General features: G+C 39.0%; 2 protein-coding genes, 1 long non-coding RNA gene and 1 pseudogene across 10 annotated transcripts; 2 read left to right on the forward strand and 2 right to left on the reverse strand.

The window, feature by feature from the left end:
• Positions 1–670: 670 nt before the first annotated feature.
• LOC309869113 lies at positions 671–34,062 on the reverse strand. Of its 2 annotated transcripts, XR_014313996.1 has the most exons (5): positions 33,982–34,061; positions 7,551–7,674; positions 5,214–5,311; positions 4,136–4,238; positions 671–944 (listed from the first exon to the last, which is right to left on the reverse strand). It is a non-coding gene; the product is annotated as an uncharacterized lncRNA (long non-coding RNA). The 2 variants fall into 2 exon arrangements; XR_014313995.1 differs by lacking the exon at positions 7,551–7,674 and having other exon boundaries at positions 33,982–34,062.
• Positions 34,063–50,929: 16,867 nt separating this feature from the next.
• On the reverse strand, positions 50,930–189,703 carry LOC309869393 (uncharacterized protein). Of its 6 annotated transcripts, XM_082740409.1 has the most exons (10): positions 189,594–189,703; positions 188,595–188,697; positions 184,739–184,859; positions 176,469–176,564; positions 174,895–175,025; positions 150,243–150,311; positions 149,557–149,704; positions 148,823–148,990; positions 79,368–79,464; positions 50,930–51,135 (listed from the first exon to the last, which is right to left on the reverse strand). In XM_082740409.1, exons 7-10 carry the CDS (start codon positions 149,605–149,607, stop codon positions 51,083–51,085), a joined length of 369 nt encoding a protein of 122 aa, XP_082596535.1. In that variant the 5' UTR covers positions 149,608–149,704; positions 150,243–150,311; positions 174,895–175,025; positions 176,469–176,564; positions 184,739–184,859; positions 188,595–188,697; positions 189,594–189,703; the 3' UTR covers positions 50,930–51,082. The 6 variants fall into 6 exon arrangements, 5 of the variants coding, with proteins under 5 accessions (XP_082596535.1, XP_082596534.1, XP_082596531.1 ...); XR_014314150.1 differs by lacking the exons at positions 50,930–51,135; positions 79,368–79,464; positions 184,739–184,859 and adding exons at positions 126,378–126,780; positions 128,831–130,112; XM_082740405.1 differs by lacking the exons at positions 50,930–51,135; positions 79,368–79,464 and adding an exon at positions 129,816–130,112 and having other exon boundaries at positions 148,823–148,971.
• LOC309870217 (Y-box-binding protein 1 pseudogene) lies at positions 151,940–154,456 on the forward strand (annotated as a pseudogene). The gene is made up of 2 exons: positions 151,940–151,945; positions 153,061–154,456. The product of its transcript is annotated as a Y-box-binding protein 1 pseudogene (transcript).
• Positions 189,704–189,830: 127 nt separating the features above from the next.
• Positions 189,831–229,941, forward strand: E2F7 (E2F transcription factor 7). Its single transcript, XM_082740400.1, has 13 exons — positions 189,831–190,069; positions 190,782–190,874; positions 198,133–198,408; positions 201,491–201,659; positions 206,081–206,371; positions 207,953–208,111; positions 209,603–209,737; positions 218,585–218,770; positions 219,250–219,322; positions 221,874–222,342; positions 223,410–223,665; positions 225,148–225,569; positions 226,903–229,941. The coding sequence occupies exons 2-13, from the start codon at positions 190,782–190,784 to the stop codon at positions 227,071–227,073; spliced, it is 2,700 nt and encodes an 899-aa protein (XP_082596526.1). The 5' UTR covers positions 189,831–190,069; the 3' UTR covers positions 227,074–229,941.
• The last annotated feature ends 58,417 nt before the right edge of the window (positions 229,942–288,358 follow it).

Raw genomic sequence — 288,358 nt, forward strand, 5'->3', positions numbered from 1 at the left:
CCAGCAATTGCACTATTGGGTATTTACCCTAAAGATACAAAGGTAGTGATCCAAAGGGGCACGTGCACCCGAATGTTTATAGCAGCAATGTCCACAATAGCCAAACTATGGAAAGAACCTAGATGTCCATCAACAGATGAATGGATCAAGATGTGGTATATATACACAATGGAATACTATGCAGCCATCAAAAGAAATGAAATCTTGCCATTTGCGACAACATGGATGGAACTAGAGCGTATCATGCTTAGTGAAATAAGTCAAGCAGAGAAAGACAACTATCATATGATCTCCCTGATATGAGGAAGTGGTGATGTAATATGGGGGCTTAAGTGGGTAGGAGAAGAATAAATGAAACAAGATGGGATTGGGAGGGAGACAAACCATAAGTGACTCTTAATCTCACAAAACAAACTGAGGGTTGCTGGGGGGAGGGGGTTTGGGAGAAGGGGGTGGGATTATGGACATTGGGGAGGGTATGTGCTTTGGTGAGTGCTGTGAAGTGTGTAAACCTGGTGATTCACAGACCTGTACCCCTGGGGATAAAAATATATGTTTATAAAAAATAAAAAATTAAAAAAAAAAAGAAATATCAACTTAAATAAATAAATATCAACTTAGCATCCATACCCAGAGAAACTACCTTTGCAGTATGTAAATGAAATAGACATTTTTAGACAAAAGTTTTTATTTATTTATTGCTCCATACAAGCAGAAAATCTCTGTTTTTGCCACTGCATTCCTGGTAGTCTCCCCTTACCAAGCAAAACAATTGAAATTGGAGGGAGCGACAAACCATGAGAGACTGTGGACTCTGAGAAACAAACTGAGGGTTTTGGAGGGGAGGAGAGTGGGGGCTTGGGTGAGCCTGGTGGTGGGTATTAAGGAGGGCACGGATCGCATGGAGCACTGGGTGTGGTGCATAAATAATGAATGCTGGAACACTGAAAAGAAATAAAATAAAATAAAGCTTAAAAAGTATCATATTAACATGTAATCAATATAAAAATTACTGATGAGATAGTTTACATTAATTATTTCATAATAAGTCTTCGAAATTTCATGTGTATTTTATACTTGTAACACATTGAAATTGCATTGCTAACTCTTGAAGTAAAATGTAGTCCTATGACAAGAATACATTTGTTTAACGGAAAATTATTTTCCACTCCTTTTTAAAAATTAAAATTAAATTTGTATTAACTAAATGTAAAACAACATTGAATTCCTCATCTTAACTGGCCACATTTCAAGTGTTCAATAGCCATATGTGGCTAATGGCTACCCACAGATTTGGAGACTTTGTGATTTACAATGGAATAATGGGGAGTTATACTGGTAAGTAAGAGAGAAAATTCAATGAAGCATTGCCTTATGAAACAGCAAGTCTTCATTATCCTTATCACCATTATCATAATCATCATTATTATAGAAGATATATAAGCAGCCAAGAACTAAAATAATGGGGGAAATAGCCTGTAAGTTAGGCAGAAGGCAATCAGAATGAAGGTAATTTTAAAATCTTATATTTTTGCAAGAAAAGTGAAATCTTTTAGACTTTGTTAAATTAAACATGCATGTTAAAATATATAGGATCGGGTGATAGAGGCAAATACAGAAGAGTAGGGATCTCCAGGAGCCATCTCTTCTCCCAGACACTACTGTTTGGCAAAACAAAACCCAACCACAGTCTGTTAGAATCACAATTCTGGAAGACAGCTGAAGATCTACAGCAACCAAGCATGACCTTAGGCAGCCAAAAAGCTTCTAAAATAAGGTAAGAGATTTTCGTGATATTTAAAATTCTCCTAGCTCCATCCTCTTTCCTAGCATAGTGGCACTGTGGAAGATAGCAGCTTGCATTCCCAGGGTTGATACCTGATACCAGAGAAGCTGCAAAGGTCTGGTCCCCAAGAAACTGTGTTTCTCTGTCTTGACCTAACTGCAGTTCCTCCCAAAGACTGATGCAAGAATTCTCCTGTTGTTTCTCCTAACTTAGAACTATCAAAGTTGGAGTGACTATGTAGTCCTCAAAAACAATGAAAATGAACAAAATGAGCAAATTGCTGCTTCCTGGGAGCGTGGGGGGAAGGAAGGGCAAACAAAAGACATGCAAAAACCTAGAAGGAAAAGCTGGGGAGTGTAATTTTGGAGGTGAGTGGGATAGACGAGGTGCTTTATAACTGACTTACAACAAGGTCAATAGGACTATTCAATGGGAAAGGAATAGTCTCTTCAACAAATAATGCTGGGACAACTGAACACTCACATGTAAAATAATGATGTTGGATCTTTGCCTTTTACTATGTACAAAAACTAACTCAAAATGGTTTAGAGATCAAAATTTAAAGTCTACAGCAATAAAATTCTTAGAAGAAAATGGGAAAATCTTCTTGACTTGGGCAATTGTTTGGCAATGGTTTCTTAAATATGACACCGGAAGCACAAGCAATGAAAGAAAAACAGATAAACTGGATTTCATAAAAATTAAAAACTTGGGGCACATGGGCGGCTCAGTGGGTTAAAGCCTCTGCCTTTGTCTCAGGTCATGATCCTGGAGTCCTGGGATCGAACCCGCATCAGGTGCTCTGCTCAGTGGGGAGCCTGCTTCCTCCTCTCTCTCTCTCTGCCTGCCTCTCTGCCTTCTTGTAATCTCTGTCTGTCAAATAAATAAATAAAATCTTTAAAAATGAATAAATAAATAAATAACAATTAAAAACTTTTATGCATCAAAGAAAACTATAAATAAAGTGAAAAGACAATCCAGACGGTGGGTGAAAATATTTGCAAATCATATATCTGATAAGGGTCTAGTATCCAGAGTATATAAAGAACTCTCACAACTCAACAGCAAAAAGACAAACCCAATTTAAAAAATGGACATTTCTCCAAAACAGATATCCAAATAGCCAACAAGCATATGAAAAGATTCTAAATGGCTTTAGTCATTAAGGACATGCAAACGGAATGCACATTGAGACACTACTTGTAGTATGTGATAGGGCTATGTGATAGGCCATCCACTGGGATGGCCATTTAAAAAAAAAAAAAGGGGCGCCTGTGTGGCTCAGTTGGTTAAGTGTCCTACTCTTGGCTATGGCTCAAGTCATGATCTCATCACTTATGGGATCCAGCCCTGAGATAGGCTCCGCACTCAGCAGGGAGTCTGCTTAAAGATTCTCTTCCTCTGCCCCTCCCATAACCCCATGCTCACTCACTTTCTCCCAAATAAATAAATAAATCTTAAAAAAAAAAAAAAGAAAGAAAAAAGAAAAAGAAAGAGAACCAGTTTTTGCAAGGATGTGGAAAAACTGGAATCCTTTTCATTGCTGGTAAATATGTAAAATGGCACACTGCTATGGAAAACAATTTGGTGCTTCCTCGAAAAGTTAAACCTGGAATTACCATAGAACCCAGTAAATTCCCTCATAGTTATATACCCCCAAAGAATTAAATATAGCTGTTCAAACAAAAACCTGTACAAGAATGTTCATAGTAGCTCTAGTTACAATATAGCCAAAAGGTTAAAGCAGCTCAAATGTCTACTGCCAGATGAATGAATAAACAAAATGTGAGATACCCATTCCATAGAATATGATCCAGCCATAAGGAATATTACCGTGTATGCTACTGACACATGCTACAACATGGATACACATTGAAAACACGACACTCAGTGAAAAAGCCAGACATAAAGGACCACATACTGTATGATTTCATTTACATGAAAAATCCATAATAGGCCAATCCACAGAGACAGAAAGTTGGTTTGTGTTTGTCAGGGGCTGGGGGGAGAAGGGAATTGGGAATGATTGCTTAATGGATGCAAAGTTTCCATTTGGAGTGATAAAACTTTCTGGAACCATACAGTTCCAATTGCATGTTGTATACAATGCGGGCCAAGGATACATTGTGAATGTAATTATTCCCACTGAATTTTACTTTTAAATGATTACAGTGATGAATGTAATATGATTTTACCACAATTAAATGTGTGTGTTAACCACTAAATGATTAGCCAGAGGACATATAATTTCTAAATGCAAGGAAGTAGACAAAAAAGAATAAAAAATTGAAAAAGAAGCACTCAAAAGAAACTCACTGAAAAATATATTGAGTATGATTAATAACCTACACACTCCTATGTATGTATCTTTCATGTTTCCATTGTGAGACCCAGGGTCTTCACAAATGTTTATTTTTTAAACTGTATCGGTTACACAGTAGATTAAGCAGAGCTAAAATAAAAGAAAAAGAAAATTAGTAGACTGGAAGATACAACTGATGAATTCATCCAGAATGCAGCACCAATGCACATTAAAAAGAGGACAAAAGTCACAGAGAGGGAAAGGTTCAAGTCTGTACCACTGGAATTCTAGGGAGAGAAAATGAAGAGATTTGTAAAGAGGCAATATTTAGTTTTGAGGGATAATTTTCCAAAATTTCTGTGGATTCTTGTTTTTCAGCCCTCTCATTCAGAAAGTGCCCCAAATTATAAGACAAAGAATCTCTATTTCTATTGAGATTTAATATATGTGAGTCAATACAATATCCAGCATTCCTAATTTGTCATAAATATTTTCCTCAAGGAGTCTGGCAGATACTCGTAATATATGCTAACACACACATGTCTCCTGCAACACTTGTGATGTACCTTTCCCAACTCAGAAATCATGTCAATATACTCTCGTGGTTAAGGAAGAAAAATCTAAATCTATACTAGAGCCTGGTAAGCAAGTATGGTGATAATTTATAGAAAAAAAATGATGTTGAACATCAGTATTTTTTTTTTCTTGGTTCCAAATGCCACCTTATGTGGGAAAATTTCATGAATGCTGGATCTAGCGTGGAAACTTCTCCCAAAGTTTGAACTGTATTGTTTGTTTATTTTTGAGAAAGATGTAGCTATATCTTGGACTTGGAATATCTTTATTAAGCGAAAAATGAGGTACAAATGGAACAGGAATGACTGAACAGGAATCATCCTGGTAGATGTGGGACACGTAGTCCTTACAAATACAGTCAAGTTGAAGAGTTACTTGGCATCTATCGATCACGTGCGCTAGTTTAAAGTAAAAGCCTGTCCCATTTAGTCTTTCCATTTAACCTATTTAAAGTTCAACCTAATAAATATACTTAAGTAATTGATCCACCTAGCTAGCTTTAGATTTATTTTTTAAAAAACATAAAACCACCTTGTATCTCTATTTTACCTTCCCTATACTTCTCAATTTGCTGTGATGCAGGACCAACCTTATTTCTTGCCACAACTTTTGGGTAATAACTCATACTAAAATTCTTTTTTTGTGACCTGAATAAAACAAGAGTTAAAAGAGGCCATTTAAAGTAAGCCAACGTGTAGAAGCCTTTCTCCAATGTAATGTGCCATTAGACCAGGAAAACAACACCCAACTAATCACTTTGAAGCGTATTGCTGTGCTTCCAAGACCTTGAACTTTCCCTTTCTACTATTGGGTGTGCTGTGAACAATGGTTTAGATCATTATGCTTTGAAATTAAGGGTAAGGATGTTGAGCTAAACAATGTTAGGTACCTGAAATTTACAAATACAAGTTATGTGCAAATTCAGTGTAAGTAACATACATGATAATTTATAGTAATGCCAAAATTCCCTGGAGCCTGCTTACAGAAGCTCAACAGATAATCTCCAACTCATAGAGATAGTATTAATTCTAGATAGTCAGGTTGAGGATTGAAATTGCCAAGAATGCACCAGGAATTTAGGTCTTAATAGTATCATCATAGTTATCATTTTCTTGGCTTACTGAGTTAACTCTGGCCTAGCCCAGTAGATCTGTGAAGCACATGTAGTTATTGAGCACTTGAAATTCAATTAGTCCAAATTAAGATGTGTTATAAGTATAAAATCCACACTAGAATCTTGAAAATTAATATGAAAAAAAGAATGTGAGCTATGCCAGTAAAATGTTTTATATTAATTACATGGTAAAATTGTAAATCAACTTTGGATACACTGGGTTAAATAAAATATACTACCACAATTAATTTCATGTGTTTCTTTTTAATGTGGTTAGTAGAAAATTTTAAATTGTATATTTAGTGCATATTTGTGGATTTTATTATGTTTCTGTTGGACAGTGCTGTGCTGAATTGTCAAAGATAAAGTTCTTGGTCAGTCATGGCTGTTCTTTTTGACTCAAGACTCCATCAAAAGGATCACTCTTTGAGTTAAAGCCCAAAAATACTAATTTTTTTTTTTTAAGTAGTCTCCATGCCCAGCATGGAGTCCAATGCAGGCCTCAAACTCATGACCTGAGAGCTGAGATCAAGAGTCAGATGCTCAAGCAACTGATCCACCCAGGTGCCTCCAAAAACACTAATTTTAAAATTTTAAGTTTTAGGCTAATAGAATGAGCATATGGATCAATATTGAGGTTTTTTTCCAAGTGTTTTTTCAAAGACATATATGATTGTGTCAATACAATTTCCAAAAACTTTAATGACATCTTGAAATTCTAGGAACTAATTTTCTTTTGTATACAACTTATCTTTTGTTTCATATTTATAACATATAGATGATATAAAATATGTAATATGTGTATTTATATATATTAGTATATTCTGGATAATTCAGTATACAAACTATGCACTTAATCCTACCTTATATTTTAAGAATAACGCTAAGTTCTAGTAAAATTATGAAAGCCAATTTTTGGTCCTATTATGATTGGTTTTACTTTATGATGCCATAATAAAACCTGTGGCTGCAATCTGGTTTATACAGGAAAACATTAAAGATACTAGAGTATAATAAAATCAATTTGGCTGATTTAAAGTCATAATAAACTAACACTTCTACACTTCATTATTTGCAATGAATTATGCTACTATGGCCATTACAGCTTTTTTCTTCATTTCTAAATTATTAGCATGTCATTTTTATATTTTTTGTTTGATTTTATTCTTACATTTTACTTTTCAGTTTTCTAAATAAGTATGCATTTCTTTTATAATTTAGAAAAATATTTAAAATAATAAACTGGTATGCTCGCTCAAAGGAAAGAGAGTGGAATGGACATTTACAGTTTGTCACTGACAATTTTGCCCTGCTCTTAGGGACAGCCCTGGTTTTGCTTCAGGAAATCTGCTCCCCCAATCTTAGTCCAATGGTTTGGGTGGAGGTGGCTGCCCTCCCCAGTGCTTACCATATCATGTCCCCTTGGCCACAGGATGGACACTTGTCAGAACCCATTCAAAATTAGTGCCCAAACTTTTACCAAGCAACCAAAGAGAGACACTCCTTTTTGCTGAGGAAATAGGATGTAAATCTGGAGCTATTTTAAGTCATCTTGCAGCACAAGGTAACAGCCCTTCTAAAACATGTAGTCCATACAGAAGAAAGGAGAATAAAGAGATAGAGACATCATCTGAGCCCCTGGATCTTCTTTTGTCTAAAAACAGTCCACCTTTGGACAATCCAGATATGTGTGTCAAAAAATTACCCAGAATTCCTTGTAATAGTTTAAGCTGGGTTTTCTGTCACAAGATAGATATTTAGCTAACACATACCCACGTGGCCGTGGCATCTGTTTGTGGAATATCCTGATCAGTTGGTGCTGTCCTGGCAACCATTTTGATGAGTTGTTGTCCACATCATTCTTACTGCTAAATGCTTTAAACATCACCCTTGCTTCTAATCAAAATCAGAATAGTTTGAATAGTAAAGTAAGATTTGGAAACATGAATTTATGAAGAATAAGGGTAACATTTTGGGTAACAAAAAGAGAATGAGGAACGGCAAAATACAAATTATTCATAAAGATCTAAAACAGGTACTTTTGCCATCAAATTATAAGAAGATAATAACACCTTTTTAGCTTAACAAGGTCATCTGCCCTCTTAGAGTATGTTTCCTCTTTTATTAAATGAACATCCAAAATAACTAAGCTGCTCAACTTTTAACAACATAAGGGATGGGATTCATAGGGGATTCTACCCATAGAAACACTTTCTGTGTAAACCATTCTATGTGAAGAAACAGTAATAATAAGAACAAGTGAATGCTTCATAAATGAAAAGTGGTATTACTCCATTTGATTCGTACATTTGATTTTTAAGATATTTATATTCCCTGTGTGTTGAAAGTACATTATCAACTCAGTTTCCATGTAAGAAAAGAGGTGCTTTGTTATTATAGATAATATTATTTCGGGGCGCCTGGGTGGCTCAGTGGGTTAAAGCCTCTGCCTTTGGCTCAAGTCATGATCTCAGGGTCCTGGGATCGAGCTCCGCATCGGGTTCTCTGCTCAGCAGGGAGTCTGCTTCCTCCTCTCCCTCTGCCTGCTTCTCTGCCTACTTGTGATCTCTGTCTGTCAAATAAATACATAAAATCTTAAAAAATAATAATAATATTATTTCTATCTTATTACCCTTAAAAATTATATCAATTTACTTCCTATTTGTGTAGTTTATTATTCTCCTCTCACTATTTTCTGTAACACCAATCAGAAAAATATAAAGTTATTTCTATCACCACCCCTTTTGTTTTTTGTTTTTTGTTTTTTTAAGATTTTATTTATTTATTTATTTGTTTGACAGAGACACAGCGAGAAAGGGAACAGAAGCGATGGGTGGGGGAGAGGGAGAAGCAGGCTTCCCGCTGTGCAGGGAGCCCAATGTGGGACTCGATCCCAGGATCCTGGGATCATGACCTGAGCCAAAGGCAGGCACCTAATGACTGAGCCACCCAGGCACCCCACTACCCCTCTTTTAATGACTTTCAAATTCCCTGAGCCACAATGTTGTTTTTTTTTTTTAATTTTTTTTTTTTTTGATAAACATATATTTTTATCCCCAGGGGTACAGGTCTGTGAATCGCCAGGTTTACACACTTCACAGCACTCACCAAAGCACATACCCTCCCCAATGTCCATAACCCCACCCCCTTCACCCAACTCCCCTCCCCCCAGCAACCCTCAGTTTGTTTTGTGAGATTAGGAGTCACTTATGGCACTACTGGGTATTTACCCTAAAGACACAATGTGTTTTAATATTATTTGTTACCTTGAGCAAGGAGATTGCCTTTTATACACCTTAATTTTTCTACTTATTTTGTTATTCTTTTAATGAAAAGAGTATTTATGCTTTTCTTATTTCAGATATGACTAGTTTTTATAGAAATTTTGAAATATACACACAAAATATATCTAAATGATTATGAAGGGGATATTTCAGAGAGTTATCTAATTTTAAGGAATATTTTTCACACTTAAAAAAAATCCTTCCATGTTATTAAGTGTCATTATGAGAGTCTCTAAGTTATATCTTTTTTTTCTTTTTTTTTTTTTTAAGATTTTATTTATTTATTTGACAGAGAGAGAGATCACAAATAGGCAGAGAGGCAGGCAGAGACATAGGGAGAAGCAGGCTCCCTGCCGAGCAGAGAGCCCAATGCGGGGCTCGATCCCAGGACCCTGGGATCACGACCTGAGCCAAAGGCAGAGGCTTTAACCTACTGAGCCACCCAGGCACCCCTCTAAGTTATATCTTAATGCAGCATTGATTACGTATAATCATTTGTACTTTGACCTAGAGCATATCCCATTTTAGAAAATGGACTAAATTTCATATCAAAGGGTCACTACACTAGACAGTTTCTAATGTCCACCAGGCTAGACACATGATATTAAAGTATGAAGAAGGGGGCACACATTCAATAGTATTTCAGCTATGTAAGTGGCATTGATGGTAATGAGAAGTCTACCAGGAGTTCTGGTACTACTTTTTCTTCATTTCATTTCTTAAAGTATTCTCTAGGAAATTGGCAAGTTGTTTTTTTTTTTTTTTTTAATTTTATTTATTTGTCAGAGAGAGAGTGAGTGAGAGCGAGCACAGGCAGACAGAGTGGAAGGAAGAGTCAGAGGGAGAAGCAGGCTCCCTGCGGAGCAAGGAGCCCGATGTGGGACTCGATCCCAGGACGCTGGGATCATGACCTGAGCCAAAGGCAGCTGCTTAACCAACTGAGCCACCCAGGCGTCCCAGAAATTGGCAAGTTTTTAAAAATGAATTCAGAACATGATAAAATTAATCAGTTGATAGATAAGTATAGACATAGATACAATTTTTAGTATCTATGGGCATATTTAGTATTTAGTATTTAGGGCACCTGGGTGGCTTTGTTGATTAAGCATCTGCCTTCGGCTCAGGTCATGATCCCGGGGTCCTGGGATCAAGCGCTGCATTGGGCTCCCTGCTCAGCGGGGAGCATGCTTCATCCCTCTCCTTCTGGCATTTCCCCTGCTTGTGTTCTCATTTTCTCTCTCAAATAAATAAATAAAATCTTAAAAAAAAAAAAAAAGACCATCTACTAATTGCAAATCTTTGGTCAGGTGCACTGATGGTATATACATTCTTCATGATTGCCATTGTCTCTTGCTTCTGGTAAGACTTGACACAGCAGTTCAAGAAATGGCACCACAAAGTTAAGAAATTATTTTGATCAAATTCTAGCATGATCTGCTCTTTGACTGGAGAGAGAGAGAGAGAGAATCCATGGAAAATCCTAAAAGGCAATTATTTTAAAGTTAGTCATACTTTGAAATCCCTGTAAATATTATCTTTGGATCTGGTCCAGGAGATAGAATTGCTCTATTTGCTTTGGAGACTCAGGCAACTCATTCAGTTTCTTTATGCCTCAGTTTCCTCATCTGTCAGTTGAACAGTTCAATAAGGTGGTCCTTTTCAACTCTAAAACAAACACTAGTCTATGATACTGATTATTAACCTATCATTACATAGGGATGGTTGACACTACTCAATATCCACACTATTCAGTTTCAACTAAGCCCTTATTGCTACTCAATAATCCTTTTATATACCCCTTAGTACATTCTTCACAGTAATTGTCCCAAAGTCTCATTAATCTCAAGTGCCCTTCCCATCCCACCAACCACATTGGGCAAATATGGACCCAACAAATGAATTCTTCGAGTAGACACATATCAGCTACTAGCAATGGATTTGTAAGAAGCAAACAACACAATGAGGATACCTCTCAGGATGGTTTTGGTGATATTAACTTGAAACTGCATAGCCACTGATGATGAAAATCACCATTTGGAATGCAATGTTTTTTCTGCATTTTGATTCATCGGTCTTTTTTTTTTTTTTTTTTTTTACTTGCATCTATTTGATGACCAAGTGTTGGAAATATACATAAATGCCACCAAAAAAAGTTGATGATGTACCCATTATGTTAATTAAATTCTACCCCCTTATTTTTGTTCTTCTAAGGAATTGCTAAATGATCTAAGTGCTAAAATTAAATGGCTGGTCCTGAGAGTAGGGCCATTTCACAGTAACAGTTGAATAGAGAGAATATGTTAAAATTAAAATAAGCTTAAGAAAGAATTATACACTCTGACCAAGGTGGGAAAATTAGCTGAAATATCTGCCAAGAGAAAGTAGAAAGTTCTAAGATACCAGATGTCTCTGCAGGTTCCAAATTTGGAATTCTTTGTCGCCTTTTAAATCTTCCCTCAGAAGTACCAAGCCTTACAATGCATGTGGTTTGGCATATGGGCTGTTATTTTGCATTTCTAGACTCTGAGTCTGCCTTTTCAATCAGTATCCAAGCTATTTCGCTAAGTTCTATGATATCTTGGGATACATGGCTATCAAGAACATGAAGCAAAGAAACAATGACTTATTTCTCCCCCATTTCATTATAAAAGTCTTCAGGCAAGGTTTAGGATCCAAGAAAGCATAACTGCTATCTTTCTTTTCTTTCTGTAAGTCCTTCTGAATTTTGTGTGTGGAGGGTGGGTGGATATATAGAGAAATTGGGGATAAAGATACATCCCCATATTAAAAAGGCCTTAATTTTTTAAATTATTAAATTATCAGAGAGGGCTATTGGGATCTTCCTCTATAGTCATATATCTTTCTTCAAGATCTCCTTATTAAGAAGCCACTGTGACACCTGCACCTGATTTCAGGTGATCAAAACAAAGGGAATAACACAATGTGAAAGCCAATGACTCATTTAGCAATGGTCATGTTGATGATGAATAAATGATAGGAGAAGAGAGAGCACTTAAAATCCAAATAAGAAAGACTTCTAATATAAAAATAGTAAAAGAAGCACCTATTTCAAAACTAAGACTTTTTTTTCAAAGATTTAATTAATTTATTTGAGTGAGGAGAGAGGAGGGAGCAGAGAGGCAGAGGGAGAAGCAGACTCCTGCTGAGCAGAGAGCTGGATGCAGGGCTTGATCCCATGATTCTGGGATCATGACCTGAGCTGAAAGCAGACAACTGACCAACTGAGCCACCCAGGTGCTCCTAAGACATTCTTTTTTTTTTTTTAATTTCTTTTCAGCATAACAGAATTCATTGTTTTTGCACCACACCCAGTGCTCCATGCAATGCGTGTCTTCTGTAATACCCACCACCTGGCTCCCCCAACCTCCCACCCCCCGCCCCTTCAAAACCCTCAGGTTGTTTTTCAGAGTCCATAGTCTCTCATGGTTCTTCTCCCCCTCCAATTTCCCTCAACTCCCTTCTCCTCTCCATCTCCCCATGTCCTCCGTGCTATTTGTTATGCTCTGCAAATAAGTGAAACCATATGATAATTCACTCTATCTGTTTGACTTATTTTACTCAGCATAATCTCTTTCAGTCCCATCTATGTTGCTACAAAAGTTGGGGATTCATCCTTTCTGATGGAGGCATAATACTCCATAGTGTATATGGACCACATCTTCCTTATCCATTCGTCCATTGACGGACATCTTGGTTCTTTCCACAGTTTGGTGACTGTGGCCATTGCTGCTATAAACATTGGGGTACAGTGGCACCTGGGTGGCTCAGTGGGTTAAAGCCTCTGCCTTCGGCTGGGGTCATGATCCCAGGATCCTGGAATCGAGCCCCACATCGGGCTCTCTGCTCAGTGGGAAGCCTGCTTCCTCCTCTCTCTCCGCCTGCCTCTCTGCCTACTTGTGATCTCTCTCTGTCAAATAAATAAATAAAATCTTTAAAAAAAAAAAAACATTGGGGGTACAGATGGCCTTTCTTTTCACTACATCTGTATTTTTGGGGTAAATACCCAGTAGTGCAATTGCAGGGTCATAGGGAAGCTCTATTTTTAATTTCTTAAGGAATCTCCACACTGTTCTCCAAAGGTATTGGCATAAAAACAGACATATAGACCAGTGGAGCAGAGTAGAGAGCCCAGATATGAACCCTCAACTCTATGGTCAAATAATCTTCGACAAAGCAGGAAAAAATACATAGTGGAAAAAAGACAGTCTCTTCAATAAATGGTGCTGGGAAAATTAGACAGCTATATGTAGAAGAATGAAACTCGGCCATTCTCTTATACCGTACACAAAGATAAACTCGAAATGGATAAAAGACCTCAACGTGAGACAGGAATCCATCAGAATCCTAGAGGAGAACATAGGCAGTAACCTCTTTGATATCAGCCACAGCAACTTCTTTCAAGATATGTCTCCAAAGGCAAAGGAAGCAAAAGTGAAAATGAACTTTTGGGTCTTCATCAAGATCAAAAGTTTCTGCACAGCAAAGGAAACAGTCAACAAAACAAAGAGGCAACCCACGGAATGGGAGAAGACAATTGCAAATGACAGTACAGACAAAAGGTTGATATCCAGGATCTATAATGAACTTTTCAAACTCAAAACACAGAACAGATAATCATATCAAAAAATGGGCAGAAGATATGAACAGACACTTCTCCAATGAAGACATACAAATGGCTATCAGACACATGAAAAAATGTTCATCATCACTAGCCATCAGGGAGATTCAAAATAAAACCATATTGAGATACCACCTTACACCAGTTAGAATGGCCAAAATTAGCAAGACAGGAAACAATGTGTGTTGGAGAGGATGTGGAGAAAGGGGAACCCTCTTACACTGTTGGTGGGAATGCAAGATACTCATTTTTATTTACATCACATTTTTTCTTCATTTTGGATCACAAATTCAGGATTGGTCACAAGATGGCATGTATTATGGTGGTGGTTAATTACTGATTTGGAAAGATTACATAACACACTTGAACATGAATAGCTTACTAGTTATTTCTAATTGTTTATAAATCAATTGTTAAAAATGTAACTAAAATCTAAATGGCTAGTTCCATATTGCTCCAACTTATCAGTAACATATGAATGATGTAAAATATCTTTAAAAAGTATCTTCTATCAGTGAAGAAACTGTTACACAAAATTGAGTTTAGAACTGTTTTTTATAAACATGTTAAAATACTATTTTAAAAATAGTGACAAACCTATTTGGAAAATGGCCTCTATAATGAAAAATCAATTCTGGCAAAATCATTATACATATTAAACATTCATGGGGAAGGTGGAACAGCCAGCAGAGTGTTTAAAAGTGGAAACAAGAGAATATAGATGGCCTACATCACAAACTGTCTCCTGGCAGAGGCTTATGGGTCCCGAAATTAGAGTAGATAATGAAAAGTTCCCAGATAAACAGACTTTTAAATTCTGTCTGTACCCAGACAGAAGCAGCCATAGTCGGAGGTGGGGAGGGGGGTGGGGAGACAAGGGCACATTTTGAAACTAGAACCTCTTGGGTTTAAAAAAAAATGAGCCGAGAGATCACATAAATACGAAGTTGTGAATTATGTGAGAAGCTATGGAATGATGAGTTAGACCTGCTTTTCTCTCTGAATCAATAATGAGGAGGTTTTTTGAGTGGAAGACTAGAAGCCAAGGGGAGTATCCAAGACTCTTGTTGCTGAGTCATACCAGACAGAGAGAGATGTTATGGAAATCACAGCTGGGAAACTGGTAAAACTTAATTACTCAACAGCCTTCCCCACATCTTCCTTGCCAAAGGAATCATAATGGGCATGGGGGGAGTCAATGTGCCCAAACCTGGGAGATGACTTTGGTTTGTCTAATCCAATCACAGCAATCCCATTCTCCTTTGCTAGTTAATCAGTTGGCCAATATTCTGTGCAGCCATGGGGGTAGGAATGGGAGGACATGTGATCCTGTTCTTGCCAATGAGTCATGAAGCAATACCTAATAATGAGCCTTGGGGGAGAAATTTGTCTTCCTGAAACAAGAAATCCCTTTCCCCCAGCCCATTCTCCTAATCAAACATGGTATCATTAAGCCATAGTGGTTCCTCAGCAGCCATCTTATTGTTCAAGAACCAACATCAAGTTGAGGATGGCAGAGCAGAAAGATAGGAAACTCCTAGTTCCTTGATATGAACTTTGGGCTGCTTCTTCTTCTTCTTCTTCTTCTTCTTCTTCTTTTTCCAAGATTTTTAAATTTATTTTTTTGACAGAGAGAAAGCAGGATAGCACAGGCAAGGGGAGCAGCAGGCAAAGGGAGAAGCAGGCCCCCAGCTGAACAGGGAACCCGAAGCGGGGCTTGATCCCAGGACCCTGGGATCATGATGGGGCCAAAGACAGTTGCTTAACCAAATAAGCCACCCAGGCACCCTGAACTTCAGGCTTCTTTACCAAATTTAGAATCACCTTTCCCCAGGCTTCTCGCTCTGTAGAAAAATTAAACTCCTTTATATTTGAGTCTTTTTGGTTAAAAACTGCGTTACTTGCAGCCGAATGATCCTGACAGAGAGACTTAGATTGTAGAAGAAAGAAAATTTCATGATTCTGTGGTGGGGCACTTACTCTACTTTGCAATGGCCACTATGAAGAAAAGACACGAAATCCAGATGAGGTTATGCTGGTAAACAAAGGAGAGGGAATCCCTGCCCTGGGGTTCATCTTTGTGCTACTTCTACCTCTGACTTCCACAAGTAAAGTTTTCCACAATTAAGTGCAAGAGGACACATGTTCTTCATTAATAGAAGCAACACCAGAGATGGAAAAACAACTAGTGAAACAGTCAACAAACTTTTCAATCAGTTCTCGGTCTTGCCTGTGACATTTTATTTCATTTGGCATTTACACCAATAAGTTTATTAGAAACAGATATTTTGTTTCCAAGAGACATCAGGAAATTCAATAATGCCTAGAAATTTCCTAAATGACAGTTCGATATTGAACCCTCAGGTATGTTTTATGCTTTCATTTAAATATATGTGTGTGTATACACACATGCACACTAAGATTCACAGGGAAAGACTGTACTTAACCATCTACAGAGGTTGTAGTTAAATTTTAAATTCCCTTTATTCCAAATTTCTCAAAGTAGTGAGTATCCATAACCCAGTGTACTTACTGAAGAACTAATATTAATTAACCAAAAGGAAACTTTTAAAACTTGACAAATACTCATTTCGTTAATTGTATACATTGTATTTTTTTTTTTGGTGTTTATATAACTTGTTGCCCATACTCAATATAACTTTTTGGTTTTTTTTTTTAATGATCTGAGAAGCAAAAATGAGATGATGCTATTAAAAATGTAAATATAACTGAAATGAGATGTGGTTCTCTGTATAACTCAGAGCCTTATTTTATCATCAGTCCTCCATTCTAGCTTTGTGATATTGATTTGGGATACCAATTTTCTCAGCTCTTCTTTTCCTTGCAAAGTTTCCAGCAATGCCCAAATTCTGTCTTTATCCTTTTGCCTTTATTATGAGTACAAAATATAGGCTAAAGCATCTTTTTTTAGAGTGAAAAAGTTTTCTCACTTGCATAACTCATGCAGTTGAAATGGCCTGAAATCAACAGTCCCCAGAAAAGCATCTTTGAAAAGACACCAAGGCTGAAAATCAGTAACTGCAAAGAGGTACTTTGAAAAGAATAGTAAGGAAAAGCTACTGCAAAACTGTGCTGGAGAGATAAAAATATCTAGAATGAGAAGGCATTCACTTTGGAAATTTTCTTTATGGTTCTGAAAATTTTATATGTCTGAGAGGGTTTTTTTTGAATCCCCAACATTGTCCTGGGATTACAGATGTTTGAAGTTCCCAAATTGGCTATGCAATTCTTGGGAAGAAAATTAGATTTCCAGAACAGCTTTCTTACTGAATATAATATTAAGATAATTACTTAGATGGCAGAAGAACTGAGTATGTCTAAGTGCCCCAAGAAAGGTAAATGAAAGGTGTGGAGACAGGAGCAAAATGAAGAGCTACAGGAAGTAGCAAATACTGTGGGTTTGGAGGACTAGAGAGAATAAGCAGGTATGTGGCAAGAGGGGCTGAAGGGAAAGGGGGATGATTTGGGGAGACTGAATAAGAAACTCCAGGGGAGGTTTTCTCTCTAAAGAAAAGAATGAAATCTGAGAAGCTAGAATTCTGACCTCTATCTATCCCGCTCCGTCTTTTCCTCACACACATTCTCAGGGTGCCTGGGTGGCTCAGTTGGTTGGGCATCTGCCTTCAGCTCGGGTCGGGATCCCGGGGTCTTGGGATTGACTCCCACATCGGGCTCCATGTTCAGTGGGAAGTCTGATTCTCTCTCTCCCTCTCCTTACGTGTATATACCACCCCCTGCTGCTCTCACTCTCTCTCAAATACTTAAGTAAAATAAGTAAAACACACAGACACACACACACACACACACACACACACACACACACACACACATTCTCGTTCTCTCAATATGTCTCTGTATCGCTCTGTGTCTTGTCTGTCCCTCTCTACCTTTCTCTCTCATATATACAAGTAAGGTAATGGAAGGCCTAGAACTTCTTATTCTACAATTCTTGTAGGATCTGGCCTAGAAAAGGAAGGCCTGCAGTGTGTGTGTGTGTGTGTGTGTGTGTGTGAGCCTCTGTGTAAGTGAACATTCCCAAGAAAGCATGATGGCTAATAGGCTCATGGACACCCCAGGGACAAGGCGTTGGCATGTCACTATCCACATTTGGCAGTTCTCTCCTTTACATTTCCACACAAGACTTGTGGGAATTTCATTTTCCCTTTTTCTCTCTGTCCCATCTGGAAAATATTGTAATGCCTGTGTTCACTTCCTACAGTCCTTTTCATTCTGGGCCTGAGCTAGGTTTTGCTGTTCTTTGCTTTCACACGGACCTGTAAGGTATATCCTTCCATCTGCCTCCTTCCCTCTGCTGGGAGCCATTTATGGTTACAGAACCTCCTATTCCCTTGTTATCTTCTTTATTGAAAACAACTTTGTTGCTTGAACTTGCCTAAGTTCTTACAATGTCAATGAAACTTCCTACGAAATGCTGAGCCCTCACTATGTAAGATCTGGAATAATTTGGATGTGCTCAGGTATGAGTACAAGCCAGGGTAATCATCAGTCATTTGAGCCAATCTAAAGTAATGCTTTGTCCCTTGGAGGTTTTAGGATGCCGGAGTGGTCATTAGCTCCGGGCTAGGGTACGTCAGTAAAGGCTCTTAGCTGAAAAGAATCTTGCCTAACTTATATATAAGAAATGTATTGGACAAATATGAAGGTAGGATTAATATATTCAGAAGATCAGAAAAATAAGGCTCTGTTCTGGACAAGAGACTTTGGAGGCCTGGGAAAGAGATCTCAGCGGTGGCCTCATACTAGAAACATTCATGTCATCATGAGTGAGTGCCAAAGATCACTTCTGTATTTAATTCAATTAATTAAAATTCAAGGCCAGTAAAGACATTCCATTAGCTGGACAGAGGTTACATGCATTCTCTTGGGCAAACAAGGGTGAGGACAGAGAGCCTCTAACCCCACTGAATTCCACAGGAAGAAGTACAAATCTTGATATTCCGGCCCTTCAAAATGACACACGTGGGAGACAGAGAACTCTCTAAAACAAAATTATGATTCCGTTGAGAACTATAAAGAAATGCTGAGTAGTCCAAAATTACACAGGTTATACAGAGGTTCCTATTTCCTAAAGATCCACTGTGTCTGGTGCATGGTAGACGCTTAATAAATAGTTGCTGAATGAGGGCAACACCCCAGGCTTTCAGAGTCCACAGGAAGGCTGATCTTAGGCCGCATGATACCAACAGTTACTAGTTTTCAGATAAATCCTTTCTGGAGCCTCCGTCTGGGACTATATCAAACTAGTCACTGAGGTGAGAAGGTCTGAAGTAGGAAATGAGCTAAAGGGGTAACTGGAAGAGATGGAGATCAAAACCAAATATGTCTGTCCATTTTCTCTCTTTCTTTTTCTCTCTTTAACTGACCATCAGATCCTACTTTCACTACCTGCCTTTAAGGCAGGAAGGAGTCTGTGGACTATTGCAGTATCACAGGTATTAAGAGAAATCACATCACAATCAGCACTAAAGAATTGAAAGGAATGATTCACATGCTCAAAACATCCATTGTTTTGATTCAATTTGTTTGACCAATACAATGAGTCTTCTCTAGGGGCCTTCAAAAAATAATTTTCTTTTCTTTCTGCTTATTGGAACAAAGAGTTTTCACTGAGAAAATGAAGATACAGCAAGCTCTTGTGGATCTAGTATTTAAGGAAGATTATGTATCCTTCATTTCCATAGTATCCTTCTATTATTACTGGATAATCTCTCAAATATATTTTGGAATATGACTATTTATGTAAGAATATTTTTAGATAAAGAAAACCTTTCTAGTTTTGAGCCTATCTTTGGTTAAAATAAAAGATAATCCTTTCTTCTCTCATGGAAACTGATTATAATTAGTATTATTTTCATGTTGCCTTTTCCTACTGCTATTTCTTCAAATATTGAAACAAATGACTGAAAGAAATTTTGTCAGTAAGAAATAAAACCAGTATCTTGGCTTCCTCAGCAATGCTATAATAACCATTAATGATGAGTGAAGAAAAAAATGGAAATTTGTAATTATTATATATTAGTTATCTTAGCAATAATAAATATTTAATTTTAACATAGTGTGGAGAATCATTTTGGCTTTAAATATCAAAACTGGGGGCACTTGGGTGGCTTAGTCATTAAGTGTCTGGCTTCGGCTCAGGTCATGATCCCAAGGTCCTGGGATCCAGTCCCTCATCTGGCTCCCTGCTCAGTAGGAAGCCTGCTTCTCCCTCTCCATCGCCTCCTGCTCATGTTCCATCTCTTGCTGTCTCTTGCTCTGTCAAATAAATATATAAAATCTTTAAAAAAAATTTAAAAACTGATCCATGTATGCTATAATCAACTGATAAAAATGAAGAGTATGAATTAACCTGATTTAAACTTTTTGACAACTCCAGGTAAATATCTTTATGGATATTTATATCCTCTGTCTCCTTCAGAACTAAATTCACTTACTCACTTAGCTCTTACAATCCTTGTTGCAATTCAATTCAACAAGATTGATTGATTGATTGATGATTGATTGATTAAAGGGCAAAGAGAGAGGGAGGGAAAGAATCCCAAGGAGGCTTCATACCCAGTGCCCAGCATGAATCCTGGGGTAGGGCTAATATCACAACCCTGAGATCACCTGAGCTGCAATCAAGAGTCAGACACTTAACTGAACCAAACAGGTGCTCCTCCATGAGATTCACTGAGTGAAGTCTGGAGTTGGGTGCTATGTTAGGCAGAATAAGACATGCAAAGGAGAGTAAAATAAATTCCTTGCCTCTAAGAGTTTCTGGTCTGATAGGGTAGGTGAGACAAGTACAAAGTGGTAAGTATTGAAGTGAAGTACATAGTTGTGTCTTCACAAATATATAAAGGGCAATTCTGTGGAAAAGGACAGAATATGTGTTTTCAAAATTGGCCAGTCTGCCATGACATAAAAAACCATTCCTTGGCTGGTTGGCTGGGAAATAACTGTACTGTAGAAGTAATTTGGCCATTGCCCCAGGGAAACGTCTGGTTTCAGATCTATGTAAAGCTGGAGGAAATAATGCTTACCACCTCTCTGTTTTACAAGCTTATTCTGTGGATAAATTGTATGATATTTTTAAAGGTCCAAATTTCATGAGGACATAAAAATGAAATTTGGTTAGTCAATCTAACCCATTAGGATACATAAAAATGTTAATAGTGCTTCCACACATTTCTTTGTATAAAAATCACCATAGGATTGAAAATGCCACCCCATTTTCTTCAACAACTCTATAAAGAACACTGTAACTTCAGATGTGGAATCAAAGTAAGCAGACCCGGCAGTATCATGAGGATGGACCCATGCCCTGAGCGACCACTGGTCCTTTCCAGACACAGAAAAGGAAGATTTGCCCGAAGAAACACTAAATGTCTTAGAAATAAAAACCAGTATGTGAATGTTGATTGAAAGGGTTGATATCATGTTAATGGCAAGCATTCAAGAGTAATTTGAAAGTTGGTATATGAAAGTTGACTGAAAGAAAGGGTCAAAGGGAAAAACCAAAGAAGTTAGAGGAAAACAGGGTAATGTGGGAGCACGAGAGCCATATTTAAATATACAACAGGTGGTCATGAGCTGAGAGGTCAGAACTTGGACCAAAAAATGTCTAGAAATAAAGTGATGTAATTTGGGGTTGACTAGAAAGAAAAGCTTCTAACGATTATGATTTTACAAAATTATTCGTAGAGGTAATTTGAGAAGGTAATCAGTTTCCATCACTGGTAATGCTCAATTTGAGTATGAACAACCACACAGTACTAAGAGTAATTAAAGGGAGGAGGAGGAGAGGAAGGACAACCACCATGGAAATTTGTTGGGCTCTTCATCATGTGCCAGGTTCCAGGCTAAGCACTTTATGTGCAGGATTTCGTGCCATCCTCACCACAACCCTATGTTGTATATTATTATTTCCATTGAAAAGAGAAGAATCTGGGGCATGGAGGATATAAATAACTTTCCCAAGGTCACACATATAGTATGTAGCTAAGCAGAGACTTAAATTGAATTCTGCCTCCTAAATCTATCATCTCACATGCCTGTCATATCCCTATCATTGGAAATGATGAATAATTTTTTTAAAAGATTTATTTGTTTGTTTGTTTGTTTTATTTGAGAGAGAGGGAGAAGCAGAGTCCCTGCTGAGCAGAGAGCCAGATGCAGGACTCCATCCCAGGGCCCTGGGATCATGACTTGAGCCGAAGGCAGACGCTTAACCGACTGAGCCACCCAGAAGCCCCTGAGTAAAAGATTTAAACAGCTTTTTATTTTTGCAAGGGACAGGTAAATCAATGATCTTATGCTATTGTTGTTGTTTATCTTTCGAACTCAGAGATTCTACAACTGTATAAATATAAGGAATGGACAATTAGATGATGTGTGAGTGTTATCAAACAAGTTACTGCCAGAACTGTGATTGGAACCTACTTCCTACATCTCAATCAGTCCAGTGCTCTTTTCCACAAGATCATTCTGCCTTCCAAGTCTGGATTTAGGTGTGGGGAGAAAGAAAGCATGGATGTATAATATGGCAAAATTCTGCCCAACTAATGCTGACAACAGGCAAGAATGGAAAGGGCATCCACCCCTCACATGTTAGGACGACCTCGAACAGAAAAAAAAGATGCAGGAGAGCTTTGTGTTTCCCAAGTAGGTAAAAAAGCTCCTTAAAGCTTGAGAAGGGCTGAGATGCTGTCAGTGGGAGCCATGTACTCTAGCTCCAACACTTACACTTACATTAAGGGTAATGGGGACTCTGTCCTGGACTTGTTAAACTCTTCAGTATATGAGCTGGCACACAGCCAAGATTTCTTATTTTTTTCCATATTCTGTTTGAGGTTAAGTGCTTTCCTATAGTTTTTCTCCTCAAATCTTTATAATAACCTTGTCAGAAGATAGGAAATATATTATTTTTACCTATTTTTTAAATATTTTGTTTATTTATTTGATATAGAGAGAGATCACAAGTAGGCAGAGAGGCAGGTAGAGAGAAGGGGGGCAAACAGGCTCCCCACTGAGCAGAGAGCCTAATGCGGGGCTTGATCCCAGGACTCTGAGATCATGACCTGAGCTGAAGGCAGAGGCTTAACCCACTGAGCCACCCGGGTGCCCCAGGAAATATATCATTAGCCTAGGCCCATTTTATAAGTGAGGAAACTGAAACTCATGAATGGGATGTAAATGAGTCAGTCACATTGCTGGTACATGACCCAGCTGAGAACATGCAGATAGGCCAACGCACAGAGCAATGTTCTTTCTCTGACACGACATTGACTCTCTTCTCTAGGCTATAAGATGAGATAACACAGAGGACTTCAAAAGCAAGCGCAATAGTCATATGCATATCTTACGTTACATTTCCTTCATATACTACTTTATTTTTCCAAAAGAGAATCTGGCTTAAGGTATAAATATCACATTTACTAATCCACCCATAGCATTCTTGTGCTTCAACTGTATATCTATTTAAGTTAACTTAATGATTACAAAAGACACATTTGGAAACTATTATATATGTAGATTAACTTATGGGTTCATTTGGAAAAAGGGAAAAATTACTAGAAAAAAGCAAAACAGACTACATTCACAAGGAAACAGAAATAGACATACTTGTAATTTTAACATGATTCAGTGGCATATCCCAGTGGAACATTATTTTTATTTCAGTTTTTTGTTTTATCAACATCCATTTTTTTTTTTTCACATACCAATAATTGAGAGTTCAGAAAGTGATTTTCTCAGGGACAATGAGGTCTACATCATGTGTATCACACATTTGTAGAGATTAGGGCCAAAGGAAACAAACAGATTTAACAGTGAATAAACATTAAAAAGACTAATCTTGAGAGTTTGAAAGGCTATCGCCATCTTTTTACTGAAGTCAAGGAATCCAGACTCCCTAAGAAGCAGGGTGGTAAGGAAAGGAAAAACAGGCTTATGTAAATCGAAGATAGCAGGTTAACATTTTCTTTTCAGCCCTGTTTCATTGTTGGAGCACAGAAAGTCTCCCCACCCACTTCGAACTGCTGAAGCAAGCGTGCTTAAAAGTAGGGAACATCTTTGGATTATTTCTTTTAATAACAGAAAGTACACTTCTTGGTCATAAACACTGGAGACCACAAAGACCAGCATTCAGAACAAATCTGTGGGGGAAAAGACCTGTCTCTGGGCCAATAAAAAAAGGAAAGACTAAAAAACAAATTAGGAATGAAAAACCACATCGAATTTTTAAGTGTAGGTGATAGATCGCTAGAGGTTACAGGCTAATCCTAATATGTGGGATACTGGCTTTTTTGAGGGTAAATAGGTGATGGAATATAATGGACAACCTTGGGACATTCTAACCAATAGTGTAATGGCTGGGTTTCCATGGTAACAGCACAATACATGCTCTAGACAACTAGATTGAACCAATAGGGAAGAAAGTAATTTAAAACAAACAGTACCAATGAAAGATGTTACTCAACATGGCCATAATTGTGTATAAAACCCTTGCCCCTTAAAATAAAATACTCTAAGAAGAGAACTTACAAAATCTAACAACAACAACAACAACAAAATGTAGATCCTGGAAGCATCTATTGGATTCAGAGGCAAGAAGTTAAAAGTGTATATACATTCTCCCTATCTTAAAGATGACAAAATCAGGGCTTTCTGGGGTTAAGTAACTTTCATGAGTTTATGCAACTGACAAGTGGTAGAAATCATTTGACATAGCTGGCAGGACCAGTATCTGTACATTTCCACCAAGATGCTTCTACCTAGACCTGGAGAGAAACATGTCAGGGGCCAAATGAGCACCTGTGTGAATGGAAATCCCCATTTCAGTAGCTGAAGTTCTGTCCCACCAATTCTGTTTAAAGCCTCTTTGCTGAACCTGACATGATTGGGTGTACCGACCCAACAACTCAGAAGGGTCAGGCTCTGGAATAGACTTGCAAGTCACATGCCTATAAATGGCACTTTAAGCCATGGGTTTTGAATGTACTACAGATCATTAAAAGGTGAGAAGACCGATGAGCTAACATGGTCCTGGGAAATATGGATAGTTAAGAGCTTCAAAGAGGGAGAAACCTTAGGGGAAAAAAAAAGTAGTTTCCAGAAAAAAGGATCTGAATGGTAGGAAAAAAAAACAGAAGAAATTGGTTTTGTAGAAGTCTCCAACGAGGGAATGGTCAACTTTGTAAAATATTACAGAAAGGTCAAGTATTGTTGCATAATATTCATAGGTTATATAGTAGCAATAGGATAAAGGCCAACTTCAGAAACAGTTCCAAACCTTAAAATAAATAAATAAAACAAAACAAATAAACCATCCAGATTATACAACTCTGACATAGAAGATAGCCCAGGAAGTATCTTTTCTATCTTAATATTTATAAAGAAATTATCATACCCCTAAATCTGGTAACAATTCAATTTCTATAGATAGGAAATGAGATCACGTAAATCTTTTCAACTCTCATACACCACACATTCCAAGAATCCTAATCTTCCTCAATTTCCTTTCCTAATGAGTTTACAAAACCTCTATGTGTGTCTCACCAGAGCCCCCAAAGCCAACTTTTCATCTCCCATGTAGCTCATGATTTTCTTCTTCCCTTGCTTCTCATTCCTACAGTGATGCCTGATAATAATGATGATGATGGTATTATTTTTTAATTTTATATTATTTGCCCCAGGGGTACAAGTCTGTGAATCTGCTGATATTATTAATAGCAACTCCCATTTATTGAGCACTTATTATATGCCGAATATGTTTGAGTGCACCATAGGACTTGTTTTTTTTAAGATTATATTTATTTATATATATATTACATATTATATATCTATATTTATATTTATATTTTTTACATATTTATTTATTTTTGAGAGAGAGAGAGAGTACGAGCAGGGTGGGGCAGAGGGAGAAGCAGGTTCTTGCTGGGCAGGGAGACCAACATGGGATTCTATCCCAGGACCCTGGGATGGTGACCTGAGCAGAAGGTAGCTGCTTGAAAGACTGAGCCACAGAGGCACCCTCACAGGACTTATTTTTAGTCCTCAGAACAACAGGGTCAGAGACATAAAGGAAGTTGCCCAGGGCTACACAGAAGAAAGGAGCAGAGAACCAGGACTCCCCTCCCCGTCTGTCTGGCACGCCAGCCTGGGCTCTCCACTACCACACATTTGGAAGCTCCGAAGGCATGGCACAGCTAGCTCTGCTCCCAGTGGAGAGGGCGACACAGCAGCTACGGACACTGTGTGCCTGGTCTGCCTGCAGTAATGTCAGGAGACACTGCTATTTTCCTCCAGGTCTAGAGGTAGGCTAACGGGTGTCTGCTGTAAAGGCTACTATATTTGCTTCATTCACAAATAATAACTGTAAGTGGCATTTTCACATGCTATTGCTGGCATTAAGGTGAGCACAATCCTTCATCAGAGACTTCTCAGTCATTTTGGGAAATAAGGCACCAGGGAGTCAGCCCCAATGGACCCACAAACTTGTATAGGCATGTCTGAATCCAAACGGGAATATGACTTAGACCCCAATTAAAACCTCTGACATGTATAAATCTGCTTGAAGTCTCGTTAGACAATGCTGAGCTGCAGAGAGAGCTGCACTTTAAAGAAAGAGAGACACCACTTCCTCATATCAGGGAGATCATAGGAGAAGAATAAATGAAACAAGATGGAGACAAACCATAAGTGACTCTTAATCTCACAAAACAAACTGAGGGTTGCTGGGGGGAGGGGGTTTGGGAGAAGGGGGTGGGATTATGGACATTGGGGAGGGTATGTGCTTTGGTGAGTGCTGTGAAGTGTGTAAACCTGGTGATTCACAGACCTGTACCCCTGGGGATAAAAATATATGTTTATAAAAAATAAAAAATTAAAAAAAAAAAAGAAAGAGAGACAATAGGGCTCCTGGGTAGCTCAGTCTTAGGCTCAGGTCATGATCCTAGGGTCCTGGGGTAGAGCCACATCAAGCCACACATCGAGCCCCACATTGGGCTCCCTGCTCGGCAAGAAGCCTGCTTCTCCCTCTCCCACTCCCCCTGCTTGTGTTCCTTCTCTCCCTATGTCCCACCCTGTCAAATAAATAAATAAAATCTTAAAACAAACAACAAAAAAAGACAAGTTTACAGAACACAGCTGCCGGAACAAAGGAAAGGATTGGGGGCTGCCATCAACAAAGTATGTATGCCCTAAGCTTGGGACACACTGGGAAAAAATGAGAAGGCTCAAGGAGCATTAAGTGCCCAAAGGAGACTGGCCCAGAGAGAGTTGTTTAAAAGAGCAATTTACTGCGACCTATAAGTTAAAAAGGAAAGATAAGCAAACCTTTATCAACCCAAAGCTTCAGCTAATCAGAGTTTACAGCTTAAATTGTGAAATTTCATTTGTTTTTCCTGATAAGAAGAATTAGGTAAGAGACCTGGTCTCACTTTCATTTTTGGCTACCCAGAAGTTTGGTTCTGAGTTTGAGGCTTAATTACAGCCAAGTAACTACAATGTGTGTCTTTACTGACTACGTACTTACTTTTTTTTCCCCCTTCTAGAAATTGTCTATTTACCCTGTTTCTAAATTTTTATTTGTATTTACACTTAATCATTTAACAATAGGTAAACTTTGAGAGAAATATTTTCATTATGGACACATAATAGAAGATGACTGATATATGATGATACATTGATAGATAAATACAAAGACACGCAGATATGTAAGTGATGACTAGAGATCACCGACAAATTAGCATAAAACAGGAAGAAACTTGGCAGGTTTTGGTGATTCATTGTGAGAATACAGGAGATTCAAGAATCATAAAAAGCCAAAAATGAGTCCCAAATAATCCAGCTCCAGGGGCTAGGGAGAAAATGTTATCGGTTGAGACCGTGAAATATATCCTGAGAAGCTGGGAAGGATAATGAGTTTAGTTTGTCCGTGTTCACTTCGAAAGACCTGGAAATATCCAGGAGGTAGTTCAATAGAGGAGTCTATGGGCTTGGAGAAATGTTCTGAACTGGAGACATACTTTTTTTGTTTTTATTTTTTATTTTTCCAGCAGCAGTAAAGAAAGTAGTTTTAACACAGGAATAAAAGCAGAATGTCCTCACCTCCTGGACTTAGCCCGAATAAGAGAAGAAACAATTCAAGGACAGAATTCTCACTAACACCGGCACCGAAGGCGAAAACAAAATCGGAAATAGGCAAAAAGTTTTGAGTGGAACTGGGAAAGCACAGCGTTTGGAAAATAAAGGGATGAAGGTGTCAAATGAAGCAGAAAAGTCCAGTAAGAAAATGCTGAAAATACTTAAAAAATTGGGGCAATTAGATTACTCATGACCTTATGAAAAGTAGTCTTAGTAACATGGTGGGAGCAGAAGCCACTCATTTGAGAAGTGTAGATGAGAGGAAAGGAAAGCGCAGAAGGCAGAAACCCCCACAGAAGTCAGAAGATTTGAAGGGAAATTGAAAAGCAGGTGGAGGCTTGTGTTATACCTTCTGGCTGGAAGTCTGGCCAAAGGAAGGTAAAGGAGTTCAGTTGCACACCCTCCAGCAGGGCACAGAGGAAGCACCGGAAGGCTCCCTGTTTTTGTCCCAAAGGGTACACAGAGGTGCTGAGGGAACCAGTGTGCTACAAGTGGGCCTGGGGTAAGGACGACAAGGCCACAGAATAGAAGATCCAACCAAACAGAAACTGTAGTGGGTGCTAATGATTTACATGAATACTGGGATACCTTCGCCAAGGACCAGAGGCAATCAGCTGCACCCCAGCAAACAGCAATGTCCACCAGGGGTAAGACCAGCTTAGGCGCATGCTGCATTTAAAACTAGAAATGGCTCTGGGAAAACTCAGACCAAGAACCCCCACCTTCATGCCAGAGTCTGTTAGCATCCCCCTACACAACAATTTTCTTGAAAAAAAAAAAATTCTCTTGAAAAAGAGGAAAGGAGAGAACTGTTTTTAAGAAAGGGGAGAAATAGGCAAGCCTGGGTGGCTCAGTCATTAAGCATCTGCCTTTGGCTCAGGTCATGATCCCAGTGGGCTCCATAATGAGCCCTGCATCGAGCCCCACATCTGGCTCCATCCCAGGGTCCGATGGAGGTCCTGGAATCGAGCCCCACATAGGGCTCCCTGCTTGGCAAGCCTGCCTCCCCCTCTCCTTCTGCCTGCTGTTCCCCTTGCTATTCTCTCTCTGTGTGTCAAATTAAAAAAAATCTTAAAAAATAAGAGAAAAAAAAAAAAAAGAAGGGAGAAATTGTCCTGATAAGGAGTCTAACTTTGTCTTGAATGACCATCTACCCAAATGATGGCTCTTTTAAAAGCTTTAAAAGACTCCAAACTTCAAAAGGATACACTTAGGGTTTTGAGGGCTTTGTGTTCTGGTTTTATGTTTCCCACTATGAAGGTAATGGAGATTAGAGTACAAAAAGAGATCAATCATGAAAAATAAAAACACATTCTCATTTTTGCACACGTTCACTATTGTACATAAGTTTTTATTCTTCTATGCTTACAAAAAAAAATGTCCTTGGAAATATAGCTAGGATTATGGTACGATTATGCAACGAAGAAGGTAAAGGTAAAACATTTGCATACATTTTTAATTAACATAAGTGACCATCCAATAGGAAAGTAGAAGGTGGGGATAAGGAAGGCCAGATCATGTCATTCCAGATGGCAGAATCCTTGGAGTGGCAGGATCTTTTCTCATGAAGCTTAAAAAAAGGGGGAGGGGGTATTTATAGATGTCTTTTTTGTAGAGAAGCAGAAAACACAAAATTTTACAATTCTGGGGTTGTCTGTATTTGAAGGGATACAGCAGAAATGATACATCCCTGGAAAAGCCTTGGGGTGGTTCTGGTAGAGAAGCAGCAACAGCATTCCATAAGGAAAGGGAGGATGCAAGAAAGCTGATTTATGATGGAATGAAGTTTGAATAGGGTAAGCAGTGAAGCTGAGGTCCCCTTTCATAACAGAAGCACAGATTGTGACACCAGGCAAGAGTTAACCACAGAAATGAGTAAGTCTGGGGCATCAGGGATGAGCTCATTTTGATGTTTCAAAGGGAAATGTGGCATCAATGGCTTCAGTCTGAATACAAGTTAAGGTCCAAGATATAGCTGGAGGCCTGGTGAAACCAGCAATATTTGATGTAATTTGAACTCACCAAGGTCAAAGCAGGCCAATCCTCAATGATGGAGGACTGGACTGTGGGTTCTGAGGCTCATTCTGGTAGAAGTCCTGGTTAGGCACTGATACAAATTTCTGAGTAGAAATTTCAGGCCAGGGAGCAGTGTCTGCTCTTCCGTGCAGTCAGCCCATGCTACCCTCAACCCTCACTATCTGGTGGTAACAGCCTTCCTCACTGACCAAAGCACACATGTTTTTCAAATCACCAACACTTTCACCACCTAAAGTCTCCTTAATTCTCTTCCCCAGCAGACGCTGTTTTGTAAAATGTTATCTACTATCGAGAGGCAAATATTGATGAGAGGAGGAAGTTAAGTGGTTAAGTGGTGGGAAAGGCATCAAAGCACTAAGCAGTACGTCATAGATCATCAGCCAGAATTTCTAGAGAGCCAGACCTGGGGGAGAAAGAACAAAACAAGAAGAGCCAACTGGAAGACATGTGGAGTGGTTTGCATTCTTTCAACCTCAAGAGTGACAGCAGCCAAGAATAGAGAAAGACATTTTCCTGAGAGGCAAAAGTCTGAAACTCAGTTATATGTGTTCTGTTCCTGGCTGCCCTCGCCTAATCATAATGACATTACATGAGGAAAATACAAATTAATCATTAGATGAGAATTAGGGGCATGTTTACTCTTGGCCTTGTTAGCCTGAACTTGGAAGAAGGACTGGGGCAATGGTGCTCAACTTGGCTGCATGTTGAAATCACCTGGGAGACTTAAAATGCTGATCTTTGTGAGTTCCCCAGGTGATCCTAAGGGGTACCCCAAATTGAAAACTACTAGTCTTGGGAGTATTCTGAGAGAAGTTTTTTTGGCCAAAGATGAAGAAGGGGAAGAATAGGACTTTTATACCAAGGAGCTAACAAAAGCTTGTGCACATCAGAGTTTCTGAGTCCCATGTATGCTTTATTCTCCTACTGGTCCAGGTCAAGTAAAGAAATCACGCAGTTGCCTATTACATGGGTTCACCCGATGCACACAACAATATCACCTCTAGGAAGGGAAATGGAGAACCCAGAACGAGAAATGATGGCTGTTCACACTCCTGGTACCGAGGCATGGGGAATGCCACTGGGGGGAAATGTGGTTTCTCTTCCTGCCCATCTCCTCTTTCCAGAGGACCAGACTCACTCCACGTGGGGAATATGCTAGGGCTTCCACATCGTGTGCTGGGTAAGCACTGATTTAGTCATCTGTTCTGGTTTGAAGACATAGGATGAGTTCATGATAAAATAACCCGAACCCACCAGAAAGGTGATGCAGAACTGAGACTCGGTCAACACACTGAAGTTTCAGGGTCAGAAAAGGCGGTCAAAACTGACATGGTATAGTGGGAAAATGACACTAAGGGCAAATACGCAAAGCTCTGTCCAAGCTGAGATGTTCTTTCTGTTCCTAAAACTTAGAAAACAATCCTCTGACCCTGCTACATCATACAAGGTCCTTAGGGACACAAACAACCCAGGAAGGAACAACTGATCTCAGAGGAGATAATCACATGCATGACACAGTCAAAGACCCATTTGCCTAATTTAATACCAGACTCGGGCCCCTCCACAATAACAATGTTTGGTCTCATTTCCAGTGCCCTTTCATTTTATGACTTAGTTTCTAATTTGTTTGTTTACAGTTGCTATTTATTCTTACCCTGGCAATGTGACTTATTATATTATGTCAGATGTGTCCTTCTCTGCATGGGGGAAGAAAATTAGCTGTGAAGACTTCCTCTGACACCACATCTAAATCATATAGAACCAAATTTTCAAATATTCCAGATGAGATAAACTATTAAGCAAATATTGCACACAAGAGGATTTAGGAAATTTACAAATGGCTTTTAAACCATGGCAGTATAAGTTATTTCTATGAACTTCCTCCTTGGCCAAGATGACACTTTAATCCCTAAAAGAGCTGATATATGTGCAAGTGACCAGCCCGGAGCCTGGTGGTAGCTGATCGTCATTAATGAAATATGAATCTGAGTCTTACCCTTCAAAAGAAGCCACGATTCTAATAAGTGGGAACATTTGGGAGAAGATGACTGATCACTTTAAAGTCAGCAATGCTAAAAAAGTCTGATGGTATGTTTTCTCTGATGTGGTCTGGCTGTTACAAGCACAGCTTCAGAGGTAGATTCCAGAATGTACTCGGGAGATTGAGTACAACCTACCGGTCTCCAATCCACCAGCCTCACGTCAGACAGCCTTATTCTGACCCTACCAGTATCACCTTTGTTGATCTCACTTCCTGTCTATTTTACCTTCCCACTTTAGTGGGACTCTTAGTTCCAGACACTCCTGTCTCACTTCTCAATTGCGTTTTAGATTTCTACCCAACATGTACTGACACCTGTGTAGTTCTGTTATTTGATAATGTACTTTACTTGGCTAAGTCTCAGCAAGCCTCATTATCTAAGAACTGGCCTCCCAACCAGCACTGATATGGATTCCCTTCACAGTACTGGACCAAGCGACTTAAATTTGACATGTTCTGTAGACTTTAGACAGCAAATTTTTGAAGTTCTAAAAAAGAGAAAACCATGTCCAATGCCAAATCCAAATAACAATAGTGATACATAACGATGGGAAACTCTTTATAATAAAATTGTATTAATACATTTAAATATTATTTTTTCTTTTTTTCTCTTCTTGATCTTTAAATGTGAGAGTACCCTGAGTTTCGTCCTTAGGCATTTCTCTTTCTCACTGCACTCACTCTTTAAGTGACTGTATTGAATCTTGTGGCTTTACACATATGAATTCTCTGCTCACTTTCAAATTTATATCTTCAGGCCAACCCACTCTGCTGGGCTCCTAGCTTATATATCCTGCACCTTGATGTCTACCCTTGGAGGTTTGCAAACATTTTAATCACGATGTATCTGCGCTTGAACTCTTGATTTCCCCTCCAAAGACTACTCTTTCTTTAAGTCTTGCCCATCTCAGTGGATGATACCGCTATCCACCATGTTGGAAGGAAGAGAAAAAGGCAGGCAGGTGGAAAAAAAGGAAGAAAGGAAGACAAGAAGGCATATGTAGGTAAGGAAAGAAAGAGGTTGGGGAGACAACCAGTTAATAGGAGTATAACGTGATACTGAGAAGTATGTAAGCAGAAACAAAATTTTAAATAGAATTTTGGTGCACAAATCACTTTCCAAAAACTGCCTTAGGACACTGTTCATGTTTTATTTATTGATCAGATTTTAAACTAAATTTTAAGAATGAGAGACAAGCATCACAGAGGTCAACATTTTAAAATATGGATGTTAGGGTCAGCAATGTCATTTTAAAAAGTCTCTATGACGTAACATGCCATCCAGCCCATCGATACTCTGCTAAAGTAAAACAAACAAACAAAAAAAAACAAAAAACCCTACCGAAAACAATTACTACCTGTTTTTGAAACATGACTGTCAAGATAAAAAGACTAAGAGAAGTCTAGAATAATAGTTTACATTAAGTACAGTAGTCGGTTTAGGGAGCAGCCATTTGGGAAATATTGTCTAAATGGATGTTGGGTGATGTTTCCTTATTTGAAGGCAGGTTTTAAAACCAAATTTAATGAACCAAGAGCTCCAAATGTGGATTAAAAAATGTGTTAAGAAAAAAGAAAGACAAGGAAGAATCCCCAACACCTTTTCCTTACCTCTCTTTTCACAGGTGCATAATCATCACTGAATGCATATCCTTGTTCATGAGTTTAATCCCACATGGTCAACATTTGGCTATGGTTAGCATTTCCACCATGGGTATATCAAGACAACAATGGAGCAACTTAATTCTCTTACCTGCTCGCATGCACAATCAATCAAGTCTGCATATATTTGTTGGGTGTCTTCTGGTATAAGACCTTCTGCTCTGTCCTGCAAAACACTTCTCTAACTTCACTTTTGCCTAGAAGTTGACCCTCTTCTGTACTGTTATTACTATTACTATCACCATCATTAACATCATTGTCAGTTATTAACTTTAAACTAAAAATCTGCTATAGAGCACAAGTTTCACCAGAACATACATTTTAAAGGAGAAAATAAACGATTTGCTTGAAAAAGGTGCTTTGCTCACCTCCTTTCATTTCAGAGATTTTCTTTCTTCCTTCTTTTTTGCTCTGTCATGCTGACTCAAGCAGTTCCACCAGATCCCACAGACTAATGGCTGTGGGATGGATGCCAATTACCCTGTAGACATGTGCTTCTCATTGGCTTATCTTTACTCATTATTCTGTTCTTAATATCATTGTGCAAAGAATCTGAAGATTACGAAATAACAAGGTTTTCCAATATGTTGCTGTGTTTAAACATGTGATAAATTAACAAGGGGATAGTGCAATGAAAGTATTTGCATTTAATTTCCATTCAAGGCACAGAGCTAATACAGCACTAGAGAGAGAAAGCCATTTGGTTTATTCTCAAGAGTTTGGGTGAGCACAAAACTAAATAAAGCTGAACCACAACACTGTAGGACTTATTAGATCCGCATGACCAAATGGTGGCACCCTAAACAGTGGACCAAACAGCTTTCTTTCCCTCTTTACAAACTGTTGCAGCAGAGATGCAAGATTTCCATAAATCTAGCAAAATACCACAAGGGGAAAGCATTTTGTATGTCAGTGTCCCCTAGGTACATATTTCTTAAGGAAAGTTTTCATTAAGACAAAAAGGTTAGTGAGAATTACACTAGGAGAAAAGAGGAGAAATCGTGATCTTATACCAGCTTTCTCCCTTAGTCATCTTGGCCAATTCACATATTTTGTAGTGTCCCTTTGCCATTTGTAAAAATATTACAATAAAATAAAACTATCTTCCACAGTGAAAATGAGAGATTTTCTGAGGTGACGCTTATATAGCATATTTAACTTTTTAAAGAGCTGTTTAAAAAGAAGTATAAGAAGAATATAGTGGTTTTTCTTCAATTATGTATTAATAAATCAATTGGAAAATCAACATTTCTGTAGATAGTTTGTATGGGATTTGTTGGATAGATATTGTTGTTTTGCTAGAACTAGGCATGGGTCCAAGAACAGAGATTTAAATCTTAAATATGAAACACTCCTTTGTTTTGCTTTTCTCATTCTTTGCAAAGCTCATTTTGGGCTTTAAAACTATTTACTCAAGGGATACTATCCCCAGAAACTATAACCAAGAAGTTGCCAACTTGATATTTTTTGAGGGGATGCCAAAAATATCCTTGCGAGAAGTTTCCCTATTTCCTCCTTGATACCCGAAATCTAACAATTGTGATTTACTCGGTTGTACCGATGGTTGACATCTTCCTATAGATGAGGAAGGAAGGAGGAAGGTTTGACGACTCAAATAACCACAAGATCACTGCCCTGTACTATCATTCAGCCTATATTTCTCCATGCTATTCACAAAAATAGACGATGTTTTCAAATGGCTTACTGAAACCTAGCTATATCATCACTATACCATGTGTTCCCAAACTTAATGAAAGGAGATTTCTTGCAAAGTCCTTGAATGAAGCTGAAAGGACGTTGGCACCTAGAGTTTGGAGCAGAGCAGCAGAAAGAAAGCAGTGACACCCACTGTACTGCCCCATACACTGGAAATCCTGGGAACCTACAAAGAGAAAAATCAGATTGCCTTTTAGTAACCACTCATTTGCTTCTCAATGCTCATGAATTATATTTTGGATAATCCTATTTAGAATTTAACTAGACATTTCCCTCTTAAAAAAAAAAAAGTTAGGACATTGACCCATCATAGATACACCATCTTTCTCCATATCTCTCCTTCTTTCACTCTCTCATTTTTAGGGATGACTTAAAACTTCAGAGTTCTAAAATGAACCTAAAAAGCTTCTTCAGCATCCTTAGACATAAATTGTTAAGGCTTTAACATCTGAATTTATCTAAAGTAGGCTGTTGTTTTCTCTTTACATCTTAATGTACAGTAAACTATATTCATCATGTTGTTTAATAAGTACTTTCCCATTTTAAGATCACTGTTTATGTTAGAGAAAATAGAAGCAAAACAGGAGTTAATTAGCTCTGCCTCCTTTTGTCAACTATTAACATCTATTAATTTAACCAGTTTCCCCCGAAATCGAGGGGGAGAAAGGAGGTCTTAAAAAATCTTATAGGGGGGCGCCTGGGTGGCTCAGTGGGTTAAGCCTCTGCTTTCAGCTCGGGTCATGATCCCAGGGTCCTGGGATCGAGCCCCACATGGGGCTCTCTGCTCAGCGGGGAGCCTGCTTCCTCCTCTCTCTCTGCCTCTCTGCCTACTTGTGATCTCTGTCTGTTAAGTAAATAAATAAAATTTAAAAAAAATCTTATAGGATGAGGGGTGCCTGGGTGGATCAGTAGGTTAAAGCCTCTGCATTCGGCTCAGGTCATGATCTCAGGGTCCTGGGATTAAACCCCACATTGGGCTCTCTGCTCAGCAGGGACCCTGTTTCCCCCCTCTCTCTCTGCCTGCCTCTCTGCCTACTTGTGACCTCTCTCCTGTCAAATAAATAAATAAAATCTTTAAAAAAAAATCTTATAGGATGGACTGACTCATTCAACTATGTGCACATATAAATTTGATTTTTAAATGCTCATCAATATGGAAATGAAAAAGAAGAAGAATTTTACATTATTCTGAAAGCACAGATCTTATTATTTGGAGAAAAAGATTTTATTTGAAATCCATGTTCTAGGCACAAACAAATAACGGGAAAATTTCTAAAATTATCTTGATGACTATAACTTCTCAGGCCTCATTCAAAAAGCCTCATAAAATCATTTTATGTAGGGGTACCTAGATTGCTCAGTGGTTAAAGCCTCTGCCTTTGGCTCAGGTCGTGATCCCAGGGTTCTGGGATCGAACCCTGCACTGAGCCCCACATTGAGCCCCACATCAGGCTCTCTGCTCAGCAGGGAGCCTGCTTCCCTCTCTCTCTCTCTGCCTGCCTCTTTGCCTACTTGTGATCTCTGTCTGTCAAATAAATAAAAAGAAAATCTTTTTAAAAAATCATTTTGTGTAAAAAAGTACTGCTCTAACAGATACCTATACACATAGAAGGAGCTTTGGAACTGGGTAATAGGTGGTGGCTGCAAGAGTTTTGAGGTGCTAGAAATATGGATGTGAAGGGTGATTCTGGTGAAGTTTCAGATGACAATGGAAAGCGTGTTACTGGAAAAGAGAAAACACAAGGGGCAGGGTTACCCTACAGAGCCATGGGGGTGACGTTGCTAACCCAGTGAGCCTGGAAGGTGGGACACTGAGCCAAAGAGGATTATTCTCAAGCCTTCAGACCCAGTGAAATTTGTCTTGCTAGGTGTTGGACTTGCTTGGAACCTATTACCCCTTCCTTTCCCGTTTCTTCTTTTTAAATGGGAATGTCTCTCCTCTGCCTGTCTCACTATTGTATTTTGGAAGCACATAATTTGTTGAGTTTCACAGTTTTACAACTGGAGAGGAATTTTACTTCAGGATGAATCATACCTCAAGTCTCATCCATATCTTATGTAGATGATATTTAGATGAGACTTTGGACTTTAAAACTGATGCTAAAATAAATTAGGACTTTAAGGGCTGGGGGTATGGAATGAATATACTTTGCATGTGAGAAGGACATGAGTTTTGGGGGTCTAGGAGGAGAATGCTCTGGACTGAATTATGTCCCTCTCCAAATTCATATATCGAGACCCCAAACCCCACTGGGGTAGTATTTGGGAGAGACTTTTTGAAGATAACTAGATTCATTTTATTTTTTTTTTCAGATGTATTTATTTATTTAAGAAAGAGCATACAGGTGTGAGAGGGGCAGAGGGAGAGGGAGAGAAAATGCCAAGCAGACTCTGTGCTGAGCTGGAGCCTGACATGAGACTGGATCCCATGACCCAGGTATCATGACCTGAGCCAAAACCAAGAGTTGGATGCTTAACCAACTGCACCAGCTATGTCCCCCTTGTGTTTAGACAGCTAAACACAAGGAATACCTGAGTGCTTGTTTTTTTCTCTCTTTCTGTCCATGCGCTAAGAAAAGGCTGTGTGAGGACACATCCAGAAGATAGCTGTCTGCAACCCAAGGAAATAGCTCTCACTAACCAGATAGGGACCCTAGCTGGCACCTTGATGTTTGACTTCCAGCCTCCAGAACTGTGAGCAATGAGTTCCTGTCGTTTAAGCTGCCTAGTCTATAGCATTTTGTTATGACAGCCCAAGCAGGCTAATACAAGCACCAAAGAGTTATTTCTTGGGGTTCTTACACTTTTCCTCAAGAAAAAGAGATAAAAACTTAAAATAAAAGGGTTAAACAATAGTCAATAGTTCATAAAAAGAGATTAATTTATCCTCAAAATAAGTAAGTTATATAGCATGTTTCCCTCATGACACAGTAGTTACCTAAAAATTATGACACCATTTCTTTTTGTTACCAGCAGAAAAGTAAAAACTACAATACTAGTAGTGATTGTTTTTCACTTCACCAAAGGGACTTTGCATTTATCTCTGTTTTTCCAGCTTCTTCACAGTTCTCTGTGGCGTGAAAATCTGATAAGACTCAGAAGGGACAGCTAAACTTAACTTCAGTATTTTCTTGCTGAGTTTGAGAGTGCTTTGCCAACCCTAGCAAGATGACAATCTGAGCTGTAGCATCAGAAAGGACCTCTCGCTTTATCCCCTCCGAAATTCCTATCTTTGTCAGGGCAGTAGCTCTAGAGAAGGTACTGATTAAGAAATCTGAGGTAATTGACTCTCTCTGCTTGACTTATTTCACTCAGCATAATCTCTTCCAGTCCCGTCCATGTTGCTACAAAAGTTGGGTATTCGTCCTTTCTGATGGAGGCATAATATTCCATAGTGTATATGGACCACATCTTCCCTATCCATTCATCTGTTGAAGAGCATCTTGGTTCTTTCCACAGTTTGATGACCATGGCCATTGCTGCTATAAACATTGGGGTACAGATGGCCCTTCTTTTCACTACATCTGTATCTTTGGGGTAAATACCCAGTAGTGCAATTGCAGGGTCATAGGAAAGCTCTATTTTTAATTTCTTGAGGAATCTCCACACTGTTCTCCAAAGTGGCTGCACCAACTTTCATTCCCACCAACAGTGTAAGAGGGTTCCCCTTTCTCCACATCCCCTCCAACACATGTTGTTTCCTGTCTTGCTAATTTAAGTCAAGCAGAGAGAGTCAATTATCATATGGTTTCACCTATTTGTGGAGCATAACAAATAGCATGGAGTTCATGGGGAGTTAGAGAGGAGAAGGGAGTTGAGGGAAATTGGAAGGGGGAGGTGAACCATGAGAGACTATGGACTCTGAAAAACAATCTGAGGGTTTTGAAGGGGCTGGGGATGGGAAGTTGGGGGAACCAGGTGGTGGGTATTAGAGAGGGCACGGATTGCATGGAGCACTGGGTGTGGTGCAAAAACAATGAATACTGTTATGCTGAAAATAAATTTAAAATATTAAAAAAAAAAAGAAATCTGAGGTAGGTTTTCCTTTATACTTAGAAGGATTAGCTATGAAAATAAGTTCATTTGTTTCCTACATCATACTTTGTGTAGATCATAAACCTTTTTAAATAGAATCAGTTTCTATTTAATCCCCTTAACTTGGAGAACTAGACAACTTACCCAAAAATGGACTGAACTTAAATATTGTTAATCATTACGTATGGAATAAATATATTGCCATGTAGTTTTCCCCACTCAGATTTTCCTTTTTTAAAGAAGATAGAATATTTTGGATATGGAAATACTGAACACCATGGGATTTTGTTGTCATTGTTTTTTAATTGCTTAAGAGAGATTTCACATGATTTATGCATAAATAGCTTTGGGTGTTTTCTAAAGACTTATTTCCAACATTATCGTTGTCCATTCATCCTCTTATGGATGGCTTTGGTACGCTGGGGTCTCAATGATCAATTTTAGAAGAGATCTACGGTGATGTCTAATATGGTACAATGTCAACTCAATGGACATTAGTATAGGTGGGTCCTGGACTAGGAAGAAGGGGATTACTGAGTAGTTGTCAAGGGAGAAGGAAGTAAGCAGAAATCCAGTTATGAAAACAAGGTGGGTTTTGAAACAAGGCAGAAATTCACAAGGTCAGAGTGGGGCTTATATTAAGGCACCATCAAGTTGAGTCACCTGTCACTAAAACATAGGCCCTTGAATCACTTCTGTCTTAACTCAGGATTGACCTCAAAGGCCAGGTGCAGCTAAGCCACAGGAAACATTAGGAAAGGAGCATAGTACAGGTTGCAAAGCAGGCCCCAATTGCCCTAAGCTTTCATTCAGTCATTATCAGTCCCAAAATCTCAAATGAACACCCACGTAAGGATTTAGCGTGAACTCTGGTTAGCACCAAAACCAAAGTAGAACTTCATTTATATTCAAGAAAATGTATAAAATAACTGTTCGTGTATTTGACAAATGTATTGAGTGCCTACTCTTGGGCTCAGCACTCTGCTGTGGATAAAGTGATGGACAAGTCAGACAGTTCTTGTACTACTGAGAGGATGGAGAGATGGGGCTAGAAGGGAAAAGCAGAATACAGATCTCACAGGGTGTATAGGCCAAGTTAAGAAGGTTTCTTCTAAAGGCAGGGACTTTTAGATAGATCAGTGATTGGTTCTTAGTTTTTTGATGTTGTTGTTGTTTGTTTATTTCAGGAAATATCACTTGGCCACTGAGTGGAAAAAGATTGTAGAGGGCAAAAATAACAGTGAGATAGCTTAAATTGCTTAACTTAGCCACATTTGACATTTGCAGATTATTTCAATGATCCCAGTGAGAGGTGTTGGTGTCCCAGACTAGGCTGGATGTAATGGGATATCACAAACATTCTGTTTACATATTTAGAGGTAGAACTAAGAGGATTTCCTAAAGGATGGATAAGAGAAGTAAGGAAAACAAAAGATGAATCCAAGTTTTGGGCCTAAACAATTGGATGGATAGAGATATCACAGTCCAAGATGGAGAAAAATAGTGGAGGAGTAGGTTTGGAAGAAAATAATGATGTGTTCCACCTGTAGCATATAAAATAGAGATGCTAGACATCCAGGAGATGGTTGGAACTAAAGAGAACTTTCTTCCTTGTTCTAGTCTAACCTTGAAATGTCATTTAAATTTCTCCTATTTATCCATCAGTCAAATATATATTTTAAAAATATGTTTAAAACAGAATTTACCAGGGCTCCTGGATGGCTCAGTGGGTGAAAGCCTCTGCCTTCGGCTCAGGTCGTGATCCCAGGGTCCTGGGATTGAGCCCCGCATCAGGCTCTCTGATCAGCAGGGAGCCTGCTTCCCCCTCCCTCTCTCTGCCTGTCTCTCTGCCTACTTGTGATCTCTGTCAAATAAATAAAATAAAATCTTAAAAAAATATAGAATTTACCATATATTTGTCAAGGTTTTAAAATCCTTTTTAAAGTCTCCTCCCCTAGGATATCTGAAAACGTGACATGGGAAATCTTTATTTTTATAAAAATATCTAGTGCAATGAAGACAAAAGCATAGTCTCTTTATAGACTTCCAGTTAAAAAGAAAGAAAATCATAAAAAATAATTACATTACTTAATGCTAGTACATATTTCTTATTATAAAATTAACTTGAAGTTACCATACACAGTTTTTTTACTTGAGTTGAAAGCATATTTTCACTTTAAGACAAAAATAGTTACTGCCCAAATTAGACAGTTATGGGTATATAGCAGAAAATAAACATTTGAAAACAGTTTGGCATATGCCTATGTCCCAAATTTATACAAGCTCTGAATATTTCATACCTCCTCCTTAAGACAAATACAAAGTTTATGTCAAATTATTCTTTCTTTACAAAGGTGCCTCTACATTTGGGCCCAGATCTGATAATATATATACCTCCCATGTGTAATAATGAATATTCATATGAATCATGCCAAGGAGGCTATAAAAGAAATTACATCATTCTTTTTTCTCCCTTTCTTGCCTCATGAGATTTTCCTCTAATTGACCACATAGAGATAAGAGTAGCCTGGTTGAGGCATGTTACTCGATTTGCCAAGATTGATTTAACTGCTCTAGCTCTGAGGCAGCTGCCTCCTCCCTCTCTTCCGCCTGTTCATTGACCCACTGTAGAAAAGGAGGCCCCTACCCCGGCCTGAGACAACGGAGATCAGCTTTCACATCTCCCATGCGGAAAATGGTACCATTTCTATTGATCAGTACTGAGTGAAATGTAGTACTCTGGAAAGCTAAAAAGCCGTCTGATGCTGGTAAGGAAGTTCTGCAGTGTTTGAATAAGTGTGAGGGAGCATGAAAAATGTTAACACGAAGAAATGCCTGCCCCAAATCATGTGGCAGTCATCACAGATAGCTCGTGTGATCTAACTTACACACACGTGACTCAAGGGAAGTCTCCATTCACCTTCATTTATCACACGATGAAGCCATTTTGTGGACACATTATGACCATACATTCCTTATTCTCTCTTTCCCTGTGACTAAAAAGGTATTTCTTTTTTCTTGGTAAAGAAAACAAAGATTCTTTTGAATCATATGTCCACACTTACTTTTCTCTTGCTGTCAAATAGACTGTGTTTGTTTACATATTAACCTGAAAAAAGAAATTTCTGGGAGGAAAGTATTGCTATGTCTAAGAATAGCATTCAGAGATATTCCTGCTTCGACAGTTTCTTAATTATTTAGGGAATCAAGTTTTAATAGACAAAAACACTCTCAAACTCCAGGTCCTATTTTAATAGAACTATTTTTTTTTCTAAATATTGAATTAAAACTGTACTGGTATTATACACAATCACAATGATGAGATTAGAGAGATTTCCCTATTGTCATCGTCAGGATAGATCACAGGGAAGTTTGTAAGATTCAACATCCCACTGTACCTTAGAGTGGCCCTGGGCCCTGGATAAACAAACAAAACTTTTCTGTTTACAGAGTTTTTATCAAGTTGCACAGTTATCCTTATGGTCCCCAGGGACCAAAATGATAGAGGAAATGGAACAGGGATGATCTAGGGCGATTTTCCACCCGCCTTCTTTCTCAATCACCTACATCCATCTCTCTCTTTCCCTTTCACTCTAGTTTCACCTTAAATAATCTCACTCATTCCTGAAAATTCACCTGCTGCCTAGGGCGTCTGGGTAGGTCAGTCGGTTAAACATCTTCCTTTGGCACAGGTCATGGGATCGGCGGGGAGTCTGCTTCCCCCTCTGCCTGTCACTTCATGTGCTTGTATGCTCGCTCACACACACACACTCTCTCTCTCTCTCTCAAATAAATAAATAAATAAAATCTTAAAAGAAGAAGGCTTATCTGCTGCCTATGTATTGATTCCTAAATGTGTACCTCCAGATCTTTTTCCTGTGCTCCAGGCTCCTATATCTGACAATCTATACTTCATCTCAACCTGGACCTCCACAGGCAGCACCAACTTAACTTCACCAAAATGCATCTCATTGTCTTTCTCTCTCCAAACCCTTCTGCTCTTGTAGTCTCTATGACATACAACATGCATGTGTCATGGAAACCCAGGAGTCATCCCAGACTTCAAATCCTGACTCTGTTGTCTGACTGAATCCTGTTGGTTTGAAATTCTTTACGTCTCTCATATGCAGCCCCTTTACTAAGCTACAGTAATGGGATTAGCACCTATGGATACAGGTAGGGATAAAATAAAGTTTGCCCAGATCCACTTGGGGGCAAAGGAGGTGGGGAACGGCATCATGGAAGGGGTGATCTTTCAGCTAGGCCTTAAAAGGAGGAAGGTATAGAGGCCATAGAGGCCATTCCAGGCAGTGGTGGCAACATACCTAAGGGCTGGACAGGACAAAACTGCAAGACTTTCACTGTGACTAGGACATAAAGCTGAGTGTTATGGGGAGAACGTGGCAAGAGTGGAAGGTGAAGCAGGAAGCGGTGCCTTGGGAGTGTAGGTTATTCCAAGGATTTAAGCAGAGGAACAATAAGTTCAGACCTGACTTTTAGAAAGCTTTCTGGCACAGGATGGAGGTATTAGATGAGAGAGGGAACCAGGCTAGAAGAGGAGGTTGTTATTATAATCTGAGCGACAGGAAGACCAGTCTAAATTACAAGGGATAACAGAAAGAGGCAGTGCTGAAAACCTCTGATATGCAAAGAGAAAACATGGCCCATACAGCCCTTAGTGATATGACCTCTGGGCCGCTAGTTTGCCTCTTCTCTTCCCACCCTGTGCCTGGCCCTCCGCCTCCAGCCACACTGACTGCTTATGGTTTCCCACTCACACTGAGTGTGCCCTTTTTTACCCGTGCCCTCTGCTTTATATATTCGCCCTTCCCCCTACTCTTTTCCCTAAATGAGCAGCCATCACCTCTTCTGAGAAAACTTCTCTGATCCCCCTCAAATCCTCTACTTCCTCCCCCACTCAGCTCATCCTATGTCTGATTTCCTCTGTGATCAGAATCTTCCCTTGTTTTCGCACACCACGATGATCTCTGAACATTGACTGCACTCCTTTTCCGATCCAATTACTCGGTGCTTAACACATGCAAGCTTTTCTTTTTAATGTACTGTTCATGTGGATGGTTTTTAGTTCTCAGCTCCACAATTAAATTCCAAACCCCTGAGGGCAAAGTCAATGCCTGTCTGGTATTTGTTTCTTATTATAGGAGAAGGAAGATATATCTATCATCATACCGGGCTATATATGGTACTTAGCAAATAGTTTAAAAATGCTTATTGGCTTAATTATCTTTTCTCTTTCACACATACACACACACACACACACACACATCTTCAGCTGTCTTAATTACATAGGATATTTGATGTCTTCGTAGTCCATGTCACAAGTGTAGATTACAGGTAAGATCATGTTATAATTAATTACTTCCCATTCTTTCATTGACATGTGTCCAAAAGTCTGTGCAGGGTCCAGAGTAGATATATGCTATACTGCTATGGACTGAACTGTGTCTTCCCTAAATTTCTATGTTGAAGTCCCAACCCGCAACATGACTGTACTTCGAGATGGGGCTTTTAGGAGGTGATTAAGATTAAAAGAAGTTATAAAGGTGAAGTCCTTATCTGATGGGATTGACGATATAAGAAGAGGAAAGTTCTCTTTCTCCCTGCACACACACACTCCAAAAAAAGGCCTGGGGAGAGCACAATGAAAGGTGGACATCTGCAAGCCAGGAAGAGGGCTCTCACCAGAACCAGACCATGCTGACACCCTGATCTCAGACTTCCAGCCTCAAAAACTGTAAGATAAATGTCTGTTGTTTAAACCACCTGGTCTACTGGATTTTGTTACGGCAGCCCGAGCTGACTAATACACATACCAAAGTTAGGGCAGTCACAAAGTTTCAGCATTAGACATTCCAGATCATGCAGAGTCTCTGAGGCTCCTCACGAGGAGTCCATTTGAAAAATAATCCTGGATGTTAAATGCCCGCACATTTGTTCAATCTGACAATTCACAGCTTATACATTCAACACAGATAACAACAGATGATATGGTCTTAGATAAGAAAAGCAAAATTTTAAGTGTAAACTCTCAGGTAGTAGTTGATGAAAATGCTTGAGAAGAAAAAATGAAAGAAAATTCTTGATAAACAGTTAATTCAAATATACTCCTTCCTTGAAGGTCAGATTGTGGTTTCATTCTCCTTAAATGATGGCAATCAATTCCCAGTGGGCAATAGGACATTTTGTTACATTCAAGTTACTGGAGAAGAGGCCATAGTTCTCATGGAATAGCATCAAAGATATCTAAGATCACAAAGAAAATGAATGATTTTTGGAAAGCCTGGACTTCATCTCAGTGCAAATTAAAACCATTCTCTTGAGTCTACCCACAGGGGAAAAGAACGTGAAAGGAAAGACATCTTAAAAGTTTTCTTCTTATGGACCAACTACATTCTTGGCATACTTGTAGAATTTCTGGTGCAAAGGTGTGGTAGAGGTTATCTAGCTACAGAGAACAGAAATGCTTTCTATAATACCCCTTCCCTTCAGACAGTACAGCAGCCTTCCCTCAAATATGCCTACCACACTCAAACTCCTTAACTTCCATTGTTGCACACTAAATCTTAGGACCCTAAGTTTAACCAAAACATGTTTAAAAAAGAAAACAACCCTCTTTTGCAAATTCCTCTGAAGCAAGATAAAATGATAATTATGTGGCTGTTACATCTCTACAAAGGCCCTTCAAATATACAGAGAGGTCAATAACACGCATGCCCAGGTTCAACCTAGCCTACTCCTTCTCTGCCCCCTTGGTCCCAACTCTTTATATACATACTTAGGTTAATTTTTTAATTTTATTACACTGAGGAAAAATTAAGCCTCTAAATTATCACTTTAATAAATAATACTATGAAAGTGATTAATAGCTTTTGAAATTATTGTCAGTAGAGCTCAGCCCTTTTTTTTAAGAGTAAATTTGTGAAGAAAAATTAGAAATATGCCACCACGGCAGCCATGGGAGAAGGGAAAGTCTCACTTTCTCTTCTTTAGAGTTTCCCTTGATCATTAATCACTCAGATTGGCTACAGAACAACTCAATGTGAGGGGTGGGAACGGGGGAAGGAATGAAGATCCCCTGCAAAATGAACACATGAGTTCATCATCCCACAGGATTCTCAAATGGGTCCAGAAACCAAAAAGAGTTAAGAATCACTGAGAGAAAAAGTCTTCAACATACTTGAGACTCTAGAATAAAAAGGGTTAAGTGTATTAAATATCACTGAGTTGGTTTAGAAATAGAAATAAGGAGATTTCATTGGACTTTCAACCTCTGTAGACAATGGAAGGTGTTTGTTCGGTTCACTGTTCTAAAAACGACTTCCTGACAAGCAGTGGGCTGCAACACTTGCTCACAATAGTCTACATTTCCCACACAAGCCTCTGAGAAAATCCTGATTTCCGTGGACTGTTTCTGAGGAGTGCCATTATATTACAGTCGAGAAAAAGAGTGGGAGGGTGAAGGAAAACATTGCTTTCAATTCTCTTACAATCTATTTTTACACGCCTGAGAAGGTTTTGAGTTATTAATGTAATGAGGCTAGATTAAAAAACCAAAAAGAGCAGGAGGGCAGTAAAGGCCCAGCATAGAGGGAGTGAGGCTGATTCCTTTAGGACGCCAACAGCTGTTTCAATATCACATGGATGTTTACAAAAATCATCACCATACGTTTAATCAGAGGAAATCTTGATAAAAAGCAAATGTGTCACGTGAATGAGTTAGCTTTTCCCTGTTATTATTTTTTCATGGTCTTTGGTGGTGTTTCATAACTCTGCTGCTCATCCACTGAATTTCATGTTTTCCATGCTTATCAGGGGAAATTTCTCAATTCTCTACCCTGGTGGTGCTCTAGAAGTTTGTTTTGTTTTTCTTTTCATGAAAAAATAAAATATATAGATTTGATCACCATGGTTGGGATTCAAGAATGGTACTTCAGTCAAAGAATAGCTTGAGCTGGTGTAGCATCATTTAAAGTCAAGATGCACAAATTTTATGACACTGTAGTAGCTATAGAGTAATGCTCTAATGTTAACTTTCAAAATGACAGGGCAATCAACAGCCATGAGTTATTGGAAAGCTGAAAACCTTAAGCATATTAATTCTTAACTATTTTTTGCAAGTTCTCTCTCTCTTCATTTTCTAGAAGGCCAGCATGCCAACCTTCCTACTCATTATCTAAACAGGTATTAATTATGAATATTATAATAGCAGTAATAGTAGTAATAGAAAAATATAATAGTATAATTGTAATATAACAGTGGTAGTAGAAACAGAATAATATCAGCTGAATCTGTTAAACATTCAATGATGAGCCAATACTGAGCACTTCAAAAAGGATGTCTCATTTAATCCTTGTTTTGTTTCATTTTTTCCATTTACAGATGACAAAAGTGAGGTTCAGGAAAGTTAATTACTTGACAAGGCAATACTGCTAATAAGTGGTAGAGACAAAATTCAAATCAAATTCATCTTACTCCAAGTTCCCATGTTCTTAACTCCTATGCTACTACTTCCAACCATAGTCCTGGTATACCCTGTGAATCACAAGAAACTTCCATCAAGCAAGATAAACCACTTTCTTCTTTGAAAAACTTACCTGGCACTGGGACTCAGAATTTACTGTTCAGCCTCTCTAGTCTTCCAACTGAGGTAAAGATGTAAGGAAAAAAGAGGGTAAGTGAACAGAGAAAACACATCATCCAATAGCCCTAATCCTGCATAGCCATCATCTTCTTTATTTCATGGTCATCTTAGTCTTAAAGGTACCATCCAGTCTAGGAGAAGAAATTTTATACAATTACTCCAGCTCCTCTGAAAGGAGTTTAATAGCCTGCCAATTACCAAACAATCCTACTAGTATGGTTACTGCTATGATGGTATCAGCATACCGACTGGTACCCTATAAAATACAACAATGACCTTTCTTAACCAGGATTTATTTATTAGACTCTTTAATGTACCCTTATCATAACTGTATAAGTACAATAAAATAATTCATTAAAATGTCTTAAAAGAGGAATAATTTGAACTTGTCTTAAAGTTCAAAAATAATTAGAAATGCAAATAACTGGTAACACTTTAACACGAAGGAAAGGATGACTTAAAAAAAAAGAAAGTTAGGGGCATCTGGGTGGCTCAATCAGTTAAGCATCTGCCTTTGGCTCAGGTCATGATCCCAGGATTCGGGGACTGAGCCCCACATCGGGCTTCCTGCTCAGCGGGGTGTCCGTTTCTCTCTCTCTCCCTCTGCCTCTCCATCCCACTTGTGTTTGCTCTCTCTCTCTCAAATAAGTCAATAAAATCTAAAAAAAAAAAAAAAAAAAAGTTGCTCAGATTCATACAGAGACTTACGGAACAGATGTCTGGGTTGTGAGTTACACTTTGTTATACCCAGACTCAATTCTCAACTCTCAGTTATTCCATATTCTCTACTTGACCCCTTGCCTTCTGTTTTGAATCGTCTCCTGCCTATAGATCCTATGCTAAGACAAAATTATGATTACTGATAATTGGGCAATCTCAACAATACTAAAATAAGCAGGAAAAAAAAAAACACCCCTGCAATGTCTATGTCTAGTCAAAACAATTTTTAGAAGTGTTTTTAAATTTTTATTAAATAAATCCAATATGCTTATTTTGAATGATTTGAAAAATACAGAAAATATAAAGAAAAGTCGACTATATTAACAGCAACTGGAGATAACCACTATTAATTTTTTCGATATATTTATTTTTTTCATTCAATCATTCATTTAACAAAAATTATTGAATACCTACTGTGTGCCAGGCAACATTCTGGTTGCTGAGGATATAGCAGTAAAGAAAACAGGCAAAAAATTTCTACCTCATGGAGCTTATATTCTAGTTGGGGAAGACAGATGACAAACCCCCCAAATGAGTAAGTTATATGGAATATTAAAGATGGCAAGTACTATGGAGAAAAATATATCAGAGAAGAGGGATAGGGTATATTGATTGTCATTTTAATTAGGGTAAGTCTGTCACTAAGAAGGTGACATTTTAGCAAAAGGGTTAGGGTTAGGGTTAAAACTCATACAGATATTTCACAAAACAACCTCAAACTAACATGAAATAAAAAATAAGTCTTTATTTCTTGCTGTTTTGTTGGTCACCTGTGGTAGCTTTGTTTCAGGTAGCCATCATTAAAGTGTTTCTCTTCTATATATCTCTTACTCTTCTACATATATCTTACTCTTCTCCTGGGATTACTGAGAGTCTGTCCTTTTCATGATAATGGCCAAAGCCCAAAAGGCGAGAGCCACAACTCAAGCAACTCAGGTGGCTTGCACTGTGCCTCCTAACAGATCACTTGCCAAGCCCAAAGTTAAAATGCAGAGAAATATGTCATATGATCTCCCTGATATGAGGAAGTGGTGATGCAACATGGAGGCTTAAGTGGGTAGGAGAAGAATAAATGAAACAAGATGGGATTGGGAGGGAGACAAACCATAAGTGACTCTTAATCTCACAAAACAAACTGAGGGTTGCTGGGGGGAGGGGGTTTGGGAGAAGGGGGTGGGATTATGGACATTGGGGAGGGTATGTGCTTTGGTGAGTGCTGTGAAGTGTGTAAACCTGGTGATTCACAGACCTGTACCCCTGGGGATAAAAATATATGTTTATAAAAAATAAAAAGTTAAAAAAAAATGCAGAGAAATACTCATATGGAAAGGTAAAGATAATGGAAGAAAGTGAATCATTTTAAACAATAATCTAATCTATGACAGTCCTCCCTATTTTGTTTACAAATATATATATTCCTCTTATATGTAAGTAATACTCCCATCCCATGACAAATCTCCCCACCTAAATCTCACCCACTGATAACATTAGACTCCAAGTCCAAGTCCAGGTTCTCATAACCTACAACAGGTCTACATGTGCCTCCTCTTGATTCAGACCCATGATCTAAATAGACAGATTATCTCCCTTATTTCATCCAAAATATACTAATGGAACAAGGACTGGATAACCAAAATAAACAGTCCTATTGAGAAAAAAAAAAAAAAAGGAGAATAATGAGGCACATGGCAATCAACAGTCCTCTAGCAATTCTTGAAAGCCCATATAGGTGTATTGCATGTCCTTCTGAGGGAAGATATTGCTTGATTTAGCCTAAATCCCAATTCCTGAAGTTTCTGCCTAGTCCATTATTCTTGAGAACTGTTGACAAAGCCTTCTGTGGATGAGGTCGAGATCTTTTCTTTTACATTCTCTTCCTTGGCTACTTTTCAGACAGACATTGGAGAACACACTATTATTGAATCCTGAGTTGCTTTCTCAGTCTGCTTCCTGCCTACAGAAAAGTAAGAGGTGACTTTTGTATCTTACATAATCTTAGTCCCTTTTAGTTCAGGCTGAGATTATTCCGTCAATACAATCTTCTCCAAGATCTATGTTTTTAATTCTAACCAAGGCCATTTGTCAAAAATCACATCCACAGTTCTTTTTGAGACACATCTCCCTTTCTAGACTCAATTATATGTACTTCGGACACATCAGCTTCAGTGAAGCATACTTAATACGATATAATAATAACAATTTATTTCTTAATCATAAGTTTGCAGGTCATTGAAGCAGTTCTCCCCATTGTGCAGATTCACATTATGGGGAAGCTGGGGTGGCTGTACTCCATGTATCCTTTATTCTGTTCTTGGCACCAGCAGACTATTCAGAGGTCATATTTTCTCATGACAATGGAAGAAGTGCAAGCATGGCTTCCAAGTGCAACCTGGAAGGGAATGAAAGGGAGGCTAAGGCATGCAGATACTTCCACTCCTTAGCCCAGATTTGGCAAATCATTTCAGCTCTGTTCTACTTCACCAAAACTAGTGATGTGGGCCCACATAGCTCCAAAGGAGCCAAAAAAATCCCTGGCTGGGAAATTGCTTCCCATCAACTCTACACTGGGAAAAGGAGTTCAATCTTTGGAACTTCATGAGCCTTCTCTGTCACAATGGAGAAATGTTTCACTATCTAGCCTTATATAAGAAAACACGTAATAAAATAGTTAAGGTACGATGTCACTTCCATGATCTATATAGAAAGCTCATTTGTGTATATAGTTCTAGATCTAAATGAGATCTAAATGAATTGAGAAAAAAATCTGGAATTATATATTAACACTGGATATCAATGCTTAGTGAGTCTGTAGGAAGTTTTATTTTTTCACATTATACAGATATGAAAGATTTATGCTTTTCAAAATTAAATATAATTTTTATGATGAGAAAATAGTAAGGTACTATAAAAAGCTCAAACAATTTTCTTTTTTAGAGCACGGTGACATTTGCTGCTTTCTCTGAAGATCTCTAGTAAAGCACTGTCATTCTTTTTTTACTTTTTCCTTAAAAAATTTCATTCTGAAAAAAAGTATCCATTTTTAATTTCTGTCATCTCTTTGGGAAAAATGATCATGCTTTGATTTTTTGCTCTGCCACTGATCTTGGTTATTCTTTTGAAAATTCTCACAAAACCCTACATTACTCTGGATATATTGATAGCTGAGGGCATTACCTTTTGGCCACAGAAAGAGCAGGGATCATAGGTTTTCTTCCCTGTCATTTTATAAGGAACTATTTCAGGTGGCCTTGGTGTCAAGTCTTATGTCAGCAAATATGTTCCCAAGAGACAGAAGAGCTCAAGGCACATGAAAATTAATGTTCTAATCTTTCACTGGTAGGTCTCTATTCTGAATAGATTCACATGACAAATAGCCACTGTCATCTTACATTTGGTCATCTCAACTCACAGAAAAGACTGAATGTGTACTGCCTGTTCACTCAAGTTTTTTCTCATGAGGGTAATTTGTAAACTATACTTCAAGTAATTCCTTTATGAATGATTTCTTAGCAGTAGTGAAACTGAAGGCTTCGATCACCAGAATCCTAAATAAATAATGAGGTTTTTTGTTTATTCCATATTTTATTTGTCCAAATATAATTTGTTAGACCCAGTCTTATTTTTTTTGTCCCAGAACCCCTGCCAATGATCTCCTATAAGAATACTTCTTTACAGAGTGTTATAAAGTGTGGGGGTAGGGCAGGTAGGGGTATAAAATAAATTAGCAGCAATCTGTTTCCTCAAGGAGGTTAACATCTAATTGGGAAAACAAAGCATATGTAGAAAGTTACTTAGAAACTTTAATAGTATTATCAATATGGTCATATTCCACACATACAAAAACAAGAAATCTCCTTCATGGAGCTCCCAGTATCCCTCTGAATTATTCAAAATCTTGAGAGGTTCACATAGTACAAAAGGAGATCTGACTGCCTTCTCTTCCCTACTGGAGAGATCATTTGTATCTGCAACATGCATAGTGGCTAATAATGTGGTCTCCAGAGCAAGACTGCCTGGATTTGAATTCTGGTTCTGTCACTTTCTATATTGAGTCATTTTCTACCTCTCTTGATGTCAGTACCATACCTATCAAATATGTAGTGTGAATTATATAAGTTAATTCACATAAGAGTTAAGAACAGTGCATCATAGTATATGCACAATGAATGTCAACTATTGATAGGTTGTTTCTAGTTGCCACATGGTGTTATTGTTGAAAACTTGTCCTCCCAAGTCTGACAGATGCAGCTGCCTACTCTGCAATGATCCACCACTAGCTATGACCACGCAGGGCACCTCAGTTCTCCAGTGTAGGACTATCCTACTGTCTCCAAGGAGCTAAGATTAGCAAAGGATGTCTCACATTTGGGCACCCAGAGTTGTAGCTTTGACTTATCAGCTCTTTAAAGATCACTCCCAGTCACCTCACAGAACAACAGCCAGCATCCACAGTGCTTGATTAGAAATTGATCAGATAGTCACCCTTCAAACTACTACCCTTCTCCCTCCTTACAAGTGACATACAGAGTCTTTTTCCCTGGAAAATAGGGTTACTCACAAATCCTGACAGAAGATCATTATCTCATTCAGGCTAGGGAGACTTTAGAATGGGGCTGCCTTCTTTGATGCAAAGGTAACAACTCCCTAAAGAAGTCTCCCTAATGATACCCCTTTAAGCAATCCACACCTTCATTTATGGAGTAAGAACCAAGTAGGTGGACTATCTCTGATGATTCTACCCTCGTGATCTCTCTCATGAAAACAAACACACCCCAAAACTCAAGTTTAATCTCTGGTGAGGCATATCACTACCATAAGAAAAAAAAATAGTTATTTATTAAGTACTTATAATTTATTCACAATATGTTAAGTACTTCACAAGTGTCATCCTCAGTTAATCCCACAACAGCCTTCTAAGGTAAGCATCATGATTATCCTGTTTAGAGAAAAAGAAACTGAGAACACAAATAACTTAAAATTGTATAGCTAGTCAGCAGCAGAGATGATATTCAAATGCGATAATCTGTCTACTCATCCATTCTGAGACATCCACAGAGCAAAGGAGTGGGCCTAGTCTATTAAAATTAATGAAAAATGGCTTCCTTTGCAATTAAAATTTATTTTGAGAGTGGAAGAATGATGGCTTAGAAGGTGGCCATCAGGGCTGACTGTAATAGGCCTTATGTATATAAAAAAAGGATCTATGTTCATTTGAGAAACTCAGGTTGAATTATAAAATTAATTCAATAATTTCCATAGATGCTAAATAATATGCTCTTTTCTCCTTGGGAAAAATTATTTGAAAAGAAAGAGGAAAATAATTAGCCTTGAACTAGAGGCTAAATAAGCTGTTCTAAGCAAAGACTCCGGGACTCTGTTTGAACCATATGCCCTGCCTCCCTTCCGTGGTCACAACTGTTGATCCAGAGATGAAAACTGATCCAAAAGGAGCCAGTCTATAGGTTAAAGTGGATCAATCAGATATCCACTCTTAAAATTTGAAGAACTATGGCAACTGAACCAATTGGTAGTTGAGTCACATTAATGGTAGAACAAGAATAAAGACCCATGTATTCCAGCTGGAGTGACTCTGCTTCCCACCCTTCCAAAGGAGGCCTGATTATTTAGTTCTTACAATAAACTCTTTATGCAATTCTCACAAGAGGTTTATATTCTTTTGTAAACAAATAATCTCCAAAAGATCATTTACTATGAATCTGTTACATATCAAGGTCTGTAGTATCCTAAAAAGCACCCCATTGTAGAGGTACTTCTCTTTCCACTTAAAGATGAGAAAACTTGAGTGTCGAAAAGAAAAAATATTTCCAAAATCACATAGCAAGAATATGACAAGCCTAAGATTCAAAGCCAGGTCTATCTGATTCCAAAGCAATAACAATGCTAATACATGTTCAAGTATCCATAATTATACTTATTGTATATTTACTATATGTAGTATTGCCACTTATTATATATGTTTATGTATCATATGGTATATTAAATAAAAGTAAACAATGCTTAAATTGATGCTAACATGACTTAACAAAATTAAACCTTTCCCAAGCCATATTAATCCAACAAGAAATTTTTCTTGCATAATAATTTACAGTAAGTAGAATTTAAGCTTCTATTTGGAATTTAAAAATGTGTGAAGAGTCCTGCTCCCATCCCTTCAACAACAACAAAATGTCAAGTAATCTGCAAATTCATAATACCCATGAGAGATCTGGGGTCTCAGGGAAACAAATGACCTCAAAATATAAAGAAACACAGGAGATAAGGAGTGAAGCCTTTGCTTTCCTAGAGAAGACACTGAGCAACATATGATAAGAAGAAAGCTTCTAAAATATTCAGCAAATTGCTGAAAGCCACCTGTAATCTATTTAGTATGAGAGTCTAGAAACCCTAGGAGCCATAAACACAAAGTGAATTTTCACCTACTCAAGGGCTCTTCTCCAGAGACATCATCAGGCACTCACAGGAAAGATTTGGGCCAAGTTAAGAACTAGGGAAAAAGCCTTTCTTATACAGAAGGCCTGAAGGACAGAAATATCCACTGGAACAATGGATTTTTTTCCTTATCTTTCCTTCCTTAAATCACTGAGAGAAGATACAATAAACCCTGTCACTCTTGGATAAAATGTCAAGACCATTGCAGCTGGAGAAAGGAAATAGAAAACAATTAATGCCATCCCTCCAGGAAGGGCAGGAAGTCACATTAGGCTTGATGTTTAGTGATCTCCTGCAGGTAAAGAAGGGGAAGAAAAAATCTTACTCTCAAGCTCAGGGACAGAGTACTTGCCTACGATTGTGACTGAACTAGTACAACAGCGAATGGCCTGTGCATTCACCCAGAACCCAGAACCCAGAACTAAGCTAGCCAGCACTGAGTAACACATTAACAGAAGTCTGTTGCCGAGAGAGGGACAAGAGACTGGAAAGAGACCATGTCTGAGGTTGAGCAGGTTGAGCAGGTATTGAGAAAAACCAGCCACCACCCCAAGGACAAGAAATTTAAAACCTATAGTGTACTGAGGATCACAGCAGTAATAAAGCCACATCCAACTCCACTCCTGATTAGACTGACTCAATATTCCCTCCCTTTCTAAAACCAAGCTAGGAAAAAAGGTGGACATTTCCAAGCACAAATAATAATAATTTCAGTTTCTTCTGTACTACTTCAGATGTCCAACCTTCATATTAAAAAAAAAACACAAAAAAAGAAAGAATATATCATTAAAAGACAAAGCAATAAAAAAATATGACCTAGACGTTGCAATTATAAGAGAATTTAAAATATGATTACTATTTTAAAAGCTCTAGTGGAAAGAATATACAACATGCACAATTAGGGAATTTCGGCAAAGAGATGAAAACTATGAAACAAATCAAATGTAAATGCTAGAAATAAAAAAAAGATGAAATATGCCCAATGGGTTAGTCAGCATACTTGATGTAGCTGAGGGAAAAAAAAATCAGTGAAACTGAAGACAGATCAATAAAAATTACTCAAAGAAACACAAGAAAATGGAGTGTCTAGGTGGCTCAGTTGGTTAAGTGTCTGCCTTTGGCTCAGGTCATGATCCCAGGCATCACAGGATAAATATTTTTAAATGCCTGGTTACATTATACTCAAACTGATGAAAACCAAATATAAAGACAAGTTGTTGAAGGCAATCAAAAAAGAGAAACATATTACATAGAGATTCAAAGTTAAGAATTACGGCATATTTATCAGAAATTGTGTGAGTCAAAACCCCAAGCACAATCTAGAACAACTACTTTAAGGTGCTAAATATAAAGTAACTGTCAATCCATAATTCTATACACAGTGAAAATAACCTTCAAAAGTAAAGGAGAACTATTTTCAGAGACCAAAAAAAAAAAAAAAAAAAAAAGATAATTTATTTCCAACAGAAACAATGTTTAAGGGAATCCTTTCAGCGGAAAAAAATAATGATATTAAAGAGAATTTAGATCTTACCAAGAAAGACAAAGATAAGGAAACTGAATAAATGGATGTACATACATAATTCATTTTCATTCACTTTTACTCTAAAAACTGTCTAAGGCAACAACAGAATCAGTGTTTGATGTATTTATTGCACATATAAAAGTAAAATAGAGGGATGCCTGGGCAGCTCAGTTGGTTATGCATCTGCTTTCAGCTCAGGTCATGATCCCAGGGTCCTGGGATCAAGTCCAGCATCAGGCTCCAGGCTCAACAGGGAGCCTGCTTCTCCCACTGCCTGTGCTTCCCCTGCTTGTGTTCTCTTTCTCTTTATCTCTAAAAAATAAATAAATAAAATCTTAAAAAAAAAAAAAAAGTAAAATACCTGACAACAGCTCAAAGTACTGAGAAGGGCAAAGAATTGGGAACACACTGCTATAAGATCCTTACACTTTATGTAAGGTAATATAATTTGATGATAAGCTGGAATTGGTTAAAATGTATATGTTAAAACCTAAGGCAATCAATAAAAATTTTAAAAGAGGTATAAGAAATAAGTCAGTACTGGAGGTAAGATATAGAATCATAAAATTTATTCTTTAGAAGGAGCAGAAAGGGAAGCCTATGTGGCTCAGTGGGTTAAGCAACTGCCTTCAGCTCAGGTCATGATCCTGGGGTCTGGGGTCCTGGAATTGAGCCCCCATGTTGGGCTCCCTGCTCAGCAGGGAGTCTGCTTATCTCTCTCCTTCTGCCCCTCACATCTCTGTTCATGTTCTCTTGCTCCCTCTCACTTTTGCTCACTCTCTCAAAAATAAATAAAATCTTTTAAAAAATTAATAAATAAAAGGAATAGAAAAATAAAAACAAAATGATAAACAAATGGAACAAATAGGTAGATTTCTATCTAATCTATTAATAATTATATTAAATGTACATGATCTAAATACATCAATTAAAAGTAGCTGTCAGATTGGATAAGAAAACAAGACACTACTCTAAGACCCACTTTATTTTTTTATTTTTATTTTTATTTTTTTTAAAGATTTTATTTATTTGACAGAGAGAGATCACAAGTAGGCAGAGAGGCAGGAGAGAGGAAGGGAAGCAGGCTCCCTGCTGAGCAGAGAGCCCGATGTGGGACTCGATCCCAGGACTCTGAGATCATGACCCGAGCCGAAGGCAGCGGCTCAACCCAATGAGCCACCCAGGCGCCCCATAAGACCCACTTTAAATAGAAATCCATACACAGGTTAAAAGAGAAAGATGTTAAAAGATATACCATGAAAACACAAATAAAAATAAATTTGGAGAGGACTATATTAACATTAGACAAAGTAAATTTTCTAACGAGAATATTACCAAATATGTATTATCAAAAGAGGGGCATATCATAGGAAGACATATCTTAAATGTGAATGTACATAAAAATGCTTCAAAACACATCAAGCAAAACTTATAAAAGGGCAAGGAGACAGAATTTTTAAGGCAGTGAAAATATTCTGCCATACCATACCATAATGTTGGATACATGTAACTATGTATCGGTCCAAACTTGTAAATGTACTATACCAAAGTAATGTAATGTAATTAAATTATGTAATGTAAACTATGAACTTTAAGTACTAATGATGTATCAATGTTGGTTCACCAGGTATAACAAATGTACCCTCTGGTGGGTTTTGTTGATAATAGGGTAGGTTGTGGATGTGTGGGGAACAGGGGTATATGGGAACTCTCTGTATCTTCCCCTCAATTTTGTTACGAACCTTGAACTGTTCTAAAAAATTGATCCAATAAAAAAATTTCAAGTGCAAGGAAGAATAAACAAATCCACAATTATAAAGACTTTAACGATCCTCAATCAATAATCAACAGAATTAGTGAACACAAAGTGAGTAGAGATATAGCTGACATCATGCTAAATAGTGAAAGGCTGAATACTTTCCCCCTAAGATTAAGAAAAAGATGAACATGTCCACTTCCACCACTCCTACTCAGCATCATGCTGGAGATCCCAGGCAGAGTAGTAAGGCAAGGAAAAGAGATAAAAAGTATACAGATTGAAAAAGAGGAAATAAAATTGTCTCTATTTGCAGAAAACATTATATTCTATGTAGAAAATCCCAGAGGATCCACAAAAAAGGAGCTACTAGAACAAATAAATAAGCACAGGAAGGACACAGGATACAAATTCAATATGCGAGAATTGATCAAATTTCCATAAACTACAAATGAACAATTGGCAACTAAAATAAATACATAACTTGGGAAATTAAACAATATCTTTTCCCAACTGATCACTCTACCAAAGTAAAAAGCTAAAAGAGTACTTAAAATTTTAAATACATAGACAAAAAAAACTTAAGTGTTAATAAATTTTGGAAAAGATTACTTTCTTCCCCTATGATGAATTTAAGTAGATAATTTGTGTTATTTTAGAGATATCCAACCAACTATTTCCTAGAAAAACAATTTTGCTTCAAATTAAATTTCATATATCAGCTAAAGCAATATAAAGTATTGTGAGCTGTATTGTGCTATTTTCAACAGCATTGGTATTGATAAATGTTCCTATCTTCATTTTCTAACTTGAAATACTATAGGAACAAAATGTTTGTTGAATGTACATTTTAAAATCATATTTAACAATGATGTGGCTCTAAAAATAGACCTAATGCTGTTTTGCCTACTGTATCATAGACTATGTAGCAGTATGCCAAATCTGCTTCTCCCATGACCATAGGGAGCATGTTGGTCCTTCCTTTGACTAGACTTGGAATCTTTGTCAGCAGAGCCACTGCCTCCCAGCCACCACCAGGCAAAGAGAGTTGACATGCAAACTGAAACTTACTTAACATTCCAGAGTTACAACACCAAGTCCAAATTCCTTTGCAAATTTCACTTCCAAAATCTAACATACCCTGACATGCCCACTAGTCCAGTAAAATTTTCTTTGGTCCTCTCTGCCTTTCCGTATCTGCCCTTTCTTCCATGCCCAGCTGTCTCTACTTTAACCATAGAACCTTCCTTCACATATTCAGGTCCACAGTGAATACTCACTTTAGGTTAATCAATACTAAATTTTAATACTTAGTCTATCTTTCTGTGGGGTCATGAGTTATGCCTTTGACTCCACAGATTAACAAGTGTCCCATCCTATGACTGTTTCATGGTCCATCACAGAGCTGAAAGAAAAAGAAGACTCAACAGCTACCATAGGGGGTTTGTTTTGTTAAAATGGGAATGCCTAGTAAAAAGGACCCTGCTGATTGTGTGTTAATAAAGAATTGCTGTTGTTTAATGTTCACTAAACATTAAAAAAAACATTCTACAACAACTCGTTCATATAGTTTTAAATCGTGTATTTTTTTTTCTTTCCTGAACAATTTCTCACATCTTCAACATTCCTTCACAAACATCAATTTAATGGATGTGGTGTATCAGCATATGTATGCAAGGACAAAAAAGGGGAGACTGGAACGAAGTGAACCAAAAATGTTCACTTCATGATCAACCTTTAGAGACAAATTTACTATGATATTTATTTGCATCTTTATTTTTTGTATTTTACAAATTTTCAACAACTAGAGTGAACTATTTGTATTCTTGAAAAAAAGAAAGCTAATTTGAAAAGTATTGTCTCTCTTCACTGTCTGAGGTCTCAGTTCCTTATAGGTAACAGCATCCTAAAATGGATTTTTTTTTTAAGATTTTATTTATTTATTTGACAGAGAGAGACACAGCGAGAGAAGGAACAGAAGCAGGAGGAGTGGGAGAGTGAGAAGCAGGCTTCCTGCCTATCAGAGAGCCCAATGCTGGGCTTGATCCCAGGACCTTGGGATCATGACCTGAGCCAAAGGCAGACGCTTAACAACTGAGCCACCCTGGCACCCCCTAAAAGGGATCTTTATAAGATTAATGAGGATTCTGCAGATGTTCTTTACTTCTTGTGGTGAGAATAAAGAGCAAGATGAGATGCTGGTCACTTCACTAAAATAAGCAGAGTACCTAGCACTTTAACCACACACACACACACACACATGAACATCTTTAATTCTAAAATCAGTGTTTCTTTGTGGGACAATTACAAATCAGGTATTTTTTGTCAAACCCTTCTTTGACAAATTATATATGTGTCTCTTTTCATTTTATAATTTCTGTCTTTTTTCTTTCATTTCATGAATGTCTCATCACTTTTCCTCTGCTTACTCTTCAATGGCAGGGAAGCCTATCCTAGGTTTATTTAAATCAGTTGGCAAGTTTCATCTAATGAATCTAAAGAAAAAGAATAAAATTAATTTTATCTTAGAAATACATAAAAGAAATATTCATAGAGCTTACTCTTTTTTTCCATTACGCTCAGAAATAATTATTTGAAGAGCAGTGCACAGTTCTAATTTATAAAACACTATCTGTGGCACCTTAAAATATTCTTTTATTTATTTTTTAACGATTTTATTTTTATGTAATCTCTACACCCAGTGTGGGGGTCAAATTTACAACCCTGAGTCGGATGCTCTATAAACTGAGCCAGCCAGTCACCTCTAAAATATTTTCATAATTCAGGGCTTTCTTATTTTGTGCTCATTTTACTAATATAGAAGTTTTGACAAATAGTAATCTGTCCTTTAAATGAAAACAGAAATCGAACAAACAGGAAAGCTTTAGTTTTATTTTACTACCTTGACTTCACCCTACCATATGCACGGACATAATAGATATGTAACCCTAAGACCCCTACAAACTAAGGTCAAGTAAAGGGACGCTGATCTTATTCATCCAAAGAATTCTTTCCAGTTCTCTTTGTCTGGTTCCCTGTTCCACAACTGAGTTTATAATTTAGTTTATAATTTCTCTTTTAACAGCAGAACCTGCAACTTTCTGAATGATCACAGTAATCCCCTAGAGCCATTATTTACAATGATTTTCTTATTCAAATGCTTGCACTGCAGGGAGTTTTCTTCTCTAGCACATTGAACTTTTGACAGTCCATATGGTCTTAACGAATTTTCCAGGTGCTGAACACCATCCAACCTGTATTTTTGGCAGCCTACAGAGGTACTTAAGCCTGCCTTTGTCATTCTTCCTAATACTGCTTAAGATGTTTTTTAGAGGAGGAAGTTTGAAGTGGTTGGTAGAAAGGATCAAGTTTTAAATGCCTTTATTATCAGCACAAAAGTATCGTCAAGGAGAATTCACTTGTGAGAGAGGAAAACAAAAGCTGTTCATTTAATATCTAAAGAGAACTATAATTGCAATATATGTTTGAGATGTTATGATTTGTATTTCTAGATTGTAGGGACAAATTTGCTGTCTTTAATCCACTACAAACGTAGTGCACAGTATTTTCTTTACCTAGCTTATAAATCTGGATCAGTTTAGGGTGAGCACCAAATTAGCCTGATTGTCAACCTTGCTTATTAAGGGATTCCAAATTGATTTCAGAATGTCAGCCGAGTTGAATAATGGCTAATTAGCTGATGATATGGATGGGTGGATAATCTTAAGACCGGCTAAAGAGGAAAAAAGTATTTTTAATATCTTCAAATTATATTTAAAAGTTAGTTGCGTGCCTTCACCTTTTTTCTCAATTTATTAAATGTCTACTTTACATATATTGTCCACAAAACCCTTAGGAGGTAGGCATCATGAATAACTTGATTTTACAGAACAACGACTCGTACCCATTTTCTCTAATTCTAAAGCCACACGCTTAAGCACTTAAGTTATGCTTGCTCAATTTGAAAAATGTATCAAGATTATAGTGCAGGTTTTTGGCATTAAAAAAAAAAAATGGCTGCCTAGGGAAAATAAACAACAACAGCAGCAACAAAAAGCCCTCTTCATGCTTTGTGTCCACAATTGTGTAAGTCAATCTTGTGGGAGACAGAATTTCACTTCCCACTGCTGGGGTCTCCAAGCCCAAATAGTTGCATACCTAGGATGCAGCCCTTTGTGCTAAGCTCAACAAATGGGTGCCCCTACCTGGGATTTTGAGTCTAGCACAACAATTCAAAGAAGGAAAGTCAATTTAAAATTCATATCCATGTGTTTTCATTCATTCCATTCAACGCTAGTCCAAATAGGATAGAAGAAGACCCCGAGCTTAGTTCTCCCTGCTGCCTCACCATAGACATACCAAATCTACAGCTACATATGGAATAGTTCCCACTAAAAAAAACAAAACTGAAACTAGCTTAACGGCTATTTCACAACAAGGAATAAAAGGGCTATATACTGCGACTGATAGGAGACACAGAGATGCAGTTGGTCAAAAACCCCATCCCCGGTGAGATGACTCACAATGGTAGGGGAGATATCACTGGTCCACAGCCTCCCCCTGAGAAGGGAGAGGTTTGTGTCCCACATTGGGCATCTCAACCCTTTGGACCTGTACCAGAGAGATGAGGGCCCCAAAACGTCTGGCCTTGGAGACCAATGGTGATTTCATCCGGGACCCAGGAGTTGTGAGGATCTAAGATACTCTTTTTGAGGGTCTTGTACACAAACTCATGTGTCCTGAGACCCATCAGGCAGCAATTTGAGAACTGGGTGGATTATTTTTGAAGAAAATTCATTTTTTAAAAGATTTTATTTATTTATTTGACAGAGAGACAGAGATCACAAGTAGGTAGAGAGGCAGGCAGAGAGAGAGGGGGAAGCAGGCTCCCTGCTGAACAGAGGGCCCGATGCGAGGCTCGATCCCAGGATTCTGAGATCATGACCCAAGCCGAAGGCAGAGGCCTAACCCACTGAGCCACCCAGGTGCCCGAGAAAATTCATTTATTAATCTTAAAGCAGCTTTCAGAGGGGCAGAGATTCTCTTTGGGGGCACAGACACTGTTGAGGGTGATTTCTGCACTCTTCCTCTATCTTACTAAGGCAAGTGGGAGCATACAGACATAGTCTTGCTAAAGCTATGGGCATGCCTTGTCCCCAGCACAGTTTCCCTACCTTAGTAAAGTCATGGGTGTGCCAGGCTCTCAACACTCTCCTGCAGCCTTGCTGAAGCTGGTAGGTGAGCATAATCACTCAGGGGCCACCCCTTGATTGCCTAACCCTGGTGGCCAGAGGGGCTTTCATTTCTTGGCCACTCCTTCGTGACTGAGAGAGATAACTACTTTATTTAATACCTAGAAACAAACACAAAGAGTCATGCAAATTGAGAAAACAGAAGATATTCCAAAACAAACAAACAAAAAGAAACAAGACAAAACCTCAGAAAAATACCTTAGTGAAGCAGAGATAAATAATCTATCTGATAAAGAGTTAAAAGTAATGGTCATAAATATCTTCTCCAAACCTAAGAGAACAGATGGACAGTGAAAACTCAACAAAGACATAGAAAATATATAAAAGTATCAGACAGACATCACAGAACTGAAGAATACAACATAATAACTAAATATCTAAATATCTAAATAACTAAATAACTAAATATCTAGATATCTAAATAAAGTAGATATCTAGAAAAAGACCTCAAGGGAGAAATTGACAGCAATAATAGTAGGGGACTTTACCACCTCACTTACATCACGGATAGATATCCAGACAAAAAAAATCAATAAGGAAACACTGGCCTGAAATGACACATTAGACCAGATGGACTTAATAGTTACATATCAAATATTCCATCCAAAGGCACCAAAATAAACATTCTTCTCAAATACCCCATGTAATGTTCTCCAAGATATACCTCTTGTTAGGCCACAAAACAAATCTCAATAATTTTTTTTTTGAAGATTTTATTAACTTATTTGACAGCAAGAGAGGGGACACAAGCAGGAGGAGTAGAAGAGGGAGAAGCAAGGAGCCCAATGCAGGGCTCGATCCCAGGATCCTGAAATCATGACCAGAGCTGAAGGCATATGCTTAACCACTGAGCCACCCAGGTGCCCCCAAATCTCAATAATATAAGAAGATTAAAATCATATCAAGAATACTCTCCAACCACAATCATATTGAACTAGAAATCAATTACAAAAAAAATGGAAAAATCACAAATACAGAGATTAAACAATACACTACTGAAAAATCAATGGGCCAATGAAAAAATAAAAGGGGAAATAAAAAATACCTTGAGACAAAATGAAAGCATAAATACAACAATCCAAAATGTATGGGAACAAAAAGCAGTTATAAGAGGAAACTTCAAAGCAGTCCTATCTCAAGAAACAACAAAAAAATCCCAAATAGGCAATCTAAGTTTACACCTAAAGGAACTAAAAAAAGGACAGAGCCCAAATTTAGTAGAAGGAAGGAAATAATAAAGAGCAGATTAGAAAGAAGTGAAATAGGGACCAAAAAGAAAAAAAGAAAAAATTCTTTGAAACTAAAAGTTGGGTTCTTGATAATTGAGAAATCTTTAGTTATAATCAAAACAAAAGAAGAAAGAAAGCTTAAATAAATAAAATCAGAAATCAAAGACAAGTTACAACTGATACCAAAAGGGCTACAAGAGACTATTATGAAAAATTATATACCAACAAATTGGATACTGTAGAAAAAAATGGGCAAATTCCTAGATATATACAATCTTCCAAGACTAAATCAGGAAGAAATAGAAAATCTAAACAGTCTAATTACTAGTAAAGAAATTAAATCAATAATCAAAAACCTATCCAAAATGATCCAGGACCAGAGACTCTCACTGGTGAACTCTACCCAAACATTCAAAAGAGATTTAATACCTTTCCTTCTCAAACTCTTCTAAAACATTTGACTGCAGGGAATGCTTCCAAACTCAGTTTCCAAGGTCAGCATTCCCCTCATTCCAGTAGCAGACAAGCTTACAGAAAAGAAAATTACAGGCAATATCCCTAATGAATGAAGATACAAAAATCCTCAACAAAATATTAGCAGACCAAATTCAACAATCCATTACGAGGATAATATGCCATGATCAGGTGGGATTTATATTAGGGATGTAAGGATGGTTCAACATTCACAAATCAATGTGATATACCACATTAACAAAATGAAGGATAAAAATCATATGATCACCTTAATAGATATAGAAAATGCATTTCACAAAATTCAACCTCTACTTATGATAAAAACTCTCAACAAAGAGGGTAGAGAGGGAAAGTATCTCAATTTAATAAAGGCCAAATATGACAAACCCCCAGCTAAGATCATACTCAACTAAGATCAGAAACAAAACAACACTGTCCACTCTCACCATTTTTATTCAACACAGTATGAAAATCCTAACCACCGCAATTAGGCAAGAGAAAGATCTAAAAGACATCCAAATTAGAAAGGAAGAAGTAAAACTGTCACTATTTGCAGATGACAGGATATTATACACAGAAAACTCTAAAGATTCCACCAAAAACCTGCTAGAACTAATAAACAAAGTCAATAAAGTAGCAGAATACAAAGTCAAAAGTAGCAATTAGTTGCATTTCTGTACAGTGAAAATGAACTACCTGACAAAGAAATTAGGAAAACAATCCCACTTGTAATTGCATTTTTTTAAAAGGTAGGAATAAGTTTAACCGAGGAGGTGAAAGAAATGTGTACTGAAAACTGTAAGACAGCGATGAAAAAACCTGAAGAAGACACAAATACATAGAAATATATTGTGTGCTCATGGATTGGAAGACTTAATATTGTTAAAATGTCCACACTACCCAAAGCAATTTTTATATTCAATGCAACCCCAGTTAAAATTCCAAAGGCCTTTTTCACAGAACTAGAACAAATAATTCTAAAGTTTGTATGGAACCATGAAAGAACCCAAATAGCTAAAACAATTGTGAGAAAGAAGAGCAAAGCTGGAGGTGTCATGCTTCCTAATTTCAAACAATACTACAAAGCTACAGTAATCAAAACAGTATGGAATTTGCATAAAAAAGAGACATATAGATTTAAAAAAATGGAGGGCCTAGAAATAAACCCATATGCATATGGCCAATTAATTCTTGACAAAGGAGTCAAGAATATACAATGGAGAAAGAGCAATTTCTTCAATAAACAGCATTGGAAAACTGGACATTCACATACAAAAGAATAAAACTAGATCACTATCTTATAGCATATATAAAAATTAACTTAAAATGTTTAAAGACTTGAATATAAGACTTGAAAACATAAAACTCTTAGAAGAAAACATAGGTGGTAAACTCCTTGACATTGGTCTTGGAGTTGAAATTTTTAATCTGACTCGAAAAGCAAAAGTAACAAAAGCAAAAACAAATAAGTGGGACTAAATATAACTAAAACTTCTGCACAAAAAAGGAAACAATCAACAAAATTAAAAATCAACCTACTGAATGAGAAAATACATTTATAATATCCAAAATATCCAGAGTTAAAATCCGGTACGTATACTCAAACAACTCAATAGCCAAACATAAACAATCTGATTTAAAAATGCACAGAGGATCCAAATATGAATTTTTCCAAGGAAGACATATAGATGGGCAACAGGCACATGAAAAGATGTTCAACATCACAAATCATTAGGGACATGCAAGTCAAAACCATGATGAGATATCACCTCATATCCATCAGAGTGGCTAGTAGCAAAAAGAAAAGAAATAACGAGTCTTGGAGAGGATGGGGAAAAGAGAAAAATCTGTATACTATTGGTGGGAATGCAAATTGTTGCAGCCACTATGGAAAACAGTGTGGAGGTACCTCAAAAAATTAAAAATAGAACTACCATGTGATCCATCTATTCCATGTCTTGGTATTTATCCAAGGAAAATAATTTGAACTTATCATTTGAAATGATATATGCACTCCTGTGTTTATGCAGCATTATAATAGCCAAGATATGGAAATAACCTAAGTGTCCTATTGATCAATGAATGGTTAAAGAAGTTGTGGTATACAAATTACTATATTATATGCTAGAAACCAATATGTTATATGCCAATTTTACTATATTATATGCTAGAAACCAATATGTTATATGCCAATTTTACCACAATAAAAAAAAAATTCATTTCTAACTTTGGCAACATCCAGTACCTAGTTTTCAGTAATGAGATTGGGAACAGAATTAAGAATCTAAGATATCACTAGCAGCACTATAATAAGTAGGTCATTCCATAATATGATGTGCATTATGTTTGTAGCTGCACTGCTTTCAGCCTACTTCTGTACCTGGTTCTCCAAACTCGTCTTGGTTAATTTTAGTTAACTATAATTGTTCTCTGTGTCTTATATACTTACAAGTTACCAGAGCTAAAGGATGATCATCTGCGTACCTCTGCATCATATCACTTTGTCCCTCAGTTTTCACCAGCAGTGATTATAACAGTATCAGTTGTAAATCCATGCTTTCCTTTTTTCCTTCAATTGTAATACCTCTGATATTTAGCTAAGCAGATGGCCACTCAACAAAAAACTACATTTCCCAAATCTCCCTGCAGCTAGGTTGGTTCATGTAACAGAGTTCTGGCTTATGGGATGCGAGCGGGAAACACTGGTGCAACCTCTGTGTCATGATGGATGGATGGAAAGTAGGAAGGAAGGGAGCGAGAGAGGGAGGAGGAAGGAGAGAGGGAAAAAAAGAAAGGAAGGAAGGAAGGAAGGAAGGAAGGAAGGAAAGAAGCATTCTCTCCACTTCAATTTCTCCTTTACTATTGACTTAGAAAGTTGATATGATGGTGAGAATCAAAGCAGCTACTTTAGACCATAAGATGGAAATCACAAGTTGAGAATGGCAGAGCAACAGTGTAGAAGGAGTGTGGGTCCTGGATGGTGTGCTGCCTTTGGTCCTGGCCTGCTTTCTCTGGGACCATTACTTGACTTTGTGGCAAAGTCAAACGTGCATACTAACTGTTACGGCCACCGGCCTTTTCAACAGCATTACTCAACTTCTTGCCAGTCATCCTCAACTCTGGGTGGTAGTGAAGGTTTCTCAGAAAAAAAGGAACATTGCTTCATGTGCCTCACACTTGAGTTTTTGACATTCAATCACTTTGTCAGCCAACTATAATAACTACTCAGCAGTAATAAAAGTGAGAAGAAATGATAGGGGGAACTGCTTGGCCACTTTTGCCACAATGGCAGAAAGGGAACCCCCAGAGTTGCGTGAAGAGTCAGCAAATTCTAATGAGCATGGAAAGGTCAGACCTTAGTTTAACATGCTGCTTGGAAAATGGTATGAGGCCTTTCAGTAGTACTTAAATAATATTGTCATGCTGGTTTTCATTCTGAGGTTCATACCACACTACCTAAATAGAAGCACAAATAACATGAAACAGCTGTGTTGCGGTTTATGATACTCGTATTTGTTATTGACAAAATTGCAGTTGAGGTTATTTTTTTATTAATCATACTGAACAAATGTTCCAAAAGTAATTCTTTCTTTTTCCAATTAAACATAATCTCTATTCCATAAATTAAAATTAAACAAGTCAAACACAATGCAGTTATGAAGATCTCCCTTTCTTTTCTCAGCTTACAGTTGACCATTCCCATGTGCGTAAGATGAAAGGGTAGAGAAACAAGGTGGCTCTGCTAAACATTTTGGTATGTGAAGAAACCATTACAGCACTGATGATATGGGACTGCAATCACAGTCACATGTACATGAACCGGATGACTATAATAAAATACCGTGCATATCAGAGCCTTGATTTGACCCAAAGTGTTTCCTAATGGATGTCTTTCTATGCATATATCCCTACATTCTTTGGGGTAGAAAGAAACACCTGAAATCTTTTCCAACCTATGGTTCATGTTACATAGCTAGAGGGGGGGAAAAAAAAAGCACAAAAGAATGAAAGAAAGAAACCCCAATTCTATTTCTGCTTTGCTGCAAGAATGTAAAAGTTTATTGCTTCCAAGAAGTATAATCAAGTCATTAGTAATTACAAGCATTAAAATAGCTATCACACTATTAATTTTCTTTATCCACCTGAAATACTAGAAAAATTTTAAAGTGTAGTTGTAATTGTAAAAAAAAAAAAAAAAAAAACGGCCCACACATATGACATATCATAGAGTTATCTTTTGAACCATATCAATTTCCTTCCATACATATTAGAAATCCAAGAGATTTGATAACTTCTTCCCTCTGTTCTGATATTTATCTGGACAAGTATGTATCTTTTAATAGCATGAAGATGACCTGCTAAGAGCTCAGCTGCCAAAGATGATTGCTTTAAAGTCCTTGTAATATCAGCCTAAGGCAGCCTAAGAGATGAGCAAAGGGATTAATCACAGACCTTTGAACACGGGTAAGCAAACCACAGCCAAATGGATAATGTTTCACAAAGAATGTGTAATCTTTGGATGCTGGGGCTTCTTCTACCACATACATTCCATAATGGCTATAAATTCCGTTACCTCTAAATATCCACTGAGCTCTAAGAGGAGTGAAATCCTGTCTATACAATGTCAAGACAGCCAACTGATTCAGTTTGTTTCAACAAGTATTTAAGAATAGTTCTATAGGGGCGCCTGGGTGGCTTAGTGGATTAAAGCCTCTGTCTTCGGTTCAGGTCATGATCCCAGGATCCTGGGATCGAGCTCCGCATCAGGCTCTCTGCTCAGCAGGGAGCCTTCTTCCCCCTCTCTCTCTGCCTGCTCTCTGCCTACTTGTGATCTGTCTGTAAAATAAATAAATAAAATATTAAAAAAACAAAAACAAAAGAACAGTTCTATAGGCCAGCCAGTAAGGTAGATTGTAAAAATAGAGCAGTGACTAAATCATAATTCCTAAAGTCAACATGCTTACAGTCTTATGATGATTATAGACCTTGAAACAAATAATTTTAATGTGCAAATAACACAGTGGTGAGCACACAGACAGGTAGTAAAAGTGCCTGGGTTCAAATTCTAACCCCACCATGTATTTATGTTATTGAAATTCCCAGTGCCTCAGTTTCCTTGTCTGTAAAATGGGAATAATAATTTGTACCTTCCTTAAAGGGCTGTTTTGAGGATTAAATGAGAAAATATAGCTAAATCGCTTAAAATGAACCCCAGTTAGGGCAAATACTCAATAACTGTGAGCTAGGGTGATTTTCAAAAATTACAGAGTTCTTTAGAAACACAGAAGTGAGAATCTTTATCACACATGAATGTTAAAGGAACACTTACGGGGAAAAGGATGCTAGGCAGAAAAGAGGGAGGCTTCTGGAAGAGGAAAAAATGATGACCAAAGACATGGGAATGTGAAGCCACATGGTTAGAATCTCTCGGTATTTCTAATATGTAAATTTGGAGGAAGTTCCTCAAAAGTTCACTCTGACCAGTTGCTGTTCTGTATATGACAATCTGGATGAAAGATTCAGCATTTACCTGGGTATTCTGGCACCACAGAGAGAGCTGGAGTTGGGGCAAATCCAGATCCTACAGACTCTAAGCAATGGGAATCCTGTGAAGGATTTTATAGGTTGAATGATCTGATTTGTCTTTTTAAAAGATCATACTTCTTCTGTGAAGACAATGGATTGGAGTGAAGTAAGAGTAGAATCGGAGGTACCACTCAGTAGGTTGTCATGGAGGTCTGAGTGAAAGAGGAACCTAACCTAAGGGTAGAGACTATAGAACTGGAATAAAGAGGGTGGATTAAATAACACTTTAGATGTAAAATCCTCAAGGCAATATATGATTATCTGTGTGAAGGAAGGGAGAAGGAGGTATTGAAAATGAATTCCAGGCTTTATCTTTCTGAAATTTAGGGTATGGCCCATTCCCATCTTCCAGAGGAAAAACAGATTTCAAGGCAAAGATCATGCTTTGAACACTATAATCTGAGATGTCCATAGGACCATCCAAATGGAGATGTCCAGAGAACCTTTGGATAGTTACATGATGTTCTCAGGAGAGAAGTCTGGGAGAGTCTTAAATAAAAACGTGATATGGGACATCTTTGAAGTGAAATGAAATGTCCTGAAAGACAAGACAAGATCATCCTAGGATGCACCCACAAGGAGCTTCAGCATTTAAAGAACAGGAAGAGAAGAAGAAGTCTCCAAACCAAAATGAGAAGGAACTAAAGAAAGAGAAGAAAGATTAAAAAAAAAAAAAAAAAGAGGGAATTTGAGTTTCACAAAAGTCAAAGAAAAACCATGTTTGCAAAAAGGAGTTGATAAAATACAAAAACTAAAGAGAGTTCCTGGTAAGGTGGGAACTGAATATTGTCCTCTTAAGTCTTTAAGTCCCTGGTGGTCCTGATAAAAGCCAATCAATGAAATGGTGTGAGTGGAAGTGAATAGTGCTAAAATGAAGAGTGCCTGTAAGATGGGGAGGTCTGACTATGAAGTAGAGGAGCATGATGGGGCAGCAGCTTGAAGGTCTTACAGGAGCCCAGGAAGACCTCGGTGGTTTATTTTTTTAAGATAAAAGGGACTATAGTATATTCAAATGCCTAAGATCCATGTATGGAAAATGCTAGACTTCTGAGCACAACATTCTCCATTTTTGAGGCATAGATCAACTACCTCTACTTCCCAGGAACGTTTCCTGATATTCTAAGTTAGGTGATATGACCACAGACAATAGTCTGCAAATATCTATTAAATCACTTATCATGCTATAATTGTTGGTTTATTTTTTTGTTTCACACACTCAAATAGAATGCATTTAAGTGTCAGGGTTGCTTATCTACTATATGCCTGTTGTGTTCAATTCACTAGTCCAATAAGAAGGCCTAGCCCACGAATAAAATCAGTTCCATTTACTTGTTAAATACAAATTTTAATTCTCCCTATTAAAAAAAATTTAAAAGTCTGGCTAGAGAGAAAGACTATCTGTGCTTTTTAAAAGGCTTAGATATGGCTTGCTTCCCTCCACACCTAGGCCTTTTAAAAAACCCAGATAGTCGGGGCACCTGGGTGGCTCAGTGGGTTAAAGCCTCTGCCTTCTGCTTGGGTCATGATCTCGGGGTCCTGAGATCAAGCCCCGCATCGAGTTCTGCATTGTGTTCTCTGCTCGGTGGGGAGCCTGCTTCCTCCTCTCTCTCTGCCTGCTTCTCTGCCTACTTGTGATCTGTCTGCCAAATAAATAAATAAAATCTTTTAAAAATAAATAAATAAAAATTAACGAAAAAAACAAATACAGAGAGTCTTTCTCTTTAGCTAGAATTTTTTTCTTTTAAACCACGAGACTCTTAACGTTAGAATAAACTGAGGGTTGATGGAGGGAGGTGGGCGGGGATTGGGCTAAATGGACGCTGGGCATTAAGAAGGGCACTTGTTGTGATGAGCACAGGGTGTTAAATGTAAGTGATGAATCACTAAATTCTACTCCTGAATCCAATATTATACTATATGTTAACCAACTAGAATTTAAATAAAAATTTGAAAAAATAAATAAAAGGCCTAGATAAAAAGATTTCTAACTTATGTTCAAACTTATTAAAATGCAATAGAACACATAAAGCTATATAGACCAAATTTCTTCTCTAACTTACGTGCAAGTACCATACTTTATGCATTTTTGTATCCTCCACTGAATCCAGCAAGGCACTAAACATAAGCTAAGAGGTTCGATAAATATTTATTGACTGATATTTCATTTACCTGCATGAAATTTTATATATACAAAGCAAAAATATTGCCGCTGAACATTGTGGTAAAACAGTAATTTCTCTTTGGTATTAGTAGAACAGCTTGTGTCACCCATCAATTTGACAAAAGAATGTGCACACAAAACAGCAGGTAAATGAATCATGGTGAATAAGACTATCCATTTGCCACATAAAATAGATATATTGGTCTCCGTACAATATGCAATCTTCTTTAGCTGTCGGGTGATTAAATTACCAGCTTAAATTCTAATTGCTTAAATTTGTTGTGTTGGAAACAAATAATAAAGTTAATCTACTCTCAGGAACACTTCTGATGGGCAGATAAGCTGTAGAGCAACATAAAATCAGGACCTTTCCTCCTAAGAAACATTTAGAAGGTGGCCAATCTATTGCTCTCAATGACGAATCTAAACAGGAAATTTTCCTCCTTTGCAAAGTACAGTTATTTTATTTTGTTGATGCTCCTACTGCCTCAAGCACAGATGTACTAACAGAACTAAAAAGTCAGGAAAACAGCTAGAACTCTGATGTTGTAATATTCAATCTTTCTTGACTAGAGAAATCTAGCAAAAGATGACATTTCCTTTCCCAATACATCAGACAAATGTCATCAAATGTACATTTCTGTGACAGAGGTCAGTGATTTTCTATACCTGTGTTTTCAGAAGTGAAATAATAGTTCGTGGAAGGAAAAGAAAAAGGAATGGGGTACATTTCCAGTAGGAACCCAAGACAATGCTTGGTTAAAAACATGGGCCCTATCATTAGAAGAATGATACTTTTAGGTTTAAGGCAAAGGGAAACCCTTCTCTCGGTCATTCTGGCACAACTGCAGACCCAAAAGAAGTTGAAAATTGCACCCTTATTTCAAGCTATAAAATAAGATACCATGTTGGACTAGGGCTTTTAAAGTCTATGTGACTTCTGAGAAATATGGCTACATAAGCTCAAAAGTCTAGCTTTCCTTCCAAAATCTCACTAAGGTGATCAATAGAATATTCAAATTAGAAACATTGCCTTAGCACTGGACACTAGAAGAGATCTCTATTACTCCATACCCAAAATAAAAAAGGGTAGAAGGCCCCCATGAGAATTAAAATATTAGACAACAAATAAGAAGATATTTCAACCAACTTTTATTAACTAAAGGGCACTTTCAGACCATGTATATTTCTTCTTTCTTGCCTTTTCAGTCTAATAGCACAGGACTCCATGGTTTGCTTGTAGCAAAGGTAGGACTGAAGCAGGCCTGGAATTACACTCATGGGATAGCTAATACATGTCACAGAAACATAGCTCCATGCCATAATACCTCACAGCATCAGCTCTCTCCCTCCCTGGTCCTCTCATACTGGTAATTTATATTTTTGTGGATTTGGTTGTTTGCTTCTTCCCTACTTCCTTCTATCTAGACTCACAGGGCCTCTCTGTAACATTTGGGAATATCAGGAAGCATACCAATTTCTAACAAAACCCACTCAACTCCTACAAAGGCTGGCAAGCATAGCCAACCTTCTGGAAGTAAAAGAAAACTGCAAAATCATGAAACATAAAAAGTTTTGGAGTATAATTAAAGGGAAGCACTTAGAAAAATTATACTTATCCACTGATTCAACAGGTACACTTTGGGGGACACTTATGCTGAAGGCACTATATTAGGTTAAAAGGAGAAAACAAAACAACCCTGACACTTCCTTCTTTTGTGAAAAAAACTGGTTACATCAGATACTGATTTACTGCCAGAATCAAATAAACTTTAGAAAATGACTAATCCATGTACCAGCAAGATTCAAAGGACCAGTGAGTTGACAGTACAGTTAAGAGGGATAAATCAAAGACTAACAATTAGTTAGAAATGAAAACACAATCACTAAGTTAAATCCACAAAGGAGACCGTTAAAAACAGAAAGTCCGATCGGTAAACTCTAAGATTACTTGGAGAAATTTAGCTAGAACTCCCATGGAAGCCCTAAAAACTTTAACTATGAGAGAAAACAGAAAAAAGAGAGAAAGAAATAGATGCTTCAATCTATGATCAATAGGGAAGGAAGGAATGGAGAAAAGAAGGAAAGAAAGAATCAAAGCAAATAATAAAGGAACAATTTTCTGAAGAAAGTCCTTACTTCTTTGTGAAATTGACAAGCTATTTACAATATTTATATGAAAATTCTAAGGACCTAAAACACCCCTCTACCCTTCCACCTGCTTATGCTCCCTTTCTCTCTCAAATAAATAAATAAAAAATTTAAAAATATATATAAAATAAAATAAAATCATACTTAGTATAATTTTCAAATTATATAAATAAAGAAGATGGACCCAAATGAAATAAAATCAAGTTGCATAGTTTTCTTTCAATAGCATTTAATCATAGAGTCGTCTATACTGCAGTATTCTTTTTTTCCCCCTAAAGATTTAATTATTTGAGAGAGAGAGTATGTACACACATGGGGGAGGGGCAGAGGGAGAGAGTAAGAGAAAATCTTAAGCCAGCTCTTGCTGAGCACAGAGCCCCAAATGGGACTCCATCCCACCATCCTGAGATCATGAACTGAGATGAAATCAAGAGTCTGACACTTATCCAACTGAACCACCCAGGTGTTCCAACACAGTTTTCTTTTGTTTGTTTTTAAAATTTATTTATTTATTTGAGAGGGGAGGACCAGAGGGAGAGGAACAAAGAATCCCAAGCAGACTCTGCACTGAATGCAGAGACTGCCACCGGGTTCAATCCTAAGATCACGACTGGGGCGAAAACCAAGAGTCAGACACTCAGCTGACTCTGCCACCCAGGCAGCCCAAACACAGCTTTTTTTCAATAACACTTAATCATAGAACACTATGTAATAACATCTTTACCAATATAAATTAAAAGGTAATGGTGCCAGAATTCAATATCTGGCAAAGTTATTAATGTGTGAAGCCAACAAAAAAGACAACTTCATATGTGGAAAGGCTCAGAAAATATAGCAGCCATTCAAATATCTTTCCAGAAAAAAAAAAAAAAATCTACCTTAAGTGAATGCAAAACAATGGCATGGGAATGGGAGATTAAGGATTAACTATGAGAAAATTATTATAAGAATCAGTTAGCTAATATTAAAATTAGAATGCTATACCTAAATACCAGTAGTTATATTAGATAGACACACAAATCTGATCACCAAACATAAGGTTTTAAAGTAATAGGGATAAGTTAATAAGTAATAGGGATAATTCAAAAGGAAGGAAAGAAAACAAGAGTTTAGGTTTATAACACCAATTTAAATTGACAATGGTTGGGAAGAAAGACATAAAAGCAGCAATCCCTGTATTTCCAGGTTAATTGCTTACAATTTTAAGGTTAGCAGCAGTTGTACTAAAGTCTGTATGTCTTCTAAATGACAGACTGTTTCCAAATCATTGTAGAAAATAAGTTAAAACAGATCATACAAGCAAAAAAAGTTTTTTAAAGACAAGAAACACAGACACATGTAGAGGAGATATGACAAAGAAGGTAAATAACTCACAGCCCCTTACTGAAAGAAATTCCATGAAGGACTGCACAGCTGGTACTTAAAAGAAATGTTAGAGGCAGCTCTTATTGCAGAGCAGAAACAAAAAGGCATACTAATTTCCTATTTAGCACTTCCATATAATGTAAACCTGCTTCTTCTACTGTAAAGTATAGCCGTTCATGGCTCTTATAAGGCTGACCCTTGAATGTTGTGAATTTGACAATTTCAATTTCAATCTCAATCTCCGTATCTTTTTCCTGCCTTTACTCCTCCCAAACACTCAACTTGGATCTCATTCCCAGAGGACTTTGCCTTCTCTTGGTTGTAGATTATGGTATAGAGGAAAGTGAGTTTTGGGATTCAGGGTAATCAGAATGTCGGTCCAGTCTCCATCGTTTTCTAACTTATCTTAAACATGTATGCAATTCTTTCTAAGTCCAATTTTCTCCTTCTTAAAATTAAGGTAATATACCCTCCAAAAGATGTTGTGAGAATTGAATGAGTGCTATCTCAGTATCAGTTCTCAAACATGGTGGTTGATGAGAAAAATGTATTAAGCAGACACTGGCCCACGGGGAAGATGACAGGGTAGGAGAACACTAAGTTTGCCCCAGCCTACGGATACAACAAGGTAACACTCACAAGAGCATAAAAACTCAGCGGGGAGCCTGCTTCTCTTCTGCCTGCTGCTCCCTCGGCTTATGCCTGTTTTTTCCTCTCTCTCTCTCACTGGAAAATAAACTAATAAAATCTTGCGGGCAAAAAAAAAAAAAAAAGACTGGCAGAACGAACTCCACAACTAAAGGCAGAGAAGAGGCCACATTAAAGAAGGTAGGAAAGGTGAAAATGCGAGTTGGAAAAGGACCGTAGCTGTCTGTGGTGGGAAGGGAGCCCGTGGTGCAGAAGGCTGAAAAACAGACTTTCACACCAAGGAGCCCACAAACCAGGGAGGGTAAATCCCCGTAATATTTGCCTTTGAAAGCAAGAGGGGCTGAATTTCATGAGTTCTTACAACCAGCAGGACATAAAGCCTGGAGTTTTAAAAAATCAGTTAGGTTCAGCTCCGGTAGAGCCTGGAGGGCATTAAGAAGCAGAATTTCCAAACTTAAAGAGAAAGCATGACAAACAGCCCTTGCAGATAGAGCACAGAACCAGCAGTTTCAAAAACATGGGGTGGGGGTGGGGTGCAGATGGTAGGAAGAATGATTTGCTTATCTCAGAGCATAGCCAGGAGAGACAGGAATCATGGGGAGACTCCTCCAGGAGCAAAGCAGCTAGCAGGCTCCATTTCCCTCACCAGCCCCCACCATAAACAATGGCCACCTGCAGGAACTAGCACTGACACTTGCTACTTAACTTGCTTACATAAATCACCCCCCTCCATACCCCCTTAAACAGAACGGATCCGTCCTTCCCACTCACACTCACCTTAGTCCCCACACTGCGGGGCCCCTCCCCCGGAAGACCAGCACAAACCCTGCCAATACCACACCTGCCAAACCACTCATTTTGCAGGACCTCAGTTCCCCTGGCAGAGGGTAGGTCCCACTTCATAAGCAGGTCACTGGATACTTTGTTAAAACACACCCCACCCTTCTGGGGACCAAATACTTCCCACACTAGGCAGAGAGAGTCTCTGAAGACATCTGGACTGAAGGAAAAAGAGGTCAGGACTCAACAGCAAAGCACATGCAATACACGTAGGAGATACTTCCAGAATTCCAGGCCCCGGAGAACAGGGGACATCGCACTGCAGGGCACTACAAGACCTCTTCGTCATAAGGCTACTTTCATTAAGAGCAAGAGAAGTAGCTGACTTTCCTAACATGGAGAAGCAGACACAGAGAGACTAAATGAGAAGACAGAGAAATATGTCCCAAATGAAAGAACGGGACCAAAACACAGCAAGAGACCTAAGTGAAATGGATATAAGTAATATGCTTGATAGAGAATTTAAAGTAATGATCATAAAGATACTCACCGGATTTGGGAAAAGTATGAGTGTGTAGAAGTTGAGATACATAGTAATCTGCAGGGCAAAATTGGAATTAGTTCATTAAATTACAGACCTTAGAAGTTTTCTTGCTAAGGTTTCCATTTAACTCTCCCTAAGTATATTCTCCTGCCCTTAAGGTATTATTAATAACTTCATTATCTTCTCTGGGAATGAGTTCTTTCCCAAAAGCATCTAAACTCGTGCAGTGGAAGCAAGGGTTCCAGAAAAAGGCTTAACCTGTACTTTTCCTCCCTGTTTGGTAATGAAGTTTCAGAAATTCTTTATAACTGTAGAGAAACACATAAGATATCCTCCCAATAAGGAGAGAAAAAAATAAGTCTTGGTGTGGTTTCTAACATCTATACTTTTTCTGATAAGTAGATCAATTGTTAGAGAAAAGAAACAGGATGAGCACTGATTATGAGTAAGGCTTGATCAGAAATGGCATGGTGACAGCCAGGGAGGAAGACAGGTAAAAAAGCAAAGAGGGTGGTGGTGCTCTGGGTCTGAGAGGCAAAAGATGACCTGAGCCCAGTCTGGGATCACTCTAGGGTAAAGGAGATGTCCAGGCCATGAACAATGGAAAGGACTGCCATGAGCAAGATACTCCTGCAGTGACCCCAGCTGAGGCCAGTATAGAGGGCCCACCCCTGCATTCTAGTTTAGAAAAAGCACCTGCCTCTCACAGTGATTCTCCGGTCACTGCTTCCAGCACGCCCCATAATCACCGTTTGGCCCTGGAGAATATGCAGTTCCACAGCTACACTCCTGGACACCTAATGGAAGAAGGGAGACACACATCAGAGCTACTGCTTCGCCTTCCAGATGGTAAGACTGTCCAGGACCTTAGGGCCAGACTCAGGACACTGGTGTACTCTAAACCAAGGGCAGAGAGGAGTGAATACCGTGACTATACTCTTATAAGTGGACAATGGAGAGTACTTTTCCTTCTCCCCATCCCCTTATGTAAAGTCCTCTAAGCCATTCAGGGCAACCCCAAATTCTCTGATGAATACAGCTTACACTCAATCTGGTCTCCCTACCTCATATTCAATCCTTCTTCCAGTTGACAGGCTTTAAAATACTTGATGTTCCCGAACATGCTCCCTCTGTCTTCTTTCCTCTGGGCTAAGTTTCCCCTGATCCTTCAATTAAATAATAAGTATGCCTGAATGGAGCCATTTGAAGAAAATTCCCAACAGCCTCATTGAAGCAGGGAACCCCATCTGTAGCCATCAGTGTAAACATTAAATAGGGAAATCCCTTTGATACTGTCTACAAGACAGCCATCAACACAGTGGGCTCTCTTAAACAAAGTCATCAGCATTGGAGTGATGAGGATTACACAAATTAAAAAGCGGCACCCAAGTGAAAAAAAAAAAAAAGTTTGTTTGTTCTGTAAGTAAACTGTCGGGAATTGTTCACAGTGATATGCTAGACACTGGTCTCAGTGTCCGTGAAATTGTAAGCTCTTTGAGGCCAGAGCCAGGATTTCCTATAACTCTGCAGTCACTTTCTTATCACTTTTCTTTCCTTCCAACTTTCCAATTTCTTCTCACTTTCTACCTTGCTCAGACATGGACATACAGTTTGCACTTGGTATATTCTTAACAAGATGTTTGTGGATTGACTATATGATTGGTCTTTATTCTATCATCTTTAAAACCCATAGGATAGAAGTGTCTACCAAAGCCTGCACTGGGGTATACAGTTTGTACTAGGAAACTTGACATGCTGAATGGTGGAACTCCGACAGGGAATAAATTCATTTCTCTGCATAACAAACCAATTCACTTACTTCCACACAGCCCTCATGATACTACACCAATTATTTGATGGACACTGCAACTACAGACCTGAAAATGTGAAACAACTTTAATTGAAGAGTGTCTTTGAATTCTGCTTTCCAAAAGGATCTATACGATCAATGAGATAACACTTGTAGAAAAATCTGACAAGAGCAACTAAGGAAGAAACAATTAGAATAAATTCAAATGTAGTTACTGTTCATAAAACTAATTTAACCATTAGCATCATTATTTATTGAAGAGATATTTATTTATACCTGCTGTGTGCCACATTATTAGCCTGAAACCCTGAATAAGATTATTCAACTATTGCTAATTATTGCTAATTATAATTAGACTATTGGTACAATAATTCTACATTCGAAAAATAAACTCAAAATCTCAGTTACAACAGCAAATATGTATTTTTCTTGCTTACAGCTCTACATATTATCAAGGGTTCAGCTTGGTTTGAATCTAGATTGTGTTGCCTTCTGGTTTACACCATGAGATTTCTTTCTGAGACCAGAAGCTACTCATAGTACAATCTTCACACATAGGACTGTAAGAGGGGCAAACTGAAACATCACGTTTCTCCAGACCACTTTCTGTTGGCCAAAGAAAGGCATATAGCCAAATACAATATCACTGCGATAAGGAAATAAAATCTGCTTACTCTTGAGGGAGGAACTAAAAGCTCACATGGTAAAAAGACATGGCTATGTAATTCCTTGGCAAGGAAGAAAGGAAGAATTAGGAAAAGTAATCCAACCTACTATAAAGGTATGACTTATGTTCATGAGTTCAAGTGAGAGAAAAAAATAAATAAACCAAAAATTTAGTAGGAATTCATTAAACAGAGTTCCATATGCTGAATATATTTTAAGGTCATATTTGCTGCTATTGGAAGAGCAAGGAGCAAGAATGAAAGCAGACCAGTTAGAAAGCTGTTACAATTGTCTAAAAGAGATGGCGCCCCGGGCTGTGGTATTGACAGAGACGACCAAGATCAATAGATAGAGTTAAGGTATATTTTGGCAGACGTGGTCACTATTAGATACTGCAGGTGGGGAAGAAGCATGTTTGAAGAATGTCACTTCAGTTTCCGGTTTGAATAATAAGGGCAATGGTGATAAAATGGGGAAACGTGAAGGGAAGAGTGTCACAGACTTTGTGACTGACTCTCTAATTCATTCCTTCAAATTGACTATTCTAAGCCAGTCGTCCTAAACAGGACAAGCTCCTCCTGTTGTGGGCTCTCAGGAAATGTCAGGTGGGGAACTTTCGGGTTTTCCTAGTGACCGAAAAGTATTTCTCATTCAAGGTCTCATAATGGGAGAACATCCTGAAATGCATGGGACGGCTTCACAAAACAAAGGTTCGAAATATCTTCCCTGATCTTCCCTGAAGCACCAATAAACCCCTGTTGAGGAATCCTGGCCTATGACTATGAGGATGGTCCCATTCTGATCACCAGTGATTGGGTCAGGAGCAGATGCATGACTCTGCCCTGACAAGTAAAACAAGTATTCCAGAGAATTTCCATGAAAGATTTCCCCAGTCATAAGATAGAGAAACAAAAAGAATCAGTCCCCTTTCCCCCAAACACTGTTTGGATGTGATTCATGGAATGTCTGCAGCAGACGTGACAGAGGCCAATTGGAGGACAGCCAAGGAGGATTAAAGAACAAAATAAGGGAGAAAAGGGAACCTCTCAATATCACTGAGCGGCTGAATCAAACAATCCCGATTCCTCCCTCATCTCCAAACTGGATATTGGGTGATATATCCCCTTATAGTTTAAGTCAGCTTGAAATGATTTTTTTATTACTTGAGTAAGAATGCATCCTAAATAACAGAAGGAGGAATAGATTTAGGAGACAAAAAAAAAAAAAAAAAAAAATACCAGTCCCATTTTGGGTAAGAGCTAGATAATTGAGTCTAGACCACTTACTATGTGGCTTTGGAGTACATACGCAAGACTGGACCTACTCTGGGAATCTATACTGGGAGCCTGGAAGTAATGACTATATATATTTTGGAAAGTGCAGTGAATAAGACCTTCACAGTCTGAACCATGGAAGATAGCATAGTAAAATCACTGACCACTTTGATGAATTATTCTGGCCTTTTCTGAGCATGTAGGTGATACAACTCCTCATCTCAAAGTCATGAAGCATATACTTATTTATGATATCTTCTGGTTGTTTCATGGATACTCAGTCCTTTCTCCCTAACTAAATTATAATCCCCTAGAATTCTTTCTTTCATATCTACCATAGCATTAAATAAAATGCAAAGCACTCAAGCAGGTACTAACGTGTGTTTACTGAATTATAATTATTCAAAAACACATTTCATTTTTATAATTGTTGATTAAAGCACAATTTTGTGGACTATATTATATGCCTTAACCCAAAGCCCACAAACTGGAAACCCACAGATATGTATTTGGGTGGCATAATTTTCAAAAATCTTTAAATATGTGGTTGCCAATATTTAAAAATTGGGAGATTTCACACTAAAACCTGGACTTCAAGCTTCACTTGAAGATATTATTGCCCAGGTCCATTTTCCCACCTATCGACAAGCTAGAGCTGAGAAGAGGGCATTGCCCTCTATTCTCCAGGCTCCAGTAGCCAGCTTCACTGGCATTTTGAGTGAGTGCCCCTTAATCTCTTTGGGATGCTCTGCAATCAGTAGGTGAGCCAAGTGACCTGATGTCAACATTATGTGATCCGGAAGTCTTGTCATTTACAATGACACAGCAAATTAGTGAAATTGCAGATTGTTTTTCCTTTCCTGTCCACCCCTCCTCAGTATTTACCCATCATAATGGCTGACCCACGTTTTAGTTGACGTGTACTGTCTGGTGAAAAAAGAATAGTCGAAGTTGTTCTATTCAGCTTCCCTGTGGTCTGGTTAAAGATAAACCTACAATTTTCCCTGTTTGCCAAAAGAGAGCATCTTCCATTAGTAAGGTAAAAAAACCTAAGATACTGGGCAAATGATGGTGCTTTCTAGTGAAATGACCTAACCAGCAAGAAGAACACTGGCTCATCTTTCATCTTAATATTAAAGAAGAGGCTAGGGGCGCCTGGGTGGCTCAGTGGGTTAAGCCGCTGCCTTCGGCTCAGGTCATGATCTCAGGGTCCTGGGATCGAGTCCCGCATCGGGCTCTCTGCTTGGCAGGGAGCCTGCTTCCTCCTCTCTCTCTGTCTGCCTGCCTCTCCATCTACTTGTGATTTCTCTCGGTCAAATAAATAAATAAAATCTTTAAAAAAAAATATTAAAGAAGAGGCTTATAGGTTTACAAATTTTTTCACTTGTTTGGTGACCCATTCCAAACAAGTATTTACATTTTAAGATAACAGAGGCATCTGGGTGGCTCAGTTGGTTATGTATCTGCCTTCAGCTCAGGTCATAATCCCAGGGTCCTGGGATTGAGCCCTGCATCACCACCACCACCACCATCATCACCACCATCATCATCATCAGGATCATCCTCATGATCATGATCATGATCATAATCATCATCATCGGGCTCTCTGCTCAGCAAGGAGCCTGCTTCTCCCTCTCCCCCTACTTGTACACTCTTTTTTTCTCTCTCTCTCTCGCTCACTGTCAAATAAATTTAAAAAAAATTATTTTTAAGTTACCAGATAATAATAGATACTTCTAACTGTGTAGCACGAATTTCACTTATGATCTCTTATTTTCTTTTTCAGTGAAAGAGTACTACCTGGTCTTGACCCCAACTAGTAGCTCTAAGCATACATTTTCAGCTCTTGCGGCATCCTGCTGTTCTATCGTCTCCATTGCACTAACAGACCTCCCTCATTTAATCCATTTGAAAGACAAACAAAGAGACTAGGCATCAGAATTTCAGCTCATCTAAGGTTTACTAAAATGAATGGAGCCACCACGGTCAATAGCTTATTAAGCAACAAATGTAAATTTTATACAGGGTTACAAAGAGCGACCCTCTTCTAAACTGTAGAAACCATGTATCTGAAATACTCTTCTGCAAACACTGTGTTTAAAGGCTTTGTATTGATACCCACTTGATAATGTTAATGCAAAAAATCAAGATTTGGTGTCTCCAACTACAGAGAAAATAGGAAGCGGACTCTCCCGAGAGCAGTGAATTTGGCAAATACCCTTTATGTTAGGAAACCAAGCAAGATATGTAGTATAGAAGAAATGTAAATCAGTTGCTCAGACGGTCATGGAAACACTGTAACTATTATGGTTAGCATATAAGGGTGAAAAACGAGATCACCACACCATTTGTCTTAAAAAATTTTTCTCTCTTGAACAATAATATTCTAATGCCTTTATTGCTGAAATATAATGCACTCCTTTTTATCCTCACTCAACAGTGTTTCAAGAGCGTATGCAATTAGAGACAGACAGGCAACCATAAGTGGTAATGGGGAGAATGATCTTTTATACATTTAAAGTGTCAAAGAAAAAAATGACTTAAGTTTTAAGATTATGTTGATTGGGAAGTCTTTCTCGGTTATAAAGGAACATATTTAAAACAGTAGGTTACATTTAACAGTTTTCAAATGTGATTATGCTAAGGAACAATTATACAAAACAAGTCTCATCTTCCATATATAGGGAAAGATACCTTTTGCTAAGGTATCTGGAAAAGATGCTTTAGGTTTTGCCTTGCAGTGCAGCTAGTATATGGTGTGATTCATGAGTAAACAATATCCTGAATAAGGCTTCGCTATTATATATGCCACTTATGCTCACCCCGAAGAGACATCAGAATTTTAATAAAACCTGAATCAATATAATAAGAAATTAGCACTGGCCAAAAGTCTGCTTGTCATTTTTTCAGAAATAGATAGCTTCAGGATGCTTACTTTTTCTACATTTTGATGAATTCTATTCACAATCATGTTTTCTACTACTCTGGGCCAAAGTTCCAGTATTGTTTTAATCTTTAAAAGAGAATTTGAATTCCATTATTCCAAATTGATTATTTTAATCTCTTCCACACTTACTAGAAGAATGGAAGTATCCACCCAGAACATATATTATTATATATTATTATATATCACTGATGTAATCTAGAATCTAGGAATCAAGTCCATTATTATACTTTTTTTCTGGAACAAATTACCATCTGGCATGTATAAGCTATATGTGTCAAATTAAAACGTTGTCCTATGAATTCTTTGGTTAAGAAATTTCTAAATGTGAAATTAGATGATTTAATAATATCAAATGTAGATAACAGACCACTTAAAACTTCTTAGGGAGTAAGTTCAGAAGTAGGGTTATATAATTTTAAGAAGACAGCAAAGAAGCCCACAAGTGTTTGGTTCTTTGATTGGATAAAAAATACGATAAAAGTCAAATACTTAACAGCTTTCAAACTTATTTAAAAAATAAAATGGGGTGGAGCATTGAAACTGAGAGAATTCCTTGTGTTGGCTTCTTAATACTTTTATCTCTTCATGCATTCATTCATTAATTTAGTCAATACTTATTGAATCCTTACTACAGCTAGCACCTGACAGAAGTTTCAAAAAACTAAGCAAATAGCATTTTCTCAAATTATTGCATGTATGTAATTATATATAACTATATATGTATAAAGCACTATTCTTACATTCCTTATATTCCTATGTCTATTCATAAAAATATAAAACATATATTGGTCTAATTAGCCAGCTGGGGAAGTAAGCATGAATAGAGTCTGGTACTGTACTTCCCCTACCTAGGAGAAAAAGCTTTAGAGCTGCAGTCTCCCCGGGGGAGACGCTGTCACATATGCCTTTCTGGGAGGGATTAAGAAAGCCAGAGCAGCTGGGACCCATTTTCAAATATAAAACTGACATGAAAGGCTTTACATGAATGACTAAAACTCTAAGTTGAGATAAGCTGGAAGAGCCTAAGAAAGGGATGCATTAGTCTTGGTGTTAAACCAAAGAAAATTGATTAGATCACAAAATGGACAGGTTTAACTTATGATCCTATAAGCCCGGGCAAATGAAAAACAAAGATCTGCACCCTTATTTATCAGTCCTCTTACATACCGTACTCAGAAGATGGTAATAATTAAAGGTTATATAAGAAATGTCACAGGCTGAACTAAAATAATCAAGACAAAAATTTGTTGACATCTTTCACTTTTCAAATTTTTAGAAAATTTTCTGTACATGCCATTCTTAAAATGTAAAAGATCAGTAGCTTTTTTGCAAATACAAGGTAGTATTTGCCATTTTGTGTTCCTTTGTCATCTCCTATTGGGAGTGCCTCTTCATTGGTTAAGTGGTACTTTTTCTTGAAGATTTTCATAAACAAGAGCAGTTTAATATCAACTTACAATAGGATATTATATTGTATTCTTAGATATCAAAGTGTATTCGTCCATAGTTTAAATCTGGGTTATAGTCAAATAAGATTATAAGAGTCCTGGGAGTTTAGAGTAGGATCAAATTAAACTGAAAATAAAGAGCTAATCCTATTTTATTTTCCATCTTTCTATAAAGAATATCAAATGATGATAGTGATGATTAAGTTTCTAGACATAGGGAAACAGCACTATGCAATCATGCTTTGATGTTTATAAAGTGTCAGTTTCTAAAATAAATATAGAAATCTACCAGTTAACACTAGTGCTTGCTACCATTACATTGCAGAAGTATATAGAATTAGTAAAAATAAAGAAAAACAGTATATTGCTTAATAGTTGACAACCAGAAACATTTGCTTCTTCAGCTTTAGCTGATTCTAGTCAAATACAGCCTTCTACTGGGCCTGGCTCCAGATTTCACATGGCAGGAAGACCATAGCGCTACAGATATCATTTCAATATCGCAACTTCCGGATTCTGAATTAAAGGCATTTCTAGATTCCACACATTTCATTTATTTAGAAAAATTAATGTTACATTTTTGTTCTTTGATGGTAGTAACATACAATTCTCATTTTCTCTAAATTTTTCTTTGTCTAAAAAACCAAAGAAACATTCTCATTCATGAAGGAAGTAGAATTACTCATGTTAGTGTTTCTAGAAAGCCTACTCTCTTGCCCTTTCTTCTACAGGTTCCAATAAATTTGAAAAACAGATAAAGCAGACTAAACAGGGATCAAAATAAACTATGAAATGTGTGTGGAACTTTCTGGTATTGGCTGCATTAGAGCAATAGTAAAGATCCCTAATAGTGGCCCCACTCTTTCCCAAAATTTAGACCTTGGGTCCTATCTCAGAGAAGACTAAATCTATAAAACTCTCTTACCCAAACATTAGCATGGAGCATCATGGACTCTATTATGCCCTGTGGAATGCCAGAGAGAGGATGTGCACAGTTACTTTACCCACTGAATACCATGAGCCAATGAATGACTTCTTGTCCCATCCAACATGTCATTCTCCTTCCCATGGAAAGAAATCAGTATGGTATACAAAGAAAATAAGCACATTTTCCTTTCAACACTGTCTTCCTTTCAGGGTTTAGGGTGCAGTCCCTCTCGAGAAAATCAGAAGAAATGACTAAGTAGTCCCCCAGAAACTAATTTTATGGAAATATAATGTTTTCATATTATTCATGTTCTCTTAAAAAAAAAGAAACTGTTGTTTTGCCATAATACTTTTCAAAATTAATAGATTACACAAGATCATTTGGCCAGTTTCTCTCCCTTCTCCAGTGAAAGTCACAAACAGGATGATAAAATCAGCCATCTGTTCTATTGCCTTGATAGAAAGTCATCATAGATGTACAGATATAATCAATTATATAACCTCACATGTGCTTTTGAGTATTTGTCTAATGAGAAACTTGGTTAATGGCAGCTGAGGTGATCCTGAGAGACACTGCTCCATGTCATCATGTTGGAGGAAGCTCTCTTACAAGGTTATTTCATGCATACATTCACCTACCACATGACAGGTGGTGTTCAAAACAATGGAGCCACAGGCAAGGCTCTGTTCTCATAGACTTTCATTCTGGAAGGTGCCTATAGTCAATAAGCAAAAGAAATTCTTAAGTGAGACAGTTTTATGAAGTGATAGGTATAAAGGAAGATACTGAATCTTGATGTGTAATAGTTACTGGAGATCACCAGCTAGAGATAGGAGATGGGGAGGATGTGTATTTAGTGGTTAAGAAAAGCTCTCTGAGGAGAAGCTATGTGGTCTGAGACCAAAATTAAAAGGAGCCATACAGACCTGAAAAAGAGTAAGTATGTTGAAGGTCATAAGACACAAAGTTTTAGGGCACCTGCGTGGTTCAGTTAAATGTCTGACTCTTGATCTCAGCTCAGGTCTTGATCTCAGGGTCATAAATTCAAGCCCCCCACGGAGCTCCACACTGAGCTCCACACTGGGCATGGAGCTTACATTATTTAAAAAAAAAAAAAAAAGACAGCATTGAAAAAAAAAAAGACATTATTTAAAAAAAAGGACAGCATTGAAAAAAAAATGAGAAGCTACTGTTTCAGCTTTTATAGGATCCAACCTATTTCATTCCAAGAAAATTATTCCATACAATGTTACCATACAGTTCAACAGCTTACTCCTTTGTAAATAACACATGGTAAGCCAGTGGGAAATGGCACAGAACTAATGATGAATCCTGTGGTGCAGATCCATGATAAGCGATGAATGAATGAACATATAACCACTGCCTCCTAAATGCGAGGCACTGATAATGGTTCTTTTATATGCTGCTCACTTTGAACAAATACATCTTTCTTCATGTAGTAAATTTGTATTAAGTTCCTCTATGCGCCAGGCACTGTATTCAGCTTTCAATTAAAAAATGAACCTGGCACAGTGCTCCCTACAGTGGACTTATGCTCGTTGGAGGGCAGCTGACAACTGAACCAACAATTGTGATTTGGCTCAATCAGTACCATCAAATGAGTAAAACTGAGGTACTAGAGGTGCACATGAAGTTGATTTTAGGCTACTTGATTTTTAGGAAAGGGTCAAGAAAAGCTTCCTGAGATGAAGGAACATTTAAACAGGATGTTACGGATATGGAAGGAAGAGCCAGGCCATGTGGCTGAATGTAGCCCAGAGAAAAAAAAGAATTACAAGTTCTTCTCCACGTCTGGAGCCATTGAAGGAAACTGTCAAGAGATAAGACTGCAGAATCAGCAGAGGCAAATCTCATAGAACCTTGTCTGCTGAGCTAAGAAATTTGGACTTTATGTGGCAGCAACCAGGAGCCACTAAGGAGCTTTAAGTGGGGAAATGACATGACAGATTTGTGAGTTTTTAAAAAATCTCTCCAGCTTCGATGTGGAGATTTCAAGGTGGGGAGGAGAAAAAACCAGTTCAACACAAAGTGAACAATATCCATTCGAGTAGTTTTGCTATGAAAAGTTGAACACCCCCAGTGAGCTGGATTTCCAGCCAAATCTCACAGTGTCCTGCTTTAAATGAGCTTAAACCTTACTTACAAATTTCACTCACATTTTTAATACTCAGGTGGTGAATTTAATCATATAAGGTTGCACTGTATTACTTCATGTATTTTGAAATGTGAGTTTTTCATTGAGTCAGCATGGCTATATCACTTAGCTCAGGAAAACATGTCAATCCTTATGCCCCTCAAAACTGCCATTAACACGCATGACATCAAATTTTTCTAGGTGATGTGAAATTAAATCGCGACTCTTTGCAATGTATTCTAATCAGCTCCTCCATTAACTGTTTTCAAATGGTAATCGACTCAGCTCCAAATGAACAGTTACATACTCAGCGGCTCTATGAATTCTATGAATGCATAAGCCATAACAAGTTTAATTATATTACTTTCAGAAGTCATTTACAGCAATTGAACAAACTAAGAAAAATTCCAAGATTCTTGTGTGACAGCGCGATTAAACAATATGAACTGCAGACTCCACTTTATATTGTAAAATTGAGTTAAGATATATTTCCTGAGAAAAGGTCTTTTTGGAATATAGATATTATTCGGTTTAAGGCTTTATAACTTTAAATTATGGACCACCAAGCAAAATTATCAGATGATAATACATTATGTTCTGTTACGTACTATATCAAATAAATTTCTCTAACAGAGAGAAATCCCCTCTTTTAATAGGGAGCGAGGATTCAATGTCTGCAGTAAAAAAAGACTGCTTGGGAAAAGATAATCCATATTTTTACAGTACCTACCATGTGCCAGGTGCTGAGCTAGGGACTTTATGTATTTTGACCTATGTCATCTGTTTCATACTGAATATTTGATAGAAGAAGCCATCTTCCTCTAGTCAGAATTCCTCAATTTCAAGTAGTTAGTTAGGTAGTTATAAAAGAGACCAGCAGCATTTCAAGTACCCATTGCTGCATAACATACCACCCCCAAACTTTAGGAGTTTAAAATAACAACCACAATTTATCATCCTTCATGATTCTGTGAGTTGACCAGAAAGTTCTGCTCTGTGGTGAGGTCTCAGGCACTGGGTTAGTTGGAAGGTTTATTGTAGCGGCTCACTCCCATAGCAAGGGGTTGGTGTTGGCAGCTAACTAGGAGCTCTGTTGAGAATGTTGGCCAGAGGCTGTGGTTCTTTCCTTTGGACGCCTCTCTATATCCTTGCTTGGATTTCCTCGTAGCATAGGAATTGTGTTCCAAGAAGAAACATTTTAAGAGTTAGCATTCTAGGAGTATAAATCTGGCATGCAAACACTTTTTGTGGTAGGCAAAATAATGCCCCCCACAAAGGTAACCAAGCACTAATCCCTGAAGCCTGTGAATATGATATCTTCATAGCAAAAGAGACTATAGATGTGATTAAGATAAGATGGAAAGATAAGCCTGGAGTATCTGGGAGAGATAAATAGTCATAAGACTCCTTATAAGAGGGAGGTAGGAGTAAGACAGATTTGAAGATGTTATGCTTTGAAAATGAAGGAAGGGGCCCCAAGCCAAGGAATGCAGGCAACTTCTAGAAGCTGGTCAAGGTAAAGGAACAGATTTTCCTCTGGGGCCTCCGGAAGGAATGCAGTCCTGCGGACACTTTGATTTGAGCTCAGTGTGACTTCTGACCTGTAGAACCATAAGATAATAACTTTGTTTTAAGCCAGGAAGTTGGTGTAATTTAAAATAGCAATAGGAAATTAATACATTTGTCAAGCTTCTGCTTTGAACCCATTTGTTAACACTCAATGGCTAAAGCCTAGAGTCACTGGAAAAAAATCATGGAGACATGGTTTTTTGTAACAGTATACCACCACAGTGACAATCCAACCCAAGTACTAGTTTCTTCAAAATAGATCCTGTGATTTAGTCTTCTGTTGTTGCTGTAAAAAATTAACACAAACTCAGTGACTTAAAACAACAGAAATATATGATCTCACAGTTTCTGTAGGGTATAAGCCTGACATGGGTATTATCAACGAATAATCCAAATGTTGGCAGGGCCGCACTCCTTAGCAGGAGCTCTGCAGAAGAATCTAATTCCAAGCTCATTCATGCTGTTAGCTGAATTAAGTTCTTTGGGGTTGTAAGACTGATGCCTCCATTTCCTTACAGGTTGTCAACCAGGGGCTGTCCTTCTTTAAAGGCTTCTCTCCAAGTTCACATGCGACCCTTAAATCTCAGAACCACCAACAGCACACTTGGAATTCTCCTTTTCTGCTGCTACATGTTTCCCCAGCTGTAGAAAGTTCTCTGTTCTCAAAGGATCATGTGATTAGATTGGCCCCACTTATGGCCCCTATCTTAATAGCTATAACCTTAGTTACCTCTACAAAGCCCCTTACCTTTTCCATGCAAGATAACATATTCACAGGTTCCAGGGATTAGGGCACAGACATTTCTGAGGGTCATTATTCTGCCTATCATTGTTCTCCAAAACTGAAACCTCTGTGACAAGGAGAGGTTAGAAGTACAGCATCAGTCTACTCTGTGCCTTGTCTAGGAAAAAACCCTCAAAGGAGCAATTAGCATAGATAAATGCATCATCATTCTGCTGTTCACTAGCTCCAACAGCATTTCCAGGAGACAATTTATTTGAGATGTTACTCCTCCAAAATTAGTCACAGTTGGGTATTTCATAACCAGCTCTGCTCCATCATTAAAGGGCAAGTCTTCTGAAAAAAGCAGCAAAGCTATTTTTACAATAACCCCATAAGCTGCCTTCCTTGACAATGAAGAACAACCTGAAAATAAATTGATTCAAAATTACCTCATCACATCGTATAATAAAATGTGTACCCACAGCAGTGGATACCTCTCACATCCCTCTTTACTCTCCAAAGATTTTGCACTTTTTGTTTCTGTTGCAAATCTACTAGTGGCTTTTTCATTGTCAAACGCAATGTAATTAGAGCCTCTGTGGTGTGAATTCACCACATTCTCTGTGGTGAGATATGATTATCTTATGTTTTAAAACATGTATCTCTTACTTACAGATGCATAGAGACTAAGATGAATAGGTAGGTAGAGACAACACTTTTAAAAAAATCCAAATGCCTTGTTGATTCATCTCAAAATACTAATTTTTAAAATATTGTATTGGACTTGGGGTGCCTGGCTGGCTCAGTCTGTAGAGAATGCAACTCTCAATCTCAGGGTCATGAATTCTAGCACCACATTGGGCATGGAGCCTACTTAAAAATAAAATAACAAACTGAGGGTTTTGGAGGGGAAAGGGGTAGGGGGTTGGGTGAGCCTGGTGGTGGGTAGTCAGGAGGGCATGTATTGCATGGAGCACTGGTGTGGTGCATAAGCAATGAATTTTGGAACACTGAAAAAAATTAAATTAAAAGAAAAAACAAAACATTATTTTATAAAAAATGTATTGCATTGGACAACCTTGATAGAACAAAGCCATAAGGAAGACAAAGCTTGGGAATAAGATAAAGAATATTGAGATATCCCAAGTGAGGAAAATTTTATCCCAACATCTTTGTTAATTAATTGTCCTTCAGGTAGGAGAAAAATCTATAAATGAGCTGGTGTAAGGAAAGGGCACATTACAGTTCCAGAAATCTTCTTACTCATGAGGCAAGCTTAAATTCTGTTCCTGAAAAAGAAAATTTCATAGTGCTGCCCCTACCACCAGCAATGCTAGACATAGCCTGGGGAATATTAGAACCGCCAGGGAAGAATTAAGTTTGGAAGCTTTAGCTGAACTTTATGCTGTGAGGTGGAAGGGAGCCTCCTTCTGGTCAATTGCATAGAAGAGAATTTTGGTTTTTACCGAAAGTTCTTTGCCTATTTTACAGCTGGAATTGCAACCAGCTTCTCTTATTGGAAAAAGATTCGGCAATATTAATACAAGCAGAGCAAAGAAAATAATCATTCTGAACTAACTCAGGAGAAATGCCCAAACACACATGCACTTCTAAGTAAAGGAAGCTCCACCCTGTTTCAACAACTAAATAATCATTTTACACAATAATCAAATTGCAAAGAAAGCACAGCCTACACATTTAATATGTTCTCAAGTATCAGACAACTTGGGACAAAGCCTACAAGCTAAATAATTTTCCAGTGAATTTTTCAATGACCTTTTCTTTATTAAAATATTCATTAATTTAACATAGTCTAGATGTAGACTTCTAACATATTTTTTAAAAACAAGGAATGCTTCACTAATTTGTGTCTTGTGCAAGGGCCATGCTCATCTTTAATGTATTGTTTCAATTTTAGTATATGTGCTGCCCAAGCTAGCACTAGATTTTAATATTTATTATAATAAATGTACTACAGGGGCATAAATCCTGATTCATATATTTTAATTTACAAATCCACCAGTTTGATTAATGGAGCCATTTTTCCCTACAATCATGTTAAGCTACATCCATAGCCAAATCCCTGAAGTAAATTATGAGCTCATTCAGGAAACATCCTGCCAAGAGAGTATTTGGCACACAGTAGGCAGTCAATAAATACTGAAAATGATAAACATTTATTCTACCAAAGCATACATAGCGGTATAGATTTTTAACCGCGTGTAAACTCTTCAATTGAAATGTTAACAACAGTCCAGTCAGTCCCGCATCCAACACACCTGAGAATTGCTTTCCCTTCCATTAATTGAAATACAGTCAGGAGAGAGACATTAATTAATATTAATCAAGCCGACCAGGAAAGTAAGGCAGTGCTATTGCCATTGTGTCCTGAGACCACAGAGTAATGATTTTAGAGTCACTGCATTCTTTGTTCCCTCCATTTATGCTGGTATTTAATTGTGTGTGATAATGTAGACATAATCACTGATCAAGAAAAATCAGGGTGGGTGGGGTTGGGTTCAGGTGTGTCCTTTTCCATAATCTGGAAGTCTTCCTCAATTCCCATTCACAGAATTGTGAATACTAAATGGGGGTTTGCCCTGTACCAGCTGCTGTACTAGGCACTTGATATATGGAAGTGAAAGGAGATGTGGTTCCTGTCCTCAAGAAGTTTATAATCTAGCCCACTTAAGTTGAAACTCCTAAGTGCAACACAATATTTTAAGTGCTGAGACAGAAGAATGAGAACACAGAGGGCGAAGCTGTCAGTGTGGAGTCATGTCTAGCAAAGAAAACCTAGAAGAAATTCTCCCATTGTACCTGAGCGCATCAGTTTCCTGCCACAAAAAGCATCTGAATGACTCCATCTCCTTGTGAGTGTTATAGGAAATGTTAAGGAATATCAAATGTAGGAGAAGGCGGCCCTGGGACAACCTGGGAAGGACTCACAGAATCACAGCATAGTTTGCAATAGGCCAGTCCTCCACCAGCTGGATCTGCCTGGGAGCAACTACCAGAATGTACTTTGCAGCTGGGTGCCCCATGTGGACACACCTGTACAACCTCATATACGGCCTTACACTGTAGATAACTTTTCACCTTGGCTTTCATTCACCAACCTTAGGAATAAGCAAGGGCTTGGAACCCTGACTCACCAGGGCCAAAGCCTCCCTTTTCCCTAGACGGTCTTCCAAAGAGACTGTGTGTCCTATATAAACAGAATTTCTGGAGGTTTATTTAGAATTCCCAAAGTAGTCTGAGTCCCGGAGACCCATGCACTCCCTCTCTCACCTGAAGGCCATCCCCAGGCAGCTATGACCATGACTGGGTGGGCATGTCATCTCCAGCAAGGACTATGTCTCCTACTTCCTCCTTGGCATCCTCCGCAGTTCCGGCCACGGTTCCTCACAGCTAGCTCATTAGATGATTGATAATAACAATCATGATAAAATAAACAACAACCACAGAAACTCTCCAAAGATGACCAGAATGGTAAAATCCCAAGATTTTGCCATGTGTTAGAGTTTATGTATAGTTGGTGGGCAGGATAACCTATTAAATACATCTATACTCACCTATTAAAAACCTTCTGTAGGTTTTATATTTCCATTCTCTCTTCCTCCACAGTATCACACATAATAGAGGGTCCGTTATCATGTGTGTTCTTGATTTGTGCTGCCCATGAAGAAACACAGAGGCTCCCGTTGATGCCAAACAAGGCAACATATGGAGCAGATTCTACCTGAGGCCTGTCTGGGTGATATCCAAGACATTGTGAGACCTTATGTCCAATTTATCCAGGGTTCTGATTTACCAACTAATGTCCCAAGGTGAGGCCTTACATGGCCGGCCTGTGTAAATAGAGCCAGGCACAAGAACCCGTGGCCAGGAAGCAGAGGGAGGCCTTTGAGCTCACTGGGAGGCCACAGTTCTGTTACTTGCACCCTATTCTGGACCCATGAATCTCCTGTTTGTTGCAAGAGCTTTTATTTGGAAAATTCAGGGACAAAGGGTCTGTTTGCTTTAAGAAAAACAAAGAACGTGCTCAATAATTTATGGAAAGTTTTATTTGATTACTGGGTCAGTTGTTTAATTTTGCATATGTTCTCATGAATGTAACCACTGTGTTTTATGTGAGGATCATCTTGTAAACTAAATGCGCTGGCAGAGGAAAAACCTCTTCGCAGCACCCAGACATTAGGGAAACTACTGGAAGCCATGGAAAACACCTGTTATGCTTTCCTCCCCAGCTTTACAGCTAACCACCAGCAAAGTTATATCCTTGCTCATTCTCCTCTGCAGTGATTAACTCTTTTGTCGACCAATTACCTTCTGGCTAAATTTCAGTCCAAGCCCTTACCCTAGTGTTATTTTCTTGAAGAAAATATTATCTAACTTAGGAATGTTTCTCGTGTCTCATACGCTTAACAAATGGCAAACTAATAACAAAAACAGAAATGCTGTGTGTGTGCGTGTTCACATGTGCACTCACACGTGCATAGGTTGACATGCTTTGTTTCAAGGGGCCAAGAGTTAAGTGTATTTATAGGAACTTCAGAGCCTCTTATATTTACTTCAATCCTACGAGGGATGGGAGACCCGATAGTGCAGACAATTCCCATCTGAAGTTGCCATTATTATGTAAGTAGGTGCTGTCATTGAACTCAGGACAGCCTGTTTGGGTTTTGTAAGCAACCCTAGACACTGCAGTTCTCTAAGGTGGTTTTCAAAGAATTATGACAGCATTTCACGGCTACAGCTACCATGCGTGATTAGAACCTACCAGATGACATCGTACTGGGCATATTCTCTTTAATCTCTTTCCCACATTGCTGAAACCTTGCAGGACATATATTTTTATCCTTATTTTGTGGATCAGGAAACTGAACTTCAAGGAAGTTTAAAAGTGGAAAAGATGATATGTGAACCTAAATTAGCCTGACTCCAAGGTCAAGCTTTTTCCACTACATGCATAGCCATTGACTAAATACTTCTAGGATTACAGCCAGCCACACAACCTGCCTTTCTTCTCTCTTCTTTTTTGTTTTAAAATTTTTTAAATTAACATATAATGTATTATTTGCTTCAGGGGTATAGGTCTGTGATTCTTCAGTCTTCCACGATTTACAGCACTCACCATAGCACATACCCTACCCAGTGTCCATCACCCAGCCTAAGCCCTGCTTTTCTGAGCAGTTAATACTCGAGAGATGAATGTTACACATGTGGCTTTCCAGCTAGAAGTAGTCACAGTCATTTACCCACTCTGCTGAGCTAAGGCCCAGAGAGCATTGCTCCAACCACTTGATATCAAGAGAGCAGGAACAAGCTTTACTAAACACCATACCAATAAAGCTGCTCTTAGCCACTCCTAAGAAAAATCCAATGTGCATCACTCACTCAACAGAAATTTACTGAGGCACTCTCTGGACCAGACGCTGTATTATGTGCTGGACTTAAAACAATGGGTAAGAGATGGTGCCCACTCTCGAAACACTGGCTGTGTTAGGAAGACAGACTAGCAAAAGAACAATTTCTATACAGAGTGATCAAAAATTGCTGTTGAAACAAGTATGAGATTATTAGATGCAGAACAAGGGCAACCACTTGTCTTGAAGTGTTTAGAACAACTTCCAGGAGACAAATCGCATCCCAGCCGAGTTCTAAAGAACAAATAATTGGTGAGCCTGGCCATTGAAGTGAAGCAGTTAGCTTACCAGGCAGAAAGGACAGGATACACACAGACCTAAAAGTGAGAGGGAACCTGCATGTTCCAAATCTTCAAGGTCTCCTGGGTTGCTGGAGGGGTTAAGAATAGAGCATAAGGACACTGGACACTTAGAACAGATCATGAAGCTTCTGGTGAGAAAGAGTAGGGCTCCATCCTAGAGGGAACATATTCCTTGATTTAGATCTCTCAGCCATCCAAAGAGAGCCTCAGGGAGCTAGAACGATTGCTCACGTAACCCACCGTAGGAACAAAACACTACTCTTGTAAGATTTTTCCCTTCGTGCTCCTCACTCAGCCCTGAAGAGCGATTGTGTGTTTTTCCCCTTGCCAGTGACATGACTCTCTAGCAGTCTCATGAATATTCATGAAAGAACTGGGGAAAACAAAGCAGAGGAGGGCTGGTGCCAAAGAGGGTGTCATTCATTCATTCATTCATTGGTCCATTTGTTTGTTCGACCATTCGTTTTACCCAATACAGCAATAACAGTTTAAAGCTGGGGTTGCCAGTCTACCACATGTTAAGTCAAATGTATCCTATCACTTATGCATTCTTTGTGACAGCTTTCACACTAAAAGAGCAGAGCTGATTTGTTGTAACAGAGACAGTATGGTCCACAAAGCTGAAAATATTTACTGTCTGGCCCTTTACAACAAAAGTCTGCTAACTCTTGCTTAGTTGATTTAAGTACCGACTCCGCCATTTGGGCTCTGAACCTCAGTTTCCTCTTCCCTGAAGCAGAGATGATAATTATGGTATTACCTAATATATTTTCTGTGAGGATTAGATCATTAAGCACTGATTAAATATTAGTTGTTGTTGTTTTTTCCTTTGCCAATATTGCAGGAATGGCTGGGAAATTGAACAAAGCCTACATTCCGGTCTCCATGGCTGCTGAGCTATTTGAAATGCCTGTTATGTTGACACATAGAGAATAGGGTATCCAGGTGCGGATTATGCAGGAAGAGTTAAGGCTGGGTATACACGTTGGGGAGTTAATCACATATGACATATTTAAAGCTATAGACCTGGATGGAATCACTGGAAAAAGCATATGTGGAAAGTAAAGGAGGGCCAGACACCAAATCCAGTTGAGGTTTGTTATCATAAATTTAAAGTTAGCCTAGTAAGCACTGTTACACTTTCTTCCAGCTACACTCAGTTGTACTGACTCAGTGATGGAATAGTAACAAAGCCGAATTTACTCAAGGTAGGAATTCTCCCAGACAAAAACAGTATGAGGAGTGGGTCAACGAAGCTGACTATGTATACATGGATATTATTTAACAATAGACTTAGAAATTTTAACCAGGTAAAGGTGGATGTTGTATAGTGAGATAACAGTAAAGTGAGTGGACTGGGATTCCCAATGGCATCCACGAATTACAGGAGTGGAGCACTCTCACTTACTTACACTAAGTGAACAGGCGAGGTAAGAAGAGGTGGTCAAAAAATAAACAGAAATAGTGATGATGAGAGATTTAGCAAACTAATGGTTAAAATCTATAATGCATGGGGGGCAGGATGGGGAGGGAAGGAGATCACTATAAAAAAAAAGGGGGGGGGATGCAAAGTATATAGACTAATTCCATGTGCTTCAATGACCAGAGGGATTAAAGAGAAATGGAAGTAATGGTATAAAAGCAGTCTTAAAGAAAAAGGTGGGCACCTGCCCCAAATAACTTCAGTCACAGATAAGCAACTAAGAGAGAAATGCTTACATAGTAGAGGCTACATGTAAATAATGTAAAGAGAGTACATTACTAAGGTAACATTGGCTGCTGTAAGAATTAGATGAAACCCAAATGCTCAGTGGCTTAACTTAATAGAAATTTACTTCTTGCTCAGTAAATTCAATAGAAATGATCTCTTGGAGGAGGAAGGGCTCTTTTCAAATATTATTCAAATACTCAAGTTGATGGAGACTCTCCAATTTTCAACCTGTGGTTTCTCAGGCTGCCATGGGTATTGACATTAAGACAGTAAGAGAGAGGGGGACAAGTACTGCATTACATCCCAGGCCGGGGAGTGGTCAACATCATTTTATACCATATGGTAATGTGGCTGGGAATGGAGTGTGTATTTTGTGCACAGAAATAAAAGGAAATAAATTTGTTGACTTGCAGTGGAAGTCTAGGGAACAGTTAACCAGGATACTTTGGTGGAAGTTTATCAGAAAAAAATCATAAATCATGGCATATTTAAAAATATCATGGACTCAGAAGTATTTGATTTAAAAATTTAGCTTTATTGGGATGCCTGCATGGCTCATTCAGTTAAACATCCAACTCTTGGTTTCAGCTCGGGTCATGATCTCAGGGTGATGAGATCGAACCCCACATGGGACTCAGTGCTCAGTACAAAGTCTGGTTAAGAGATTCTCTTTCCCCCCTGCCCCTCCCCCTGCTCATTCTCTCTTTTTCTTTCTCTCCCAAATAAATAATAAAATCTTTAAAATATTTAGGTTTATCATATATATGAACTTGAACAAGTCATGTAAACTTATTAATCCTTATTTATAAAATTGTGATAAATAGTAGTTCTCTTGCCCTAAAAGGTACTCAAAAATATCAAAATAAAATACCATGTATTAATAATATCTTATAAATTCTGAAGCACTGCATAAATGTCAGCTATTTTCATTACTACTGAGAATATAAACTGGAATCTGCCCTATTCTTGCTCCTTTAAGTTAACTACACATCCCTGTGCAAACTGGCATTATAATTCTATAAAAAACTATTTCAAATGCCTGCATTTCCTACCCAAATATCCTCATACATGCATTCCACTTGTCCACCTAAGTTCTGACTTTTGGCAAACCCAACTTCCCACTCCTCTAATATGGTATTTCATTTTCTACCTATCTCATAATATTGAGACCCAAGTTCTGGGCTTCCATCTTGTTTTGCACTCTGACACATCTACAAGACAAAATGTTATGCCTTCACAAAGAGTGACCCAGCTGCACTGCTCCATTTTCTGTTGACTACCTTTGTGCTTTTGAAAGATTCTTACCTAGAGTTGTGCATACTATATACTACACAAGCCTATAGGCCAATGTTCATGTAGTTAACCAAATTATTACAATGTTCTAGCAGATAGCAGATATTTGTCAAGACAATATTCCATCAGATAGAAGTTATGTGTCTTGAAGAAAAGGCCCCTTTCCTAGTTTAGGCTACAGTACCACATGGACTTGTGGTGGTCCTTTATGTGAGGTCTAGTATTATCCAAATGTGAAGGAGAGTCATGTGATCTGTCTGGTAAGATTAAACACAAAACTCAAGAAGATTGCACCTAACAGGCTCAGAACTATGTCAGAGCCTTGTCTCTTGCAAACCATAGGTAAAAAAAAAAAAAAAAAAAAAAAAAAAAAGTATTTACCAGTCCCTAATGATAGAGAATTGTTGATTAAAAGAGAAACACAACAAGTAAAACAGGTGTTGAAATTTGTTTTCCATGTAACTGTGTTCATTATTACAAAAAACCTGTATTTAGATTTCCTATCTTAATGGGTTGGTTCTTTAAAGAACAAGCAAACAAAAAAAAACCTTTGTTTCAAAGCCAAATTATCATCCACTCTATCATAGTTAAAGTAAAAACAATGAATCCAAGTGTCCATGCTTTTAGACCACAATCCTCTTATCCTCTGGACCAAAATTTACATTGATGAGTCTATATAACTAATGTCCAGGATTCTCTGAGTTGAGAACCACAGGTAAATTCAGATATAAATATACATAGGAAACAGCAGCCAAAATATGCATAACCTAAGGGGAATGCCCCAAAGCAAATAAATAAGGAACATGCTTCAGTTTCTATGAATCTCCATACAGGTTAAGGAAATATACCTTTTCAATCTATACTAATCCATTTACTATGTACACCATTTCATCTCTACCTATTCACCCATCTTTAAAGACACAGCTCAAAATCTACATTCTTCTTAAAAAGACAAATACTGGGAAAGAGACAAGATGGCAGAGGACTAGTGGACTGAAATGACATCAGGTCCCAGGAGCTCAGCTAGATAGTTGTCAAACCATTCCAAACACCTACAAACTCAATGGGAGATCAAAGAGAAGAACAGTAATTCTAGGAACAGAAAATTGACCACTTTCTGAAAAGTAGGCTATGCGGAAAAGTTAATCCGAAGTGACGGGAAGATAGACTGTGGGGGAGGGGCTGGCTCCTGGCAAGCCATGCAGCAGTGCAGCACAAAATCCAAAACTTTAGAAGTCTGCTCCTTGGAGGGACACCACTCCAGAGGCTAAGAAGGAGTGCAGTCCTTGCAGGGAGAGTGTGGTTTCAGGACCCATGGCGTCACAGAAGGATCAGGGGTGTCTGAGTGTAACAAAGCTTTCAGGTATCAGAGCGAGGAAGCTGGCTACAGAAATGGAGCAAAGGAGTGAGCTCTCAGCACAGGATATCTTAAAATGTAATCCACAGCACGGTTAGGTCACTGCTCTTCGAGCAGGGACCACACAAGTAGCAGATCTAGGGAGTCTCAACTTCCTTCTCTGGAGGAAGGAATTGCTGGGTTCGGAGACTCCAAATGGAGCTGTGCGTCGGAGACAGAAATGCTTGATTGCAGGCTGGGTGAACTTGGAGTGCGGCTGGAGACCAGGAAGACAGGAGAGATTGACCCCTTTTCTCTGAGGGTGCACTGAGGAGTAGGGACCCCAAGTTCTCAGCTCCTCCAGGCCAGAGATTGGGAGGCTGCCATTTTCATTCCATCCTCCAGAGCTCTATGGAAAGTGTTCAGGGAACAAAAACTCCCAAGACCAAACCCAAGCAGATTACTTAGCCCCGGGCCCCTGTCAAGGGTGGTGCAATTCCGCCTCAGGCAAAGACATTTGGGAACCAGTACAACAGGCCCCTCCCCCAGAAGATCAGCAAGAACCTCCAGCCAAGACCAAACCCACTGAGAGCAGAATTCAAAAGGTAGGGGACAGTAATGCATGGAATTCATAGCTATCTCCCCATGATTCTTTAGTCTTGCAAAGTTAAATTAAAAAAAAAAAATTTTTTTTATTTTTAGCATAACAGTATTTCTTGTTTTTGCACCACACCCAGTGCTCCATGCAATCTGTGTCCTCTCTAATACCCACCACCTGGTTTCCCCAACCTCCCCCACCCACCGCCCCTTCAAAACCCTCAGATTGTTTTTCAGAGTCCATAGTCTCTCATGGTTCACCTCCCCTTCCAATTTCCCCCAACTCCCTTCTCCTCTCTAACTTCCCATGTCCTCCATGCTATTTGTTATGTTCCACAAATAAATGAAACCATATGATAATTGACTCTCTCTGCTTGACTTATTTCACTCAGCATAATCTCTTCCAGTCCCGTCCATGTTGCTACAAAAGTTGGGGATTCATCCTTTCTGATGGAGGCATAATACTCCATAGTGTATATGGAACACATCTTCCTTATCCATTCGTCCGCTGAAGGGCATCTTGGTTCTTTCCACAGTTTGGTGACCATGGCCATTGCTGCTATAAACATTGAGGTACAGATGGCCCTTCTTTTCATTACATCTGTATCTTGGGGTAAGATTTTTTAATTTTATTTTTTTCTTATTCTAATTTTGTAAACTTTCCTCTTTCCTCTTTTAATGTGTTTTAACTAGTTTATCTTAACAATACTTTTCTAAAAATTTTTTTCAACCCTCATTATGATAGTCATATTTTATCCTTCATCATATTAAACTTTATTTAACCATATTAACCTTATTTTTTGTATACATATAGGAGGTTTTTTTTTTATAAAAAATTTTTGGATACAATTTCTTCTAATAGATCAAAATATGCCATAATCTAGCACAGGGCTTTGTTCTAGTCTCTAGCCCGAGCACATTCTCTCCCCCTCCTTTTTTTTTTCCTTTATTCTTTTTCCAAACAACTTACCGTATCAATTCCTTTTTAGAATTTTTTTTTAAATTTTCATCTTTACAGTCATATTCCATCCCTTCATCGTGTTTTCCCTTATTTTTGTATATATATAAGTTTTTCTTTCTTTAAAATTTTGGTAGGTAGTTTCCTCTAAGAGACCAAAATATACCGAAAAGCAAAAGGATGGCTCTGTTCTATTCACCAGTCTAATATATATTAGACTGTTTTAAAACACACACACACACGTGTGTGTGTGTGTGTGTGTGTGTATATGTATATATATATTTTTTAATGTATATATTTTTTAATTTCTTTTTAACGCCTTTCTTCTCCCCCTGGTTTGGGGTCTCCTCTGATTTGGTTAGTGCATATTTTTCTGGGGTCTTTTAGTATTTTATTCTCTCATTAATATATTCTTTTTTTTTTTAAGATTTTATTTATTTATTTATTTGACAGACAGAGATCACAAGTTGGCAGAGAGGCAGGCAGAGAGAGGAGGGGAAGCAGGCTCCCTCCTAAGCAGAGAGCCCAATGCAGGGTTCAATCCCAGGACCCTGGGATCATGACCTGAGGCGAAGGCAGAGGCTTTAACCCACTGAGCCATCCAGGCACCCCTTATTCATATATTCTCATCTGGATGAAATGACAAGGTGGAAAAAATCCCCACAAAAAAAAAAAAAGAAAGAGAGGCAGTACCGATGGCTAGGGAACCTAATCAATACAGACATCAGTAATATGCCAGATCTAGAGTTCAGAATGATGATTCTCAAGGTACTAGCTGGGCTTCAAAAAGGCATGGAGGATATTAGAGAAACCCTGTCTGGAGATATAAAATCCCTTTCTGGAGGAAAAAAAGAACAAAAATCTAACAAAACTGAAGTCAAAAAAAGGAATTAATGAGGTGAAATCAATGGAGGCTCTTGGGGTGCCTGGGTGGCTCAGTGGGTTAAAGCCTCTGCCTTCAGCACAGGTCATGATCCCAGAGTCCTGGGATCGAGCCCCGCATTGGGCTCTCTGCTTGGCAGGGAGGCTGCTTCCCCCCCTCTCTCTGCCTGCCTCTCTGCATACTTGTGATCTCTGTCTGTCAAATACATAAAAATCTTTAAAGAAAAAAAAAAGAATGGAGGCTTTTACTACTAGGATAAATTAAGCAGAAGAGAGAATTAGTGATATAGAAGGCCAAACGATGGGGAATAAAGAAGCTGAGAAAAAGAGAGACAAACAACTATTGAACCATGAGGGGAGAATTCGAGAGATAAGTGATACCATAAAACAAAACAACATTAGAATAATTGAGATTCCAGAAAAAGGAGAAAGAGAGAGAGGGGCAGAAGGTATATTGGAGCAAATTATAATAGAGAATTTCCTAATTTGGTGTAGGGAACAAGCATTAAAATCCAGGAGACACAGAAAAACCCCCTCAAAATCAAGAAAAATAGGTCCACACCCTGTCACCTAATAGTAAAACTTACAAGTATCAGTGACAAAGAGAAAATCCTGCATGCAGCTCAAGACAAGAGGTCTGTAACATATAATGGTAGAAATATTAGATTGGAAGAAAACCTATCTACAGAAACTGGGCAGGCCAGAAAGAACTGGCATGATATATTCAGAGCACTAAATGAGAAAAATATGCAGCAAAGAATACTATATCCAACAAGGCTGTCATTGGAAATAGAAGGTGAGAGAAAAAGTTTCCAGGACAAACAAAAATTAAAAGAATGTGCAAACACCAAACCAGCCGTACAGGAAATATTGAAAGAGGTCCTCTAAGCAAAGACAGAGCCTAAAAATAATAGCTCAGAAAGGAACAGAGACAATCTACAGTACCAGTCATCTTACATGCAATACAGTGGCAATAAATTCCTATCTTTCAATAGTTACCCTGAATGTAAATGGGCTAAATGCCCCAATCAAAAGACAGAGGGTATCAGAATGGATTAAAAAAACAACAACAACAGGGCGCGTGGGTGGCTCAGTGGGTTAAGCTGCTGCCTTTGGCTCAGGTCATGATCTCAGGGTCCTGGGATCTCAGGGTCCTGGGATTGAGTCCCGCATCGGGCTCTCTGCTCAGCAGGGAGCCTGTTTCCTCCTCTCTCTCTCTCTGCCTGCCTCTCTGCCTACTTGTGATCTCTCTCTGTCAAATAAATAAATAAAATCTTTAAAAACAACAACAACAACACTCATCAAAATGCTATAAGAAGTCCACAACAGTCTATAAGAAACTAGGTTTAGACCCAAAGACACCTCCAGACTGAAAGTAAGGGGGTGGAAAACAACTTACCATGCTAATGGACATCCAAAGAAAGCTGGAGTGGCAATCCTTATATCAGATCAATTATATTTTAAGCCAAAGACTATAATAAGAGATGAGAAAGGACACTATATCATTCTCAAAGGGCCTGTCCAACAAGAAGATCTAACAATTTTAAATACCTATGCCCCTAACATGGGAGCAGCCAAGTATATAAGCTAACTAATAACAAAATCAAAGAAACACATCGACAATAATACAGTAATAGTAAGAAACTTTTACACCCCCCTCAGTGAAATGGACAGATCATCCAAGCAAAAGATGAACAAGGAAATAAAGGCGTTACAGATATATTCACAACATACCCTCCCAAAGCAACAGAAGCACATTCTTCTCTAGTGCACATGAAACATTCTCCAGAATAGAACACATGCTGGGTCACAAATCAGGTCTCAATTGGTACCAACAGACTGGGATCATTCCCTGCATGTTTTCAGACTGCAATGCTCTTAAGCTAGAACTCTATCACAAGAGGAAAGTTGGAAAGAACTCACAAAAATGGAAGCGAAAGAGCATCCTACTAAAGAATGATGGGTCAACCTGAAAATTAAAGAAGAATTGAAAAAAATCATGAAAACAAATGAAAATTAAAACAAAACTGTTCAAAATCTTTGGGACACAGCAAAGGCAGTCCTGAGAGGAATGTATGCAGCAACACAAGCCTTTCTCAAGAAACAAGAAAGGTCTCAAGTACACAACCTAACCTTACACCTAAAGGAGCTGCAGAAAGAACAGCAAAGAAAGCCTAAACCCAGCAGGAGAGGAGAAATCATAAAGATCAGAGCAGAAATCAATGACATAGGAGCCAAAAGAACAACAGAACAAATCAACAAACCCAGGAGCTGGTTCTTTGAAAGAATTAATAAGATTGATAAACCCCTGGCCAGAATTATCCAAAAGAAAAGAGAAAGGACCCAAATTAATAAAATCATGAATGATACAGGAGAGATCACAACCAACACCAAAGAAATTAAAACCATTATAAGAACATATTGTGTGCAACTATAAACCAGCAAATTTGACAATCTCGAAGAAATGGATGCATTCCTAGAGACATATAAACTACCAAAACTGAACCAGGAAAATAGAAAACCTGAAGAGACCCATAACCAGTAAGGAGTTTGAAGCAGTCATCAAAAATCTCCCAAAAAGCAAGAGCCCAGGGCCAGATGGTTTCCCAGGGGAATTCTACCAAACATTTAAAGAAGAAATAATACTTATTCTCCTGAAACTGTCCCAAAAATTAGAATGGAAGGAAAACTTCCAATAGAATGGAAGGAAAACTGCCAAACTCATTTTATGAACCCAGCATTTCCTTGATCCCAAAACCAAATACCCCATCAAAAAACAGAATTACAGTCCAATATCCTTGATGAACATATATTCGAAAATTCTCACCGAAATACTAGTCAATAGGATCCAACAGTACATTAAAAGGATTATTCACCATGACCAAGTGGAATTTATTCCTGGGCTACAAGGTTGGTTCAACATCCAGAAATCAATCAATGTCATACACTACATTAGTTAAAGAAAGGACAAGAACCATATGACACTCTCAATAGATGCTGAAAAAGCATTTGACAAAGTACAGCATCCTTTCTTGATTAAAACTCTCACAATGTAGGGACAGAGGGTACATACCTCAATATCATCAAAGCCAGCTATGAAAAACCCACAACCAATTTCATTCTCAATGGGGAAAAACTGAGAGCTCTTCTGCTAAGTTCAGGAACACAGCAGGGCTGTCCACTATCACCACTGCTATTCAACATAGTACTAGAAGTCCAAGTCTCAGCAATCAGACAACAAAAAGAAATAAAAGGCATCTGAATCAGCAAAGAAGAAGTCAAACTTCACTCTTTGCAGATGATATGATACTTTATGTGGAAAACCCAAAAGACTCCACTCCAAAAGTGCTAGAACTCATATAGAAATTCAGTAAGTGTCAGGATATGCACAGAAATCAGCTGCATTTCTTCTTTTTTTTTTAAAGATTTTATTTATATATATTTGACAGAGAGAGAGGGAAATCACAAGCCGGTAGAGAGGCAGGCAGAGAGAGAGGGGGAAGCAGGCTCCCTGCCAAACAGAGAGCCCAATGAGGGGCTCTATCCCAGGACTTTGGGATCATGACCTGAGCCAAAGGCAGAGGCTTAACCCAGTGAGCCACCCAGGTGCCCCTCAGTTGCATTGCTATATACCAACAGCAACATAGAAAAACGAGAAATTAAGGAGTCGATCCTATTTACAATTGCACCCAAAACAATAAGATACCTAGGAGTAAACCTAACCTAAGAGGCAAAGAATCTGTACTCATAAAACATAAAGTACTCATGAAAAAAATGGAGGAAGACACAAAGAAATGGAAAAAACGTTCCATGCTCATGGATTGGAAGAACAAATATTGTGAAAATGTCTATGCTACCTAAAGCAGTCTATACATTTAACGAATCCCTATCATAATGCCATCAGTTTTTTTCAAAGAAATGGAACAAATAATCCTAAAATTTATATGGAATAAGAAAAGACCTTGAATAGCCAAAGGAATATTGAAAAAGAAAGCCAAATTTGGTAGCATCACAATTCCAGACTTCAAGCTCTGTTACAAAGCTGTCATCATCAAGACTGTATGGTACTGGCACAAAAACAGACACATAGATCAATGGAACAGAATAGAGAGCCTAGAAATAGACCCTCAACTCTATGGTCAACTAATCTTCAACAAAGCAGGAAAGAATGTCCAACGGAAAAAAGACAGCCTCTTCAACAAATGATGTGGGGAAAATTGGACAGCCACATGTAGAAGAATGAAACTGGACCATTTCCTTACACTACACACAAAAACGGACTCCAAATGTATGAAAGACCTCAATGTGAGACAGGAATCCATTGAAGTCCTTCAGGAGAACACAGGCAGCAAACTCTCTGACCTCAGCCGCAGCAAGTTCTTCCTAGAAATCTTGCCAAAGGCAAGGGAAACAAGGGCAAAAATGAACTACTGGGACTTCCTCAAGATCAAAAGCTTTTGCACAGCAAAGGAAACAGTCAACAAAACCAAAAGATAACTGACAGAATGGGAGAAGATATTTGCAAATGACATCCCAGATAAAGGGCTAGTATCCAAAGTCCAAGAACTTATTAAACTCAACACCCAAAGAACAAATAATCCAATCAAGAAATGGGCAGAAGAGATGAACAGACATTTCTACAAAGACATCCAGATGGCCAACAGACCCATGAAAAAATGCTCAATAGCTCTCGGCATCAGGGAAATGCAATTCAAAACCACAATTAGATACCACCTCGTACCAGTCAGAATGGCTAAAATTAACAAGTTAGGAAACGAAAGATGTTGGAGAGGATGCAGAAAAAGGGGAGCCCTCCTACACTGTTGGTGGGAATGCAAGCTGGTGCAGACACTCTTGAAAACAGTATGAAGGCTCCTCAAAAAGTTGAAAATAGAGCTACCTACGACCCAACAATCGCACTACTAGGTAATTACCCTAAAGATAGAAATGTAGTGATCCTAAGAGGCACATGCACCCAAATGTTTATAGCAGCAATGTCCATAATAGCCAAACTATGGAAAGAGCCTAGATGTCCATCAACAGATGAATGGATAAAGAAGTGGTATATATACACAATGGAGTACTATGCTGTCATCAAAAGAAATGAAATCTTGCCATTTGCAATGACGTGGATGGAACTATAGGGTATTATGCTGAGTGAAATAAGTCAATCAGAGAAAGACAATTATCGTATGATCTCTGATATGAGGGACTTGAGAGGCAGAGTGAAGGGTTTAGGGTGGTACAGAAGGGAAAAAATGAAGCAAGATGGGATCAGGAGGGAGACAAAGCATAAGAGACTCTTAATCTCACAAAACAAACTGAGCATCTGCTTGGGGGAGGGAGGGTATGGAGAGGGTGGTTGGATGATGGACATTGGGGAGGGTATGTGGAATGGTGAGTGCTGTGAAGTGTGTAAGCCTGATGATTCACAGACCTGTACCCATGGGGCAAGTAATATAGTATATTTTAATCCAAATAATAAATAAATAAAGACAAATACTGTACAACCTCACTTATATGAGGGATCTAAAGTAGTCAAATTCACAGAATCAGAAAGTAAAATGCTGGCTACCAGGAGCTATGAGGAAGGGGGAAATGGGTAGTTGTTTAGTAAGTATAGGCATTTCTGTTTTGCATGATAAAACAGTCATAGAGATCTGTTACACAGTAATGGGAATATGCTTAACACTATTGACCATTAGCTTAAAAATGTGTAAGATAACAAATTTTATGTTATATCACCACAATTCCAGGCTTCAACTTACATTACAAAGCTGTAGTGATCAAAACAGTACGGTACTGGCACAAAGATAGACACATAGATTACTAGAGCAGAAAAGAAAACCCAGAAATGAGCCCACAACCATATCGTCAATGAATCTTCCACAAAGCAAGAATGACTACCCAATGAGGAAAAAGACAGTCTTCAACAAATGGTGCTAAAAACCAGATAGCTAAAGGAATAAAACTGGACCACTTTCTTACACCAAACACATAAATAAATTCAACAGACTAAACCTGAAACCATAAAAATCATAGAAGAGAACACACGCAGCAAACTCTTTGACCTCAGCCATAGTAACTTCTTTCTAGATAGTTTCCTAAGGCAAGGGAAACAAAAGCAAAAATAAACTACTGGACTTTGTAAAAATTAAAAGCTTCTGCACAGCAAAGGAAACAATCATCAAAACTAAAAGGCAACCTACAGAATGGAAGAAGATATTTGTAAATGACATATCTGATAGAGGGTTAGTTAGTATTCAAAATATATAAAGAACTTATAAAACTGCCAAAATGAATAATCCAATAAAAAAAATGGGCAGAAGACATGGATAGATTTTTATCCAAAGAAGACATAGAGATGGTGAACAGGCACATAAAAAGATGCCCAAAATCACTGATCATGGAAATGCAAATCAAAACTACAATGAGATCACTTCACACCTGTCAGAGTGGCTAAAATCAACAACAAAAGCAACAACAGGTGTTGGCAAGGAGGTGGAGAAAGGGGAACACTCTTGAATTGTTGGTGGGAATGCAGACTGGTATAGTCACTCTGGAAAAAAGTGTGGAGTTTCCTCAAAAAGTTAAAAATAGAATTATGCTATGATGCAGCAATTGCACTATTAGGTATCTACCTGAAGAATACAAAAATAGAAAATTTAAAAAATAAAACAGGATCATAGGGGAAGAGAGGGGAAAAAAACCAAGATGAAACAGAGAGGGAGACAAGCCATAAGAGACTCTAAAGCACAGGAAACAAACTGAAGGCTGCTAGAGGGGAGGGGAGTTGGGGGATGGGGTAATTGGGTGATGAACATTAAGGAGGGCATGTGATGTGATGAGCACTGGGTGCTGTATACAACTGATGAATCACTGACCTCTACCTCTGAAACAAATAATACATTGTTAATTTTTAAAAATTAATTATAAAAGTAAAAAGAATACAAAAATACTAATTCAAAGGGATACATGTATCCCAATATTTATAGCAGAATTATCTACAATAGTCAAATTAATGGAAACAGCCCAAGTGTCCACCGAATGATGAATGAATAAAGAAGATGTGGGAGATATATATAATGGAAAGGTGTGTGTGTGTGTGTGTGTGCGCGCATGCGCGTATGTGTGTATATAAATATATATATGTATGGACACACCATATATATATACATACATATAATGGAATATTACTCAGCCATAAAAAAATGAACCCTTGTTTTTTGCAAGAACCTGGATGGAGCTAAAAGTATTATGTTAAGCAAAATAATTCAGTCAGAGAAAGACAAATATCGTATGACTTTACTCACTTGGGGAATTTAAGAAACAAAACAAATGAATATGGGAGAGGAAAGAGAGAGGCAAACCATAAAATAGAATCTTAATTATAAAGAACAAACTGAGGTTGTTGGAGGGGAGGTGGGTGGGGAAATGGTTTAGATGGATGATGGGTATTAAGGAAGGCACTTGCTGTGATGAGCACTGGGTGTTGTATGTAAGTGATGAATCACTAAATTCTGCACCTGAAACTAATATTACACTGTATGTTAATGAACTGGAATTTAAATAAAAACTAAAAAAAGAAAAAGAAAAAGAAGTAAATTTTTAAGATTCTACCTTCTTCTGAAATCCTTTGTTAGCCATCTTTGTCTGAAATGACTCCGTCCTCTTCCCCCAAATTACTGTCTGTCCTTTTACTTATTGTTTAGTCATGCATCTACTTATAACAACTACTTTCATCTGAAACTGTTAACTTAGCATGTTTAATATAATAAGTTTTTATATTTTGAAGCCTTTATGAGATGATGAAAATAAAATTATTTAAAATCAGTGTTTGCATCTTGTGTCATACCCTCTCTGTGCCCAATAAGCACCTGCTGTTTTAACTCAGCTCAGTCACAGCAGGACCCACAAGATTGGAGAGCCAAGGCTGAATCAGGATTCAACATAAAGGATAGTGTGAGAAACAGGTAAGAGAAAAATCATCAGAGAAGGCATTACTAGCAGTCAAGGACACTAAGCAAATGATGGCTGATTTCATTTGCTCATCCTTTTACTCAATAAAAGATTATTGAGTTCCTATGTGGAAGACACATACCTGTTCTGTAGGATACAGGCTGATAAAATCTCTGCCCTTAGGAATTTATAATCCAGCAGTTTCTGACTCCTTCTCCCAGGAAACCTGGGAGAAGAGTACCAGTCATACTGGTCCAGGATCTCAGGACTAAAAGTCCTGATATGGTAGAAATGCAAGGAGCACAAAAACACAAGCAAGGGAAACAAAGGAAAATGAGAAGTTACATTGGCTATCGAGTATGAGAATAGAGTACAAATGCCAATACATGAGACAAAGACAAAGACAAAATCAAAGTAAATGTAATAATGGGGCAAGAATTAAGGACCAAGTCTAGACTAGGATAAAAATTAGAAGGGCTGGGGCGCCTGGGTGGCTGAGTGGGTTAAAGCCTCTGCCTTCAGCTCAGGTTAAGATCCCAGGGTCCTGGGATCGAGCCCCACATCGGGCTCTCTGCTCGGCGGGGAGCCTGCTTCCTCCTCTCTCTCTCTGCCTGTCTCTCTGCCTACTTGTGATCTCTGTCTGTCAAATAAACAAATAAAAATCTTAAAAAAAAAATTAGAAGGGCTTTGGCCATTGTCAGAAACAGGATACCTGTATTTCTCTCTTAATGCATGCACTTCCAATTAGAGTAGGTGGGTACCCAAGGGTTAAGAGCCCAGGGTCAGGCAAAGTGGACAAACAGAGTAAAATACAAGAAATCAAATTAAAACTACTAAGTGCCACAGTCAGATGTCAACTATTATAAGAAGGTACCAGAGGCCATATAATAACATAGCAGTTATGTTATTGTCAATGACAACTCTTGATGTCAGAGTACCTCGGTTCAAATCACACCTACGCGTTATTTGCTATGTGATGTTGGGCAAGACAAGGATATGCCTGTTTTCTCATGTATAAAATAGGGACGGTAATTATACCTGCTTTATAGGTTGTGTTAACAAGGATGAAAGGAGTTAATTCATGTAAAATGTTGAAGAGAGTGCCTAGCACATAGTAAGCTATCTAAAAGTGTTACCTATTATGAGTTAAAGGCATGAATGATCCCTTCCAGATGTAAAGGCCAGAGAAAACTTTGTATAGGAACTGGCATTTTAGTTTACTCTTGAATGATAGGTATAAATGGAAGGCATGCTAAGGGAGTGCAGGGGCAGGGCAAAACAGCCCAAATTATGTTTAGAGAAGAGAGAGAAGGCGAGAAAGGGAGGGGCAGGGAGAAAATGGTTAAAATATAGGGCATATGTCAGAGACTAACAGACATAGAACTGGAAAGGTGAATTTCAGCCAGGTAAGACTAATGTCAGGTGAAGCAGCCCAAACCTTATTCAGAACATAACGCAGAATCACGGTGGGATTCTGAACAGGGGAGGGGTACAGTAAGAACAGTGAGATGAATTTGAACGTATGAGCTGTGAAGACACTGAAAACCATGTGCCCAGGCAAGAAATACAAGTGCCCTGGAAAGATAGGAAGTTGTCAGAAAAGGGTTAGATACAAAAGGCATCACTGAAGCCCCGCAAAGTGTAGAGCTGTAGTAAAGTATCTAGAAAAAAGAAATAAAGCCCATCTGTAAAATACACAATCTATTAACATACCGAAAACATGTCGTATGTATGCTCCACTGTGACAACAGATAATTGGAATCCCTGTTCACGTTGTTTATCTATGCTGATTGTTCATTCCTACGCATATTCCTTGAGAAAGAATTCAAGTTCCTCCAAATATTTTCTCAGCCTGGATCCCCAACCTTATCTCTCTCTAGCCCCAAAAGCATACCCTAGGCTACAGCCAAATTGCATGGTTATTCCCAATCAGTAAAAAAACAAAAACAAACACAAACAAAAAAAACCATTGTAAATCATAAAGCACCATGAAAACTTCAGGATTTATTTATTATTTTCCTATCTTTTGTTTTCTTCATTTTAGGACTTCACTCACCCAGTTTCCCCCCTGCCCCGGAAGAGTCTTTTTATTTCCAACTACCAAATTCCTATCTAAGCTTTGAGGCCCGGCTGAAACTCTGCTTTCCTCGTGAAGCTGTCTTCCGTCTCTCCAGCAGGAAGTGATCTCCCTCCTGTCTGTTCTCTCAGCACTTGATATATGACTCTCCTATCACTATGATTTCATGCAAAATGCAATAAATGTTATCTGTAAACATGTCATAACTAATCTTTTTTTTTTTTTTTTTGAGAGAGAGAGAGAGAGTGGGGGGGTAGGGGTTGAGGGAGAGAGAGATTTTTTTTTTTAAGATTTTATTTATTTATTTGACAGAGAGAGAGAGAGACAGTGAGAGCAGGAACACAAGCAGGGGAGTGGGAAAGGGAGAAGCAGGCTTGCCGCTGAGCAGTGAGCCAGATGTGGGGCTCAATCCCAGGACCCTGGGATCATGATCCGAGCTGAAAGCAGACACTTTACGACTGAGACATTCAGGCACCCTGAGAAAGAGAATCTTAAGCAGGCTCCATGCTGGACATGGAGCCCGACATGGGGCTCGATCTCATGACCCTGAGATGACGACCTGAGCTGAAATCAAGAGCTGGAGGCTTTATCAACTGAGCCCCCAGGTGCACTCAATACTAATCAGTTTTTTTAAATTTTAATAGTGGTGGAGAGTTTACAGACATGTCTCATCTATATATGTACAGAATAAACCAACCCTTTTAACAACTTTTTATTTAAAAAAAAGGGGGGGAAATTATTATTATTCTCATTCTTTCCTGCTGATGAAAGAATAAATGAATTACCCAAGGTCATACCACACCAAGGGTTGAGCTCAGATCAACCCTTTGCTACCACATGTTCTCTCATCCACTAAGCTCCTCTTATACCCTCCCTACATGAACCCTTGCCCCCCACACACCTCTCAGGCAGTCCTCATGATGTGCTAGCCCCATACCAATGAGCAGGATCTCTATTGAGGGCCATCTCAAAGGCAGAGGTCCTATCACCTTTCTTTTTTAGTTTTCAGGTATTCATTACTCCACCTGCCATGGAAGACATTTCTGCTTTCCCAAAACCCTCTGCCTCCAGCCCATTCATTATAGAGCCCCCAGCAGCCAGGACAATCTGATCAGAGTTGCAGTCAGAATGAAGCCTGTCTGTCACCCTGGACACAGGAAACATGGAGGAATCCTGTTTGTCTCCAAAGAGCAGATTGGATCAGACTGCACCAACCACACTGACTTTATACAGTTTTCTTAGTACAATGCTCAGCAATACAACAGATATTCTGCCCCATGTCCATCCAGTGCAGGAAGGACGAGAGAGGAATCCTCAAAATTTTACATGAATCTATAATATTCTGTGACTTTCACCTAGCCATCTTGCTTTTCCCATCACTCAGTTATAATAGTTTTTCATTTTTCATTTGCTAGCTTTTGAGCTAGACCAAAAGGGACAATCTAGCAAAAGGAGAAAATGATTGAGTGGTACAAGACACTAATTCATGAAGTATAACTTCTCTCTGCCAAATCCTTTTTCTTGTCAAATTTTTGCTGGAATCAATAGGTTATTTTTGGAATTGTTAAACATAGTACTGAATCAAGCAAATTATGCTACAAATAATATCACAAGTACTATTCAGAGGAAGAAAATAATAGCTGATTAAGTGCCTACAAGCAGTCTTCCTAGGATAATGTTTTCTAATGAATTATATGACGTGTATATTTAGGAAACGATTTTTCCCTTCAGAGGAATGCTCCTTTATTGATTTAGGAAAAAATCCAAATGATGCCCCCACAAATAGTCAAATTCTTGGTTTTCAAATAAGTGTTTTAATTTAAATAACAAAGGTCAGGGAGAATAATATTCAATAATCTAATATCATATTTTGAGGACTTTTCTCACTCTGATTTTCTTAAATCTTTACAGAAATCCAATGCTTCATTGTATCTTTATCTTAATCTTTATTGCTTTTCTGGTTATAATAATAATGCAAATGACCATAAAAATTCAAATTTCAGAAAAACATTACACAGAAAGCAAAGAATCCTGCAATTAGTCTGAATTGTTACCCTTCTAAAAAGTCTTTAACTATAGTTTCAAATTTTCTCATTCTGTTAACCCTCTCCTGACCTCTTGAGATCAGCCCAGTTCGTCCTTGCATGTTACAGCCCTACCCATTCCAGTGCATGTGCAAACATCCCCCATAATTTTTAAAAATATCCTTTGACCCTTCAGTATCTTTTGGCCTTACAATTGTCTCTCATTTTTTTCTCACCTGAATATCTCATAAGGTTTATTCATATCTCAGGTCACTATGATCTGGTTCTGGTTTCTTTCCCTTCTAGTCAAATAAGCCATGACATTCTAATGTCCAAATATGATAAACACATTTGTTATCTCAGAAATCCTCTCTCTGACTTTAACACTGCTAATCTCTCCTTCCCCAAAATATGCATCTCATTGGTTTGATTACATTTTTCTGTCCTGGTCCTCTTTCTGCTTCTCTGGTAATGCTTACTTGCTATGTTTTGTTTTTCCATCTTCCCCTGCTTGTCATTCTTATGCTGATGCTTTGTCTTTTGTCCATTTTCCTTCTGGCTCTACATGGGTTGTCTCATCTGAGTTATTTAATTGATCTCAAGGCTTTTACAACTACCTATTACAGACTGCTAACTCCCAAACCTTATTAATCTCCAGCCCCTCACAGTATCTTCAGGTTTTATACCCACATATGTAACCTGTGTTCCCCAAAGGCACCTTTTAATTGACATTGTCCAGAGTGAATTCCTCATTGTCTCCCTCTATTACCAATGCAAGACACCCCCTCCTGCTGTCATCCATGTGTCCGCTGTTGACACCATCATCCACCTGCTCACCCAAGCAAGACTCTGGGGCAGTCATTTCTCCCTTTTTTTCATTTCCTTACACACTTAACCATCCAAACATATTTTGAGTCTGTTCTCTTTTTCTCTAATTTAGGCTCTATCCTTTCTCTTATACCATTTCACAACACTAATTTTCTAGATCCTAGTCTTGGCCCCTCAGATACCTTCCATACTGCTTTCAACATAACTTTTTAGAAAATTAAAATCTGATCCTATTATTTCCTGCACTAAATGACCAATGATTCCCCTTAGCTTTCAAATAAAAACCCAAGCTCTTTAGTATGGCATTAAGGTCTTTTATAACATGGCTTCTATAATTTTTCTACTACCATCTCACAATTTATGACCCAACAATGCTAAATTACTTATGATTCCCTGCATACATTATGCTATTGTCTTTATGATTGCTATTCCCTCTTGATTTTCTGTTTATACTCCCTTGCCTTTTAATTCCTACTCATTCATTTCTTTATTTAGGAGAACAAAAATTAAAGTTAGCATTTACTGTTTCAGAGGCTCAAAGGACATGCAGACTGGATTTCTGTTCTGAGTAACAGTTGATTTGACTTCTGCAGAGCAACCTCCTGCTAGGACAGAGGAGAACTAAGAAAAGTAGACAAAATATTTTTAAAGATTTGATTGAAGGCATATGAGAGATTCCAAAACAGTGAGGATTTAAGGGACAAATACCCAAGAAAGAAGGAAAATGTGGAAAGGCAAGCTCAATTTTCCCCTCAAAGCATTTTCTGGCAGGAATATAAGTTAGTACAGCCACTTGAGAAAACTATTTGGGAGTCTCTACTAAAGCTGAACTTCTCATGCCCTGTAACCAAGCAATTCTACCCTTAGGTACCTGCCTCACAGAAATGTGTAGCAAAAGACAAGGAGAAGAATGTGCATAGCAACATATTTGTGATAGTCCCAAATTGGGACTATCTGATATTTCCATCAGATATTAGAATAAATTATTCACATTATCCTTATACAATGGAATGCTATACAGCACTGAAAATTAATGAACTATTGCTACACACAGCAACATGAATGCATTTTCTAAACAAACTAGGCGTGAAAATGTCACATACAAGAGGACATACTATAAGACTTTATTTATAAGAAGTAAAAAAATAGATAAAGTAAACGCATGATGTTAAAAATCCAGATAGTAGTTTTCTTTGTAGAGAAAGATTGGATCATGGTAATATTCTAATACTTAGTACTTAGTACTAAGTACTTTGTACTTAGCTGGAGGTATTCACTATATTATCCAGCTATACATCTGTAATTCATTCGAAGTGTGGTATATATGTTACACTTCAATAAAACAAAATGCCTTCTAAAAAAGGAAAACAGGATGGAGGAAGAGCAAGAGGGCAGAGGAGCAGGAGACCTAAATTTCATCTGGTCCCAGGAATTCAGCTAGATAGTTATCAAACCATTCTGAACACTTACAAGTCAACAGGAGATCGAAGAAAAGAAGAGCAGCAATTCTAGGAACAGAAAATTGACCACTTTCTGGAAGGTGTGATGGGCAGAAAAGTGAATCCGAGAGATATACAGGAAGATAGAATGTGGGGGGAGGGACTGCCTCTCAGCAAGTGAGAAACCAGCAGAGCACAAATTCAGAATTTTTAGAAGTCTGCCCCACAGAAGAATGTTGTTCCAGAGGCTAAGTGGGGGTGGAACACTTGTGGGGACAGTGTGGCTTCAGGGCCAGTGGGATCACAGAAAGATTGGAGGTGCCTGAGTGTGCCAGAGCTCTCAGGTATCAGAGCAGGGAAGCCAGCTGTAGAGACAGAGCTAAGGTGGGGGCTCTCAGCTCAGGGTTACCTTAAACCGTGATCCAAGGCACAGTAGGGCCAATGCTCTTTGAGCATAGACCTGGGGAGACGCCTCACTTCCTCCCCTAGGAGGAGCAGCACAGGAGCACACTGCAAGAACTGGCTGGGTCTAGAGACTCCAAACAGGGCCATGCACCAGGGATAGAACTACTTGGTCACAGGCTGGGTGAGCTCAGAAGGTAGCCAGAGACCAGGGAGATGGGAAGGGCTGACTACTTTTCTCTGAGGTCGAACTGAGGAGCGGGGCCTGAGCTTTCATCTCCTATGGAGCTGGAGATTGGGAGGTCGCCATTTTCATTCCCATCCTCCCAAGGTGTACAGAATGGGCTCAGGGAACAAAAGCTACTGAGAGCAAACCTGAGCAGATTACTTAGCCTGACCCCTGGCAAGGGCAGTGCAACTTCACTCAGGCAAAGACATTTGATCAGAAGATCAGCAAGAATATCCAGCCAAGACCAAGTTCATCAATCAATGAGAACTGCAAAATTCCAGAGCTAGAGGAAAGCAACACGTAGAATGCATGCTTTTTTTCCCCATGATTCTTTAGTCTTTCAAAGTTAAACTTTAAAAATTTTCTTTATTTTTTTTCTTCTTCTATTTTTTAAAAAATTTTACTCTCTCCTATTTTAACCAACATCTTATCTGATCAATACCTTTTTTTTTTTAAGGTTTTATTTATTTATTTGACAGACAGAGATCACAAGTAGGCAGAAAGGCAGGCAGAGAGAGAGAGAGGAAGGGAAGCAGGCTACCCGTGGAGTAGAGAGCCCGATGCGGAGCTCGACCCCAGGACCCTGGGACCATGACCTGAGCTGAAGGGAGAGGCTTTAACCCACTGAGCCATCCAGGCACCCCTGATCAATACCTTCTTAAAATTTTTTTTTAATTTTCATTTTTATAGTCAGATTCTATGCCTTCATTGTATTTAACCTTAGTTTTTATATACATATAAGTTTCTCTTTTCCTAAAATTTGGTATATAGTTTCTTCTACAAGACCAAAATATATCCTAAATCTAGTGTAGGGCTTTCTTCTAGCCTCCCACCTGAAACATTTGCTCAATTTTCTTCTTTTAATTTTCTTTCTTTTATCAATGAACTTCTTAACAATTTCTTTTTAAAAATTTTTTTTAATTTTCTTCTTTAAAGTCATATTCCATCACTTCATCATATTAACCCTTATTTTTGTAAATATATACAAGTTTTTCTTTATTTAAAATTTTGGGAGGAAGTTTCATCTAAAAGACCAAAATATACCCAAAATCAAGTGTGTGACTCTGCTCTGTTCACCAGCCTGATTATATGTATTTTTTCTTTTGTCTCTCTTTACCCACCTAGTTTCAGGTCTCCTCTGACTTGTTTAGTGTATATTTTTCTGGGGTTGTTATTACCCTTTAGCATTTTGTTCTCTCATTCATCTATTCTTCTCTGGACAAAATGACAAGGTAGAAAAACTCACCTCAAAAAAAGAGATCAGGGGCACCTGGGTGGCTCAGTGGGTTAATCCTCTGCCTTTGGCTTAGGTCATGATTTCAGGTCCTGGGATTGAGCCCCACATCGGGCTCCCTGCTCAGCAGGGAGCCTGCTTCCCCCTCTCTCTGCCTGCCTCTCTGCCTACTTGTAATCTCTCTCTCTGTCAAATAAGTAAATAAAATCTTAAAAAAAAAAAATAGAACAAGAGGCAGTACCAACTGCTAGGGACCTAATCAATACAGACATTAGTAAGATGTCAGAACTAGAGTTCAGAATGACAATTATAAAGATACTAACTGGGCTTGAAAAAAGCATAGAAGACACTAGAGAATCCCTTTCTGGAGAAATAAGAGAACTAAAATCTAGCCAAGTTGAAACCAATAAAGCTATAAATGAGGTGCAATCAAAAATGGAGGCTCTTACTGCTATGATAAATGAGGCAAAAGAGAATTAGAGATATAGAAGACCAAACGATGGAGCATAAAGAAGCTGAGAAAACAACTACTGGATCACAAGGGGATAATTCGAGAGATAAATGATACCATAAGGCAAAACAATATTAGAATAATTGGGATCCCAGAAGAAGAAGAAAGAGAGAGAGGGGCAGAAGGCACACTGGAACAAATTATAATAGAGAATTTCCCTAATTTGGCGAAGGAAACAAGCATCAAAATTCAGGAGACAGAGAAAAACCCCCTCAAAATCAAAAATAGGTCCACACCCTGTCATCTTATAGTAAAACTTACAAGTCTCAGTGACAAAGAGAAAATCCTGTATGCAGCTCAGGACAAGAGGTCTGTAACATATAATGGTAGAAATATTAGATTGGCAGAAAACCTATCCACAGAAACCGGGCAGGCCAGAAAGAACTGGCATGATATATTCAGAGCACTAAATGAGAAAAATATGCAGCCAAGAATACTATATCCAACAAGGTTGTCATTGAAAATAGAAGGTGAGAGAAAAAGTTTCCAGGACAAACAAAAATTAAAAGAATGTGCAAACACCAAACCAGCCATACAGGAAATATTGAAAAAGGTCCTCTAAGCAAAGACAGAGCCTAAAAATAATAGCCCAGAAAGGAACAGAGACAATCTACAGTACCAGTCACCTTACACGCAACACAATGGTACTAAATTCCTATCTTTCAATAGTTACCCGGAATGTAAATGGGCTAAATGCCCCAATCAAAAGACAGAGGGTATCAGAATGGATAAAAAAACAAGGCTCATCAAAATGCTATAAGAAGTCTACAACAGTCTACAAGAAACTAAGTTTAGACCCAAAGACACCTCCAGACTGAAAGTGAGAGGGTGGAAAACAACTTATCATGCTAATGGACATCCAAAGAAAGCTGGGGGGGCAAATCTTATATCAGATCAATTAGATTTTAAGCCAAAGACTACAATAAAGGATGAGGAAGGACACTATAGCATACTTAGAGGGTCTGTCCAAAAAAAAGATACAACAATTTTATATATCTATGCACCTAACATGGAAGCAGCCAACTATATAAACCAATTAATAACAAAATCAAAGAAACACATCAAAAATAATAAAATAATAGTAGGGGACTTTAACACCCCCTAACTGAAATGGACAGATCATCCAAGCAGAAGATGAACAAGGAAATAAAGGCTTTAAATGACACACTGGACATCACGGATATATTCAGAACATTCCATTCCAAAGCAACAGAATACATATTCTTCTCTAGTGCGCATGGAATATTCTCCAGTATAGATCATATCCTGAGTCATGAATCAGGTCTCAATTGGTATCAAAAGATTGGGATCATTCCTTGAATATTTTCAGACCACAATACTTTGGAACTAGAATTCAACAACAGGAGGAAAGTTGGAAAGAACGCAAATACATGGAAGCTAAAGAGCATCCTACTAAACAATGAATGGGTCAATGAGGAAATTAAAGAATTGAAAAAAATCATGGAAACAAATGAAAATTAAAACACAACTGTTCAAAATCTTTAGGACACAGCAAAGGCAGTCCTGAGAGGAATGTGTATAGCAATACAAGCCTTTCTCAAGGAACAAGAAAGGTCTCAAGTACACAACCTAACCTTACACCTAAAGGAGTTGCAGAAAAAACAGCAAAGAAAGCCTAAACCCTGCAGGAGAGGAGAAATCATAAAGATCAGAGCAGAAATCAATGACATAGGAGCCAAAAGAACAACAGAACAAATCAACAAACCCAGGAGCTGGTTCTTTGAAAGAATTAATAAGATTGATAAACCCCTGGCCAGAGTTATCCAAAAGAAAAGAGAAAGGACCTAAATTAATAAAATCATGAATGATACAGGAGAGATCACAACCAACACCAAAGAAATACAAACCACTATAAGAACATGTTATAAGTAACTATATACGAGCATATTTGACAATATGGGAAAAATGGAAGCATTCCTAGAGACATATAAACTACCAGAACTGAACCAGGAAGAAATAGAAAACCTGAAGAGACCCATAACCAGTAAGGATATTGAAACAGTCATCAAAAATCTTCCAAAAAACAAGAGCCCAAAGCCAGACAGTTTCCCAGGGAAATTCTAGTAAACATTTAAAGAAGAAATAATACCTATTCTCCTGAAACTGTTCCAAAAACTAGAAATGGAAGGAAAACTGCCAAACTAATTTTTTGAAGTCAGCATTACCTGGATTCCAAAACCAGACAAAGACCTCAGCAAAAAGGAGAATTACAGACCAATATCCCTCATGAACTCTGTTGCAAAAATTCTCACCAAAATACTAGGTAGGATCCAACAGTACATTAAAAGCATTATTTACCAAGACCAAGTAGGATTTATTCCTGGGCTGCAAGATTGGTTCAACATCAGTAAATCAATCAATGTGATACATTAATAAAAGAAAGAACAAGAACCATAAGATACTCTCAATAGATGCAGAAAAAAAAAATTTGACAAAGTACAGCATGCTTTCTTGATTAAAACTGTTCACAATTAGGGACAGAGGGTACATACCTCAATATCATAAAAGCCATCTATGAAAAACCCACAGCCAATATCATTCTCAATGGGGAAAAATTGAAAGCTTCCCCACTAAGGTCAGGAACACGGCAGGGCTGTCCACTAGACACACTAGTGGTGACAGCACTGTTATTCACATAGTACTAGAATTCTTAGCCTCAGCAATCAGACAACAAAAAGAAATTACAGGCAGCTGAATCAGCAAAGAAGAAGTCAACCTCTTACTCTTTGCTGATGATATGATATATGGAAAACCCAAAAGACTCATTCCCAAACTGCCAGAACTCATACAGGAATTCAGTAAAGTGTCAGGATATAAAATCAATGCACAGAAATCAGTTGTATTTCTATACACCAAAAACAAGATAGAAGAAAGAAATTAAGGAGTCCACCCATTTATAACTGCACCCAAAATGATAAGATTCATAGGAGTAAACCTAACCTAAGAGGCAAAGAATCTGTACTCAGAAAGCATACAGTACTCATGAAAGAAATGGAGGAAGACACAAAGAAATAGAAAAGAACTTCCCATGATCATGGATTAGAAGAACAAATATTGTGAAAATGTCTATGCTACCTAAAGCAGTCTACACATTTAATGGAATCCCTATCAAAATATCAATTTTTCTCAAAGAACTGGAACAAATAATCCTAAAATGTATATAGAACCAGAAAAGACCCCAAATAGCCAGAGGAATGTTGAAAGAGAAAATCAAACTTGGTGGCATCACAATTCCAGACTTCAAGTTCTATTACACAGCTGTCATCATCAAGACAGTATGGTACTCACACAAAAACAGACACATGGATCAATGGAACAGAATAGATAGCACACAAATGGACCCTCAATTCCATGGTCAACTAATCTTCGACAAAGCAGGAAAGAATGTCCAATGGAAAAAAGATAGTCTCTTCAACAAATGGTTTTGAGGAAACTGGACAGCCACATGCAGAAGAATGAAACTGGACCATTTCCTTACACCACAGAAGAATGAAACTGGACCATTTCCTTATATACCACACACAAAAATAGACTCAGAATGGATGAAAGACATCAATGTGAGACAGAAATCCATCGACAGCAACCTCTTTGATCTCAGCCACATCAACTTCTTCCTAGAAACCTTGCCAAAGGCAAGGGAAGCAAGGGCAAAAATGAACTACTGGGACTTCCTCAAGATCAAAAGCTTTTGCACAGCAAAAGAAACAGTCAACAAAACCAAAAGACATCTGACAGAATGGGAGAAGATATTCGCAAATGACATCTCAAATAAAGGGCTAGTATCCACAATCTATAAGGAACTTATCAAATCAATACCCAAAGAACAAATAATCCAATCAAGAAATTGGCAGAGGGCATGAACACACGTTTAGGCAAAGAAGACATCCAGATGGCCAAGACACACATGAAAAAGTGCTCAATATCACTCGGCATCAGGAAAATACAAATCAAAACCACAGTGAGATGTCACCTTGCACCAGTCAGTACGTCTAAAATCAATAAGTAAGGAAATGACAGGTAGTGGCAAGGATGTAGAGAAAGGGGAACCCTCCTACACTATTGATGGAAATGCAAGCTGGTGCAACCACTCTGGAAAACAGTATGGAGGGTCCTCAAAAAGTTGAAAATAGAGCTACCCTATGCTCTATTTGAGCTCTACTGAGCAATTGTACCACTGGGTATTTACCCTAATGATACAAATGTAGTGAACTGAAGGGGTATGTGCACTCCAATGTTTATAGAAGCAATATCCACAATAGCCAAACTATGGAAAGAACCTCGATGTTTATCAACAGATGAATGGATAAAGAAGATATGGTACATATAGATATAATGGAATATTATGCAGCCATCAAAAAAACAAAATCTTGCCATTTGCAACAAAGTGGATAAAACCCTCTCATAGAGGGTTTTATGCTAAGCGAAATAAGTCAGTAAGAGAAAGACAATTATCATATGATCTCACTGATATGAGAAATCTGAGAAACAAAATAGAGGATCATAGGGGAAGGGAAGGGAAAATGAAACATTAGGAAACGAGAGAGGGAGACAAAACTTAAGAGACTCTTAATCTCAGGAAACAAACAGAATTGCTGGAGGGGTGAGAGATGGAAGGGATACAGCGGCTGGGTGATGGACATTGGGGAGGGTATGTGCTATGGGGAGTGCTGTAAATTGTGTTAGACCGTTGAATCCTGACATGTACCCCTGAAACAAATAATACATTATATTTTAATTTTTTAAAAAAGGAAAACAGGATACCTGTATCTAAATAGAAAATAGTATTATGTACAATTGAAATGGGGATAGAAATATAAAGCTATGTTTTAGAGAAGCAATTTTGAGAAATTGTGTATCTCAGCATATACGCCTTAAAACCTATTACAAAAAAATTACTGGAGAACTATCAACCAGAGTAAGTGTCCAAGTCATACATATTATACATATTACTACCACAAAGAACTCAGGCAAAAATTTTATTCAAACACAAATAGAAAGCTCCTCTTTCCATAATATATGATTTGTTTTTCAAAGAAAACTAAAATAAAAAATGGTTCTCAATTTCTCAATTTTTTCCAGCTGATATCAACTGGGAGTTGTGATTCAATTTATTTGTTTTAGCATCTGGTGAATGGTTAGGATGGAGGCTGCTAGAAGGCTTTGCTGGACTTTGTAATAGATAACTCTGTCTCTTTACAGAATGCTTCACTGTGTGTGTACTTGGAAGGCACTCTAGGTTTTTCACCTTCATATTCTGATCCAGAGAGGACTACATAGACAATTCTGTATTTTTCAAAGTACCAGAAAAGATTTCAACAGCTTCCAAGTCTTGGAGATCAGGAAAGAGTACATTGAAAGACCTTTGTTGAAAACCCAAAAGACTCCACTCCAAAACTGCTAGAACTTATACAGGAATTCAGTAAAGTGTCAGGATATAAAATCAATGCACAGAAATCAGTTGCATTTCTCTACGCCAACAGCAAGACAGAAGAAAGAGATATTAAGGAGTCAATCCCATTTACAATTGCATCCAAAACCATAAGATACCTAGGAATAAACCTAACCAAAGAGACACAGAATCTATACTCAGAAAACTATAAAGTACTCATGAAAGAAATTGAGGAAGACACAAAGAAATGGAAAAATGTTCCATGCTCCTGGATTGGAAGAATAAATATTGTGAAAATGTCTATGCTACCTAAAGCAATCTACACATTTAATGCAATTCCTATCAAAGTACCATCCATCTTTTTCAAAGAAATGGAACAAATAATGCTAAAATTTATATGGAACCAGAAAAGACCTCGAATAGCCAAAGGGATATTGAAAAAGAAAGCCAACGTTGGTGGCATCACAATTCCGGACTTCAAGCTCTATTACAAAGCTGTCATCATCAAGACAGCATGGTACTGGCACAAAAACAGACACATAGATCAATGGAACAGAATAGAGAGCCCAGAAATAGACCCTCAAATCTATGGTCAACTCATCTTCGACAAAGCAGGAAAGAATGTCCAATGGAAAAAAGACAGCCTCTTCAATAAATGGTGCTGGGAAAATTGGACAGCCACATGCAGAAAAATGAAATTGGACCATTTCCTTACACCACACACAAAAATAGACTCAAAATGGATGAAGGACCTCAATGTGCGAAAGGAATCCATCAAAATCCTTGAGAACACAGGCAGCAACCTCTTCGACCTCTGCCGCAGCAACATCTTCCTAGGAACAACGCAAAAGGCAAGGGAAGCAAGGGAAAAAATGAACTACTGGGATTTCATCAAGATCAAAAGCTTTTGCACAGCAAAGGAAACAGTTAACAAAATCAAAAGACAACTGACAGAATGGGAGAAGATATTTGCAAACGACATATCAGATAAAGGACTAGTGTCCAGAATCTATAAAGAACTTAGCAAACTCAACACCCAAAGAACAAATAATCCAATCAAGAAATGGGCAGAGGACATGAACAGACATTTCTGCAAAGAAGACATCCAGATGGCCAACAGACACATGAAAAAGTGCTCCACATCACTCGGCATCAGGGAAATACAAATCAAAACCACAATGAGATATCACCTCACGCCAGTCAGAATGGCTAAAATCAACAAGTCAGGAAATGACAGATGCTGGCGAGGATGTGGAGAAAGGGGAACCCTCCTACACTGTTGGTGGGAATGCAAGCTGGTGCAGCCACACTGGAAAACAGCATGGAGGTTCCTCAGAATGTTGAAAATAGAACTGCCCTATGACCCAGCAATTGCACTATTGGGTATTTACCCTAAAGATACAAATGTAGTGATCCAAAGGGGCACATGCACCCGAATGTTTATAGCAGCAATGTCCACAATAGCCAAACTATGGAAAGAACCTAGATGTCCATCCACAGATGAATGGATCAAGAAGATGTGGTATATATACACAATGGAATACTATGCAGCCATCAAAAGAAATGAAATCTTGCCATTTGCGACAACATGGATGGAACTAGAGCGTATCATGCTTAGCGAAATAAGTCAAGCAGAGAAAGACAACTATCATATGATCTCCCTGATATGAGGAAGTGGTGATGCAACATGGAGGCTTAAGTGGGTAGAGGAAGAATAAATGAAACAAGATGGGATTGGGAGGGAGACTAACCATAAGTGACTCTTAATCTCACAAAACAAACTGAGGGTTGCTGGGGGGAGGGGGTTTGGGAGAAGGGGGTGGGATTATGGACATTGGGGAGGGTATGTGCTTTGGTGAGTGCTGTGAAGTGTGTGATCCTGGTGATTCACAGACCTGTACCCCTGGGGATAAAAATATATGTTTATAAAAAATAAAAAGTTAAAAAAAATAAAAATAAAAAAAAAATAAAATAAAAGGAATAAAAAAAAATAAAAGGAATATAAAAAAAAAAAGAAAGACCTTTGTTTAAAAAAAATAGAAACTAGATCTATTTTCAATGCTAGATCTGTGCATTTAGATGTTTAAAAATGGTATGCAAATGAGCCACTTTCAGCTTGCGGTCCAGCAGGAATAGCAGAAATGATGGGAGTTGAGTAGATATAGAATTGGGAATCCACTTTCTGGCTACTTGTTGCCTCCACCTGTAGTTCAACAGTGCAGCTGCCAGTTACTCCTATTTCTGACCACCAAGCTTCCTTACACCCATGTACTGCACAGGTTTCCTAGGTAGCCATGGCAGGGTGGCCTCACCAGTAGCAATAAGCAGAGAGCCCATCGGTGCTTTTCTTCCCCAAAAGGAGCAAGCTCCCCACTCTCTCACCTTGAACAATCAAAATCTAACATACTTATTGATAAATCCATAGATACAATCTCCCTGACCACACAGAAATCTGAGCCTAGATAAGAACTTAGATTTTTAAAGTTCTTTACTCTATAATTCTGGCAAATGGGACTTTGCTTTTCCCCCCCAGATATAAGTTTCTACTTTAGTAAACTACTTAAATCCACTCTGGCTTACTCCTGTCAGTGTCTCCCAGAACCAACATCTAGACCTTATCTTCTTTCAGGTGTTACTAAAACATTTCCCTGAAATGAATGGCTCTCTGGCTACCTATCTGCCAGATCACCTAGAATTCAAGTGAGTTGTACATTTTCCACTACTATGTTTCATCTATCAGTTCAGAATGTCTGTCATCCTGGATTTGATTCCCACTCCCACCTTTATATTAAAGGCTTTCTGTTACAAAGACTATAATTAGGAATAGAGGACTTACCCCAACCTCTGGTAATTGCATCTAATGTTTCTATGATGGACAGACACTAAGATGGCTCCAAATTAGCCCTGTCTCCTATATTCATAACTTTGTATAGTTCCCTCCCTTTGGTGTGAGTGGAAAGTGTGACTTGCTTCCAACCAGCAGTATTCAAAAAAGGGGGCGCTCTGTCATGTCTATGATTTTATTACCCAAGAGTGTAACTTCCATCTTGCTAGGAGACTCTATCCCTTGTTAGCTTTGATGAAGCAGGCTTCCAAATGGAGAGGCCCACATAGCAAGGAACCAAGGGCAGCCTCCAGCAACTAGTCAACTAGGAATTGGAACCTTCAGTCCAACAGCCCACAAAGAACTTAATCCTGGCAACCAATAATCATGTAAATTTGGAAGAGGATCCTTCTTCAATCTAGCTTCAGATTAGACCCCATCCCTGGCCAAAAATCTTGATAGCAGCCTTGTGAGAGAACCTGAAAAAAAAAAACAAACCAGCTAAGCCATGCCTAGACTCCTGATATATGTTTTTTGAAGCCACTAAGACAATAGATGTATGTTTTTTTAAGCCATTAAGTTTGTTGTAACTTGTTACATAGCAATATCTGCTACACTCTAAAAAGGTCATTAAAATTAAGGGGATTTGTCCTAGAGCAGTCCCAAATTATATTTTTAATAATAAGCCCCAACTTGGTAGGTTTTTAAATGTGAGGAAAGTATAACATATTTATAGAAATCAATTTTAATGCTATTAAATTATGCCATTTTTGAGTGTCTGAGGTGAGCTGATGAACAGTGCATTTCTAAACTTTTTTTTATTCCAATTGGCAGAGACATTGTACATTTTCATAACCTGTGGCAGACAATATTTTCCAAAGATGGCTGCAACAATATCCTCCATCCTATGTGCTCTCATGCAATGTGACCTCCCCACTCTTCCATTAAAGACAGAGTCTAGTTCCCTCCTCTTGGGTCAGACTTTGTGACATGTTTATAATCAATAAATGTGCAGAAGTATAGCTTCAGGATTTCTGAGGTTAGGTCAGTTAAAACCATGCATCTTTTGCCTGTTCTCTTTGCAGTTTTCCTTTAGGGCACTTCCTTTCAGCTTGTTCCTTCCCAGAACCCAGCTACCATGTTGTGAGAAGCCAAAGCCAAGTGAAGAGGGCATGCCTAGAAGCTCCAAATGACAGGGTAGCCTTTGAGTCTGATACCAGACCCATTAGTGAAGAAGTCTCCTTATGGTTTCCCAACTTTTTGGATCATGCCAATCATGTGAGTCTTCCCCTATATCTAAATTTCTAGATATAGGGGAGCAGAGACAAACTGTGATGGTCAATTTTATATGTCAAACTTGGCTAGGCTATAGTACGCAGTTATTCAATCCAATACAAACTGAGGTGTTGTTATGAAGGTAATTCTGTAGTCATGATTAACATCTACAATCAGTTGGCTTTATGTAAAAAGACATTATCTGGGGTAAACTATGTTAGCCTGATCCAACCAGTTGAAAGGCTTTAAGAACAGAACTGACTGCCCTGAGGAAGAAGAAATTCCACCTGTGGACTGCAATGGCAGTCCCTTGTCCAAGATTTTCAAGCCTGCCCTTCTTGAGATCCTGCCCTGAAGATTTCAGACTAGCCTAAGTAACCCTCCCAATCATGTAAGCCACATTCTTTGCAGTAAGTTTCTTAATACATATATATCCTGCTGGTGCTGTTTCTTTGGTGGAGTTCTGATACATAATCCATCTGGCTATGCCCTGTCTAAATTCTTTACCCATAAGAAACATAACTTAATAAAATGGTTGCTTTTTTTATACCACTAAGATTTAATTATTTTTTTATGCAGCAACAGACATAAGAACTCTTCTTGTTATTTAGCCAACTTCTATAGAATTTTCTAAATCACAAGAAAACACTGATTGTATGTACGTTGCAGCTCTCTCACACATTACACAAAATACAGAGAAAGTAGACTCCTGTTCTCAAATCTGAACACATTATCATTCATTACATCATTGAGATTGAAATGTAAGACACCTTTCTATCTTTAAGACTATATTAAAAATATACAAGACAAAAAATATTCTTAGAAAACACAATTAGATCTGTAACCTCGATTTTGCCTTGTTATATCAATGTGGCAGTCACATAAATAATAATAATATAACATTAATGATGATGAACAGTATTTCTTTTTTTTTATGATTTTTTTATTTATTACTTTGACAGACAGAGATGACCAGTAGACAGAGAGGCAGGCAGCGAGAGAGAGGGGGGGGGGGGGAAGCAGGCTCCCTGCTGAGCAGAGAGCCCAATGCGGGGCTTGATCCCAGGACCCCCGGATCATGACTTGAGCCGAAGGCAGAGGCTTAACCCACTGAGCCACCCAGGCACCCCATGAACAGTATTTCTTTAGCTATAGTTCTACCTTGTATTACAGAACTATTCTCTAAAACCTTCCCTTCCATATCACCCAATTTTTCTGAGAATGCCTTATTTAAGGTTTCAATCAAATGAGTATAAACATGTTTTTTTCCCCCACCACTCATCAGCACCCTTTTGAGGGCGTACCCTAGCATACCGCCAGCACCTGCTGTCCATGGTGCTGATTTCTGTGCCAGCAGCACTGCCTCTTAATGACACAAAGCACTGACTCATGCCACTGATGAATCCATTGAGCCCAGAGACCAAAGCGAGACTCACACTTGGATTTTGCCAGGTGCTGCCATGAAAGGCTATGAGGGTTCCCATGGTGTTAAGGGCAGGGTGTGGCTAAAACGTAAAGTGTTACTAATGTATCAGTGCCCTAAATGTATCAAAGTATCATTTTCTCTATACCCACCTTATTCATCCCTCAATTTTTTTTGTATCATGCTCTTTGTTTAATAATGCAGTGCTGCTTACTCTTTCTCTCTTTTAAGATTTTATTCATTTATTTGACAGACAGAGATCACAAGTAGGCAGAGAGAGAGAGGGAAGGAGACTCCCTGCTGAGCAGAGAGCCCAATGTGGGGCTCCATTGCAAGACCCTGGGATTATGACCTGAGTTGAAGGCAGAGGCTTTAACACCCTGGGCCATCCAGACTCCTCTTGCTTACTCTCTTGACATAGAAATTACTGTTTTTTTGGTATGTGTCTGAAAATGGATTTTTCATTTTTATCTTTGGCCCCTGATTTCCTAGAGATAAATGGATAAGCATCACACTGAAAAGCAAATTGCAAAAGCAGACAGCATGCTATACTCAAAATTGGTCCTCATTTCTGATTACCAAGCTTGCTTGTTAATTCTTTTTCCTCTTAGAATAAGCTCATTCCCTCATTTTTTTTTTTTTTAGAACTTCTTTCAAACAGATTCTGAGTGAACCTGCCCTGATATGTTTAATTCTAAGGTGAATAGTACTAATGCTTTAGCTGGAAATGCCTGTTTCCACATTTCTTTAAGACTTTAGTTTAGCTGAAGGAAAGTTTTGAGTTCTTGTTTCATTTTGACAAGCAAAAAAACCTAGAACCCCAGTTTTAATTAATACATCTTATTTGGGTGTGTTGGCTTATTTGGAGTTACTGATTCTTATCTTGCAAAGAGTATAGTAGTTAAGGGATGGGCTTTGGAAAAAGACTGTCTGAGTTCTTCCCCACTCTGCCAATTGCTGGCTGTGAGACCTTGGAAAAGTTACTTAATCACTGTCTATGCCTCAGTGTTCCTGGCTGTAAATTGAGGATATTGATAGTGCACACCCCCACAGGATTTTAGTGGAAATTAGTTTGCATTAATAAGTAGCACTGGGAAAAAATGGTGATTGGCATATAGAAAGCACTATATATGGATGTTAATATGATTTTTTTTAATCTTTAAATTCAATGTAATTACATACACTGTATTATTAGTTTCAGAGGTAGAATTTAGTGATTCATCAGTCTCATACCACACCCAGTGCTCATTACTTCAAGTGCCCTCCTTAATGTCCATCACCCAATTACCCCGTTAATATTATTTAACAATTGCTTAGCTGCTGTAACTTTACCAGTCACCCAGACAAAGGGCTCCTCATTTAGTGACACTAGATGAGTAAGAATTGATGTGATCTGGGAATGTGCCAACACTCTTACTTATTTTAACACCTCTGTGCGTTCTGCACAAAGGGAAGGGAGACACATAGAGGAAATTGTGAAAATGTTTGTACTTATCTGTAATAAGGCATTAAACTAGTACATGTCACAATTAGAAGAGTGTTTTGCTTGGGAGACAGTTTACAAGCAAATGTGTTTTATTAGCATAGAAATATCTTTACTATGTAAATATAGCCATGCATTTTCATCAGCAGCTGGCATAGTTATATGACGCTAATACATAGGATATATATGTAGCCAACATGTGAGCAAAAAAACCTAGAACCCCAGTTTTAATTAATACATCTTATTTGGGTGTGTTGGCTTATTTGGAGTTACTGATTCTTATCTTGCAAAGAGTATAGTAGTTAAGGGATGGGCTTTGGAAAAAGACTGTCTGAGTTCTAGTGTCAGACTACATTACTTAATTATAGTTCATTGACATAAATGTCAGAATGATTCTTATTTTGATGAAGAGGAATATCTCCAACAAAGACAATCTCTATTCACTGCTGATTTGTATATATGAATTATCTTAATGAATTAACAAAACAAAAAAGGTATAAATGAAAACTCGGATTCTTGCACACACACACGCACACACACCACATATACAAATATTCATAGAAGCTTTATTTCTATAGTCAAAAACTGGAAACAACCAAGTTCTCTTTCAGTGACTGAAAAGGTAAACACACTTGGGCACATTCAAATCATTAAACGCTACTCAGCAATAAAAAGGAATGAACTATTGATACATGCAAAAACTTGGATGACTCTCAAGAGAACTGTGTTGAGTGAGAAATAGTCAATCTCAAAAGATTATATATGATATGATTCCAATTATATACATCTCTTGAAATGAGAAAATTCTAGAGATGGAGAATGGATTAGTAGTTACCAAAGGTTAAAGGAAGGAGTTTAAGTGGATGTAGCTACAAAATGGTAGCACAAGGAATCTCTGAGATTAAACTGCTTTGTCTCTTGGCTGTGCTGGTTTCAGACGCATTTACATATAGGATAAAATTGCATGGAATGAAGTACACACATATACAAAGGAGTGCATGTAAAGCGTACAGCAAAATATGAATAAGCTCAATGGATTTTATCAGTAGCAATCTCCTACTTGTGATATTGCCTTACAATTACAGAACACGTTACCATTAGAAGCAACAGGGTCAAAGGCATACAGGATCGCTATTACTTCTTACAATTACATGTGAATCTATAATTATTTCAGAATAAAAGTTTTACAAAAAATGGAGCACTTAAGAACTTTCATAAGGTATTATATAAAATAGCAATTTTTTAAAGATTTATTTATTGTAAGATTTTATCCATTTATTTGTCATAGAGATAGAAAGAGAACAAGCAAGGGGAGTGGCAGGCCCAGGGAGAAGCAGGCTCCCCATTGAGCAATGAGCTGATGTGGGACTTGATTCCAGGACCCTGAGCCAAAGGCAGATGCCTAACCCATGGGCCATCCAGGCGTTGTATTTATTTTAGAGAGAGGGAGAGCACGAGCACGTGCATGCATGAATGGGGGGAGGGGCAGAGTGAGGGGGAGACAAGCAGACTCCCACTGAGTGAAGAGCCTGATGCAGGGCTTGATCCCAGGACCCTGAGATCATGACCTGAGCCAAAACCCAGAGTCAGATACTTAACCAACTGAGCCACATGGGTGTCCCTAAAATACCAATTTAAAAATGAAAAATCTAAATCTAAAAGTAATATGATTTAATTACCAGAAATTTACAATATCAGTTATTTTTAAAGGAGCAATTACATGATTCTGCTTCAATAAATATTTATTGACAGTCTACCAAGCTCCAGGCACAACAGCAGGCTTTTCAGAAAAGAAAATACTACTTGACCTTCAAGGATACTCTTGTGGTAGGTACTATAGTACCTACAATGAAGAAACAGATGGAGTAATGTTAAGAAACTTTCCCAAAGCCCCACAGTGAGTATATAGCAGGTATGGCACTTGTGCCCAGCCCAGTGCTTTTTCTATCACTAAATCAGATCACCCTCTGTCATACAGAAATGTCCTAACACTACAAAACAACAGCTATTTAGAATGAATTTAGGAACTTGCATGGTACATTTTGTCTTTAGTTTTTTATCATGAGAAAGGGGGTAACTAATAGCCTACAATCCCTAAATTTTTTAAACTTGTTTAAATTCAATCAATTCACATAAAGTGTATTATGAGTTTCAGAGTCAGAGTTCAATGATTCATCAGTCTTATACAACATCCAGTGCTCATGACATCCCATGTCCTCCTTTAATGTCCATCACCTGGTTACCCTATCCCCCCAGGACCCTCCCTTCAAGCAACCCTCATTTTGTTTCCTATGCACAGTCCTTAAATTTTACTTTACTTTTCTGCTGTCCTCATCCACAAGAAAAACCTGATCACTCCCCTCCCCACATCTACAAAGAGCATCCCGGTTCTTTTCCTACACTCATTCGATTAAAATACCACTAAATCCTCTTGGCCTACCCTAACCACTGAGCTGCTGAAGATAGGAAAACAGTAAGTTTTCTTCAAGTAAAGAGGAAGACTGTCCCTCAGGGAGCTTTATAGGCCAATCTATTTATACATATTTTTAAAGATTTTATGTATTTACTCGACAGAGAAAGAGATCACAAGTAGGCAGAGAGTCAGAGGGGGGGGGGTAGGGGAAGCAGGCTCCTTGCTGAGCAGAAAGCCCAATGCAGGGCTCTATCCCAGGACCCTGAAATCATGCATGACCTGAGCCGAAGGCAGAGGCTTAACCCACTGAGCCATCCACGCACCCCATTTATATTTCAAGTCTGGATCTGATTTCCTGAGTCTAAAATTGCAACTTATGTATCTTATTCTTTCAGTGTTTGCTACATTTGACTTGAGTTTTTTTCCTTAAATTTGCCATTTCCCTCAAAATGCAATAGCATGTATTGTTTAATATTAATATTTTCCCAAGATATTACTTCCTGTAAAAAGAGGGAATCCATTATCTCAATTTTTTTCAAGGTTGCCTTTGAAATATATTACATTATGCTGAACCAGAACATAATTTCTATAAATAGCTTTTGTTTATATATCAACCAACCCCACAAAAAGTATAGACCTTTCCAGAGGCAGTCTCAAAACAACACAGAGGGGTAAGTATTATCATTATTCCCAGCCTTCCCCCAAGTCAATAAAGGCCCCTCAGTCTACCAGTGACTCAAACCAGGAACCCGGGAGTTATTCTGGACATTTCTTTTTCCTCCATCCCCACAGTCCATTTATTAATGACATTTGTCCATTCTGCATCTGTAATACAGGCTGGTTCTTTCCGCTCTGTCCATTTGCATCATCAACCCCAAAGGAAATTCCACCACCATCAATGTCTAGGGGACAATTATTAAGTCTTCTAACTGATCTTCTTTCTTCCTCTAATTTCCCTTCCATTCTCCACACAGAGGCCTGAAAGCTCATGTCACTCATCTAAATCTGCTCAGTGGCTTCCCATGTCACTCAAAATCAAATCCAATGCCCTGAACATCCCTGAGATTTGAAGGTCCCTACACTGATCTCAGCTTCTCAAACTCAGCCCGATGTATGCCCGGCCACTCTCCTCTTATTTCTTTGGATATGACCACATCACCTTCCTCTAGGTTCCTCAAACTTGCCACCTTCTTCCTCACCAGGCTCTTAATAGCGTTGTTTCCTTGTCCAGGAACAGCCTTTCCCCTTTCTTCCCTCAAAACTGGCCATCTCCTCATCAACCTTCAAGTCTTGGTTCAAATGTCACTTTCTCAGAGTGTCTTTTGTCACCAGCAAACTTAAAAATGGTCTGCCATCAGCCCTTCGGTTCTCCCTCACAGCAATCCATTATTTTCCCTTAAAAACCTTCGTAATCTGAAACTATATTCATATTTGGGTTTACTATTTTCTCTCCTATTATATACATTCAAATCAGGCAAAGAATGCTTCTGACTTGATCACTTTATAACTATGCCTATCACACTGTAGGCCTTCATAAAAATTGTTGAATGAATAAAAGTACAAATGAAGAAATTGAGGTTCAAAGATACACAATATTTGCTCAAAGACTTTGGAGTTAATAATCAAAGCCAGAACTAGAACCATAATTCCCTTTTTCACCCAGAACTTGAGCCACCATATTATACTTTTCTTTCTTTGGCAGGGGAGGAGGGCAGAGGGAGAGGAGAGAGAGAATCTTACCCAATCTCCTTGCCTAGCAGGAGTCCAACACCAGGCTTGATCTCACAACCCTGAGATCTGACCCAAGCCAAAATCAAGAGTCAGACACTTAAACAACTAAGCCACCCAGGAACTTCTATCACACTTTCTTTCTTTTTTTAAAGATTTATTTATGTATTTATGTATTTATGTATTTATGTATGTATGTATGTATTTATTTATTTATTTATTTATTTGACAAAGAGAGATCACAAGTAGGCAGAGAGGCAGGCAGAGAGAGGGGAAGGGAAGCAGGCTCCCCACCGAGCAGAGGGCCAGATTCGGGGCTCGATCCCAGGACCCTGAGATCATGATCTGAGCTGAAGGCAGAGGCCTTAACCCACTGAGCCACCCAGGTGCTCCATCTATCACACTTTTCTTAAAGGAGTATAAAGTTTTGTGGTTTTTTATGGCATGGAAATATAAAAGCTAAAGACATTCAGAATTCAAAACCCTAACTCCAAAGTGGCTGCATTCCATAACTAATATGAACCATATACCATCACCACTACTGATTCAGCTCTTTTGAATAAAACTATTAATTCTTAATCAGTAATTGTTCACAGTTATTCTCAAACGGCAAAAGACCCAGAGAATAGCTGCCACTTCAATATATTTTTCACTGATGTGTAACATCAATACAATGCCTTATTTTACTATTAAATTCAAAATAATGAATGTTCCAATGAGGAGTTAATATGAGCAACTTTTATCATAATATCATAAGTATTTTTCTGATGCTTCTGTGTACTATTTCATTTGTACTTAGTAGCCTTCTAGTTATCTTTGTATTTAAATGTGAGAAACTCTGAAAAACAATGAATTTTATATGCTTCAAAAAAAAATGTCAGGGATTGTGTGCTAAATTGGTTTGAATCGAAGTTTTTCAATTTTATATCACCTATTAATCACAGACTATATAACTTGGAAAAACTAAAAGTCATAATGTTTGCAAGAAGTCATAAAAATGTCTAAGGAGCGTTTGAATACGACAGACTTCTTTGATTTACAATTTTACAAAATTTGTTGAACACTGTTCTCTCTACTTTAGCATACTGTCTATGGAGAACACTTCCACTAAATTCTATTTTTACAGTCTCTAGACATGTATCTATCATTGTTATAATCATTGTTTTACAGTGATGCATACGTGAGCTCTAGTGATAGAATTATATATATACTTTTGTTCTCGTGTATTCTTATACATTTTATTCATCTTCTTTATTGGATCATGACCCTCTTGTAATGGAAATCACATCTACAGCTATTTCCTTTGACACTTTTCACAAAGCCTCACCAAACATCATGCCCACTCTAGCTACTTAATAAACATTGGCTCATTGCCTGGAGAAAGAAATTGACAACTCAGTCATAAAGAATTCACAGCGGTGCATAAATTTATCAATTTAATTTTTACATTCCTGTGAAAGGTGATGTACCAAAATATTTTCTAATCTTAGGTGAGATTCTCTTGGCAATCAGACAAGCAAAGGGGGGAAAATGTCACTTACATTTGTGGCTGGCTAATTTCGTGATAACAGGCTTTTCAGTGTGTAGAAATTAAACTGCATGAATGAAAATGGAAAAGGATGTGTCTGTTGGTGTGGGTTTCTTTAATTTGCTCCTTAATGTACTACCCAGGTTTGGAATATGTGATGTCAACTTGGGAGACATATATATATTTTTAAAAATTTTATGTATTTATTTGACACACAGAGAAAGTTCACAAGTAGGCAGAGAGAGGGGGGAAGCAGGCTCCCCACCAAGCAGAGAGCCTGACTCGGGACTTGATCCCAGGACCCTGAGATCATGACCGGAACTGAAGGCAGAGACTTAACCCACTGAGTCACCCACGTGCCCTTGGGAGACATATATTAACAATCATACTTCATAAGAGGAGAAAAACATTTCCTCAGATTATACAAAAATGCAAAATGGCATTTGTTTGAAAACGAATGGGCTTTGAATCTGAATATTTCTGGGTTCGGATCTTAGATCTGCCACTTACTTATTATGTGACCTTGCATAGTTAACATACCCTCTTAGAGATTTGATTACCTCAATTGCAAAATAGGAATTTAAAAATCTACCATGGAGCATTGTTATGAGGATTAAACGTGTTAGAACCTGTACAATGTCAAGTACTGCTAGCATGAACAAATGCCTACCTAATGTTTTTCTTAAATTTTCTTCCATAATATCTTCCCTTTTGCTAAAGATAATGGTTGCTGGAAAGGGAACCGGTAAGGGGAAGAAATATGTAAATCTTTTAGGAGATAAGATAGTCACTGTAGCAGGCAGCAATCCTCCCCACACCAATTTCTCTGCTCCTGCCACTCCACCTCCTCACTATAAGAAAAGTTCATTAGCAACAGCAGTCTCCTCAAAAAATCAAACTGGAGGGGGCTCTGCAAAGTATTTATATGCCCGATTTTCCTCTTTCCCCATAATAATTTCATCCTAAAATGGAAGATAAGGTTACGACATCTGAGGACTGCCCATCAAAATCTTCAATAACCATTAGAGATTTGTCAGTCACAAATCAAGTCAACCCAGCCCACCACGCTCTCCCCACCACAGTCCAGTCCTCACACAGGTCACCAGAATTCTTACCTTACAGTTTAGCTTTGGTGTTGGTCTTTCCATGATGAATAACATTCTGGCACTCTCCATTTCCTAAAGTTTAACTACTTACCATTGTTCTCATGGTCTTCTGTAACCAAAATTCACCTGTCTATCTACTCTTTTCTCTCAGTACATCTTGTCATGAGGTCAAGGAGCTGTTGATAAGTCCCAAATATTCCCTAAACCACATGACTTAATTATTACTTTCTTTCCACCTGATATGCCATTTTTCCACTTATAACTATTAAATTCCTATCCTTTCTGTGAAATGAACATATCTTACCTTCTTTAGTTTAACCTTTCTTAAACTCTCTCATCCCTTCTTTATCTAAATGCCTACTCACCATTCAAGTTCCAAATGTGGGAGCTATTCCCATTTTGAAGCCCTCTATGACCTCCCCAACTCCCTTACCACAGGTAGAACTGATTAGCTGACCCATACTCCTCTCAGGGTCTCTATCATACTGTTGGTCTCACTTATTCACATTTCCCCACCTCAGACACCAGGTGCCTCTGAAATCCCTGATCAAAACAACATCAAGGTTGGAAACTGCTGCTCTACATAGGAAAATTGACTCAAATTACTCAAGTTTGCTCTATACCTTATGAAAATCCTACCTTTGGGTTACAACTATTAGTTTTTCAAAAGACTGCCCATCATAAATATTGAATAGAAAGAAATCTTAAATATCTTCATCCAAATATGAGATTGAGGCCAGGAAGAATATAAATAAGCAGGGCAGAAGGCAAAAAAGAGGCCACACACATTTGGAAAAGATTAAAATTAACACATAATGTACTCGGCAAAATTTTTTGAGTATAGACTATATTCAAAGCTCTGTGCAAAAAGTTATTTTAAGAGCCTAGAGATTATGATGATGTCAGATTTGAGAGACTTCCTTTTTTTTTTTCTTTTTAAACTAAGGCAGACTGCAGCACCTCATCTGGATGTGTCTGGATTCTTGGAAGCTTCATTACTGTATGTTCCCCTTAGAAATGGGACCTTGAGAGCTTGTTTGGAGGTTCTAGCAAAGACACACAGCTACTCCTATAACCCCCACTGGAGAAGAGTCATCTTTTGGGGAAGGCTGTCCTCTTTGACCGATTGTGCAGCTTTGGGAAGGGCATACACGGAGCAATGAGGGAGGAAGGGGATACCCACCCAGCCAGCTGGATGGGCCAAATCAACCCTGGTGATGGATGGAGTGACAGACATCACAGCCAGATTGTCCTTACACCTGAGAGACAATTTTTTTTTTTTTGAGAGAGAGAGAGAGAGAGAGTGAGTGAGTGTGTGACAGGGACTGGAGAGAAGCAGAGGGAGAGAGAGAATCTTAAGCAGGTTCCACACCCAGCATAGAGCCCAATACGGTGCTCCATCTCACACCCTAAGATTATGACCTGAGTGAAAATCAAGAGTCTGGCACTTAACTGAGCCACTTAATTAAGCCTCTCAGGTACCCCCTGAGACACATTTTTAAATCTAGAATCCATAGGAATTTGTGACTGAATATGAAGTATAGGGCATATGAGAGGGAGTGGTCAGAGAGGATGACTCAGAAAGCAAGAGGAGAACAGTGGAGTCATTCACCAAGATAAAGGAACACAGAGAAAAGAGAAAAACATGATATGGGGTGGAGGGTGTTGACAGGAGAAGAGGGGTTCCAAAGGCCACAGTGGATAGATGGGCTATTAGTAAGACAAGAACCAGGCGGGGTGAGGCCGGCTTAGATAGAGATGATACAATGATGAGAGTTTGGGAGAGACCGCAGGCCAGGCATCCTTGCCTTCTGGCTGATGATCCTGACTCAAAAGGAGAAGAGTCAGAAAATCACCACATTGCCTTGAGGGGGAGGGACATGGTAGTGATGGAATAGAACAATGCAATGCCTAAGAGTCTGGTTGCAACACTCGGAATGGTACTCTGCTTTCAGAATCCAACCGTGTCCTCCTAAAAACTTTCCTAGATACCTTATCCTGGATGAACTCTAACCGTGATTCGACTTCATGGAATCACTGCTTGGAGCTTAGGATATCATCAAAGGTATTGGGTTTTCAAACTGTGCTCTGCAAAGCCCCAAGGACTTCATGGAGGTGCTGCAGGATCCAAAGAACACTGAAGGGATTGAGTTCTAAGTACATATCCTTATCAGAATAGGATAATGAGAGTCCCTCTCAATTTCTTTTACATGTCGGGCTTCTGGGAAATAGGCACTACTAAAAAGAATTCCACTGTTAAGTAATTTAAAAAAAAAAAACGGAAAAATATTTAGAATTCAATGAAGTGTCTCAATCAATAACGAAATGTAACTTAAGTAATTTTTCATGCATCATAAAGTCATGTGATTTATAAATTTTCCATAAATTACAATGGATTTTAAAGTATCCCATTAATAATGTCACTCTCACTACCACTCTAAGCTGCATTCCTGAGCAAGAGAAAAAATAATGTTACTAGTGTAGTAGGAATTTCACAAAATCCAGTTACACTCATGGGAACGTGTTATTGGTATGAAAGTTAGCTTTCATAAGTCTTGATGGAAATAAATGTTGACAACTGGTGATCTCTGTGATAGCCAAAGTCCTTAATACTTGTAAATTGTCCAATTCGCCCACTTCCAATCCAGAACGAGGGAAGAACAGATGGCTCACTGAAGGCTCAGAGAGTGGGGGCCCTTTCGAAGGGCCACAAATCAGACCTGTGGACACCCTTATACCACAGAGTTTCTTGTAAAGTTTTCATAGTGATAATTAGTCAAATAAGGCTAAAACGTACTCAGAAAAGCCAAACCAGAGCAAGAGCATCACATCTAGCAAGGAGAGAGAAGCACATAAGTGGAAGTGAGGGTCAGGGTGGTGAGGAAGGAGATGGACTCAAAGCAAATTCAGGCCCTTAGATGTGTGGAGTGTGGGAATGCTGAGCCACCTTCAACAGCTGGGGCAGGCAAATGGATGCTCAAGTCTACCTCAAAGAGCATTTACTCTTTAAGCCTCGGCAACAATGGCTTTTTAAAACTATGCCTCAACTGGGGTATCTGGATGTCTCAGTTGGATAAGGCTTTGGCTCAGCTCATGATCCTGGGGTCCTGGGATTATGGGGAGCATTTAGCTCCCTGCTTCTCCCTCTGCTGCTCCCCCTTCTTGTGCTCTCCCTCTGTCAAATAAATAAATAAAATCTTAAAAAAAAAAAAAAACCAACTATGCCTCAACTTACATGAGCATTCTTGGGAAGCTTTGTATAAGCACGAATAAGAGAGAAATACATTTTTCAGATTTGATTAACAGTATGATTTCACTGTACTCTCAGCCATAACCATCTGTGGAAATCACAAAATATTTACTGGTGTATCGTATTCAGGGTTGTATTTCCACATGTAGTGTCTTGGCCCATCTCCTAGGCATGATGAGATAGGCAAAGTAAATTAAGACTTGATGCAGGGAACAGTCTTGGTGGGAAAAAAAGGATGCCTGGCCACAGGGAGCTGAAACTGAACTTCACTGATAAGACACAAATTTAAAAATCAGAAAAAGCATCTTTGGGGAACGAATCATTGCATACAACAGAGAGAGAATTCCCTGACCACACAACTGTAAGATGCCATAACGCAGTGATAAAGCAAAGATGGAGCAAGCAGACAGTTTCTACCATAAGTAGTAACCATGGGAAAGGAGTTCTCTAGAGTACTAACAAAATAGAATTGGACACAACAGATAGACCAACACATTTAACTCCAGGTTTAGAGTAGAAGCTTATTTAGCCTGTTGGTAACCATCCAACTTAGAGGAGACACCAAGACCTGCTTGTCATTTCAAGAAACTCCTGTTCTTCTCTGTCATATCTCTTTCCTTCATATGCCTGATAATAAAAATGTTATAGTGACTTAATACTATCATTAATAATGTATAAAATATTTATTACTAGGCATTATGTTAAGTTTCTAAAATAAGTAATTTCATTTAACCCTCAAAATAAACCAACCAGCATCATTAGGAATGATGGTGCCAATGGTATCTTTAACTCAGTCTATCAGCCACTCTCCAAGCTTCATATGGAAGGCTGACTTTTTTTTAAATGTACTAGGCAAACTCATAGTAAATTCTCTTTCCAATCAGCTTGCTAGCACAAGCCACTTCTAAATAGAAGTTCTGAAACTATCTCTGATTATTACACCCACAGATGAGAAATTAACATTGAGAAGTTTGGTGGTATGCCAAAGGTCACCCAGCCAGGATTCACATCCAGGTGCTCTGACCACAAAAACACACTCCTGGTCTGTATATGCCTTACTAGCCTATACAACTGGGCCAGTAGCCCTATTTGTTAGGTTAACAGCTTCACATGTATAACCTTCAGATTTTACACTTTATATTAGTTGTTTCTGCTAATTAAACATTTTCTTATGTGTATCTGTGAAGGCCCTTTAAGGCTATGAGATACAAGCACTTTCAGTTGAACCTGGTAGCAGGGGTTGGTTGTAAAGATGCACAAGGAACTGGAAGACCCAGAAAGGTCTTTCAGTAGCCATTTGGTTTGCCCTCCTGAACCTGATAAGTCTTTCATCTCCACTCAGACAACAGACATCCCGTGAAATGCAGTCATCATCTGTTACTCATTCTTGTGACTCAGCTTCCCTTTGTTTCAGCATCTGTTCAGTTGTGCTCTCCCTCTACCATTGCTACTACTCTTGCTGTTTCTCATCTTAAAAATTCCCAAAAAGGAAGGATCCAACTTGGTTGATAGGTCATTATCCAAAATGAAACCCCCCTATGGTACATTATAAAACATTTGAGGAAAGCCTCTGATATGAAAGAGAGAAACAGATAGAGGAAAGCAAATTGGAAAAACTATACAGGGAGAAAAAAACCTTCAAATTATTAATATATTCACAGAGATACAGAAAAAAATACATCCATGAACCAGTAGGATGGATTTTTAAAAGGCTATTTGGAAATAAAAGAGTTCTTGAAAAAAAATGTTTAAAGATGACAGTAGAGTTAAAGTGAATAAGCCAAGAGTGGAAATAAAATGAAATACTAAAAAAATTCAATTAATTAAAAATAAGGCTGAAAAATATGAAAAATAACCAATGATTAAATTGGATAAATAGAAAGCCAAAGGCATAATTGTCAATTAAACCCAACCAGATAAATAAGTACATTAAATGGAAATGGTCTAAATACACCAATTAAAAGGCAAAGATTATCAATCTGATTGGGAAAAAAAATGACCCAAATATATACTATGTACAAGAAGCCACTTTAAATGTAAAAATAGGTTAAAAGTAAAAGGATGAAAAAGATGCATGATGAAACCCTGCCAAGAGCCCAGGAAAATGTTTTGGTATAATTGAAATGGTTCATATACATTGTCAAAATTGACTAAACTGTACACTTAAATGAGTGTGCTTTGTTGTCTATAAATTATATCACCATAAAATTGATGTTTAAAAATTTTTAAATGATTGTAAAATATAAAAACACAACAGAAATCCTGAAATAGATATTAAGGAAATCCCTCAGAAAATAGAAAAATAACAGAAGTGGTCTATAGTAGAACAGTGATAGGAAAATCAGAGAGTTAATTCAGGAGATCCAACCTTATTATAATACATGTGTTCCAGAAGAAACACAGAGATAGGAAATAAAAATCAATATCAAAAAATGTTAACAGAACTGAAGGACTTGAGTTTCCAGACTGAACGCCTAACACAATGGATGAAAACAGACTCACATTAAGGTGCATTCTTGTAAAATCTCAGGCCACTAGGAAGAAGAGCAAATTTAAAAAATCTTTCAGAGACAAGAGGTTTTACACACAAACCATCAAAAATAATGATGGCATTTTAGCTTCTCATTAACAACAGCAGAAGCTACGAAACAACAGACCAATGCCTTTAAAATTGCACAGGAAAATGGCTTGCCTCCTAGAATTTTGTATCCAACAAACTATATCACTCCAAACTACATGATTAAGTCCAAAGGTAGAATAAACACATTTTAGAATACACAAGCAAAACCTTTGCCGCCCATCCTTTCTTTCTCAGAAAGGTACTGGAGGATGTTATCCTATAAAATGGGGAAGCAGATGACGAAAAAGACTCAGAACATACAATAAAGAGAAAAATGAGGGAAATCGCAGGATAAGATCCTAAGACAGCCCAGCAGCAGGACTTAAAAGCAAGTCTCGAAAGCCACTGTATATATTTAAGTGGGTTGGAAGTTCCTGAGGACATTACTTCCAAAAGATGAAACTAATAAGAGATTTAGACAACTGGGTGAGAACTGGGGCTTAAATTTGTGATAAATTAAAAGACTAATCATCAATAATGAAGATAATTATCAATTCCAGGAAAAACCCAATGCTGTCTATGAAAAATAATTATAGTATACTATGTTACTCAAGTGTAGCCAGCATTTGCATAGTTACAGTTATTTTAATGCAGAATATAGATCCAATAAAATTTTTCAGTACTATAAAACTTTATAGAGAGGATGGGAGAGTGGATGGAAGGGAAGTGTGCGTGTGTGCGTGCGTGCGTGTGTGTGTGTGTGTGTGAGATGGGGATAGGCAAAGAGGGGAGGGAAAGAGCTTCACCTCCCATGGTCAGAAAGCAGTGGATGAAACATCTACAACTGGAAAATTAAGCAGCAGCAGTCTTCTGAAGTTGTTTATGCTTTTCATAATGAGCATCATAGAACTATTTGACTCTCAATGTAGTACTTTGATATAAGGGAAATTTTATTTCAAAAATATGGAAGAGACGAAAAGAGATATATATATATATATATTTAACAAAGCTAAGCCAAATTGGGAGAGCAGCAGTTGAAAAGATTTAAAGAGCGAATATCACATTACTTCTCCCTCAATCCTTCCTCATTCCTCTCACTGAATGGATGCATCACATAAATATATGACTAGCAGTAGGAAAGCGAGGCCCTCACATAACTCGTTATATTATTTGTGAGACTGACATAGTCTTTTTTCTAAAGAGCTCAGCTGCTGTACTGAGAATATTAAGCATAGAACATTTCAACACTATGAAATTAAAAACAAGAGAAGTGTATGGAAAGAAATAAGAATGAGCGATTACAAAAAGCAAATGAAATCAAATCTTCATTAGAAGATAATTAAGACCAAGCCCCTGAATAATTCTGTAGCTTCCCCAGGACGTTAATGATGGAAATTGGTAGAGTTATTAGTTTTCTCATGAACCATTCCCTCAATAGGTCACTCTCTCCACAACTTATCACTTCTATCTTTTGTTGTCCTGAAAACACTCAAATATGCTCTGACCATCTGAAGTCATCAAAAACCAATCTACGCCACTTTATTTTACTAAGATTGCCTGAGTCTAGTTTGGGGAAACATATTATCAGAACTGCCTGTGGCTTAACCTCTCTGTTACTGGTGCTTTGCTCTGTCCTTTGGAAGGCCAAATAATAAATTAAAATAGTCTGGCCTTGCTCAGTCCCGCATTCCTGGAACTTTTCTTTCTGATTTGGCCTCTACTAGACCTTCAGTCATGAATTGGGGAAAAACTGGGAATACCTGGTTAGAATATTAACTCTTTGGGCTCTGTTTGTCTACTATTGAACAGAACTGGCTAAAAATCATTAGCCAGAATCAAAAACATCTTCTCATTCCCATTATGAGCTGGTCTGTTGATCTCCTACTTTAGGACTCCCTTTGAGAATTTAAAAAAAAAAAAATTTTTTTTTAAAGTAGGGCTTGAAAAAGAAAATAGTGATAATTTTATCCTGCCTTTAAAATACAAAAAGAATCTAATCAAAGAGGACCTGGCAATAATTTCCTTTTATTGCCCACTTTACCACTGCTAACAACCATGTTAGACCCTTTATATAATATTATCTCTCATCATCAATGTAATTCTTTATAATAGCTATTATATCTGCATATTAAAGGTTGAGGACACTAAGGCTTTAAGCAACACAGTCTCCCCTAGAGCACCTGATTGGTCACAGAAGCAGTGTAATCAGCTGGAATTGGATCTTCCCATAATTAGGACCTTCCACTGTAAGGTGTGTCCTGGTAACAAAATTATACCTATCTCAAAGTTGTTGTAAGGATTAAATAAATAAAAAATACAACTAAAGCTCTGAGACTGGTGCCCTGAACACAGTGTTTAAAAACATTTTAGCTCTTAATGAAATTTTAACTGTCATCAGAGATCTAATAAGATAGTAAGCTTACCTTTCTTTTCTTTCTATTTCCTCTTGTCCCTTGGCCAAAAGGAAGTAAGAGATGCAATATGCCTTTAAGTAGAAAGAGGTAGGTGGTTCCATGACTTAAGTCAATGCTCTTCCTCCAGGAGATCTTCTCTGTTGATCTGTACAGAGGTCCTATAGGACAGAGCCTGTTCTGAAAATCATAATCCACTTCTTTAACCAGAGTTAGTACCTAGCACGGAACCTACAGTCTTGTGCGGGTTAGTCTTTCTGTCAGATGGTTATTGAAGGAGTCATACTACTTCCCGTGAGTTCCAGGGCTGGCGTCATAAATAAAGGGATGCTTATTGCTCTTTCCCTTCTCTCCCCACAGAGAGTAGAGGTGAGCTCAAGATGAAGTTTGCATGGGTTTCTAACACTCTTTGATTAGCTAACTCATAGCACCATTCTACTTGGATAAAAAACACGCCCTACTTCTAGAAGCTATAGCTATCAGCTGCTTTAGAACAGTTACTTCCATCAAGAGCCTCTCTTAACATTGCTTCAACCCTAAAGCAATCATGCTTCATGCACTTATCTCACACTTTCCCTATGGACTCCCTCCCACATGCTACATATTCTTAACATTCATATAAATGTCTTCCCTTCATCCTTTCCCAACAAACACCAGCTAGTTCCAGGTGAGTTTTCTTTTGTTCTCCTCACATGAACCTGGGTCTTTAATTAAATCTTGACAGTTTTACTGAGTCAATCCCTTACCTCCCACCTCCAGGCTGTTGGCAGATTCACAGTTGCTGTAAGGCTGCTCATCTCCACCTCCTTCTCTTTCTCTCCTCTTTAGACCTCTCTTGGAGTTTCTTCTAACAATAATGTGAGAAGTGAGTTCTTTGGTGTCCTCCTCATGTGTCTGCCCAGAGGAAAGATTGAAAAAAAGAAAAAAGTCAGACTCTGGGAAACATTTCATTATTTACCACTCTATACAAATACTTGCCTTAATCCCAACAGCACATACATGAATATAGATATAATTCTTCTGTTATTAGAAAGGAGCATTACAATAGTGCATCTCATAAGACCCACATGCATGTACAATCGTTCATCCATCTATGAATCCATCTAATACAAATACCTTATTTGCCTACCATGTGCTAATCACTGGTAAAGCCAGAGAGACAAAAGGGAATCAGATGGAAAATGGCTTAGAGGAGGGAGGGCCAGACTAGGACCAAAGAAGCCAGTTAAGACAATAGTGCAATGGTGCAGTAGTTCAGGCAAATAATAAGTTTCTGAAAGAGCCAAAACGGCGGCAGTAAAATTAGGAAGCAGGACAGAGATATGAGATCTAAGGAGGCTGTATCAGAAGAATTGCAGGCAATTTTTTTAGAAGGTTGAGGGTAGTTTGTGTATTAAGAACAAGGGGGAAAAGAAACAAAAGTCTAAGGTACCTTCAACTTTTCTGGATGAGACTGGGTGCATGATGTTATCATTCCATCAGAGGGTTATGAAAAATCCGTCTAGAGGGAAATAATGGGTGCAGTTATGGACACTAAGATACCTGTGGCATATCAAGGTGCAGATAACTGCGAAGTATTTAGACTAACGCCAGAAATATAAATTTGTTGGATTAAATACTTGCCATGGAGTAGAATTTCATGCTTAATGTCCTCAATGATGACATTGAGGATCTGATTAATGTCTTTTGCAGGCCTCCTCACCCAACGCTGAGAGAAACTATTGTTCCACCCAGTTCCACCCAAGAGAAACTCTTGTTCCACAGTGTTTACCATAATGTGCAGCAATGGGTGGATTTCTAAACAACAGGTACATTATAGGCATTTTGGATTGCATAACCATGATGAGATTTCACCTTCTTCTCATTGGTTTCTCTGAAATTTAAGGCTAAATTTAGAACTTATAGCATATTTAGCTTCATTCCTCCTGAATGGTATTTTTTCTTCCTTGTTTTTCTTTGTTCCTTCTGTCTCATACAGATTTTGTGCTACTCAGTTATATTTTCTTATATCCTTATTAGCAGTTTTAAATCATTCCTGAGACAAGATGTATTGGTTTTTTTTAATTTATTTATTTAACAGAGAGAGAGAGAGAGAGAGAGAGAGATCACAAGTAGGCAGAGAGGCAGGCAGAGAGAGAGGAGGAAGCAGGCTCTCCACTGAGCAGAGAGCCGGATGTGGGGCTCGATCCCAGGACCCTGGGACCATGACCTGAGCTGAAGGCAGAGGCTTTAACCCACTGAGTCACCCAGGCGCCCCAAGATGTATTGTTTATAAACACTTACAATCACTTCCCTTTAGAGTTCATGAATCTTCATCTTCTTCTGCAGATGAAGTCACCGAAGAGAATGAGATGCCCAGAGAGTACACACAAAAAAAGAGAAAAATGGATCCTCCATATTTTAGGGTGAAAATAAGAGGAGCAATTGGCAAAGAAGACTGGAAAGAAATCATGAGATGACCCTGATAGAAGAGTGCCAGAAAACTCAGAGAAGAAAAACCAACTGCAGAGAATCAAATGCTGCAGAGAGATGAACTCTAATGAAGTCTGAATACAGTCCATTGGATTGGATAATTAGATGATGGCCAGAAATGGCAATTTCATTGACTAGGTGGAATCAGTTGCTTGACTCCCAAAGAATGAGTCAAAGGAGAAAATAAGGATAATTCTCCAGTTATGGAATGACTAAGGCACAGAAATAAAGGGCACAGCTATAAGGAATATAGTTGATGGATAATATAAGTGCATTGTGTAGTGACAGATGGTAGCTATACTTGCCGTGAGCATAGCATAATATATAAAGATACTGAATCATTATGCTGTACACCTGAAACTTATGGGACATTGTGTGTCAACTATACGTTCTCAAACTTAAAAAAATTAAGATAATTCTCATGAGGCATTTGACTCAGAAGGGAATAGGAGATATTAAGAGACAGCTAGTGGTAGACTTGTGACTGGGGATGGACTATACAGAAAATATTTGGGCATATTAGCACTGCAAGGAACAATTGAATTAAGGGAGTAAGAAAATATGGGAAAGAGCAATATCAATCAGTGGGTCAGGTTTGGGTGACTGAAGTTTAGGGGCAAAGATGATGTTAAAGATTTCAGAGCCCAGCTGGTAGCCATGAAGGTAACTGGAATATAGGATGTTCAAGAAGATTTAAGACTAAGTATTGAATTTTATCATCCATGTAGATACTAAAGTCATCCAGGATCATGGCATGACTTGGAAGTCTGTCATCCAGTTGCCAAATCCTCAACAAATTCGGAGTGACTTTGATTGGATGACAGCCAGAACAAGCTAGATGATAGTATGGACAGAAGGCTATGTCCAAAATGAAAAGTGATTTTGCTTAAACATAAAAAAGAGATGGTGTGCCAGGGGTAAAGGCAATACTGGGAATAATCTAATACTGCCTTGGAGCCCATGGACTCTGGACAATAGGAGGCAGTTTTAAACAGGCTCCTGTGAGACCTCTGTAGGCAAGGCATTGGAAGAGAGAGATCCAGAGATGAAACTTCTGGTAGGGCTAGAAGGTGGGACATGAAGTGCCACTCTATTTTTTGTTTGAGAAAGATTAAAGATGGGGGTTAGAAGAAAATCATATCCACCCTTTCCTCATTTCCTTGAAAAAGTGGAGATGACCATAACACATACAAGCCTCCAAAGGATTACCTGCATTACAGTTTAAGGATGTCCAGCATGGAAAGCAGATCTGAAATGTTGAAGAAATGGAAGCTTCTTCTAACACAAAAGAGTAGGTAGCAGCTGCTATAGTGTTGACCACGAAGTGACCTATTCTATGAAACTTCTATTTATGTGGAAGAGGAAGAAGAAGGGAAAAGGGTAAAGAAGATGACCACATCACCAGTGACTGTCTAATTTGTTAGGGTGTGTGGGGGGGAGAGTGGGGAAAACAAAGCTTTTAAGGTATTAATAAATTTAGTAGTTCTAATTAGAGACAGAGGGCACCCAAACCTTTCCTTTTAGAACTCATGGGGAATGAATTGTTCAAAAAGCTCTACTATCATCTTGGGGAAGAAACCCTGAACTTGTTTGTATCCTTTCATAAATCAAATGATATCATATATACTTGACTGTCTTGCTTATAACTTTTATTTAAAAAATTAGTTTCTTTCGAGTTCGATCGGTAGCGGGAGCGGAGAGCGGACCCCAGAGAGCCCTGAGCAGCCCCACCGCCGCCGCCGGCCTAGTTACCATCACACCCCGGGGAGGAGCCGTAGCTGCCGCAGCCGGCCCCAGTCACCATCACCGCAACCAGGAGCAGCGAGGCCGAGACCCAGCAGCCGCCCGCCCCCGCCCTCAGCGCTGCCGACACCAAGCCCGGCACCACGGGCAGCGGCGCAGGGAGCGGCGGCCCGGGCGGCCTCACATCGGCGGCGCCTGCCGGCGGGGACAAGAAGGTCATCGCAACGAAGGTTTTGGGAACAGTAAAATGGTTCAATGTAAGAAACGGATATGGTTTCATCAACAGGAATGACACCAAGGAAGATGTATTTGTACACCAGACTGCCATAAGGAAGTCCCTTCGCAGTGTAGGAGATGGAGAGACTGTGGAGTTTGATGTTGTTGAAGGAGAAAAGGGTGCGGAGGCAGCAAATGTGACAGACCCTGGTGGAGTTCCAGTGCAAGGCAGTAAATATGCAGCAGACCGTAACCATTATAGACGCTATCCACGTCGCAGGGGTCCTCCACGCAATTACCAGCAAAATTACCAGGGGAAAAGAACGAGGGATCGGAAAGTGCTCCCGAAGGCCAGGCCCAACAGCGCCGGCCCTACCGCAGGCGACGGCTCCCACCTTACCACATGAGGAGACCCTATGGGCGTCGACCACAGTATTCCAACCCTCCTGTGCAGGGAGAAGTGATGGAAGGTGCTGACAACCAGGGTGCAGGAGAACAAGGTAGACCAGTGAGACAGAATATGTACCGGGGTTATAGACCACGATTCCGCAGGGGTCCTCCTCGCCAAAGACAACCTAGAGAAGATGGCAACGAGGAAGATAAGGAAAATCAAGGAGATGAGACCCAGGGTCAGCAGCCACCTCAACGTCGGTACCGCCGCAACTTCAATTACCGACGCAGACGCCCAGAAAACCCTAAACCACAAGATGGCAAAGAGACAAAAGCAGCCGATCCGCCAGCTGAGAATTCGTCCGCTCCCGAGGCTGAGCAGGGCGGGGCTGAGTAAATGCCGGCTTACCATCTCTACCATCATCCGGTTTAGTCATCCAACACGAAGAAATGAAGATGAAATTCCAGCAATAAGAAACGAACAAAAGATTGGAGCTGAAGACCTTAAGTGCTTGCTTTTTGCCCATTGACCAGATAAATAGAACTATCTGCATTATCTATGCAGCATGGGGTTTTTATTATTTTTACCTAAAGACGTCTCTTTTTGGTAATGACAAACGTGTTTTTTAAGAAAAAAAAAAAAAAGCCTGGTTTTTCTCAATACATCTTTAAAGGTTTTTAAATTGTTTCATATCTGGTCAAGTTGAGATTTTTAAGAACCTCATTTTTAATTTGTAATAAAAGTTTACAACTTGATTTTTTCAAAAAAGTCAACAAACGGCAAGCACCCGTTAATAAAGGTCTTAAATAATTGTCAAAAAAAAATTAGTTTCTTTCATGTGTACAGCTTAAAAAAATACGTATTAGTAGCTATAGTCACTTTGATGTCCTAGTAATTCTCAGTGAAAATTTTTAAGTGAAATATAGAGGTCCATTAATGTTTCACATGGGGTTCAAACTCTTGGGCTTGGGAGGGGTGATCCAAGTAATCAGATTTTTTCTGCAAAGATCATTTTGTATTGCATGTTTTCACACTTACATCTTACAGAGTTTTAATTTAGAGCTTTGAATACTGCACAATCCGGGGAGCAGCCAGATTGACACACTAAATCTTAATGTTCCTAAATTAAAAAGTCAGTAGCTATTTGCCAACTAAATTTTCAATCTGCTACATCAATTCTTGCATAAAAACTATGCCCTCTGGAATTCTCCATTTTTATAGCTCTCTTCCTCATAATGAATAATGTATATTTGATACAGTATCCAGCTCTGCCCTTTTTACTTTAATCTTGTGTATTTATATAATTTTATAGGTGTATAATTTTCTATAAAACTAAAAAGGATTGTTACAGTGGTTACTTCCAACATAAATGGTGCATTGTAAAAACAATTATAATATTATAAATATTGCTATTGTCCTTTCACCAAAACAACCCACAACCAATTTAGAATCTGGAGCAGCCAAACTGTTCCAATATTGCTATCTTACACGTTTTATTTAAAATAGTTATGTTTTGCCCATCATTTTTATCTGATTTTTGAAACTATACACGAGCTATTGAATACCCATTTCAAAGTAGAAGCAATCATTTAAAATGAACTTGCTTCAAGTAGATCTTCCTGAAAGTTAAAAAGTGAAAGCTGTTATGTTCATTGACATTTTCTGCTATCAAAGTGCAGCACTTCAAAACAGAAAACTGAACCATAGAAGTAGCACAATTTACAGAAGAAATTGGACATAAAAGTTTTTATTGTATTTAAATAAGCTTTTTCAGATCCACCACCTTTCCCGGGACCAGTCAGGTAAAAGTCCGTCACCCCACCCATCACCTTATCTCAACTTCCTTTTACATTGGCAGTAAAATATGACAGTGTTTTCTTTTATGGCTTATTGCATTGCTATCATACTAAAAATAAGAATCCACACTCATCTCTCTAAAATAAATAAATAAATCTCTAAAAATGAAAATTCTTTCCCCATTGATTTTTTTCTTAAAGATTTTATTTATTTATCTGACAGACAGAGATCTCAAGTAGGCACAGAGGCAGGCAGAGAGAGAGGAGGACAAAGCAGACTCCCTGCCGAGCAGAGAGCCTGATGCGAGCTCGATCCCAGGACAGAGGCTTTAACCCACTGAGTCACTCAGGCGCCTTCTTCCCCACTGATTTTAATGGCAATTTTACCATACACAAAATGCTGGCATTAGTAATCATTTACAATATCCTAGTGCTTATGACATGCCAGGCATTATTCTAAATACTTTACACATATTGCTCTTACAGCAACTCTATGCAGGATGGACATTATCTCTGTTTGATGGATATGAAATATGAAATAACAAAAGTTTAAGATTTTCCCAAGGTTACACACTATAGTGCTCTCTTCTGCTGCGCACACCTTATCCTGAGCTCTGTTCTGTCCCATTATCAATCCCTCAGCAGGCATCACACTTTCATTTACTGTAACTTGTGATATCTACCAGGGAATATACTCTTCATTGTTTCTTTTCTGTTTCCTCAGTCCATCTTTAACATAAATTTCATCATTACCTTGAGAAGTTAAAAAAATATATACCTTGAATGGAACTGTATGAAATTTACAAATTTGAGGGAGAACTGGTATCTTTAGAACACTGTATCATTCCATCCAGGAACATGCCAAGACTCCTCATTTACCTGGATCTTCTTTTTATCCCCCACATTAAAATGTTATGGTTTTTGTCATTTAAGTTTCATATACTTCTTGCTGAATTTATCCAGAGACATTATATTTTTTCCATAGTTTTTCATGATATTCCCTGCCCCTTTCAAGTAAAACATCAGTCAGAAAGTTTGTGACTCATACATATCCCTCCCATCTTACTGAATTCTCTTATTTGCTTCTAAAAGATTTTCAGTTAACTAGGTTGGGTTTCGAGACATTTATTTTCTAAAGAGAAAAATAACTGTATCCATTTCTTTACACTGTCTATACTTCCTTTGGTTTCCTGTTGCATTGCTTTGATTATGATTTCCAGAACAATATAAAATAAAGTGGTAAGGCAGAAAGTATTGTTGCCCCAGTATCTGTTCTCTCCTTTGTCCATAGGAAACCCTGATTTTTACATGGACACATGACTACTCAGAATAAGAGCTACAGTTTTCCAGCATTCCTTGCAACAAAGTATAGCCATTGAAGCAATTACTAATCAATGTAAGCAAATTATGTGGTAACATCCATGAGCATCCTTTAAAAACTAGCAAATACCACATTTGTCTCCTATCCTAGTTGTCTTTTTCTCCATCCTCTGCCTTAAACTCAGATATGCTATCTGGAACTTGAGTTGTATTCTGAAAATATGAGATGGAAGACCACACCCAGATAGAAAAAATCTGGGTACCTGAAGAGGCCATGGAGTAGACCCACTCTGCCACCCTTAACAGCCCCCTCCCCTGTGTTCATTCTCTCTCTCTCTCTCAAATAAATAAATAAAATCGCTTTAAAAAAATAATGGAAATACTACTTGTGTTTCACTACTTAGTATGGTACTTACCATTGGATTCTCATGTATATTGTTTCTCAATTTAGCACAGTTTCCTTCTAATTCTAATTCATGAAGATTTTAAAATCAGAAATAACTATTACTTTTATCAAATGACTCTTCAGCATTTATTTAGATCAGCACAGTTCAACAGAACTTGCCACAATGATGGAAATGTTCCCTTCTGTGGTAATTCCACAGCCCCCAGCTGCATGTGACTACTAAGTATTTAAAATGTGGCTAGTGGGAATGAGGAACCAAATTTTTAAAATAATATAATTTCAGTTACTCAAATTTCAATTGTAATAGTTATATGTGACTAATATATACCATGTTGGACAGAGCAAACCAGATGATTATATAGATATTCTCTTTTAGTTAATAGAAGATATTTAAATAATAGGTATAGTAATGCAAAAGCAACCCTAATTCCTAGAACAAAATCTTGCTAATGCTAGATTTGACTTGCTAATATATTATTAATGTAATAATATGGAGAAAATTGCATTCACCAGGATTCCTAGGGAAAGCAATATTTGTTCAGAAGAAAGGCTTCATAAATTTCTTGGGGTGGCATATAAGACCTAGAGGGAATGTGCAAATAACAAGGATAATAGAATTTGCTCTCCATAATTGAAAGGGTATGGAATTTTAATTCCCAAATAGAAGAACTGAGAGGGACAGAATAGAGCCTGAGAGGCTGACTACTACTTAAGAAAAGAAGGAGAGAAAAATAAAACATTAGGGATACTGGGAAAAGGAACTGGGAAGAAGAGAAAGTTCAGGTAGAAATTTTTCTACAAGATTCCATATACCATGAGATATAATTCTTGCTTTGGTCTCCCCAAATTTTCAGTAAAGTCCATAAAGATCATTAATGTTGTGAGAGGTGTGTGTGTGTTATTTACTGGATGTCTTATAGATATTCTACTTTTTTGTCCTCCCAGCCATTGGTAGGATTTAATTTCCTCAACCTTTAAAATTACTTATGACATCCACTGACCAACAAATGTAAGTGGAAGTAACGTGGGTCATTTCTAGACAGAAGATTTTAATGCCTACACATGGTTTTCCATATTCACTTTTCTCTGGCATGGCTTTTGGTCATATTCCAGAAAATGGAATGTCTGGCATGTATAACCATAAATGAGGTCTATATTCAGCGAAGTCCACAGTCTACTTGTGGTAGACATGGGGTGAATGGCAAATAGCTATCTGTTGTCTTAAACCACTAAAATTTTTAGATTGTTACTACAACATAACCCAGTCTATCCTAACCAATAAGGAAATTGGTAGTATGGAGTGGAGTGCTGCTGTATTAAAAACAACAACACTAAAATATTTGGCACTGGATTAAGGAATGGGAGATAGACAGTGAAGAAAAAACACTGTTATAGCATGAAAAGATGAAAATCTATTTTATACAGTGAGAAATCACTTTATGCAAAGTAAAAACAAAAGCATACAGCAAATATGAGAATTACGTCCAGAAAAGAATTGTGGTTATACTGGTACATGAAGCTGAATGAAATCAAATAGGAAAGAAGTCATCAATGTTTCTGAGGGACTTGTACTGCAAAAGTACCACCAACCTAGGCTAAAAACAGTATGACTGAAAGACAACCACAGGTCTCAATCTTCTATGGAATAGAAAGTGGGCCAATAAAGCTGTTTGCTTCAATCAAGGACACAGTCCTTGATGCCCACTTCATATATAACTGAGGGGAATAAGAGAAGAATCTCTTAGAGGTGGAAGCTAGAACAGTGATGAAGAATGGATGATCAAGGGAGCCAACTCGGGGCTAGCTTGAGGAAAAATCCCTACATCCATAAAAGGGGCACTTTTCCTGTTACCCAACTTTTGTATATATTGAGTGTATGAGGGGCAGGTAACATTTTTAGTTCAGAAGTCTGTGGAAGCTACAGCCAGTCTTGACACAGTCTATTAGGCCTTACCTCTTTCTTTATGAAGAGACTATCACACATCACCCAGAGATTCTGAACTTTGACACTGGTGTTGTTAGACTATTGAAATTTTGAGTAGTCTCCCTTAGATAGGAAAAAAAAAAAAATGGACTTTGAATGTAGAAAGGAGAGTAAACCAAATAACTGGCAACCAGTAAGGAGTTCTCTAGTAATCATTAGGACTATTTGCAAATATTGCATTTCTTTCTACTTCCAGGATGAAGGCAAATTTGTTCTTACTTGACTTGTAAAAGTTAGATGAAACATGTGACTTGCCTTAGCCAATGATATCTAAGTAGAAATTATTGATATAGATACATGCATGTATATACATTATATATATACTATATATATACATAAATATATATACTATATATACATAAAAATTATATATACATAAATATATACATAAATCTATATTATTAGTATATTATATAGATAGGTACTTGCATATAATATGTAGACATAAATATATATAATATATATATTATACATAATATTTATATATAAAAATATTAAAATATATAAATATATATATATACAAAATCTCTCTGACAATGCATTAAGAGCCAGAATATGATTCCCCATGTCTCCTCCCTCTGCGAGCAGTCACTAAATAATTTCCAAACGGTCGACTCTCTGAAAGTCTGCATCCCTGTATGAAGAAGTCCCCAGCTGACCCTCAGCAGAGGAAGCAAGAAATAAGCTTTCATATTTTTAAACCACTATGCGTTTGGGGTTATTTGTTACCACAGCAAAACTTGTGTATCCTGACAGATATAATGTGATTGGGTTTTCTGAGTAAGCCAGAGAAGGGGGTGGGTTCTGTACTCAGTGATGCACGGCCAGATGGTGTCATCCTGAGGAGACAAGGAGGCAGATGTCTTTTGGATTATATTCAGGACATGGGCATCCATAGTCATGTACATTTATTGTTTGCCTTTTGTGCTATGATTTTTCAGTTTTTCTATTAGTTATGCTAGCCTTAAAAATGGGTAGACAAATTTTATGGGGTTTTTCCCCCACTATGATTTGGAATAGGAACTTTGGAGAGGAACAAAGGAATTACCTGTCCCTTAATTACTCTTTTAGGTTCCCTTAGAAAACCATTATGATCAAAAGTATTTCACTGAAAGGTGAAAGATACCTAAATTAAACTAGCTTTAGAGAAGGAGAAGAAAAGGAAAAAAAGAAATTTATTATTTTTCATGTAAGATATACAGCAGTAAAAAAAGAAAGAAAGAAAGAAAGAAAGAAAAAAAGAAAGAAAGAAAGAAAGAAAGAAAGAAAGAAAGAAAGAAAGAAAGAAAGAAAGAAAGGCAGACAGCAGTGACTCAAGCAATGTTGGGATCTTTCTCTTTTCTTTCTTTCTGTTTTCCTTGGCTTCCCTATCTGTATCTGAGTGTTATAGCTTTATGTGTGGGCACTCCTGTCTTAAATCTCCATCTTTCAGAGAGTTTCTGACCATGTGTCTGTCCTTGTCATTGTGTCCCTGTCCACATCCCTTTCTCTTCCTCTCCCTCTCTCTTGTCTCTCATTGTAGATGGGCTTAATTTGTGTGGGAAGGGGTATCTGTGACCCAGTTATAGATTCACATGATCCTGTTAGAAATCCAGAAAAGAACTTTTTCCATAGATGCAAATACAAAATTATAGGAAAGAATTCCTATTAACTCTATTTGGATCACATGCCGTACTTTCAAATATTCAGAGATATTTGCAAATATGATTCAACATGATGGACTTGTTTCTGTGGCCAGAAATCAGTGTACTGTGTTTCCCCACTATCATAGTATCATATAATTGAGGATGGGGAGGATTTATCCCCAAAAGAAGGAATGGTACTGATCAATGCAGGAAAAAAGAGAGAGAGAGAGAGAAAGAAGCAGGCAGAGACATAGTGGTTAGGTAAACTCCGTAGGTATCTGTCCCCCAAAATATGGGCTTAGCTCTGGAGGGGAATAAATCTTCGGCAAGATTTTTCAATTCCTTCCACAATCATTGGTCTGCCCAGGTTTTCCTAACTAGGCTTGAGTCAATTTTGATAATTTATATATTTTTAGAAAATGTAGATTTTCAACTTTATTGGCAAAAAGTTGAACAGGCTTTTCCTTAAACATCCATCAAAATGTAAGCCAATGGCATAATGCCAAGAACAAATCGGTAAAAGCTATTCTCTGGAGGACTAAAACAAAAGTATCTCAGGCTGCAGCTCTCTCTTGGTTTGGCTTAATCCAGGAATAAAATTGAGTGTCTAGAGAATGGATGGACTGCATATCCTTCAGGCAATTCTCCATATATATTACTTTTCACAATTGAGATTTTGATAGGTACTGGGCAGCAGAGATTTCTAGGTTATAACCTCTGACAAGATCTTGGAGCACAAATTATTTTACAATGCTCAATTTCATATGTTTCATTGGTCAGTCAAAATGGAGTGAGTTGACAGTCTTGTATGAAAGTTGAGACATATAAATAGGATATATCTGAGGAGAAAACACAAAGTCCGTCCATAGAATAAGTACTTATGGATAGGGCCAAGCTTTTCTCAGAACAAAACTGCTGAACAAAACACAATACAGAATGACAAGTAACATTCTGTGAGAGCTGAGAGAAGCTACCATGCCACTGTCAGATGGTACAGATAAAGCAGGTGGAAAAGAAAGCATCATTAGGGTTTCATCAAGAAAGTCATAGTGGAGATGGGCTTTGTGAGATGAGAGGGATGTCAGAGGGCAAAAGGGATGCAGATTAGCAAGAAAGAGCTTCATGAGCATGTCTGTGAATATATTTCTTTAAAGTTTACGGAATGGCTGGAGGGATAAAACAAAGGTTGGGTGAAAAGAGGAAACTGTTGTCCAGCCACAGTAGTGTAAGGAGGGCCAAGCCAAACACTGAACGATGTGGCAAGTGGCCTGAGGTACCAAAGACCCTGCAGGTCCCAGTCCCAGCTGAGCTTCCAGTGGGATTCTGCTACATGACTGACCCTAGCTACAGTCCCATAAAGCAGAGGAAGAGTACAGCTAAGCTCTGACTGAATTCAAACCAACCCTGAGAAATATTATAATGCTGTCATTTTAAGCCACTGTGTCAGGGCGTGGCCTATCCCACTAGGATACACTCCAGTCTGGAACTGCTTGCTTAAACTTGTGCTGCCCTTATACCAATGTGTGCAAAGTATTGGGCCATATCCTGACTCTCAACCAACTTTCACAAAGGTCCTATGAATTTCTTTCTTCTTTCAGAAGGAAGACCTCTGAGGTGGGGGTATGGAAGAAAAGTGAGTCCAGTACCAATGTTGTTAACTATACCGTGCCTATTAATATTCACCTTACACAAACTTTTTTCCATTTTCCCCACATAATAAAATGTGTTCCTTCATTATGATTTCAATGACACTTGGAATTACTAGATGTTATAAATCCAAGCTTCTACATTTTTTCCATTAAGATGTACATGATGGCTAACATTTCCATGAGTGAACTGTTGCATGGGCTGATCTCATAAGTTCCAAAAGCCCACTGTACTAGCTATACAATGCTCTTGTCTTTGTTTTTTAATGCAGCCCAGTTTGGAGGTGTTGAGTTCATGACTATTAGTGAAAATCTAGAATGCAATTTAAAAATATAATGTCAGGCACCTGAGTGGATAAGTGGGTTAAGCCTTCAACTCCTGATTTCAGCTCAGGTCATGATCTCAGGGTCCTGAGATGGAGCCCTGTGTTGGGGCTAAGAAGGGAGTCTGCTTGAGATTCTCTCTCTCTCTCCCTCTGCCCCTTCCGCAACTCACACACTCTATCTCAAATAAAAAAATCTTGTTTTTAAAGTATTTTATTTATTTGTTTGACATATAGAGATCACAAGTAGGCTGAGAGGCAGGCAGAGGGGTGGGGGGAAGCAAGCTCCCTGCTGAGCAGAGAGCTCGATGTGGAGCTCGATCCCAGGACCCTGAGATCATGACCTGAGCTGAAGGCAGAGGCTTTAACCCACTGAGCCACCCAGGCGCCCCTCAAATAAAAAATCTTTAAAAAATAATAATAGGGGCGCCTGGGTGGGTCAGTGGGTTAAAGCCTCTGCCTTCAGCTCAGGTCATGATCTCAGGATCCTGGGATCGAGCCCCACATCGGGCTCTCTGCTCAGCAAGAAGCCTGCTTCCCCCTCTCTCTCTGCCTGCCTCTCTGCCTACTTGTGATCTCTGTCTGTCAAATAAATAAATAAAATCTAAAAAAAAATCATCATCATCATCATAATAAATACCATGGGAAGTTTGTTGGAATAGCTCATTCCTTGATTCAACTTTACCAGACAATGGGAGAAAAAAATACTCTGATTCTTTACTTACTCCATTCCCCTCTATGTAATCTGCCTTTCTTCTTTCACCTCTAGGTAATTTAGCCTTTAACAGCCACTTGCTCTAATTCTCTATCAAAAGGCAGCATCAATTGCTCTTTCAACTGATTCTGATAGCCTCTTAAATGTCCTTCTATGATGGAAGACTGCATTTTATCAAATTACTTCTTTCTATGTCTCTCTGGCTATGAGGACATACTCTTACTCTTCCAGTTCCAGAATGAGTACACAGCAAATAGCAGGCACTTTGTAATTCTTGGCAGAACTGAAATTAAATATGAAAACTAAAAATGTTTCAGGAACTGTAAGCAATCTTCAGTGGAAGAAAATATTCTCTTGATTAATTTTCACAAGATCTTTTTAAGAAAGAGATGAATTTTGAATATACTTACTTACAAATTAATTGTAAAGCAATGGTGGAGAATAATAGAAAAATGAGAACCAGAAATAGCTCAAATATAAATATAAAAATCATGGAGAGGAAGCAAGAAGGTGGAGGAGTAGGAAACTGAAATAGCATTAGGTCCCAGGAGTTCAGCTAGATAGTTATCAAACCACTCTGAACACCTACAAACTCAATAGGAGATAGAAAAGAAGAGCAGCAATTCTAGGAACAGAAAATCAACCACTTTCAGGAGGTAGGACGCGTGAAGAAGTGAATCCAAAGCAACGGGAAGATAGACCATGGGGGGGAGGGGTCGGCAGCCGGCAAGCTGTAGAGTACAAAATCAGAACTTTTAGAAGTCTGTTCCACTGAGGGACGTCGCTCCAGAGGTTACGCAGGTGTGGAGCCCTCGTGGGGACAATGTGGTCTCAGGACCCGTGGGGTCACAGAAAGATCTGGGGTGTCTGACTGTGGCAGAGCTACCAGGTATTGGAGTGGGGAAGCTGGCTATAAAGATGAAGCCAAAGAGTGAGCTCTCAGCTTGGGGTTACCTTAAACCATGATCCAAGGCACAGCCGGGCTACTGCTCTTTGAACAGAGACCCCACAAGTGGCAGATCCAGAGAGACCCCCTCCTTCCTCTTTGAGGAGGACAGGTGCAGGAGCGTGAGGCAGGAATCTGCTGGGTTTGGAAACTCACTGTGTGCCAGTGACAGAAGCACTCGGTCACAGGCCGGGTAAGCATGGAGTGGGTGGGAGAAGAGAAGGATTGACTGCTTTTCCCTGAGGGCACACTGAGGAGTGGGGTCCCAAGCTCTCGGTTCCTCCAGGCTGGAGATTAAGAGGCCACCATCTTCATTCCCATCCTCCCAAGCCCTACGGAAAGTGTTCAGGGAACAAAAGCTACCAAGAGCGAATGTGAGCAGATTACTTAGTCTGGTCCCCAGCAAGGGCTGTGCAATTCCGCCTTGGGCAAAGACATTTGAGAATCACTGCAACAGGCCCCTCTCCAGAAGATCAGCAAGAACATTCAACCAAGACCAAGTTCACCAATCAACCAGAACTCTGTAACTCCAGAGCTAAGAGAAAGCAATCTATAGAATTCATGGCTTTCCCCCCATGATTCTTCAGTCTTGCAAAGTTAAATTTTTAAATTTTATTTCTTTCTTATTCTATTTTTTTAACTTTTCCTCTTTCCTTTCTAAACAATTTTTTAACTATTTTATCAATACCTTTAAAAAAAAACTTTTTAAATTTTCATTGTTAAAGTCATATCTTATCCCTTCATTGCATTTAACCTTATTTTTTGTATACATGTAGGTTATTTTCTTTAAAATTTTGGGATATAATTTCTTCTAATAGATCAAAATATACCCTAAATCTAGCTCCAACCTAATCACATTCTTTCCTCTTTTTCTTTTTCTAATCAACTTATCTTATTAATTCTATATACCAGCATATCTGACAATCTGGAAGAAATGGAGGCACACCAAGAGACATATACACTACCAAAACTGAACCAGAAGGAAATAGAAAACCTGAACAGACCCATAACCAGTAAGGACATTGAAGCAGTCATCAACAATCTCCCAACAACAAGAGCCTAGGGCCAGATGGCTTCCCAGGGGAATTCTACCAAACATTTTAAGAAGAATTAATACCTATTCTCCTGAAACTGTTCCAAAAAATAGAAATGGAGGGAAAACTTCCAAACTCATTTTATGAGGCCAGCATCACCTTGATTCCAAAACCAGACAAAGATCTCAGCAAAAAGGAGAATTACAGACCAATATCCTTCTCACCAAAATACAATAAAAGCAATAGTATCCAACAGTATGGAGGGCACATTGCATGGAGCACTGGGTGTAGTACATAAACAATGAATTTGGGAACACAGAAAAAAAAATAAAAAAAAAATAAAAATTTTTAAAAAGATAAAAAAAGGATTATTTACCACGACCAAGGGGGATATATTCCTGGGCTGCAAGAATGAGTCAACATCCACAAATCAATCAATGTGATACAATACATTAATAAAAGAACAAGGACCTGGTGATACTCTCAATAGATGCAGAAAAAGCATTTGACAAAGTATAGCATGCTTTCTTAAAGATTTTTAATTTATTTATTTGAAAGACAGATCACAAGTAGGCAGAGAGGCAGGCAGAGAAAGAGAGAGAGGAGGAAGCAGGCTCCCCGCTCAGCAGAGAGCCCGACGCGGGGCTCGATCCCAGAACCCCGGGACCATGACCTGAGCTGAAGGCAGAGGCCTTAACCCACTGAGCCACCCAGGAGCCCCTACAGCATGCTTTTTGATTAAAGCTGTTCACAGTGTAGGGATAGGAGGTACGGACCTCACTATCATAAAATCCATCTATGAAAAACCCACAGCCAATATCATTCTCAATGGGGAAAAACTGAGAGCTTTCCCCTTAAGGTCAGGAACATGGCAGGGCTGTCCACTATCACCACTGCTATTCAACATAATACTAGAAGTTGTAGCCTCAGCAATCAGACAACAAAAAGAAATTAAAGGCATCCGAATCAGCAAAGAAGAAGTCAAACTCTCACTCTTTGCAGATGGTATGATACTTTATGTGGAAAACCCAAAAGACTCCATTCCAAAATGCTAGAACGCATATAGGAATTCAGTAAAGTGTCAGGATATAAAATCAATGCACAGAAATCAGTTGCATTTCCAATAGCAAGACAGAAGAAAGAGAAATTAAGGAGTTGATCCTATTTACAACTGTACCCAAAACAATGAGATACCTAGGAATAAACCTAACTAAACAGGTAAGAACCTGTACTCAGAGAACTATAAAGGACTCTTGAAAGAAATGGAGGAAGACACAAAGAAATGGAAAAACGTTCCATGCTCATGAACTGGAAGAACAAATATTGTGAAAATGTCTACACTACCTAATGTAGTCTACACATTTAATGGAATCCCTATCAAAATACCATCAATTTTTTTCAAAATGGAACAAATAATCCTAAAATTTATAGGGAACCAGAAAAAAACCCAAATAGCCAGAGGAATGTTGAAAAAGAAAGCCAAAGTTGGTGGCATCACAATTCTAGACTTCAAGCTCTATTACAAAGCTGTCATCCTCAAGAGAGTATGGTACTGGCACAAAAACACATAGATCAATGGAACAGAATAGAGAGCCCAGAAATAGACCCTCAATTCCATTGTCAACTAATCTTCTACAAAGCAGGAAAATATGTCCAATGAAAAAAAGACAGTCTCTTCAACAAACGGTTTTGGGGAAGTTGGACAGCCACATGCAGAAAATGAAATTGGACCATTTCCTTACACCACACATAAAAATAGACTCAAAAATGGATGAAAGACCTCAATCTGAGACAGAAATCCATCAAAATCCTGGAGAAGAACACAGGTAGCAGCCTCTTCAATCTCAGTCACAGCAACTTCTTCCTAGAAACATCGCCAAAGGCAAGGGAACCAAGGGCAAAAATGAACTATTGGGACTTCATCAAGATAAAAAGTTTTTGCACAGCAAAGTAAACAGTCAACAAAACCAAAAAACAACTGACAGAATGGAAGAAGATATTCACAAATGACATCTCAGATAAAGGGCTAGTATCCACAATCTATAAAGAACTTAGCAAACTCAACAGCCAAAGAACAAATGATCCAATCAAGAAATGGGCAGAATACATGAACAGACATTTATGCAAAGAAGACCTCCAGATGGCCAATAGACACATGAAAAGGTGCTCAACATCACTCGGCATCAGGGAAATACAAACCAAAACCACAGTAAGATACCACCTCACACCAGTCATAATGGTTAAAATTAACAAGTCAGGAAATAGACAGATGCTGGTGAGTTTGCCAAAAAAAGGGACCCATCCTACACTGTTAGGGGAAATGCAAGCTGGTGCAGCCACTCTGGAAAACAGCATGGAGGTTCCTCAAAAAGTTGAAAATAGAGCTACCCTATGACCCAGCTATCTCACTACTGGGTATTTACCCTAAGGATAAAAATGTAGTGATCTGAAGGGGCACGTGCACCTGAATGTTTATAGCAGCAATGTCCACAATAGCCAAACTGTGGAAAGAACCTAGATGTCCATCAACAGATGAATGGATAAAGAAGAAGTGGTATATATATACAATGGAATAGTATGCAGCCATCAAAAGAAATGAAATCTTGCCATTTGCAACAACATGGATGGAACTAGAGGGTATTATGCTGAGTGAAATAAGTCAATCAGAAAGACAATTATCATATGATCTCTCTGATATGAGGAATTTGAGAGCCAGAGCAAAGGGTTTTGGGGGGTAGACAAGGAAAAAATGAAACAAGATGGGATCAGGAAGGAGACAAACCATAAGAGACTCTTAATCTCACAAAACAAACTGAGGGTTGCTGGGGGTGGGGGGTAGAGATACAGTGGTGGGGTTATGGACAGGGGAGGGTATGTGATATGGTGAGTGCTGCAAAGTATGTAAGCCTGATGATTCACAGACCCATACCCCTGGGGCAAATAATACATTTTATGTTCATAAAAAATATATAAAAATCGTGACTAATTCTCAAACATAATTAATAATACAATGACAAATCAATTGCTTTTTTAGCTTTCTAGTATCCACTATTCTTTCTAGAACTTGAAATCCAGTTTATAATTTGATTCTAGAAGCAAATACTATATTCCAGGTCAGTATATTATCTATTAGGGGATCCTCCATCATTAACTTCAAGGCAAGGTCTTAGTTGTCAGGAGAATGGAGGAAAAGAAAGCAAAATAACTGACCAGTTAGGACTTTCCTCCTTTTATCTATCTTTATGGCCACAGAAGATATAGAGATAAATCAGAGATTGGAGACAATGATTATTAAAGTTCCAGTTAGAATCTTCAGACAACTCAGAAGCTATTATAGTCACCAAAACAAAAATGGATATTAATGGAAAGAATAATCCATGGAATTTCTGAAAGGGAATAGTTCTACCAGCAATCCCAAAGCCTGACTGACATAGCACCCAAATTCATAGCCATATTTCCAGGAAGATACCCACTGGTAGAGCAGAACAGCAGTGTTAGACTAAGCTGAGATCTCACATGGATTTTGTCAGCCATCTTTTAAATGGCCTTTATTAAAACAGAATTTACATGATAAACCACTTATTATAAATATGCCATTATAAGAGTTTTGATACTTGATAACTACCACAATTAGTAATCATCATTACTATCCACACATAGAACAATTCCTCACCCAGAAAAATATTGAGTATCTCTTTGCAGTCAATCCCACCTCATTCCTAGACCTAGGAAATCACTCATCTACTCTCTCTCTCCCAGTAGGTTAGTTTTGTATTTTCTAGAATGTCAAGCAATAGAATCACACAGTACATATACTTCTTTGGCTTCTTTGCTGCATATATTTTTAAGAGTTTTCCATGTCATTATGTGTTCTTTTGTCTTTATTATTGAGCAATATTTCACCGTACAGTTGTACCTCAGTTTGTTTATTCACTCGCTTGCTGATGGACCTTTGAGATGTTTTCAGTTTGGTGGTATTATGACTAAATTTGCTATGAATTTCAGGGGTGAGGCTTTGTGTTGACATATATTTCTACTTATCTTAGGTAAATACCTATGCGTGGAATTATCTGATGATTTGACAACTGTATGCTTAAACTGTAAAACTGTTTTCCAAAGTGTGTGTACTATCAGACACCCCTTCCAGCAATGTATCAGTTACAGATGTTTCCCATCTTCAACACTTGATACTGTTAATCTTCATTTTTTTTTAAGGCATTCTAGGGGGTGAGAAGTCCTCTATCACTGTAGTTTTAGTTTGCATTTTCCTGATGACTAATAACGCTGAGCATCTTTTTATGTATCTTATTGGCCATTTATCTATCTTTTTTTTTTTTGCCAATTATCTGTCCAAATCCTCTGCTCATTTTATTATTGGATTGTCCTCCTGTTTTCGAGTTATAAGAGTTCTTTATATATTCTGGACACAGTTACCTTTTTCATGAATACTGAAAACAATTTCTCCCAGTCTGTGGTATGCCTTTCATTTCTTCAGTGGTTTCTTTGAAAGAATAAAAGGTTTTAATTTTGATGAAGTCCAATTTATCTTTTTAAAAAGAATTTATGGTTTGTACTATCAAAGAAATGATTGCCTACTCCAAGGTCATACTGATTGTCTCCTCTACTTTCTTCGAAAAGTTCTATAGTTTTGGCTTTTACATTTGGAGCTATGATCCATTTCAAAATGATCTTTGTATATAATGTGAAGTACATGCTGAGAGTCATTTTATTCCTGTGGATATCCTGTTATTCCAATACCACTTGTTGAAATATTAGCAACAGACCCATTGAATTACCTTGAAATCATAATCAAAACTCAATTTATAATCAATCTGTGTGTATACTATAATTACATAATTACATGTCTGTGTAATTATATACTCCTATATAATTCTATATTTCTATATAATTATAATTAATATGTGTACATATATCCAGACTCTCTATTCTATTCCATTGACTATTCTTATTCTATTATTCATGATATATCTAAGGTTCTGTAACTTTATGGCATCTTGAAATTAGACAGTGTAAGTTTTTTAACTTGATTATTTTTCAAGATTGTATTCAACATGCTAGATTTCCTGCATTCCATAGAAATTTGATAATAAATTTGTCAATATCTACAAAAGAAAGGCCACAGTAATTTTGATTGGGATTATGTTGAATAGAACAATCTGTAAAATCTTGAAATTGTAATAGCTCTGATTCCCCCAACCCATGAACCTGATACACATCTCCATGATATACATGAACCTGACATGCATCTCCATTTGTTCAGATCTTTAATTTTCCTAAGCAATAAATGGTAATGATTTAGGTACAAATATTCAATATATTTTGTTAAATTTATTTTTATGTACTTTATTTTTGTGCTATATACATAGTATTTGTTTTTTTTTTCCAATTGTTCCTTACTCATATAAAAAATTCAATAGAGTCTTGTATATTGAATTTGTGTCATGCCATCTGGCTAACTTCACTTATTCTAGTAGCTTTTTTGCAGACTCATTAGGATTTTTTAAATATACTATCATATTTTCTGCAAATAGAAAGCTTTGTTTCTCTTCTCCAATCTATATAACTGTTATTTATTTCTCTTGCCTGTTGCAACAGCTAAGATCTCCAGGAAAATGGTGAATAAAGGTGGTAAAAGCTACACCCTTGCCTACTCCCAATCTTAGAGGGAAGGCATCCAGTCTTTCACTGGTAAACATAATGTAGTTGCAAGTTCTTCAGTCTCCCTTTATCAGGATAAAAAAGTGTTCTATTTTTAGTGCCAGGATTTTTAAAACTAATTATTAAGTGTTGATTCTGTAGCACTTTTACTGTACCTACGGCAGTAATAATCTGATTTTCCACTCTTATTATTCTTTTAATACAGTGAATTACATTAACTGATTGTTGAAAGCTAAACTAATCATGCATGTCTGGGATAAATCTCCTTTGGTCATGAGGTATTATCCTATTTCTATATTGCTGGGTTTGATTTACTAATATTTTGTCAAAAATTGTTCTGTGTTCCTGAGGGATTTGGGCCTTTAACTTCATTATTTTTTGATGCTTTTGTTTTCAGGGAAATTCTGGCATCATAAAATGACACAGGAAGTGTTCCCATCTCTTCTATTTTCTGGAAGCTTTTATGTATGACCAGTATGATTCTTTGTTAAATTTTTGATAAAATTCACTAGGAAGTCCATCTGAGACTACAGTTTTCTTTGTGGGAAGGCTTTTAATCATAAATTCAAAATTTTTAAAAGATACAATATTACTCAAATTTTATCTTTCTTTTTTTATTATTTGTGACTTTCACTTACTTATATTTTAATTTCCATTTTAGCAATTCATTTCTGTCACTTAAGTCTATTTTTATCTGGTGTATCTTTGTAGGGACTTGTATAAGATATATACTTAGGCATGAAACTTGAGGATTTGTTTATCCTAGTGTATCTTTATTTTCTTTTACATTAACCTCTGCTTTTATTATACTTTTACATTTTTTTGTTTGTTTCTTTGGTTTTATTCCATTTTTTTTTTTCAAACTGTGTGCTTTCCTTCTTGATATTCAACCTTTTTTCTTTTTTTTAAAAGATTATTTATTTATTTATTTGGCAGATAGAGACACGGAGAGAGAGAGGAAACACAAGCAGGGGGAGCAGGAGAGGGAGAAGCAGGCTTCTTGCTTAGCAGGGAGCCCGATGTGGGCCTCGGTCCCAGGACACTGGGATCATGACCTGAGCCGAAGGCAGCCATTTAATGACTGAGCCACCCAGGCACCCTCAACCTTTATTTTTCTTTAGAAAGCATTTATTACTATAAATTTCCCTCTAAATACCTCTCTTGTTCATCCCTCAAGTTTTATTAATGTTTTCATTACCATTGAGTTCTGAGCCTATTTAATCATCATTATTTCTTTTGATTTAGAATTACTTAGAAATACATATTTTTAAATGTTCAAATGCATTATGTTTGCTCTCTTTACATTTTTGTTATTGATTTTATACTAGATTGCATTGCTGACAGAAAATATGAGCTGTATGATACTTGTGTTTTGCAATCTGTTGAGGCTTAGTTTATAACATAGTCTATAATCAGGTTGGTTGCTTTGTTCCTTATGTTCTCAAAAAGAATATACATTCTTTAATCACTGGTTCTATAAACCAAAGTTCCCTCTGTATCTATTAATCAAGGTTGCTAAATATATAATTCAAGTCTTCCATATATTCATTACACTTTTGGTCTACAACTCAAATATTGCATTTGTTCACTTTTATGTTATTACATCAATTTGGCTCTCTATATTTTGAGACTTTATGAATTTTATACTGCATTTTACGTATTTTAGTGAGTTCTGTAAAGTTAGAATTTCCCGTTGAAATTATCATTATGGTGTGACTCTATCTTTAACAATACTTTTTGTCTTATATTCTACTTTATTTTTTTTTTAAAGATTTTTATTTATTTGTCAGAGACAGAGGGAGAGAGAGTGAGCGTGCACAGGCAGACAGAGAGGCAGGCAGAGGCAGAGGGAGAAGCAGGCTCCCTGCCGAGCAAGGAGCCCGATGTGGAACTCGATTCCAGGACCCTGGGATCATGACCTGAGCCGAAGGCAGCTGCTTAACCAACTGAGCCACCCAGGCATCCCTATTCTACTTTAATATTGACACAGACTCCAACATTTTTTGGCCAGTATACATTTTTAAATTATTTTTATTCTTTTACTTTCAATCTTTATTAGTCTTTATGTTTCAGGTGTGTCTCTTACAAACAGGCAAATTGAGTTTGCCTGTTTGTATCTAATAGTCTCTGTCTGTTAGCTGATGAGTCTGGCAGGTTTATAGATATTATTTATTACCTGGACTTGTTTCTATCATCTTACTTGTGCTTCTTACTTTGTTGTATTTTTGTATGTTTCTTTACTTCTTCAGGCAAATTATTGGTTTACTATCATTTTTAAGAAATCTGGGGGTTAAAGATACATAACACCAGTTTGCCTTTTAAATCACTTTTAAGTGTACAATTCAGTGACATTAATTACATTCACAATGTTGTGCAACCATCACCATTATCTATTTCCATCACCTGAAACAGAAACTCTGTAACTGTTAAGCAGTAACTCCCTCAGTCCTCCCTTCTTCCAGCCCCTGGTAAACTTCCCTATTTTCTGTGTCTATGAATTTACCTACACTTGCTATTTCACTTAAGTGGAATCATACCATCTTTGTCCTTTGGTGTCTGGTTCACTCAGCAAAAAATCTTCCAGGTTCATCCATGTGATAGCATAAGCAGAACTACTTTCCTTAATAATATTTCAATTATCTATATACTGTATTTTACTTACCCACTTATCGGTTTATGAACATTTGGGTTGTTTCCACCATCTGGCTATTCTGAATAATGCTGTAATGAACAAAGGTCTACAAATAACTGCTTGAGTCTCTGCTTGCGATTATTTGAGCTATATACCTAGGAATAGAATTGCAGTTTGCTTGCTTATTTGGTTGTTTCCTTCTACTGATTAGAAATTACAGACTCCATATCTATTCTTTATTAACTTTTAAACAATATTTTGCATTCATTATAACTAATCATGTCTACAGTGAGTATTTTAACTCCCTCCAAATAACACAAAGAATTTGGAAACTTAACTCATAGCCTCCTTCCTGACTTACATAGATTTATTGTCCAGAATTAGGTTCTGTGTTCCTTTTTAACCCCACAAAGTATTTATTATCATTATTATTACTGGTAAGCTGATATGACACAAATTAAATAACAACCACTAAAAGAGTATAAATAGAGCACATAACTTAAAAAACAGGAGATTAAATAAGTAAAATCTTGATGGAAATCTTTCAGTTTAAAAATATTCTGATTCTTGGGACGCCTGGGTGGCTCAGTTGGTTAAGCAGCTGCCTTCGGCTCAGGTCATGATCCCAGCGTCCTGGGATCAAGTCCCACATCGGGCTCCTTGCTCCGCAGGGAGCCTGCTTCTCCCTCTGCCTCTGCCTTCCACTCTGTCTGCCTGTGCTTGCTCTCACTCTCTCTCTCTCTCTGACAAATAAATAAATAACATCTTAAAAAAAAAATATTCTGATTCTTTAAAGTTAGCCACTACATAAAAATAAAAAAATAAAAATTTAAAATCCTCCCATGGTGAGTGCTGTGAACTGTGTTAAGACTGATGAATCACAGACCTGTACCCCTGAAACAGATAATACATTATATGTTAATAAAAAAATTTTTTAATTCTCAAAAAAAAAAAACCACTCAAACTTTCAATACTGTGCAGAGCAAACAAAGTACAAGGGTGACAAATTTCAGCTCCAGTTTAAAATCTATGATGTAAGTTGACATTGCCATAATGTCTAACTCTGGTTTGTTCATACCTGTGTACTGATAAAAAATGATATATCATTTACCTTGACTATACTAGTCAGTTTCTGAACTATGCCATCTTAAAGTACCTTAAATTCTTTCTTCGATGCATTGCTTGTGGCTCAGTGGACCGATACGGCTCAACCACTTCACTGGTCAGTATTTGGTCCTCAAGTGCCTAGCACATGGCAGCCCAGTCCCAGGTCCTGGAGACACATCACTGAACACAAAGACAAAAATGAATGCCATCAGAGTTGAACAGGTATCTCCAAAGAAGACATACAAATACATGGGAAAATGCTCGTTGATACTAATCATTAGGGAAATGCAAATCAAAACCACAAGTCACCACCTCACATTCATCAGGATGGCTATAATTAAAAAAACAACAACAACAGAAAATAACAAGTGTTGATAAGGATGTAGAGAAGTGGGAACCCTTGTGCACTGTAGGTAGGAATGTAAAATTGTGCAACCATTGTGGAATACAGGATTGTGGTTCCTCGAAAATTAAAAATAGAACTACCATTTAAAAAAATAGGACCACCACAGGACCCACCAACTCCACTTTTGGGTGCAGCCTCAAAAGAAATGAAATCAGTCTTTTTTTTTTCCCCTTAAGATTTTATTTATTTATTTGAGAGAGAGAGAGAAAACACGAGCAGGGGAGGGGCGGATGGAGAAGTAGACTCCCTGTTGAGCAGGGAACCTGATACAGGGCATGATCCCAGCACCCTGGGATCATGACCTGAGCCAAAGGCAAACACTTAACCAACTGAGCCAACCAGGTGCCCTGAAATCAGTCTTGAGGAGATATTTGTGCACTTATGTTTATAGAAGCATTATTTAAATTAGCCAAACCATGGAAGCAATGCAAGTATCCATAGAAAGATGAGTAGATAAGCAAAATGTGATAATATACATACACTGGAATGTTACTCAGCCTCCCAAAGGAATGAAATTCTGACACATGCTATAACCCAGATAAATCTTTAGGACTTTATGCTAAGTGAAATAAGCCAGTCACAAAAAGAAACTATATGACTCTCCTCATATGAGGTCTTTAAAGTTGTCAAAATCATAGAGACAGAAAGTTTGGTGGTTCCCAGGGCCTGGTAGAATGGGGCAGAATGGGGAGTCAGCATTTAATGGTAATAGAGTTTCGATTTTACAGGATGAAGAATTCTGGAGATGGATGGTAGTGATGGTTGTACAACATGAATGTTCTTAACACCACTGAACAGTACATTTTAAAAAGGTTAAGAAAAAAAAAGATGGTTAAGATAATAAATTTTATGTATGTTTTTTACAATAAAAAAATGAAAAAAAAAATTTCATGAAGGAGTTCACACATACTCAGGAAGAAAGGAAATGAGCAACTAAAACATGTACTAAGCCAAACAGTGAAAGTGTCCTAGAGAAAAGCAAAACAGGGAAAGAAGATGGGGGATGCTAGGGAAAGGGGCTGGGTGGTTGCAGACTTACTCAAGGAGGTCATGTTTGAGCAAAGACCTCCCCTAACTCTACACTCCCTTTCTTAGAGAATTGCTGTGGGGAGGGAGTCTCTGAGTCAGGACTACATTTCCCAGCCCTCCTGGTATCTAGATATAGCTGCATAAGTGATTCTCACCACTGGAATTTGAGTAGACATGCTTTCTCTTACCTCTGAGCCAGGGTTTTATGAATCTGATATGGCTTCTCCACTGGCTCTTCCCTTTTCTGCCAATGGAAGCAGAGGACTCTGAGGCTTCAAATAGTGCTGCCCAAGAAAAATATAATGTGAACTATTTATGTTATTTTTAATTTTCCAATAGCTATAATAATAATACATTTTTTAAAGGGTAAATTCATTTTAATGATGCATTTTTGAACCCAATATTTCCAACAATTTTTTCAACATATATCCAAGATAAAAAATATTAATGAGGTCCTTTATATTTTTTTTCTTTCAAAATCCATTGTATGTTTTACACTTACAGCACTATTAGCCATTTTTCAAGTCCTCAGTAGCCACATGGGGCACCACATTGAACAGTGGAAGTCTAGACGATGGTGGAGCCATAGATGAAAAGAGGTGGGTCCCTGACTCTCCATACGGGGGACTGCCACCCATCAATCAGGAACACCCACTTGTATCATCACGTGAGGGAAAAATAAACTTCCTTTGTGTGCATCTTCCAAAGGTTTGAGATTCACTGGTTGCAGAAATGGATTCTTTGAAGTGGTATAGAACATAAAAAACTGAAATATAGAGCATTGGCTTATCAGTCAAATAAGAGGTAGCACAAAAGAGACATTAGAAGCTGGAAATCAGAGACTCATGTTATATGCTTGTGAAAAGCAGTGACCCTGTAGCATTATAGTCACTGAAAAGAGCAAGAATGCCAACAGACGCTGTGGTAGTCTGCTCGGGCTGCCAATAAAAAATACAACAGACATGGTGGCTCTCATAACAGAAATCAATTTTCTCACAGTTTTTGTGGCTGGAAGTCCAAGATCAACCCCAGCAGGGTTGGTTTCTGGTAAGAACCTACTCCTTGGCTTTCAGAGAGCTGCCTTCTTTGTGTCCTCACGAGGTCTTCTCTTCCATATATGTGTGCTCCTGGTATCTCTTCCTTTTCTTACAAGAACCCTAGTGCTATTGGATTGGGTTCCCACCATTATTTTCTCATTTTACCTTAATTACCTCCTTACGGTCCCTGTGTCCACATATAGTCACACTGAATTTGAGAGACACAATTCAGTTCATAAAATATACCTCAGGCTCCTCTCTGCACTGAACAGAGGACAAGTAAGAAATTGTTCAGGAAAGAACCCCAGCTGGTTTTGCAAGCAGAAATGAAAGAGAATGAAGAGAACCTAGACATTAAGGTGAGTTTGGAGCCTTGTGGGTTTGGAAAGCAGACTGATACCTACCAGTAGGAGATACCAACCAGTAGGAGATAACATCTGAAATGAGCAAAAGTACCCATTAAATTATTTTGGTTAAGCACAGTTTTGCAGGGCTAAAACACAAATTGTGCTAACATATTCTCTTCCCACCAAGCCTCTTGCTTCAAGGCCCTCAAGTTAGCCCCGTTATGTTAAGAGAGAAATACGTATAGAGGCAACGAGGGGAAGAAAAATAGAGCAAGCTTAAGAGTAATTTTTAAGAAAGAACTTTGGATGTGGTTACTGGCACATGGAACTGACTAGAAATCATGGGAATAATATTTCCAAAGAAATCAAGGGAATAATGTTTCCAAAGCAAGGTGATTTGAGCTTAAAAAGCCTGTGACTGAAACATCCTCCCAGGGACCTCAAATACCCAACAGCAGGATGCAGGCTTTGTAAGTTGTACACGCGCCAAGGAAGTCAGATTCCTTACTGCTGATCTCAGACAGCGCCAGAAAGGATAATGGACAAGAAAGCACACCCCAGGGGGCTGAGCCAAGGACCACAGCAAACAGTGTACAAGCAAGTTCCTCCATGAACCAGAACCACAGTCTAATGAAGGAACCTCCTTCACTTCCCAGGCAGGGAGCCTTCATAACGCCTGACCCGTCAGATTCTCCATTGTGATGGGCTAGTTACTGTTATGGATTTCCCAGTCTACCCTTTTCCAAATTAAGTCTCTGTTGTGCTCATATTCTTGACTCTTAATGTTTATGTGAGGCGTGTCATGGAGTTGGTGGGCAGGTTTGCCTTTGAATTCACAGGTCTTTGAGCCAGAGGAACGCAGGACCCAGAGCACCTAGACCTTATCCTGGCCGTGATACCTGGGTGGAACTTCGTGTTGTCTCCTTTAGGAAGGAAGCCATATAGATAATCCGTGGCCAGAGGCCAGTCTGTGGCAGAAATAGCTAACTGCCTCATGAGTTTGTACTCCCTTCCCTAGTGTTTGGTTCTCACTGGGATATGCTACAGAACCAGTGATTGTGATCACAGCTCCTCGAAATCTGGCGTATCCGTGTAACCACCTGCTCTTCAGAGAAAGTGAGTAAAAGGTCTATGTGCTTTGTCTACTGTCCGTCTCTCCTTCCAACAGCTAAAAACAGAGGTCTCAGTGGACTGTCTGAAGACAGCACACAAAGATGGAAGGAGCCTGGATCCCAGAGTTACCACAAACAGGAAATCTACCTGGCATCCAGGAACACCATCATCAGATTATTCCATGAGTGAGAGACTGACATCTGTTTTAAGACATCACTGAAATTAAAAAGTTTCTTTGCTACAGAAGCTCACATTAATTGAATTAATGTGCCCCTGAAAGAGGTGAAGGAGAGAGCAATACATCTCTAGGCAGAGGGAAACAGGTCAGTAAATGCATGGCCCTTGGGCAGGAGAATACCAACTGTGTTTAAGGATTAGCTAGGAGCTGAGTGTGGCTGAAGCAAACATTGGAAAAATTGAAGGTGATAAGATCAGAGTTGTAAAAAGGTCCTTAAAACCTTGTAGCCACTGTAAGGACTTTAGCTTTTACTCTGAATGGGTTAGAAAGCCGTTGTAAGTTTTGGGAGAGAGAGGAGGACATGACCTGACATTTTAATTTGGATCACTGTAGCTGGTGCTTAGGAACAAATCACAGGGGAACAAACAGAGAAATCAGCTTGGAGACTATGAAAACAATCCAGGGGAGACCCAGTGGCAGTTTGGAATTGGGAGGTTGTGGTGGTGGTGGTAGTCGGTGTTTAGATTCTGAAAGTATGTTTAGGGTGTATGTCTGAAATTCAGGCACACATGGCATTATGCTTCTGGGTGGCTCAGATTAGAGAACTATATGTGCACCAAGAGTAGAAATGGGGCGCATGGGTGGCTCAGTGGGTTAAAGCCTCTGCTTTCAGCTCAGGTCATGATCTCAGGGGCTGGGATCGAGCCCCACATCCGGCTCTCTGTCTGTCAGGGAGCCTGCTTCCTCCCCTCTCTCTCCTCTCTCTCTCTCTGCCTGCCTCTCTGCCTACTTGTGATCTCTGTCAAATAAATGGATAAAATCTTAAAAAAAAAAAAAAAAAGAGTAGAAATTGGTTCCCAGCAGCTCACAAAGTGCTTGGTGTCCTCTGCAGTGAAAAGGGAATAGAGCTATTGTCTTGGTATGGGTATTAATAACTAATGTGTAAAATGTTAATGAAACTACCTGAAGGTTTTATGAATGCCTTCTGAGTCCCAGCCCTTAAAGAACTCCTCCCTGAGATTTAATGCTATTAACCTACATGCATCTTCCGTGCCACCTTTTATATTAATCATGAGATTGTCACTGGCCTCAGAGAGAAGGCTGCTTTGGCTTCATTCTAACAGTCAACTGTGACTGTTCTAAAGCAAACAAGCAAACATCGGCCACCTTTTTAAATAGGAAAACTACAAAGATGTCAGTTTAATCGTCATGAAATTCAGTGAAGCTTCCCCTCAGGCTACACGGAGGTTTCTTTCTCTTACTTTCTCATTGCATGTTGAACAAGAGAATCATCAGAGAATAGTGAACGCAAGACTATTTTTACTAGTGTGCAGATTTTAATTCATCTCTTGCTTTTACATGTTTAATTTGAGCCTGATAGTTGCAACATGTGGTATTCCCCACCAGCACTATCGTCTGCTTTTCTTCCCTTCACATGTCCCCGTTAGGCTTCAGCAGAGCTTGTAATTGTTTTCCTCCTATAGAGGAGTCACTGGGGGTGGGGGGGGGGGTAAATCATTTTTATAACTGTGTTTTTCCTCAACTAGCAATTTTGCTTGGTTTACACTGACACTGACTAAGGTGAAATCTTGTTGAAATTTTTCATTATTCAAAAAATATTACAAGATTACAGAAAGTTGAGGAAAAGAGCAAATACTAATTACCCTAAGTGGATACTCCAGCATCATGCCCTGTAATTGCAAACATCAATAAAATATTTAACAACCATGAGACAAGTAAAGATCATGAAAATGGAAAAACACATTTCCAGGGTGAATTTTTTTTTTAACGATTTTGTTTATTTATTTGACTGACAGAGATCACAAGCAGGCAGAGAATCAGGCAGAGAGAGTGAGGAGGAAGCAGGCTCCCTGCTGAGCAGAGAGCCCGATGTGGGGCTCGATCCCAGGACCCTGGGATCATGACCTGAGCCGAAGGCAGAGGCTTTAACCCACTGAACCACCCAGGCACCCCTCCAGGGTAAATTTTAGTGAGCTTAAGAAGACAGAAGTGGCCATGTGGGAAGATAATTAAACAAAAAGAAACCCAGTTTTACTGGGTGTGAAAATAGGAAGAGATCCTCCTTGAATCAAAAGGATAAACAAAATTTAATTTCATCAGCCAAAAAAACGTTGAATAACTGAAATAAACAGGATTTTTCACATATGCGCGCGCGCGCGCACACACACACACACACACACACACACAGGATATGAGACCATTTTACTATGCTGGTGTAGGCCTAAGGGGGGAAAAATAAATGCAACAAAATATTAGATATTATTTGCAAAAAAAAAAAAGAACACATAAAGGTAGAAAAATATTGTCACTTCACTTAAACTATGTAAAATATAAGATAAAATAAAGGAAATCATGCTTTCTTGTGGATAAGGAACTACAACTTTTAAAAATAACATTAAACAGAAGAAACATAATTTTTTTGGCATTCTTTTGGCCAAAACACAATGATTTTTGATGGGCCTTTTATAACAGACAACATTTGGAGAAGGGAGAAAGAAAACTTATTTAAAGTGAGTTCATCTTTAAAATGGAGATGAGGGGCACCTGGGTGGCTCAGTGGGTTAAAGCCTCTGCCTTCAGCTCAGGTCATGATCCCAAGGTCCTTCAAGCCCCACATCAGGCTCTGCTCAGCAGGAGGCCTGTTTCCTCCTCTCTCTCTGTCTGCCTCTCTGCCTACTTGTGATCTCTCTATCAAATAAATAAATAAAATCTAAAATGTAGATCAAAAGAGTATGTCCTAATTCTTAGGGACTTGTAGGTTCCTGTGCGATATGGTATCATTCTTCATACATGTGTGCAGCTGAATATAAAAAAGAGACAAAAGTCTCGGTTCTACCATCTCAGAAGCAACAATTTATTTGCTAGGCATGCTCTCCATAACCAGTGAAGATTTTATTCATATCTTTTAAATCTTTGACAAGAATAATAATCTAGGGATCCTGAATGATTTTATTAAGTTGGTCAGGAAGGCTGCTATTGTCCACACTACCTTCTGAATCCTTCTCCTTTTATGAGGAGACTCTCCTCCTACCTTGTCACCTCCCATTCAAGGATTCCTCCCATTCAAGGCTTCCTCCAGGAAGAAGGACCAACTGCCACCCCAGTGTTACCACATTCTGCTCACATCTGCAGCACTCAACTATGGCATCCTGAGCTCTTTCTTCTTGGGGCCGATGCCTTCAGGGTCCTATTCTCTACAGCCACACTGATATACTTAGCTGAGAGCTATGAGGCCGTTAGGGCATACGCCTAAGAAGCAGCCATGCTAGTTTGTGACCAAAGCAGTAGAGAGGAGCATCTTGGGAAATATCTATGGAAAAAGACCAAACTTTGGTCCAATCATGATGTCTCTGCTATTGAGAGGGAAGCAATTAGAAGAACATAGTGTCTACAGTCCAGATTTAGCCACCAGCCCAGGCCCCATGCTTAGAAAGAGGTAAGAAGGTAAAAAAAAATAACTACCAACAAAGACTGTTCTTGGACTCCCTATTTCAGCACAGAGAGGTGCTGGCCTCATACGACTTTACTGGGGGGGGTGGGAGGAGGGTGTGTGAGGACCCCAGGCCATCTCCCGTACTCCATGGGAATAGCACCTCGCAGAAGCAGCAGCGGTAGCAACGCCAGTCCTAAAAGCAGTGAAGATCCATTGCTGGACTCATGCGATGCCAGCAGTGGCAGTTGTCACCCTTGATGGGGGCACAATGGCCTCACAGAGTCTCCCAGACCTGAAATGCCAATAGCTTTGCTGGCTGGATGTGGCCACACTCCCTGGAGACCCCTGTTGTCCCACATCACTTGTAGGGGCAGAAAGAAACCAACATATGATCTTCCCATCAGACAAGACGGAAAGGACCTCTTTGAGGGCATGTAGGACCAGGGACTCCCAGCATTCACTGGGGAGGTAGGGGTGAGTCTCTAAACAAGGCTAGAAAGAAAGTCCAATGTATTATGTGAAGTATTACAGAGAAATTTCCCCTATTTTCATCCCCGGGGGTGGGCTGACGAAAGATGTCTTACTGTGCTATGTGCACAATGTTGGCTAAATGATTACTCTCTCCAGGAACAATTGGCATTTTAACAGGGACTTCTGGTAGACAATACATTTACCTCTGTACTTGAACTTCTTTACCTCTGTACTTGCCTTTGGTTGTTAAGAGGAGGCCTGGGCTAATACATCTCCATTTGGGTTCCAGTTGGCTCTACTTCTCTAGTTTTTTCAAGGTGGAAGTCCTTGCATGTGATAAGGTGGCTTTGGGTTAGGAAAGGCAATATCTCTAGTATTTAAACAAAAGATTCTAGTCCTGAGCTGCTAACCTGAAGTCTTCTTTCCACCACTTCCAACCCCAACCTCCTCTTTCTAGTGCACAATGAAAACATCTTCATGTGGTCCTGCAAAGGATTACAATGAGTAAATGCTATGAATATCATGCTATTAGATAGGTATAAAAAGTACATCCAACCATCTAATTCTAAGCTTAGAAGAATAAAGGTCACAAAGATTAGTCTTCAGCCTGATTATTTTCTAACATTCTCCTTATTAATGTATGTACATCACATAATGTAATAAGTAGAGATGTAGTCAGTTTCACCAAGTATAGAAATAAAAAATGATTTCAGCAGTATCCTTATATATCCATACTAAGTGATAAGGACTTATTACCATATGGTTTTAAGATGATAACCTAAGTGTCAAATAAGTATTTAGAATGAATTGGCAAGTTTGGAGGACTTCCAAATCAACCCTACCCCTTTATTTTTATTTTTAAAAAGATTTATTTATTTGAGAGAGAGAGACAGAGAGTGCACATGAGCAGAGAGAGGGCAGAGGGAGAGAGAATCCTCAAGCAGACTCCCGACTGAGCACAGAGTCTGGCACAGAGCTCGATCCCAGGACCCTGAGATGATGCTCTGGGCCAAAGTCAAGAGTTGAAAACAATAGTGCCAGCCCTATCACTTTAAAGAAAAACCTGGGGCCTAGGTATGCAAAGCTTTTGTTCAAGGTTACCTACCCATCAAGTGCTGGCCAGCTTGTACCTCATCTTCTCCACAATCTCAATTCCAGGGCACTGGTCAATTCCCATTTTTACTGTCCCGCTCACTGCGATCCCTCCAAACCACTACAACAGTATAAATATGGCACCATATAAAGGGAGGCCCCATTTTATAGTCTCCACTATCACATTCCCAGAAACACCTTGTCCAGCTCAAAATTCACCCTAGCTATTGTGGTCTAGAATGTTTGTTACAGCACAACCCCTTCTCCACATCCTGGCCTTCAACATGCACACACAGTGACACACGTACCACACATGCTCACCAAGGATGCTAACTTTTCGTTCAATGATCACGAAGGAAAATAATCTTGCTCCACAGTGCTAAAGATGATAAGGAGTCTGTAAAGATAAAGAATGAATTCCTCTGTTCCCTATGGGACATGAAATCACAGTTTAAGCACCTCTCTTAGAACAGCTGGACATCTGGATGCAATTTGAGATGGGAGCCATAACTGCCCTTTGGTATTACAATGATTTTTTTTTTTTTTAAGTTTTGTTACTAAGGCTATCAGCATGAACCAATCACGGACTTACTCTCCTGACATTGCTTATAGTCAGCCAAGAATAAACTGTCTGTCTTCTCTGAACTTGCTAGCAGTTAGAGAAACAAATGTATCACATTCCCAGGCCCCTGAATGGGTGAAGACAAAGGCCATTTTAAATGAGCGTCCTCAGTTTAAGAACTTAAACTGATCTACTCAAAGAGACGTGAGAATTGCCAGGATGTGAAGCCAAGGTCCTTCTGTCGCCCGTGCAGAGAAAAATCAGGATGTCATTCCCTCTGTGACCTACACTTTTGAGAACAGATGCTCCACCGAGATGATGGCACCTGCGGGAGTGGAAGAAAAGGACAACATCTGAGGAAGCTGAAATAGTAACTGGATGGCTCAGACTGACGACATGAATGAAGTATAATAAATCTTGGGATTTGGAACCCCAAAAGGATAAAAGACCATTTGCAAGTTTGAGAGGCTATGGAGCAAGTCTTTTGCACAGAGGAAGGCCACATGGTCATCTGTGTATATTCTCTAGATCACAGCTCTTGCTGTTCCTTCTTCTGGTAAACTTTTACCTCACCCATGAATTCTCATTGACCACCTCAACCCCTTCCAATAAGCAGTGACACAGCCACAAACAAGTAAGAGCCAGCCGTCTGCAACTCTGCACCTACTCCAGAAGTGACACACCCACCCAAATCTTCACTGATGGCACCGAAGACTCGATTTCTGAAACCATGGATTCAGAAGCATTCAAAAACACTGATGAATAAGCATACAACCAGCATGATGGTAAAGAAAAAGACATTAGGCATTGGGTAAGAAATACCCAAGCGCAACTCCAGAGCAGGTAAACTGGAAGTCTCTGGGTATGGGATTCAGGTACTGGTATTTTTAAAAATCTCCCCAAGGGATTCTGAAGCACAGACAGAGTTGAGAACCACAGGCCTCATACAATGTGGAGCCCTGAGGACTATGGCCATGTGTGTAGTGAAATACTGTTGCAAAGTCAATGACCTTCCAGGCAGAGCTTATAGAGGTAGAATCACAAAATCAGCATGAAACCTGCTGTGGCAATTTTAAAATATGGCACCAAAGTGTTTGACATTTCTTCCACCAAAAAGTAAGGTCTGTCAAAATAAATTCAAAATGGATGAAAGACCTGAATGTGAGACAGGAAACCATCAAAACCCTAGAGAACACAGGCAGCAACCTCTTTAATCTCACCATTGCAACTTCTTACCAGATACACCTCACTGGAGGCAAGGGAAACAAAAGCAAAAATAAATTACTGGGACTTCATCAAGATAAAAAGCTTTTGTACAGCGAAGGAAAAAATCAACAAAACTAAAGGCAATCTACGGAATGGGAGAAGATATTTGCAAATGACATATCTGATAAAGGGTTAGTATCCAATATCTATAAAGAATTTATCAAACTCAACACCCCAAAATAGATAATCCAGTTAAGAAATGGGCAGAAGATAGGAATAGACATTTTCTAAAGAAGACATCCAGATGACAACAGACACATGAAAAGATGCTCAACATCACTCATCATCAGGGAAATATGAATCAAAACCACAATGAGATACCTCCTCACACCTGTCAAAATGGCTAAAATTAACAACACAGGAAACCACAGATGTTGGCAAGGATGCAGAGAAAAGGGAACCCTCTTAAACTGTTGGTGGGAATGCAAACTTGTGCAGCTACTCTGGAAGACAATATGGAGGTTCCTCAAAAAGTTAAAAATAGAGCTACCCTATGACCCAGCAATTGCACTACTGGGTATTTACCCAAAGGATACAAAAATACAGATCTGAAGGGGTACCTGTCTCCCAATGTTTATAGCAACATTATCAACAACAGCCAAACTATGGAAATAGCCCATATGTCCATCTGCTGATGAATGAGTAAAGATGTGTGTGTGTGTAAAATGAAATTATGACTCACGCATCGAAAAGAATGACATCTCACCATTTACAACAATGTGGAGGGAGCTGGAGTGTGTTATGTTAAGCAAAATAAGACAGAAAAAGACAAATACCATATGATTCCTCTCATCTGGAATTTAAGAAACAAAACAGATGAACACAGGGGAAGGAAGAAAAAAGAAAGAGACTATTAACTAATAGTCTAAATGGTCTAACTAAAATAAGAGACCATTAACTACACAGTACAATCTGAGGGTTGCTGGAGGGGAGGTGGGTGAGGGATGGGCTAAATGGGTGTTGTAGGTAAGTGATAAATCACTAAATTCTGCCTCTGAAACCAGTATTATCAGATATGTTAACCAACTAGAATTTAAATAAAAACTTGAAACTAAAAGAAGAAGAAAAGAAAGGTAGTGTGTATGTCCTTTCTTCACAAATATGGGTGGATCTTTGACTATTTCATCCAAAAAATATAGCAGAATTGATGCTATCTTCTTTCAAAGGCTACATCATAAGAGGCAATACAATTTCCACTTTGTGGGCTTGGGAACGCATTTTGGAGTCCTGAGTCCCCAAAGAAGTCCGACTGCCTCAGCCACCAGGCCATAAGGAAGAAAGATCAGGCTACACTGAGAAGCCATATGCAGGAATCCTTCCTTTTTTTTTTTTTTTTTTAAGATTTTATTTATTTATTTGACAGACAGAAATCACAAGTAGGCAGAGAGACAGGCAGAGAGAAAGGAAGAAGCAGACTCCCTGCAGAGCAGAGAGCCCGATGCCGATGCTGGGCTCGATCCCAGGACCCCGGGATCATGACTGCAGGGATCCTTCTTGATGCTCCACCCAAGTTCCCAGTCACCATCACTGTCAACTGAGTAACTGAAAGATTGACAGCTTATCTACAAAATCTGGGGCTCGAAAGCATCAAAGTAAATAAGTGTGTTGGAGTAATGTTTCTGAATTTGCCCAATAAATTCTCATTTTCCAGTTTTCCTCCAAATTTAAGATCACTCTTACTTTAAGCAAACGGAAGCTACATCACAAGTTTTTCTTGCTCTGAATAGTGGCTACATTTGAAATGAAACAGAAAAAATACTCTGAGAATGCTAGAAAGGTCTGTAACAAAACTGCCTATCCTCAAAGTAACAACCACTATCATTCTGAAATACCAAAGAAATGAACAAACTTTAATAATTTGAATGTGGGTCTAAAAAGCGAATAGTGGTCCCAAAAAGGAATATCCATGTTCTAATCCCTGGAACCCATGGCTGTCACCGTATTTGGAAAAAAGGTCTTTGCAGAGGTAATTGAGTTAAGGATCTTAAGATGAAACCATCCGGAATTATACAAGTGGAAACTACATTCAGTAACAACTGTCCTTGTAAGAGATACACAAGAGAGGTAACAGACAGAAAGGGACCAGGCAATGTGACCACTGAGGCAGAGATCTGAGTGAGCCAGCCATACATCAAGGATTGCCACCAGAAGACGGGAAGAGGCAAAGAACAGATTCTCCTCTAGAGCCCCAGAGGGAATGTGGTTCAGCCAACACCTTAAATTTCGACTTCTGGCCTCCAGAACTGTGAAAGAATAAATCTCTATTATTCTAAATCAAAGTCTGTGGTGATTTGTCACAGCAGCTATAGGAAATTAATACAGTTGGGGGAAAAAAAATTTCCTAATCCAATGTTCTGCTTCTACAGAAGTACAAAATTTAATAAATTAGTTTTATTCTTTATACTTTCTCCTCATGCTTCTACCTATAAGATAAATTTCAGTTCAAAATGTCATTTCTAATATAAAAATGTCAAATTACTGTTGTTATTTTTCTATATGTTTAATGTTTCCATGCTTGTCCTTTGAGTATGATCTAACAGTGATTTTTAGGCTATATCTATCAGCAGCCTAAACAGAGTACAAAGTGAAGGACTTGATTGAGCATTCTAAATTCTGCAGACAGTGCACTTAAATTCTGGGAGGTGAGGAGTGGATCTCAGAGCACTAGTTACAGAAAGGATAAGAAGAATATCCCTTCTGTAAAGTATATGACTTGTAGGGCAATGTCTGTAGACATGCTTTAAAAAGACTGTCTCAAAATCCCAATAGCAGGACATCCTACAAAATGACTTACCAGTATTCCTCAAAACCATGGAGGGCAGCAAAAACGAGGAAAGTATGAAAAATTGTCACAGCCACAAGGAGCTTAGGGAGACATGAGCACTAAATGTCGTATCCTGGAAGAGAAAAACATTAGGAAAAATGTAAGGAAATCTGAATAATGACTTCAGTTAAAGAATAACATATCATTATTGGTTCATTAATTCCAACAAAAGTACAACACAAATATAAGGTGTTAATAAACAGGTAAAATTGGGTGCCAGATGTAGGGGCAGTCTGCATCCTATCTTCTCAATCTTCCTATAAATGTAAAACTGTTCTAAGCAATAGTCTACTAAAATACACACCGCACGCGCACGTGTATACACACACACACACACACATAGAGAAAGCTGTCTCTATCAATATTCATATTTCAAATAAGAAACTAAAGTTGAAGGAAGTGAAACATTTAATACAAATCAGTAATGTTGAGGAAATTTTCTCGACTACGTGCCAGAATGCTGCTGCATGTCGCTAAGAATTATTTAATAAGGCTTTCTGCCCTTAATTATGGGCGATGTTCTCAAAAAGGCACACCACCAAAAAAAAAACTTTTCTGGAATTACAAAAAAGAAAAGAAAGGAAAGGAAAAGGAAGAAAAGAAAGAAAAGAAAAAAGCAGCTGGTTCTGCTTGCAGTCTAGTTTCCAGGACTAACTGGCGTGCCATCTGCTCGCACGCAGCACAGAGTGGTAACCATGGTTCACGTGTCACACCAGCGTGCGGTGTTCGGAAGTTTGCCCCAACAAGCCTGGACAACTTCGCTTCCGCGCAGGTTGCAGGGGGGAGGGGGTGGCGGCAGCGGCGTCCAGAGTGCGAACATCGTTTTTTTCCAAACTCCATCTGCTTTCCCCACCCCTGGCTGTGCCCGCAGTCTCCCAGCGCGGCAAGCCGAGGGGACCGGAGCGGGCTTTTTACGCATAACAAAAGAGCCCTCCTCCTCCTTCTCCCGCCGCCCCGCGCCGCCCCCACCTTGGCTTCCCGCGGCCGCCCGGGCCCGCGTCCCCGGCAGGAATTGGCTCCCGGGCCCGAGGTTTCCAGGTACCCGGAAGGGGGAGGGGACTGAGGCGGCAACAATTGGGCGGGTGAGAGCCAAACGCGCGGCTCGGAGCGCCAAGACTCCGAGGGGCGGCGAGCCCGGGCCGTGCCGCCACGTGATTGGCCGGGACCGCCCCGCCAGCCTCCGCTGATTGGTGGATTCTCAAATTCGGTCTCAAGGCGCCAGAGGAGGTGTTTTAGCGGGGACTGCGATCCAGGGCTGGAGCGCTGGCGCTGCCCGGACACCGCGGGGTCCCAGCCAGCTCAGGGCACTCGGAGCGGGGATCGGCGCGCCTCACTTTCCCCGCCCGATGTCGCCGCCCGCCTGCTGATCGCCTCGTCCCGCTGGTCCCGCGCCGGTGTGGGGGTCGTGGAGGTCCCCAGAGGCAGGAAGCCTCCTCAAAGTGGGAGTAAGTAGCGTGCGGCCCTAAGCGCTGCGAGGAGGCGGGAATTGGGGGGAAAGGGGACACCCCCGCCCAGGCTGCCAGCCTGCCACCCTCTCTCCTGCTGGCGGGGATCGAGGCATTTCTGCCACTGGACCAGGCGTGCGTGGGGTGTCCTGGTACCAGCTCTGCCTCCCGTGGAGCAGTAGAAGAGACTTGTCTTTCCTCAAGATCTGAGGGGTTCATTGGAAGACTTTATCCTTGGGGTCCGCTTGGAGGCCTGGGAAGGGGCTGCGCTAAAAACTGAGTGGGTTTGGTCTGGCGATCAGATTTCCTTCCCTCCCGTTCCCCCCCGCCCCCCCCCGACTCAAAACCCCCTCAAAGCAGAATTCCTCCCAGTTCTTTGCGCCAAAATTAACTGACTCAGGAGACCCTGTACTTTCTGACAGATTTGCCCTCCACTCTCCTGACTTGGTAACTTTGTTTTGTGCTGTTGCTCTTCATAAAAAATTTACCATTTTTGTCTATTTCTTTTTCTTCACAGGTTTTTAGTAATTTCCAAGCACACTTTAAGTGTTCGTGTTCATTTCATGTGTGTTTTAGAGTTGGGGGGTGGCTACATTCCTGGAAATTCCCAGGATGAGTTTAGGGAAGGGAAGTTCATGTTCACGTGCAAGGGATAGATATTTTTGTTGGAGGAGAAAACATCCAATTGTAAAATCATAATTGTGCTTTACAGATGGAGGTAAATTGTTTAACACTAAAAGACTTGATCAACCCCAGGCAGTCCAGACTAGATTTTGCAATTGAAGATGGGGAAAATGCACAAAAGGTAAGTGCACTTAAATACCTTAAAGCTCTAACATATTTAGGATGGTGGTGTCTTATTCAATAAAGTGTTCCAACATGCCACCCATACTTGTCTTGTAAACATAATAATTAGTTTGATGAACATTATAGACATATACTTTTTTTTTTGACAATGGAGACTTCCAAACCATTATTGTTGAGTTTCTCACTGATTTTGCAGTGGAGAGAGGCTAAGTTAAATGTAATGTTGGAACCAATTTATATGAATCAAAGATGTGCTGAACACGGCAATTGAAAGTTTCTAATACTTATTTATAGCTGTCAAGAATGGAGTTAGCTCATGCTGAGCAGGAATGTTAAGCCTCAATTCCCAAAAAAATAGACCTTATACTGTAAATGCTGTATTATTAAAGTGCTGTGGAATGTTCTTTTGTACCAATGATCGATCTAGTGGCTGTTCCATCCACCCAAAATTATGACCTGTGCCTCCTGTATATGGGGAGATAAAATGACTTGGCCCAGTAGTGTACGCTGAATCTTTGACAGTGCTGCTGCTGGTTTTATACTAAGCCTCTCCCTCCCTTTTTGCACCCCTTGTGATTTTTAAGACTGTAGTTGTGTCTTCAAGAAACATAATGAAATAAAGTGGCCATAGTCTAAGCTATCACTATTGCCACATCAGCACAGCTGTACTCACCAGCCAGTGCCCTACTGAAAAGGTATAGTAGCTTGTTAGCAAATGTCTAAGCATTTTTAGGCAGAAACCAAATAGATATAATAAACCCAGATATAGAAACTTTGCATACAAATCTGAGCATCACAACTTACTTGGGCACTGATCTTTTCTAGGTCTCTATTTTTAGGCTTAGTTAGCATCAACAGTGAAACTGCCTGGTGGAAAAACACCTGTTATGTAGACCTTTGAAGAATACTTGACGATTGTTTATTTGGATAGGTGTGCAGTTGTATGTTTTTTGTAGATTGTTGTTCCTAGCATTCAAAATTTTTTTGTTGGGAGAAGTATGCCAAAACATTATTGTTTTCAAGAGGACTTTCTAAAAATTACCTAAGCTATATGATTATGAAATGTCCAGACTTTAAAATGTAGATTGAGAGTTTTGGCTTTGGGAGTTTCAGAGCAAGACTTTTTGTTTTTCTTTATAATTTGGATGGAACAGGCTTGAAGGAATGTGTATACATTTATATAAAGCCTGAGTCAGTGTCCACTTCTTTCCTTCTGGGTCAGTGATTTTTTTTAAGTGCCTTCCACAAGGGCACTCTACTCTAGTTAGCATCAGTAAGGGCTATGTCCAGTTGAACTTTCCCATTTTAATGCGTGTGGAGAAGAACTCAAATTACTCAAAAGAGATCGGAAAAACAGTTAAAATGTTTGAAATGGAATGTATGAGCAGGGATTATTTCACCTCTCAAAGAGAAGGAAAGGAATGAGAACAGCGCTTCTGCCTGGATACAGGAGGGGTTTTGTCCTTTTTTCACTTTGCTCTGTAGTAAAGAAAGGATTTCTAGTGATGGCGAGAACATGGGATTTGCAGTAACAGAGATCTGGGTTTGATTTCCTGCTCTGCCACTTATTAGCTCTGTAACCTTGAACTAATACATTTATTCAGTCACTCAATAAATATTTATGTTCTAGGTGCTGGGACACAGCGGTTTAGGTTTCCTCACCTCTCTCAAGCCTGTTTTTTCCTTCCGTAAATTAGAGCTAATAAATAGCACATCCCTCTTTAGGTATTTGTAACCCAGTAATACATGCTGTTCACACTATCCTCATTGGAACTGGTGACCCAAAGCCAAACGAGTCATCCCTGCGAGACTTTCAGGGTCTCAGATGCAAAACTAACCAACTGTACTGTGATTTGGTAAGTGCCATCATAGGAGCAGGCACAAAATGTTTGGCAAAATAAAGAAGGAAGAAATAAATTCGCAGGGAATTCTGGGAGATTTGGGAAGGTTCACAGAGGAGTTAACATCTGGGCTAAGCCTCAGTGGCTGAGGACATTCAACCTACAAAAAAACAAGAGTGAGCGAGACGGACATTGTAGGCAGAGGAAACCACATGAGGTGTAGGCATTCAAGAAATGCTCAAGATTTCCAGAGTGGCCAGAAGCTAGTGGTGTTGGATTGTTACTTGAAGCCCTCTGAGAAATGCCTAGTACAGTGTTTTGTGGGTCAGCTGGCATTTAAAGGATTTCTCTTTTGACTTTCTGCACATTGGTCAACAACTGTAAGTACTGTACTGTGCATGCATTTTCTTGCTATTTATGGAGAAATTTTTGTAAACATATAAGAGCTTTCAATTTCATTACCCAAGGTTACTGGGGCCAGTTATGAGAAATAAACCAGAGTTTCCCCTTAAGTTGTTCACAGCTCTTTTGGGGAAGACAAAAGGAAATAAATGGTTTGGGACACAGGGGTGAGCAGTAAGGATTAAGCTGTTGGGGTGCTTGGTGAGAGAGATAATGCCTCACAAGGGCTGGAAGGAAGGAATGCTAACTTAAGCAAGTAGAGAGGAAGGGAACTGGTAAGGAGTGGAAATGAGCAGATATGTTTGAAGACAATACCCAGACTTAGTGGGCATAGGTTTTCCTTGAAGGTCATTCATAACTTTTTGGAGTAATTAAGAAAAAAGGTTAAGTTCAATTTGGAATATATCTATATTTGTTCCTGTGTGATTACAGGTAGATAAATATGTGCAGGAGGCACTGGTTGTCTGATTGTGGAATTCATGAAAATTCCTAGCCAGATACTTGGGAACTGTCAGCATACAGGTTGGTTTTAAAGCCATGGACATGACAGTGGGTGAACTCTCCCAGAGTGAACAGAGAAGACTGGAGGGCAGAGGTTTTAAGAGTGGAAAAAGAGAAACCAAGGAAGGAGACTGAGAAGAAATAGTCCAAGAAATAGAAAGAGAACCAAGAGAGAAAGTGTGCTATTTTAGAAGGGCTGTGTGTTCTGTAGAGCAAAGAACAGTCAACAGTCTCAACCATGGCAGTGAGATCAAGTGAGGTGTTTTACTATTGAACTGGCCAGTGAGAAGTGACCTAGGTGAAAGCATTGGATCAGAAGAGCCTGGTGGTTTGAGGAACCCCTGGGAGATGAGCAGGGTAAAGCCCTTGGTGTGGATTATTCTAGAAAGTGCGCTCTGAAGGGAAAGAGAGTTATTGGTCGGTAGCTAGAAGGAGACACTTCCTAAGGTGTCATCTTTACAGTGAGTCCTAAAGCATAGATAGGGTTTCTGTGGGCGAAGTTTCACTGAGAGCATTAAAGACAAAGTCATGGTATAGGGCAGGTTTGAAGAAAAACAAGTGTACTATTTGGGTAAAATGTGGAATAGGCGTGAGATGGAACTGGAAAAGCAGCTGGCAAAATATTGCCAAGGGCCTGGACAAGGCTGATCATCATATATGTTATTTGAGGGACGCGATCAAAGCTGTATCTGTATCTGAGACACAAGCAGGACTCAAACCAAGATCTTCTAACTACAAAGCCTCTCTCTGGCAGTGTACGGCAGAGTCAAAATTCTGGTGTAATTCATGATCACACACATCTGTAAAGCACTCACAAGTTACTTCTCGGATCCCACCTTCCCAGCACTTCTATGGCAAGTAAGCCAGGCTGTGTGGTCTCCATTTGCATATGAGAACTGGAGAGCCTGTTTCATGGTCACACTTCCCCAGGCCCTCTCTAGCCAGGGAGGCGACTTCCTGCACATCACAGCTTAGATTTCCTGGCAGGCAGATCTGACATAGAGTCAGTGCACAGGAAGTATGTTGGGGATTCTGGGGGTCCAGGCATGTGGGTGGAAGGGGAAGGCTGCCGAACTGGACAGAGGGAGAAGCAGATCTGTAACACAGTCTCAGGGGAGGTCTAGACTTAACCCAACTGGAAGTTCTAGGGTGACCCCTCAGAGCCATCCTGAGTCATTCGTTCCTGAAGAGATCCCAGTGCCTCCCTGTGGCCACCACACAGCTGGGAAGCCTTGCTGGAAAAGCTTTGGAGGTAGTTACTATAGTTGGAACCCCTCATTTTATTGATAAGGAAACTTGGGCCCAGATGGAACAAGCATTTTGTTCAGGATCAAAAAGATACAGAACTGAGACAAAAGCTACATCTCCAGATTCTAACTCCCTTTCCGCTTAACACGGTGTGAGGATTGCAGGCTAGACAGACAAAGTAGGGTCCAGTTAGGGTACAGTTGACTTTTTCTGCCCATCTGAGATTTCAGAATGCAAATGCACGTGGCATTTTTTTCCTTTGGATGTAGATGTATGCTACAATCATAACCTAACAGGTAACCTAACTCCCCTCCTGCTTTAAGTTTTTCTTAAACTGTAGTGAAAATATATCCAAGTGTTAGAGGAAATAATGCATCTAAATTGTTCCTCCGTAGGGAAAAAGTAGGAGCTCATCATTCCTCTAAGAATAAGTACCCTAGAGGCAGTACAGAAGGAGGGTGGATCTCTGGCCACCTCAGTGAGTCTGGGCCACACCCTTTACCACAGGGATACTTTTTGGAAAACTAGATAAACGAGGCATAGTGTTCTTTCAGCATCTGTAAGGGGCAAGGCGTTTTGCCAAAAATTGTGAGGAATGAGACACATGGAACTTGCTTCCTGACCTCCAGAAGTGCACAGTCTCATTAATGAGTCAAGATATGCACGTGAGAAGTTAAATAGCAATATGACATGCTATATATTGTATTAGCTCTGAGTGCCAGAATGAACAGGAATAAAGAATGGGGCAGAGGGGAACAGGTAACAGCTACATTTTATTGAGAGCTCAGTATATGCCAGGAACTACTCTAATAACCCTTGAGGTTGGTATTTTTATGAACTTCATGTTCAGTGAAGAGAATTAAAATTCAGTGTAGACAAGCAGCTTACCCGTGCTCACACTGCTGCTAAGTAGCAGAGGCAGGTAAGCTATCCCAAGAGCCTGCCTGCAGAGCTCCTTCCCCATACTGCCTCTCCGTAGGTGTCAGTGAGGATCCGGGGCCTGTTGGGTACCTTTTGTGGGAGCTATGGTAAAGGTAACTTACCCCCAGTTTGCACCCCCAGTTTGCTCATTTCTAGATGCAGGATTTCAGAAACTTCTGCTGTCAGCTCTTTCTTGCCTACCAATGACTTCTATACTGAATGAAGGTCGTATGTGACCTCAGGCAAGTTATTTTACCTCTCTGTGTCTCAGTTTCTTCATCTGGGTCACAGGATTGGATGTAGAAAATAATAGCACCTAGGTCACAGGATTGGATGAGGAGGCAATCAATGTAAAGTACATAAAAAGGGGTGTGGCCCATAGGAAACATTTAATACTTTCCCTTCGGAGTTCCCTTGTAGAAGACTTCATCAGAACTGCACACGAGTAGGGATGTGTTAAGAGATGTGGATAGATGAAGTTTCTGGGCGGGCTGCTTACCGCTGCTGTGGTGGGAAATCATCGCCCTCATCCCCACCTGCCTTCCTTCCAGTGACACGAGGGCAGAGCCTCACCATGGCCGGCTGGCAGCTTCTGCCGATCCAAGGAACCAGAGTTGGCCCTGCTAACACAAACTCCAGTTGCTTCCACTCTTTTTTGCCTCTCTTCATATGCTGCTCATTTATAGGAAAGCATCTTTTTTAAACCACTGCCCAGCCAAAACGTAAGCATGCAGTAGCTGCAGAGTGACATGTGTATAGGAAAAGGAATGACGAATGTTTAACGCATCTGCCTTCATCATTATGTGAGATATTATTGCCTGGAGGTGAAATCTGGTATAGACCGAGTAGAATTTTTCTGTTTTCAAAAGACAAATACTTATTGTAGGGGAAAGAAACTTGTTTTCATTGCTTGGGAAATGTGGCTTTCATATAGCCAGTCCTTCATAGTTGACAAAGGAACATATGGGATCCATCATTGATCTTTTCTTATAATTATCTAAGTCTACTCAAAGTGTGGTCTGGGGGCACATGGCTAGTCCATAAACTATTACTGAACTGCAAAAAACTAGGAACAGAACTTGAATAATTATCATATGATCTCTCTGACATGAGGAATTTGAGAGGCAGGGCAAGGGGATTGTGAGGGGAAGGGAAGGAAAAATGAAACAAGTTGGGATTGGGAGGGAGACAAACCATAAGAGACTCTTAATCTCAGGAAACAAACAGGGTTGCTGGAGGGGAGAGGAGGGAAGGATAGGGTAGCTGGGTGATGGACATTGGGAGGGTATGTGCTATGGTGAGTGCTGTGAATTGTGGAAGACTGATGATTTACAGACCTGTACCCCTGGGGCAAATAATACATTATATGTTAATTTAAAAAATTGCAAAAAAAAGAACAGAACTTGAGTCAAATGCTTAGAAAGCTCTGTAGCAATCTGATCTTGCCCCCTGTGGCATCTAAGCCTATGATTAAGGGTCTCTTACCGTTAAGCAGGCTGTAGGTTGTTTGAGTGACAAACTCAAACGGAGAGTCACAGGTCGTGGGAGTGGCATGTGAGTCCTATGAAGTAAAACCACGCATCAGTATGTGGGAGTTTGGAAATAAAAAGCCCTGCCTTCACCATGGATAGAAAAGCACTGCTCTAGGGGAATTACAGCCCTCCAGGTTGGTTTGACATGTGGCATTTTGTTAGCTACTTTTCCATTGGTCCTACTACTAATTGCTGTATTAGCACCGGTGAACATTGAATGACAAAAGCATAATTGTACTGCACTAGTTCGTGCAAACTTGTAAACAGAGAAGCACTATGTACTCAACCCACAGTTGCCCTTATCATCCTCAACTGTTACAAGCATCTACCAGTGACAGATAAACTCATGACTTTGTTCACAGAGATGCCTGAGAAGTATGTTTAGAAGTGGTCAATGATGGGCACTTGGGGTGGCTCAGTCAGTTGAGCATTTGGCTCTTGATTTTGGCTCAGGTCATGATCTCGGGGTCTTGGGATTGATCCCCACATCAGGATACATGCTTGGCAGGGAGTCTGCTTGAGACTCTTTCCCCCCTTCCTTTGCTCTTCTCCCTGTTCTAAAATAAATAAATCTTAAATAAAATAAAATTCTTTAAAAAAGCAGTTAGATGATGATCATTTTCTCGCTGAGCCCCTCTTGAATTCCACGAGTCCTTCTGTCTATTTTAATTAGTCCTAGCCTGATATTTTTCAGCCCTAAACATGGGGTCTCTTTGTATCTTCATGTCTTGGTGAATCATAGGAACAAAAGGCTCTTAGCTTATACCTGCCCTTTCTGTTTCTCGCTAAAAGGTCTCTTTTTTTTAAATAGGAAAATATATTTGTTGATCGTTCAAGGATGGCCCCGAAGACTCCAATAAAAAATGAACCAATTGATTTATCAAAACAAAAAATCTTCACTCCAGAAAGAAACCCCATTACTCCAGTTAAGCTTGTTGACCGACAGCAGGCAGAACCATGGACGCCCACGGCTAACCTGAAGGTGCTCATTAGTGCCGCCAGCCCTGACATAAGAGACCGAGAGAAGAAAAAGGGACTATTCAGACCTATTGAAAACAAGGATGGTGCCTTTACAGACTCTTTGCAGGTAAACAGGCTATATCTTCTGGCTTTATAGATTTTTAACATTTTTACTTGATTATTTAAGTCATAGAATTCTCAATCCTTCAGTTACTATTGAGCCAAAAGCAGTATTAAACTACATGCTTTCTTTTTTTGTTGTTTATTTGTATATTCTTGCTATTGGGGGGATTTAATGGCATGTCAAATACCTATAATGGTAAAATACCTTTAGGTAGGCAGTATCTTTCATCTACAAATCCCTGTTTTTTATAGATATCAAAATATATCAAAACTTAATATCTTATTTATAGCTAAAATGGAATTCTTACTCTGTCTCATTTTTTTCACAATGAATGCTTTTTTCTCGTCTATATGCTACTCCCTTGAGTACTCCTACTACACATTTTAAAACTGACAATTATTATTTTAAAAATAATTTTTAAATAATTTTTTTAAAAATAACAATTATTTAAACAAAACTATAATTTTGATTTAATACGGAAGCTTGGACTTTTTTTTAATGTTGCCACAAATTATAATTTTGCTCCTATTTTGAAGGCAATAGTATATTTTAGACCTGGGAAAATTCATTGTTTTTATATATGTTCAGTTCTTTGGTTTGGGGCCTTAAAGTTAAATCATCTTTAAGTTATCTGTCCTCTAGGGAACCAGAGCTATTGAATAAACAGCATCTCTATATTTAAAAAAAAAAACAGTGGTCAATAATTTTCAATCTCCCATTAAACTTCTCAGATTTGTTAAGAAAAGTCAGTTATTTCTCCATTTTTCCTCCTTTGGGGGATTTTTTCATGCTATAAATATTACCAAAATGAAGAAATTGGGACAGGAGAAGAGAAAAAGATGTCCTGAATCTGGTTTTGGGTGCTAAAGATATTATGTACATAATAAGTATGTAAATATGTGTGTGTGTGTGTGTGTGTGTATGTGAGCATATATATATATAAAAGTATATTTTATATGACCAAATATTCTATCAAAAGGTAATAAAGAATACATTTAAAGAAGATATTCCTCAGTAATTTTTAAGAATGTAAAGGGACTCTAAGACCCAAAAGTTTGAGGACTACCATTCTAGGGTATACATCTAGTATGTATGTGAAATTATATATACTAGATAGTGAAATTATACATACTAGTAGTGAAATTATTAAGTCATTGGATATGCAAATATTTGCAAAGCAATTGCTTTCCCAAGTATGAATGAACATTTATCGATCCACATTCTCTCTGACATTTGACACTGTCAAATGTATTAATTTCTGCCAACCTAATGGCTATACAGTTGTGTATTTTTGTAGTATTCACTTGCTTTTCCTTGGTTACCAATAAGGCTATCTCTTTCCACATGTTTATTGGCCACAATTTTTTTTCTTCTGTGAAGTGTCTATTCACATAATTTGCTGATTTTAGTTGGGTTCTTTTTCTCCATGCTGATATATAAGAGTTTATTGTATATTCTTGAAAATAAACCTCTATCAGTTTAATGTGTTACTTTTCACTTTGGTGTATATCTTTTAACATGTTACTTGTTGTAATCAATTGTCCCTGAACTATTTACTCGGTCCTTCTTGTTCTCCCAAGTTGGGAGTGCTATCTCTGTCATCTGTTTCTTGGCTATCTTTTATTCCATTGGCCAATCTATGCATCCCTACACCAATAACATATTGTAATAAGCATTGGTATCAGGGAAAGCAAGACTCAACTTATTTTGCTTCAGAATATATGGGCTATTCTTCACCTTTTGTTTTTCCTTATATACTTCAGATTGGATTTTAGTTGGAATTGCATTACATGTAGATTGATTTGAGAAGAATAAATCTGTTTACGGTAATGCACCCTCCTATCTATGAAGATAGTATATTTCTCTTAAGTTTTAAGTGCATTTCTCAAAGATCTAAGTTTCAATATTTTATGCAAATAGATTTTTGCTAGATTTGTTCCTAAAAACATCACTCATATTGTTATTGTAAATAATGTCTTTTCATTTCATTGTTGTTACTACTGTATGGCAATACAAGTGATTTTTGAGATACATTGTTTTGCCTTTACAGCTACATTGCTAAATTCACTCATTATTTTTAATAATTTGTCTGAGATACTTATGAGTTGTATATAAACAATCATGTCTTCTGCAGAATGAAAGTTTTGCTTATTCTTCTCTAATCCCTTGCCTCACTTACTTTTTCTTGTCCTCGTGCACTGGCTAGGACCTTCAATATGGTGTTGAAGAAGAGCAGTGATAATGGGCATCCTTATCATTTTTCAGATTTTAAGGAAATGCTTTCAAGATTTTCCCATTAAGACATGTGTTTGCCATTGGATTTTTTTATGGATACACTTTTTATTAAAGAAGTTCTCCATTTTTAGTTTTTAAGGCATTTTTGAAAATCGTGAATGAGTATTAAATTTAGCAAATGCTTTTTCTGAAAGCTTTGAGAAAATCATATTTCTCCTTGAATCTGTTCACTGAAAAGCCTTTTACTTTCTCAGGCTTGAATTGAGCCTTTTTCAAATGTGGGTTGATGAGACAAGGATACTACTCAGGATACTTGCCATAAAAAAGAATAAAGAGGAGTAAGACTTAGCTGCCCTTGTTCAGTTCCATTTACCCTTGGTCAGTTGTTAAAAGTAAAACACTGGTGACACAATGCAGGCCAGTGGATCTCAGACTTTTATGTTAGGAGGAATCACCCAAGATCTAGATTCAGATACATCAGGTCTGGGATACGGCCTAAGACTCTCCAAGTTCCTGGTGATGCTAATCTAATGAGCACATTAGTAGCAAGGGTGTAACAAGTGATAAACAACTTCATTTTTCACTTTTTAAGTTTTTAACCAAAAGACTCACCTTCAAGTTTCAAAGGAGAAAAAATTCAGCCCAAAGAAAACAATCAGTAAAACATCAAGAAAATTGGATTAGGAAATGTATTTTAACGAAAATCTAGCATGATACGTACTGAGATGTCCCCCTCACTTTGCTAATAACTCTCATTTCTCTATTCATTTTTCTTGCATTTTTCATGCAATTTCTCTATTAGGATGTTAAGTATGACATCTCTCCCCTCCCTTTTGTCTGCCCTTTGTAGCTTGATGTGGTTGGGGACAGTGCTGTGGATGAATTTGAAAAGCAAAGGCCAAGCAGAAAACAGAAAAGTCTGGGACTCCTGTGCCAGAAGTTTCTAGCTCGCTATCCAAGTTATCCCTTGTCAACCGAGAAAACAACCATCTCCCTAGATGAAGTTGCTGTCAGTCTTGGTATGTATCGTCAGATTACCTGCAGTCCTATCTGTAGTCACAGTGGGAAACCAGTTTCCTTGGGCAGGCTGAAGTCTTCGGATAGCTTCTCATTAAGCAAAGGGTGGGCTCCGAACAGTAAGGATGGAGGAGCAAGTCGAGCTGCCTTCTGTCATCAAATTTCTCATCCTTATACCTAGGATTCCAGGGAGTCTTCTGGCCCTGAGGGTCAAACAAAACAAACAAACAAAAAAAAGTTTTTTTAACCTTATAAAATATTTATATAAAAAGACTCACACTAAAAATTAATATCTCATTTTTAATTTCAAATTATTTCAGACAGTCAAAAAACACTTAAAAATGCCTTGGTCTTTATTTTTAATAATGCTTCTAAGAGTTCAGACCTGGTGTTATTTCTGTTATCAAACAGGATTTGAGAGCAAGACCATTGTGTTTGAAGCCATATACTAGCATATTCACAGCAAGCCTGAAAAACGAGGAAAAGCACATCTGGACATAACTCAAACAGCTAAACCTCATAACAAAGAGGAGTGCATGTGTTCACATGGCTTGGGTGTGTGTAATGTGCAGTGGTGTATGGGCTGTAGATAACGCAGACAGCCGTCTCAGGATAGAGACCCCTAGTGGACATGGGTTGCAGTTCGTCTCAGAGTAAACATTGTTGACATCTTTAATAAGCAGAAATCACAGTGGTAGAGGGTGTCCCCTTAAAAAACAAGGAGGTTGTACATACAGAAAAAAATAAAAAATCAACTAAACAGGCTGTATGATAGATTATATTTTTAATTTGGGGTTTTTTTAATTCTCTTTCTTCCCATAGCCCCGAGAAGTGTGTCCTAGTAGATGATTGTCAATCTGAATTATTCAAACTGATGGCTAAAATCATTTTAGTTACCAGATACTGAGATAATGAGAAAGCAATAGGTTATGATAGAAAGACCATGGGTTGAGCTTTGGGTCAGATGGGGTTGGATTTGAAGCCCAGTTCTCTAATTTACAGGCCATGAGAGTTTTAAAAAAGGTTAATTAACCTTTTCCTATCTATAACACAAGGATCACAGCGCCTTGCAGAAACTTAGCAAAGTTGGGGATAATATCAACAACATGCTTAACTTAGGGCCTAGCATGGATAATGCTACTCTTATGTGGAATAATTTCTACTCCACTCTTATTAGATATCCCTGCCCTCCTCAAATTGTCCTCAACCTCTAGGATGAGAAGCATGGTGTCTTGGTTGGGGAGCCCAGAAGTAGAACACATTATTTCGCATCGGTGCCAATGAAACAAGAAGGGGAAGGTGACCCAGTTGGATAGAGGCTTAGGATACACCCATTCGAGGTACAGGGTCCTAGAAACTAGTCTTACAGAGGGTGAGAGTAAAACAATAGCACACAGTGTCCTTCTCACTGGGATTCATGAGGCCAGCTTCCACCCTGTACCAACTTCTATCAGGGACCTTGAACTGATATCAGTGGGAAAACAAGAGATTGGATGTTGGAAGGCTTTGTTACAGATCTGGGGGTGAGAAGGATCAGACAGGAAACGGGACTCCTGCTCTCATGTGAGCCACAGATGCCCGTGTTATGGCTGGTCAGAGCAGAATTTCAGAGATTTTTACAAACAGCTTCTTAATGCGTCACGATCACCCAGACTTGCCAAATGACCTTGCCATCTCTCTTCCTGTGATGTCCAAAAACGGGGTCCCTTCTTTAAAGCTATTTCAGTGGTAACCATATCTTGGGGTTCAGTCTAAACTCCCTGCTCTAACCCAGGTCACAAGCTCTAAGAACATATGTTAACCAAGAATGTTCAGAGCATTTCAGCCGCATTATTTCTCAGACTGTGGTCCCGTGTAGATTTGACATGGATATTACAGGTAAGAAGTTAAAGAACTAGGGGTGCCTAGGTGGCTCAGTCAAGTAAGCATCCAACTCATTTTTGGCTCAGGTCATAATCTCGGGGTGGTGGGACTAAAACCCAGGGTTACTTCTAATCCAGCCAGGCTGACCTCAAAGCCCCCCAGGTTTAACTGCTGTATGTATTTTTGGTAAATGTGATAGATAGCTCTTTTGAGTGTTGGGAAAGTGGGTAGACAATTGATGAACTCTACACTCGGCAGGGAGTCTTCCTGGGATTCTCTCCCTCTGCCCCCCACTCCCCACTTGAGCATGCTCTCTCTCAAATAAATACATTCATTAATAAAATCTTTAAAAAAAAAAAAAAGAAGTTAAAGAACCAGGAGTGACTTTAGTAAATGGATAATAGCACAGCCTTAGAAATGAATTTATTGGGCTGAGAGATGTTCTCGATTATCTCCCTCGAGGACTCAGGGAAGCATGGTAGTGACCGTTAAATCCTTGGGGAGGCGTAACTAATGCCATGACCAGGATTAATAGGATTGTGTTGATCCAAAAGAAAAGGAAGGCTGGGTGCCAGGAAAAACCTTCCCGACAGAGCGAGCCCCAGAGTAACCTGAAGATCTTGAGACCTGTGAAATGGAACTTTTTAGTGCCCCAGCCTGTAAGCAGTTAAACAGTCCAGATTGAAAAGATGATTATCTAGGCAGGCAGCTGCCAGTGTGACTTTTATCAGCACCACCTATTAAACACCCATTGTACATCTTAAACATTCATCTCACCCTCCAAGTGGTCAGAATCTTCCTTTATTTTCCCCTTTTTAGGATGTCTATCCACTAGATGGAGAGGGAACAGTTTGTATCTAAAATACAAAATAACAACACAGCCCAGCATATGGCTGGCCCTGAGGTGTCTCAGTTGTATTCACATGACATTTCTAATGGGAAGGTTTATAGAATGTTACACTCTAAACAAGATGTGTTAATATATGAAAACAGACTGGAATAGAAAACCAGGCAGATCTGGACAAGGGGCCGCTCACGGCCCCTGCCGGCACCTTCCAACAGGCATCTGGCACTGAAGCCTGAGCTTCTGAGGGTGAAGAACCTTTCGGGGTCAGGAGCTGAAATGTTCTGGTTGACTGTGAAATGTGTCTTCATGCATAGGAAAGAACTTCACTTCACCTCTGAAGTTTTCATCATAATTTGGTCAGTTTTTTCTATTAAATCTTAGAAGGGCCAGAAGCTATGTTCACTGAGTCTGCTCTGATTATAGAACACCTTCTGGCAAGTGAGCAGAAAGAGGGCATCTTTGTAGCTGGACAGTTTTCTGGGAGCTGCCTAGAGGCTTTAGTTATGGGGACTTAGAGAAGAACAAAGGAGCCAGTGGGTTTCAAAAGCCTAAGGGCCTGTTGCACAACAGGCTGAGGCAGAGGAGGTTTTAAAATCTGTTTCTACTGTGACCTCTCAGGCTAGCAGGGATTTGGGATATTTCCGATGCTGTGTGGGAAGTATTTACAAAATAGTATACAAACAGTAGATAAAATTGACACTCTGTTGTAGACCCTGTACCTTTATGGCCACATTTAATCCTCATCACCTTATGAGATAAATATTAAGGCACAGAAAGATGAAGTGACTTCCAAGGATCACACAACTACTAAGGGATAGAGCAGGGTTGCTTCTAATCCAGGCAGTCTGACCTCAAAGTCCCCAGGCTTAACTGCAGTACATATTTTGGTAAATGTGATAGACCGCTCCTGTGAGTGTTGGGAAAGTGACCATGAACTTCATGGTCAGCCTGAATTGTACATGAAGAGTCTCTGTACTTTACTGCTGGGCTGTTGGGCCCAAATGCCCCTGAATGGGAATGGAGGGACAGGTATCAGTGGCCAAGAAGAACAAAAGGAAACTTGTATGTTATTCAGCCGTGGCTGTAGCTTCCTCCAGCAACTTGAGAAGGGTGCCCAAGCTCTTGACTCCTGAGTTGCCATTGCGAAATAGGAAACAAAATATTTGCCATCTGTTTTCATAACCAGGCCATTAAGAGAGTTAGCAAGATTATTATTTCACATAGTTCAAACTTCAGGAAAGGCTAGAATTGCCCAAATGAGGTATCATGCATTGGACACAGTTTATTTTATAGTCTGCATAATTAGGAATACAAGTCCAAGTCAACCAGTGTTCATCAGGCATCCATCAGACACTTTAGTTACATGTGGTGCTCAGTCCCACCTGTTTAAACATGCTGAAATGGTGGCGTGTCTTACCTAACAAGTCCAAAGAAACAACATACTACTGTTCATGTAATAGAGATGGAACTATCGTCCATGTCTGGGTAGATGTTTTATCCTAGCACTTGCTAAGCATTGGATTCCAAGAATAAGAAAGAAAAATAATTCCTGTTGCTTGTATCCTAAGAGGTTGAATTTTTAGAGCCTCTGCACTGGCTGGCCATTATACCGGGCACCGTGTAAATTAGTTTACAGACGCAGTCCAGGCCCTCAAGGAATTTTTACTCGAAAATGTTTGCCTGCATGACCGTCAGCTTCTATTTCACAAACAGGCGTTGAAAGGAGACGTATCTATGACATTGTAAATGTGCTGGAATCACTGCATCTGGTCAGCCGGGTGGCCAAGAATCAATATGGCTGGCATGGCCGACAGAGCCTGCCAAAAACCCTGAGGAGCCTCCAGAGACTGGGAGAGGAGCAGAAATATGAAGAACAGATGGCTCATCTCCAACAGAAGGAGCTAGAGCTGATGGATTATAAACTAGGAGAACGTAAAAAAGACGGCTGTCCAGATTCTCAAGATCAACAGCTACTGGATTTCTCAGAACCCGACTACCCTTCTTGTGAGTGCACTGGAGCCACACGAGTAAAGGCCGAGAGGGAGGGATGGTCTCTTCCCGTAGAAACTCACTGCTAAGGTGGGGAGTGCCAGATTGACAGCCCTGCAGGGAGATGCCCTCTGATTTGATCTACTGAAGAAAGGGAGACAGATGGCTCCCTGACTGGGCATCTCCCTCAGCCTCACTTCAAGCCTGTCTAGTGGCAGTTTGTTTGGTATTGGGTATTTTGGACCAAAGATCACGGACAGTGCTCCATTTCAGAATGACAGCCCCATGCTGACGTCCGTTTGTGAGCCTTTAAGGAAATTTTGCTCTGAAAGAAGCCATCTTTTCAGAGAATTCAATTTTTTTGCTTAGAGTAGATTACTTAGAAAAGAACCCCGTTTGGAGAACATGCTGATAAGAAAGATAGATAATCTCTCCTGTCATATGATGCAGCATTTTTTAAATGTATGTCTCCATTATTCTTCCCCGTCAGCTCCTATGTCTCCTCTCCCTGTTGTCACCATTGATCTCCATCATTCTCACCCTGTACCCCATTGCTAAGACGATAAAGTACAAGTGGCAATCACGTTTCACTTGCAAATACAACAGGAATGGAAACGTGGGCCTCGTTTTCATTAGATTTACTGCCTCGTGCGTTTTAGCACCACCCCCTGAGCCAGTTCTTATCCTAATAACCAGAGGAGACAGCCATCTGTCAGGGATGGGTCGCCTGCCTTCGACAGCAGCACACGTCTGATCAGTGTTTCGTATTCATGTCTAGCTTATTGTTTTCCTTCCTTCTGAAAAGCAATGGCAGGGCTGAGCGCCTACTGTGTTTCAGACAGTCAAATTATTGTAGGCACAGAGAAATAAAAACAAGCGTTCTCGCCCTTAAGGGAAGAGCTGATGTTCTGAAAATAGTCCCTGAAGTCTACCCTCTCCTATTTTCCTTCCCCATTAATCTTTTCAAAAAGTTGCTTCAGGAAAACTACCTCATGGATTGTATATTCTATGAAGTGGGAGTATAAAGCATGATGAGTGGTTTCAATTATGCGTTTCAGAGTTTATGCCTACTGGGGAGGAGTTGCACAGGCCATTAGAAAACCCATCTCAGGGCGCCTGCGTGGCTCAGTGGGTTAAGCCTCTGCCTTCGGCTCAGGTCATGATCCTGGGGTCCTGAGATCAAACACCACATTGGGCTCTCTGCTCAGCAGGGAGCCTACCTCCCCACCCCCACCGCCTGCCTCTCTGCCTAATTGTGATCTCTCACTCTCATAAATAAATAAAAAATCTTTGAAAATCTATCTCACTTCTTCGGGCACCAGGCTGCCTATAGGTAGAGCTTACAACTCTTGATCTCAGAGTCATGAGTTGGAGCCTCACACTGGACATAGAAATTACTTAAAAAGGAAAGAAAAAGATGTCCATCTCATTTCTTTACCAGCCATCTCTTTGTGATGTGTGTCCAGTAAGCTTCTGCCTGTTACCAGAGTGATCTTTGCATCTGCTATTAGAGTTCGCAGTTCTGGCAAACCCCAAGTACCGTCTTTCATGTGGTAAATTATATGTTTTGATGCTTTTGTTTCATTCCCTTTGTAGCATCTGCAAACAGTAGAAAAGACAAGTCTCTGAGAATTATGAGCCAGAAGTTTGTCATGCTGTTCCTCGTGTCCAAAACCAAGATTGTCACTCTCGACGTCGCTGCCAAAATACTGATAGAAGAAAGCCAGGATACCCCGGACCATAGTAAATTTAAAAGTAAGCTATCTTCACCTAAATTGACTTATCAGTGCAAAAAGGGTGGGAGTTCATGTGTTGATATTTTCTGCCTCTGAGATTGGAAAAAAAAAAAATTTTTTTTTCTTAAGAAGTGCAGTCTTTCCTGCACTCATAAAGGTTCTTGAAAGGTGCTGTGAGAGGTAAGTTAGTAAATACCAGAATTCCCATTAAAGTTCTGTCAGATGCCTTTTCCTCAGCAGTCAGAGGGGATGGTGGAAGCAGAATGCCATCCCACAAATGCAGGTCAGGGAGGGTGTAAGATACTTTGCATTTCTCTTTAGTATCGCTGCATCCAAGACGGAATGTCTGAGTTTTCTTTCCCCTTTTTTCCTCACCCCCTGCCTTCTCTTCTGATGGGTGGACATGAAAGTTGTCTGCAGGTAAGAACCAGAGGAATGACCAGGGTAGGGTAGGGGTGGTGGGACAGAGCTACTGGGCAAGGAGAGAGTTTCTGAGTTTCACACCCAGGGCATCTTCTTTTCCTGTCAAGCCTCGGTTGGAGCCAAATACCCTCGGCTACCAGTAGCCCTTTCAAGCCCTGGGAAGCCAGGAGCTCAGCTTTCTCTGCATTGTCTGTTTCCAGTGGAATTATAGCCAACCTGTGGGAGAAATGAGTAGATAAAATTCAGCTCTATCAGGATTGGGAAGAAGGTTACATCTGGGGTGAACGTTTGATGTTTCTGAACCATAATCACAGCTCCTTTGCTTGATCTTAGCCCAAGGTCATGTGGGTTTCCTACCTATAAATCAATTTCTTGAATAGAAATTACTTTGTGGGCATTGCCCTGCCTGTCGAATGCCTTACCACCCCTGCTGAATTTCTCTTCTAGTACCTGCATTTTCAAGTGTCTCTCCCCAGACTTCCTAAGACTCGGGGCATGCCCATCCCACTCCTCCCCCACTAGGGAGCCAGACACTAGGATTCAGGTGAGGAGCTACCTGTCATTGGCACAGCTGAACCTCATCATCATGACCCCCAAACCCTCTTGTGTGCCCCGGAGTGCAGCCTCACAGGAAGCTCTGGGACATCCCTGTCATTTTCACAGGCCAGCTGCCTGCTTGAGGCCTGCTGGAGCTGGTGCCACCACCTCCTGCTGGGAGAAACTCAGAGCAAGCTTTTGACATGCCACATAGCAGAATTACATTCGCTAAGCCTTTAATTACAGCCCCTGTCCCTCCCTTGGTGTTTTTGCCATCTCAGCGCTCCCTGCCTGTCACCAGGTGCCTCATACAAGGGCTGTGAAGTTGTGGAAGAGGAAAGACACACTGACCTTCCCTTAGAATGTGTCTTCGGACACACCAGATACATAAATCCCAGGTGACTGCACGACAGAGCCGTCGGCCTCTGCTGCACCCCGCTGCTTTCTGCTGGAGGTTTATATGGTGGCTGAGGAAAGTGACCTGTCACATCAACTAAAATATAGTGGTGTCACAGATGGCGTGACTATAATTGTGTTTTATATCTTTAAGCAAAGGTACGACGCCTCTATGATATAGCCAATGTTCTGACCAGCTTGGCTCTAATAAAGAAAGTGCACGTGACAGAAGAGCGAGGCCGTAAACCAGCCTTCAAATGGATCGGGCCTGTGGACTTCAGTTCCAGTGGTAAGGTCGGGTGGTTTTTTGAGGCATCTCTTTTATTTGCAGTCCCCAATTCCTGTTCCAACTCATGCATCTTCTACCCAGTGAGATTGATCTTCATTTCCATAACCCACGTCACATTCAAAATTAGTCTAGTGGTATCCCTCGAAATAGCGAACCTTTGTCTGTAAGTGGTGTGTGCCACAGCCCACATCCCGCTGGAAGGGAAGTCCTGAGAGCTTTTGACGTGGGAGTTTCTGTAACTATTAAATTATAGCTCATTAGCTTTTTTTTTTTTTTTTTTTTAATTTTATTCCAAAGCTCCTGGAAGTTTGGACTTAAGGATTAAAAATAACCCTTCTTATGAACTCTGGTGGTTTCTGCACCAGCAGAATAAAGCATTATTTTTCTTTGAAACTCCAGGTAATGTAAAAATTGTATCAGTTACTATCACGAAACGAGTATGTGGTAAAGATGGCTTCTAAATATGGCATGGATGTAATGAACACATCTTTGGTAATTTGTTTAACAGGTTACAAATGTCATAATTATACTAAACTAGAGCGGAAAGGGTATTATCTTCTCCTTATTTGATGGGTAATATCTGAGCAACTGGGGACTAGATCCTACTGTACCAGCTACTTTACATACAGCAATGCTGCCTGGAAAAAAAAAAGCCATTAAAGTTATTTTTAAATTACCCTTCCAATTTTGGTATTTGAGGCATAAATTCTTGCCACTTAACCCAGGCTTATAAAAGATATAGCTCTCTACCTCGCTTAGAATACATTATTCACTTAGGAGCTAGATGAAACCACTTAAAATCAAGTATAACTAATTCAACCCAGCAAGTACTTACTGCATGCGGACCGTGCTCAGCTACTATACTAAATGCCACGAGAGGTTTAAAGACGTGTATGACACCATCCCCGCCTGCATGAATTCTACACCTTTGCCGTTTTCCACTCCTCTGGCTTTGGCTTCTATTTCTTTCACCTGTGAAGCCCTCTTCTTTTCGACATGCAACTATTCTACTCATCTTTCAAGATCTGGCTCAAATGTCACCTCCTCCAGTTTTCCCTGGTCACCCAGAGCAAAGACTGTCTCTCCGGAGCTATTGTGATTTAATATTGTCCTGTTGTACTCAGAGAGGTTGGTACAGTCTTGCCATCCTTGTCCTCGCCGCCGCCGCCGCTACCCGCCCCCCGCAACCGCCCCTCCACCGCAGCTCTACAAATTTGAAACCAGACTAGGTCTGTTTTGTTTGGTTTTTTCTTTTTTTGAATTTTTAACAACTGCATGAACATCTAATTTTGCATAAGATATGATTCATATAATTCATCAATTTAAATTTAGTGCAGAGTTGTGCAATCATCACTGCAATTACTTGGAAAACAAAGTCACAGTCCCCAACAGAAACCTTGTGCACATTAGCACTTTCCACTTCTTCCCAACCTCTCCCCTCCAGCACCAGGAAAATAATTAATATATTTCCATCTCTATAGATTTACCTATTTTAGAGATTGCCTATAAATGAATCATACAACATATAGTCATTTGTGACCAACTTCTTTTACTGAACAGTATTGTTAAGGTCCTTCAACATTAGAATGTGTGTCCTTACCTCCTTGCTTTCCATTGTGGAATACCACACTGTTGTATGGACATGCTACATTTCCTCATTCAGCAGTTGATGGACATTTCGATTTTTTCCACTTTTTGGCTATTGTGAATGATGCTGCTTTGAACACTGATGTAGAAGTTTTGATATGGACATCTTATGCATCTCTCATCGGCATATCTAGGGGTGGAAGTGATGGCTCATATGGTAGCACTATGCTTAACATTTTAAGGAATTATAAGGAATTTTAGGGGGGAAAATTTAAGGAATTGACATTTAAGGAACTGTTTTCTGAAGAGGTAGATTCCTAATGAGTTAAAAGCAGACTTGGTCTTTATTCATCCATGATTACCTGTTAGACCCAGATCAGTGCTTTTACTTACTCTTGTTGATTATGAGCTTCTACTGAAGGTATAATTAGCATACATTTGAAAATTAGAGAACAATTAAGCAGTACACATGGTCGTCCTGGCTCTTTGGGAACTCAGGGAGGATATAAGTTACGTTTTAATGGACAAGACTGTTGGGTTTTGGAGGGAAAGAGAGCTTTTCAATTCAAGGAACAGACACCTAAAAACAAATTTGGTGTGTGTTTAGAGAACAATCGCCCTGATTTAAGTGGAGGGCTGGGGATAGGGAATAATGAAACATAAAATGTGATTGGTTGGGACCACATTTTGGAAATCTTCAAAATAAACCCAGAACTTTGTCCTAAATGTAGCAGGCAGAAGTGACGAGGGATCTTTAGATAAATTAAAGCAGAAGAGGGACTCAAAAGTGGTAGTGTCATTGAAGAAACTAGGTAGCCAGGGAACCGAGCTGGGGTTGAGGAGTCAGGAATTAAGGGATTTGTATAACCAAAAGGATAACAGCTGGAACAGCTCTGCTCTCAGAAGGAGAAGAAGACTTGGGACCTGGTCAGGAACCTCAACATGAACTCGCTTTCTCTACCTGACAGAAAACTGATCTTTTTTCTGTATATCTGGTTTCGTTACTGACAATACAACTGTCATCATCAACCCAGCCATCAAATCCGAACTTCAAAAAAGTTACCTTTGATGTTCTTAATTCACTCTCCTTCACTCCTTGAGTAGTGATTCCCACTCAGATAAACTTAATAAATATCTCTTTTCCTCTTCTCCTTCCTACCACATGGACTTTTCATCCTTTCACAGCTTTTTTGAGATCTTATGACACAGAATAAATGGCACATCATTAAAATTACAATTTGGTAAGTTTTGTGTTGTGTGGGCCCCTGTGAAATAATCACCACAGTCGAGATAATGAACCCATCACCCTCCAGAGTTTCCTGCCCCTTTGTAATTCCTCCCTCCTTGCCCCTCACCCCCGCCAACCCTAACCCAGGGCAACCACTGATTGCTCTCTTTCATTCTAGATTTGTACATATTTTCTAAAAAATTTTGTAAGGGGCTCATATAGAGTTATGCTCATCATTTAAAGTGCATATTTGCAAATTTATATGTTAAAATTACGTGATAATTCCAGAATCAGTACTCACAGTATTTTCTCAAGTCATTCACAGACCTGCAAAGTGGCAAAAAATTTTGGCTGAGAGCATACCCGTGTTCCCAGCTGAGGTCAAACAAGGAAACACTCTGTTCTCTTGTTTCTCATACTCATTTCCACATGGCTTTCCTACCCAAAACGAGTGTCCTTTTCGTGGTCTTTTTAGTGCCATGTTTTCACATTTTTGTGCTCTGTGTTCGGGATTTTGCTGTTAAAATAGTTGCCAAGCGTCCTACTAAAGTGCTAAGAAATTCGAGTGCAAGAAGGAGTGATGTGTCTTACACAGGAAATACATATCTTAGAGGAGCCCCATTCAGGCATGTGTTCTAGTGCTGTTGGCTAAGAGCTCAGTGCTAGTGGATCAACTATATATGTTAAATAAGGCACAATAAACACATATACAACAGGTTTATGTGTTTATCAGTTGATAAAAATGTGACCAGAGGCTGGCAGCAACCTAACCCTTTATTATTCTAAGAGCAATGGTTCAGTATTTGCTAATTCATTGTTCATGGTAACTTCATAGAATATAACTGCCATGAATAACAAGAATTGACTGTTGTTTGTATACTCTTTTTACTGAAATTCTTTCACTTGGCATATTTTCAAACTAATAATATTGTAGCATGTATCAATAATTTTATTCCTTTATATGCTGAGTATTCCATTGTATGGATATATCATTCTTTATTCATTTACTTGTCAGTGGACATGTGGATTATTTCCAGTTTGGGGCTGTTAGAAATAAAGCTAAATGAATATTCACATACATGCCTTCCTATGGTAGAATTCACCAGTGAAGCCATGTGGGTGAGCAGTTTTCTACATAAGAAGGTTTTTAACAAAAGGTTCAATTTCTTTAGCGATAGGGCTATTGAGGTTATCTCTAGTAATCTTTTCTTCTACTTTGTGTTCAATTTACTCTTTTTCTAGTTTGTTAAGGTAGAAATGGAGTTTATTCAAGATAATTTTTTTTTCGTTTTTAGTGCTATAGATTTTGCTGTAAGTACGGCTTTATCTCTATTCCACAAATTTTGATGTGTTTTGTCTTTCAGTTTAAAATATTTTCCTTTTTGGGGCACCTGGGTGGCTCAGTGGGTTGGTTAAGCCTCTGCTCTCGGCTCAGGTCATGATCTCAGGGTCCTTGGATCGAGGCCCGCATCAGGCTCTCTGCTAGCAGGGAACCTGCTTCCCCCTCTCACTGCTTGCTGCTCTGCCTACTTGTGATCTCTCTCTCCCTCTGTCAAATAAATAAATAATTTTTTTTAATTCCCCTTTTTTTCTTTGATTTACAAGTTATTTAGATGTGTGTGCTCATTTCCAAATTTCTGGAATTTTTCAGAATTTTTTCTTATAGATTCTAACTTCATTCCATGTGAACAGAAAATATGCTTTATATAATTTGAATCCTTCCAAATTCATTGAGGTTTGTTTTATGGTACAGATATGATCTCTCCACATGTACTTAAAAGAATGTATCTTCTGTTTTGTTAGGTGGAATCTTCTATAAATGACAACTAAGGTTGGTTGATTGTGTTGTCTAATTCTTCTATATCCTCACTAACTTTGTCTTATCAATCACTGATAGAGGAATGTTGAAATGTCTGATTTAATTCCAGCTCTCTTGAGTTTTGCTTTGTGTATTTGAAATTGTCATTAGGAGCATAAACATTTAAGATTGATCACTATGTCTTTTTGTGCCCGATGTTATTCTTTGCTCTGAAATCTACCTTATCTAATGGTAATATAGTCACTTTAGCTTTCTTTTGATTAGTTATCATAGGGTATATTGTTCATTCTTTCCTTTTTAACCTTTGGTATCTATATTTAAAGTGAATTTCTGGTAGGTAGCCTACAGACAAGAGTTTTTTAATCTAATCTGACAATTTCTGCTTTTCAGTTGACTTCTTTAGACCATTTACATTTTATGTGATTATTGATGTTTGATTTTAGTCTATCTTGCTATTTCTTTTCAGTTTGTCCAATCTGCTCATTGTTCATTTTTACTCTTTTTCTCCCTTCCTTGGGATTTATTATTTTTTTAAGCTTCCATTTTACTGGCTTTATTGATTTATTAGCTTTATGGGCTTATTAGCTATAAGTCTGTTGTGTTATAATAATGGCTGCCTTAGGGTTTATAGTATTCACTTTTAACTTACCACAGGCCACCTTCAAATGATATTATACTGTTTATACTGTATAAGATCCTTACAATAGCATACTTTCATTTCTCCCTGCCTGACTTTTTTGTACTGTTGTTGCCAAATATTTTACTTCTCTGTATGTTAAAAACTCCACAATGGGGCGCCTGGGTGGCTCAGTGGGTTAAAGCCTCTGCCTTCGGCTCAGGTCATGATCCCAGGGTCCTGGAATCAAGCCCCGCATCGGGCTGTCTGCTCCGCAGAGAGCCTGCTTTCTCCTCTCTGTCTCTGCCTGCCTCTCTGCCTACTTGTGATCTCTGTCTATCAAATAAATAAATAAAATCTTAAAAAAAAAATTAAAAAACTCCACAATGCATTGTTATCACTTTTGTTTTAAATAGTCTATTGTTTTCTAAAGTGATTTAATAAGGGGAAAAAATTGGTATCTACCCACGTAGTCACCATTTCTGGTACTTGTCATTCCTTTTTGTAGATGTAGATTTCTTTCCATCTGGTATCGTTTTTCTTGCCTTAATGGACTTTAACATTTCTTATAGTGCAGATCTGTCAGTGATGAATTCTTTCTTCCAGCTCTTCTGTGTGTAAAAGCATCTTTATTTTGCCCTTTTTCCAACTTTATTGAGATATGCTTGTTGATATCACATGTAAGTTTAAGTTGTACAGTGTAATGATTTGACATATATTGTGAATTGATTACTGCAATAAGTTTAGGTAGTACCTATTATCTCATATTTAATACAATGAAAAGAGAAAAAAAATTTCCTTATTCTCATCCTTTTGATGAAAGTTCTTAGGATTTACTCTCTTTACAACTTCAAATGTAACAGACAGTAGTATTAGCTATAGCCATCATGCTGGACATTACATCCCTAGTACTTATCATGTAACTGGAAGTGTGCACCCTTCTTTGTTTTTGAAAGATATATTCAGTGGGTAAAGGATTCTGGGATGAAGGTTTTTTCTTTCAGTACTTTAAAGAAGTCACTCCACTGTCTTCTGATTTAGATTATTTCTGGTTAGAAATCTATCATCATCTTCCTTTTCCATATGTAATGCATCTTTTTCTCTGGTTACTTTTAAGATTTTCTTTCTGACTGGTTTTAAACAATTTGGTATGTGTGCTTTGATGTTCCTTTCTTCATGTCTCTTATACTAGGATTTGTTGGCCTTGAATCTATAGGTTGGAAGTGTTTATCGACTGACAAATTTTCAGCCCTTATTTTTTCGATTATTTTTTTCTTTCCCTTCTGTTTTTTGGAGACTCCAGTTATGCTTATATTTGACTGTGTGAAATTATCCCACAGTTTTCTGATGTTTTGTTTCTTTCATTCTCTTTTCTGTGCTTCATTTTGGATGGTTCCTATTGCTACGTCTTCGAGTTCACTACTTTTTTCCTACAGTGTCTAATCTGCCATTAATCCCCTGTATTTTCTTCTCTAACATTATGGTTTTTAACCACTCGAAGTTCAACTTGAGTCTTTATATTTTTCAGTGTCTTTACTTAATATGCCTAATCTTTCTTCTGGTTTCCTAAATTCATGGAATACAATCATACTACCTGTTTTAATGTGCCTGTCCACTAATTCTATCATTGTGTCACTTTTGAATCCATTTCCTTGATTTATGTCCTCATAGTGGGTTATATTTCCCTGCTTTTTTGTGTACCTGATAATAATTGTAAACAAGACAGTGAGATTTACATACTGTAAATATTCCAGTATATACAGTATATACAGTATCTACATACTGTAGATATTCCAGTATTTCTAAACATGTTCTTCAGCTTTGTTCTGCAATGCAGTGAAGTTGCTTGGAAACAGTGAACCTTTCAGGTCTTGTTTTTAAGCTTTGGTAGACAGGATCATTAGAAGTTCATTTTCAGTGCATTACCCTCACTATTGAGGCAATAATACCCTTTTTAGGGTATTCTAACCAGTAATCCATGAATTAGGAGATTTTTCCATGCTGGCTATTGGCAATAGGAACTATTCCCAGTCCTGGATGAGCTGCAAACACTATTCCTTCTTCTCCTTTTAAGTGGTTCCTTTCCTGACCTTGGGTAGTCTCATATGCATGAGTACTCCACTAAACACTTAAGTGGGGCGGGGGAGGGGGGAACCTTCTGCAGATCTTCAGCATTCTTTTGGTATGGCTCTCCTCCCTGGAGTTTTGCCCTGCAAACTCTAGCTGCCCTGGCTTACCTTGGCTTCCAGCTCCAACCTCAAGTTGGGGAGATTTCCAATCTCTGTCCAGGTTCCCTTCCCTATACTCCAACCAGGAAATATTCTCTGGGCAGCAAGTGAGGGCAATATTGTTTTCACCTTATTTGATTCCTGTCTCTGAGGATCACTGCCTGTTTTTTCCTACTGTCCAGTGTCTTGAGAGCCATTGTTTTGTTTTGTCTGATACTGTGTTTAAGGCAGGAGGGTAAATGTATTCCCTGTTACCATCTTGACCCATTTTCTTTTTGATTTTGTAATTTTTTATTTTCTAGAAAGAGCATTTTGGAGGGTTTTGTTATGAGAAAAACTGTAAAAGTGATTTTTTAAAATTTTTTGTGTGTTTTAGAAAATGTAAGTCTAGCTGAGACTTCCACTTATTAAATTAGTCTTATAATTACGGGGCGCCTGGGTGGCTCAGTGGGTTAAGCCGCTGCCTTCGGCTCAGGTCATGATCTCAGGGTTCTGGGATCGAGTCCCGCATCGGACTCTCTGCTCAGCAGGGAGCCTGCTTCCTCCTCTTTCTCTGCCTGCCTCTCTGCCTACTTGTGATCTCTCTCTGTCAAATAAATAAATAAAAATCTTTAAAAAAAAAAAATTAGTCTTATAATTAAAACGTGCATGCTTTGAACTTAGAAAAATCACACAAATGAACAGGGTAGGAATGACTGAGCACCAGAAACTATTTCTCTGTAGAAAATAGGCCTGGTTCTACCTAGAAAATTCTGTCCTGATTTTACACAGGCTCCCTTAAGCATAAAATGGGCCTCTTAACACTTCTATTCTTACTATTCTGCAGCATTTCAACCATGACGGTTTTGCTGACCTTATTCCCTTGGTCACTTAGTAACTAAGCTTACTACTGCATAAGAAAGACATAATAAAGCAACATAATAGAAAGTAGAGATTCTTATTGTGGTAGAGCTGTGGCCTAAGAGGCTGATCTCAATTAGTGTTAAAATCTCTTAATCTGTGTGTTGGGCTGAGCATGGTTGGGTTTTCCTTTGATATCTCTGCCCAGAGAAAGCATCTGAAATGTCAGGTCCGTTCTAATTTGGGTTGGAGAACATCTTGCTCTATTTTTGTTGCAGTTTAGATAATTTTAGAATATATGTGGATTCAGTTTCACTTTATAGTCTTTTACTAACTCTTAAAAAATTAGTACATCAAAAGAAATTGGGGTTTGAGACAAGGCTCATAAAATTCCTTTGACTGTCTTAGTTTTTAATTTATAGAGAAGCTCCATTACAATTACAGGCTCTCAAAGCTATATCTTTAAAAGACTAAAATTATCCAGAATTACAGCTATATAACAACACTACCAATTCTCTCATTTATTTAGATGAAGAACTAGTGGATGTTTCTGCATCTGTCTTACCAGAATTGAAAAGAGAAACATATGGCCAGATTCAAGTCTGTGCAAAACAGAGGCTGGCTCGACATGGTTCTTTCAGCACAGTTCAGGCTTCTGAGAGGATCCAGAGGAAAGTGAACTCGGAGCCCAGCAGCCCTTATAAAGAGGAACAAGGTATCTGCCTTTCCATATTCTGTGGAATCAGTTGTCCTGTAACAGTCACTCTACCCAGGCATTTTAAAATAAGCTGACTCTAGGCCCTGCCTGTTTCTTCCACTTACCTGAAGTGAAATGATGGTTGGGGGTAAAAGAGTTGCTTGCTTCACAGGAAGTGAACATGGCCCCATGCCTGAAATTCATCCTAGTCCACCAGTGAAGATTAGCTGGTTTGCCAGGGTTGGTCTGTTTGATGCATGTCAGACATTCATCAGATTTACAAAGCAACACTTGCTTTTTTTTCTTTCTAATTATTGATAAGACCTAAATTCCCCATTAACAGCTAGTATCTGGAAATTTCTCTCTTTGAATCAAAATCGGAATGGATTTCAGATAATCTTATAATCCCTGAGCAGTGAATAATGAATCCAGCTGTATATAATTGGTGTGCATAAATCCCCTGCCATATTTTGTTAGAGCTTTATTTTTCTTTTCAGGGTCAAGTGGCTACTCCTTAGAAATTGGAAGTCTGGCAGCTGTTTACCGACAGAAAATAGAAGACAGTTCACAGTGAGTAGTCTTCAAAAACTCTAAGTGTATTCTTTTTTGTTTTTTTTAAGATTTTATTTATTTGAGAGTGAGAGAGAGACAAAGAGAGTGTGAACAAGGGGAGGGGCAGAGGAAGAAGCAGAGTCCCCACTGAGCAGGGAGCCCAGTGTGGGCTCAATCCCAGGATCCCAAGATCATGACCTAAGCTGAAGGCAGATGCTTAACCGACTGAGCCACCCAGGTGCCCTGAGTGTATTCTTTTCTATTTTCTGGTGTTAACTTTGACTCCATTGAAATGCCATCTATCAGAATGTAAATTTTAGCAGTCTTGCTCCTAAGTCAGCCATTTGTACATTAAGAATTTTCTGGGTTTTCTCTTTGTGCTCATCATTGTGCTGGGTGTAGCATCAGGGACAAAAAAGTATGAAAAATTTATACCCTAAGCTAGTGAAAGCTTATAGGGGAAAAAAATAAAAATAAATAAATTGATAAAAGACAGTTTACTACTAACATGGCCCTGAGAACCGATAATTGTAGTTCTTGGAATCATTTGTCATTGCTGTAGCTAACTTTGTTTATGAACCACCAGGTCCCATTCTGAAAGTTTTATGTGTAGTAACTCATCCAATCACAACAACAGTCGTTTGAGATTGGTACTCTCATCTTTATTTTACAGAAAGGAAACAGAAACCCAAAGAGGTTAAATAACTTGCCCAAGGGCACAGTGCTAAGAAGGGATAGAGCCAGGATTCAAACCCAGGCTATCAGACTCAAGTTTTGGGTCTGATTTTGAAAGAAATCACATATTATGGGGGGAAGCAGAGGAAATGCTAATGTGGGAATAAGAGAGGATTTTAATGACTGATTGGGAAGAAACAGATTGTGAGGAAGGGTCAGGAAGTATGGGGACCATACACTGATAAGTTTAGCCATAAAGATTTGTACAAATAGGAAAGCAAAAGGAAACCTCGTTCATAAAAAGAACTTGGGGTGTTGGAGGTGAATAGGTCAAACTGGCAAAAAAAAAAAAAAAAAAAATTTAGAAGCCAGGTAGAAGAGTTTGGGTTTATGAGACAGACAGTAAAGACCTACAGCAGACTTCCTTGAGAACACTATGGCTGTTTGAAGCAGGCGGAATGGCCCATCTGCAGCCATTCTGGTGCGGGTCTGAGCTGTGTCAGCTGCAGATGGAAAGGAGTGGAAATCAATGTAAGACGGTGAGTCAGCACAACTCACCAAGATAGAAAGCGGCCTCACAAAGGAGGTCTCAGATGATGGTGCTGCTATTGGTGGAGATGCAGAGGGTGAAGGTAGATGACTGGAGGTAGGTAGGACGGTGGGGGATGTATTCAGTATGGGTATTTTGAGCTTCACAGAGCTGAGTAGTAGTGATTTCTCATTCAGAGGGGCTGCGGCCAGAGAGCTTTACTCATCTCTGCAGCCCAGGGCCCTCCATCTGATTCCCAGCAGCATGTGGACAACAAGACAAGGCAAAGTACATCTTACTGATTCCATCAAAAAGGCTCAAAGAAATCCCTCTCCTCTGTTTACTGTTCCTTTTTTTTTTTTTAAGATTTTATTTATTTATTTGACAGAGATCAGAAGTAGGCAGAGAGGAGGCAGAGAGGAGGAAGCAGGCCCCCTGCCTAGCAGAGAGCCTGATGTGGGGCTCGATCCCAGGATCCCGAGATCATGACCTGAGCCGAAGGCAGAGGATTAAACCACTGAGCCACCCAGGCGCCCCTCTGTTTACTGTTCTTAAAGGAGTCTTAAACGGGTTTTCCTCATCTATTTCCCAAAATACACTAATGACATAAATGTTTTTTGGTTATTTAGAAATCTTCCTGTATAAAAGGCCCAGACATTGTTTTTAATCTATTAAATAGGGCTTAATTTTGAATGAATTGTGCCTAAAAATTGGAACTCTGAGCAGAATAAGAATGACAGAAAATAATTTAGTAGATAACTTTATTTCCTCACTCACTGCCCACTCCATTTGTCACACAGTGGATTTGAGACAAACCAGATGTGTCCTTTAAATGAACCTCTGGTCCAGTCTCGGCTCTCTACCCAGAATGTCATTCAGTGCCTGAGTGTCAGCGCTGTCTTCTTTACATTCAAGCAGGCCGGTTGACCTTCATTCAATAGGCTGATCAGTCACTGATCACTCAGTCACTCACTTTTCCTCCCTCATCAACTGGCAAGGGGTAACTATCATTATAATTATGTAAAATTATTATATTGTGTTAGTCATGGGGCATCTGTGGGCCTGCTATGGGGTAGCAGTCACTATGTGCTGATAACGATTAGACATAGAGGAGGCAGGGGAGAGCCGGTATGATCTCTAAGCTGAGAGTCCCCCAAGGGCTCACCCACCTCATCCCTAACTATCCGTCCAGGTTGTATGGTCATCTGCTCTGGAGTCAGCTTGTAGGTGCTCAGGGACACACTTTAGTATCAGCTTGAGCAGCATTATCTCATTTCTGCTTTGGCACATCTCTCTTTGGGAAAGCAAAGAATCTGGTGGAATGTGGTAACTTGATGGGACCCATTATGTTCCTTTTTACTGCAGGAGGAAAGCCTTTGTCAGTAAGAGAGTGATGCCTCCGTCAGGCAGCCTGGACCCTGCTGCTCCTTTCCATGGCTTGTCTGTTGACTCAGAATATTCTGCTAATCCTTTACCACACCAAGTATTTTCTGTGGCCCAAACGGACCTGCAGGCCTTCTCCATGCAGAACAGTCTGACTGGACGAATGAGTGTCTCACCAGCTTTGGCTGCCTCAGACATGGAGACCCTGAAACCAGCCCTGCTGGCCGGCCAGCCAGTGGTATACGTGCCCTCCACCTCGCTGTTCATGTTGTACGGGAGCCTCCAGGAGGGACCGTCCCCAGGGTCCAGCTCGGGGTCGGAGAGGGACCCATCCACACCCTCAGTTCAGAAGCGCCTTGGGGAGGAGAAGAGGCCTCAGGAGGAGGAGCCAGCCACTAAAAGACAGAGCAGGGACTACGAAGACAGCCCTCTAGCTCTTGTCGTGCCCAAGGTAAGGGAGTTCGGGTGTTCAGATGTACAGATGCTAATAAGCCATTGAGTCTGAAATGTGAGGTATTTCATGTGTTGCTTATATAATTAAGCCCAGGACTGGCTCTGCCATAAAATCTTGCCATAAAGTAGTACCATAATAAAAGTGACTTTTATAAAATTCCCACTTTGCATAAAATGCTAAAAAGTGTAAAAAAAAAAAAGAAGACGCATAATCCTACCACATAGAGTCAGTCAGTCAGTGTGTTTGTATATTCCTCCCCGTCTTTTGGCTTATCCTTTTTTTCTTAAATGAGTTGAGGTCACTGACATAATCATCTGAATCCAGGATGCACCCGAGCTCCAGAGTCGGCAGTGTGGGGGCTGCTGGTTTTCAGTGTCTGTGTCTGTCCTCATCACAGCTTAGAGATCCCGTTTCCCCAGCTACAAACGAAGGGAACACAAATATGAGCTGTTCACATCTCCCACTAGTAGCCATTCAGAGGTGAACAAGATCTGACCAGTCCAACACTCAGGAAGCAGAAGCACGATCCGGGCAGGCGTCTGTGCTGGGTTCACTAGGCACCCGCATGGAAATCAGTCTGTTACTGAGGATGCTTTCTCTTCTGTTCCTTTCTCTTGCCAGAGTGACTCCTTCTAATTTTGTATGTAGCCTGGGGTTGCAGAATGGCAGTGAAAGACTGACTGGTAAATATAGGTCTTAGATAACCAAGACTGGCTTTGGGCCAGTCCTGCAGTCGTTACTGGGCCACTCAAAGTCTGGAACCCACACCCTTTATGTGTCAGCAGCTCTGAAATTTATCTCTGTCTAAACACAAGGGCCAGCCTGTTATTGTTAAAACTCCATCATGTCTATGCTTAAGAATCCTAAGCCTGTAGAAGTACGTGATGGGACAATGATTTTCAGACCACTGTAATAAGCAAATAAGCATGACTGAAACAACAGACACACGCAATTCGGTGTGGCACACATTGGTCTTTGACCTGTTTGTTTATGTGTTCGCTATGTTGAGAAAGCTGCTATTGTGATTTTTCTTGCTTTTCCGGTTCCTCATTGACTGTACGTAGAAACCCTCAGAGTCCACAGTCGTTGCCTCCCCCAGAACCCCTCGTAACAGCGGCTCTGTACCCCTCGAAGACATTCACATGGAGGCCCAAGTCTCAGCTGCAGAGGAGCCTTCGGCCAAGGCCACAGCCAACTGCTTTGTTTCTTCTGAGTGGGGAAATCCTTCGGGAGACACAGAGATCGAAAAGTCTTCAAAAGAAAATGAAAGCACCAAAGAGCCCTCTTTGCAACAGTACCTTTACGTGCAGTCACCGGCCGGTAAGGAGGGTCCTTGTGTCTTAGGGCCCCTTGGGGTGGTCAGGTCATAAATTAGATTTTTACATCTTTTCCATGTCACCTGACCAAGTGGTTCATCAATGAGCTGCTGTCTACACAGCCTCTGAACCATTTCACTCTCGGCCCTTTCTTTCCCTCTGTCAATGAAATGAAGGTAGAGGCTGCTATCACTTTGGCCAACTTGAAGGAAATTATGAAAATAATTAGGGCAAGTCATCTTTTTTAAATGCATTAAACTTTTGGCCACCTTGTACAGCTAGCGTGCTGATGTCTTGAATATCCAGAGGTACTCAGCATGTCACTGTGGTCGAGGGCCGGGTCTAGAGAGGGCTGGACATTAGAGCCACTTATTACCTCCATGAACTTCAATACTAAGGCGTCCTCGTGGTAAAGCAGCACTAACGATGGCACCTGTGCCAGGTGGGTACTCTCAAAACTGTATTACATTTTATAGATAATCTGATCATCTGAAACACTTCAGATGATAGTGCCTGACAGTAAGACTCCAACGCTGTCAGTGTTTTGAAATAAAGCTGAAATATAATAGATCCCTAATTTTTAAGACCTCGCATTGTGTACATAAATCTGCTCTCGATGCAGAGACTTAAATTGATTTTCCTGAGTTTTCCATTCACTTCATAGGTTAGGTAGATGTTACTATTGAGTTATCTACAAAACATTCTTTATTCCATTAGCAAATATTTTCTGAGGGTTTGATATAAGCATGATATTCAAAGGTGCAGACACACCGATAAACAAGAAACAGACTCAGTCCCAGCTGAATGGAAATGACAGCCCAGCACTGGGATTCTTAGCTTTTGCTGACACTATGGTAAAGCCTGTGGATTCCTCCTCAGAATGTTTTAAAAATGCATAGAATTAATAAATACGTAGGATAACAAAGGAGGCCAATTATATTGAAATACCATTAGAAAAAATAATTTTTTAAATTATAGTAATAAGAAGATCCGACAGTAGTTCCAGTGTTACAATTTCAAAGTCATAATGTCCTTGACAGTCTAGTAACAATCTCCCATAGCTCTAATGTTATAGGAATATATATGTGCTTTTTACTAGTGACAAATTCCAGTGCTAGGAATACTGTTGGATTTGTTGCCTGTGATCCAAGTTGAGGGAGATATAAATTTGTTTGAAGTTTACAAAAATAAAGATAAAATTTTTCCCAGCCAAGTTCACTTTCCTCCTCAATTTGCATTCAGTGGAACACATGTTAATTGACTCTCTCCGGAGACACTGACCTCCCCCACATTATCCCACAGTGGGGTGGGATTTCAGGGGGGATCCACTGCTGGGGAGAAGCGGTGCAGGGTGGGGAGAGCAAGGAAGGGAGTTGGCCGGGTCAGGTGGAATTCATTCACCGTGGGTTCCCATTTGGAAGGGCCGTGGGGGACATGTGCTGGAAACGTACATTCTGTTGACTTTCACCTTGTTCTTCTGTTTCAGGATTAAATGGTTTCAATGTGCTCTTATCTGGCGGTCAGAACCCCCATGCCGTGGGACCCCCTTCAGGTCAGCTGCCATCCCTCAGCATTCCTTGCATGGTCTTACCATCTCCGACGCTGGGCTCTTTCCCTGTCCTCTATTCTCCCACGATGGCCAGGCCGCTTTCCTCTGCCCCCGGTGCTCTCCCAAATGCGGGACCTGTGAATTTTGGCTTGCCTGGCCTCGGATCAACAGCTCATCTTCTCATCGGCCCTGCAAACATGGTTAATCCAAAATCATCAGCACTCCCCTCCGCAGACCCTCAGCTTCAGGGTCCGCTCTCACTCAACATGAGTCCAGAGATGCCAAGGTCACACAACATCATCCAGCCTGAATCCCCTGTGTACGCGGGGCATCCTGTCCCCATAGTAAAATTACAACAGGTGAGTCGTGCCGTGAGCCCGGGAAGGCCATCATTCTGCAATGGGGTCAGTTCAGTCTGCATTTCATGAGCTTTGTTTTTAGTCTCCTGCCAGTAGTACAGAGGCTCCAGGTCAGGGTCTACCCAGCTTCTGTTGGAGACTGGCGGCTAGAGATGCTGTGCTTTGAAGACAAAAATATTTTTTAGTTGTCAGTATGTTCCTTAAAATTAAAGGGATTTATTTCTAGGATGGTTCAGGGGACTTGTTGATGAATGCTGAATATTCCGATGTTTTCTCCAGGCTTTCATTTCATTAGATGAGTGACAGGAGAGCACACACACACAAATGTACATATATGAATTTTATAATCAATATTAATTAATCAGTACTGTATTTCTCCCAAACTCCCATTTGTAGTCAACAAGCATGTGTTGGTGCCTTAGGCATTGTCCAGAGTTGTTCCTTTCTCTCACGGAGACAGAGTTTTATGTTGTGGCCCAAAATATTTTAGACAAATAGTCAGAGGCTCCCAAGTTTGCTAGATGTTGAAATTAAACAAGTTAGTTTTTTTTTTTTTTTTTAAGATTTTATTTATTTATTTGACAGAGAGAAACCACAAGTAGATGGAGAGGCAGGCAGAGAGAGAGAGAGGGAAGCAGGCTCCCTGCTGAGCAGAGAGCCCGATGCGGGACTCGATCCCAGGACCCTGAGATCATGACCTGAGCCGAAGGCAGCGGCTTAACCCACTGAGCCACCCAGGCGCCCCAACAAGTTAGTTTTTAAACAAGGTGATGAGAATGTGCTCTCTGATCACCAGTCATATGCCAGGCATCCAGCCAGTTAAGATAGGAAAGTAAACAGGATAATCCCTGCCCTTTTAGGGCACGTTAAGGAGATCAATATGCAACATATAACAGAAGAAGATACATAGTAGCAAGTGATGAAAAAGAGCCAAGACGCACATACTTACTGTATGCCTAGCATGGCCCAAAGTGCTTTATAAATATTATCTTGTCTAATTCGTGTAGCCCCGTGAAGTCGTCACCTTTGTCACCCCCACTGTATGGATGAAAACACCGAGGCACAGCTTGGCTAAGTAGTTTGCCCATGTCAGCCAGCTAGTCGTGCTGGTGGCACGCTCCCAGCCTCTTCGTTAGGCAGCCTTTCCGCACACAAAACAAAGAAGTGAATTTCCGGTTGTGGGAAGTGTTGGGGAGGAGACAAAGCAGAGGAGTGGGGCAGAAAAGCGAAAAGAAGAATGCCGCATAAAGATCGTACTGACACAGGTCAAGAAAGAGCTTAGTTCAGAAACTGAGAACAATTTGACTTCGCCTGTTTGTGTTTGCTCTTTTAGTCCCCAGTTCCCGTGACCCCCAAGAGCATCCGACGAACACATCGTGAGACATTTTTCAAGACGCCTGGCAGCCTGGGAGACCCTGTCCTTAGGAGAAGAGAAAGGAATCTGACACGAAATACCAGCTCAGCGCAGAGGAGACTTGAAATCCCCAGCAGCGAGGCTGACTAATCCGATGCTGTGCCAGATGGGTGTGGGCCCCCCCACCCCGCCCCGTGCCAGACAGGGGTGCCCCCCCGCCCCGACCTGACCTTCCCCATCCCAGGTGATGCCCTGACACTGAATGCAAAGCAGGACGCAGACCATCCGGTCTTCGGCACACATCGTCCTCTTTCACCCACTGGTTCTAATCTTAACTTCCCATCATCATGAATCATCTATTCTTGAAAGCAACTGTTATTAATTGTGCATTTAATATCAGCTAGAGTCCAGACTCTGTGCGTGGTGTCACAGTGAAAGCACCGACTGACTTCTGTGGTTTCGATTCAAGAATCCTCTTATTGCTGGAAGCCGATCTGAACAGGCTACTGGAGCCTTGTGGTTTTTCTACTGGGGGAGGGGGCCGTCTAGCACTTAACTAGGGTGAGCATTCTTGGCAGGTTTTTCCCCTCGCCCTGAGCATAGATCTGTGGTGAGAGAAACTTCTTTTCTGCAGTTTATAAAAAGCTACTGCTTCCTTAAGGCTTCATCAGGAAGCCGACCCCAGTTGTGAATCCTATGGTATTATTTATTTTGTTCCTGAAATGGGATTTAGTGCAAGAAGTTTACAACGACAGCAAAATACATGTTTTTCAGGGTATGACGACTTGAATGTTTATACTTTCTTCCTATAATTTGCCCTGCACTTACCTTACAACCTACTAATAATGTGGATAGATGTGTATGCAGACGGAATGTTACGACCAAAATAACTGTGAACGGCACCTTTGCTATCATGAACTGTGCTGACCCTGTCTGGGCATGAGAAGCAAGATGAACGCTAGCAGCCTAAGAGCTGACCTGTGTGAACATTAAGGTTTTATTGTTCATTTGTAAAAGTCCTACCATGTGCAGTTTCCTTCACCACATGCCCCGTGGGTTGTTTTGTTTTGTTTTGTTTTTAATATTAACTGTAGAGTATCAGGTATGGATGCCTTTGAAGGATATCTGTCTATTGAATAAATCAGGAAGGTAGCAAGTGATTATATGGAAAATTGGAACCTAGATGGGACCTTCTGGTAGAATTCTGAAGCATAATGATGTAGAAATTGATATAGGACCAATAGGTGATCATTTTATTTTTTTTTTCCTTTGGCTTTTTTTTTTTCTTTATTTGTGGAAGGGTAAGAGGGAATATGGATACGTTATGTTCAGTATCCAAGAGTATTCAAACCAGTTATTTTTCAGAACGTTTCTGAAAAATAAGAGCGGTGAGTGCAGGGATTCATTGTTCTAGCATGAATACAATTCTGGAAACTTTATGCAATACCCCTTTGTTAAACCATACTGCTTTAGGATTTCATTAAGTAGCCAGACTAGTTCTTTATATTCCTAGGTTTATTGACGTACCTCAATCTTGTCTCTTCCAGTAAATGCCTTCCTCTCTCCTTTTTTTTTTCCTTCCCTCCTTCCTTTCCTCTTTCTTTTTTAAGCTTCTGTCTTAGATTTGGAATCTTGGTGTAGGATTCTATTTTATTTTGATTTTTGGACCCAATAAAATGTTATATGAAATAAAAATATTAATTTAAGAGACTCTGGGAGTCTGACTAAAGTAGCTTTATATTAACTACACGATACTATTAGCATTATTACACCCACAAGATTTTTGAAAACTTGAGGTAGGTAGCCAGATTAAATAAATTTGTTATATAAAATTTTTTATCAACACTAAACTTTTGAAGTTTACAAGATGGCATTTTTTTTCTTTTCCTTTTTTTTTTTTTTTTTTTTTTTTTTTTTACAATCTTTTCTAGTGTTAAACAGATAAAATTATGGTTCTAATCCACAATCTCCCAGTAACTATTACCCGGAGCTAATATGAGGAGTTCCCTTAAACAAAAATAGCTTTTTTCAGTGAAAGTACAGGACACACAGCATCCCTAGCCGCACAGGGTATGAGCATGTTTAAATCCACCATGCTTAAAAACTTCCACAAAATATTTTCACTTGTGAGGTCTACATTTAGATGAAATCACAATCTGATTTTCCCCACACTGTTTTTGGACGCTCGCCACTTACTATTTTAACTTCTTTGCTTTCCTTTTTTTCTTTTTTTTAAAATTCTCTTCATGATATGACCATATAAACCTCAGAGAATTCACGGTTTCTTGGGGGGTGTGAAGAAGCAACCCCATAAATCAGAGTATTATGACTTTGTGACCATACTCAGCAACAGAAAACGGAGAAGCAACTTGTTTTGTATTCAGTGTCCGCTTTTTAATGTGGCTTTGTGATGTGTAAAAAGATCAAAATAAAACAATGCAGGGGTTGTTTCTGTCAGGAAAACATAGCAAAGCTGCTAAGCTAGACTTGGGTATTCAGACTTGGGTATTCTGGGTAGTGAAGAAGCAATGGCAATCTTGAATCTATCATTGTATAACTTAGTAACAGACAAAATAATTGTTGGGGATCCTGCTAAGGAAATGCAGCTTTGACTTGGCAATGAGGGAGGTATGTGTGCCCTACACTGTCCAGGGTTTGTGAAACCCTTTCATTCTGGTACAAGAGTTGGGAGTATAACGTTTATACTTGAATCTACCTACCAAGTTTACATTTCTCAATTCTTTTTTGTAAGGTGCTATTTCTGTATTTAAGTAACTTTGTTTTTTTTTATTCAATGTAAAGCTGCTTTCAGCTAATCTTATTGCACTGCTAGTTTTGTGTAGGTATTAATTTTATTGCTGCTTACTGCTTTCATCTTCATACTATTTAGCTGTTCTTTTTTCTAATGGCTATATTTATAGCTATCTACTTGTAACTTCACTACATGTAAACTGATTTGTTTCTCTTTTAGAAAGATATTAAGCTTTATAAATTAGCAATAAAAATTAATTCATTTCACGAGATGTTGATTGTATTTGGTGGTGGGCCGTGTGTACCAATTTCAGCAAAACCGTTACCTCTTGCAGCACAGCTAACCAGGCCCTCCGAAACCCGATCCTTTTATTGAGCCCTCCCGGTAGTTCCCAAACAAAGAACGTAATATATTACAATTGTACAGGAGCTTGAGAGGGTAGGAGGATGATGCCCTTGAGCTTCAGATTTCTACTGAGACAGACTCTCAGGTTCAGAGCTTCTGGATGATTCTGAGGCTTTTATCCACTTCTAAGAATCACTTTCCCCACTTCTCATGACATCTGCAAGATTAAATGCTTCTCATTCTAACAAATGCCTACCCTTACTTAGTTCAGAGCCAAATACTATTGCTAACCCTCACTTTCAGATAAACTCCGAACAGACCTCATTTCATATTCCCTTCTTTGTTATACTTGCAGAGTCATTTAGGTTATGTGGTTTTCGGTCCCTCCTGCTAAATTGTGAGGCCCTAGGGAAAACAAGAGCTTTGAAACCCCGGTATCAAACCCAGTCTGGGTACTCAGCAGCCCCCAAAATGGTGAACGGAGGAACTATAGGACCCCCTACAATACGGCCATACACTTTCGCTAGGGCTGTTTGAGTCCTCTCTCACCAATTATTTCACTGTGACCTCTTCATTCTGACACATCATTTCCTGTCCCAGTCCATAGCCTCCCTTATCACAAGACATATACAGTTGACCCTTGAACACCACGGGGTTTAGGGGGCGCTAACCCCTATGCCAGAAAAGTCCAGCATAACAAACTTCCCCCAAATGTAACTAATAGTCTACTGTTGACCAGAACTTTACCAATAACAACACATTTTAAATAAGTGCTGGATATTGTATTCCGACAATAAAGCTAGAGAAAAGAAAATGTTAAAATCATAAGGAAGAGAAAATACATTTACAGTACTGTATGTATTGAAAAAAGTCCATGTAAGTGGACCTGTGCAGTCCAAGTCCATGTCATTCAAGGGCTAGCTGATTGAGAAAACAGCATAAAATTGTTTCTACAGTTGGGTGCCTGGGTGGCTCAGTGGGTTGGGCCACTGCCTTCGGCTCAGGTCATGATCTCGGGGTCCTGGGATCGAGTCCCGCATCGGGCTCTCTGCTCAGCAGGGGCCTGCTTCCCTTCCTCTCTCTCTGCCTACTTGTGATCTCTCTCTGTCAAATAAATAAATAAAATTCTAAAAAAAAAAAAAAATGTTTCTACACAAACGCCAGTATTAGGATCTCACTAGCATACAGTTAGCGTTATGTTATAATGGAGTTGCGCTGTTATTACAGGCATCTACTAATATCTTCTCCCATCCGCCCCTCCTTGTTGGTCTTTAATGGTGTAAGTGTACTGAACAAGCAGGACTCATGAGGTAATCATGAAAGTGATTTTGTCTCCCGGTGTTCCTTTTAAGCCTGGTTAACAGAGGTAACACATTCGCCCCAGTATGAACACTAGGTCAGGTGCTGTGTCTTCTCTGGTTATAGTCAATAATAGAACTGCTAACAGTCATTTTAAGTTACAAAGACAGTCTCAATTTATTATGCAAATGAGCATTTAAAACTTCTGCACCTGGGGCTCAAGATGAGCAAAGAGGGCATGGATCTTTGCTTCTACTGAGCATTTCCCCTTCCTCGTACTTGCATAGATTTCTAAGCCCAGCAAGGTCGAAGTGTGGGAACATTTGCCTGAACTTCCTGCAATGCAGGCAATACATTTTCCTCCAGCTGCTGTTCTCCTTTAGTCTCTGGTTTTCCTGCAGTCCCTTCCACACAGGCTCTTGGGCAGGATTTTAGAACAGTCCCAGGCTAGGACCATCTGCCATTAGCCCACCTGAGGTGTCCTTTGCCCTGATTCTTGGAGAGAAGCCCCGGCAAAACTCATAGCAGCATCTCCTTCCTTTTGCTGCCAGAGCTACTGGCTCACCCATATGCCCTACATCAGCCAGAGTCTGACCCAGAGAAGAGAGGCAAGCAATGACCCTTCCTTCCTGCTTCGGAGGCAGAGGTGTTTGGAGGCACAGTACAATTCTCCAAAGAAATCACAAAATCCATTTTGATTTCCATTTGCTCAACCTAAAGGCTTATGGTGAAGCGAATCCATAGTTGCATAACTTATTTGCAAAACCTGCTCTATCGATTCTTTGGAATGCCGCATCTATTAGAATTTGGTGCTACAGCCAAGCTATTTAACATCCTGTTACAATAGTTATAAACTTCCATTCTTTCCATCCCATTTTGTAAATAGCCTGCTTATAGTCTTCAGCTGAACTGGTTCTTCTATATAAACACCCAGTCTTTCCCCAACTACACCCTGAAGAACTCAACTATTAATAGATATTAAGAGTCAAATAGAAGTGTAATTTTAAAATTAAACAGTTAATTTATTTTTACTACAGGATTTATTAGACTTAATTTTTGCAAGAAGAAATACAGTATATATACAACATTTTTAAACTGGTTTGATAATGGGACCGTTTTTTTTTTTTCTTAATGTGCAAAATTAGAATTTGGCAAAAGTCACTTTAAGAAGCAATAAATTAATCCACCAAACAACTCTAAAACTTTCTTACACTTCACTGAAAAGAGAAGGGATCAATATTAGCTTCTTAAAGTCAGAGACCATACATTATTTATATCTGTATTCACAGTGTCTTCCATAAAATGTGTACCCAATTAAAAATGGGGAAGAACACTGGAGAATGAATTACCACAAATCACTAAAAAGAAAAAGCAACAACAACAACAAAAAAAACACCTCTGAAGGCTTTTTCGTTGCATGGCTTTAGGTACCTAAGAGTTGTTTAATAAATAATAGTATAGTCTGTGTTTCTTCTTTTTTTAGTTTATTATTATTTTCTTTAGATTTTATTCATTAGAGAGAGAGCAAGCACAAGAAAGGGGAGGGGCAGAGAGGGGGAGATATGAAGGGGGAGGGAGAGAATCCCAAGCAGACTCTGAGCTAAGCACGGAGCCCAGTGCCGGGCCCAATCCCAGGACCCTGAGACCATGACCTGAGATGAAATCAACAGTCAGACGCTCAACTGAGCCACCCGGGGCCCCTCCTTTTTAGTCCAAAAGAATGGCCTCTACCAAGCCCACCAATGCTTATAAAATAAATTGAATTGTCATAACCCTGCTTCTGAGCTTTCAAGAGCATCCCATGCAGCATTTTCCTGACCCTTTTAGCATGGCTCTCTGGTCCTTTCACAGTCTGGCCCCAGCTTCCCCTCACAGCTCTAGACCCTAGAAATAGTCTATTGACCCTTACGTTCATTTCATTCCTCTTCCAAGCTCTTTATCACAGGTTCTGAAAGCTTGGGAACTAAATTTCTCAGATCCCCTTGCTACCAGGTCCCAGTTGTGATTCTGTCAGTTATAAATCCTCTCGTGCAGGGGGACGCCTGGGTGGCTCAGTTGGTTAAGCAGCTGCCTTCGGCTCAGGTCATGATCCCAGTGTCCTAGGATCGAGTCCCACATCGGGCTCCTTGCTCCGCAGGGAGCCTGACTCTGCCTGCCACTCTGCCTGTGCTTGCTCTCTCTCTCTCTGACAAATAAATAAATAAAATCTTTAAAAACAAACAAATAAATAAATAAATCCTCTTGTGCAGGACTTGGTAGAGAGAAAAGCAGCTGGGGCTGTTCTTCCTCAAGCACGGACTGCCGCACACTGAGATTCTGCAGCAGCCAGACTTGATGCTACTGTCTAGTCCAAGACCATGTACCAGCCGTGATCCTGGCCATGGCTTCATGTTGTTCCCGACCATCAGGAGGAAACAGCACCCCTTGCAAGCTCTGGGGAGCAGCCATGGTGACATAATCTGAACACTTCTGTTTTCCCTGCCTTCAGTGATTTTATAAGCACCAAATTCCTGTATTAAAAACTTCCTGCTGGAAATACCTAGAATGTTTCCTAATTTCCACACAAAACCCAGCAGTCTTGTCTGCACCATTCTTCCCTTCTTCTCTTCCAGCCACCTCTGTCTATCATGTCACTCTCTGCGTCCACATTCCTCATATTCCCTTTTGCATCCCTGCCTTTGCCCCACCCACCCTCTCTTCCTAAAAGATCCAACTCCTGTTCCCACTCCTCTTTGTCTCGTGGGCTGTTGCATATGCATCTTCCAAAATCCAGTTCAAATGTCCCTCTCTCAGGAAGAATGAGTTGGTTTCCCCCACCACACCGTGAGACACTCCCAGGCAGAAATTAAGTTTTTCTTATCTAGAGCCTAGCACCATGCTCAGTGAGTAGATGGATCAAGCTGAAGCTACATGATAGTGTACCCTGAGATCGGGGAGGCTCTAAGCACATCCACAACATGAAAATGGTGAGTACCAGAAACAACAGCTGCTGCTGCTGCTTCTTCTTCTTCTTCTTCTTCTTCTTCTTTTTAAAGATGTTATTTACTTATTGAGAGAGAGTGTGTGCACACAAGCAGCAGGAGCAGCAGGCAGAGGGAGAAGAGAGTCCCCGCTGAGCAGGGAGCCTGATGTAGGGCTTGATCCTAGAATCCTGGGATCATGACCTGAGCCAAAGTCCGACGCTCAACTGACAGAGCCATCCAGGCCCCAGAAACAACAGCTTCTAACCAGCATCGGATCATACATAGCTCTACTCCATTGAAATCATGCTAATCATTCAATCACTCAATAAATATTACCATTACTATGCAAAAGGAAGTACTCTTGGGTGAGTGTGTTGGGGGGGGTCAGCCCCTTTATCTCTTTTTAAATTGTTTTTTAACAATTTTTAAAAGATTTTTTTTTTTATTTATTTGACAGACAGAGATCACAAGTAGGCAGAGAGGCAGGTAGAGAGAGAGAGGTGGAAGCAGGCTCCCCGCCGAGCAGAGAGCCGGAAATGGGACTCCATCCCAGGACCCTGGGATCATGACCTGAGCTGAAGGCAGAGGCTTTAACCCACTGAGCCACCTAGTCGCCCCCCCATCTCTCTCTAATAATGGTACAGAATTATAGAAATGTAGTGCCAAAGGAACCTTAAACATCATCTTATTTACTCCCCTATTTTCCAGAGAAGAAATGGAAAACAAGGAGGTTAAGCAAATTACCCTGGGTTATACAGCTACTTAACTACAAGGTTGAGGACAGAACCCAAGACTCCAAATATTCCTATCCAGCATCTTTGTCCCTTCACCATGCCACACCTATCAAGCTAAGGCAAAATCTCTTAACAAGATGTTGAAGGAGTCATCTGTACAAAACTATCCAGTTTTCAGCATGTGTGAATTTTACAGATCACTAACTTGAGAGTACAGAACGTTGGGACTTTATTATACAACCTTGCTCTCTTTGCACAGCAAGCGGACACTGTGCAAAGTGACCTCAGCATTTATACTGGGTTTCAGAAGATACATAGGAGATTGCCAGGTAGAGGACAGAAACATCAGGGGTTGGAGGAGAGCATTTTAGGCAGAGGTGCAAATATGCATGGAGGAATAATTGTAATTGTTTTGTCATCTTTAAAACTCTCTATCCGGGTACCAGGTCGGTTAAGCATCTGACTCTTGATTTGGGCTCAGGTTATGATCTCAGGGTCGTGAGATCGAGCCGCACATTGGGCACTACGCTGGGCATGGAGGCTGCTTAAGATTCTCTCTCTCCCTCTGGCCTCTCCGCACTACCCCCACAAATAAATAGATAAATAAATATCTCTATCAAAACATCTAAGCCCCTTTACTATTGACTATAAATATTTAGGGAAATTAAAAAATAGTAAAACTAATATTTGTTAAATATGTAATCTAAAACATCAGAACATCAAGGGGGTGCCTGCGAGGCTCAGTCGGTTAAGCGTCCAACTCTTGATTTTGGCTCAGGTCATGTCTCAAGATCATGGATCCAGCTTCAGGTCAGGCTCTGAGCTCTGCAGAGAGTCTGCTTGAGAACTTTTCCCTCTCCTTCCGCCTCTGTCCCTCCCCCTACTCTCTCTCCACTCCTCCTAAAATAGAGAAATCTTTAAAAAATATATCAAGAATCGTTTGACCAGTGCTTTTGCTTCTTATCATATAAATGAGATAAGTGCTGATCATCTTTCCTGTAGCTTGCTGGATTATTATACTCCTTTCTAAGTTTGGGTCATCTTCCAGATTTTATCCTTTTACTTTAATTTTTTTATTTTTAAAAGATTTTATTTATTTCTTTGAGACAGAGAGAGACAGAGCAACACAGAGCACAAGCAGGGAGGAGATGAGAAGCAGGTTCCTGGCTGAGCAGGAAGCCCGATGTGGGGGCTCAATCCCAAGACCCTGGGACCATAACCTGAGGCTGAAGGCAGATGCCCAATCAACTGAGCCATCAAAGCACCCTCTTTGTACGTTTAATTCCATAAACTATCTCCAAGAGTTCACTCAATGTAAAGTTTTTGCAGGCAGCCCTTACCCAGAGCATCTCCAACCTTTCCCCACAATCGTCACTTATGCCGATAAGCTCACCTTCACTATATCCAGTATCTCTCGAGTGGTGACATCAACACTGTCATCAATATCAACATCAACACTGCCCACTGTTTCCTCCTGTGTGGATTATCTGATTCAAATTTTAACTCAAGCCTTATCCCTTTCTGCTTCTTTGCCTCACTTTCATCTTTGCTGACAAATTCTCTGTTTTGAGCATTCATTTTATTTTAAAAAGTCGTGTTCTTATCATTGGGAAGAAGACGCAACATGACTAAGCTTTGCTGTCTGTGTGAACTGAGAACTCTGTGTGAACAACAGACCTGGCAAGGAGTGATACTGGACGTTGGTCCTGATGGGCATCTGCTTTTGGTTTAGAGATTTGTGGGCTGAAGCAGCAAAGTTTGTACTTTAGGCAATTACTCAAGGTTAATATAGCATATTATATCAGAGTAACTGAAATCTAAGCCAGCTATGGGGCGGGGAGACTGGTGTTATTTAACTGACGTGTGCCTGTCAGTGTGAAGCAAGGACTGCTTGTATACATTCTCTTTTTATTTATTTTTATTTTTTTGCTTATATAGATTCTGTGATTGAAATTAATTTCTATTTTAAGCCTTCATTCTACCTAGTGGCATAAATTAATTTCAGTGAATTCAGAATAATACCGGTCAATTCAGTTCCCTTCCCCCACCACACACTTCTTGCCACTCTCTTGAAGCAGTACTTTTAGTGGCAAGTACTTAAGAACATATTTCAGGGACTCCTGGGTGGCTCAGTGGTTTAAAGCCTCTGCCTTCAGCTCAGGTCATGATCCCAGGGTCCTGGGATCGAACTTCATGTCAAGTCCCTTGCGCAGCAGGGAGCGTGCTTCTCCTTCTGCCTGCTGCTCCCCCTACTTGTGCTTGCTCTTTGATGAATAAATATATAAAATCTTTTTAAAAAAACAACACATATTTCAGACTGGCTTCAATAACAAGGAGCCTTGGTGCTTACAAAGCACCAAGTGGAAGTCTAGAGGCAGAACGACTCCAGCTTTTTCACTCCAATCCCTTTGGTTCTTTTTTTCCATATGCCAATTCTATCAGACTGCAGCAATCACAGTTCCACACAAACCAAGTTCAAAGAGAAGAAACATATCTTGAAACGCCTTCCAGAGGAGTAAGAAAGACATTTTGCAGAGATCCTCCAGAAAAATCCCTCCCCATTATTGGCACAAATTGCCTAACATGTCCATTTCGAGACCGAGCATCAGGATGGGGTACAGGATTACCTTTATTCCACTGATACCTGCCCCGGTAACTGAAGCATGGGGGCTCGGCAGGAGCCGAGGTGGGCCCTTGAACAAAACCGGGCTTCCGTCAGAATGTAATAAGCAGGAAGTAGATGCGGGCCTGCAGAGCAGTTTCACGATGGTCCTCCCCGACTCCCTGCAACCACACAGCATTGCATTTTGGGGTAGGACAAATGGCTTCTCAGTCCTCGACTCTTCAAGCTGACCTCGGCGGAGATGTACATTTTTCCTTCTGCTCTCCTATCCCTTTTGACACCCACTGTGTCTTCCTTAGACCCACTTCAACCTCCCTGGTATCTCCTACTGGGTCTTCCTCATCCAGCCACCGGCAGGTTTTTCAGGCCCACATTCAACGCAGCACGGGCAGCCCAAGGAAAACTTCTAGTTCTCTAGGGCGATGGTCTTCCCTGCTTTGTGCGTGTCTCAGGGGCCCAGAGAAGTCTTGTCAGGCTGTCTCTGACTCTCTGCCCAGAAGGTTTCAGGTAACGCTGGGCCTCATGTCTGTTCACTCTTCCTTTCGGAGCTGCCATCTCTAAGCTTCAACTTGATTTGCAAAAGCAATTCGCTCTTTCAACCCCGCAAGGCCACTCTAGTGAAGTGTTTTGATCGTTTTGAGGACATAAATCTTAGAGAAACTCTTGTCTTATACACAGAAACACACATAAAGTTGTTGGTCATTTCATTTTTGTAACAACAAGAAGCTATAAGCAAAGTTCCAACAACGTGGATAGTGACATATTCATTATCACATAGTACTGAATACTTTTAGTGAAATAGCTAAATCTGCACGCATCAACACAGATACATCTAAGATTTACCATATTGAGTAGAAAGAGTAAAATGCTAAAGACATGTACATTTTACATTATGTATATTTTTAAAGCACTTTTGTAATAAACATATTATATATATAATATAATAAATATAATAAATCTCACATCAGGATAGTTACTTCTTAGAAGGTAGGGGCTTAAAAGAGGAATGAGACGAGGTTGGTGGTGGGCTTCAACTTCATCTACAATGTTTTATTTCTTCTTTTAAAAAAGATTCTAGGGGCTCCTGGGTGGCTCAGTCGGTTAAGTGTCTGCTTTGGCTCAGGTCATAACCCCAGGGTCCTGGGATTGAGTCTGGCATGGGGTTCCTTGTTCAGTGGAGAGTCTGCTTCTCCCTCTCCCTCTGCCTGCTGCTCCCCCTGCTTCTGCTCTCTATCTCTGTCCGATAAATACAGAAAATCTTAAAAAAAAAAAAATTCTATTTATTTATTTATTTATTTTAGAGACAGAGAGAGCAAGAGAGCACGCATGCAAGGAGGGCAGTGGGAGAGGGAGAGACTCTCAAGCTGACTCCACACCAAGAGCTGGGCCCAACGCAGGGCTCCATCTCATGACCTTGAGATCATGATCTGAGCCTAAACCAAAAGTCAGCCCTTAACCCACTGAGCTTCCAGGTGCCCCTATTTCTTTTTTAACAAGGGGATCTGAAGTCAATATGACAAATGTTAACATTTGGTAATTGTAGGATATAAGTACTCCCATTTTTGTTATGTTAATCTCTATTGTATGTTGGAAATAATTTGCAATTTTAAAACTAAAATAAATATTTTTATATTTTATATATTTATATTTTAATGTAACAATTTTAGAAAATGATCACCATCTCTTTACTGTAAGTCAGTGTTCTTGGACTTGGGTTTTCACGGGCGAAGGGCTTTATCACATCAGTCAGGATATCTGCTGCCCCTTCCTGGAGGAAGTCTGTGTATCCTTATCAGTGTTGGACTCAGCATAGGCTCTACGCTTACTTTTCCAAAGAAATACAGAAGAAGTGATGACAGTCCCTTTGGAGCAAAAGTTTTAAGACACTGCTCAGGGTTTTCTAGGCCTGTTTTTCCCTCTGCTAAGAAACCACGTGTCCCAAGGAAGAGCTGTGCTGTCACAGTCTTAAGCAAGGAGCAGAGCCATAGCCCACCTATACAATGACCATACTGAGTAAGCATAAATAAAACTTGTTCTCAGATCGCTGAGATTTACAGTTAGTCAGCTTAATTTTTAATTTTTAAATTTGATTTTTAAAACTTAGTTTTAGTTTTTAAATTCACAATTTAAGGGGCACCTGGGTGGCTCAGTGGGTTAAGCCTCTGCCTTTGGTTCAGGTCATGATCTCAGGGTCCTGGGATCTCTGCTAAGCAGGGAGCCTGCTTCCCCCTCTCTCTCTGCCTGCCTCTCTGCCTACTTGTGATCACTCTCTCTGTCAAATAAATGGATAAAACCTTTTAAAAAATTAATAAACAAATTCACAATTTAAAAAACATAATAAACGAGGAATCGACATAGCATGGTCTTTCAAAATCACTCTTAACTTCTCAGAACAGCATCTCTCTCTCTTTTTAACCCAGAAGATGAAACAAAATAAGTAAGAGTTATTTAAACTCAATTAATTCAACACTTTCAATGCTTGACTATGCCCACATCAGCCCCGACTGCCACAGCCCAGTTTGGTATCAGACTTCAGGCAAGCATCATCACACAGTGGATTTGGGGATAAACCAGTGATTTCAAACTGGGATGTGTAAAGAGTTTTCAAGGGATAGGTATATATTCAAATAATTTTTAAGGGAATCAGCTTCCCTTCTATCTTTGAATTTCATTTGTATTCATTTTAAAATCATATCATAACTGGTAATCTTGGTAATTTCTAAAACTGATAAACTTGATAGCCTTGGTAATCTCTGGCCAACTATTATTCTGAAATGACAAGTTCCCATCTCCTCTTTCTAAGCTCCTTCTCCCATTAAAGAAAAAGAGTTTACATTCCACCCACTGTTTTGAGTATAAAATCTATAAAACTGCCTTCTGTGATGTCCATCACAAAGATTATTTTAAATATTGGTATCTATGCTGAGAATGTAAATAATTCTAGTGACTGGTACCATATCCTTTTGCAGGTCAGGGAGCTTCTAATTCTGTCGCTGTCAACATCATTGCAGCAAAACTAAGCCAGTTGTCACTAATTCTTAAAATAAGTAAATAAATAAATATATATATAAATAGTACTAGGACATTTTTGTCAAGTACCTCAGAAATCAGTTAAAGAATTGGGTTACAATGCCTAATAAAAATTCTTCCAGTCCCATTAACTTATTTCTGTGAATGAAATTTCTTGAGGCTTACAACTGGGAAAAAAAAAAAAAGATAAATACATATAGTATTGATGCTGATCATTTTCTCATTCTAGCAATAATGAATTTTCTTCATTAAATGAGTGAACTAATTTTTTAAAGTCCCACCTAAAATGCAGATTTCCACCTAAGACTACTGTATATTGTTTAATAATTACTGATCAGCATTTGTAATACATTTGTGTTTTTTAATCAACCATGTACTAAAAAGCGTAGATAACTAAAGCCTTATAGTCACAGAAAAATTTTATAATTTCAATTTCAATTTATAGAAGGAAGGAAGAGGGGACTCTTCCTAGTTTCATCTGGTCTCTGGAATTCAGCTGTGTAGCTATCAAATCCATCTGAACACCTGTAAATACAACCCAAGATCTAAGAACATAATTGCTACAATTCTACAAATAGAAAGGTGACCACTTTTTGCAAGGTAGGAGGTGTGAAGTGAATCTGGCGATAAGTTGGAAGATAAACCATGGCAGGGAGGGAGACTCCGTTAGCAGCTACTGGAAAGTGATAGAGCAGTGGAGCACAGAATCCGAATGTTTAGAAGTCTGCTCAGGTGAGGGACATTTAGAAGGTGCTCGGGTGGTGAAGCAGGGCAGAATGCTAGGTGGGACAGTGTGGTCTCAGGATCCCCTGGGGTCACAGAAAGAACGGGGGTGTCTGAGTGCTACAGAGTTCCCAAGATTCAGAGTGGGGAAGCCAGCTGCAGTCCGTGAGCCAAGGAGTGGGCTTTCAGCTCCGTGTTGCCATAAACCATGAACTGCTGCTGTGCAATCAGTCGACCACTCCCAGCAGGGCCCCGGCAAAGGGCGGTGAGATTCCCCCTCCCGTCCCCCCAGGAGCAGTAGTATAGTCGCACATTGCAGAGTTTGGAGACTCAAATTGGGGTCACATGCCTGAAATAAAAACACTTGGTCACAAGCTGGGTGATCACAGAGTGTGGACAGAAACCAGGGAGACAAAAGTGATGGACTGCTTTTCCTTGAGGGCCCACTGAAGAGTGGAGGCCACTGTCTTTCTTCATTCCCATCCTCTAAAGCAGTAGAAACCCTTCCAGGAACAAAAGCCACAGAGAACAAACCGAAGCAACTTACTTAGCCTTACTTAGCCTGACACTCCCCTCCCCCTCAACCTTCCCATAGACAAACAACGATTAGATCACAAGGGGAGGAGTCAAGGGATCATTGATACCATAAAGCAGAATAATATTAAAATAATTGGGGTCCTAGAGGAAGAGGAAGGGGGGGGCAGTAGGTGTACTGGAGCAAATAACAGCTGGGAAATTCCCTAATCTGGAGAAGGAAACAGGCATTGAAGTCCAGGAGGCACAGAGAACTACCTCCCCCACCGCAAAAGCAATAAAAAATAGGTCAACACCTAATCATATAATAGGGAAGTTTGCAAATTTCAGAAACAAAAAGAAAATCCTGAAAGCAGCTCAGGACAAGATGTCCTTAACCTACAGAGGTAGAAAAATAAAGCTGTCAGCAGACCTGTCCACAGAGACCTGGCAGGCCAGAAAGGAGTGGCATGATATATTCAGGGTGCTGAATTAGAAAAATATGCAGCCAAGAATACTTTATCCAGCAAGGATGTCATTCAGAATAGAGAGAGAGATAAAGAACTTCTGGGACAAATAGAAAGTAAAAGAATTTGTGATCACCAAACCAGCCTGCAAGAAATATTAAAGAGACCCTTTAAGCAAAGAGAGAGCCCAAAAGGAAGAGACAGTCTACAGAAACAGTACTATACAGGTAATACAATAGCACTAAATCCATATCTTTCAGTAGTTACTCTGAATGTAAATGAGCTAAATGCCCCAATCAAAAGACACAGGGTATCAGACTGGATAGGAAAGCAAGACCCATCAATATGCTCTCTGCAAGAGACTCATTTTATATACAAAGACACCTCCAGATTTAAGTGGAAAACCACTTATCATGCTAATGGAAATCAGAAGAAAGCTGGGTTACAATCCTTATATCAAAAAAATTAGATTTTAAACCAGATCATAGGGATGCCTGGGTGGCTCAGTCAGTTAAGCATCTGCCTTCAGTTCAGGTCATGATTTCAGGGTCCTGGGATTGAGTCCCACATCAGGCTCCCTGCTCAGTGGAGAGTCTGCTTCTCCTTCTATCCTCCCCTCCTGCTTGTGTGCAGTCACTCTAATAAATAAATAAAATCTTAAAAAAACCCTGAAGACTGTAATGAGAGATGAAAAGGGACACAATCTCATACTTAAGGGGTCTAACCAACAAGATTTAACAATTATAAATATTTATGTTCCTAATTTGAGAGCAGCCAATTGTATAAACCAATTAATAACAATATTGAAGAAACACATTGCTAGTAATTCATAAGGGACTTTAACATCCCACTCACTGCAATTTACAGATCATCTAAGCAGAAGATCAACAAGGAAACAAAGGCTTTCAATGACACACTGAATCAGATGAATTACACAGATATATTCAGAGCATTCTATCCTAAAGCAACAGAATACACATTTTTCTCAAGTGGACATGGAACATTGTCCAGAATGGATCACATACTGGGTCACAAATCAGGTCTCAACAGGTACCAAAAGGTTGGGTATATTCCCTGGATATTTTTAGACCACAAAGCTTTGAAGCTTGAACTCAGTCACAAGAGGAAATTTGGAAGGAGCACAAATGCATGGAGGTTAAAGAGCATCCTCCTAAAGAATGAATGGGTCAACCAACAAATTAAAGAATTTCAAAAGTTCACAGAAACAAATGAAAATGGAAACAACTGTTCAAAACCTTTGGGATGCAACAAATGCAGTCCTAAGAGGAAAGTATGTAGCAATATCAGTCTTTCTCAAGAAACAGAAGAAGTTTCAAATACACAACCTAAGTATACACCTAAAGGAGCTGGAGAAAGAATAGCAAATAAAGCCTAAACCAGCAGGAGACAAAAACTAATAAAAATTATGGGATGCCTGGGTGGCGCAGTCAGTTAAGCATCTTCCTTCAGGTCAGAACATGATTCCAGGGTCCTGGGATTGAGTCCCTGGGATTGAGTTGGCTCCTTGCTCAGCAGGGAGCCTGCTGCTCCCCCTGCTGTGCTCTCTCCCTCTCCCTAACAAATAATTAAAATCTTTTTTAGAATAAGAATTAATAAATATTAGAGCAAAAATCAATGAAATAAAAACCAAAAGAACAGTACGACAGATCAATGAAACTAGAAGCTTGTTCGTTGAAAGAATTAGTAAGATCAATAAACCCCAAGGCCATACTTAAAAAGAAGAGAGGAAGGACCCAAATTAATAAAATAATGAATGAAAGAGGACAGATCACAACCAACACCAAAGAAATAAGAACATATTATGACCAACTACATGCCAACAAATTAGGATGCATTCCTAGAAACATATAAACCATAAAAAGTGAGACAGAAAAAAATAGAAAACCTGAACAGACCCATAACCAGTAAGGAAACTAAAGCTGTAATAAAGAATCTCCCAAAAAGAGTCCAGGGCTGGATTGCTTCCCAGGGAAATTCTACCAAACACCTAAAGAAGAATTAATACTGATTTTTCTGAATCTGTTTCAAAAAATAGAAATGGAAGAAAAACTTCCAAACTCTTTCTATGAGGCCAGCATTACTTTTATCTCAAAGTCAGACAAAAGTCCCACCAAAAAGAGGGATCACAGACCAATATTCCTGATGAACATGGATGCAAATATTCTCACCAAAATACTAGCCAATAGGATCCAACAGTACATTAAAAGGATTATTCACCATGACCAAGGGGGATTTATTCCTGGGCTGCAAGGATGGTTCAACATTTGCAAATCAATGTGATACAATACATTAATAAAAGAAAGGACAAGAACCATACAATTCTCTCAATAGATGTGGGTAAAGCATTTGACAAAATACAGTATCCTTTCTTGATTAAACCTCTGTACAGTGTAGGGATAGAAGGAGCATACTTGAATATCATAAAAGCCATATACAAAAAACCCACAGCAAGTATCATTCTCAATGGGGAAAAATTAATATCTTTTCCCCTAAGATCAGGAACATGACAAAGATATCCACTCTCACCACTGTTGTTCAGCATAGTACTAGAAATCCTAGCCTCAGCATCAGACAACAAAAAGAAATAAAATATATCCAAATAGACAGAGAAGAACTCAAACTTTCACTCTTCACAGATGACATGATACTCTATGTGGAAAACCCAAAACACTCCACCCCAAAATTGCTAGAACCCATACAGGAATTCAGCAAAGTGGCAGGATACAAAAACAACGCACAGAAATCAGTTGCATTTCTATATACTAATAATTAGACATAAGAAAGAAAAATTAAGGAATCATCCCATTTACAATTGCACCAAAGCCATAAGATACCTAGAAATAAACCTAATGAAAGAGGGAAAGGATTTGTATTCGGAAAACTATAGAACCCTCATGAGAAAAATTGAGGGAGACACAAATAAATGGAAAAACATTCCATGCTCATGGATTGGAAGAACAAATATAGTTAAAATCTACACACTCTATACAGAGCAATCTATACATTCAATGCCATCCCTATCAACAATTTTTGCAGAGCTGGAAAAAATAATCCTAAAATTTGTATGGAACCAGAAAAGACCCCAAATAGCCAAAGGAAAGTTGAAAGAGAAAACCAAAGTGGTGGCATCATAATTCCAGGCTTCAAGATATCTTATAAAGCTGTCATCATCAAGACAGTATGATACTGGCATAAAAACAGACACATAGATCAATGCAAAAGAATACAGAACCCAGAAATGGACACTCAACTCTATGGTCAACTAATCTTCGACAAAGCAGGAAAGAATATCCAATGAAAAAAGACAGTCTCTTCAACAAATTGTGTTGGGAACATTGGACAGCCACATGAAGAAGAATAAAACTGGACCATTTCCTTACACCACACACAAAAATAGACTCACAATGGATGAAAGACCGAAATGTGAGACAGGACTCCATCGAAATCCTAGAGGAGAACACAGGCAGCAAACTCTTTGACCCTGGCTGCAGCAACTTCTGGCCAGGTGTGTCTCCAAAGGCAAGGGAAACAGAAGCAAAAATGAGTTATTGGGATTTCATCAAGATAAAAAGCTTTTTGCACAGCAGAGGAAACAGTTGACAAAACAAAAGACAACTGACAGAATGGAAGAAAACAAAAGACAACTGACAGACAGAAACATTTTGGCAAATGTTTTATCAGGTAAAGGGTTAGTATCCAAAATCTATGACGGTTTTATCAAACTCAACACCCCCAAAACCCCAAATAATCTAGTCAAGAAAAGACATTTCTCCAAAGAAGACACCAAATGGTCAAGAGACACATGAAAAAGTGCTCAACATCACTCAGCATCAGAGAAATATAAATCAAAACCACAATGAGATACCACCTCACACTAGTCAAAATGGCTCAAATTAACAAGTCAGGAAATGACAGATGTTGGCAAGGATATGGAGAAAGGGGAACCTTCTCTTACACTGTTGGTGGGAATGCAAGCTGGTGCAGCCACTCTAGAAAATAGTATGAAGGTTCCTCAAAAAGTTAAAAATAGAGCTACCCTATGACCCAGCAATTGCACTACTAGGTATATACCCCAAAGATATACCCCAATGTTTATATCAGCAATGTCCACAATAACCAAACTATGGAAAGACCCCAGATATCCACTGGCAGATGAATGGATAGAGAAGATGTGGTATATACATATATAATGGAATACTGTTCAGCCATTAAAAAAAAATGGTATCTTGCCATTTGCAACAATGTGTTTGGAACTAGGGGGTATTATGCTAAGTGAAATAAGTCAATCAGAGGAAGACAATTATCATATGATTTCACTTATATGTGGAATTTAAGAAACAAAATAGAGGAGCCTAGAGGAAGAGAGAGAAAACAAAACAAGACATAATCATAGAGGGAGACAAACCATAAGAGACTCTTAACCAAAGGAAACAAACCAAGGGTTGATTGAGGGGAGGGGAGTGGAGAGATGGGGTAACCGAGTGATGGGCACCAAGGAGGGCACATGAGGTAATGAGCACTGGGTGTTATATACAACTGATGAGTCACTGACCTCTACTTCTGAAACTAATTATACACTATATATTAATTAATTGAATCTAAATTTTTAAAAAAGAGTTGCATGCTCTACCAACTAAACCAGCCAGGGGTCATACATCTGAAAATAAATAAATAAGTTCTAATTTATATACTTAGTTTTGTTAAGAAAAATATATGGGGAACCTGGGTGGCTCAGTAAGTGAATCATCTGCCTTCAGCTCAGTCATGATCTTGGGGTTCTAGGATCAAGCCCTGTGTTGGGCTCCGTACTTGGTGGGGAGCCTGCTTCTCCCTCTCTCTCTGGTTCTCCCCTTGCTTGTGCTCTATCTCGTTCTCTCTCTCAAATAAATAATAAAGTGTTTTTCAAAAAGAAGAAAAATATGTATAAAATATATATAGCATTATATGTATAACATTATATTCTTACATATAACGTAATATATATGAAACGTTCGGATATAAGTTTGCTGGGGAAGAGGAATTAAAGTATAAGTTTAAGGGAGAAAAGGAATTATGTGAATATTACTCATTTAAAAGAACTGGTTCATGTAACTTAAAAATATTATCTGTGTGTGTGTGCGTGTCTGTGTATCAAATCCCTCTGGCATTTAGAGCCCATTGTATACATTTAAAGGAGTGATAATGGCAATTTTATTTTAAAATGGCGATATTCACAACCATAGGAGATTGTATTCCTAACAACCATTTCAACTTATAATTAAAATGTCTATGTATTAACCTAAAAATGCACCAGAATTTTTCAAAATAGTTCTAAGGGTTTCATGAGCAAACTGTCTGCAAACAGCTCCCACGTTCCCCAGGGCTGGACCCTCTCAGCCTCTCCCCCATCCTTCGGCTCCCAGTAGGCTCCCAGCATTGTCCACACGGTGGCAGTAGTGTCTGCTTAGAAGGACAAATTTGCACATCTAGAGGACATCTAAATCATTCCTGTATTTCTTCATATCAACACGCTAAATAAACAGTTTACATATTGCATTGGAACAATAAATGTCCACTGTAAGTTACCACTGCTGAATTCTAAAATATTTCATTAAATTTTCTAGTCATGTAACAAATAACCTATAGGTATAAATACCAGATCTATACCATACATCTCTTTGCACCACCTGGGAATGACCTGTACATTAAATTCACTTTTTATACTCCTGTCTGCTTTTCTCTCCTTCCGCTTACATACTCTCTGCCCACACACCCCCACCCCCAGCTTCAGTTGCTAAGCAACTAAAAGAGCTTTGTTGTTCTTGAACGCTAACCATTAACTGCCCTCATTTTCTCTAATGAGAACATGGCTGCAGCCCAAATTACCTCCTTTTCCTGAAAAACAGTGCAGGATGCTTATGACTTATGCTAATAGTAAGGCAAATCACATCCCAATAGATAAATTCAGGAAAAGGAAACCCAGAGCGTTCAAGCAACTCTGAACATAGTACCAAACACGGTACTAATAAGGATTCATTTTTGCCTTATTAACAAGATATTACTGAGCACTTAATATATGTGAGGCCCTGTGCTAGATACTTCCTCTTTATTATTTCTTTAATCTTCAAAATATTATTTCTTTTAAAACTCAACCCTATTTCTTGAAGGTTTTTACACCCCAGGAGAGAGCGACTTTACAGGATTCAGTTGGATAGAGGGTAGCTATTTTTTTGAGAAAAGGCTAATGATAAAAGGGAAGTGGAACAGAACACTCTGATAGCCATTCATCAATGGTTCTTGGGCAAATATTTGTATTTTTTTAATTTTAACTTTTACTTTAATTTTCCAGATAGGAAAGCTATGACCCTAAGTTAAATGATTAGCCTTTTCTTACAGAGTCAGCAAATGGCAGATTTAGGTTTTGTCAGATTATTATGGCACATTGCCTTTTGTTCATCTTGAGTTCAGAATGTTGTAGGAATTACCATCTTAGCTCATCAATTCCTAAAAGATGTCCTTTGTCCAACATGTAGAAAAATGAAGAGAATTTCTGCTGTAAAACTTTGGTAGGCTTTTCTCTACACATCAACGGAATATTTGTGTCTTCTGTGTAAACCGAGTTGAACGAACTGGGTTTAAACCTTGCTTTGCCCCTCGAATGACCCAAGAAAGTTACCTCCCCACTTTGTGCCTCAGTTTCTCTCCTATAAAAGTAAGTTAGTCTCTGACTCATAGAGATGATTTGAAATTTAATGTTCTATATTGGCAAGGATATGTTCAACTGTTGCATCGTTTGCAACAGTGGACCCCCCAATGTACAATGTCTCAAAGATTCAAGGGAAGAGGTTAAGAGCAGTTCTGCTATCTTCGACAAATGAGTTTCAAGATCACCATGAGCATCATCTCCATCTAAGTAAGCTTCAAGGGGGCAAGAGTGGGAGAAGGATGTTTGCAAGGCTTTTTTCAAATCAGACCTGGAGGCAGAACATATCCCTTCCACTCACATTCTGTCAAGTGGAACTCAAGCACATAGACACAGGCACCTCCAAGAAGCTGGGCCGTATAACCCGGCTGAGTGCCCAAGAAGAAGAAGACCTAGAATCCAAAGGACACCTACCTATCTCTGCCAAGGATCACATGCACGTAACTCTTTTTACCACACACGTACTAAGAGTTCAGTAAGTATCAGTTTCTTCCCTCCTCCCTTCTTCTCTCCTTTCTTTCTTTTTTTTTTTTTTCTCTGCATCCACTCCTCTGTATAGAAAGCACTTCTCAGATAGAACCATTGTTTCATGACAGTATGACAGCTCTTCAAGTGACAAGAACTGTAAAACCAAGATGAGATGATTTTATAGCAAACAACTTCTTGCCAAGTAAGAATCTAAGCCTACCCAATAAATATTAGTTATTTTTCTTTTCTAAGTCATCACTAGCTAGAGAATACTTGATTTACTGAACTATAAAATAAAGAAATATTCAAAATAATACTGGATTCTCTTCATTTCACTTTGTAAATATTCTAGAATATCTTAAGTTCTCAGAGTTATAAGGGCCTCTCAAGGTCAGTTTGTCAAATTTCCTCAGTTTAGAGGTGAAAAGAATAAAACATAAAGAAGTGCTGTACCCAGAATCACACAGCTAGTCAATGGCAGGGCTGAACTCTTGACGTCTAGTCAATATGAGAAGGAAAAATGTATCCAAAGCCCTTATCAGTGTTCAAGAAACAGTTGTAATTACTGAAGAAGTGCATGCAAAGTGCTCTGAGAACCCAACGGAGCTTAACGGAAGTGTGGAAATAGTCCTGTTTTCCTGAGAAGGTTGATGTTAAAATGTAATTTTATCTAAAATCAATATCATTTCTGATTGATGTCATTTATCAATTTCAAGCTAAACAATTTCAAGGCAGGAAAAAGACATCAGGAGAGTTGACTTTAATGGAGGCATAAAGTCAGAATTGGGGCAGGTCCAGAACAGGGTGAGGGGAGGGGTTTGGAAAGACAAACCTAAGTAGAGCAAAGATACTTGCAAGGAATGGGGACCAGGTGGTGGTGGTGGCGGTGGAGGGGCTTCAGAAGCCAAGAACCAGCATAAAGTCTTCGAACATCTAAGAAAATGTTTCTTTTTAACCGTATTAAACACACGAGAGTATATATAGCATAAACAAAAAACTCCAGAACGGCAGGTAGACTGATGTTATAAAAGCATTTTATTTTATTTTATTTTATTTTATTTTATTTTATTTTATTTTATTTTATTTAAGAGTTTATCCATTTATTTGATAGAGATCACAAGTAGGCGGAGAGGCAGGCAGAGAGAGGAGGAAGCAGGCTTCCTGCTAAGCAGAAAGCCCGATGTGGGGCTGGATCCCAGGACCCTGGGATCATGACCTGAGCTGAAGAAAGAGGCTTTAACCTACCAAGCCATTCAGGTGCCCCCATCACAGCATTTTAAAGATGAACAAATTAATGCTCAAAGAACAGAATGACTTGTAAAAAGACATGGCAGCACCAGAACTTTAATCTGGTCTTGGACTTCAAATCCACTAAGCTTTTAACGTATGCTATAGGAATGGGAACAGTGAGTTACCAAAGACAAACTTCATTCACTTTATGGTATTACTGTTACAGGGTAGCTGGACTGTAAATATAGCCCCGATTCTTCATCCACCCTTATATATCCATGCTCATTGGAATGTGACTTTGCAGTTTTTCATATCATCTGGGAAAGTCTATTTCCCCACACCTTAAATCTGGTTAGCCTATAACTTACTCTGGCTAGAAGAATGACGTAGAAGTGGTGACATGTCAAGCAATACCATAGGAGACTGTATATGTGGGATCTTTTCTACTTTGGACTTATGCTCCCATCATGAGAAAAACAAAAAACAAAAAACAAATCAAAACAGAAAACATCTAGTCTACCCAGGCATAAGATGAGAGACCACTTAGTGAAGAGTTGATTCATGCAGAGACCGTTCAAAACCAGGCAGCTCCCAACTCACCCACCAGCTCAAAGGAAATACATAAACGAGCCCAGCCAGTATCAGTCAAGCCCAGCCCAGGTCAGCCAATCTGCCCAGTGGACCCATAGACTAGTGAGTAAAAACAAAATGTTGTTTTAATCCATTACATTTAGGGATGATTTGTTACTCAGCAATTGCTATCTGATACAAGGGAAGGCTAGTATTATTCAGAACGAGATTGAGGATCAAGCTAGCCCAACAATCCATAAAGATTCACCCAAACATTATAAGAATACATTAGAAATATGTGCGAACTACCTCTAGTTTTCACAGCTTCATTATGTAACTGGTAAAATGTATGTTGTTCCTTCTTACACTGAAGTAGAAAATATTCTTAAGTGAAAAAACAATTACTTTTCTCAGCCACAACCACACCCCCTTCAATAAATGAGGAATAACTAAAAAAATGTTAATCTAAAAGACATAAAATAATTAGATGGCCAGGGAGCCTCTGTATTTGCATTCAACTGTGGCTGCTTTGCATGTAGATTGTGGCATAAAAATACTCTTAGAGCAGTGTACTAATTGTCTCCATTCCTTGGAAAAGTCAAAAGTTAATGACAAGTGAGTACTGTTTTAGGCCAGAAATACAAAAGTCATTAGGGCTTTGAGAGGTAAGACCAGGTCAAAACTTTATAGCTGAAAACGAGGTCTCATTCCCTGCGATCTAGAAGCCTGTCTCCCTTTCTGAACAAGCCATCCTGTATCACAAGCTCGCTTGTGAAATATCAGTTCCAGGCACCAACTCATCTTCAGACTTTGCTGAGTTTGGAGTTTGGAGGATCAAGTTTCAAGAAAACCAGGCAAAGTCCTTTATGAGCTATGTGAAAGTGGAAATTCCATATGGTTTCTAACTTGTAAAAAGTAAAAAAAAGAAAAGAAAATACCTCTTTATCCTCACCATCCAAACTTGTTTTCTTAAAGTATAACCTTTTCTGGTAGTTACTTTCTAAAAGGAAGTATTTAAAAGGTCTCTTTTGGAAATGAAACCAAAGTTATTCGAGTTCACTTCTGGTCTGCGTCAGCAACCATTTCCACAGGCTGTTCGCCCGCAAGCTGCTGCACCGTTGCCTGTCTTTCTTCAGACCTACGGTAGGTCAGAAAAGGAGACTGATCTGCCAATTCTGTTCTAGAGCTAATTAATACTAAGAACATTTAAAAAGAACAAAAGGAACTCAGTCCTCTTATGCCAGAGCCCAGTTATTACCGCACTTATGAGAAAGTATTGTTCAGTGGTTAGGAACCTGTGTTTTAGGTTATCATCCCAGCTCTGCTATTTACCTGCTGCGTGACCTCAGTTTCCTCCTCTGTAAAATGGGGATGGTACTAATGTCACAGAGTGGTTTCTAGGAAATTATGCCAGGTACCTAATAATAAATAGCTAGTACTTATTGAGCTGAGCATGGCACTCAACATGAGTTACCGCTTTTAACCCTCAGATGAGGAACGAGGCTCAGAGGATTCATGCTCGGGCTGTAGCCTGCAAATGGCAGAACTCGTATTTGAACGCAAATGTGTCTGATTCAAAAACGTCTTCCATCTCTTCTCTCCTTTTGCCAGCTTGTTACGAGTGAAAAGAACACTGGAAGGGGGCTGGTCAAGACTTAAGAGGGAAGGACCTGGACTTGCTGGCTATCCACACGGAGAAGAGTCACTTGCTAACCTTATTTTACTTGCTGACCGAGAGAGAGAGAAATGCTAGTGTGCTTGGGTCATGGCAGTTCAGTCTACCTCAACCAGTATAGCTGACAAGTAACTCAAACCATCTAGCTGTATTTGCCAGCTGGGGCAAGAGGACTTAGGTGAGCTTTCCCCAGTCTAAGGATTAGGAGCTGGGACGTCCTCCAGCCCTGATACAGGACCAAAACTGGAATCAGCTTCAGATTCTGCTTCTAAGTAGTGGTTTTAGAAGTTTACAGTACTTTGCCTGCCTTGGAGAAAGCGAGCTCTCTGCTGTATGAAGAGAGGGATGAAGTCAACCTCAAGACCAAAGACGGAAGCCAGTGGGGCTGGGTCAGGGCTGACAGGCCACAGTACTACTCTGCCAGCATCCTTCTAAGCCACGCCATCCTGTTCAAGCATTTTTACTGTCACACTTAAAAAGAAGCACCGTTGAACTAGGTTCCCTTAAGATATGTACCTGTATGTTCTCTGCCATCGAGTTATTTCTCATAACAACCCCTCATTTCCAATACTCTTTGGCCACCCCCCGCCATGCTGGGGAGGCAACTCAGTGGACACATAGTAATGGGTGGTGGGAATCGAAAAAACAAGACCACTTCTGCTGTCTCCAGCAGAAGACACCAGAGCGGGGTCTTGGCTAGCCTCTGCCTTAAGGGAAATATTTATTAACTATGTGGTATTCACAACTTCCTACGGCACAACCCTCAAGAGTAGCTTCAGTTTTGCATCATGAGTCTTGTATTAAGAGAAAGCCCAAGTCTTACAGTTTGTTTACACCATGATACTTCCTAAGTAAACTCTTTTTAAAAAACGAGTAGGTTAATTGAATGATGTGGAAGGCCAGTGGGATCAGTCTGTGATGGCCTAATGTCCACACCTCCAGGCGGGGGAAACACACACGCATACATGAGAAGCACTGAAGCGGGGAATTAAGAGTCTGAAGGGTTTGAAGGGGCGGGGGGAGGGGAGGTTGGGGTACCAGGTGGTGGGTATTATAGAGGGCACGGATTGCATGGAGCACTGGGTGTGGTGCAAAAATAATGAATATTGTTTTTCTGAAAATAAATAAATCAATTTAATTAAAAAAAAAAAAAAGAGTTTGGTCTTCCATTTCAGACAGTCTGGGTTCAAGTCCCAGCTCAGGCACAAACTAGCTCTGAGATAGGGAATACATTATTTAGCTTCTCTCAGCCCTGGTGAACCCAGGTGCAAGTGGAGGTAATGATAATGACCTAGGGTTCTATTGGGATTCAATGATGGTGTGACATAAAGCTTTCAGCACAATGAATAAACTCTATGACAATAATCACATCAATGTAACAGCCAATTGGGTGGGAATTTTCATATAAGCTGGCCAGAGTGTCCTTGCTAAAGGCAGAGCTGGAGACACACACGATTCTTATCTTCAGAATGTCCTTCTTATCTCCAGCTTAACTCCCCCATCCTCCTTGTTCCCAGAGAAGTCCTTCACATGTAACAGTAACATTAAAGTATCACTTTCTCTCACATTCCACCTGCATTTGATTTAATTTCCAGTGCTTGTCATTCCTCCTTTTGACCTTTGACACATCTGGTTTTTTTGTAAGGTATCCATCCATCATGGGTTACTTCTGTTATTTTACTAATTTAACTCCAAGAGAGCAACAGCATTTCCCTGTTTCCAAGTTCTAATACACGTTTTACTGTCAGTCCCAAGTACTAACCACAAATGTTAAATTCTGGGCTCATACTGCCCACTCATCAGGGAGAGGAAACCCAGATAAAGAAAAAACATCTCCATAGACAAGCTTGGAACTTCCATAGAGTGAAAAGAACTTAGGTTCTGTTACAACCACAAGTAGTGTCCATCCCTGAGGGATAGCCTCATTCCAGTCATCTCCGTCAGCCGAGGCAATGACGTCATCTATGTGGTCCTGGGTCATGTGAAGTTAACATCCGTCCTTCTCTATCTGGATGAGATGACAGCCTTGGAATCACCCAACAACCAGAGAGACCATCTCAAAGGGATGAGCCTCCTTGAGGTGTCTGATGCTGGAGGACAATGTTTCTAGATCTTCAAGACTTGCCTGGTCCTAAATTCTCTTTGTGCTAGAATCTTGGAGTACAGTGGTTGTATAGTAATCTGCCCACTATGCCAATGGGTTAAATCTTTTATTTATCCCCCTTTGAGTGCCTCTCCCCCCTTCACATACCCCACAAGTGCCACAGTATTCAGGGTGGCCATTTGTAGGTATCTTCCTAAAGTAAAAATCCCCTCCTTCTATGTGGCACCTCGCTGGTTATTGTTTTTTAAGTATTTCTACTTTGCCCTATCTTAATATTTCTTGAAATGGACTAGATAGCACAATAAAGAGGAGGGCTGTATTTTCCTAATGCCATCCTGCCCCCTTTCTTTATTTTCAAGTAACCAGTAAAATGCCTTTGGCTTCTCTTGGGTCTAGTAACCATGGTCATAACCAGGCTTCCAAGTTCATGAAAATCTTCCATACTACATTAAATTGCACTCTAGTGCACTGTTTTTTATTTGACTAAATTGGCTGTACTTGGTTACAGCCGTATGACAGTTACAGTATTTCCTGGAATAACTTCAACATTTACTTTATTGCAAAATACTACAAACCACATTATGCTCACAGTAAACTTTAGCTAGCACTTTAACTCCAGTGTGCCTGGCGTGCCTAAGCTTTTTCCTTCTTGTCTTCTGACACTCTTCGATATCTGAGTGCAAAGGAAAAGTAGGAGTTATTCAAAGAAGTGAATATAATTCTTTAGAAACAGTTATTTAATATTTTCCTGAACCTCCGTTAAATCAAAGTTACTGGTATCTCTACCAAAGTTCATAGGAATTTAGGTAGCTATATATAGTTCTCTCTTTTTTAGCAATTTTTCAGTGCTATGGGTTAGGAACTGGCAAGCTATAGCCCCAGCAATCCTAGCCTACAGCCTGTTTTGTAAATAAAGTTTTATTGAAACACAGCCATGCTCATTTGTTTGTGTATTGCCTATGGCTTCTCTCACACTACAACAGTAGAGTGATGGCCTGCAAAACCTAAGATGTTTACTATCTGGTCCTTTACAGGAAAAAAAAAAAAAAAAGTGAACTGAGTAAGCTAGCATTGGGTTTGAATAGAGATAAGAAAGTAAGAGAGAAAGAATTCTAAACTTTGTGTGTTGGGGGGGTGTGGGTATCAGATAAATGAGAAAGCATGTGCTCTCATAATGCTCACACTGTTTACCTTCACAAACAGAAAGAGGTTTATACCTCTAAGGGAAGACTTTTCTTCCCAGCACTTACAGTATTTTATTTATTGTCATCTCTCTCCACTAGAATGCAAGCTCTGTGAGGTCAGGAACTTACACAGCTCCAATGTGTACTTGTGAAGCAGGAACATGGGGAGATAGGGTTAATGACCTGGGTTCAAATTTTGGAATGAGCATCTACTAGTCATGTATTTTGTAAGTTAGTCATCTCTCTAAACCTAACTGGCCTCACCTATGGCGCAGAATTCAGAAGACCAGAAGCAATATATACCCAACACATTGTTGCTTCTGACACATTATTGTTGGTGTGGAAATATGAAACTCGAAGTAGGGTAATTCCAGAGCTCATGCTCCAGTTTCTGGAGTGTTTAGGGGCAGCAATGGCTTCACAATTGAGATACTATGAAAGTGACCTTTAAAAGTAATTTTTCATACCCAGAAATAGGCAACGTAATCAAAATGTCTTTGGCAGATTCATAAGAATTCTTAAAATTCATAGGAATAAATTCATCATTCTATCTTTGATAAAGATAAAGAGAAAATTATTCAGGGTTCACTTCTAATTTTCAGATCTCTCTTGGCAGATCTGAATGCATATCTAGAATCCTAGCTGCAAGGGAGTCTGGGAAATGTAGTTTTAACTTTACAACCTTTCCAACTGGAAGAATAGAGTTTGGGTGGGGCCATGTATGGCATTAACACAACTGGTATTCTTTATCATTTGTATACTTTTATAGCATGAAAAGCATCAATTCACCATTTTTATCTTTAGATTGTCTCCTATTTTAGAAGAGGAAAATAAAACATATTTAAAAGCATTCTTATATAAAACTACACTGCTGAGAATCTTCAATTTGGCCAATTTGCTATTAACCATCAGGTTAAAGACATGCAATTCAAATGGCAGCTAAAAAGCCTTCTAACTCCAACACTCAAGTAAAATTGGTCCAAACCTCAACCTTAAATACCACCCCTGTGCAACTGTAGAGCCCACCCCTAAATTTCTGTGGACTCCACATAGACTTTTATTATGAATATCAACTTGACCTCAGGACTCCTACTTCCACATATGTTCTCTCAGTTTTGTGCCTTTTTGATCCAGGTGAGAAATTCAACCCTAATTTCTACAAGATTGCATTCACAAAATATTAATAAGATTAATACATTATACCAGCAACAGCACAACACTGCAAACAACTTTGAACAATAGGCATTGTGGTTGTTGAAAGATCCTCTGGCCACTCGAGTCCCATGAGTTTTAATGATCTAGTCTGCATTTACTTTCAACCATACTTCATCTTGTCAAGTGAATCATCTGTTCTCTAGAGCAGGGGGGAAGCCCTCCTTATCTCACCCAGAATAGCTTAGTCTTTATCAACTGACATTAATAAATGTATTCATCCTCAAGTAACAGAAATCAAACTACAGTGACTCAAATGGGGTGAATTTTTCTGATATAACAAGGTGTAGAGAGGTAGGCAGTGCAGGGCTAATATCATTATTCAATGATTATGTAAGTGTCCCAGGGTCCACCAGTTTTTCTCTTTCACTATGATTAGACGTTATAATTTGTCCTCATGCATGTGGTCTGATGGCTACAATATACCTGCTGCACTTTCAAGCATCAGGGTGTTTCTGAAGTGATTCTAATGCTCAAAATCAGACCAGTGTTGATTATGGTATTCATTATATATTTTCAAATACCATGAACCATAATACACACAAAATTTTAGAAACTAAAACAGAATTTGAATTTTAATATAAAGTTGCCTGAACATATAAACAACTAATGGTCTACAACAGAAATAACAAAAATTTAAGAAATTATAATAAGAGATGCTATATCTTGAATGTCTCCATGTTATGTACCATTTAGTATAATAGGCATTTTACATGCATTATTTTGTTAAATTCTCACGACTTATCATTTAACAGACAAAAAGCCTCCGTTTCAGAGACGTTAAGTGATTTACAAAAGGTCACACAAATCCCCCACCTAGTGAGCCTAATTCCAGGCTTCATGTATATTTCTAGTGGCTTGGAAACTTCCTTCTGCTTTCCACCAAAATTCAAAGGCACCCAAGCCAGTCCCTGAGGACGTCCAGTGTATATCTGGCACCATGATTTTTAACATAAGTGAAAGAAACTGAATACACTTTATGAATGTTCTACTTCAAGATATTTTGGTGGTAGTGTAAAAGTTGTTATATTAGTCTTAAAATACATCTACAACATTTATTTATGATAAGATAGGCTGTGGATCTATTCTTGGACTACATTTCTGTGGCCCAGACATTACACCACAGCATGAAGCTGTCTCCATTAGAAAGTCCTTTGAAAAAAAAATTGAGTTTAAGTTCATAAATTATGCAAAAGAGCTGGCTGTGTTTGCAGCTACATGACAAAACTACCCTTCTATAGCACTCCAAAGGGCACCAGCCCAGTTAAAAGAACAAAGTCAATCAAAGCTCGACACAGTGCGTAGTTAGTAGGCCAGCTTCAGTACTCTCTCTGCACCTTATCCTGTTTCCCCATCCTCACGGATTTCCTTCCTTTGTTTTAGGAATGGCAAGAGCTCCAGTTTCTTTCACTACGTTGCCCTATCAAAACAAGGAAGGATTTATTAAGTGGGTATATGCATTTGTTAAATGGCTGACCTATGACACTGCTGAAACACAGTCAAACAAAACATTACCTCATCTAGACATTTGCATTTTTCACATTAAGTTGTAGAGGGAAAGATTCCTTCTAGTAAAGAAATTGGCATGTGCAACTAAGTAAGGAAATATGGAGAGAGAATGAACAGAGAGACCCTCAAAACAGATTTTCTTTTGTTAAACCTGAAGGCAAACCTAATGAAATCCTTTGAAGATTTGGGAAGGAGAATGAGAAGAATTGTCCGCCTTCTCTTTCTTCTCCTCTTTAGGACACCTGTCCCAGAGCAGAAGGTGCCAGCATATTGATCACCACCACCATCATCTTTGTCATCACTATCATCCTGACATACACGTCCCTTTGTCTGCAGTATCTCCTGAGATCTGAGAAGCCCCCGCCCCCTCTCTCCTGACCCAGGACTGTCTTGGTTAACGCTGAAATAGATAAAAGCTGCGATTCCCATCCACCAGTCATGTGTCAAGACTGTGCCCAGTATTTTGCGGGCCTGCTCTCCTCTCCATGGAGATAGAGTTCAGTATTTTCCAAAGGGTGTCTGAACACAGATTGCATTAGAATTTCCAAAGGTGCTTATTTAAAATGCAGATTCCTGGATCCTACACAGTTCTACTGAGTCACAATCTCTTATGTATCTTATGCATACTGAATTAGGGGACCAGTTCGATGAAATGATTAGCTCAGTTTATAGCTCAGAGGAAAGTGAAGTTAAGTAACCTACCCATGGTCACCCGGTTACCGCATGGTAGGGTCTGGCTCTATAATCTTTGCCCTAAAATTCTAAGCAGTCCTGCACCTAACACTTTAATACTGAAGATTTTGTGCATTACAGGAGCTATTTTCTTCAGACGGCTATGCTCCCCCATCCAGGACAAAATTATGTAATGTTTGAGTATATGAGCACCACTACCCCATTGCTTGGGTTCAAATCTTGACCTCACCCTTTATCAGCTATGTGATCCTTTACCTAGCCTTGCTATATCTCAGTCCTTCTATCCACACAATGAGGATAATAGTACCTACCACTACAGGAAAAATGTTTAGAACCATGCCTGATATAAGTTACTTAACGTCTAGGGTAGAAGCATTTCCTGCTTAAGCTTAACACTAACTTAACCTAACTATACCCTAACCAGATAGCACGTGTAAATCAAAGTATATTTTATTCTTTTTTGGTTTAATTGGTTTTTTAGTTTATATTTAACTTCTTTTAAAGAAAATTCTACAGGGGCGCCTGGGTGGCTCAGTGGGTTAAAGCCTCTGCCTTCAGCTCAGGTCATGATCTCAGGGTCCTGGGATCGAGTCCCGCATCGGGCTCTCTGCTTGGCAGGGAGCCTGCTTCCTCCTCTCTCTGCCTTCCTCTCTGCCTACTTCTGATCTGTCTCTGTCAAAGGAATAAATAAAATCTTTAAAAAAAAAATTCTACAGCTCTGATCAAGCTGATTATAGGAAAGGATTGCTCTCACATTAATTCTACCCTTGTGATTCTGACTAAGGGGATGATTTGATATTTATAAACTTGGATAATGTCACCATTGAAAAATGATTAATACACTCAAAAGCTTGATCTTTATGACAGTGTATGTTAACAATTTGGGAAGAACTTGAAAACATCAAAAGAAACAGGAAAGCCCATTTATTATTCCCTACTAGCATGTCCAAAAAGAAAAAATAAAGTTCTCTGATGGAACATTTGGACGATGAATATTGTTCTTCTTGGTGTCTTCACTTTACTATTCCACTAGGACTCTTGGGCTGAGTAAATTGAGGTAAACAAGATTTAAGAGATTACTAAACTGTGTGGTTCAAGTTTGAGCATGGAAAAAATCTCACCACATTATGGGTAGGATGCTTTAATGCATTTAGCCAGAAGCATTTGAATGTGAAAGGGAAAAAGTTTTGAAGTTAAATTTCAACCAAAGACTGTCTTTGCTAGTTCCTATTGCCACCTGATTTTTCCGCATTAGTACAAGAGTTTTCCTTGACTATGGCAAGGCTGGATTCTTACTTCAGAACCCAGGCATTTCTGCTACTTTAACAGTTTGCCCATAATTATTTAGAGAAGAGTGTTAAGATTTTATGTCAACTAAGCAACAGCTAGTGGGCTTTCCAATCTTGTGATCAAAACGCCATCTTCTTTTCTAACCAACTCATTTTTTTTTAAAGATTTTATTTATTTATTTGACAGATGGAGATCACAAATAGGCAGAGAGGCAAGCAGAGAGAAAGGAGGAAGCAGGCTCCCTGCCGAGCAGAGAGCCTGATGCAGGGCTTGATCCCAGGACCCTGAGATCATGACCTGAGCCCAAGGCAGAGTTTTTAACCCCACTAAGCCACCCAAGCTCCCCTAAACAACTCATTTTTGTGAAACTTTGCTATAACCGATTTAAAATATGAAAGCAAGCTTTCAAGTTGATTGAGTCTAACTCAATGAAAACACATGAGTTTAATCAAGAGCCACACTCTTCCTGCTGGAGTTACGAGCACCACAGGATGAAACTCAACAAGAACGAAGAATTGCCAAAAGAAAGGTTTTATAATAGAGGGGTGGTCTCCAAGGCCAATCCTGGCACTTCTTTGCAGATCTCTATTATTCTTTAAGCTGTCACCTCACACCACATCACCAGTGACCAAGATGACACTAATCAGTGTTTCATATGAAGCAAAAGGAGATGAACAACCCTGACCACTTTAAAGCCTAAGGAGGCTAATCTTTTCTTGCTGTCATCAAGTTGTTGACTCTCCTCTCTAACATCTATTTACCTCATATCATCAGCATCAGCCAGCTGGTCTGGTAACCGGCATCTAACTTTAACCACTGAGAAGTGAGCAAATATTGCACTGAGGGATTGCAGGGGCCAGTTCTGGTAAAGATCTATCCAATCCTTAGTAAGAAAATTGGATGAGAAAATTCCTCTTCTAGATGTCAAGATGTTGTCAATCCTCTTCAAGATGTTGAACATCTGAAGATAAAGCTAACAGAATCAGGCAGAGCCCAAAGGTCATGGAGAAGCAAAGCAAGTGCTAAGGAATTGTTATAATGCAAGGAATTATTATAGAGCTCATTCTGGGTCTGCCCTTTTCATCATATAATGCATTTAATATTGTTTAAGCCAGTTTTAATAAGAGTTTATCATTTCTTGAAGGTAAAAATCATCCTAATTACAAATTCATTAGTCTCACAAATTGCTCTTAGCTTTGGTTGACTTATACTCATCCTCTCTCTCTATACTGAGGCAGAGAAACCTAAAGTGTAATTGATCAATTGTTAGAGGCTCAGTGTGGACAAATCTGAGAGATAAAAACTCTGTGTGTTGGGGGCATTGGGGGAGACCAGTGAAAAGGAATCTCCCCATTTATATGAGTTTTACCTTCTGGAACTATACCAGATTCTCATAGTATATAGCAGAGAAAAATCCCTTGAAGTTTCTGGTAGGGGGAGGGGAAAAGGAATGAGTTTTTCTTTTAAAAATTTTATTTATTTATTTGACAGACAGAGATCACAAGTAGGCTGAGAGGCAGCCAGAGAGAAAGAAGAGGAAGCAGGCTCCCTGCTGAGCAGAGAGCCCCATGCGGGGCTTGATCCCAGGACCCCGGGATCATGCCTGAGCCGAAGGCAGAGGCTTTAACCCACTGAGTCACCCAGGTGCCCCAAAAGGAATGACTTTTAAATATACAGGAACTATTCTTAAAACTTCTACACTCAGGAGAGTGCATTATCAGAAATGGACAGAACCAGGAGGCAGAAAATTAGTAAGGACATCGCTGAACTAAACATTAATCAACTTAATATAAAGTATACATACAGACTACTTCTTCATCCAGCAACAGCAAACTACATATTCTCTTCAAGTTCATATAGAACATTCACCAAGACCACATTCTGGGCCATAAAACACCCCTTATCAAATTCAAAAGAATGGAAATCATAAGAGCACTGTCTCTCAGACCACGGTAGTATTAAACCAAAACTGAAATCAGTTACAGAAAATATCAGTTACAGAAAGATATAATCAATAACAGAAAGATAGTTGGAAAGTACCAAAATACTTGGGAGTTAAAAAATATATTTCTAAATAACATGTAAGTCAATGGAGAAGTCTCAAGAAAAATTTAAAAATGTTTTGAACTAAATGAAAACCAAAATACCAAATGTTGCTGAGGATGTGGAGTAACAAGAACTCTCATTCAAGAACCCTCATTCACTGCTGGTGGGAATGCAATATGGTACAGCCCCTCCAGAAGGGAATTTGGCAGTTTCTTACAAGACCAAACGTTCTCTTACCATACAACCCAGCACTTACACTCCTTGGTAGTTATCCAGAGAAGCTGCAAACTTACATCCACACAAAAACCCACACATGGATGTTTACAGAAGCTTTATTCGTAATTTTCAAAACTTGGAAACAACCAAGAAGTCCTACAGTAGATAAATGAATAAACAAAGTGTGGTACATTCAGACAATGAAATAATATCCAGCGCTAAAATAAATAAGCTATTAAGCTATTAAAAGAGACTCAAATGCATATTACTAAGCAAAAGGAGCCAATCTGAAAAAGTTTTTAAATACTGTGTGATTCCAATTATATGACATTCTAGAAAAGACAAAACTATGGCAATAGTAAAAAGATCAGTTATTTCCAGGGGGTGGGGGAGGAGGTGAGATGAATAGATGGAACACAGGGGATTTTTAGGGCCGAGAGAATATTCTGTATGATGGTGGATACCTGTCATTAAATATTTATCCAAATCCACAGGATACACAACACCAGGAAAGAACTATAATGTAAACTATGGACTTTGTGTGATAATGATTTATCAATGTAGGTGCATCGAAGGTAATAAATTTGCTGAGAGAAATAAGTCAAGCAGAGAGAGTCAATTATCATATGGTTTCACTTACCTGTGGAGCATAAGGAGTAACATGGAGGACCCTGGGAGATGGAGAGAAGTGAGTGGGGGGAAATCGGAGGGGGAGACGAAACATGAGAGACTGTGGACTCTGAGAAACAAACTGAGGGTTTTGGAGGGGAGGAGATAGGGACTGGGTGAGCCTGGTGGTGGGTATTAAGGAGGGCATGTATTGCATGGAGCACTGGGTATGGTGCATAAACAATGAATTTTGGATCACTGAAAAAAAAAATGAAATGAAAAAAGGTAATATTCTTCTCCTACCCCCTTAACCCCCACCCCAGTTTATAAAAAATAAAAAAATCATTAAAAAAAAGGTAATAAATTTTCTAGTCTGGTGGGGAATGTTGATAATAGGAAGGCTATGCACGTATGGGGATGGAAGATACGTGGAAAAATCTGTAGCTTCCACTCAATTTTGTTGTGAATCTAAAACTACTTTAAAAAATGAAATTGTATTTCTTTCTAAAAATAATAACATGGGTTTGCAATCCCTTATCCATAACTACAGAATCAAAAGAGCTCTAAAAAACAAGTTTCAAAATAATTTTTCTGTGGCACAATCTGTCTAACATGAGGGTGATCATGGTAACTTTGTGTGAATGTGTTTCGCTGCAGAAATACTAATGTAATTTGATTTGGGGGTGCTGGAGATATTAAGATACAGTGTATCTACCTTACCTCTGTTTTAAAGTCTAAAAAAATTCTGAATTCCAAAATATATCTGACTCAAAGGGTTTCAAGAAGCAATTATTGGTCTATATCGAAACTCGTATTTACTGAAGACTTAAAATATTCTCAGAGTGAGGCACCTGGGTGGCTCCGTGGGTTAAGCCTCTGCCTTCACCTCAGGTCATGATCTCAGGGTCCTGGAATGGAGCCCCACATAGGGCTCTCTGCTCAGCAGGGGGCCTGCTCCCCACTCCTCGCCTGACTCTCTGCATACTTGTGATCTCTCTCTGTGTCAAATAAATAAACAAAATCTTTTTTAAAAATATTCTAGGAGCTATTCTAAGCACTTTATATTTGTTAAACCATTTGATCCAAATAGTATAATTATGGTTGTTCCCAAACTGGGGCATCTCCAAAAGGGTATACAAGTTAAGAATGCTTGAAAAAAAAGAATACAAATTACTTTGTGTACACCAGGCCTTTGGAGAACTGGGACCACTCTCTCCATGACTCCTAGCAGAACTCAGATCTCAAGGATCCACCTTTAGAAAAGATGAGCTTCAGCTACCCTGCTGCATGTGAGGACAAGTTGCAAAATTTTAAATCTAGGTATTCATTGACCAAAGCTCGGAGAAGAGAGGAAAGATCTTTCCCTCCACTAGGCCTTTTTTTTCAACAACCAGCAGATATACACGGGGACTGTGAAAATCACTTATGGAAAATGAAAATTTTAGCTGATGAGCGGATTTAACTTTTCCACAGAGTAATGAATAAATATTTATTGGTTTCTAACGATGAATGACTAAGGAAAGAATCTATAAGTAATACTGTAATCCCTTTCTTTAGTTATTCACTTACTGCTGCAAAGAACTGAATCAAATCAATGGGAAATTGATTTTCATGCTAGACTTGAGTAGCAAAATATCACCAGTTAACCTAATCTCCCTTATTACTTTCTACGCTTCCATTATGACGAAAAGACAGGCTAAGTAGGCCTCAATTAGATGATATATCATCATATTACATTGATTATAAGCTTACAAGCTTGACTTCTACAACCCACATGTCCTCTAATTTTAAAAGCTATGCAAAAAAAGATCAATTTAAAAGCAACAAGAAGAGCCACACCCCCTTGCTAACATAATATAAAAGATGAGGCAATTTATCATAACTGAGGGAAGAGGCAGTATTGTCCTTTTCATCTAATTCTCTAGAACTTTTTGAAAAAAGTTCAAGATGGAATTCATCTTTGTTATCTAGACCTTACTAGTGATTTGTAGAAGAAATGCATCTTTTGTCTGGGCACATCAGACTAATTTATGCCCAGGAATCACAATAAGAGACAGATTTTTCACTTAATCCATTGAGATGCAATCTCAAAATTACTGACTACTGACCCTATGCCTCCATTTGTTCACTAATTAACTTCCTTGGTATAAATCGTATTTCCAGGTTCAATGGGGAGTAACTATCAGGATTGACTGAGACTCTTGGCTGCCTTCAAAGAGCAAAGAGCTTTTAGTCTATGCAGAAGACAAGGATATCATGTTATTGAATACAATTCTGGAAAATCATTAAGAGCCTTTGAAAAGCAAAGCAAAATGTCTGACCTATTGTCTGAGTTGCATTTTTCCAGCAACAGACCCTGAGATGACACTTCGTGTGCAAGGAAGTGCTCTCAGAAAAAAAAACTGGTAAGGAAGAGGGAGAAGCACAACAAAGAAGAAAAGGAAACCAAGGAGACTTTGATTTCAGCAAATTCCTAGGAGGACAATATCTGTCTGAGTCCTCAAAAGATTTCTGGAGTGTAAGTTTTGGCTCAAAGGTGTTGTGCCCCCAAGACAAGAGACTGGACCTTCATCTCCCAATGAGGTCACTCATTAGACAAGCATCACTCCAGGGGATCATAAACTCCCAGGCCCTTCCAGTTCTCCTGGTCTGTGAACAAAGCTGCTCCAGTAGCCTAAGGACAGTCTTTTGAGGAGGAGTGGTTGTTCAAGAGTTGAAAACAAAAGCACATTAAAACTGGAAGAGGGGTGCACAGAAGAACTAAAAGAGTCTGAGAATACCTGTGCGAACAACACAATGACCACTATCAAGATAGGTGGGAAACAACTTGAAAACACATTTCCCATGTAATTACCCCCCAAAACATGGGTTGAGTGAGCTATAAGTTAGAATTCATTATAAAGAGCAAACCCACATTGTTTCTTGCAGAGAGGTATCTAATACAGGGATTTAGGTGTTTACGCCTTCACTGGAAGAATCATAAGAGCCATTGTAGGTTGGGTTTCCAGGAACAGTTCCCACTAGGGAGGACCTAGAGGGAAGAGCTTCCAGCTCAACCAGTCAAAAAGCTGAGAAATGAAACTACAGTTGTCGTTGCTCCAGGACCATATCTCAGGTGTTATGTAGGGAAGTACAGGTGCAGCTGTTAGTTCCAGAGCTGCACTGCACCTGCTAGATCCACCCCAGCAAAACATGAGTAAATGAAGGAATGAATAGATCAATTGATGAATGTGTTTTGAGGGTTTTTTAATTACCAAAATATAATATCTTGTAAGATTTCTATGTTCAAATAGGATCAAATACTGGGAAAATCATCAAATCAAAATACAGAAAAATACTTTGCTCTGTGTGGAAAATAAGCAGCTTTGTTTTATATCAATCTCCTGGGTTTTTGTTTGTTTTGACCCACTTCACCACTTTCTCCCACACCCCAACCCCCACCCCTGGCAACCACCAATCTGTTCTCTGAATCTTTGAACTTGGTTTAAAAAAACTTTTTTTTATTGTACATGTAAGACAGACCATATGGATGTCTAACTTAGTTCACTTAACATAATGCCCTCAAGGTCCATCCATGTTGTCACAAATGGGACGATTTCCTTCTTTTTTTTTAATAACTGAACGATATTGTGTGTGTGTGTGTGTGTGTGTACCCAACCCAATTTTCTGATCCATTCATCCATCAGTGGACACTTAGGGTGTTTTGGTTTTTTTTTTCCGTATCTCAGCTATTATAAATAATACTGCAACAAACATAAGGCAATGAATACCTTTTCGAGTTAGTGTTATTCCGTTTTTTTGAAGATTTTATTTATTTATTTGACAGACAAAGAGAGCACAAACAAGGGGAGTGGGAGAGAGAGAAGCAGAATCTCTGCTGAGCAGGGAACCTGAGGGGCTCTCAATCCCAGTACCCTGGGATCATGACCTTAGCCAAAGGCAGATGCTTAACCGACTGAGCCACCCATGCGCCCCTAGTGTTATGTTCTTTGGATAAACACCCAGAAGGTGAATTGGTAGTCCTATTTTTAATTTTTTGAGGAAACTCTCCATTGTTTTCCATAGTGGCTACACCAAGTTACCTTCCCACAAACAGTGCAAGAGGCTTCTCTTTACTCCGCCTCCTCACCAAAACTTGTTATTTCTCATCTTTTTGATAATGGCCATTCTAACAGATGTGAGGTGATGTCTCGCTGTGGTTTTGATTTGCATTACCCTGATGATTAATAATGTTGAGCATCTATCTTTTCATGTTGTCCAACCAAATGGCCTCCTGTATATCTTCTTTGGAAAAATGTCTATTCAGATCTGCCATTCTTTAATTAGGTTGTGTTTTCGATATTGAGTTATAGGAGTTCTTTATATATCTTGAATATATATCACCTCACCTTATCAGATATTTAATTTGTAAATATTTTCTCCCATTCACTAGGTTGCTTTTTCATTTTGTTGATGGTTTCCTTCGCTGTGCAAAAGCTTTTTAGTTTAATGTTAAGTTCATGTTTTTATGTTTAGTTTATGTTTTAGTTTATGTTTTTATGTTTAGTCCTCCTTATTTATTTTTCATTTTGTTGCTTTTGTTTTTGGTGTCACATTCTCAAAATCATTGCCAAGACCAATGTCAAAGAGAGCTTTTGCCTATCTCTGCTCTCTTCTAGGAGATTTATGGTATCGGCTCCTTTGATTTTTCAGTACTCTAAGACTATAATTCTACGTGAATCATGGAATTCACCTTGGAGAATGTGCATGCTTTTCATCATCATCATCCTTATATGTAGTTGAATCAGTTTTCTCAAATATGTTTCTCAAACTTCTTAGTTCATGACGGTGTTCCTGGGATCTTGGGTTAAAAGTGTAGTAGCAATATCTTCTATCTTCACCTATGGGGATCAACTTAAAAAAAAAAAAACCACTTTTTTGCCTTTAAAACTTTATAGTTTAAAGTTTCCAAATATATAGATAATGAGCGTGATAGAAATCAGTGATGATCAGATGAGAAAGTTTATGATTCAGCTAAACCCTGTTCGCCACCAGAATAGGTTTGAATGCTGAGGATTTTCATTGGCTCCAATACCAGGATCTCCACACACTCTGAGGTCTCCTCAGTTCACCACTATGTATCAAATGAGCAGGCTCTAAAATATCCATCTAAAGGTGTTTTTTAATGCAAAGTTACTGGAAGTGAAACGATTTTTAGAATTCTAGGAATATTATTTTAAGAAAATCTATCTTTTCCCAGATTGGGTTTAAATGACATCATCTTCTAAAATGCTTTCTAAAATTTTTGTTCCCACTAAGACATTCTTTATATAACATTATTTCCAATTTTCTTCTTCCTACATTAAACAAACTGATCCCAAATTGACTACAGTCATATTTGCTGCTACAAACAGGTCTAAAAAATACATTTCCTATTAAATTTTCTTTCATTATGAAAAATTCATTTATGAATTTGCATTTTTTTAAGATTTTATTTATTTATTTGACAGAGAGAGATCACAGTAGGAGAGAGGAAGGGAAGAGATCACAGAGAGAGGAAGGGAAGCAGGCCCCCTGCTGAGCAGAGAGCCCGATGTGGGACTCTATCCCAGGACCCTGAGATCATGACCTGAGCCGAAGGCAGCGGCTTAACCCACTGAGCCACCCAGGCGCCCCTGAATTTGCATTTTTTATTAAAATTACAGATACAATAGAAATTTAAAAACAAAAAATGCCCAGAAAAAAATAAATCACCGAAATCTCATTTCCCATAAATAACATTTCAGTGAATGTCTTTCGAAAAAAAAGGATATAATTTAACATAAATGGAATCATGCTGAGAGCATTTTTCACTTGTTTTTTCCACTCAACACTATGTCACAAACATCTATGTCAATAAATATTGAGCCACATCAAGTTTAATGGCTTCAGAATTTTATTGCATTTCTGTGCAATAACTTTTAATCAGTCCCCTATTGATAGACGTCTGGGATATTTCCAATTTTTGTACATTAAGAACAGATTTATAAGAAACATTTAAATGCCTACACCTTTTCATTCTTATGTGACGTCTCCTTAGGGCAAATGTCTAGAAGTGGGAGTATTGGGTCAAACAGTCTGATATTTTATGAGTTGTTAAATTGTGTTCCAGAATGGATCATGGATTTATAGCATCCTTCCTCTTATCTGGGGTACAACCCCAAAAGTAACTTTAAAAAAATAATAACTTCATTCCTCTAGGAATCTAAAGATATTTTTCTTTGTTTTCCCCGATGCATTTCTCTTTATTAAAAGCCACAGGAGGCTCTAAGAACTGAAATAAGTAATTCCCACAAAACTTGTTCCCAAGTTTTAATTCTATGAGAGTTGTAAGATAATGTATTTAGGTCTCAAGAAAAGGAAAAATTGCTTCTCTCACAGGCATTTAAAACTCCTGTTACATAGGAAAGATTTAAAGTGTATTCATTCTGAAAATGTCCATTTTTCTCTTTTTAAAGAGCTGAAAAATCATTATAAAATACAGCAATAGTAGTTTTAGAAAAATGTATAAATGACCAGATTTTACTATTCAGAACATAAGCTACTTTATTAAAGCAAAGAATAGGGAAGAAATTACCACTTTTAGTGACAAAATTGAAAGTGATTCTGTCATCCCATTCAAGTTTACTTGATATAGGAGTTTTACTGTATTTAAACAAAAACCCTGAAAGTTAATAATTCATACAAATTAGAAAGCATAGGCCTAGAGGGTTGGGAATGGGGAAGATCCTGTTTGTGGGAAGAGTAAATAAAAAAGGTTTTTTTGCTCCTAGATATGAAAGACAGATTAATCTTCTACTTTTAAGAGTGACTTAGAGATAAAATTAATGATTTCTCCTCACTGCTGGACATCTATTAGTATCACCCAGATCTGATATCTTGTATACCTGAGGACCCATATTCTCTAGGAAAAGGAAACATAGCCAATGCTGGTGAGGTTTGCACTGTCTCTATTCCTTCTAAAGGCCAATGGTGAACATGCACACTGATTGACTCTGTGAGGTTCACAGGAAGATGGCTGCTTTGGGAGAATAGTTCTACAAACGGGCATCAAAATTATTTCCTTTTACTATAAAAAATTCATAAAGCACGCTCTCTTCCTTTGCTCTTATACATAGCCTATATTACATTTTTACTCTTTATTTTCCTACTTAAATTAAATTTCATTCACTTATATAATTTCAATATATATATATTTATTGAATACCTATAGGTATAAATACCTATATTCAATTTATTGAATACCTATAGGTATTATAGGCCAGAAATAGTTCCAACCACTGAGGATGTAGCAGTCAATATAACATAGTCTCTTTCCTAAAGAAATTTAAATTGTAGTGAAGAGACCAAAAATTGTCAAATATATATGTGGTGATGTCAGGTTCTCATGGAAAAATAAAGAGGAAAGAAGATAAGGAAGGGTGACAGGGAGTGCTACATCAAATACCATGGTCAAGGGGAACCTCTCTGAAGAGATGATATTTGAGCAGGGGCCAGGAAATGAGGAGCAAGTCATACAGATATACGGAGGAAGAGAGTACCATTCCAGGGCAAGTGGATAGGAGGTAAGATGAGAAGCTGTAGGTGTGTTAAAAGAATTATACTGACTGTTATGTAGAGGAACAATTTACTGATCTGAAGAAGACAGTTGGATGAGCAGAGTTGGAAGAAGAAATCAAGAAATTGAGGGCTTGGGGTTAAATATGTTGAATTTGAGACATCCAAGTGGAGATGTCAAGTAGGCAGTTTGATATACACAAAGGAAGTATATCATACATGGAGATGTCCAGAAGAGACATGTAATGAAGTGTATCATAAAATGAATCATAATGTCTCAGGACTGGATGAATTCTTTTAATACCTCAAACTCCTATCAGGTGCTTGAATCTCCCTGTAATATTCCTGCCCATTGATTATATAGCCTAATTCAAACCCTTCTAGAAATGGGTAATTCATTAACACCCCCCATCATGAAGCAGCCCCCTCCATGCCAAGACAATTCTGACCAGTAGAAAATTCCTCCTGATAATAAAAATTAGTCTGTAAATTCTACCCACCAGTCCTAGCACCAATCGCTTGGAAGCTTATAAAAGGTGTCTAGGCAAACTAGCATCTGACCAAGGATAGGGGAAAGACATTTCAACTTTTTGTGAGAAAGAACTATTCAACTTTTAAATATAGATTCGGCATCTCATAAAGTGATGACGTTTACAGAGTATGGTAATTTAGGGAGAGGTTGGATATAGATGCAGAAGATTCGTGCATCAGCTAGATTTCTAAGATCCCTTCTGAGGTTGATGTTCTAAATCGGATAGAGTAAATTATTTACAGAATGTTAAGAAAATGTGTCAAAACCTATATTTAATATTGCTTTGGGTGGATGGATCACTCTGTCTCGAAGTGTGGTGTGCTTGCTCGACAAAGCTCAACTCCATATGTTGAACCCTATTTTTATCGCTGACATATTTTGAAGTCAGAAATAATATCAGTAGTCTGCCGCCCTCCACCCCCCGAGACATAATCTCTTTACGAGCTGTGTTCCAGCAGTAGACATCTGGAGGGAGGAATAAATTCTCCAGTTGGGCTCTTATTTCAAAGTGGTCATTCCTACAGGAAGGGGGAGGAGAGGATTCTGCCTCCTGCTGAGGCAACATAGGGCCCTAAAGGGTTAACCTAAATCAAAAAGTAAACATACTTCCAATTGGACAAGCGTAAAAAATTATATACAAGATATTGCATATTTGCACTAAATTATTTCAGCTTTATCTGTAAGTTTAAACTTCAAGTGGTTTATGGTTTGTGCCAAAATAATCCGTTGGATCTTTCACAAGTTTAACAGAATCAACGGGAATACAATTTATGTATGCCTCCAGAGTTTTAGAAGGTTGCCAAACTCAGATAAATAGAATTCTAGTTCAAAAGTACTGAGGTAGGGACGCCTGGGTCGCTCAGTTGCTTAAGCTGCTGCCTTCGGCTCGGGTTATGATCCCAGCTTCCTGGGATCGAGTCCCACATCGGGCTCCTTGCTTGGCGGGGAGTCTGCTTATCCCTCTGCCTCTGCCTGTGTTCGCTCTCTCTCCCTCTCTTTCTCTCTGACAAATAAATAAAAAATCTTAAAAAAAAAAAAAAGTACTGAGGTAATGGGCCTCAAATAAGTGCTTCAACCTGCTTGTTTTCAGTGGACTGTGAAGTACCTACATTCCTTTATTCATTCAGCAAACACTTTCAGGGTTTACTATGGGCTGTTAGGGGGGCCAGGTACTGAGAAATTCATTTTCTACCTCATCAAAGGAAAAAAATAGATTGTAGAACAGAAGGATGGTGTAAAAAAAAAAAAATGAAGAAACTGGTGGCCTACTGATTATTGATATCAACTCAGAACGGTGAAAGTGTCCTATGCAAGACAATCCAGCCGTGGGAACAGAATATGCTATGAGGTAATTTTTCTGCTATTACAGATGAAATGTAAGCAAATTTGCATCAGTGTTTTATGCTCTGAAATATGCTGACATTTCTTCTTTTCTAATGTTACATTTTACGCAACACTCCCATGGCACCTGCGGAGCTGGTTATTTTAAAATGTAAATAGATATTTATAGACTTGCATCCCTACATCGTATTCTGGACTCATAAATGGCTCAGTCTGAAAAGTACTTAGCCAGGTGATAAAATACTTTCAATTTTTATCTGCACATAATTTCTCCCTCCTTAAATACAGCTTTTAGACTAAAGTGGGAATGAGAAAAAACTGATGGGAACCGTAAGGTGATGTTGCTCTTAGTTGGGAAAGCACAGCAGTTGTTGCAGCAAAACCCCCCGCCCCGTTGCACCCTAAATCTACAAGTGCTGGCAAGACTTCAGATGGAGTCACAACCCCTTTGGCAATTCAGAAGTTCACATGGTCCCAAAAACCGCATAACTGCCCTGCATGGAGATACATGAGCTTTTAGAACTACCAATATCAGAAATAGCTATAATTTTTAAAATTTCATTTTTATCCACAGGGAAAAGAGAACCAATCAAAGACAACAGAAAGAATTTAAAGGAGGGTTTTGTTTATCCCAGGACTTCAAAAGAGAAACCTGAAGAAAACATTTCAAAGGCATCCTTGCCAGGAAGTAGTCAACCTTTGTCCAGAAGGCTGAGGGAAGAGGGCCTCTGGGTTGGTCCTTATCAAAATATACTATCCTTGTTGAAAAAATCCCCATGAGGCCGTAGCTTGAATTAAGTCCTCACTGGGCTCCTACACACCCAACCAAAGGAGGGAAGAGGGAGGAACATTAATAATGGCTCTCTGGATTTGGGATTTCATTCTTTTTTTGTTTGAGCCCCAGAACACTTTATCAAAAGAAATCGTGTCAGGAAGTTCAAACTGAACAACAAACAAAACGATATATGTAGAGGTCCTTTCCACTTCGAAGATGGTAGTGAGAAAGAGGGCCTAGGTAGCTGACTCTGTACTTGTTCCCACCCTCTGAGTTGTCCCTTAAAAATAATCATCCTCCAAGGAAGCCAAGAGGACAAGACTCAGGCCCCAACCCAAACTCAAACACAACAACTCTGTTTTTGTCTGCTTTATGTGTTTACACTTTGGATTAAGATAGCATTTGTTATATACAACTGATGAATCACTGAACTCTACCTCCGAATTGAATAATATGCTGTATGTTAATTAATTGAATTTAAATAAAATGTAAATTTTTTAAAAAAATAATCATCCTCTTTAATTTAGATCAGAGAGGCAAGCTTTCCCTCATTTTGCTACACGTGATATCAAACCTAATCAGAATGTCCGGATTAGTTCTAATTTTAGCCCAGAGCATGATGGATTTGTGCCCTGGTGCAAGGAGTAAAGGTGGAACAAAATTACAGTTAGATTTTTTGAATGAAAACTATATGAACACCTTGTGCTCTAAGTATCAAAAAAGGTGGAAAAAAGGTTTCTTTCCCACTAACCCAGCATAGTGAGCTGGAGACCTTAAGTTCATGACTTCTGGAATCCAAATGTCTTGGTTGGAATCCAGCCTCTCTACTTGCTGTCTGCATAAAATTGTTAACCCTTTCAAAGACCATTATAGCCATCGACAAAATGTGGATGGTAACAGTGCTTACCTCACCGAGCTTTTATGAGCGTTAAATGAGTAAGTCCTCAACAAACGTCAGTCACTACTATGAACAAATGGTCATGTTGCACTCTTCCCCTGGGGTATCCACCACTGTAAGTGAGGACTCGGCTCTAGCACAACAAACCCATACGGAGATGGCTTTGAAGAATAATAGACAACTTTGGCACAGACACTGCAGGAACCAAAACTCTGGCCGCCTTCTGTCCCCCTATCCACCATCAGACCCTCTGCTTCCCACCGCAGCCGGATGCAATGTTCGATGGTAGACTCCAGTGGTAGTGGAGAACTCCTTCACACAGCTTTGAGGGTACTAGAGACCTTGACTCAGGCAAGCCAAGGTCTCTGAGACAGTCAAGAATTCTGTATGTTGAAAGAACAGCAAGATGGCCAGTGTGGCTACACTGAACAAAGAAAGATGGAAGGAGGTGAAGCAAGAAAGTCAACAGGACCAGAACACAAGGTCTTCTAGACTCTTCTACAACTTTTGCCTTTTTTTTTGTTTTGTTTTCCTGAACGAGATCAAATGCTACTGCAGGAATCTGAGAAGTGCAATATCATTAGCTTAGTTGAAGTAAAGGTCGCAGATAAGACTAAGCTGAATGGTCCATCAGGGCTATGGACCAGATATCCATACAAGGTCAAATGAATTAGATACACTTTGATCTTGGTAATTGAGCAAACTATAAACAGTTTGCTCATTGTAATCTCAAAGTAGATTTATCGGGTTATTTTATAGTACCCAAATTGATGGTAGGAATCATTAGACCCTTTAGCTGCTGTGTTGCTATACTATTATTGTTGTTATACTATTATTTACTGAGTTATCAAGTTGTGAAATACAGGTTACTTGTAATAACCACAAAGTCTAGTTCAAATCTGAAGCAACCAGCCATTGGTGTTTGTATCATCTGTGGGCCCCTGAAAGTGCTAATCCACATTGAAATAGTCCAAATTAGATGAAACCAGAAACAAGGAAAAACTCACAAATGTTAGGAAGCATTCTGTGACAACCACCCCCAAACCAGAGATTGTGTGTATGTACCTCAAATTTACAACAGGCTCAAGCCCTCTGAGACACAGGGTGCCTCACCCACAGTAAATATCTGCTGAATAAGTTTTATTTTAATTTTAATGTAACATGTCAGCATTTCCTACTCTCTGGAGCTCGAGCCAATCCCATCAATCATTTTTAAGGCTATCTCTGTCATAAACAGCCCAGTGAGCTGAAGTAATATTTTCCAAGAACAGGCAGTTACATGCCCCTTTACTCTCTTCTGTTGTAGGAATCTGTTCCAGTATTTGGTCACCCCACCCAAGAGATGACCTACAGAGTAAATGCTCAGTTGAGGATTAATATATCTGGAATATTCACAGCACCTCATGTGTTAAAACACTGAGTAAAACAACTATAAAAGTGCTGACTTTGATTAGAACATTATTTCTTCATAGTAGTTCCTAATCAATAACAATAGAAATCATGGAGCTAGGCTTTTAAAAACTGAACCTTCAAGGTTATCTGAACTGCTGCCCTCCTGGTTAAGGAAATAAAGTTCAAAGAGGTTGGGGGATTTCTCCTGGGTTACCAAGCCAGGGAGTTGAAAGCCACAAGTATAATCCATACTCCATGGGTCTCTTCCACCTCATGATGCTTCCTTCCAAGCTGTGTTAATCAGTTAAGGTTCTATGGGAGCAAGCAACAGAAACCATCTTGGCAGAAATAAGCACGAAAGGGAAAGACTAGTTGAAGGGACACAGGGTGACTACAAATTGGAAGGAAAAGAAGCAAAACCAGTCTTGGAACAGAACCGGGTGACTATTTGCAGCAGGAACTATTGTCAACCTTGTCCAGATGGTACCATTGCCATTCAGAAGCTCCAATACTTTATTTCAACTTTGTATAATTGAATGATTATGCAAAGTTACATGAGACTCAAATAATATCATGTGCCTACCCCTTAGAGGTCCTTGAGTGATAAGAAAAGGGATCTGGTAGAAGGACCCTATAGGAATCACCCTATAATCCATAATGGCTGAGCAAATACTAAGGTTTACCACCATACTGGGACAGTACATTATAGAAAGAAATAAGTCACCTAAATACAATCAGTACAAGTAGGAAGGGGTATTGAGTGGTCAACAACTGATAAATGTCTTCTATAAAATGAAATACATATATGACAGCTTGCACAACCTAAAAAATTTGATAGTTAAGCACAATGTTTTTCTAATTTGATAAAATTATATATCAATTCTAAGAGCAACATGACTAATTCAGGAGTGATTTATTGGCTGATTCTATGTTGCATTAGAAACATGGTTAAAACACTTCCAAATTGCTTAATTTTCATAACTCTATGGCATAAATGGAAGAAATATTGGTAAGTTTGTAGCCTCTGTCAACTATTTGAACTACTATTTGGTCTCTGGAGGGAGTTAATTCATAAGACAAGTAGACTAGATCTCAGCTGTCAAGATACCTGATTATTAAAAATTCCATTAATGTTACTATGATTAAATTCAGTAAATTTTTATTGAGTCCTTGCTTTTTGGAAGACACTAATACAACTTTGAATAAAACCTTATCCTTGGGGTGCCTGGGTGGCTCAGTGGGCTAAGCTTCTGCTTTCAGCTCAGGTCATGATCCCCAGGTCCTGGGATCAAACCCTGCTTTGGGCTCTCTGCTCAGCAGGGAGCTTGCTTCCCCCCTCTCTGCCTGCCTCTCTGCCTACTTGTGATCACTCTCTATAAAATAAATAAATAAAATCTTAAAAAAAAAAAACAACACTTATCCTTCCCCTCAAAAATACTATACATTTGTGGTGAAGCAAAAATAAAGAATAAATGATGGAAATGTATTTCACCACTTTCATGGACAAGTGGGAAAGTTCCAGGTTTTCTCTACAGCCACCACTGTCCCCTTTGGGGGTTAACATTCACAGTCTCTATCGCAGCACTTCCAAAGGCGCTGACATTTTGAGATGGTAGTTGGCTCATGTGAATCAATTGACTGAGCAAAGTCTTGTGCAGATGGGTGTCATTCTGCTGAATGATTGGTAAGTGATTTGCTAGTTCTGACTATTTGAAGGGAGAGCCTCTTCCTCATTCCTAGTATCTCCTTTAATGTGGAGAGAAGCACAATTGATATTACTCTGTGGCTCTCTCAACCCAATTTTATCAGATAGTTAACTCTAGTCTTTTTCCTCTCTGATAAAATTGGGAAAATAAAGTGAGCACGCTCATATCATCTCTCTTTTCCTTCTTGGGTGCAAACCTACCTACCAGGATGAGCACTGGGAGCTGCCAAAAACCTCATGGGACATCTCACTATCTCCCAGAGGGACAGCCTATCTTCATTGAGCACTGCCTATGGGGAAAGGAGGTATCTCTATATCATCTGGGGTTCTGTAACCCATATTCTACATCCCCAACATAGGATTTATCAAAAAGAAGGGTAATACTATGGTTTATTACTTCTCGGTTTTCCTTCTGAATTTGTTTGTGCATATCCCACAACTCCAGATCCCATCTGTCTCTGCCTGCCACCAGGTTATATTCCCTCCATCTCCACCTCTTCCCCATATTAACAGACCCCAGTACTAATGAGGAAAACAGATAAGGTGATAGGCAATCCACACTGGAATGGACTATCTGAGGCTGCTAACATGAGCTCTCTCACATGATTCCCTAGTACTGGTGCCAAACAGCACTCGCTCTAGTAGATGGTCAAGAATGGGCAAGCTTTTTCTGAAGACTAACTCCAGACCTGTGTGTGTGAACTCTCCAGACCTGGTCCCTCATCCTAGATCCCACTTATCTGTGTCTCCCACTGCGCTATGCCTCTCTATCTTCCCTCTGTCCTGCAAACTCCAGCTCAGGGAATCCTGGCTACTAGTTAGCTCTTCTCTAACTCATCACTTCCATCAAATCTCTCATCTCTAAATGGGTACTTCTTATTCCCACAATGCCCAAGCTTTGGAACTCAAAGATCAACAATCAGCTGATTTGCCTCTAAATCCACTCTATCACTCCCTTCAGACATGAACTGTTTAGCTGGCCAAGGAGGAGGGGGTGGGGGGGAATAAATTTGGGAAACAAAAAGCTGATTTGAAAATATTCTGCTCAATTAGGTGACTAAGCAATTACAACATGTTGTCAAAACAAGAGTAGTAAGCACAGAGCACCACATTGATGCAAAGGAAGGTCAGATAATTCAGTACAAGGGCATCAAGAAAGGCTCCGGGAAGATAGCACTCCTGGTCCAGGTTTGAAGTGGTCAGAGCAGGGGCACCTGGGTGGCTCAGTGGATTAGGCCTCTGCCTTTGGCTTGGGTCATGATCTCAGGATTGAGCCCCGCAGCAGGCTCTCTGCTCAACAGGGAGCCTGCTTCCCCTTCTCTCTGCCTGCTTCTCTGCCTACTTGTGAAGGGAAGCAGGCTCCCTGCTGAGCAGAGAGCCCGATGCGGGACTCGATCCCAGGGCCCTGAGATCATGACCTGAGCTGAAGGCAGCGGCTTAACCCACTGAGCCACCCAGGCGCCCCAAGGTGAAGATTTCTAAAATAGCATTTCTATACCATCACTGCACATAAAAATCACTGATAATTTTTAAAAGCATTAAATAACCAATCAACATTCAGATTTCCCCAATTCAAAACAAAACAGTTGCTGTTCAAATTGGACTCCAAACAAGGAGATTCATACATTGTTTTTGTTTGATATTCATTGTCTCTTTTCATCTATAGTTTCCCCCTTTTTTCCCTTGTAATTCATGTGTCAAAGAAACCAGATTGTTTGTCCTATAGAGTTTCTCACATTCTAAATTTTGGCAAATAAATCCTCATGGTGTCTTTTTATAAATTCTTCTTTTCCTTCTATTCATTATAAATTAGTTAGACCTAAAGTTTGATTTGATAAAATTTCAATTTTTTTGACAAGGATATTTTATAGGTGGTATTGTAGACTTCTAATAGGAGTCTACAACTATTGCCTCTCTGTGAGATTAGTAACCATTAAAGATGATTGCTCACATTCATTGTTTCATTAACAGTTCATATTCTAGAGGTTTATAACAAAACCCATGAGGAGAATTCATGCTTCTCAGTGACCGGGGGCTGGAGGAATAGTATTTGTTATCACGCATTCTGTAACACTCAGGCTAGAGTCAAGAGGGTGGGGAAGAGGAGGCCACACAAGCTTCACCAGCTGGTCTGAAATCAGACTTCCCAGTGTTTCAGGGTACACTAAAAAATCTCAGCAGGACTGTGATGCTCAAAGATTGATGCCTTAAATTGAAAATAGAGTGATTTAAATGCAGATTCCAGAGCAGTTCTACCATGAAACAGGGTTTTCTAGAATCCTGGTATCATTTACTTTGTGTTCGCTATTCAGTCACATTTCCTTAGTTTCATTGTAAGAAGAAATGATTCATTCCATTTCTATCAATTCTCATTTTTCTTCTTTATATTGCACAGACTCCCCTTCCCCTTGACATTCTCCTTGTCATACATAAAACATCAGTTGGATTCATATATACACAATCCTGTCAAGAAAAAAAGAATCCCTAAACATGCAAAGACCGTGCTATGAAGCAAAAGAAGCATCTATTTTCCTACCCAGGACATCTGTAAGCAGTTAAGGTGTTGTAATAATTCTTTTTCTTTGTGCGTCAATTACTAAGCCACCTGTTAGGTTTTCAGTACTACTCATGTCAAAATGTAGGCTGAGCATTTACACTAAATGAAGACTTGCTCTCAAGACAAGATCTCTTTAAAATAAGGCTTTGAAAAAATAAAATAAAATAAATATAAATAATAAAAATAAAATAAGGCTTTAGCTGGATTCATTTCTTACCTAACAAGCAGTAATGAAAAGTAACATTTTTATCTCATTTGTTTCATAGGTCACAATGAAGTCCTACAAAAAGAAAAGATTTCTTATTTTCTTATGTACCTAATTGAAGGCAAAAATTCAAATGAGATAATAATCACAATTCTTTAGTTGCCCCAGGAATATTAGGATTAATATCAGGGGAGGTGGGGTGGCAATTGTGAAAGACAGATTTGACCATCATAAATATGAGCACCATATGATATGCCTAAATTCATAGCCTGGCAGTGAACTTACAATGTGCACATTTCAAAGAAGCCTAGATATGTCTTCAAGTGCCATCTTTTTTTTAAATTTTAATTTAAATTCCAGTTGGTTGCCATACAGTGTCAAGTGCAGTCTTTAACACTTTCTGTTCTATCTCAAATGTCGTCCCTGTTTCTGAATATGCCTATTTAAAAATGAAAGTCATTACAGCCTTTCATTTCAGAAATGGGCACAGAAATTAGCGTCATGCATGATTATTAACCACTACCTATTCAAGCTGTATTTAAGACAATTTCTAAAGCCACAAAAAATAAGAAATGAGAGGGCGCCTGGGTGGCTCAGTGGTTGGGCCGCTGCCTTCGGCTCGGGTCGTGATCTCGGGGTCCTGGGATCGAGTCCCGCGTCGGGCTCTCTGCTCGGCGGGGAGCCTGCTTCCTCCTCTCTCTCTCTGCCTGCCTCTCTACCTACTTGTGATTTCTCTCTGTCAAATAAATAAATAAAATCTTTAAAAAAAAAAAAAGAAATGAGAAAAAAAGAAAGAGAAAACAATGAAAATCGAAAACAGAACAGGGAATGAAGCTAGCCCACAAAAGTGACACCTGTTTACTTCCCAGGAGGCTACCACCTGTGTATGAAGAGATCTTTCTAAGATTCAAAGACACAAATTGACTTTGCATGGCTATTTCTACTCAGGACTTTTACCCGGTCATAGCTTTCTCCTACTCTTTCATCTGTTCTATGAATTTAAAACTTTTAGGTTAAAAACAAATGTCTTTAAAAGCAGCACATAAGAGCCACAATTTTTATCAATTTCAGGTCATCAATGTCTCCAGATTTCTTTAGAAATACTTTTCCTAATCCTGTAGCAAATACAACTATCAAAGATCATTGTAGGCCCTATGAACCTTTCTCAGCCCTTTGTAGAGTTTCTAAAACTCAGAGTGTTTCTAAAACTCAGTTTTTCTTCATTTCAGCATGGAAAATTCTCTACATCACGTTCTGATGCCATCGGTCTTGGAAAGCGTCCTACCTAAAAGTGCCCTCAGCAGCTGCAAAGTCAACCATCCACCCATCCTTTTTTAACTTATTCATAAATTTGCCGGTTTAACAGATAGGTATTGAATGCTCTCTATGCTCTAGAAGTAGCACAGGGTACAGTGCGAAAGAACAGGCCAAGACGTGTTCTGTCTTTAAGGCATGAGACAAACTCAAGGCCAAATCTCAATTCTCTTTCCTCCCTGAAAGTTGGTGTTGCCCTTTGACACAGTCCATACCAGTGATATGTAAACAACAACAACAAATTCTGCTCAGATTTCTGGAAAATCTTTCTTGATGAAATAAAACATTAACTAGAGCAGAGATTTGGCTCTACAAAGAGTGAGCTGCTGAACCAATTCCAAGAGCCAGTTTCTTTCGCCGTAACATTTTGCAGGTAAGAAAAAACACCTCCATTTAAGTGCCATGAGTCAAATTTTCTGTTACTTGCAGTGAAAAGCATTCCTAATTAAATCCATGAATTCACAGTCAATTTGAAGAATAAGACACAATCAACTGTAAAAGACAAAACAATGAGGAAAAAAAATTTGTGGGCAGAGTTGGGGTGGCTGAACTGTGAATCATAATTTGGGGGAGAAGAGAATTTTTAGGAGGTTTTGATAAATGTTGAATAATGAGATTATTCCTTTATTTCTTTCCTTTCTTCTTTAGACACTTCAGTAATGATTTGTATTATTTCTTAGGATTTTTGAAGTAGATATATATTCTATTGAATAAAATACTGTACAAAGCAGAAGCCTCAGGCAATTTAAGAAGGGCTAGAATATTCAAGTTTCACATGCATTATTGTTTTTCATTAATAGCTCTAGGAAAGAGCTATTTTTTTTTTTTAACATGAGGAACTGAGGCTCAAAAGACTAATGTATTTGCCTCAGCTTTATTTTTAAAAAGTTGTACAGCGAAAACTGAATAAACTTTGCCTTTTTCCAAAGTCCTTTCTCTTTCTACTATCCCATGTGACCTGGAGAAAAGAGAAGTGGAGAAAAATAGGCAAGAAATAGAAACAAACAGGGCTGAGGAAAAAAATCTTTTAAATTTTTCCTGAAATTTCATAATATATAACTAGAAGTGATAAAGTTTTGTTGCTCTATGTAGTGTAAGGCAAAAAACAAACAAACAACTTATACAGTTTTCTTGTTAGGTGAAAGGTAGCTATACTTCTAATTATCTGGGTGACCTTGGGGAAATGAGCTTAACATCTCTGGGTCTCAGTGTTGTCACCTGTAGGATGAGTTCCTATAAAGATACAATGAGAGAATGCCTATTAAGTATTTAGCTACCGTGCCTGGCAATGTTCTAAGTTTCAAGCTAGCTATTGATATCATCATGATGACCCTAATTTTTTCTCTTTCCTTGCCCCAGTCAATGCTTGACCACAAGTGAGAATTTTACTTTTCTGTTCTTTAAGAAGATTGGTTTCCAAGAGGTTAAAAAAAGAAACAAGAGGCACCTATAGGCAATGGAAAGAGGTCTTATCGGAAGGAATAATCTGTAACATGACTGATCTTGGACCATTACCAAGATCAGTAGGACTTCACTCCATGGCTGATAGATAACATTCACGCCACTCTTAGGTGGAGTAAAGCCTCAGGAGTGCCAAGCAGCCAGTCTTCTGTAGTGGGAAGAGAAGTTTTTATGCAGGGAGACTTAAAGCAACACCAAAAGGTCACAAAGGAAGGGGACTCCCACTCTCTATGAAAGATGAAATCAGATCATTTACTCCTTTACTTGATGTTTAAAACAATTTTTTTAAAAAGCATATGGACTTGCTGTGATTTTTTTCTTTGCATGCTGCTGCACCTGAAACATTTCCCTAAAAATGTCTAACAGATTTTCTAAAAATGTCTAAAGATAAGTTTTCTCCTTAAGATTGCCTAAACTTGTGGGGTGCCTGGGTGGCTCACTTGGTTAACTGTCTGCCTTTGGGTCCTCAGATCGAGCCGTGCATCAGGCTTCCTGCTCAGCAGAGAATCTGCTCCACCCTCTCCCTCTGACCCTCCCCTGACGCGTGCTCTCACTCTTTTCTCTCTCACTCTCAAATAAATTTTTTTATTAATTGCCTAATCTTGCAACAGTTGTAAATAAACCCTTTCTTTGAATCTGAAAAATTACAACATTAATAGAGCGGCAGTTCATGGTTTATAGACTGTTGAATAACTAGACCAAAAAGGCCCACTGAAGCAAGCACTGGGCCCAGGAGGGGGAACGGTGGAAGGTGCATGCCCAGCTTCATTTCTCCAAGCTGGGAAAAGGCTAAATAAGGTAACTTGAACCTGAGAGGAAATCCTCAGTGAGTGAAACAAGAGATACAAAGACCCCTGAGAAGATTGGGCTGTTTGAGTGCCTCTGGGCTCCAAGTAAGACTGTGTGAAGCAGACCACCAGTGACAGGAGAAGAAAGTTATCCAGCCTTTGATATGTTCCACTTCTGACCATTGTCCAGTCTTTTTTTTTTTTTTTCTTTTCAAATTTTTATTTAAATTCTAGTTAGTTAACATACAGTGCAGTATTGGTTTTAGGAGGAGAACTCAGTAGTTCACTTACATACAACACCCAGTGCACATCATAATAAGCACCCCCCCTTAATACCCATCACCCATCTAGTCCATCCCCCACCCACCTCCCTCAGTTTATTATATCTGTAAGGGTTTCTCATGGTTGGGGTGCCCGTGTGGTTCAATCAGGTAAGGGTCTAACTCTTGGCTTTGGCTCAGGTCATGGTCCTGGGGTCATAGGATCAAGCTCCACACTTGGCTTCGTGCTCAGTGTGGAGTCTGCCTGAGATTCTCTGCTTCTCCCTCTCCCCTTCCTCTTCTCATGCACGCTCTCTTTCTCTCAAATAAAGAAATATAATCTTTTTAAAAAGTCTCTTATGGTTTTTTTCCCTATCCCTTTTTCCCCCATCCCATATGTTGATCAGTTTTGCTTCTTAAATTCCACATGGGAGTGAAATCATATGGTATTTGTCTTCCTCTGACTGACTTAGTTCACTTAGCATAATATACTCTAGCTCAATCCACGTTGTTGCAAATGGCAAGATTTCATTCTTTTGATGGCTAAGTAATATTCCACCGTGTATATATACCCCACATCTTCTTTATCCAGTCATCAGTCAGTGGACATTCAGGCTCTTCCCATAGGTTGGCTATTGCTGATAATGCTGCTATAAACGTCCAAGTGCGTGTAACCCTCTAAATCTGTGTTTTTGTATCCTTTGTGTAAATACCTAGTGGAGCAATTGCTGGGTTGTAGTGCTCTTTTTAACTTTTAAAAAAAATTAATATATAATGTATTATTTGTTTCAGGAGTACAAGTCTGTGATTCATCAGTCTTACACAATTCACAGTACTCACAATAGCACACATCCTCTCCAATATCCATCACCCGGCCACCCCATCCCTCCCACCCCCTCACCTCCAGCAACCCTCAGCTTGTTCCCTGAGATTAAGAATCTCTTAATGTTTATCTTCCTTTCTGGTTTCATCTTGTTCCATTTTTCCCTCCCTTCCTGTATGCTCCTCTGTCTTGTTTCTCACATTCCTCTTGTCAGTGAGATCATATGATAATTGTCTTTTCCGATTGACTTACTTTACTCAGCATAATACCCTCTAGTTCTATCCACATCATTGCAAATGGCAAGATTTCATATTTTTGATGGGTGCATAATATTGCGTATATATACCACATAGTATATATATATACCACATCCTTATCCATTCATCTGTTGATAGACATCTGGGTTCTTTCCATAGTTTGGCTATTGTGGACATTGCTGCTATAAACATTGGGGAGCAGGTACCCCTTCGGATCACTACATTTGTGTCACTTGGGGTAAATATGCAGTAGTGCAATTGCTGGGTCACAAGGTAGCTCTATTTTCAACTTTTTGAGGAACCTCCATACTGTCTTCCAGAGTGGTTGCCCCAGATTGCATTCCCACCAACAGTGTAGGAGGGTGCCCCTTTCTCTGCATCCCTACCAACATCTGTCATTTCCTGACTTATTAATTTTAGCCATTCTGCATTGTCTGATCTTTCAATTTTCTTTCTCATCCTTGGTTTCAGTCTCAAGTCTGGCACCAGGAACTCCACATAGTGTGAACATAGCAGTTTATGAATGTAGAAGGACTTCAAACTTCAGATAAGATTTCAGAGCTGGAAAGGGCTTGGAAAAGTTTGACTAGATCAGCAGTCTCTTCACCTGGATGCTGAGGCAAAAATCAGGAGTGCTGTCCTCTGGCTTTGGGACAGAGGGAGAACTGGGAAAACTGGCTGAAAAGGAAAGTAAGAGAAGGAGAAAGAAGTCAGAGAAAGAACAAGAATAGGAAAGTGGAGGGGAGTGGCCTCTATAATTGCCAGTAGACTTTCTCATAGCATCTGTGACTCAGAGTCCAATCTTCCCCTTTTCCCCTGCCGGGCTAGACTTATACACACCATTCCATAGGTGACCGGCTCTTAGGGGTACAAAAGAAAAACAGCAGTTGGAGGGAACCTCAGACTACTCCTCTCTGACTCCTACATTCCCAGTGAGTTCTTTGGTAACAGATCAAATCCTTCAAGATTCTCAGCCTAGGCTTAGGCAACACACAGGTGCTGAAGTGGGAAAACAAAACAACAAAATAAGTAAAGCAGAGAAGGGAGATAAAAAGCATTCAGGGGTTTGGGGGAGGGCTGTCATTTTAAATAAGGGAACCAGGGTAGGCTTACTCAGGGGATTTGAGAAAAGAATGTGAAGAAAGGAGCTGAGGAGGTAACTGAAAAGAGAGCATGCAGGAAAAAGAACTAGCCACCGTCATGGCCCTACAGGAGAGGACAGGGAAAGGTGCAAGAGGCCAGGGGAACTGCGTGAAACAACCAAGAGAAAGGCTGGAATACATGGCGACCAGAGAGGCGACCCAATCACAAACACTTTGTGGGACATGTGGTAGAGTTTGGCTTTTACTCTGGGTACAACAAGAAGCCACTAGAAAGTTTTGAGCAGAGGAGTGACAAGATCTGACTCAAGTTTCAACAGGATCATTCTGCCACTTGTGACTAGAATAGGCTGAACACAGAGCAGGATGGTAATAGGGAGACTGGTCAGAATCCTTCACAATAAACCAGGCGAGAGAGATAATGCTTTAGTAACCAACATCTCTCTGTCTTTTTCCTCATTTATGAAACAGTGTTTTGTTGCAGCCACTTGTTTTGGATAGTCAGTGAGATGGTGCATTAATAGATGTAAAGGCCTTATGACAGTACCTGGCATATAGCAAATACTCAAGGGATAGTTATTAAATGGTCTTGAATCTGTCAATTGAGCCCCATGTTATGGATATAGAAAATGAAGCTCTGAGAGCTTAAAGACTTGGCTAAAGCCATGGTATCTTGAATGTGTTAAGAACCTGAACATGGGACTTAGGCCTGTGTGCTTTATGGTGTGACAATTTGTGGCTACTTTTAGGGGAAAACCCACTAAACCTCACTCTAGTCACCAGTGCTTGCTCTGATGCTGTTCTTCAGATTAACCAGTCACTTAACAAGGTCCTTAGCAAACCCTGGGCCACAGAACAAGTAGATTTGATGGGGAGAGGTTCAAAGCATATATCACTCCTCTGAGAGCAGGACTGCTCTGAGAATTTAGAGAGCCAATAGCCATGAGATACTTCAGAAAGAAGGTAAAAGGAAAAAAGGGAGGAAGAGAGAGAGTGGGGAGGAAGGGAGGGAAATAAAGAGAGAGAGAGAGAAGCAAAGAAGGAAAGAAAGAAACAAACACATGGGCATGAAGGAAAAACAAAAGAAGAAAAAGTCAAGAAAGAGAAGATCTAATCTTTGGGAGTAAATTTTACCTTTTTCAAAATTCTGTTCAGGACCATCCCTGCCTTCCATTCTGTGTTATGTCATCTTCTTGAAAGTCTTTGTTGTTGACCTGGTTGCTCCAAATTTTCCACATCTGGTTAGCATCAATATTATGTTGATGGCCAATAATATCAAGAAACCATTATGGAGCAGAACAAACACAGAAGGAAGTATACCTAAAATTATGGCCAATTAAAGACCATGATCATTGTACTTGGGAGCCAATTAAGAATGCAGAATGATTTCTCCTTGGAATGAGTGATCCATGTTAATATTTTGCCAGGAACAGAAGACATTCTTTTCCTTTCAAATCTGTCTACCCTCAAAGGAAAGAGGGCTCTGACTTGGTT

The sequence above is a fragment of the Mustela nivalis genome (genome assembly GCF_964662115.1).
Source record: "Mustela nivalis genome assembly, chromosome: 7".
Taxonomy (NCBI): Eukaryota; Metazoa; Chordata; class Mammalia; order Carnivora; family Mustelidae; genus Mustela; species Mustela nivalis.

What these genes read in the sequence shown, in the direction of transcription:
- LOC309869393 (XM_082740407.1), bottom strand. Translation starts at nt 150,284, where the DNA reads ATGATAACATCATGCACCCAGTCTCATCCAGAAAAGTTGAAG. An exon ending in CAACAGCCTGGAGGTGGGAG is followed by an intron (nt 148,972 to 149,556) that starts GTAAGGGATTGA and finishes TCTGTCCTATAG; the next exon opens with GACCTCTGTACAGATCAACA. An exon ending in GAAATAGAAAGAAAAGAAAG is followed by an intron (nt 130,113 to 148,822) that starts GTAAGCTTACTA and finishes TTTTTTTTTCAG; the next exon opens with GTTCTCTCACAAGGCTGCTA.
- E2F7 (XM_082740400.1), top strand. Translation starts at nt 190,782, where the DNA reads ATGGAGGTAAATTGTTTAACACTAAAAGACTTGATCAACCCCAGGCAG. An exon ending in TGAAGTTGCTGTCAGTCTTG is followed by an intron (nt 201,660 to 206,080) that starts GTATGTATCGTC and finishes TTTCACAAACAG; the next exon opens with GCGTTGAAAGGAGACGTATC. An exon ending in TTACGTGCAGTCACCGGCCG is followed by an intron (nt 223,666 to 225,147) that starts GTAAGGAGGGTC and finishes CTTCTGTTTCAG; the next exon opens with GATTAAATGGTTTCAATGTG.